Source organism: Jaculus jaculus, chromosome 12 (genome assembly GCF_020740685.1).
Source record: "Jaculus jaculus isolate mJacJac1 chromosome 12, mJacJac1.mat.Y.cur, whole genome shotgun sequence".
NCBI lineage: Eukaryota > Metazoa > Chordata > Mammalia > Rodentia > Dipodidae > Jaculus > Jaculus jaculus.
This window is the reverse complement of record NC_059113.1, coordinates 91,521,921-91,723,975: the sequence shown is the minus strand read 5'-3', so window position 1 is coordinate 91,723,975 and position 202,055 is coordinate 91,521,921. Positions and strand designations below refer to the sequence as shown.

Here is a 202,055-nt window from a genome sequence, read left to right as displayed (position 1 = left end):
ATGCCAGCAAGCACCTTAACCACTAAACCATCTCTCCAGTCCCAGCAACATGTTTTTCCCCACTCTCTTACGTATCTCTAGAATGGTCTTCCCAGCAGGTGGTGGTGGTTGTTCCCAAGTGTATCAGTTCCTTTCTCATGGCTGGTACAAAATACCTAATCAGATGTGACTTAAGGTTTTATTTCCAGCTTGCGGTTTCAAGGGCGAGTCCATCACAGCAGAAGCTGCAGTAACATAATCATATCCACAGGGAGGAAGTAGAGAGACAAAGAACTCAAGCAGAGCTGGATTGCAAACCCTCGAGCCTCCTAAACGCCCTACACACGCTTTTCCCAGAAGGTTCCACTTCCTAAATGTGCCACAACCTTCCCAAACAGTGCCACCAGCTGCTGGCAAGCAAATATCAAACACATGAGCCCATGGGATCATTTTTCATTCAGTCTATCCCACCAAATAAATGCACAAGGTTTAGTTCGTGTAATTGGCTCCAGTTGGCCAGGAATTATCCTACATTGTGGATGGACATCAGTGATTCAGTTCCCATGTCGAAGGGTGGGAGACAAATGAGTTGGGTTTAGAGCTTGTGGCTGTCCCAGATTCATGAGGCATCAGTAGAAACTGGGCCTCTGTGTACAACACACAGCTCTGGAAATCCTCCTCTTGATTAGGAGTTGGAAACAAGGCGCGTTTCTCTTAGAAAGAACAGTTGGGGATGTGCAGCATTGACTTAACATCTTTGGCATATCTTTATAGTCTATTTTTGTCACAGAAAGTAATTTATCTTCTTTTAGAAAAGCCATTGATGTTGCCATTCAAGCACTGTGACACTTTTAGTTTTCATTCACGTTTCAACTTTCATCAAAGGTGCCTGCTCTAAGCGCAATTACCTATGGGGTTTAGTTAATCAACTAAATTATCTTTGAAGTGTGCTTTGTGACACCTGGAATTTAATTTCAGTCATTTGAAAATTTGGATCTTTCATGTACATAGTTATCATTCTATAACAATTCATCATGTAAAGTGAGATGAATTCATACCTGATGAATTATTGAACAATCTTTTCCTGTTTCTGGTTTATTTCAGAGTAGATGTTCTTCACAAGTGTTGAGCTTAATCTTCTGTGTATGGAAAATGCTCCAGAGGACAGATTAGAAGGAGAAGTCCCTGTGACTGTTACCTGTCAGGAGACCCACCGAGTTTTGCTCTTGAGTTTTGCTCCAGTACAACTTCCTGTTCTGCCACAGGAAGTGAAGCTAATATAGGCTCTAGCCAGTGGAAAGAAGTAGTGATTGTAAGTCTCACATTTGGACATTAAAGAGAACAAAATAATAAAAATGATGGTTGTCGTCCATTTTGTGTTGCTATAACAAGATACCTGTGACGGGGTAATTTGTAAAGAAAATAGGTTTAATTCACTGAGACTGTAATATTGATGGCTGGAATTTGAAGATACAACACGGCAGGTGTTATCACATGGAAAGAGTGTATGCCAACACCTGTATTCAGTGCCACATAATGATAGAAAAAGCAGGAGAAGGGCAAGGTGCCAGGCTTACTCTTCTATAAATACTTGCTCTTGGGCTGCAGAGATGGCTTAGCGGTTAAGGCCTTTGTCTGCAAAGCCAAAGGACCCAGGACCCATGTAAGCCAGATGTACAAGGGGGCACGTGTGTCTGGAGTTCATTTGCAGTGGCTGGAGGCCCTGATGTGCCCATTCTCTATCTGCCTCTTTCTCTCTCTCTCTCTCTCTCTCTCTCTCAAATAAATAAATGAAAAAATAAAAAAATAAAATTAAAGACTTGGGCTGGAGAGATGGCGTAGCGGTTAAGCGCTTGCCTGTGAAGCCTAAGGACCCCGGTTCGAGGCTCGGTTCCCCAGGTCCCACGTTAGCCAGATGCACAAGGGGGCGCACGCGTCTGGAGTTCGTTTGCAGAGGCTGGAAGCCCTGGCGCGCCCATTCTCTCTCTCTCCCTCTACCTGTCTTTCTCTCTGTGTCTGTCGCTCTCAAATAAATAAATAAAAAATTTAAAAAAAAAGAAATAAAACTTATTTATAAAAAAAAAAAATCAAAGACTTGTGTGACTCATCCACACCTGTGAGACCCAACCCACTCCACAAGACCATCTGGGCAGTTGTGACCCAAGTCCCCTTCTCTTAAAGGTACCATCACCTCATCAGGAACCAGACTTCTGACACATGAACTTGTGTGTGTGTTGGGGGGACAGACTACATCCAAACTGAAGCAGTTGTTTTCATGTACTATTTGATAAGAGAGCCAGAAATTGCGAACAGAGATCTAGATAATTAGCACTTTGTCAGGCCTGTTAGTACAAGTTTGTTCTTACTGATGACTTTTATTAATTCCTGTTCAGTAGTTCCTACTTACATTTCTTGGTCATCCAGTCTTCTTTCTTTACAGTACTTTCAGTAAGAACTGACTGCTGCTCCCACAGTGTATAACCCACAACCTAGGGGAATATCAGCAATCCCACTGAGGAGGGCGCCCTGCAGAATGGGGCAGGGAGGAGGGAAAAGATGGTACCAACAACACATGATGTATCCATGCAAAATATGTTCTTAACAAAAAGAATGATGAACCATGATATTTGGAAATAGACTGAGTTTTTAAATGTTTTTATTTATTTATTTATTTCAGAGAGGGGAGAGAGAAAATGAACACGGGTATGCCAGGACTTCTTTTCATTGCAAATGAACTCCAGATGCATGCACACTTTGTGCATCTAGCTTTACTTAGGTACCAGGAAATCAAACCTGGGCCAGCAAGCTTTACAAGCAAGTGTCTTTAACCATTGAGCCATCTCCCCAGCCTTACATTGGTCTATTTACTTATTTTTTGAGGTAGGGTTTTGCTCTAGCCCAGGCTGACCTGGAATTCATCTCAGGCAGGCCTAGAACTCACAGTGATCCTTCTACCTGAACCTCCCAAGTTTTAGGATTGAGGCATGTACCACCATGCCTGGCAGTTTAGACTGGGCTTTAATTCTGGCTTTATAAATTCAAGATGATGTGCTTGTTTATGCTATAATTAATTGCCTTTATAAAATCAGTCTTTTTTTTTTTTTTGAGGTAGGGTCTCGTTCTAGCCCAGGCTGACCTGGAATTCACTCTGTAGTCCCAGGCTGGCCTTGAGTTTACAGCACTCCTCCTATCTCTGCCTCCTGAGTGCTGGGATTAAAGGCGTGCGCCAACTTGCCTGGCTAAAATTAGTCTGTTTTAAAAGCTGGGCATGGTGGCCCACGCCTTTAATCCCAGCACTTGAGAGGCAGAGGTAGGAGGATCCCTGTGAGTTCAAGGCCAGCCTGAGAGACTACATAGAAAATTCCAGGGCTAGAATGAGACCCTACCTTGAAAACCGAAAACAAACAAACAAATAACAACAACAACAAAAAAAAAAAACATTAGTCTGTCTTAAGCACTTTGGTTTCCAAACCTTTACATGAGAATTGCAATGGTACATTAGGCCTACCTATGTTTTGTTTACATATTGAGTTTATGTCATTATAGATGCAGGCACTGAAGTAGGGTCAGGCATGTGAGAGATACATGTTAAGGATGAAAAGAAGACATAGGAGTAGGTAGTGAAAGGAAGGAACAGGAATAGAGAGTGAATGCTCTCAGAAAGAAGCAGGCCTGATATGTGTAAAGAAGGGGAAGATTCAGGACTAGCAATGAAGGTGGTCAGCTTGGAAGGTTATGACCAGGTTGATGGCGCATCTTCAAGCCAATGCCTCCTACTAGATGAGTCCCACGTCTCACAAGCATGTTCCTGCCCTTTACCACTGCCTGCTGGGAGCAGCCCAGAATATAGATAGCCTAAGCATTAGTACGGGGAGAGTTGGGCAGGATAAGAGGAGACGGAGGTGTGTGGCTGAATCTGGATGGGTGGCAGCTAAGGCTGCGCATTCGTTCTGAGGATTTCATTATCAGGACTCAATACATTTGTCTCGTCATTTTTTTCTTCTTTTTTGAGGCAGAGTCTCAATCTCTAATCCTGGCTGTCCAGGAACATACTAGATAGATCAGCCTGACCTTGAGCTTTCCTCACTCCCTCGTCTCTTTCCCCCAGTACTTTGATTTTTTTTTTTTTTGAGGTAGAGTCTCGCTGTAGCCCAGGCTGACCTGGAATTCACTATGTAATCTCAGAGTGGCCTCGAACTCAGGGCAATCCTCCTACCTCTGCCTCCTGAGGGCTGGGATTAAAGGTGTGCACCACCACGCCCAGCTTACTTTGCAATTGTGCTTAACAAAACCTTAATTAATTTTACACATACACACATTACATATAATCTATATAGTAGAACAACAAAGCTTATAAATAAACAAACTTATCATTGTACCTGGATTTGTGAAATCAGAGACATTGGGATCCAAAGTGAAATCTTGATGAAAGGAGACCTGAACTCTGACAGTGATGATGATAATTGCTGTTTGTGAGTTGCATAGATTGTCTCAGATACTGCTCTAGGTGTTTTCATGTGTTTTTAAATGTGACCTCACATTAGCTTGTCTAGTGGGATGATTTCTGTCCCTATTTTGCAGAAACAGAGGAAAAAATAGGGTGGTTTGCATGTATTGCACAGCAGAGACAATGCATGGCATGGAAGATGAATGAGATCAAAGACAGAAGGAGGCGAAGCAACTTTGATCACAACACGTTTCGTACGTACATAAAAATTGTTGGGCGGGAAAGATGAGGTGGCTTAGCGGTTTAGGCACTGGCCTGCAAAGTCTAAGGATCCAGCTACAATTCCTCGGTACCCACAGAGAGCCCGATGCACTAAGTGGTGCATAAGTCTGGAGTTCATTTACAGTAGCTGGAGGCCCTGGCACATCCACTCTCTTTATATATACCCCTGTCTCATAAATAAATAAATATAAATAAATACTTTAAAAGCAAAGACAAAAAAAATTGTCAATAAAAAAATAGAAGAGGAAATGCTGAGCGTGGTGGCGCATGCCTTTAATCCCAGCACTCAGGAGGCAGAGGTAGGAGGATCGCCATGAGTTCGAGACCACCCTGAGACTACAGAGTGAATTCCAGGTCAGCCTGGGCTACAGTGAGACCCTACCTCGAAAAACAGACAAACAAAAAAGAAAATAAAGAGAGATGTCTCAGCAGTTAAGGCACTCACTTACAAAGCCTAAGGACCTGGGTTTCATGCCCCAGGACCCATGTAAAGCCAGATACACAAAGTGATGCATGTGTCTGGAGTTCATATACAGTGGCTGGAGGCCCTGGTACACCATTCTTTCTGTCTGTCTCTCCACTTGCAAATAAATAAAATACATTTAAAAAATAGAACAGGAGCCAGGCTTTGGTGGCTCACATCTTTAATCTCAGCACTTGGGAGGCAGAGGTAAGAGGGTCGCCATGAGTTCAAGGCTACCCTAAGACTACAATAGTGAGTTCCAGGTCAGCCTGGGCTAGAGTGAAACCCTACTTCAGAAAAAAAATAGAAAAGGGGTCTGGAGAGATGGCTTGGTGTTAAGGAGGATTGCTGTGAGTTTCAGGCCACCCTGAGACTACATAGTGAGTTCCAGGTCAGCCTGGGCTAGAATGAAACCCTACCTCAAAAAACCAAGGGGCGGGGGTGGGGGAAAGTTACAGAAGATTAAAAGAAGGAAACGATAGCCAAGGACCGGTAGATTATTAATGGTGGAAATAAAGGAATAAATGAAAGCCACCCACATGACATGAACAGAGGTTGTTTATTCAGAGCTTACTATACCAATGGGATAAGCTGCATGGCTGGCCCTTGGCGGAGTGAGAGAGTAGCAGAAAGAAGACTTGAAAGCTTTGCATAGAGCTTGTGGGATGGAGGAACTGGAGGTCAGTGTGAGGCAACGTGGCCCCTTGGAGGACAGGTTAGAGGCCCATATGTAGATTTATCTGATTGGTCCTAAATTGGAAGTAGAAAAATAAAATAGGGAAGAGGGCAGTCTTGACCACTCTAGGCCATTATGGTTTAGCTTCTGCTGTGGTCTGAAAGTTTGTGTCTCCCCATTTCCAATTCACATAATGAAATTCTATTTAATATTTTATTTATTTATTTATCTGAGAGAGAGAGAGAGAGAGAGAGAGAAGCAGATAGGGCCAGGTGTGGTGGTGCACACCTTTAATCCCAGCAATTGGGAGGCAGAGATAGGAGGATCGTCATGAGTTTGGGGCCACCCTGAGACTACATAGTGAGTTCCAGGTCAGCCTGGACTAGAAGGAAACCTTACCTCAAAAAACCAAAGGGGTATAAAAAAGGAAGCAGATAGAGAAAGGGAGAGGAGAGGAGAGGAAAGGAGAGAGGGAGAGACAGAGAGAATGGGCACACTAGGGGTTCTAACCACTGCAAAGGTACTCCAGATACATGTGCCACTTTGTGCATCTGGCTTATGTGGGTACTGGGGAATCAAACCTGGGTCATTATTCTTGGCAGGAAAGTTCTTTAACCTCTAAGCCATTTCTCCAGCCCCTCATAATGAAATTCTAATCTGTAAGATAATGGATTTCAGAAGGGGACTTTGGGGGAAGAAATTGGGCCATAAAGGCTCTGTAGACTAACCTTAAGGTTCTTTATAAAACAGGCTCAGGGGAGCTCAGCTGTCTCTCCCCCCAGGTGAAGAAGGCTTCATTTGTGGACAAGGAAGTAGATTCTCACCAATCACCAAGTTTGCTATCAACTTGGCATTAGACTTCCTAACCCTTAAAGCTGAACAATCAATCTGCTGTTTGTAAACAATCCAGTTTACAGTGTTTTGTACGGTAGCTCAAATGGCCTAAGCTCCTCAGCCTGGTTGCTAAGGTAATTGCAGGGTTTATGGTTAGGTATGGTTGTTTTGTATGTTAGTCTCCCAAAATGAAAAAGAAATTGCCCAGTTTATCTTAATAACTCCATAATAGCATTTTGTTTCTATTTAATGATACTGTCCATTTAATGTCAAACTATATGTAAATGCCTTGAGGGTCACTGTAGTGAAACTAAATAATGCAATATGTCCATGCATATATAATCATATATAACCAAAGCGAATTGATTCTAGGACCAATTTTAGTAGGCTTTCAAGAGTTTTGGTTTGGACAAAGACACTGTTTCCTAAACAGCATGACAGAATGTGTTATAGAAGTTTATGTTATAATTCAAGCCTCTATGCATTTTGTTTTTCAATTGTTTACACTGTAAAAGGAATAATAGGAAAGACGAGGAATATTCTGATTGCTTTTGAGCCAGATGCCACAATGTTAGGATGCTTCACCTGACCTCAAGAGGGGCCTAGTGAGTAAGACCTCACCCCAGCATGACTTGCCTCACACACCTGCTGGCTAAGCCTCACCCTAACATTGTAGGAGTGATTTCCAAGATGCATACACGTATCACCATTCACTGCTTATACAGGTTTTTTTAATATAATGAAAAAAATATTTTCGGGCTGGAGAGATGGCTTAGTGGTTAAACGCTTGCCTGGGAAGCCTAAGGACCCCGGATCGAGGCTCGATTCCCCAGGACTCACATAAGCCAGATGCACAAAAGGGTGCACGCTTCTGGAGTTCATTTGCAGTGGCTGGAGGCCCTGACACCCCATTCTCTCTCTCTCTCTCTCTCTCTCTCCCTGTCTGTCGCTGTCAAATAAATAAATAATTAAAATATATTTTATTTATGGGCTGGAGAAATAGTTTAGTGGTTTACGGTGCTTGACTATGAAGTCTAAGGACCCAGGTTCAATTCCTCAGGACCTGTGTTAGCCAGATGCTCAAGGGAGCGCATGCTTCTAGAGTTCATTTACAGTGACTGAAGACACTGGTGCACCCATTTTCTTTCTCTCTCTCTCTCTCTCTCTGCCTCTCTCTCTCCCAAATGAATAACAAAATGAATAAATATTTTATTTATGGAGAGAGAGAGTGGGAGAGAGGGAAAACACTAGGGGCCTCAAGTCACTGCAAAGAACTCCAGAAGCATGCACCACCTCGTGCATCTGGCTTAAGTGAGTACCGGGGAATCAAATCTGCGTCCTTAGGCTTGGCAGGCAAGCGCCTTTACCGCTAAGCCGTTTCTTAAACCCTGTTTTTATTATTGATTTGTAAGAAGAGAAAGAGAAATACAGAGAGAAAGTGGGCATACCAGGGCCTCTTGCCACTGCAAACAAACTCAAGATGCATGTGCCATTTTAGACTTGGCAGGCAAGTGCCTTAACCGCTAAGCCATCTCTCCAGCTATCCCCCAACTTTTAAAAATAGTTCTTATATGATGGAGAATGGAATTTCAAAGGGGAAAGTGTGGGGGACGGAGGGAGGGAATTACCATGGGATTTTTTTTGTTTTATATTTATTTATTTATTTGAAAGAGATAGACAGAGAAAGAGGCAGAGGGAGAGAGAGAGAATGGGCGCGCCAGGGCCTCCAGCCACTGTAAACGAACTCCAGACGCGTGCGCCCCCTTGTGCATCTGGCTAACGTGGGTCCTGGGGAAACGAGCCTCCAACCAGGGTCCTTAGGCTTCACAGGCAAGCGCTTAACCGCTAAGCCATCTTCCCAGCCCGGGATTTTTTTTTATAACCATGGAAAATGCTAATAAAAATTTAAAAAAATAGTTCTTGACATATATAATATACTCAAAAGATCCCTTTTTTTTCAAGGTAAGGTCTTGCTCTAGCTCAGGCTGACCTGGAATTCAATCTGTGGTCTAAGGGTGGCCTTTAACGCACAGTGATCCTCTTACTTCTGTCTCCTGAGTGCTGGGATTAAAGGCGTGTGCCACCACGCCCATCTCAAATTATTTTATATTGACAATTTTGGTAGTTTTATTCTTCTTTTTTATTTTTTGTTTATTTTTATTTATTTATTTATTTGAGAGTGACAGAGAGAGAAAAAGGCAGAGAGAGAGAGAGAGAGGAAGAGAATGGGCACACCAGGGTCTTTAGCCACCACAAACGAACTCTAAACGTGTGCACCTCCTTGTGCATCTGTATTACATGGGTCCTGGGGAATCGAACCGTGATCCTGTGGCTTTGCAGGCAAACGCCTTAGCCTCTAAGCCATCCCTCCAGCATGGTTGTTTTATTACTGAGAAGTCAAATAGCAACTAAAATTTGTTATTGCCCATGGATGCCAGTGGGTGAGAGCTGTTCTTAGTGTCAGGTGTGAGGAACGTGTGACACGTACATTGTATTTTATTTTGTGGTTTTGGGGACCCTCTCCCCCACTTGCAGAATATTAAGCAGTGAGTTGTGTGACTAGATTTGTGGTGCAAGGACAATTCATTTGGTAGCACTGAGAGTGAAGAGAGGCAGAGGGCACAAAAGGTACGCGAGCTGGGGCGGGATTCGAGGCAGGGGTGGTTAACAGCAGCGGTCCAGGTGGGAAAAGTAAAAGCAAACAAAGATGGCGACAGAGAAAGAGAGAATGCATTTCAGCAATGGAGGCACACCTATTTCCTGAGAAAGAAGACGGAGGCCATAGAGAGCTGTTGCTAAGGATTAATAAGGATTCCTCACAAGCAACATATATTGATATCATTTTTATCAGTCTTTAGTAAGAATGGGCCATCAATATATAGATGGTCTCCACCTTAGGGTCGTTTGAATTGCAAATATTTATGCAATGAAATGATGGACATTAAGGAAAAATCATTATTTTTTTTAAATTTTTTATTTATTTATTTGAGAGCGACAGACACAGAGAGAAAGACAGGTAGAGGGAGAGAGAGAGAATGGGCGCGCCAGGGCTTCCAGCCTCTGCAAACGAACTCCAGACGCGTGCGCCCCCTTGTGCATCTGGCTAACGTGGGACCTGGGGAACCGAGCCTCGAACCGGGGTCCTTAGGCTTCACAGGCAAGCGCTTAACTGCTAAGCCATCTCTCCAGCCCGGAAAAATCGTTATTTAAAATTATTTTTTTGTTCCTTTTGTCGAGGTAGAGTTTCGCTATAGCTCAGGCCGAGATGAAATTTACTATGTCGTCTCAGGGTGGCCTTGAACTCACAGCAATCCTCCTGACCCTGCCTCCTGAGTGCTGGGATTAAAGGCGTGCACCACCACAGCCGGCTAAAATATTATTTATTTATTTATTTACTTACTTATTTATTTATGAGCCAGGCACAGAGAGACAGCGAAGAGAGAGAGAGAGAGGGAGAGAGAGAATGGGTGCACCTGGGCCTCTAGTCATGGCAAAAATAAAAAGCCCTCCAGATGCATACACCACCATGTGCAGCTGGCTTACGTGGGTTCTGGGGCATTGAACCTGGGTCTTTAGGCTTTGCAGGCAGGCGGCTTAACCTCTAAGCCATCTCTCCAGTTCCCCAAAGCCATAACTAATCTAACAAAGTACTATGGATGAGTATACTTTGGAGGTCAAATATGCATGTGAGTTCTAAGGCAAGTGTGTAGACAACTTCTGTGAAGGTGTAAAGAAAAGGACTAGTATTTTGAGCTAGGAGCACTAGGTTTTATGACATTTTAGTCATAATTCCATGCAAGTAAATTCATAAATATGTTCCACTTGTCAGACATGTCCTGGAGATCCAGTTTTCTGCACAAGAGGGCGCTGTCTACCAAATAACAACTTGTTTATGGCAACCAGAACACATGGTGCAAATGTATTAACCTGTGGTGGGTGGCGGCCAAGTCGTTGCCAAATCTTAAGTCTCATTTATACATCAATTTGCTTATGAATGCACAGAATATCTTTGGAAGTATACACACATGGACATGGAGAAGACAGTGTGTTTTGAACATGTGATAGTATCGTTCAAAACATTATAGAAAGCCAGGCGTGGTGGTGCACGCCTTTAATCCCAGTACTCAGGAGGTAGAGGTAGGAGGATCGCCAGTTCAAGGCCACCTGAGACTACATAGTGAGTTCCAGGTCAGGTATTGATGTGGGGGCGCCCTATTCCCAAGGCAGGAACTCTTCGTATTTCCTTCTTTTTCCTTCTCTTAATCTAATAAAGTCTCTCTAAACCTTACAAAAAAAGTATAGAGTGACTTCTAGCGAAAATTATTTTATTAACTTATTTAGACTCATATGAAACTGAGAAATGGATGTGGAGATCACAGAGTTTAAAGACGATATTAAAATCCATTCTTTTTTTTTTTTAATTTATTTGAGAGCAACAGACACAGAGAGAAAGACAGATAGAGGGAGAGAGAGAGAATGGGCGCGCCAGGGCTTCCAGCCTCTGCAAACGAACTCCAGACGCGTGCGCCCCCTTGTGCATCTGGCTAACGTGGGACCTGGGGAACGGAGCCTCGAACCGGGGTCCATAGGCTTCACAGTCAAGCGCTTAACTGCTAAGCCATCTCTCCAGCCCTAAAATCCATTCTTTTTAGTTAGTTAGTTTGTTTTTCAAGGTAGTTTCTCACTCTCGCCCAGGAAGACCTGGAATTCACTTTATAGTCTCAGGCTGGCCTTGAACTTACAACGATAATCCTTCTACTTCTACCTCCTAAGTGCTGAGAATAAAGATGTGTGCCGCCTAGCTAAAATCTGCTCTTAATAATTATTGCCAACTCAGCAGCTTAGTTTGTTTGTTTTGTATTTCATGGTGTTGCATGTATTGGAGTGTCAGTTTTTAAAACTTTCATTGTTTTGGGGTGATCAGTTGTGTATCACTATGGTTTTAATTTGCTTTTTTCTACTCAGAAGGGGGAAATCATATGTTTGAGTCTCTTTATGTCTTTGTGAAAAAAAAATCTTTTTCATGCTTCACCCCCTTTGAATTACTGTCCTTTTCTTACTGAGCTGTAGGGGTTTTTAATATATTCAGGCAGCTACTACTTTGTAACTTTGGAATTTCACAGTAGCTGAGATTAAAGACACGTACATCACACCCAAACTGCCTATGTTTTATTTATTTTATTTTATTGTTTGTTGTTTTAAAAAATATTTCATTTTTTTAAAAGGTTTTATTTATTTGAGAGTGACAGAGAGAGAGAGAAAGAGGCAGATAGAGAGAGACAGAGAATGGGCGCGCCAGGGCCTCCAGCCACTGCAAACGAATTCCAACGCGTGTGTCTTGTGCATCTGGCTAACGTGGGACCTGGGGAACCGAGCCTCGAACCGGGGTCCTTAGGCTTCACAGGCAAGCGCTTAACCGCTAAGCCATCTCTCCAGCCCTCATTTTTATTTATTTATTTGAGAAAGAAATAGGCAGAGAGAGAGTGAGAGAGAGAGAATGGGCGTGCCAGGGCCTTCAGCAGCTGTAAATGAACTCCAGATGCATGCACCCCCTGTGCATCTGGCTTACACGGGTCCTAGGGAATTGAACCTGGATCCTTTGGCTTTGCAAGCAAACACCTTAACCACTAAGCCATTTCTCCAGCCCCTATTGTTTGTTTGTTTGTTTTTAATATTTTGACGTAGGGTCTTTCTCTAGCTCAGGCTGACCTGGAATTCACTATGTTGTCTCAGGGTGGCCTCGACCTCACAGCAATCCTCCTACCTCCTGAGTGCTAGGATTAAAGGGGTGCGGCCCCATGCCCGGCCATTATTTATTTATTTATTTATTTGAGAGAGAGCAAGAGAAAGAGGCAGATAGAGAAAGAACAGGCATGCCAGGGCCTCTAACTACTGTGAACAAACTCCAGGCTCATGCACCACCTATGGCTTTACACGGGGCACTAGGGAATCAAACCTATGTCCTTTGACTTTGCAGGCAAGTGCCTTAACCAATAAGCCATCTCTCTATCCATATGCTTTGTTTTGGTTTGAACCACTGAATTAAATTAGGGTCGCTTGCTTGCATGACCATGGGTGGGAGGTTTCTTAGAGAATGAGCAGCCCACCCATGACTACACCACTAAAGGACACGGCACTGCCTCTCCCAGCCATTATGCATTGCTACTATTTACCCTGGGAGGTGTGGGCTCTCTTGGACCCATTCCTCACCTCTGATGAAACACTGACGAGCCCAAACTTGTCCTGAAAGCACATGTGCTGGGAGTTCATGAGTGTAGCAGACTTCTGCTATCCAGAAGACAACATTCTGCAGCCCCATCTCCCATCCTCCTGCCCTTACATTCCTCCTGTCCTCTCTTCTGTGACGCTCCCCGAGAACTGGAGGCTATGGTTTAGGTGTCAGGTTCAGGGCTAAGCACACGCTAGTCACTCAGTCTTCATAACTTTGCCAGCTATGCTACTTTGTGTAGACTTCTGCTCTTTGCATAACTAAAATTCTATGTTCAAGAGTTACCAACCTATGGCGAGGAACACAGATGTTCAGGAAGCAGTTTTGACTTGCTGTCCAAATACCTAACCACAGTATTGGGTTTCCCAGCTATGGCTCAAGCCCATAAACACAGACTTTTAAAATATTTTTTATTTTTAATTATTTATTTGAGAGAGAGAGATAGAGATACAGAAATAGGCAGGGAGAGAGAGAGAGAGAATGGGCACTCTGGGGCCTCCAGCCACTGCAAACAATATCCAGATGCGTGCACTGCCTTGTGCATCTGGCTTACACGGGTCCTGGAGAATCAAACCTGGGTCCTTTGGCTTTGCAGGCAAGTGTCTTAACCACTAAGCCATCTCTCCAGCCTCATAAACATAGACTTCTGGCCAGATTGACAGTACCAGACATGACTGCCTTCCTGTGGAGTGGAACTCAAATCCAGCTGGAGAGCAGCAGTTGGTTGCTCCTGTACCTTCATGCCACTGTTGCTTCTGTAGGCACATCTTGCCTTATATGTTGGTTGTGGGACACAGGGTCCACAGCTGGGTCAGACTGTCAATGACTTCTTTCCCCAGCTTGCGTAGCACCTTCTGGCACAAAAAAAGCTAGCTGGCAGGGAGGAAGCTTTCCACCCAGTTCCAATTTGGTTTTTTTATGTCCTGAACTCAAAGCACAGGGTGTCTTCAGCAATAAGGGCTTACCACCAAGTTTTGGTAAGTGTCCAAGGACAACAGAGATAGCCAATATCGTGCTGGAGAGATTGCTTAGTTATTAGGGCATTTGCCTGCAAAGCCTAAGGACCCATGTTCAACTCCCCAGATCCCGTGTAAGCCAGACACACAAGGCGACACATGCACAAGGTCACACATGTGCACAGGGGGGTGCATGTGCCTGGAGTTTGATTGCAGAGGCTAGAGGCCCTAGGGCACCAATTCCTTTTCTCTGTCTTTCATAAAAAAAATTAAAATAAAGCAAATAAGGGCTGGAGAGATGGCTTAGTGGTTAAGCGCTTGCCTGTGAAGCCTAAGGACCCTGGTTCGAGGCTCGGTTCCCCAGGTCCCACGTTAGCCAGATGCACAAGGGGGCACACACGTCTGGAGTTCGTTTGCAGAGGCTGGAAGCCCTGGCGTGCCCATTCTCTCTCTCTCCCTCTATCTGTCTTTCTCTCTGTGTCTGTCGCTCTCAAATAAATAAATAATTTTAAAAAAAATAAAGCAAATAAAAAAAAGAAATAGCCAAAATCATTTTAGGGACCTCCAATACAAGTTGATTCTTCTAACCTCAGTCTCCCGAGTGCTGGGATTTAAGACATACTCCACCAAACCTGGCTTTATTTTTAGCATTTGAAAAAAATCCACAGGTTTTCGTAATGGCTGCACTAGCTTGCATTGCCAACAGTGAATAAGGGCCCTTCTTTCCCTACATTTATTATCTTTTTTTTTTTTTTTTTAAATTATGGTAACCCATTCTGACTGGAATGAGATGGAATCTCAGGTAGTTTTAATTTGCATTTCCCTGATAGTTTTTGACTGGGTTGTTCATTTTCTTGGTGTTTAGACTTCAGGGTTCTTTTTTTTTTTTGTATAATATTGATATTAATTCTCTGCCTGAATAGCATAATCACAGTATTGGGTTCTCCAGCTATTATCCAAGTCCCTAAGCACAGACTTTTGGCCAGATTTACATTCTGTAGCCTACCTCTTCAATCAGTTGATTTATTTATTTATTTGTTTTGTTCTTTTGAGGTTGGATCTTGCTCTAGCTTAGGCTGACCTAGATTTCACTCTCAGGGTGGCCTTGAAATCACAGTAATCCTCCTACCTCTACTTTCTGAGTGCTGGGTTTAAAGGTGTGTGCCACCTCACCCGGCTAATCTTTTTTTTTTTTTTTTGTAATCTACTCAATCTTAATTTCATGAGGTCCCTTTTGCCCATTGCTGTCCTTATTTCCAGAGAGACTGAGTCCTATTTGGAAAATCCTTACCCGTGGCTGTATCTTGTAGTGTGTTCCCTACTTTTGCCTGTAGCAGTTCCATAGTTTTGGGTCTTACATTGAGATCTTTGCTCCATTTGGAGTTGGGTTTCCTGCAGGGTGAGAGGTAAGGGTATAGTTTCATCTACATGTGGATATATTTTCCCATCACCTTTTGCTGAAGATGCTGTCTGTGTATTTTTTTTTAACATTTTTAAAAAAATTTTTATTTATTTATTTATTTGAGAGCGACAGACACAGAGAGAAAGACAGATGGAGAGAGAGAGAATGGGTGCGCCAGGGCTTCCAGCCTCTGCAAACAAACTCCAGACGCGTGCACCCCCTTGTGCATCTGGCTAACATGGGACCTGGGGAACCGAGCCTCAAACCGGGGTCCTTAGGCTTCACAGGCAAGCGCCCAACCGCTAAGCCATCTCTCCAGCCCTGTCTGTGTATATTTTGACATCTTTCTCAAAACTTTGATGGCTGGGGCTGGAGAGATGACTCAGCGATTAAGGCAGTTGTCTGCAAAGCCTAAAGACCTGGGTTTGATTTACAGTACCCATGTAAAGCTAGATGGACAAAGTGGCTCTTGCATCCGGAGTTCATTTGCAGTGGCTAGAAGCCCTGCTGTACCCATTTTTTCTCTTTCTTTTTTTCTCTTTCCTTGGAAATAAATAATTTTTTTAAGTGGTGAAAAAAATTAGTGGCTATAGTTTCATAGCCTGGTTTGTGGATTCTTTATTTCATTCCATTCCATGGATCTATGTATCTGTTTTGTGACAATACCATACTGTTTTTATTCCTATGGCTCTGTAATATAACTTGATACCAGGTATGATGACACCTTCAAAAGTGTTCTTATTGCTCAAGATTTGTTTGGCTATCTGGGGTATTTTGTGTCTCCATACGAATTTTAGCATTGTTTTTGTTTCTATATATCTGTGAACCATGGTGCTAGAATTTTCATTGGAATTGCACTGAATTTGTAGACTGGTTTTGGTAAGATGGCCATTTTTATAATATTAATTCTTCTGACCCATGAGCATGGGACATCTTTTCATCCTCTAGGGTTTTCTTCAATTTCATTTATTACTACTTTAAAGTTTTCATTGTAGAGATAGATCTTTTGCTTCCTTGGCTAGGTTTAGTCTAAGTTTTTTTTTGTTGTTGTTGTTTTTTCCAATGTCATGTTTCCCTCTAGACCAGGCTAACCTGGAATTCACTATGTAGTCTCAGGATGGCCTCGAACTCATGGCCATCCTCCTACCTCTGCATCCTGAATACTGAAATTAAAGGCTTGTGCCACCACACCTGGCAGTTTTTTTTTTTTAAAGGCTATTGTGAATGGGATTATTTCCTTGATTTATTTCTCTATGTTCGTCATTGGTATATAAAAAAAAGCTACTGATTTGCGTGTGTTTATTTTGTACCCTACCACTTTGCTAAATGTGGTGATCAGCTCTAGCTTTCTGGTAGAGTCTTGAGGCTCCCTTATATATAGAATCATGTCATCTGCAAATAAGACAACTTGGATTGCATCCTTTCTTATGTACATGCATTGTTTTCTTTCTCTTGTCTTTTTTTTTTTTTTTTTTTTTCTGAATGAAGGTCTCACTTATAGCTCAGGCTGACCTGAAATTCACTATGAAGTCTCAGGGTGGCCTTGAATTCACAGCTATCCTCCTACCTCTGTCTCCCCAGTGCTGGGATTAAAGGCGTGCACCACCATATGTGGCTTCTTTCTCTTGTCTTACCTATTGCGCCAGCTAAGACTTCAAGTGCTATGTAGAATAGGAATGGAGCGAGTGACACCATTGTCTTGTTCTTGTCTTAGGAATGCTTCAAGTTTTTCTCCATCTAGCCTGATGGTGGCTACATGTTCGCCAAATATAGCTTTTATTAAGCTGAGCTATGTTCATTTAATCCCTAACTTCTCCAGGACGTTTATCACAACAGGATGCTGGATTTTGTCAAAGGCCTTTTCTGCATCATGATTTCTGTCCTTCAGTCTGTTTATGGGATGCATTTTATTTATTTATTTATGAGAGAAAGAGAGAGAGAGAGGAGAAAATGTGCATGCCAGGGCCTCTAGCCTATACAAGCAAACTCTAGACACATGTGCCACCTTGTGTATCTGGCTTATGTGAGTCCTGAGGAACCGAACCTAGGTCCTTAGGCTTCTCATGCAAGTGCCTTCACCACTAAGCCATGTCTCCAGCACATTACACTTACTGATTTATGTACTGAGCCATTGTGTCTTTGGATTGAAACTCACTTGATTGTGGTGTATGATCTTCTTTATCTTTTATTTTATTTAAGATGGGGTCTCACTCTAGCCCAGGATGACCTGGAATTTGCCCTATAGTTCCAGGCTGGCCTCAAATTCATAGCAATATTCCTACCTCTGCCTTCTGAGTGCTGGGACTAAAGGAGTGTGTCATCACATCTGGCTTTTTGTGTTCTTGAATTACGGTGTATGGTCTTCTTTATGAGTTCTTCAATTCAGTTGCAAGCATTTTATTGACAATTTTTGACTCTGTGTTCATCAGGAAGTTTGGTCTGTAATTTTCTTTTGCAATTGTGTCTTTATCTGGTTTTCGTATCAATAATATTAGCTTCATAGAAAGAGTTTGGAAGTATCCCTTCTCTTTCTATTTTATGAGACAGTAGGAGTATTGATTTTACTTCTTTCAAAGTCTGGTACATTCTGCTTGAATCTGGCTGAACCTGAGATGTTTTTCTTTTTTAAGAGAGTTTTTCCTTTTTTTAATAATTAATTTATTTTTTATTAACAACTTCCATAATTGTAAGCAATATCCCATGGTAATGCCCTCCTTCTCCCACTTTCCCCTTTGAAACTCCACTCTCCATCATATCCCCTTGCCCTCTCAATCAGTCTCTCTTTTATTTTGATGTTATGATCTTTTACCTCCTATTATGACGGTCTTGTGTAGGTCATGTCAGGCACTGTGAGGTCATGGGCATTCAGGCCATTTTGTGTCTGGAGGAGCACGTTGTAAGGAGCCCTACCCTTCTTTTGGCTCTTACATTCTTTCTGCCACCTCTTCCGCAATGGACCCTGAGCCTTGAAAGGTGTGATAGAGATATTGCAGTTCTGAGCACTCCTCTGTCACTTCTTCCCAGCACCATGATGCCTTCTGAGTCATCCCAAGGTCACTGCCATCTGAAAAGAAAAGGTTCTCTACCAAAAGTGAGAATAGCATTAATATATGGGTATGTGGTGGTTTGATTCAAGTGTCCCCCATGGACTTAGGTGTTCAGAATGTTAGATTCCCAGCTGATGGAAATTTGAGAAATAACACCTTCTGGAGGCAGTGTATTGTTGGGGGCAGGCTTATGGGTTTTATAGCCAGTTTCCCCTTGCCAGTTTTGGCACACTCTCCTGTTCCTGTTGTCTGCCTTATGTGGGCCAGGGGGTGATGTCTACCCTCTGCTCATGCCATCGTTTTCCCCCTGCCATCGTGGAGCTTCCCCTCAAGCCTATAAGCCAAAATAAACCTCTTTTTCCCACAAACTGCTCTTAGTTGGGTGATTCCTACTAGCAATGAGAACTGGACTGCAACAGGGTATGAACATTAAGAGAAGTGCTTACTGGATAGTTTGATGAGCATAGTATATACGTTTAGCCAGACAGCAGCAGACACGTAACACCCTAGGGCTCATGGCTACCCCTGTTGTAGGTTTTCAGTATCAGGGATATATTCCCTCCCATGGAGCAGGCCTCCAGTCCAATTAGAGAACAGTTGGTCTCCACCATGACAGATGTGCCGTTATTGTACCCTTTGGCTCATTTGGCCTGGCTGGCCAAATATAAGGCTTGCAGTGTCCACTGTTGAGTATCTTCACTGGTGATTTCTCTCTCTCCCATTGAATTACATGCAGAATGGCTTCTTCTAGCTTTCTGTCAGCTGGTCTACATGGAGGAGGTTATCAGGTCAGTTCCAGCAAGATTTCTCAGTGGCCTTGTAGCCCAAGTATGTGGAGTCTTCAGCAATAGGGTCTTTCCATCTATTCCTGGTGGGAAACCAAGGGCCTCGGCAATGACCTGTAATATCTTGGGGACATCAGGGACCTCCATGGCCAACAACTCTCTTGACGGTATCCCATCCCTGGCACTGAAAATAGAGAGGAGACAGATAGAGAGGATAGGCACTCCAGAGCCTCTAGCTATTGCAAACGAACTCCAGATGCATGTACCACTCTGTGCATCTGGCTTTACATGGGAACTGAGGAATTGAACTCAGGTCATTGGGCTAGTGCCTTAACTGCTAAGCTATCTCTCCAGGTCCCATTTTTTTCTTTGAGGTAGGGTCTCGCCGCAGCCCAGGTTGAGCTGGAATTCACTGTGTAGTCTTAGGGTGGCCTCAAACTCATGATGATCCTCCTACTTCTGCCTTCCAAGTTCTGGGATGAAAGGCCTTATTTTTTTTTTATTATTAATTTACTTTTTTATTGACAACTTCCATAATTGTAGACTATGACCCACAGTAATTACCTCTCTCCCCTACCTTTCCCCTTTGAAACTCCACTCTCCATCATATCCCCTTGCCCTCTCAATCAGTCTCTTTTTTATTTTAGTGTCATGATCTTTTCCTCCTATTATGATGGTCTTAATGTAGGTGGTGTCAGGCACTGAGGTCATGGATATCCAGGCCATTTTGTGTCTAGAGAAGCACGTTGTAAGGAGTCCTACCCTTCCTTTGGCTCTTACTTTCTTTCTGCCACCTCTTCCGCAATGGACCCTGAGCCTTGGAAGGTGTGATAGAGATATTACAGTGCTGAGCACTCCTCTGTCACTTCTTCTCAGCACCATGATGCCTTCTGAGTCCCAAGGTCACTGCCATCTGACAAGAGAAGCTTTTCTAACCAAAACTTAGAGTATCCCAGCACTCGGGAGGCAGAGGTAGGAGGATCACTGTGAGTTCGAGGCCACCCTGAGACTCCATAGGGAATTCCAGGTCAGCCTGGGCTAGAGTGAGACCTTACCTCGAAAACCAAAAAAAAAAAAAAAAAAAAAAGGAAAAAACAAAACTTAGAGTAACATTAATATATGGGTATGAACATTAAAAGAAGTGCTTACTGGGCAGTTTGTTGAGCATAATATATACATTTAGGCCAGACAGCAGCAGACATTAGGGCTCATGACTATCCCTGTTACAGGTTTTCAGTATCAGGGATTTATTCCATCCCATGGAGTGGGCCTACAGTTCCATTAGAGAGTGGTTGGTAAAGGCCTTATTTTTTTAATTTTTTTTGTTTACTTTTATTCATTTATTTGAAAGTGATGGGCAGAGAGAGAAAGAAGCAGATATATATAGAGAGAATAGGTGCGCCAGGACCTCTGGCCACTGCAAACGAACTCCAGACGCATGCGCCCCCTTGTGCATCTGGCTAACGTGGGTCCTGGGGAATTGAGCCTTGAACTGGGGTCCTTAGGATTCACAGGCAAGTGCTTAACCACTCAGCCATCTCTCCAGTAAAGGCCTTATTTTTAATATAAGCACTTAGAGATATAAACCTCCTTATGAGGTCCTCTTCATTGTACCCCACAGGTTTTGTATGTTGCATTTTCATTTTCATTCAATTCTAGGAAATTTTCAATTTGCTTTTTGATTTCTCCTGTGACCTACTCAGTATTAAATAGTGTTGTTGTTTCATTAATAATGCATTGTGTATTTCCTATAGTCTTTCTTCTTGTTAACTTCTTGCTTTATTGCATTGTGACTGGTTAAAATAAAAAAACATTATTTTAGTTTTCCTGAATTTGTTGAGACTTGCTTACTGTCTTAATGTGATTTTACTTTAGAGTATGGTACATTTAGTTCCAATGTTTTTCTGCTTCGCTTTGCCTAGTTGACCTGTCTATTGGTAGATGTGTGTTTGTGTGTTGAAGTCTCTTACTGCTGGGTTGAGATTAATCTCTGACTTCATGTCCAGTTCCTTCATAGAGTTGGTTTCTCCTGTGCTCAGTGCATATACATTTAGGGTTGTAATGTCCTTTAGGTAGATTGTCCCCTTGATCAGTATGAAATGTTTATCTTTACGGACAAGCTTTGGTTTGAAGTCTGTTTTGTCAGAAATTAGGATAGCAATAGCTGTTTTATTTGTTGCTGTGTATTTAAAGTTTTGACTACATAATATGGGGAGTTTTGTTTCTTGTTTTTTTTTTGTTGTTAGTTTTTTTTGTTTTTCAAAGGTAGGTTTTGCTCTAGCTCAGACTGACTTGGAATTCACTGTTTAGTCTCAGGGTGGACTTGAACTTATAATGATCCCTCTAACTCTGCCTTCTCCTAAGTGCTAGGATTGAAGGTGTGCATCACCACACCCAGCTCTGGTCCTTTGTGGGGTTTAAAATATATATTTATTTACTTACAAACAGATAGAGAAGAGGGCCAGGGCCACTAGCTGTTGCAAATAAACCACAGATACATGTACCACTGTGCATCTGGCTTATGTGGATACTGGGGAATCGAACCTGGATTGTTAGCCTTCGTACACAGTGCTTTAATTGCTGAGCCATCTCTCCAGCCCCTTGTTGGGGCTTTGTAGGCCTTTTGTATCTGGATGGGCATCTCTTTTCCTAGGGATGGGGAATTTTCCTCTATAGTTTTATTGAAAATATTTCCTGTTCCTTTGGTATGAAACTCTTCTTTTGTCCAATATTCCTAGAGTTGGTCTTTTCATGGTGTCCCAAATGTCTCTCATGTTCTCCTTATACATTTTTTATGAACTTGTCATTGACTTTGGCTGATCTATTTGTCTACCTTATACTTGAGCCCTGATACTTTGTCTCTCACATGGTAAAATCTACTGGTGAGGCTTTCTAGGTAACTTATTTGATTAACTGTATTTTCTCATTTCAGTTGGTTTTCTTTAGCATTTCTTGTCTCTTTATTGAATCTCATTTTCATATCCTGGTTTGCCTTCCTCATTTCATTTAGTTGTTGGTGTTCTATTTGAATTATTCTGTTTTTTTTTTTTTTTTTTTTTTTTAGGCAGGGTCTCACTGTAGCCCAGGCTGATCTGGAATTTACTATATAGTCTCATGACTTCAAACTCATGGTGATGCTCCTACCTCTACCTTCTGGGTGCTGGGATTAAAGGCGTGGGCCACCATGCCCAGCTTTCTTTTTTCTGATGGGTCAGTTAGTAGAAATTTTTTGAAAATATCGTTTATTTATTTTTTTTTTTTTGATATTTTTTTTTTGTTCATTTTTTATTTATTTATTTGAGAGCGACAGACACAGAGAGAAAGACAGATAGAGGGAGAGGGAGAGAATGGGCACGCCAGGGCTTCCAGCCACTGCAAACGAATTCCAGATGCGTGCGCCCCCTTGTGCATCTGGCTAACGTGGGACCTGGGGAACCGAGCCTCGAACCGGGGTCCATAGGCTTCATAGGCGAGCGCTTAACCGCTAAGCCATCTCTCCAGTCCCCGAAAATATCGTTTATTTATTGAGAGATAGACAGGTAGAGAAAGACAGAAAGTATGGGGTGTCAGGGCTCCATGCCATTGCCAACAAAGTGCAGATGCATGAACCATTTTGTGCACCTAATTTTAGATGGGTACTGGGGAACCAAACCCTGGGCTCTCTCTTTGCAAGCCAAGACCTTTAACCACTAAGCCATCTCTCTAGCCCCCTTGATGGATAAGCTATAAAGAAAAATGTTCACTTTGGCTCATGCTTCTGCCCAAAGGTCTTGAAGTCATGTCTGCTGTCAGCTGTCTTTCTGGCACAGGCTATCAAATAGCAAGAAGCAAGGGCTGTATATGTGTGTGTCTTCTCAGAATTTTCTTTTTCTTTTCGAGGTGGGGGTCCTGCAGTAGCCCAGAGGAACTTCTTTTTATTTTTCAGTTTTTGTTTTTCAAGGTAGAGCCTTACTCTAGCCCAGGCTGGCCTTGAACTCACAACAATCCTTCTACCTCTACCTCCCAAATGCTGGGATTAAGGGCATGTGCTCTTACTCCTGGCTCTCCTTTTTTTTGGTAGAGTCTCACTCTAACCGAGGCTGACCTGGAATTCACTATGCAGTCTCAGGTTGGCCTTGAACTCACAGCAATCCTTCTTCCTTGAATGCTGGGATTAAAGGTATGTACCACTACACCTGGCCTCTATTTGAGTTGGTTTAGGTGTCTACTTATGTCTTCTTTGGATTCACCCAGATGTCTATTGAGTTTTCTGGCTGCTTGTGCTCTCTTGGGTTTGATTCAGGTGTTTATTTATTCATGCCTTCCTTAAGCTCATTGTGTGGATTTACATAATCATATTTTGGAATTTTTTGGGATTTCCTCTGAGGAGCTCTTATGACAAAGGTAAGAGTCTGGGCATTCTTGATGGGGATCTATTGCTTGTGTGTTTTTGTGTGTATTCGATTTGTACTGGAATTTGCCCATCTGGAGATACTGTATTAGTCAAGAATGCCAGGACTCTCAAAAGGTAGTGGCAAGGCTGGGGAGGGTTTGTACAGTGATGGACAGAGGGAGCGGGCTCTCAGGACGTGGGCACTTAGTCAGTCGGGGAAGGAAGTGCATGGGTGGAGAGTCACACCAGGTGTCGCAGCATGGGACTGTGGGACGGGGTATAGAATGGGATGATGTGGGTTTCATCATAGAAAGCAGGGGAGGGTCACACCAAGAGAGAGTGCCCACGCTTTTCAGGCATAGTGGAGGAAGGTGCTGGCACACCCGCACAGTGCCCTGACTGGTCTTGTGGGAAGACTTGCAGGAGCTGTGGGAGGGGTGGATTCATGTGCAGAAACGTGGTGTGCCTGGGCCAGCAGGAGAGACTCACGGGAGCAGGTGCTGGCAGGATACCAGGGAGAGAATTCAAGTTCCGTGGCTGAGGCCTGGGTATGCCAATTATCTCTCTCTAAAATAAAAAATTGTTAAAAAACATTTTTATAGCTTATTGACTGAAACCTTATGGGGGTTAAATAGTTTAAATTCGTTAAATTTTAATTTCAGGGTTTTTAAAAAAATTTTTATTATTCATTTATTTGAGAGAGAGAAAGAATGGGCATGCTAGAGCCTTCAGCTGCTGTAAAGGAGCTCCAGATGCATGTGCCACCTTGTGCACAGGTGGGTTTAATTTCAGTTTTTGAGAGCAGAGCTGTGCTTTGGCAATTAAAATCTTCTTAAGGTCTTGCAGTCTATAAAATAAGGTAGAGAACATTAAATATGGTAGAAAAAGATCTGCGATCTGTAATATTGTTGCAGATGGAATAGTCACATGGTTAACCAGTAGCTTTCATCCCATGCCGGGACAAAAATCTACCTCCTCGGAGTTAAGGGTTAGAAGGAGCTAAAAGGATTTAATTTAAATTGAATTTGTGTATTTTTCAAAACTCAATAAAAATGCACATTCCATGGGCTGGAGAGATGGCTTAGCGGTTAAGCGCTTGCCTGTGAAGCCTAAGGACCCCGGTTCGAGGCTCGGTTCCCCCGGTCCCACGTTAGCCAGATGCACAAGGGGGTGCACGCGTCTGGAGTTCGTTTGCAGAGGCTGGAAGCCCTGGCGCGCCCATTCCCTCTCTCTGCCTCTATCTGTCTTTCTCTCTGTGTCTGTCGCTCTCAAATAAAATAAAATAAAATAAAATAAAATAAAATAAAATACACATTCCAATGTGTTTCACATTTTATTTTTCCGTACCAGACTGTTTATTAATTTCTATTACCAAGATAACTTATCTTTATGGATACCTTAGAACATAATTTCTGCTACCTCTAATTAAAGATTCTTCAGAAGTTTGTGGGGGTTTTTGATTGATTGGTTTTGGTTTGTTTCGCAGGGTCTCATATAGCTCAGGCTAGCCTTAAACTTGCTATGTAGCTGAGGACTGCCTTGGACCTTCTGCTTCTACCTCTCAGGTGCTGGGGTTATAGGCATGTGCCACCACAACCAGCTCAAGAAATTGTGTGTTTGTGTGTATACTATTTTTTGTTTTGTTTTGTTTTATTTCGAGGTAGTGTCTCACTCTAGCACAGGCTGCCCTGGCATACTCTGTAGTCTCAGGGCGGCCTCGAACTCATGGCGATCCTCCTACCTCTGCCTCCTGAGTGCTGGGATTAAAGACGTGTGCCACCACGCCCAGCAAGAAAATTGTATTTTTAAGATTTATGAATTGTATCTGTATTTGTACAAATGAAAATTTTCTTGATAGCACAAATAAAAAGCATTGAAATGAACCAGCTATTGAGGTTTTTTTTTTTTTTATCAATTATAAGACATCTGTGTTCTTCATAAATAACTTAGGAACAAACATATATGGGGACTTAAATACATTTACAGTGATAACATGGATCTTTTAGGCTGTATTTGAGCAACATGTAAAAATTTTTATAGAAGCCAGGAGTGGTAGTGCACACACCTTTAATCCCAGAACTTGTGAGGCAGAGGTGGGCACACGTATGTGCAACTGTGGCACCTGTCAGCTCAGTTGAGGTGGCTGGAGGAAGACGTCTGTTCCCCACCGTAACGCACTCATGAGAGCTTCCTTTGTGACAGCCTCTTACTGACGTGGAGCTTGTCACTTTAAGCCCCAGTGATTCTCACTCCCCTCAGGACTAGCATTGCAGATGTGTATAGCTGCACCCAGCACTTTCCATGGATTCTGAAGATTCAAACTCAGGCACTCAGGTCCCTAAAGGCCTCCATGCTTGCACACTTAAATTCTGATCCATCTCTCTGGCCCCAAGTTCATATCGTTATACACCTATGTTGTGTGTTTTGATGGTTTAGGGACATTCCAGTGATTTTGGACTTTATTTTGTAGTTTTATTTATAAAGCAGCTTACACACCAACTCATTCTTTTTTTTATTTAAAAATCCACCTCAAAATTCAGTTTTGGATTTTAGTTTTTGTTTAAAAAGAAGCAAACATTTAAAAGTATCAAATGTTACTAGTCTACGATTCATCTTGTTATGAACACTTAGCTTGGGAACTGGGGAAACAAACCTAGGACATTGATTAGGCACAGTACTATGGCCAACAGGCCAGAAATCTGGGCACATCATGAACTGAGGCAACAGTTAGGAGGTCTGAATGGAGCGGGTGGAGGGGAGAAGCTTCAGCTGTAGGCATAAAGATCTTTATGTCCCCTCCCAAATCTGTTAGTAAGTCTCAAGTCAATGCATAGAAGTTATAAGTGATTTAGGTGAGAAATGAACAGTATTCCTGTTCTTTAAATTATGTGGTAAGGCCATAGCACATGAATGTAACTGCAGCCTCACTGTAGTTGGTGGTCTTGAAATCCAGATCACAAAAGGCCATGTTATAGGTGAGACAGAATTATACCCGTCCTCCAGCGGTTTCAGCAATCTGCCTGGCTGGAGTTCATGATGAGATTTCCCACTATAGCAAGGTTACAATAGTTTTTGAGTTGGGGCAGTGAGTATCAATCACAGTACAGAAATCTTAATTATTTTTTTACTCAAAAAGCAATAGGTGCTACATCTGAGAATCACTTAAATGACATCTATTTTTTTATGCAGATATAAAACATTAATTGCATAGGGACTTAAATATAAGGCCAAGAAAAATATTAAGTAACAAAAAAATCATAGAAAGGGCACTATGGTGTCAAAAAAGAGTATTTCATTCTTAAAAGAGTAATCGGAATTACTGTCTAATTAAAAAAAAATCACAGTATGTTGCTGTAACTAACAGTGGATGTTAACTGTTTTGTTAATTCCAAACTGGAAACCAATATTAGGACTAACAAAAACCTAGCTAAAGCTCATTTTCTAAACCTGATCAGTGTATTAGCACGTCAGTGCCTGGTACGTACCTGATTAGTCATATAATCTAACTTTTGCAAAGAACACTGAATACGTGTTAACAAGTGGAAGAGCGAGACCGTCACTGCATGCTGTCCATGAATGGCAGGCACATTTGATAGTGTAATGATAGTCAGTCTTTCAAAGGTGCAAGATCCCACCCAGCAGAATCTCCACTCAATGAACCAAAAACACTGAAATTAACAAAATATAACAAAGTCCTACCACTAGAAGGTAAATGCACATGAATCAGACAACTAAGGCTTGACACCAGTATGCACATGATCCTCAACGTGGTGGAAGGCAGTGAAGGAGTCCAGCTATACTGTGTGTTTAAGCGAATGTTACCACCCAAAGCCTGAGGTGAGCCTCATTTTAATGTTGTTAGCTTGGAGCTTCAACAGTGACTTCCAGAGCTAAAGGTAGCTTAGTTAATTTAGTATTGTTATATAGAGTAGTGTGAGATTAAAAAAAAAAAAAAAGAACTCACAGAGGAATTCTGTTAAAATACATGGGGAATACCCAAACCAATGTTTAAATGAAAAAGTGCATAAATACAGTAATACAAGAGTGTGTTAACTACGGGACAGATGTTTCTCTTGGGAACTAAGACAACACTATTTCCCCACGTTATTTACATGTTACGACTTGTTCAGATACCACAAAGCACCATTTGTAGCCTAATTTGCTTGAATGTGCCTGGAAAGGTCCTTGGACTTGAACTGTTCATGGGAGGATTCATGTGGATGGAAGCCTCGAATCGTCATCTTCAAACAGGATTGATCTTGATGACACGGTTCGGGTTTTTCTGGGCACTCCCAGATGTTGGATCTTCATTTCACACTCTTGGTTGGTGTTTCGGTCTCCGTGGACTGCCTCCCATCTGTCCAGGCCTCCCGGGTGCTCTTCAGAGCCAAAGTCTTCTGCTGGTCTACCACGACGTAGTCCACCCTCTCATCAGCCACGCTGTTTCCTGGCCCAATGCTTTTGTGCTAAAATACAAAGAAAAACCCCAAAAGTGATACATGGGGGAGTGTTTCTGTGTAAAACTCAAGTCTTATATATATTTCTGAAATTCTACTGGGTCATAAAAGACATGACTCCAATTTTTAACTGTGTTACCTCTCAAACCAGACACTGCTTTTCCTAATTTTAAAATTATTACATAGAGTCATTCAAATGAATGCTCTCATCACAGATGAAATTCAGAGGAAACAGAGACAGCCAATACCTGGCTTATCTTCATATATACACAGCTTAAGTCATTAGCTTAAGCCTGACTTTTTTTCAGGCCCAAAGAAACATCAGTCACTTGTTCTTATAGCTAAGATTTTTTCTCCTCTCCCTCCTTTCTTTCATTCATTCTTGCAAAGTACTACTTCAAAGAACAATATATACTAAGGCTGGTGGGCATGGTAGCGCATGCCTTTAATCCCAGCACTGAGGAGGCAGAGGTAGGAGGATCGTGCTGTGAGTTCGAGGCCATCCTGAGACTACATAGTGAATTCCAGATCAGCCTGAGCTATATTGAGACCCTACCTCAAATATATATAGGACAATGGAGAGGTGAGCCCCTACATGGTAAAGGCAGTGAGCTCTTTAGAAAGAATATGGGCTCAAACATACAACTAGGAGGGCTGGAGGGATGGCTTAGTGGTTAAGGCATTTGCCTGCAAAGCCAAAGGACCCAGGTTCTATTCCCCAGGACCACATTAGCCAGATGCACAAGGGGGTGCACACATCTTTAGTCCGTTTGCAGTGGCTGGAGACCCTGGCGTGCCCATTCTTTCTCTCTCTCACCAAATAAATAAAAATAAAATAAAAATAAAAAATATTAAAAAAAATACAACTAGCAGGTAGAGAAGAGGTGTGGCTGAACCTGAGGCTACGCTGTCAGGGGCTACATGGCTCTTTGAAGGGAAATGAAGTGGTCCTAGGGTGGCAGTTTCCTTTGGAAAATATAAATCCTTTCTGGAGGAAATTTAGATCCTTGGGATTCATCCAGGAATTTCAAAAAAAAGAAAAAAAAGAGTATGAGCAGACAAGGAAGTAAGCCATAGAGAGTGTGAGTTAACAGAAACAACAAACCCCAATCTAGCCCTCACCCCCAGGCATTCAGGTATTGAAATTACTGAATCACATGCATGGAGTGTTTAAAGGGGCCACAGGATAAAATCTAAAGGAATAAACCAAGTAAGGAGCTATTAAAGTCATTGAGGTGCATTTTAAAGAGTCAAACAATTTCATTTTAGAAGTGAAAGATGCCAAAAAAAGGAAATGAGAATTAATGAACTTGGTGACAGATGTAAAAATTATCCAGTTCACCAGATGATAAGGCAGAAAATATGAGTGGTTAAGAGAGATAAGGAAAATAAACTGGGCGTGGTGGCGCACACCTTTAATCCCAGCACTCAGGCGGTAGAGGTAGGAGGATCACCATGAGTTTGAGGCCACCCTGAGACTACATAGTGAACTCTAGGTCAGCCTGGGCTACAGTGAGACCCTACCTCAAAAAACCAAAATAAAAAAAAAACTCTAAGGAGGTAATAAAAATTAGTCAAGAAGCAGTATTTCATGAGATATTGACAAACTCTTCCAGAACTGGTAAGACGGTAGCATGATGTCTACCAAGCAGAATAAAAGAAATCTAAGTCTAGCACACTTGTGAAACTGCAAAATACCAAAGGCACAGCAAAGCGCTAGAGTCAGCCAGACAGAATAGACAGGTGACCTAGAAGGACATCTTTAACAACAGAAAATGTTGAGTTGACAGATTGACTTCATGAAGTTCAGGGTCAGTCAAGAACTAGGAACAAAACTTGTTTATCACAAATGAATGTAAGATAAATATTTTTAGTTATTTTATAAATTTGTTACAGACAGAGAGAGGGAGAAAGAGTAAGAATGGGCGCACCAGGGCCTCAAGCCACTGCAAACACACTCCAGACGCATGCGCCACCATGTGCTTCTGGCTTACGTGGGACCTACAGAATCAAACCAGGGTCCTTAGACTTCATAAGCAAGTGCCTTAACCACTAAGGCATTTCTCTAGCCCAAATATAAGGTAAGTATTTTAAACAAAAACAAAGAATTTACCACCAATAAATCACTACCAAATGAACTTCTGGGGGATATATTCCAGGAGGGAGGAAAATTATGAGTGAAAGAATGATGAAGCAGTCATAGGTAAACAAGTAGGAAAATGTAAGGAAATATTTTTATACAATGTGATAAGAATGCTATCTAACTGATGCATTTAAGAAAAAGACAAAATGAGAGCCGGGCGTGGTGGTGCATGCCTTTAATCCATGAGTTCAAGGCCACCCTGAGACTACGTAGTTAATTCCAGGTCAGCCTGAGCTAGAGTGAGATCCTACCTCAAACGAACAAACTAACTAACAACAACAACAAAGACAAAATCAAAATTTTGGACAAGAATAGCACATAACTTGAGTCACATTTTCTTCATTCTACAGAGGGTGAAGGCATTGATAAACTAGACTTTGTTCAGCCATCATTTCAATGACAGCCCCTACAAGTAGGCATTGTAAAGCTTTTCTATTTTCTTTTCTTCTTCTTCTTCTTTTTTTTTTTTTTTGGTTTTATCGAGGTAGGGTCTCACTCCAGCTCAGGCTGACCTGGCATTCACTATGGAGTCTCAGGGTGGCCTCGAACTCACTGCAATCCTCCTACCTCTGCCTCCTGAGTGCTGGGATTAAAGGCGTGCGCCACCACGCCCGGTTTCCTTCCTACTTTCCTTCACAAAAGAAACAGTGAATTTATCAGTGTCCATAATTTTGTTGCTTGCGATTTCAGTAACACTATCAAAGATGAACTTCCTAGCATTTCCCCCAGGAGAGGGCTCCGCGCCGAGGAGGCAGCTTCGCTTACCTTGCGTGGCGGGGTGGACTTCCCGGAATCCAAGTCAAGGTCCAGGTACTCCACCTGCTTCTCCCCTTTGGGCTTGATCATAGGGCTGTTTCCTCCATCGAGGCTGCTAGTGCCGAAGAGATTCTGAAAGCACAGCACAACAGAACCAGCGATCAGACACGCATGAGATGTGGGTCTCACTGTCTTGCCCAGGCTGGCTTTGAACTCCTGTGCTCAAACGTTACATCTGGTTAAGCTGAAGATGAGAACGTCCAGCCAGAGCTGGTTACAAAAGCCCAATGTGAACGATCTTAAAATCATGTGTGGTCAGATGTAGAGGCACATGCTTATCATCCCAGTACCTGTGAAGCTGATACCAAAGAAATACGAGTTTGAGGCCAACCTGAGCTACCTAGAATACCATATCCCAAAAAAAAAAAAAAAAAAATTAAAATTAAGAGCCAGAGAAGAGATGGCCTTGCGGACACTTGCCTATGAAGCCTAACGACCCAGGTTGCACTCCCCAGTGCCCATGTAAGCCAGATGTACTAGGTGGTGCAGGCATCTGGAGTTCATTTGCAATGCCCAGAGCCCCTGGTGTACCCGTTTTCTCTTTACGTACCTCCTTCTCTCTCTCTTAAAATAAATAAACTGTTAAAAAAATAAAAATTATATAAGTGCTTAATTGCATTCTTTTTTTTTTGAGGCAAGCTCAACAGACTGGTCTTTTTTTTTTTTTTTCCTTCAATGAGAGAGAGAATTGGCGTTCCAGAGCCTCCTCTACTGTACGACTGTGACCGAACTCCAGACGTGCGGGCCACCATGTGCGCACGAGCGTCCTTCTGCATGTGTCACCTTATGCATTTGACTTATATGGGATCTGGGGAGTCAGACATGGGTCCTTAGGCTTTGCAGACAAGCACCTTAGCCACTAAGCACCTCACCAGCCCTCAATTACATTTTTAAAAAATATTTTATTTTATTTATTTATTTGAGAGTGACAGAGAGAGAAAGAGGGAGAGAATGGGCACGCCAGGGCCTCCAGCCACTGCAAACAAACTCCAGACGCGTGCGCCCCCTTGTGCATCTGGCTAACATGGGACCTGGAGAATCGAGCCTCAAACTGGGGTCCTTCGGCTTCACAGGCAAGCGCTTAACCGCTAAGCCATCTCTCCAGCCCATCAATTACATTTTTATAGTAAGGGATCTATATACTTGATTTCAAATTGAACTAAAAACTTTCTACATTTAATATTTTGTTTTTTTGTGTGTATTTTCTTTTTTTAAGACATTTTTATTTATTTATTTGAGAGACAGAGAGGTAAAGAGGCAGACAGAGAGAAAGAGAATGGGTGTGCCAGGACCTCCAGCTGCTGCCAACGAATTCCAGATGTATGCGCCACCTTCTATGGGTATTGGGCATTCAAACCCGGGTCCCTTGGCTTTTCAGGCAAGTGCCTTAACCACTAAGCCATCTCTTCAGTCCTCTATATTTAATTTTAAAGCTTTTACACAAATTTAGTTTGATGTAAGTATATTACCTAAAGGCTATAGATAAGGACTCCTCAGGCAAATTCATCGGAAACTTTTTCCAGTTCATTTCCTCTGCCTTTTCTTCGCTGGATCCCCTCCTTCAGAGAACTGGAGAGTACAACTATTCTATAACTTCTGATAAACTAGGAACACAGAAGAGAGCAGGAAGAGCAGGGACAGAAAAATAAGACTAAGAACAAACAAGCTTAAGGCAGAAAAAATGACAAAGTAGGTTAGAAATTAAGAGAAATGCTAAAAATGGGATTGGCTGGAGAGATGGCTTAGTAGCTAAGGTACTTGCCTACAAAGCCAAAGACCCAGGTTCATTTCCTCAGTACCCATATATAGCCAGATGCACAAGGTGGTGCATACATCTGGAGTTTGTTTGCCATGGCTAGAGGTCTTGGCATGCCTATTCTCACTCCGCTTGCTTGCTTGCTTGCTTGCTTGCTTCCTTCCTTCCTTCCTTCCTTCCTTCCTTCCTTCCTTCCTTCCTTCCTTCCTCCCTCCCTCCCTCCCTCCCTCTCTCTCTCCCTCCCTCTCTCTCTCTCTCAAGTAAATAAATAAAAATATATAAAAAGATTCAATCCCAGCACTTGGGAGGCAAAAATAGGTCCAGCCTGTGACTACAGAGTGATTTCCAGAGTGAAAACCTACCTAGGTTAAAAGAGAGAGAGAGAGAGAGAGAGAGAGAGAGACAGGGAGGGAGGGAGAGAGGTTGGAGAGATGGCTTAGCGGTTAAGGCATTTGCCTCAAAGCCAAAGAACCCCAGTTCGATTCCCCAGGATCCATGTAAGCCAAATGCACAAGGGGGTGCATGTGTCAGGAGTTCATTTGCAGTGGCTGGAGGCCCTGGCACAACCTCAATCTTTCTCTCTCAAATAAATAAATAAATAAATAAAAAAAGAAAGAAAGAAAGAGAGAAAGAAAGAGAGAAAGAAAGAAAGAAAGAAAGAAAGAAAGAAAGAAAGAAAAGAGGTCAGCCTGCACTAGAGTGTGACTCTACCTCAAAAATCTAAACCAAAACAAAACAAAACAAAAAAATGATGGCACAGGACATACAAATTTCAAACTTCTTGTGGTCCATGAATACATACTCCCCCATTTTCTTAATTCATGAAAAAACTGCAATCAACAAAACTTCTTTTCTTTCAAGGACCCCATATTTCATTATATTAAAAAAAATTGAGCTGGGCGTGGTGGCGCACGCCTTTAATCCCAGCACTCAGGAGGCAGAGGTAGGAGGATCGCCGTTAGTTCGAGGCCACCCTGAGAATACATATTTAATTCCAGGTCATCCTGGACCAGAGAAAGACCCTACCTCGAAAAACAAAAACAAACAAACAAACAAAACAGCCAGGCACGGTGGGACACACCGTTAATCCAGTGTTTGGCAGCAGAGGCAAGAGTATCACTGTTAGTTCAAGGCCACTCTGAGATTACATAGTGAGTTCCAGGTCATTGTGGGCTAGAGAGAGAGCCTACCTCAAAAAAACAAACAAAATCGGCTGCAAGCGTGGCTGTTACCCTATGTTCATCAATGCTCAATGTGACAGTTCATGCCGCAGCCCCTGACTGGACATGCTCAGAAGTCTCCACTGTTAGAAAGCTATGCAGGAATACATATGTCATATGACCTGCAGGGAATCCCGACGGTGTTCCCAAAAAGAATGACTCAGAACTGCTAGTTGAATTTATGTCTAATTACTACCAGAAGAAGACGTTTTCCGTCCTTAAGAAGGGTTAAGATGTGTTGAACAGGGCTGGAGAGATGGCGTAGCAGTTAAGCGCTTGCCTGTGAAGCCTAAGGACCCCGGTTCGAGGCTCGGTTCCCCAGGTCCCACGTTAGCCAGATGCACAAGGGGGCGCACGCGTCTGGAGTTCGTTTGCAGAGGCTGGAAGCCCTGGCGCGCCCATTCTCTCTCTCTCCCTCTATCTGTCTTTCTCTCTGTGTCTGTCGCTCTCAAATGAATAAATAAATAAATAAATAATTATTTAAAAAAAAAAAGATGTGTTGAACAAGCAAGCCTATTTGTTCTGAAGTAATCTCAACTGAGAACAGCCTGTGTCCATGTCCTAGCCTGCCCTTCACCCAGCATTTGCCCCAAACAGTTTTTAGAGAAACTACGATTCTACAACTTATTTTAAGTATCCAATGAATTTAAAAAAAATCAAACACCAAGGCTCTCTCTCTCTCTCTCTTTTTTTTTTTTTTTCGAGGTAAGGTCTCACTGTAGCTCAGGCTGACCTGGAATTCACTATGTACTCTCAGGGGGCCTTGAACTCACGGTGATCCTCCTACCTCTGCCTCCCGAGTGCTGGACTAAAGGTGTGCACCACCACGCCTGACGAGGCTCTTTTTCTAAAATTCATTTGATGGGCTGGAAAGATGGTTTAAAGGTTAAGGCACTTGCCTGCAAAGCCAAAGGACCCAGGTTCTATTCCTCAGGACCCATGTAAGCAAAAGGTGGCACATCCTTCTAGCATTTGCTTGCAGTAGTTTGAGGCTGTAGTCTGCCTATTCTATTTGCCTCTTTTTTTCCCCCCCAAAGATTTATTTATGTATTAGAGACAGAGAGAGAGAGAGGGAGGGAGGGAGAATGGGCATGCCAGGGTCTCTAGCCACTGCAAATGAACTCCAGATGCATGTGTCACCATGTGCATCTGGCTAACGTGGGACCTGCAGAATTGAACCTGGGTCCTTAGGCTTCGCAGGCATGCACCTTAACTGCTAAGCCATCTCTTCAGCCCTCTATTTGCCTCTCTCTCTCTCTCTCTCTCTCTTTCAAACAGAATATTTTTAAAAGATTCTTTTGAAATATGTAAAACCAATAGACATTTTATTTGTTATTTACATATTTATAGCAGTAGTATGGTACCAGTACTATATTTTACATGCCATGTTAGGTTCACTTGATGAATGTGTAATGTCTGATGTTAATATACACAAAAGTACATCATCACCACCTCACTGTTTTGGGAAACACTGCCTACTTCAAGACTGAAGAAATGTGTTGTGCTTCAAACCTTTAACTTATGGCATTTAATCTCTCTCTCTCTCTACACACACACACACATCAGATTTGTATGATCTTGTTAACTTTCTTAGGACTATTTATTTAAAAATACATTTGGATTTCATTGATCCAAACATCTATTAGATACTGTGAACTTCCATTGAATTCCACCAACCCTTTAAGCTCCAAGATGACCACAGCTGTAATCACCGCATTCTTCTCTAAGGAAGAGCTGTGGGGGCCATGGCAAGCTCTTGCGGTTGGCACCAGGGGAGCTGGGCAGAGCACAGCTGACTTCACTGTGCTAACACTGTCCCCACCTGAGCTGTTTCTGTTCACTTCTAACAAACAGGACCTACCTAAGAGTATCTCAGAAATTTACCAGGTAGTGTTTACTAACTTCTGGCAAATAAAATACCTGTCTGGCTTCATGTGACAGGGCACAAAATACATGGACTTGAAAACGAAAAATAAATAAAATAAAATACAATTCAAGGGCTGGCTTAGCAGTTAAGGCATTTGCCTGCAAAGCCAAAGGACCCAGGTTCAATTCCCCAGGACCCACGTTAGCCAGATGCACAAGGGGGCGCAAGCGTCTGGAGTTCGTTTGCAGTGGCTGGAGGCCCTGGCGCGCCCATTCTCTCTCTCTTTCTCTGTGCCTCTTCACCTCTCTCAAATAAATAAAAATTTTAAAAAATAATAAAAAAGCAAAGAATAATGTGCAGCATGTTGTGTGCAGACCAGTGCTTGCCCTCTCTCACACGAGTAGGCTTTCAGCTGAGCCACAGTCCCTCTGAGCACAGGCCGTGTTCCCAGCCCGCGTCTGAGCCACCGCACCACCTGAGGTCTGGACCTGGTATGCAGACAGCTGTTTCTGGAAACCTCCACAAGGCAGCTCGTGGCACCTTCTGCTTCTGTTTCCATTGCTCCACCTTGAAGCCGGGCATGAGATGTGACGCTGCAGCACCCCCTTGTCCCACGAGCCTGTGAGCACGTGCAGAGCTACGGGTCTGAGCCCGGGAAGACTCGAGAATGGAGTGGCCATGACAGGCCTGGCTTGGTTCTCTCTGGGCTTTTTTTTTTTTTTTTTTTAATCTCTTCAATGACTAAGGATGGAGAATATTTTATTTTTTTTTAAATTTAATTTTTATTAACATTTTCCATGGTTATAAAAAAATATCCCATGGTAATACCCTCCCTCTCCCCCCCCCACACTTTCCCCTTTGAAATTCCATTCTCCATCATATTACCTCCCCATCTCAATCATCTGGGCTGTTTTTGTTTGTTGGGTTTTTTTTTTTTTTTATTTGAGGTAGGGTCTCACTCTAGCTCAGGCTGACCTGGAATTCACTATGTAGTCTCAGGGTGGCCTAGAACTCACAGTGATCCTCCTACCTCTGCCTCCCAAGTGCTGGGATTAAAGGCATGTGCCGCCACACCTGGCTTCTCTCTGGGCTTTTGCTCCAAGAAATTAAAAACAAAAACAAATAAACAAAAAACAAAATTTCTTTAAGTTACTGCTATCCATGTTCAAAATATTTTTTTGTTTATTTTTATTTATTTATTTATTTGAAAGTGGCAGACAGAGAAAGAGGGAGATAGAGATTGAGAATGGGCGCGCCAGGGCCTCCAGCCCCTGCAAACGAACTCCAGACACGTGCGCCTCCTTGTGATTCTGGCTAACGTGGGTCCTGGGAAATTGAGCCTTGAACCTGGGTCCTTCGACCTCACAGGCAAGCGCTTAACCACTAAACCATCTCTCCAGCTCCAAAATAATTTTAACATTGATGTCCAGGAAACAAAATGTTTGCTGCTATTAGAAAGTTCTTGTGACTGAGGTAATATGGCCAACTCAAAACAAATTATGTTTATAATAATAATGCCCATTCTTTCTCTCTCTCTCTCTGCCTGTTTCTCTGTCAAATAAAAAAAAAATAAAATAAAAAATAAAAAAAGAAATGTCCTGCAAGGGCTAATGTATTGAATGCTTGCTTGGTTCTTGGAGTGGCCTACTCAAATCTTTTAGAAAAAAGAATTATTGTTTATTTGTAAGCAAAGAGAGGAGGGGAGAGAGTAAATATGAATAAGGGCCCCTTGCCGTTGCAAGTGGACTCAAGATGTATGCACTACTTGGTGCAACTGGTTTTACACGGATGCTGGAAAACTGAAGCTAGGTTGGCAGGCTTTGCAAGCAAGCGCCGTTAATCACGAAACCATTGCCCCAGCCCCAAAGTGATTAGTGATTCGGGTTTTTTGTTTTGTTTTGAAATGCCTTTTTAATTTCATTATTTATTTGAGGGGAGGGAGGGAAGTGGGGGTACACCAGGGCTATAAACCAACTCTAGATACATGCACTACTTTGTGCATCTGGCTTCATGTGGGTACTGGGGAACTGAACCATGGCTCAGGAGGTTTTGCAAGCCGAGTGCCTTAATTGCTGAGCCATCTCCCCAGCCCGAATCCTTTCCGAGGGGGACTTTTAGGTCATGCAGGGTATGTCCTGGAAGGACTGTAAGGTCTCGATCATTCCCCCCTTGCTAGCCGTTATGCGAGGGGCTGTGATGCACTGCTGCAGACCTAAAGTGACAGAGCTCATTCTCCGTGGCCTGGAAGCCCCTGCAGTGTAAGCCAGGACAAACCTTTCTCTTTATAGGTCACTTACCTTCAGCTGTCTACAGAGTGAAAAGCTAACACAAAAAACAGGTTCACACCTGTAATCCTATAAACTCAGGAGACCGAGGTAGGATTGCTCAATGTGCACAGCCAGCCTGAGCTACAGAGTGAGTTCCAGGTCAGCCTGGGTGAGAGTGAGACCCTGCCTCAAAAAAAAAGGGCTGGAGAGATGGCTTCGCGGTTAAGCGCTTGCCTGTGAAGCCTAAGAACCCCAATTCGAGGCTCGGTTCCCCAGGTCCCACGTTAGCCAGATGCACAAGGGGGCGCACGCGTCTGGAGTTCGTTTGCAGAGGCTGGAAGCCCTGGCGCGCCCATTCTCTCTCTCTCCCTCTGTCTGTCTTTCTCTCTGTGTCTGTCGCTCTCAAATAAATAAATAAATAATAATTAAAAAAAAATAAAAAAAAATCCCCATGGTTTGCAACTAATTTACAATAATGACAGTACTACTATTATTATTATTATTATTATTTTGGTTTTTTGAGGTAGGGTCTCACTCTAGCCCAGGCTGATCTAGAATTCACTATGTAGTCTCAGGGTGAGCTCACAGCGATCCTTCTACCTCTGCCTCCTGAGTGCTGGGATTAAAGGCGTGCACCACAACACCGGGTTACGACAGTACAATTTTTTAAAAAACATTTTTTAAATTTTACTTATTTATTAGAGAGAGAGAGAGAGAGAGAGAGAGAGAGGCAGATAGAGAGAGAATGGGCATATCAGGGTCCCCAGCCACTGCAATCAAATTCCATATGCATGTGTCATCTTGTGCATCTGGTTTACGCAGGTCCTAGGGAGTTGAACCTGGGTCCTTTGGCTTTGTAGGCAAGCGCCTTAATTGCTAAGCCATGTCTCCAGCCCTGCCAGTACAATTTGATCCTTGGCTGGTTTCAGACTTTATGATAGTACTTAAAAAAACATTGTATTTATTTGAGAGAGAATGAGAAAGAAGGAGGGAGGGAGGGAGGGAGGGAGGGAGGGAGGGAGAGAGAAAGAGAGGGAGGAAGAAGAGGAGAATGGAAATGCCAGGGCTGCCAACTCCTGCACATGAACTGCTGATGTATGTACCACCCACGACATCTGGCTTTTATGTGGGTACTGGGAAACTGAACCTGGGTCTTCTGCCTTTGCAGGCAAGTGCCTTAAGCACTAAGCAATCTCTCCAGTCCTATGATACTAGTTTTAAAAAGGCATTTTAATTTTTTAATTTTTTTAAATTTTTTATTTATTTATTTGAGAGCGACAGACACAGAGAGAAGGACAGATAGAGGGAGAGAGAATGGGTGTGCCAGGGCTTCCAGCCTCTGCAAACAAACTCCAGACGCGTGCGCCCCCTTGTGCATCTGGCTAACGTGGGACCTGGGGAACCGAGCCTCGAACCGGGGTCCTTAGGCTTCACAGGCAATCGCTTAACCACTAAGCCATCTCTCCAGCCCTAAAAAGGCATTTTAAAAGGTTGTCTTTTCTTTGGGCTTGAGAGATGGCTCTTCAGGAGAGAGCACTGGCTATTCTAGCTCAAAGACCCAAGGTTGATTCCCAGCACCCACACAGAAAGCCAGGCACAGGCAATCATGCCTGTAACCTCAGTACTAAGGGAGCCCACTGGGGCTCCCTGCTCATTCAGCCTTAATGAAAAAATGGGAGCCGGGCGTAGTGGCGCACGCCTTTAATCCCAGCACTTGGAAGGCAGAGGTAGGAGGATGGCCATGAGTTCAAGTCCACCCTGAGACTACATAGTGAATTCCTGGTCAGTCTGGGCTAGAGTGAGACTCTCCCTCAAAAAATTGGAGGGAAGGGCTGGAGAGATGGCTTAGTGGTTAAGTGCCTGCCTGTGAAGCCTAAGGACCCCGGTTCGAGGCTCGGTTCCCCAGGACCCACGTTAGCCAGATGCACAAGGGGGTGCATGCATCTGGAGTTCGTTTGCAGTGGCTGGAAGCCCTGGCGCGCCCATTCTCTGCCTCTCTGTCTGTCGCTCTCAAATAAATAAATGCAAAAATAAACAAAAAAAATTAAAGGGGGGGGAGGGGGGGTGGGGCTCCAGGTTCAGTGACTGTTTCTGGGCGATATGGCAGGAAAGTGCTAGAGAAGGACACGTAATTATCTTCCTATGGCTTCCACACGTGTGAGCACAGACACACACATCTACACACATCCATGCTTGCACCACCCTCCCTATATGTATATCCACACACAAACACATCCAAAACAAAAAGTTATCTTTGATTGTTTTTCTTTAAGTATAGGAGTAAAGGTGTAACAACAGTAAGGTTTATATAGACTAGAAGGTAAGATGTAGCTGGAATGATGTTCGAAGGTGACCAGGAAGGGAGAAGTTCAGATGAAGACTACATACCTGATCCTCACTGGACAGGTTTGGGTTCATGGGGACGTAATTCTCTTCGCTGTCATGTGAGTCACTGCTTGACGTTGTGCTGTGCACCGAATCCGGCCGAGGAGACATGGGAAACCTAGAGGAACTAATGACAGAAATTATCATCATAAACATAAAACTCGACGAAACTAATTCCCCCAAATAAAAATAAAAACTGTGCATCCTTTCTGAACTATCCATTTTGCTTATAGTTACTTATTATACATGTTTAATTATAACCAAGTTTACTGTACACAATCAAAAGTGCAATTCATATTTATAGCCATATTATCAATACATTTTGGACATCAGATTATCTTGTGTAATACAGGCAAAAAAATACTACCAGTTAACCTGTGGTTAAGTAGATAGTCATAGATTTAAAATCGAACAAGATTTAAGAATTTACAAAAGGAGCTAGGCATGATGGCTCGTTCTTACAGTCCCAGCACTTGAGAGGCTAATGCTGGAGGCTTGCCACAAGTTTGGGACCAGCTGGGGCTACAGAGTGAGACCTATCTCACAAGAACAAATACATTTTAAACTAAAAATTAACATCTCTGGATGAGGCAACATCAGTAGTTTGAGGCCAGCCTGCCCCCAGGCAATGACAACAAAAGCTCTCTTAATCCTTGAGGCCACTAAATTAACTCTGGGACGCTTCTCAAAATGCCTTGAAACAGACATCAAGACTTTGTTCTACCTTAGTTTCTTTATATATACATATATATATGTATTTTAATTTTATAGTTTTTTTTGAGGTAGGGTCTCACTCTAACCCAGGCTGACCTGGAATTCACTATGTAGTCTCAGGGTGGCCTTAAACTCACAGTGATCCTCCTACCTCTGCCTCCCGAGTGCTGGGATTAAAGGCATGCGCCACCACACCTGGCTTTTAGTTGCTTTTTAATGAAATCATTTCCAAGTGCATTAAATTCATTATCTCCAGGGCTGTTAATATGTTTTGCCTGTACTTACAAATCCATGCTTTTGTTCAAGACTGGTGTAACTGTCCTTCTGAGTGCTTGATAACCATATGTAGCAGCCAGAGCCAATTGGCGACGTGAGCTAAAAGGACAACCAATATTTTGGTTTCTGTACCCAGGTCAAAAGAGGCCACAGGAGATGATGTCCTATAACTCTAGTGAGTCACCTATTTTCCTGATCAGAGAGATTATGGAGGCCCAGAGGGTAGACTCCAGACAGTATTCAGTCTGTAGAGAAGAATAAGAACAAAGGGGAAGATCCTGAATACTTCTCAGGGAAGCCACACAGTCAGCATGGCTCTGACCCATTCCAGAAGAAAGCACAACTGCTGGGCCACGACACTCCTTCCAGGCCCCAAAAAGTCTCTTCTGAAGAGCCACAGTGACCTTCAAAAGTGCTTACTTAATTAAAGTTTGGCTACCTGCTTGGTCTTAAGTCCCCACAAAGGAAAGTATAGCCAGAAAGTAAAGTACGCCTTAAATGTTAACAGGCAACCATTTCTTATTTTTATTTATTTATTTATTTGAGAAAGGGAAAGAGGCAGAGAGGGACAGAAAGAGAATGGGCACGCCAGGGCTTCCAGCCACTGCAAACAAACCCCAGACACATGCGTCCCCTTGTGCATCTGGCTTATGTGGGTCCCAGGGAATAGAACCTAGGTCCTTTGGCTTTGTAGGCAAGTGTTTAACCACCAAGCCATCTTTCCAGCCCCAGGCAACCACTTCTCACTAATGATTTTCTTCTTCATAAAGAACCTGCTGCTCCGATAGAGTTAGCAGGGTGGTGGCTCTCTCCTTCTGAGCAACTATTACCAAAGTCACTTCAATGGAAAGATTTAGTTTCTTCATCAGCTATGCCATTTGGGTCAAGAAAACACTCTTTATTTTAGCCAGAAGAATGTTAAGTCAAAGCTGCAAAGATGTGGTTCACCAGACAGTAAAGGATGTGAGTGTAAGTGGCAGGATTGGATTCATGAATATATCACACGTGCCTCAAGCTGTGGACTGTTCCAGAAACTCCTGGAATCACTAATGGCCCCTGAACCAGGGAGCCGAAAGCTCTGCCTACACCTGTGAACCTTTAGAGGCCCTCAAGCTGCTCTTTAGAAGCCAACCAGATCAAACCAAGATAAGTTTCTAACTCCAGTATTCAAGGTGCTTGAAAATAGCAATTGTACAAAATTGTATAGCTTCGAACATTCTCACAGCAGCTGAGGGTGCCACATGAGCAATTATCAAAGTTAAATGTTGTGTGAAACTCTTCCTTGCCTTTAAAAATATATTTTATTTATTTATTTGAGAGAGAGAGAGGGAGAGAGAGAGAGAGAGAGAGAGAGAGAGAGAGAGAGAGAATGGGCATGCCAGGGCTTCCAGCCACTGCAAATGAACTCCAGGCACATGTGCCTCCCTTGTGTATCTGGCTTACGTGGGTCCTGGAGAATTGAACCAGAATCCATTGGCTTTGCAGACAAACACCTTAACTGCTAAGCCATCTCTCCAGCCCTTCCTTGCCTTTTATTTCTTTACGCAGCAAAGAAAACCCACAAGTGTAGATGGTATCCTATTTGGGTCAGAGTGACGTGTGGCCCATTATCAAGGTTATGTATTACTGACAATTCTGAACATGTCTCATCTGCTTCCCAAGAGCTACAAGAACAGGTACAGACCATGCCCTTTGGTGAACAGCTTTAGGAATGGATTGAAAGAGAATTATATCTATCATTTCTGGTAATAGTGATTCTGTTAGTTTTCACATCCTGTGTATTGTTAATTTAGGATTTTGTATCCAGCTGCTGTTTTTACTCCATTCAAAACCTATGAAAGTTTCTCTAAACTTAAAAAAACACCCACCTTTCTCTATATGTATATAATACAAACACAATTACATTCAACACAAGTTTGTAACTTTGTAAGTTATTCTTACTTCTCTCTATACATAAATAAATATCAATTAAATAAGCCCACAGAAAGTACTAGATTTCAGATATATAGTTCTCAGAAATGTCTGGTTTTATTAACCCCTTCCACGATGAATAATTACTGAGAACCCCAAAGTACTTTTAGTTGTCATCTTAGAAATAAAAATAAGACTTAAGAATACAAAATACACGTTAGCTATCGCATGTCATGAAAACTCACAGGATCTGGGAAACTCAACTGTTCAGAGAGGGCAATGGAAAAGCAGAGATTGTAGTGTCTTAATGAAAGTGGGTTTGACACTATGGAGCTTCAGAAGCTTGGTGTGTGTCGGGGGGGGGGGGGGACTTCTCTAGCCTATCCAGTGAAAACCATGTTCTAGGTATTTCCCTTGGTAATGAATGACTCTGAAACCACTTACTCTCGAGCAAAACTCCTAGTGATTGGCGATCTGACTGGAGCTTGTAACTCTTCCCACTCAGGCAAAGGTTTTATTTCTAAAGGTGCTGGCTTGGCTGAAAAAAAAAAAAGAGAGAAAAGGAGATTTTAGTGCACAGAACTTTGCAAAATAAGTAAGATCCTCTCTCTATTCCTCAATTTATATTACATTATACTTTAGCTATTACCAAAGTAACTAAGAATGGCTGGTTTTGCACATGAAACAGGGCTCGTGGAGGTGATATGATATGCCCAAGGTCAGAGAACTTAATGCTCAGTGGTAAAAGCTAAAGTAGATGACGTTTCATGATTATCATCTAACTCAAAGTCTGAAGGTCTACTACGACAATGCCACTCCTTAATGGCGGGACATTTTATGGTATTAACTAAATGGGAACAAGAAAAGTTAGCATGAATTCCTTTAGAGTTACTTGACAGAGTTGTCATTGTTTTAGTAACTCATGATTTGACTAACTTCATCTTCCATATAGAAATGTAACCGCCTGTGTAAAAGCTGTTCTCATTCCCCAGTACTGAAGCACCAGCTACAGAGCCACATGAAAAATGATGTAGGGAAAGGACTGGAAACAAACTTGGCTAAACCCCAAGCCAAAAGGATAATCTTCTGAAATAACTGATACCCAGTCAGGAGGCAAATGAAACAGAAGAATGATCTTATCTTTAGGCTCAAACTCTGCTCCAAGAAAAGGGCCTAAGTATATTAAACAATCACATTGAAATTTCAGCTTAATTTAACCAGTGAAACTTTACCAATTATAAACAAAATAAGTAATGCTAATCTTGTTATGAGCTTTATTTATAAAGGGATCTTATTCATCTCATTACAACAGTAGACAATTATTACTTGAATATATGCTACAAAGAGTTCGTGGCCTTTTAAAATTTTTATTTTTTAGCACTGAGGATTTGACCTTTTTCTTAAAATCAGAACTGAGATATTTTTCAGAGATGTATGGTGTAAATAAACAAAAAAAACCCAAGCAAACCTAAAACAGTAACTTTAAAAATATTAATTTTACTTATTTTAGAAGACTGCTTAAACATGTTGGGTCAATATTATAGCTATGTTTCATCTTGCCATTCCAAAGAGAAACTTTCAGTTTCCTTGGGGTTTTATTTATTTATTGTTTTTTCTTTTGTTTTTTGAGGTAAGGTCTTGCTCTAGCCCAGGTTGAACTGGAATTCATTAAGTAGTCTCAGGCTGGCTTCGAATTCAGTGGTCCTCCTACCTCTGCCTCCTGAGTGCTGGGATTAAAGGCGTGCAGTACCACACCCGGCCCCTGATTTTGTTTTTGTTTGTCAACAAGTAATTTTAATCAACTGTTATAAAAAACGTTATAAAACAGGTAGTCATTTTAAAAGTCTGTGTAGACTCACAAAGGTTCACAACTAAATAGTGTTGTGAACCCAAATATAATGAAGTCTTCATGACTTATTAAATTTGAGTTCTAACAATTTTCCTTGTTTGTATCCTTAAAATAGACAGGTACAAGATATTGTGCCGATTGAAGGTAATTTTTTACTTATTTATTTATTTTGTTTTTCAAGGTAGGGTCTCATTCAAGCTCAGGCTGACATGGAATTTACTATGTAGTCTCAGGGTGACCTCGAACTTAGAGCAATCCTCTCACTTCTGCCTCCCGAGTGCTGGGATATGCCACCATGCCCAGCTAAGTGAAGGTAATTTCTTAATATTTCACTTTTTTTTTTTGGTTTTTTGAGGTAGGGTCTCACTCTGGTCCAGGCTGACCTGGAATTAACTCCGTCATCTCAGGGTGGCCTTGAACTCATGGCAATCCTCCTACCTCTGCCTCCCGAGTGCTGGGATTAAAGGCGTGCGCCACCACACCCGGCAATATTTCACTTTTTTGACACTAAAAGGCTAACAAGAGTTGAGCTGCCAACTTCTTTCCTTCCTTCCTTCCTTCCTTCCTTCCTTCCTTCCTTCCTTCCTTCCTTCCTTTCTCCCTCTCTCTCTCTCTCTCTCTCTCTTTCTTTCTTTTTTAAGGTAGGGTCTCACTTTAGCCCAAGCCGACCTCAGGGTAGCCTTGAACTCACGACGCTCCTCCTACCTCTACCTCCTGAGAGCTGGGATTAAAGGCGTGCGCCACCACGCCTGGCTCTGTGCTGCCAATTTCTAGGCACTGTCACAATTAATACATCGCAATTATTTTTGATTCTGCTTCAGGCAGGACAGGATATATACATATAAAATGACAGGAGACAAATGAGACCAACAAGCACAAGAAGACAATTACTGCTGTCTAAAAAGTTAAGGGAATCATGCAAAAAGAATGACTGTCACACACTTGCTGCCGTTAATGTCACAATGACCAGACTGCTAGTGTGTTACAAAAAGCACCCACTTCAGACATGCTAGGAGCTTTCTTAACGACAGCAGCAGTACTCAAGGCTCTTTAACAACAACAAAACCCATTATAAGATAAAAATAATTCCCAACACCCCTCATGGCATGCGGTGCTGAAGTACGTACCCTTTCTTCTTGTAGCAAAGTCACCTATGGTTTGTGAATCAGTTCGCTCTAAACCATGGGGTTTGGGTCTTAAAATTTTAGGGCTCTGACCTAATTGGTAAAAAGAAGACTCTCTTAATAAAATGTTAATTTTAAACTGGAAAATGGATTCTGTTAAAAAAAAAAAAAAAGGTGGTGGTGGAGTGGGGTGGAGCAGAGCCATGTGCAGAACATGTTACACTTCAAGAGCATAAAGGAAAACATTGTTAGTGGAGCACATTCCAGGCTAGCTAGACTCCACTCACGCTCAGCACATTGCGGGGGGCGGGGGGGGGGGCAGCATGCGGCAGTGGGGCAAGCACAGGGTGGCAAGAGATGGCAGGAGTATGTCAATCAGATGGTTAATCATCTTTACTTGCAGGAAGGGGGGACAACATGTGCCATGGTAGTTTTTCTTTAACATGTCTCGGAAAGCTACATCAAGTAAAAATGACAATGTCCTTCAGTCAGGCTTCCAGAGTATGTGCTCTTAGAAGGCCCGTGTCTCATGGGACAGCGTGAAGGCCTGCTTCCCTATGGCACTATTTGTCTAATTTGGTACCATATATATATATATATATATATATATATATATATATATATATATGAACATTTATTTCATTTATTTGCAAGAGAGAGAAAAAGGCAAATATATATATAAAGAGAATGGGTACACTAGGTCCTCTAGCCACTGCAGATGATCTCCAGATGCATGTGTCACTGTGTGCATCTGGTTTACATGGGTCCTGGGTCCTTAGGCTTCACAGGCACGCACCGTTAACAGTGGAGCCATCTCTCTAGCCTCAGTAAGGGTGTTTTTAAAACTAAACTCTGATCAATGTCCTTGAAGAGAAGCAAGTGATCACAACTGTGTCTGCTTATCTAAGACTGTAGCCAGGACCAACCTTGATCTGTTTCCTGTGGATATTCAGTATCCACCCCGTGACTTAACAGAGCAAGAATTCGGTATCTAAATCCTGGTTCTGCTGGTTATCCAACTTTTAAGAATGTGACATCACAAATTCAGCTGCCATCATTTCATCCCCACTGCCAACAAGCACTCCTGAAAGCCCCGTGAAAACTGCCAGGCTAACCACCACCTGCTCATTTCATGCCTTTCCCCCACAGGAGCCTGAATGTCAGAATGGCATTGTCCTGTCCATCAGTGATTGAAGTCACCTTGTTCTCAGGGTCATCAATGTCATTTTTTCCTTGGGATTTACAAAGCCAATAGACATCTATTAGATGGGGAAACTTGTATTTGTTGGTTCAAAGTTGATCTAGCACCTTAGTTACTAAAAAAAGAGCAATTCTATTTCCTTCCTTCCTTCCTTCCTTCCTTCCTTCCTTCCTTCCTTCCTTCCTTCCTTCCTTCCTTCCTTCCTTCCTTCCTTCCTTCCTTCCTTCCTTCCTTCCTTTCTTTCTTTCTAGCCCAGGCTGACAGAATGGCCTTGAACTCACAACAATCCTCCTACTTCTGCTGGGATTAAAGGTATGCACCACCATGCCCAGCAGGGAGAGAGAGAATGGGTGCACCAGGGCCTCAGCCAGTGCAAATGAACTCTAGATGCATCTGGCTTCATGTGGGTACTGGGAAATTGAACTTAGGTTGTTAGGCTTTGCAGGCAAGTGCCTTAACTGCTGAACCTTCTTCTTGCAAGCCCCAGAGCCAGTCTTAAAATAGGATTTCCCCCAATGCTCTCCAGGCCAAGACAGAACACTTTCAAGACAGGGAAAACTGGGCTTTCTAAGTTCCCTGAAATCATCCCCCTTAAAAACAGAAAGAGCAAGAGGCAGAGAGGGTAAGTTTTACAATTAGAAACATATCCAGGGCTGGAGAGATGGCTTAGCAATTAGGAGGGCGTTTGCCTGCAAAGCCAAAGGATCCCAGGTTGACTCTCCAGGACCCATGTAAGATAGATGCACAAGGGAGTGCATGCATCTGGAGTTCATTTGCAGTGGCTGGTGGCCCTGGCATGCCCATTCTCTCTCTTATTGCCTCTTTCTCTCTCTCAAATTTATAAATAATCAACATATTAAAAAAAAAAAAAGAAACATATATCTGTTTACAGCCAAAGGCCATGTGATCAAAATTCAGCTTCATCACCTCATGGGTGATATCTGCTCTCAGAGAAATACAAAGGCTGAAAGACTTGCTGGGGTCACTACACCCATTGCAGACAGAATCCACACCCGCACCACAGACAACATGGCTGTACGTCTATTTCTTTTGGGATGTAGAGAACATTGGGTAGCCTACTGCTTGGAGTTCAGTTTTGAGCTCTTCAGTTCAACCTGAGATCCTGCAGCGAGCGCTCTGTATCAGAGTCACAAGCTAAGCCGGCTTACTTAAGAGACCAGGGGCCAGCTACTTACTACTCCGTTTACGTGCACAGCCTGTAGCAATTACCTTGAATATGTGGGTGTGGCTTAGGTGCTGTTTCTACTTGAATATCATTGATGGCTAGCGCATGCAGGATGTGGTGTTTAATAATTACAAAATGCTCTTGGTTTGTTTCTTACCTGGTGACTATCTTCCACCCTCCTTTTCTGAGAGACTCGTTTTCATTTCCTTGTTACTTTTTCCCTCTGTGTTTATCTCCCAATGGGCACTGTGCATTTCTCAACTTTGCACCCTCTGTATCTTATCTGTATTTGTGGTTAAATAATCAAGGCAGAATGGCTAAAAATATATATGCCTGCGGTGGTTTCTCATACTTTCTTTAGTTGCACCCTTGACTGTCTGCAATTGCCCTTTTAGCACTTAACTCCACCGATCATTCTTCCTCCAATCCAACCTGGGGGCATTTCCCACCTCCACCAGCACAAGCAGCTCCTGGGTCCTTGGGTGCAAAACCTCAGAGCCATATGTGGAGTCCATATGTATGCCATCATAAAAGCTACTGATCTGCCAACATGGCAACTTAAAGAGCTTTATTTTGTTGTTGTTGTTTTGTTTTTCAAGGTAGGGTCTCACTCTAGCCCATGTTGATCTGGAATTCACTATGCAGTCTCAGGGTGGCCTCGAACTCACAGAGATCCTCCTACCTCTACCTCTCAAGGGCTGGGATTAAACGTGTGTGCCACCACGCCCGGCTTAAAAGGGCTTTTATTTTATTTTATTTTTATTTTTTTGGTTTTTCGAGGTAGGGCCTCACTCTGGCTCAGGCTAACTTGGAATTCACTATGGAGTCTCAGGGTGGCCTCGAACTCTCGGCGATCCTCCTACCTCTGCCTCCAGAGTGCTGGGATTAAAGGCGTGCGCCACCACGCCCGGCTTCATTATTTATTTATTTATTTGAGAGCGACAGACACAGAGAGAAAGACAGATAGAGGGAGAGAGAGAGAATGGGCGCGCCAGGGCTTCCAGCCTCTGCAAACGAACTCCAGACACGTGCGCCCCCTTGTGCATCTGGCTAACGTGGGACCTGGAGAACCGAGCCTTGAACCGGGGTCCTTAGGCTTCACAGGCAAGCGCTTAACTGCTAGGCCATCTCTCCAGCCCTTAAAAGGGCTTTTATAATGAGCAGCACTGCAATGGAACGGGTAGCCAGCTGAATGGAAAAGTTACCCATGCCTGGACCAAAGCTGGCCTGTCCACAAATGACTACAGGCTCATGAAAAATAATGAGGCTCTTTTAAACCCTATGCTTTTAAAGGAAGAGAAACAAGGCAACAACAATACTCTCTGCAAGGGGAGAGAGAGAGAGAGAGATACTCAATCCCTATCTTCCTTCAGTCTCCTCCCACTGAAGAAAGATCTTCAAATTGCAAAGGACAGACAGAAGAAACATTACGAGCGCGCACGGCCCTGCCGTGTGAGAAGAGTCTGACATGGCATCTAGTTACTTTCACGGAAATACGCCCTACCTGCCATGATGCACAGAGAACACGAGGTTACATCGGTAATGGGGGGATCCTAGAGAAAGGGGGAGGCGCCACGTGAGCACTGCACATCTGCTCCACGTCTTCTGCTGAACTTGCTCTGCCCCCTACCACACTTTCTTTCCTGCTCAATCTCTCATCCTCAACTTGAAAGTTGCAGTCCTTTCCTCTGCTGTCACTACCCACCATTATCCACCATCGCTTTATTTATTTTTTAAAGATTTTTATTTTATTATATTTATTTGTATTTATTATTATTATTATTAGTATTATTTTGGTTCTTTTGAGGTAGAGTCTTGCTCTAGCCCAGACTGACCTGGAATTCACTCTGTAGTCTGAGGGCGGCCCCGAACTCATGGTGATCCTCCTACCTCTGCCTCCCAAGTGCTGAGATTAAAGGCGTGCGCCACCATACCTGGCTATTTATTTATTTACTAGAGATAGAGAGAAGGGTGAGGGTGAGAGAAGAGAGTGAGAATGGGTGCGCTAGGGCCTCTAGCCTGTGCCACCACGTGCATCTGGCTTACGTGGGACCTGGAGAACCAAACCCGGGTCCTTAGGCTTCGCAGGCATGTGCCTTAACCACTAAGCCATCTCTCCAGCCTCACCATTGCTTTATCAATCCGTGTTGTCCCCCAGTACACAAAACTCATTAAGTCCGTGTAAGACTTCCTTCACAAATACTACTGTCTTCAATCATCAATAATCACATGTACTGATGCTCAACGTGATGGGCCAGGAACTGCGTGGGCTCGCGTCACCCGCCCCAAGCCTCCCCCAGGAGGTAGGATCAGAACACATTTCCGCGTTGCCACTAAGGAGCTGGGGGCTGCGCGGAGTCCTAGAGGTGGTGACTGGCAGTGACGGAATTGGGGTGCTCTGACTGCACACAGCACTGCTGCTCTGTGTGTGTCCTCGCTCCTGCCTGGCGCCCTCACGATGGTCATGCTGGCTACTGGTGTGCTCTCCTGTGTATAAATATTCTCAACCGCGTGTAAAGAACGTTATAAGCTGTGGAAGTGTCACCCTGCTCTGAAGGCTGCTTACCTTCGTATTATTACACTGCTCAACAAGAACGTACAATCAGTATGGTTTTGGCTACCATGCAAATCAAATGTAAAATGTAACTGCAAGGGTGCAGGCGATACAGAGCAAGTAATTCTCAAAGGAGCCAAGGAAGCTAAAAGCAGATGCACAAAGCCAGTGGGCCTTTCACTCAGTCTCTTCCCGGCCTTCCTACTTTCTCCAGAGTATGAAAAGCTACTCTTTGCCCAGGGTATTTCTTGGTTTTATTTACAGGAAACTATGATGCATTGAAAGTTTTATACTTTATTTATTTGAGAGAGAGAGTGCGGCGCACCAGGGCCTCCAGCCACTGCAAATGAACTCCAGTTGCATGTGCCACCTTGTGCATCTGGCTTACGTGCGTCCTGGAGAATCAAACTGGGATCGTTTGGCTTTGCAGGCAAACGCCTTAAGCACTGAGCCATGTCTCCAGCCCCGTACATTGAGATTTTTAAAGCACATTTATAAAACATGTATTTTCTTTTTTCAAAAATTTACTTATTTGCAAGGAGGGGACATAGAGAAGGGGTACTCCAGGGTCTAATCCACTGTAAATGAACCCGAGAGACATGCACTGCTTTGCGCATCTGGCTTTATATGTGCCCGGGGGAATCAAATCAGGCCGTCAGGCTTTACAAGTAAATGCCTTTAACTGCTGAGCCATCTTCCAGCCCTCAACATGTGTTTTCTTCTTTCATGAAAATCCTGAGGTTGATTTTAGGGCAAGAGTCATTTTATAGGAATATTAACCTGAATTGCATTGTCATTTAAGCATTTTGTTATTTTCTTCCTCCCCCTTCTGAGTTTTTGTGAAACAAAGGCTCACCCTGTAGCCCATGCTAGCTATGAACCGAAGCCTGGATCTGAATTCACAATCCTCCTGCCTCATTCTCTCACGAGGCAGCATGATTGGATTATAGCATGTTGTCACGGCACCTGGGTCAGCCTCATTTCTGTATGCCCTTCCTAACTTAATTTGGCATTTCTGTTCCAGACAAAATGAAAGTCACAGCCAGATAGCAGCCCAAGGCTTTTGTTTTCTTTTTCCCCTAGCCTTACTTTCTCTTCTATTGCCTATGTGCAAATAAGTAGAATATTTTTATGAACATTTAGTGTAAAAATAGAAAATGATAACAATAGGCTAGAGAAATGGCTTAGCGTTTGCCTGTGATGCCTAAGGACCCAGGTTCTATTCCCCAGTACCCATGTAAGCTAGATGCACAAGGTGGCACATGTGTCTGGAGTTCATTTGCAGGGGTTGGAGTCCCTGGTGTGCCCATCTCCCCTCTCTCAAATAAACTAATAAATAAATAAATAAAATTATAACATTAAAACAAAGGCAAAATAAAACCAACTCTAGTCATATATCATACATGCATTTTCTTCTTTTTTTCCAGAGGGAATGAGAGGATTGTTAAGAATTGAACTTTGGGTGTATATACTATGGTTATCAAACTGCCCAGTAAGCACTTCTCTTAATATTCATACCCTTCTATTAATGCTACTCTCACTTTGGATAGAGAATCTTCTCTTTTCAGATGGCAGTGACCTTGGGACAACTCAGAAGGTATCATGGTGCTGGAAAGAAGTGACTAGAGTACCGAGTAACATCTCAATCACACCTTCCAAGGCTCAGGGTCTAATGCGGAAGAGGTGGCGGAAGGAATGTAAGAGCCAAAGGAAGGGTAGGACTCCTTACAACATGCTCCCTCCAGACATAAAATGGCCTGGATATCCATGACCTCACAGTGCCTGACACTACCTACACAAGACCATCATAAGAGGAGGAAAAGATCAAGACATCAAACTTCCCCAGGACCCACATAAACCAGATGCACAAGGTGGTACATGTGTCTGGAGTTCATTTGCAGGGGCTGCAGGCCCTGGCATGCCCATCCTCTCTCTCTCTCTCTCAAATAAATAAATAAAAATTTACAAAAAGATGAAACATGATGTGGCAAGCGGCACAAAAATGCCACCCCATTCATTAAACCTGAGGGGAATGGTGTCTGTTAGTCTGCGGATCAGATGACCCGATCCTGAAGTTAGTGCACAAGCTGACAGATCGCCACCTCCAGCCGGGCTCTTTCCCCAGACTCCTCCTCTAGACCGCTAACCATCTATGAAGCACCCATGAGGCTGCTCCTTGGGCATCTAGATTACATGTTCAACATGGAATCCATCCTCTTTGATCCACCACACACTTGGTCCCCCCTCCCTCTCTTTTTTGCATTACCAGTTGCCTTGAAATCCTTTGGAGGTGAGCTCAGACTCTGTTTTCTCTCTTATCTCCTTACATCGGTTTACTTTGTAAGAAAATATAACAGTCTGTGTTTATTACCCAGGAATCTCCCCCAGGCAAGCCCATGTTCCTTTCATCTTAGAACTCTCATTGCCTGACAGTGTGGCTCAAACACAGGATGCATTCACATAGCTGGTCCTCAACAAATGTCTCCAAGTCTCTCAAGAGCAGCTTGGAGCAAGTCAACCTACATTTTAATACTTGAGCTAGTAAATAAAATTTTCAGTGGGGGGGGAACCTTTCCCAATCTTTAAATTATAGAGAGTATTCTTAACAAATTAACATTAAAAAGACAAAAAAGATTGCATTTTGTTTAAAACAACCCGGAAGAAAATGTCAGATAAATGATGTTGTACAAGGCAAAGCTAGGTTTGGTTTTATATGTCTGTACACTGGAAATTAAAAATACTTCAGGGCTGGAGAGATGGCGTAGCGGTTAAGCGCTTGCCTGTGATGTCTAAGGACCCCGGTTCGAGGCTCGGTTCCCCAGGTCCCACGTTAGCCAGATGCACAGGGGGGCGCACGCGTCTGGAGTTCGTTTGCAGAGGCTGGAAGCCCTGGCACGCCCATTCTCTCTCTCTCCCTCTATCTGTGTTTCTCTCTGTGTCTGTCGCTCTCAAATAAATAAATAAATAATTTAAAAAAAATGTTTTTAAAAATACTTCAGTTGTTTAGGTTTTTCTTCTATTAGGTTTTGCTATCTGAAGGGATGGGGAATAAAGAACCATTTCATTCATTTGACTTTTCTTTCTCAAGGTAGGGTCTTGCTTTAGCTCAGACTGATATGAACTGAACAAGGCAGTCACAGCGTGGTCTCGAACTAACGGCGATCCTCCTACCTCTGCCTCCCAAGTGCTGGGTCTAAAGGCGTGCACCACCACGCCCAGCTACACTTTTTTTTTTTTTTTTTGAGGTAGGGTCTCCTTCTAGCACAGGCTGACCTGGCAATCACTATGTAGTCTCAGGCTGCTCTCGAACTCACAATGATCTTCCCACCACTGCCTCTTGAGTGCTGGGATGAAAGGTGTGTGCCACCATGCCAGGCTATTTGACAAATTTTTATCAGATACATCAGAAAGTCCAGGGTCAGGAAGCATAGAGGTGAGGTGGCATGAATTAATATGTGCCCTGATGGTGTAGCCATCTTTACATGACAACACAGATGTGTCTCTGGCAATACGTTGATCTTCACAAACTTGCATTCTTTCTACATGTCACAGAACTGCAGGATCTAAAAACTATAGATGATTCTGGTTTAGAGATGACCTAATTTTATACTTCTAAATAAGAGAATTAGTGCAGAGAAAATTAACTGACCCACACATTGTCATTTAATGGGAGTATGATCACTAAGGAAAATAAATTCTAGCCCTTTGAGTTACTAATTTTATTTTTCTCTACACTGCTCTGCAGCCTCGTTATTATGAGCTATTTTTAACTTCTCTTAAAATTAGGTAAAATAAATTCTTGCCATTTGAGTTACTAATTTTATTTTTCTCCACAATGTTCTGCAGCCCTGTTACTATAAACTATTTTAAATTTCTCTTAAAATTATTTTTATTGGGCTGGAGAGATGGCTTAGCGGTTAAGCACTTGCCTGTGAAGCCTAAGGACCCCGGTTCGAGGCTCAATTCCCCAGAACCCATGTTAGCCATATGCACAAGGTGGCACACGTGTCTGGAGTTTGTTTGCAGTGGCTGGAGGCCCTGCGTGCCCATTCTCTCTCTCTCTCTCTCTCTCTCTCTCTCTTTCGCCTGTCACTCCCAAATAAATAAAGAAAAAAATTATTTTTATTTATTTGTGTGTGTATGGGCACCAGGGTCTCTTGTCACTACTAACGAATGGTACGCCTGGGGAATTGAACACAGGCTGGGAGGCTTTGCATGCAAGCAGCTTTAACTGCTGAGACATCTCCCCAACTGTAACCTTTTTTAGTTGCTCATTAATAGATGATATGAGGGAAAGAAAGAAGCAAAGAAAAAAGAGAAAGAGGGAGGGAGGGAGAGAGAGAGAGACTGCTATCTGTAAGGTTCAGGAGTGACCAAGACCATGAAGACCATTCTCTCTCTCATTTATTGAAGCTTACAGATCCAGGGGAAGTTTCATAATGGCAGAAAAGCTGGTTTGCCTTCACAGGCCCAAACAGAGAGAGAGAGAAGTACAAGCCAAAAAGCCAAAAGCCAAAAACTAAAAAGCCACAGCACACTTCAGGAACTCCAGCTAGGCACACTCTGCATATCTTTAGATTGAATTCTGAAACCCACCACCACAACTTAAGATCCACCCAGTGACACTGCCTCCAGCCAGGTAACCAGCAGATGCAAACTACATAACTGAATATACTGGGGGCCATCTGTTCTATTAAACCACCACATGAACCAATTACTGCCCATACCTGTTCACACTGCAATACATGACATCAGCAATAGCTAGAGATAAAGACAAGCATGGAAATGTGGAACAAAAAAACCTGAGGTCCCCACACCCTTTCCAAGATAACGGCCAGACTGTGTTTGGGCAATGTGGGTGGCCAGGAGGCCATGGGTGCCACATACGACCATCTTCGTGGCTGAGGGACCAGTGATGGACATCTGTCCCAACAGCAGCCAGCCTGTGGACTGGCCTGCAATCTAGGAAGTGGTCCTATGTGCAAAGACTGATTGGGCCAACCAAGTGACTTCTGAGCAACTGAAGTGATCCAGGACACTTACGACAGGAACCGGGAGGGCAGAATGGAGACCAGAGGGAGCTGCAGGCCAAAGCTCCCAGGAAGCAGAGACCATTTAAGTAGAGAAAACAGAAAAGAAGAGCGGGAAGGGGAAAGCAGATGCAGACACTTCCCAGCAGACAGAAGAGCACACAGGAGGACATGGTGACCACAGTGACCACCCCACAGAACTGCCCCGGTTCCCATGACGGTCTTGACTTTCTGCATAAAAACCAATCAAACTCCTTTGCTGAAAGGAGTCTGATGCTCTGTTTCCCACAGCTAGAACTTAAGTTGTGTCAATGGGCTAAGCCCAAGTTAGTAAGAAATTTACATAAACATTACATTAGGGCTGGAGAGATGGCATAGTGGTTAAGCGCTTGCCTGCAATGCCTAAGGACCCTGGTTCGAGGCTTGATTCTCCAGGACCCACATTAGCCAGATGCACAAGGGGGCGCACGCGTCTGGAGTTCGTTTGCAGTGGCTGGAAGCCCTGGTGCACCCATTATCTCTTTTTCTCTCTGCCTCTTTCTCTCTCTGTCACTCTCAAATAAATAAATAAAATTTTTTTAAAAAATTTAAAAAAAAATTACATTACATATAGCACATGACTTCAAATGTGCTGAAACCTCCTGCAATAAACCAGAAACTATCATTTAACTTCAGATGTGCTGACATATTCACCTATCAAAGATTAAGTCAGCCAGCAGCATGCTGGTCTAGCAGGTTGTCTGTGCTTAAACAACTTAAATCCAAATGTTTAACACTCAAGAAGACATAAGTCAGAATAGTTGAAAACTTTCCCTTTACAGAGAGTTGTGAACATGCCTTGATAATTAGCATTAATATTATTTACTTATAAAATAAAGTCCAGTATAACGACTAGAGGCATTTATTTATCCTCTAGCCAAGGCAGAATAACTGTGTTAAAAGGTTGTTATATGAGTAAAGAGGATTATCCAGGCAGCACTTTATTCTTAAATAATATGGAGTTACATAAATGATCTAAATCTGACTGGGTATTATTACTGTGACGGTGACTTCTTATTCTTTTCTATTTTTTAAACATTTATTTATTTATTTGAGAGAGACAGCGGCAGATAGGGAGAGAGAGCCACTGCAAATGAACTCCAGACGCATGCGCCACTTTGAGCATCTGGCTTACATGGGTCTTGGGGAATCGATCCTGGGTCCTTAGGCTTCGCAGGCAAGGGCCTTAACCATTGAGCCATTTCTCCAGCCCAGAGACTCCTTATTCTTAAATAACTGCAAGAAGTACACCAGTAATCTAAGTCTGATTGGGTAGTACATACTGTGGGGGCGGGGGGAGTTTACAAACTGAAGGCTGCATCTGGTTGGCAGAAGTGCTGGGCGTGCATTGCAAATCTTCAAAAGAAATAACCTAGCTGGGCAGAACTTTAAAAATCAAAAGAAGATACATATAAGCTCCTAGGTTTCTGGCTTAGAAGATTTGCCTGAAAGGGTCTCACAAGTTCCAAGGGTGACAGCCAGGCAGGAGATGGGCACTGCACTTAGATGGGGACAACAGTCCAGTTTCTCCTGGTGCTGCCCAGCTGCTGCCAATCACGCTGGGCGTTTAGTGTGTAACTCTGTTGAAGAGATTTGGAAAACCTCATCCAGATATCAGCCTTCGTCTATGAATAGTAGCATCTTTGTATGTTAAGTTGGTGACCCCAGGGAATAGGAAACGTCTCCGAATTTCTAGTTCCGCGTCAGCTCTGTGTTTCCCCCAGTCGGCTGCTTGCCGCAGACCCCTTACCTTTCCTGTCCGGCTTGAGGTTCCTATCCACCGGGGGCGGCTCACAGTCAGCCACAGGGACTGGCCTCCGGGGAGGGGTCTTTGGGCTTGACCTGAAGCCCATGTGAGCAGGAGGAGGAACTTGCATGCCAAATGAAGAGAAGTCAAATGTCCCCGGCGTCATTGGCACGTAATTTGCTTCCTGGATTGGTTCCGTGAAACTGCTGGAATGCTGCCGCGGAGGCGAGTTGGGATTCATGGGGACGTAGTTTTCATCCGGTTCCTCCCCCGATATACTTCCCACTGTCAACACAGTTTTGATTTTCTAAAACACACACATATTTCTTTTAAGAAACAAAGCTACCATCAAACAGGAAGACACAACTGTCACATTTGTTCATATGACTCTGAGGTGAGGTTCACTTTTCACAATCTCATTTAGTCTCGGGGATACCAAGTGCCCTGTACTAAGCAAGGCTGCTTGGAGAAGGTCAGTTATACTTACAAAGTGGTTGTGGAAGCCTTCAAGGGAGCTTGATCTGTCACTTGGAAACGTTCGCGGAACGTCATAGCAGTCTTGAGAACTCACATCTAGAAGGAAGGACAAACCATCAGCCTGGGCTCCCACCTTCCCAGCTCTTGGGGGTAACCAAGAGCGTTCTTTTCTTTTCTCTGCTTTCTCCCTTCACACCCACACATGCACTACAAATGCATCCATTTGAAAAAGATGATCTCAGGACAGGACAGGACAGAAGCCTGAATTTGTGCTTTAAAAACCACCAGAAAATGCAGACACAAGCTTGTATGTTTACTGATACGAGCAGGGTATCTATAGGAGCAAGGAAAGATCTACATCTGACATGAGATGGGCTGTCTAAAGATGGAGAAGCAGCACCCATATTTTTGCATCTTTTCTGTCACCTTGGCCTATTACACTTCACTAATGTAAACTATGTTACATAGTCACTTTATCTTATTTTTATTATTATTATTATTTTCATTTTTCGAGGTAGGGTCTCACTCTGGCCCAGGCTGACCTGGAATTAATTAACTCTGTAGTCTCAGGGTGGCCTTGAACTCCTGGTGATCCACCTATCTCTGCCTCCCGAGTGCTGGGATTAAAGGCGTGCGCCACCACGCCCACTATATAGTCACTTTAAAAAGGGAGTTACAAGGCCAGACATGTTGGCACACACTTGTAACTCCAGTACTTGGGAAATAGAGGCAGCAGGAATGTTTCCAGGTCATTCTTGGATACACAGTGAGTCTGAGGCCATCTGGGCTATAAAAGACTACTTCAAAAGAAGAAAAGAAAAGGAAGGGAGGGAGGGAGGGAGGAACTTACACATTAGTATCGAATGACTGAATACATTTTTTGTTCATTTTTTATTTATTTATTTGAGAGCGACAGACACAGAGAGAAAGATAGATAGAGGGAGAGAGAATGGGCACGCCAGGGCTTCCAGCCTCTGCAAACGAACTCCAGACGCGTGCGCCCCCTTGTGCATCTGGCTAACGTGGGACCTGGGGAACCGAGCCTCGAACCGGGGTCCTTAGGCTTCACAGGCAAGCGCTTAACCGCTAAGCCATCTCTCCAGCCCCTGAATACATTTTTTACTGTACACGTGCTCATGCATGTTCGGCAGTGCATGCACCTGAGTGTGGAAGCTAGAGGACATGAGTGCTCTTCCTCGGGAGTGCTGTCCGCCTTTTTGCTTTGGAGACAAGTTCTCTCACTGGTCTAGATCTCGCCAACGAGGCTAGACTGGCTAATGGCGAGCCCCGGGGATCCTCTTGTCCCTGTCTTCCCAGCTCTGGGGTTACGGGGGTGCACTACAATGCACAGCAATTTCACATGTGTCCTGGAAACTGAACTCAAGTCATCATGTTTATGAGGCAAGCTCTTTAGTGAATGAGCTATTAGTTCAGCCCTAGTACATTTTAAAAATATTTTATGTATTTTTTGAGAGGCGGGCGGAAGAGGGGGGCGGGAGGGAATGTGCACACCAGGGCCTCTAGCCACTGCAAATAAACACTTGCCCCACCTTGTGCATCCGACTTTACGTAGGCACTGGGAATTAAACTTGGGTTTTTTGGCTTTGCAGACAACTGCCTTAAACACTAAACCATTTCTCCTGCCCCTAGTACATTTTTTAATGATAACTTTTTTTTTTTGGTTTTTCTTTAAAATTGTATTATTTATTTATTTATTTGACAGAGAAAGAGGGAGAAGGAGAGAGAGAATGGGCATGCCAGTGCCTCCAGCAACTGCAAATGAACTCCAGACACTGCCACCTTGTGCATCTGGCTAATGTGGCTCCTGGGGAATTGAACCTGGGTCCTTTGGCTTTGCTAAGCCATCCCTCTGGCCCGATACCTTTCTTAAGGTAGCCGGAAAACTCTACCACAACATACAGAAATTTTAGGACATACTTTAACTGTAGGTGCATTAAAAACATGGACCTTGTATTTGTAGGACTGTACGAATCTTGGAGAATAATCTAGATTTGCTGCTTCCCTTTGCAGTGTCTTTGGCTTTTGATTACAGGTACTAAGTATATAAATCAAGCGTGTACATTTTCTTTCTTTCTTTGTTACTTTCTTTCTCCTTTAAGTTTTCCAGATAGGGTCTCCCTCTAGCCCAGGCTGACCTGGAATTCACTATGCAGTCTCAAGGTGGCCTCTAACTCACAGCGATCCTCCTACCTCTGCCTCTCGAGTGCTGGGATTAAAGGCGTGCGCCACCACACCTGGCCAAGTATATGCATTTTCAATAACCAAAATAAGAGTAATACAGAGACCTGGTACTTAAAAAAAAAATAAGATCTGAATGATCACATTTTAAACAAGTGGAAACACTGCTTACATAGGAAGAAAGGAAAGAGAGTCCAAAAGATGTGACACAAAAGTGGTCAAAATGACACACAGACGTGGGCAGAGGGCTGACTAGGGGAGATCTTCCTATTCTTCTATCTCACAGGGAGTCTACCCACCTCCTCCCCGCAAGGAATCCTAGCAAGTGGGAAGGAGAGGTAGAGGTACACACTTCCTGAGGCACAAAGGCACAAGGCCACACTTTCAGGACAAGAAACTCCCACTCCTTTTCCCGCCCAGCAGAGAAGGCACACACATACACATACACACAAACACCCAGGCATGCACATATGTCTTTCAGGGATATGACGACTCTGGTGTCATGGCCATGCCAGTGGGAGCTGCAGAGCAGAAGGAAAGGGAGGGACGTTCTTCAACACCAACTGTACAAAATGGACAATTCCTCAGAAAAACGCAGTTGTTGTCATGAACCTCTCACAGAGTAGAAGCTGAGTGAAGCTGACCTTTTCGTAGTTTGTTCAAATCCACCGTGGAAATGGTGTTACTGCGTGACGGTGGCATGCCTGCTGTGGGGATGCAGTAACTGCTATCGGTGTCTGAGGTCGCGCGTGGGATGCCACATGTTTCCACAGGAGATCGGTCATGAGTCAGATGTGGCTTTGGTGGCCGAGGTGGAGGCACATCTGGAATGGTATCCAGCTTTGATGTCTGTCCCAAGGTGCCTTCTGGAAATGTCCGCGGAATTTGGTAAGTGTTACCGGGTGCCAGTGGAATGTCGTAACTAACAGATGCATGCCTCATTTGAGTCTCTAAAGTCGATGCCCCCGACGGCGTATTAAAAACGTAGAGTTCTCCATCCACTTCGGTGCTTGATGGAGACTCCTTTGGTAAAACGTCATGGGAGTAACTCCTGGGGAGGTTATAGAGGCTGGAGTCCACAGAGACAGACGCGGCACGTGGCGGTGGGGAGTCATACATCATGTGTTGCTGAAAAAAGCCGTTCACTCCATGTTTGCTCTGGGAGGGATTTTTATGAGAAGGGACGTTATCATTGCAGTCTGTTTCAGAAGAGGTGGATTTTGCAAAATCAGCATGGGTTCTAAATAAAAATGGTTAACGACAAAACATGGTCAAGACACAGGAATATAGCTTTGACAGACATTTGTAGCTTAGCAATCAAAATGTGTTTTTCTCCCAATAGATTTTTTTTCCTTGTGAGCCATAAGATTTAAAGCACAAATGTTCTTTAGTTTTTATGATTATATGTCAAAACCACCACCCCAAAACTGCCAGAAGCCTTCTCCATCTCTCTGCCTCACCTCCAGTCTACCCATGAAGCCCACATGTGAAGCCACAACCTTTGAGGCACAGTATTAGACATTACAGAACTCTGGGAAGAAAAATCATAGCATAGGCACAAGAAAAAGTGTCTGCTATGAAAAGCATGCACCAGCCTGGCGCTGGTCCAGTTTATAAGATTAGCTCACTGCTCTTTAACCTGCCTGTGACAAAGTCGTTCTGCCCAAATGATGGCTACTGAGTAAATGCAATGTAACTTACAAGGAGGCCACAACCTCACGGGTCGCCCGTGTTTTCCCTTCAACTCTCTCTAACATTCAGCCATACTATGGCGAGAGGCAAAATACTTGACCCGGGAGGTTATTAACTCTACACAATTCACCTTAAGAAATCTCATTTGAGCGGGCGTGGTGGCGCCTGCCTTTCATCCAAGCCCTCAGGAGGTCTCTATGAGTTCAAGGCCACCCTGAGACTACATAGTGAATTCCAGGTCAGCCTGAGCTAGAGTGAGACCCTACCTCTGAACATGCACATATACACACACCTGATTTGAAAGTATTTTTGCTTTTAATTCAGTCTCTGGTTCAGGCTCTGCATCTTCAAGTCTCAAAAATTTGAGTACAAGGCAAGATGAGGCTAACAGTACAAGCGAACTCTCACTTCCTTAAGGATAGATAAGGTCTCTGAACTACTTATAAATGTTGTCCTAAATCCTGCAGAAACTTAAATAATATGCCTTTAAATAATTTAGGACAATTTTTGTTTAGTTTTTGAGGTAAGGTCTCACTGTAGCCCAGGCTGACCTGGAACTTACTACGTTGACTCAGGCTAGCCTCAAATTCATGGTGATCCTCCTACCTCTGCCTCCTGAGTGCTGAGATTAAAGGTGTGTGTCACCACGCCTGGCTACGACAATTTTTTAAAATTTAATTTGTTTATTTATTTTTACTTATTTATTTGAGTGTGACAGGCAGACACAGAGAGAAAGAGGCAGAGAGAATGAGAGAGAGAGAGAGAGAGAGAATGGTGCATCAGGGCTTCCAGCCACTGCAAACAAACTCCAGATGCATGCGCCCCCTTGTGCATCTGGCTTATGTGGGTCCTGGGGAATCGAGCCTCTAACCTGGGTCCTTAGGCTTCATAGGCAAGCGCTTAACCACTAAGCCATCTCTCCAGCCCACAATTTTTCTTTTTTTTGAGGTAGGGTCTCACTCTAGCCCAGGCTGACCTGGAATTCACTATGGAGTCTCAGGGTGGCCTTGAACTCACAGCGATCCTCCTACCCCTGCCTCCCGAGTGCTGGGATTAAAGGCGTGCGCCACCACGCCCGGCTCTCAGCCCACAATTTTTTAAAGTATCTTTCCTCTCTGACTTTCGACTGACATCTGGCTCTGCATATTGCATTTTCTCCAGGACATCTCCCACTTTGGGGTCCAAAGGGCCCACAGTGCACGACCCTAACTTTCCTCCTTCTTCTGCTCAGTACCTGGCATGTTTCCCTTGTCTGTCTACTTAGGAATGGACACCAACGTTTCCGTCTTTTAGTGCTTTACTACCCACACCCTAGAGAATTCTTCTTTGTACCTTCTCGAATGCTCAGTACTCCCAGCTTCTCACCAAAGCCATTCTCATATTCTCAACATGTTTACTTCTGCTTGGCTTTCTCTATATGAATGACCTCCCTCATGTACCATAAACCAAATTCTGATTTAGTTCGAGAACTAGCTGTCCTTCAGACTTGCACTGAAAGAAGTGACTTTATCTACATTTTCTTGGTTTAAGATCTAAGACGCCTGGGGCCCTCTCTAGGCAGCGACTCCTTCCTTCCCACCTGTTTATTCCCACTGCCACCAACCCAAGTTCAGGTGGGCTCAAGTCTCTAGTGACATGCAAAGTAATGAGATCGCCTAAGCGGACTTTTCTCCAGTGTCTCCCTCCCCTAGTCTACCCAGTGGCTGCACTGCTGTAAGATCAATATTTTCCAAACAGTTTTTATGGGACTTACTTCATCAGCAGACAACCTAGCGGTCCTCACAAGGCTGTGAAAACTGTAAGGCTTCAAACAAAGCCCTGTGGTATCATGGTTCCTAGCAACCTGGCTCCACCTCTCATGTCCTGTCTCTTCACACGTGACATCCTTTCTCAGGCAGACTCTCCTTCACCATGCTCATGTTCACCACTGTTTTCCCTTCCGAAACTAAAGACATTCTCTGATTATCTCACCAAATAGGCATAGTTCAACTATGTAACTTCTCACTGGTTTTTCCATCTTAAAAACACTCACGAGCCGGGCGTGGTGGCGCACGCCTTTAATGCTAGCACTTGGGAGGCAGAGATAGGAGGATCGTCGTGAGTTCGAGGCCACCCTGAGACTCCACAGTGAATTCCAGGTCAGCCTGAGCCAGAGTGAGACCCTACTTCAGGGAAAAAAAAAAAAAAAAAAACCCCCAAAAAAAACCAAAAAAAACCTTGTCCCTTGTTGGAGAGAGAATGGGCATGCTAGGGCTTCTAGCCACCACAAATGGGCTCCAGATGCATGTGCCACCTTATGCATCTAACTTTCATGGGTCCTACAAAAATCAAACCTAGGTTCTTTGGCTTTGCAAGCAAATACCTTAACCACTAAGTCATCTCTCCAGCCTCTTTGGTGGAATGTCTTTCCTTCCTTCTTGCCTGCTTGCTTGCTTGCTTTTCTTTCTTTCTTCTTTTTCCTCTTTCTTTTCTTTTATCTTTTTTTTTATGTAGTCTCAGGGTGGCCTTGAACTCACAGTGATCCTCCTAAGTGCTGGCATTAAAGGTGTGTACCACCACACCCAGCTTGCTTGGTGGAATTTCTTAATGCACCTACACATGCTCTAAAACATGCACTTTGTTTAATGCAAATGCAGGAGCTCAAAGCAGCCAGAGGTGTGACTAATAAGTAAGGCCTTTCGTGCCCACTATTTTATAGCTTGGTTGCAAATAAGGAAAACTACCAAGTTATGGTCTCATGCCTATTGGGGGAGCAGCACATCGTTTGAGCTAATGGTTAAAAGTTTGTGAGGCAACTTACATCTATTCTCTTTATCTATAAATAATTCATGCCTGTATTTTTGACGTTTTTTAAAAAACTTTTATTTATTTATTTGAAAGTGACAGAGAGAGAAAGAGGCAGATAGAGACAGAAGAGAGAGAATGGGTGCGCCAGGGCCTCCAGCCACTGCAAACGAACTCCAGATGCATGGGCCCCTTGTGCATCTGGCTAACACGGGTCCTGGGAAATCAAACCTCGAACTGGTGTCCTTAGGCTTCACAGGCAAGCACTTAACTGCTAAGCCATCTCTCCAGCCCATATATTTTTGACTTTTTAATGAAGCTTATTTGCAAACTCCAAAGGGGACTATATTCTAAGGGAATTGTGTCTTATACAGTCTATTAGTCTGTATGTTCCTGGTCCCTAGCATAACAGTAAGCACTTACTGGGTACTTCGTAAATATTTGTTATTTAACTATTACTTTGGCAAATTATATCTAGGCAGTGATTTGAACAATATCTATGGGAGCATGAAGGATGTACCAGTGAAATTAATGAAAAACTTATATAAAAGGAAACATAAAAACTGTTCTGTTACTTAGCTGTTGGCTTAAAAAAATGATACTAGAAAATAACAGCGAATCTCAGTATAATAAACACAGTTAGTTGCATGGGTAAAACATTCACAAATATGTATTTTTAAATATTCACAGCAAACAGCACAATCAAGTTAGAATTTAATTATTAACTAGTGTTGATTTATAAAATTTCCTTACTCTTACAGGTAAAATCCCATTATAACAAATATATAGAAAACCATCTTTGGAATGTTTGTGAGTTCTTCTTAGCATCTTAGGGAATGCTTTCCCAGAAACTTAAAAATACTTTTTTTTTAAAAAAATTTCATACTTGTATATATTTTGACTTTATGTAGATTACTAATAAGTTCTATATAAATTTTAACAAGTACTCTGAGTCTATTAAAATCACTTTTTACATTAAAAAGGAACTTTTGTCATAAGTTATAAAGCTTAGTTCTTTTTAAAAACTTATTTTTATTTTTTTATTTGAGAGAGATAGAAGGATGGAGGGGGAGAGAGAAACAGAGAGAGGAGAGAGATAGAGAAAGAAATAAAGAAAGAAAAAAAGAAAGAAGCGGCATGCCAGGGCTTTCAGTCACTGTAAATGAACTCCAGATGCATGTGCCACCTTGTGTATCTGGTTTAAGTGGGCTCTGGGGAATTGAATCTGGGTCCTTTGGCTTTGTAGGCAAGTGCCTTAAACCACTAAGCCATCTCTCCAGCCCTTAATTCTTTATCACTGTTTAAGAAACAGCTTTCATGTCTAATGTGCAATCCACCCTCATTTTTGTATTGTAAATATACCCTATCACCAATGGTCACATAGCCATTAATGACACTTTCCTGCTTCTTCCTTAAATAGTTGTCCTCCAACTTTCTCTGTCCTTTCAAACCTTCCAGTTATTTATTTATTTTATTTATTTGACATCAAATGTCAAAAATTGTCAAATTAAAATGTCTTAGGGGGATAGAGAGATGGCTCAGCAGTTTAGGCACTTGCCTGCAAAGCCTAGTAACTTTGGTTCGATTCCCCAGTACCCATGTAAAAAGCAAGATGCACAAAGTGGCACATGTGTCTGGAGCTCGTTTGCAGTTGTAGGAGTCCCTGATATGCCCATTCCACCCCCCATATCCTCTCTCTCTCTCTCTCTCTCTCTCAAATAAAAAAAAAGTTTTGAAAAAATTAAAATGTTTTAGGGGCTGGAGGGATGGCTTAGTGGTCAAGGCATTTGCCTGCAAAGCCAAAGGACCCAGCTTCAATTCCCCAGAGCCCACGTTAGCCAGATGCACAAGGGGGTACATACGTCTGGAGTTCATCTGCAATGGCTAGAGGCCCTGGTGAGCCCATTCTCTCTCTCCCTCTTTCTCTGTCAAATAAATAAAAAAAGTGCTTTAGAATACAGCAGAGGACTGAGGGGTGTGGAAGTAGCAGAGATGGCAGGGGACCAAAGGCTTTGCCAAGGCTTTCTCCCCCTGTGGTGAAGTGCTCACTCACTCCAGATCTTTCTTTCTACTAAAAGGTTTGTAAAGTGAAGGCTGGAGGTGAGTCTCATTGTTAGAGATGAAGAGTTGAATGTTTGCAGCTTCTAGCAGTCTATGTGATGTCATCAAATGTCACTAAACCTAGCTTGTACATTCTATAGGATTTGCCATATCGGGATTTGACCTGGATGATTAGTTTCTCACACGGATCCAAAACTCCAACACACTCACTGCAATGGAATCGTTTTGCTTTCAAAATCTTCTAGTAGCAGGTATTCCTCTCCTTCTTCAGAAACAAAAGATGACCCTTGGCTGGTTTACAATCACATAAGAAATGGAGCAAGATCACCATTTATAAATCAGTGAAATCTGTTAAGCAAGCAATACTGTGAGTCTGTAACAACGACTATGAAACAGTAGCCAGAGTTCTCGAGTTTTGTAGGTACAACTGTCCTGTGCCATGGCAGCAGAGGTCATGTTTCTGCAACAAGATCTCCCAGATAGCAGACATCATTAACGGAGGATTATAAACCTGCAATACAAGCCTGCCACATAAGCCTATAGAGGTGGGTCCTTTGGAGCTTCAAGCCAGGGTTTCAAAACCTTAAAATGCAATGTACACATACACACACTCACGCTCACACACACACACGGGGAGGCATATACCACGTACCTAGTGGGCTCGGGCTTCTTGCTTTGACAGTTGATCAGCAAGAGGTAGTCCTGTGGATCCTCCTGGAGGCCAAGAGTTTCCGGGTGTGGCGGGAGGCTAATGAGCTGGTACGAAGGAGGCAGAGCCGCAGAAGACGCATCGGCCTGCGCCGAGGCTGGTGCTGTGTGTACAGCAAACGGCGAGTCAGTGGCGGCTTGTGAGGAGCTGCCAAGCGGCTTCACAGGATCTGCAAAACCGAAGGCTCACTATTAGTCTATCACAGGGGCTCCGCAGGAGCTGCAACACTGAGGGCTGACTATTAGCCTACCCCATTCATTTCACAGGATCCGCAATACCAAAGGTGAGCTATTCTACACACTGGCGTGACAGGGTCTGCAACACCAAAGGTTAACTATGAGTATGTCCCAGTTTTGTAATTTATTTATTTATTTAGAGAGAGAGAGAGAGGGAGAGAGAGAACGGTCTCACCAGGGTCTCTAGGCACTGCAAACAAACTCCAGATGCACGCAGCCCTTGTGCATTTGGCTTACACACCACTACGCCATCTTTCCAGGCCAAGTGTATCCCCATGTTAAGATTTTGTTGCTTTGGTTAAATTAAGCTTTGTTAAAGTTTGAAGATAAATCACTTCCATACACAATAACTGAATAAATGATGACAGTGCCAGTAAAAAACAACAACAAAAAAACCTACCTGAAGCCAGGTGTAATGGTCTACATCTGTAGTCCTAGCTCTTTGGAAGGCTAAGGTGGAGAACTATTTGTTTGCATTCGGGAGGCCCTCCTGAGCAATACAGTAAGAAACCACCACAAAATAAAACAAAACTACAAAACAAGCAGGACCTAAATGGCCATATTTATATAGTAACTAATTCTTGTCAAAGCGATAAAGAGTAAGAATTTTCTTCTAGTCCATGGACAGTGAGGAAGCCACAGTTAGATTGTTGTGAGATGACTTGGAAGATGAAGGTACTGGGGCTGGAGAGATGGCTTAGCGGTTAAGTGCTTGCCTGTGAAGCCTAAGGACCCTGGTTCAAGGCTCAATTCCCCAGGACCCACGTTAGCCAGATGCACAGGGAGGCGCATGCATCTGAAATTTGTTTGCAGTGGCTGGAGGCCCTGAGGCACCCATTCTTTCTCTCTCTTGCTATCAAATGAATAAATTTTAAAAAGAGGGCTGGAGAGATGGCTTAGTGGTTAAGTGCTTGCCTGTAAAGCCTAAGGACTCCAGTTAGAGACTAGATTCCCCAGGAACCACGTTAGCCAGATGCATAAGGGGTGTACGTGTCTGGAATTCATTTGCAGTGGCTGGTCTATTCTCTCTTTCTCTCTCTCTCTCTGCCTCTTTCCCTCTCTGTCTGTCATTTTCAAATAAAGAAAGAATTAATAAACACAAAAAATTTAAAAAACATTAAAAAAAGAATGAAGGTACTCTCTAAATCTTAGAGGAGTTTTCCCCATAATGCACACAGCCCTGTTGGGAGCTCCAGTGTTTGGCTCATTCATTTCTTTCTACCTCTTACTAGACTAGGAGAAATATTTCTAATTCCGGGACTAGAGATGATGAACTCTATTTATACTCAGAAATGGGACCTCTCTAGGCCCTTGCCTTTTTGCTTAGCTCATAACTTCACTGCCAGCTCATGGACTTTTGCAGTATTTTCCTGAGAAGATGGTGTTAGCAAGAAAGGAAGTAATTTACTAATGTTCTAACGTGTGTTCTGAGAAAAGCATATGAAGTCGTACAAAAAGGAATAAGGTGAAAATAAGCTGAAAATAAAAACTTTCTTAATTACTGACATGACCAAAAGAACTATGTTCTGCTATTCTCAGTAGGAACACAGGGTTGTAAGTAACCCAGAAAAAGGAAGGCAAATGCTCATTTATGAATAAATAAACTAGTACATGTTTCTGGTTTATAACAGAACAGAAAGGGCTGGGTTGAAACTGAGATTTTTTTTTCCCAATCCCAAAATATTATCCTAAAGATGCTAAAAATGGCAGGGGTAAGAATGTTCTATCAAACAGAATCAAATGCAAGTCATTTGGCCTTCTAATTTACCAGAGAGAGGCTAATATCATATATGTATTCTCTAAATATAGTAAATCCATATGCTTTTGACAATGTTTTCATGTATTCAGTTACCATAATTATATGCAACAGAGTAAAGGTTATTTAGCTCACGCTAGAGCTCTTCTGAGACACTGAAAGTCACATCCTAATTGTAACACCTGAGTATAATGCTAATCATTGGGTCCAACAGCAAACCAGAAAGAATTACTACTATGTTTTCAGAGCCTGCATGTTATCATGCTGGAAAAAAAAAATGTATCAGGGCTGGAGAAGTGGCTTGATGGTTAAAGACTTGCCTGCAAAACCTAAGGACCCAGGTTCAATTCCCCAGTACCCACATAAAGCACAAGGTGGCCCATGCGTCTGTAGTTTTTTTTTTCTTTGCAGTGGCTAGAGGCCCTGGTGTGCTTATTCTCTCAAACACTCTCTCAAATTAATAAATAAAATATTTTTAAAAAAGAATGTTTCTACCCTGAGACTACACAGTGAATTCCAAGTCAGCCTGAGCTAGAGTGAAACACTACCTTGAAAAATAAAACAAAAAAGAATGTTTCAATCACAGGGCAGACACTTTGGGAGCACTTTCTCTCCATAAGATTGGAAGAGATTAAAAAGCACTGTGTGTGTGGGCTAGAGAGATGGCTTAGCGGTTAAGCGCTTGCCTGTGGAGCCTAAGGACCTTGGTTCGAGGCTCGATTCCCCAGGACCCATGTTAGCCAGATGCACAAGGGGGCACACGCGTCTGGAGTTCGTATGCACTGGCTGGAGACCTTGGCGCGCCCATTCTCTCTGTCACTCTCAAATAAAGAAATAAAAAATGAACAAAAAAATATTTTTTAAAAAAAGCACTGTGTGAGACCCATTCACCTGCCTGCGTGATCTGGAGTTTGCTTCCTAAGAACTCTCTGAGTCTTGACAGATATTTTTTCAGTTACAGATTCTGGCCTGGTTAAACAGAAGTTGAACTAATTTCTAGTATTTAGTCTTGTGGTGTTCAGTGAAGCTTAGCTAATAAATCTAGCATCTTATGGCAGGAGTTAATCCCTTCTTATTTATGATAGATGAAAACAGAAAGTGGGAAGAGCATAAAAATTAGTTTGGGGACATTTACAACACATCATGTCTTAATTTCAGCGGTTACTGGTACATATTTGTTATCATGTCTAACAGATGTTGGTCACGGGAGGTATGTAACATGCCCTGTGGAGCATCCAGCAAATACAGAGATTTAGTTGAAGGGGATTTAAAACGCCACAGATTAAATAATGACTCAGAGCTGGGTGTGATAGCACATGTCTTTAATCTCAGCATTCAGGAGGATTGCTATGAGTGGAGACCACCCTGAGACTACCTAGTGAATTCCAGGTCAGCCTGGGCTAGAGCAAGATCCTAGCTTAGAAAAGCAGTAAGTAGTTCATGTGTCCTACAGGATACCCTCACCCTAATAGCATGCTCACTCTCTCTTTTTTGTTTTTTTGAGGTAGGATTTTACTCTAGTTCAGGCTGACCTGGAATTCCCTATGTAGTCTCTGCCTTGGCCTCCCGAATGCTGGGATTAAAGGCATGAGCCACCACACCCAGTTTACAGTCTAGTTCCTAAGTACTTCGCCATATGAAATTATATGAAGTCTAGCCTCCTCTGTAACACCTATTTAATAACTCTGTCACGTGATTTGTTGTCATAGGCACACTTCCTTTAGCATACTTTCTAACTTTAATAGCTTGAATGGAGAGACACCTCCTAAGTGGGAAAAGAAAAACAGCCAGCCAAGGGACACAATCATCTTTTTAAAAAATTTTTAATAAATGCAATTCTTTCTTTTTAAAAAATATTTTATTTATTTATTTGAGAGAAAGGGGGGAGGGAGGGAGAATGGGCATACCAAGGCCTCAAGCCACTGCAAATGAACCTCAGATGCGTGTGCCTCCTTCAGCATCTGGCCTACATGGGACCTGGGGAATTGAACCTGGGTCCTTTGGCTTTGCAGGCAAATGCCTTAACTGCTAAGCCATCTCTCCAGCCCACGACCATCTTTATTAACCTTTTGTTTGCCCCATCCATGAATGATGAAAGCATTTAAACCTCTTTAAAATCTTTAAATTTTCAGAATAGAGGCCTGGATTTCAAAGGCTTCTGTTTCAAAAAGACCTTGCTCAGCAATATGTCAAGGCTTCCATGTGCTTTCAAGAGGCAAGTGAACCAGAGGAAACTTCCATCCTGTCCCCAGACGAGCTCCTGGAGGAAAAGACCTTGGAACAACACGGAGAGCTACCCCAACCATTCCAGGCAACACTGGCCCATACCAGGGCAGAGCAGACCACGCTACTACTGGAGCCCAAACAATCTATCCTCAACCTCCTGTCTTGAGGATTGTTTTCCTCATGGTAATTTGTCCACCCAGCTTTACAAATTTGAATACAAGCAGTGTAATGTGCCTAAGCAGTCTTTCACTTAAGATTTCTACTACTGAACAACTGGTCTCCCCAAACAGGAAATGTTCAGGAGCTGGAGAGATGGCTTAGCAGTTAAGGTGTTTGGCTATGAAATCTAAGAAGCCAGGTTGGATACCCCAGTACCCATGAGGTGGCACATGTGTGTGGAGCTCATTTGCGGGGGCCAGAGGCTCTGGTGTGCCCATCTTGCTCTCTCTTTCAAATAAATAACTAAAAAAATTTTTTTAAAAAGGAAATGTCTATTCTGCCTTACAGACACGTGACTTATATACCCATTCTAGGCTACAGATAGAATAGCCAGCCCATCCTGCTTTCTGCCTTGCTTGATTTCTGACTTTCTGTTCTAAGCAATCTTCTAAGAAACAAACATCGGCTCAGGGTTTGCTTGCACATGTAAAATCATTTCCCATTTCTTAATTCAGAAGGCATGAAGAGTATAATTAACATCCATTAAAGACCTAATAAGCCACAGGAGCAAACTCCTAATTGAACTTAGAAAGCTAATAAGTACTGCTAAGGAAGGCCATTCAGTGAGCAAGCTTCCAGGGCACAGAGCTGGATTATGATTTGACCCAATCCACAAATAATAAACTGGATCACTTGACCCCTTTACCCTGCAGACAGTTTTATCCCATTTGGAACTACAATGCCTATTAAAAGGTAAGCCTGGGGCTAGAGAGATGGCTTAGCATTTAAGGCATTTGCTGCAAAGCCAAAGGACCCAGGTTTGACTCCGCAGGGACCCATGTAAGCCAGATGCACAAGGAGGCACATGTGTCTGGAGTTTATTTGCAGTGGCTGGAGGCTCTGGTGTGCCCATTCTCTCCCTTGCCTCTCTCTCTTTTAAATAAATAAACAAATAAAAATAAAGTTTATATATATATATATATATATATATAACATATATAAATATATATATATATATATGGATGGCTATGAGTTCGAGGCCAGCTTGAGACTACATAATGAATTCTATGTCAGCCTGGGCTAGAGTGAGACCCTACCTCAGAAAAACAAATAAATGAATAATAAAAACTAAAAAATAAAAAAGGGTAAATCTTGGGCTGGAGAGATATCTCAGTGGAGAAGGCACTTGCTGTGTAAGCATAAGGACAAGAGTTCAGGACCCCCAGCACCCAAATAAATGCCTGTTGGGCATGGCAGCCTGCCTTGGGAAGTGGAGACAGGAGGCCCCTGGGGTAAGATGGCTACATTGAATAACTGATGTGGTGACCCTGCCTCTGTCAATGGAGGGTGATCTAGGAAGATCCCCAATGCCAACCTCCAGCCTCCACACGCACCTGCTCACACGTCTGCCCCTGATACATACATTACACACAACTTTTCTTTTTACATTTTAAAGGTAAATCTAACAAATGGATCAGCAAGAAGTGGCAGCAGTGGCCACTGTCAGGGAAGCCAGCCAGCTTCTCCTGCTTAGTCACTGCCCTTCATGTTTCGAGTACAACACGAGCCTGACCAGTCGCCTCCTCATCCTTCCCCGACGATAAAGGCAGAGAGTCTGCGCCGAAAGCATAACTCTTCTCCAGGGGTCGGGTGGCATCAGAATCACTTCTGGGGCAATTGTGAAACCTTGGGAGGAAGGTTCAACCTCAGGACACGCAAAGAATCAAGACTGAAAATGTGTAGTAAACACATCAGAGGACAGCTGCTGGCTGTGTGCCGCGGGAATAACTGTAATGTGAAGAGACCACTCCCCAGGGTGAACCTTGTGTTGTATACGAGGATGGAGGGGAAGACAGACATTTTGTGTATACAAACATCTGGGTTTTCAGAGCTAGCTTTATATATATATATATACAATAAATAATTTATATATTATATAAATATGATTATATATAATATATCATATATATATAAATTACGCAGCAACTACAGATTTAATATTTTCTTTAAAAAAAAACCAGGAACAAATTCACTCTCTGGTTGAATTGGTCCTTGGGGATGCAAATTAAAGTCACCAGAAGCCATCACACAGCCATGAGGATGGCTGAGACAAGTCACGCAACGCTGTGGAAATGTGGGGAGCTGGATTTCTCTTGCACTGCTGCTAGGCAAGCATAGAGACAATGACTTGATAGTCGAAGCTAACTAACCCTATGCATGCTAAATGACATCTATCGTAAGATGTGGCAGTCTTACTAATGGGTATGCATCCCAAGGAACTAAGTGTTGATGTCCACAAGGCCTCATTCTCTAGGACCCACGCTAGCCAGATGCACAAAGGGACGCATGCGTCTGGAATTCTTTCCGCAGTGGCTGGAGGCCCTGGCGTGCCCATTCTCTTCCTTTATCTGCCTCTTTCTCTCTCTGTCTGTTGCTCTCAAATAAATAAATAAAAATAAACAAAATTAGGGAAAAAAGATACACGCAAGGGCTGGAGAGATGGCTTAGCAGTTAAGGTGCTTGCCTGCAAAGCCTAAGGATCCAGGCTTGATTCCCCAGTACCCACAAAAGCCAGATACACAAGGTTGAACATGTGTCTGGAATTCATTTGCAGTGGTTAGAGGCCTGGGTTCACTCATTGTCATTCAAAGAAATAAATAAGATACTTAGTCAGGTATGGTGGTACAAGCCTTTAAGCACTCGGGAGGCAGAGGTAGGAGGATTAATCTCTGTGAGTTTGAGGCCAGCCTGAGGATAAATAGTGAATTACAGGTCAGCCTGGGCTAGAGAAAGACCCTACCTTGGGGCAGGGGAGACACACATAGGGCTGGAGAGATGAGGTCAGTGGTTAAGGTATTTGCCTGCAAAGCCCAAGGACCCAGGTTCGATTCTCTAGTACCCACATAAAGCCAGATGCACAAGGTGGTGCATGTGTCTGGGGTGTCTGTATGAAGTTGTTAGAGGCCCTGGAGGGTGTCTCTCTGCCCCACTGTCTCTTAAATAAACAACATTAGAGCTGGAGAGATGGCTTAGCGGTTAAGCACTTGCCTGTGAAGCCCAAGGACCCCGGTTCGAGGCTCGATTCCCCAGGACCCACGTTAGCCAGATGCACAAGGGGGCGCACACGTCTGGAGTTTGTTTGCAGTGGCTGGAGGCCCTGGAGCACCCATTCTCTCTCTATCTGCCTCTTTCTCTGTCTGTTGCTCTCAAATAAATAAATAAAAATTAAAGAAGAAAAAATTTTAAAGATAAGTAACATTAAAAAAAGATATACACAAGAATGTTCACTGCACTTTTCTTATATTAACTAAAACCTAGAAGCAAGTCAGATGTCCATCAACATGGGAACAGACGCATAATGTGTGCCACGTTCATGCACTGGAATACTGCATGGGACACAGAGCTTCCTGTGACAATGTTAGTGAGTTATGGATTTGCTACAGGGAAAAGGAAGTCAGGATTGATTAAAAAATATTTTATTTTTTTTAATTTATTTATTTGGTGGGGGGGCAAAGAGGGACAATGGGTATGTCAGGACCTCCAGCCAACTGCAAACGAACTCCAGACGCATGAGCCACCTTGTGCATTTGGCTTATGTGGGTCCTGAAGAGTCAAACCTGGGTCCTTTGGCTTTGCAGGCAAGTGCCTTAACTGCTGAGCCATCTCTCCAGCCCTCCATTGTTGTTATTATTTTTTTAATTCATGCCACTAGGGCACTGGGAGGAAGTACCTCTTGGTCTTATAGTAACAAGACAATTGGTAAATTTGCTTCTCTATCAGAGTCAGACAGTACCTAGTATCCTTATCCTTTCTGTTCCTCTCAAGATGCTTGCAGACAGCAATTGCTTTCTTTTTAAGATATATTTTATTTATTTGAAAGAGAAAGAGGGAGGAGCGAGAGAGAGAATGGGTGTGCCAGGGCCTCTAGCCACTGCAAACAAACTCCAGATGCTTGCGCCCCCTTGTGCATCTAGCTTATGTGGGTCCTGGGGAATCGAACCAGGGTCCTTTGGCTTTGCAGGCAAATGCCTTAACCACTAAGCCATCTTCTCTAGCCCGATGGCTCCACTTATGTGAAGTTCAAAATAGGCAAAATGAATCTATGGACATGGGTTTTATTGGGAAGAGGTATGAGAAGACTTTCTGGAAGATTATAAATGTTCTATTTCTTAATCGGAGCTAAAATCTATATGTATATCTGTACATAGATATAGATGGATATATAAAACTATACTCAACAGTACATTTCAGATTGTGGCCTTCACACTAGTGATAATAAATAATGCCTTGGGCTGGAGAGATGGCTCAGTGGTTAAGGCGCTTGTCTCCAATGCCTAACAACCCAGGTTTGATTCCCCAGTACCCACATAAAGCCAAATGCACAAAGCAGGGCAGGCATCTGAAGTTCGTCTGCAGCTGCTGGATGCCCTGGCATGCCCATTCTCTCTCTCTCTCCCTGCAAATAAATAAATAAATAAAGATATTTAAAAAAATAATAACCTAATAAAAAGAAATTTAAAAACCCCTGAGAAAGACTACTTAACAGGAAAGGAACATGTACACACATGAACATGCACACACATATAGATACATACACACATACATATGTACACACATACACTCTTAAATGTCAGTCTACTTTCCTACAGGGAAGACTACCAAACAGAACGGCACTTATTTGTAATTAAGGACAGTATAATTTGGGCACTTTAAGAAAAGCAACTCGGGCAGCTTTCTAATCTTGAACCCTAAAATTAGCCCAGGGGCCTCTCTGGAGTTGAGCGCGTCTCCTACGGCCTCCCAGCCACTTGTTTAGCAAACTTAACGGCTTCCACCTTGGTGTGCAGAAACAAAAATAAGTCTGCACATTTCCAAGAAAAACAAAAGAAATTAGTTTATGCCCTCAAATCTACTAAGAAAAGCATTCGTAGGAACCACACACACAGTTCAAGAGCTAGAATTTGAAAACACACGGTCTGCCAGCATTCTGAGGGTTCAATAATAGCAGTGGTCACCTGGGGCAGCGGAAATAACACGGTGATGATATTTTGAGAGGTTCCTGGAATCAAAACACAGGTCAGATTTTTCCCCTTTCCTTTTGTTTTCAGGGGGAAGCTAGCTATTCTCACGGGGCTTGGGGAGTTATTTTCTCAGACCCATGTCCATGCATAGTCTATTTCTCCCATATCAGGCTTGGAACTAGCATGGAGAAAACATCTCAAATTAGCCAACTTTCAAGACAAGAGTGGGGCATCAATGGGAAGAGTCAGGGCTTGGGGGAAGACTGAGGTAAGGGCGAAGTACCCACTACTGTTTAGGACCGTAGTGAGGTGTGTTTGGAAACCAGAGACTATACAATCAGGGGTAGGGTTAGTGGAAGCACAAAGACAAGGATTCTTTCTCTGCTACATGAAGCTGTTTGAGCTTGGTTACAAAGGGTGATGGACATCTCTGCTATGCAGAACTTGATACACCACTGTAGGCATCAAGTCAGCTATAACCAAGGTATCAGGAAGGCAAGATTTTGAAGCCCTTTGGCAGTTTTGCTACTGTGTACTCAAACCAAAATGACAGAATTAAAAAAAAAAAACAAAAAAAAAAAACACTTTTGGCTCCCTAATACTTCATAATGAGAAATTAATTCACCTTCTAGAGAAATATTCTACAAAAATCAACATCTACTTCAATATAGTCTATTAAGACATTTCTAACTGTAGTTACCTGGGTGACATGGTCAGGAAGAGTTTATGAAAAATTAAAATAACAGTATCTAAAATATGGCTCCAGGGCTGGAGGGATGGCTTAGCAGTTAAAGCATTGGCCTGCAAGGCCAAAGGACCCAGGCTCGATTCCCCAGAACTCATGTTAGCCGGATGCACAAGGGGGCGCACGTGTCTGGAGATTGTTTGCAGTGGCTGGAGGCCCTGGTGCGCCCATTCTCTCTCTCTCTTTCTCTCTCCCTCTTTCTCTGTCAAATACAATAAAACAAAATAAAATACTTTAAAAATATCTTATAAAATATAGCTCCAAGGATAAGTGTTGGCTATGCAAGCATGAGAACCCAAGTTCAGTCCCCCAGTGCCCATGTGAAGGCAGATGGATCCAAGCATGGATATCTGTAAACCCAGCATGACTCCAGAAGAAGGGAGGAGACAGGAGAATCTGCTGGAAGCTTGTGGGCTAGCTAGCCTGGTGAATGGAATGGTGCACATGAACCCTGCCTCAAACATGGTGGACTTGACCCCTGAAAGTTGTCCTCTGTCCACACACATGCACAGGAACCCATCCACATCACACACGTGCCCCCCCACATCCACATCACACACATGCCCCCCCACATCCACATCACACATGTGCCCCCCATCCATATCACACATACCCCCACATCCACATCTCACACACACACACACACACACACACACACACACACACATACACAAAGAAATAAAGAAAGAAAGAAAGAAAAGGAAAGAAAAACTATCTACAGTAAAAGTGCAGCTGCATTTAGATACAACTTATGAACTAACAAGGCCTATTCTAATGACCCGCTTAAGAGTGGCTCACGGCTACCCTGAGACTACAGAGTGAATTCCAGGTCAGCATGGGCTAGAGCGAGGCCCCACCTTGAAAAACCAAAATAAATAAATAAGCAAACAAATACTATTCTGGCTAAGAACCTCAAAGCCCACACGAGTCAAATTTGATTAAACACCCTACAAACTGTCATACAGTCTTCTACTGCTAGTGAATACTGGGAAGATAAAAACAAACGTGTTTCACTCACCCAGAATATATTCCTAGTCTTCTTTCTAAGGGCTTTTGGAGTCTTAATCCTGAAAACCATCAAAATCCCTTTATTATGCTGGTGACAGACTGGTTCTGACTTCTCAAAATCAATGAAATTGTCCATACCTTTATCAGCGCCAGTCACATTGCCATTTAAAACTACCCAGACTTGGGCTGGATTGGCTCAGTGGTTAAGGAGCTTGCCCACAAAGCCTAATGACCTGGGTTTGATTCCACAGGACCCACGTAAAGCCAGATGCACAGACTGGTGCATATATCTGGAGTTCATTTGCAGTGGCTAGAGGCCCTTGAGTGCCCATTCTCATTCTCTCTCTCTCTCTCTCTCTTTCTGTTGTCCCAGGCTGGCCTCAAACTCATAGTAATCCTCCAACCTCTGTCTACTTCCTGAGTGCTAGGATGCAAGGCATATGCTGCCATGCCCAGCTATGTGGAGTATTTCTTTTCTTTTCTTTTTTTCAAAGTAGGGTTACACTCTAGCGTTGACCTGGAATTCACTATGTAGTCTCAGGGTGGCCTCGAACTCAGACCCTCCTACCTCTGCTTCCCCAGTGCTGAGATGACAGGCGCGCGCCACCATGCCCAGAGGCGTGGGGTATTTCTTAATAAATCCTTTCCCACTCCGTGCTCAGTCCACGTCTGTGAGGTTCGCCGTTTCTCTCCAGAACGAGTCGCCTCATCTGTAAGTGCTCAAGGAATGGCCATGACCTACACGGGTGCTGGTGCACTCCAACCGTTCGATGGGCAGATGTGTGTCCATTTTCTAGAACAGATCATGCTCTCTTTCCAGAGCCAGCTGGCCTTTCATTCACCTCCCTGACAGTAAAGTCACCTATGATGGCTGAACACACCAGACTCCATACCTGAAAACCGGCAACTTTCATTATGGATCCAAGTATTAGAAAAATCTTATCCTTTGGGGGAGGGGTCTTCAATTGTACCCATTCCTGAATGGGCTTCCAATAATTAGGCACTCACATTCCTTGACAGAATACTGCACACTCTCTAGAGAGCATCTCATCTCTTTGCTAAACACACACACACACACACACACACACACACACACACACACACACCCCAGGAGGACTATGGAAAGGACAGAGATCTGGAGGATACCTTCAGTCTACACAGGGAACCCAGGGTGATAATTTCGAAATTAAAGACAGCAGGCAAAGGAACACCAGCAATAACAAATTTGTTATATCTAACCTAATGATCATCATTACTTACTAGGTGTTAAATGGCCATTAAAAAGGAAGCTATCAGGGCTGGAGAGATGGCTTAGCGGTTAAGCGCTTGCCTGTGATGCCTAAGGACCCCAGTTCGAGGCTCGATTCCCCAGGACCCAAGTTAGCCAGATGCACAAGGGGGCGCATGCATCTGGAGTTCGTTTGCAGTGGCTGGAGACCATTCTCTCTCTCATTCTATCTGCCTCTCTCTCTCTTTCTCTCTCTCACTCTCAAATAAATAAATAAAAATGAACAAGAAATTAAAAAAAAAAAAGGGAAGCTATCAGCCAGGCTGTGGTGGCACATGCCTTTAATCTCAGCACTCGGGAGGCAGAGGTTGGGGGATCACTGTGAGTTCAAGGCCACCCTGAGACTACAGCCTGGGCTAAGTGAGGGGGGAAGGGAGAGGGAGAGGGAGAGAGAGGAAGAGGAGGGGGAGGAGTGGGGGGAAGAGGAGGAGAAGAAGAGGAAAAACTATGTTGAGCTGGGGAGATGGCTCAGTGGATAAAATGCTTGTTGTAAAATCATTAAATACTGATGTGGTATTGGGCTGGAGAGATGGCTTAGCATTTAAGCACTTGCCTGTGAAGCCTAAGAACCCCGGTTCGAGGCTCGATTCCCCAGGACCCACGTTAGCCAGATGCACAAGGGGGCGCACATGTCTGGAGTTCATTTGCAGAGGCTGGAGGCCCTGGTGCGCCCACTCTCTCTCTCTCTCTCTCTCTCTCAAATAAATAAATAAAAATAAACAAAAAAAATATTGATGTGGTGTCATTAGCCTGTAGCCACAGAGCTGGAGAGGCAGAGACAGAATCCCTGAGTCCAATGGCTAGCTAGTTTATTTGAATCGGTAAGGACTGGGTTTCATAAGAAACCATGTTTCAAAAAATAATGTGGAGCTGGAGAGATGGCTTAGCAGTTAAGGTGCTTCCCTGCAAAGCCAAAGGACCCAGGTTCAATTCCCTAGGACCCACGTAAGCCAGATGCACAAGGTGGCACATGCATCTGGAGTCCATTTGCAGAGGCTAGAGGCCCTCACACACCAATTCTCTTTCTCTCTCTCACTTTTAAAAATATGGGCTGGAGAGATGGCTTAGCAGTTAAGACTCTTGCCCGCAAAGCAAAAGGACCCAGGTTCGATTCTCCAGGTCCCACTTAAGCGAGATGCACGTGTCTGCGGAGTTCGTTTGCAGTAGGCAGAGGCCCTGGCGTGCCCATTCCCATTCTCTCTCTCTCTCTCTCCGTCTCTCTGTCTCTAATAAATAAATAAATCTCAAAAAAATAAAGTGAGTCAGGCGTGGTGGTGCACGCCTTTAATCCCAGCACTCGGGAGATAGAGGTAGGAAGATGGCTGTGAGTTCGAGGCCACCCTTAGACTTTGTAGTGAGTTCCAGGCCAGCCGGGGCTAGAGTGAAACCCTACCTTGAAAAACCAAATAATAATAATAATAATGAAGTGGAGAGCATTTAATAAGACACCCAGTGTTAATGTCTGGCCTCCTCATGCACACACGTGATCCCACATACATACAAGCACAGATACTCACATGCACTCACACAAGAGAGCTCTCATTTGTGACATGAACTCAGACATCCTCTCCCGCCAAGCATAGACTGCAGACACAGGGAAGGAAAGGAGTCTAACTGAAGTTAGAAGTAAGACCCTCAGGGCCTACTTACTCTATGGACATATTCAGTCAGTTCAAGAACCTGAGCTGGGCGTGGTGGCGCACGCCTTTAATCCCAACACTCGGGAGGGATCGCCGTAAGTTCGAGGCCACCCTGAGACTACATACTGAATTCCAGGTCAGCCTGTGCCAGAGTGACACCCTACCTCGAAAAACAAACAACAACAACAACAAAAAAAACTGAAGGGCTGGAGAAATAGCTCAGTGGTTAAGGCGCTTGCCTGCAAAGTTGAAGGACCCAAGTTTAATTCCCCAGTACCCACGTAAAGCCAGATGCACAAGACAGCCTATGTGTCAGGAGTTTGTTTGCAGTGGCTAGAGGCCCTGGTGCACATTGTCTCTTCTTATCTGCCTCTATCTCACTCAAACAAATAAAATACATATTAAAAAAAAAAAAAAGAACATAACTGAAAGCTTAATTCCCCTTGTAAAACAAGTTCTTTCTTTCTTCTTTTTTTTTTTTTTAATTTATTTGTTTGAGAGCGACAGACACAGAGAGAAAGACAGATAGAGGGAGAGAGAGAGAATGGGCACGCCAGGGCCTCCAGCCTCTGCAAACGAACTCCAGACGCGTGCGCCCCCTTGTGCATCTGGCTAACGTGGGACCTGGGGAACCGAGCCTCGAACCGGGGTCCTTAGGCTTCATAGGCAAGCACTTAACCGCTAAGCCATCTCTCCAGCCCAGTTCTTTCTTTCTTTTTGTTTATAGACAGGGTCTCACTACAAACCCCTGAAGTCCCATTCATCCTATCTCTGCCCCTAGCATACTGGGCCTGTGACACCACGGTTTGAGGCTTGTCACCGCAAGATCTCTCAGTCACAAGCTCCTCCACCAGCCTCAGCCGGGCTGGACCACGCTGTCGTCTTCCACTGCTGTGCCCCACGCGCCCCAGGCCCCATTCCAGATCCTCTCACCAAGAAGCGTCTTCACCCTGCTGCACCAAAACTTCCCTGTGCTTTGTAGAGATGACTGCTGTCTTCAGTCCAGAATTTTGGTGTTGATTATTAATGGACCATTTTTCTGCCCCTCCAGCATTCTTAAATGTGGAGGTGGGGGGAGGTGCCAAATAAAGATGAAGTCTAGTGCCAGGCATGGTGGCACATGCCTATAATCCCAGCACTTGGGAGGCAGAGGTAGGAAGACTGCTGTGTTTGAGGCCACTCTGAGACTACACAGCGAATTCCAGTCAGCCTGGGCTACAGCGAGACCCTACCTTGAAAACCCCCCCCCCAAAAAAAAAAAAAAAGATGAAGTATAAAGATGATATATGTGGGCTGGAGAGATGGCTTAGCGGTTAAGCGCTTGCCTGTGAAGCCTAAGGACCCTGGTTCGAGGCTCGGTTCCCCAGGACCCACGTTAGCCAGATGCACAAGGGGGCGCACGCGTCTGGAGTTCGTTTGCAGAGGCTGGAAGCCCTGGCATGCCCATTCTCTCTCTTTCCCTCTATCTGTCTTTCTCTCTGTATCTGTCACTTTCAAATAAATAAATTAAAAAAAAGATATGATATATGTATGTATATATATATATATATATATAAACTATGTCACAATGAAACCCACTTCTTTGTATGCTAATTAAAAATTAAATCTTATAATTGTGTTCTCTTATCACATTCTTCCTCAGAATAATCATTTTAGACACTGCCCCTATGTTAAGTCTGCATATAAAACCTGTGGGAGGGCTGGAGAGATGGCTTAGCGGTTAAGCACTTGCCTGTGAAGCCTAAGGACCCCGGTTCGAGGCTCGGTTCCCCCAGGTCCCACGTTAGCCAGATGCACAAGGGGGCGCACGCGTCTGGAGTTCGTTTGCAGTGGCTGGAAGCCCTGGCGCGCCCATTCTCTCTCTCTCCCTCTATCTGTCTTTCTCTCTGTGTCTGTCACTCTCAAATAAAAAAAATAAAAAAAAAAACACCTGTGGGAGGGCTGGTGAGATGGCTTAGCAGTTAAGGCGTTTGCCTGTGAAGTCTAAGGACCCAGGTTCAATTCCCCAGTGCCCATGTAAGCCAGATGCAGAAGGGGAAGCATGCATCTGGACTTTGTTTGCAGTGGCTAAAGGCCCTGGCAGCCCACTCTCTCTGTCTCTCAAATAAATAAATAACTAAAATATATTTAAAAAGAAAAAAAATACAAAACTGTGGGAACTGCTATCTCCAAGTGTCAAGATCCTGTGACAAAGCAAAACACTGGGCGTGTCAGTGAAACCACAAATTCCGAGACATTTCTGCAAACGCGTGGACAATAATAACAATGGACCAACACGCAAGCTGGATGAGGACATGGGGAGCTCACCTTCTTCTGTGGGGTTAAACCCACAGATGTCACAGATACAACGGACCCACTTATTCATCTCTTCTTCACTGTCTGCCACCAAGTAGAAGATCCGGTCAATAGTGTTGATATCGAAGATGTAGCTGTTTTCAAACTCTTTCTTGTTAAACGTCAAGCCAGCATCGACTTGCTGACACAAGTTTAAGTCGATAATCCGGATGGGCTTCTTGGCGTGATCATTTTTGTAGTACTCCAAGACATCTGGATCTCCTGTCAATCGGCCACTGCGCAGCACAAACCATCTTCTTTTCCACGCCTAAGAACAAGAGAGAACTTTAGGAAGGTGCACACTCACGAAGCCTACTTGTTTGGGGGATGGTGGGGGCGGGGGTTTTGAGGCAGGGTCTCACTCTAGCTCAGGCTGACTTGGAATGTACTCTGTAGTCTCAGGGTGGCCTTGAACTCACGGTGATCCTCCTACTGCTGCCTCCCAAGTGCTAGGATTAAAGGTGTGTGCTACCATGCCCGGTATGAAGCCTATTTATAATTTTTTTTAATTTTTACTTATTTATTTGAGAGCAGTAGAGAGAGAAAGAGGCAGAGAGAGAGACAGAGAGAGAATGGGCACACCAGGGCTTCCAGCCACTGCAGACAAACTCCAGACGCGTGCGCCCCCTTGTGCATCTGGCTAACGTGGGTTCTGGGGAATCGAGCCTCGAACCGGGGTCCCTAGGCTTCACAGGCAAGCGCTTAACTGCTAAGCCATCTCTCCAGTCCCCTATTTATAAATTTTTAACAGCAAAGGTTACTGATGCTGTATATTAACTTAGTGATTTTTTTTTAGTATTCTCTATCAATTCTCCTATGACACAATATCAAATCAATAAAACAATGGCTAATTATTAAAAAAAAAAAGTAATGGTGCCAAATGGACGGTGCTGGGAAAGATAAGTATGTGCACTTAAAGAAGGCTGGACGTTATGCTACGTGAAACATGCCAGTCACAAGACAATGTGAGATACCCTTATCTGAGGGACCGGAAGTAATGAGAGCCACAGAGACAGAGGAGAGTGGATGCAGGAGGTGAGAAGGAGAAGGGGAGTCACTGTTTCACAGGTAGTGTGTCCTTGGGAAAGAGGAGAAAGTTCTAGAGGTAGATGGTGGTTATGGTGTATAACAACACTAAATTGGGTTAAAATTAGTTAACATGGCAAATTGCATGCTATTTTACTGGCATTAAAAAAAAAAAAGCATTGGTTTTTGGGCTGGAGAGATGGCTTAGCGTTAAGGTGCTTGCTTACAAAGCCTAAGGAACCAGGTTCGATTCGCCAGGTCCCATGTAAGCCAGATCCACATGGTGGTGCATGCGTCTGGAGTTCATCTGCAGTGGCTAGAGGCCCTGGTACATCCATTCTCACTTTCCCTCCCACTCTTTGCCTCTGTCTCTAATCATATATATATATATATATATATATATACATACATACATACATACATACACACACATACATACATACACACACACATATACATATATATATATATACATATATATACATATATAGATATAGATACATATAAAAGCATTGGTTTTTATGACTTAAGACCATGCCATAAAGAATACATATACAGACACTTCTTCATAAGACTCCTATATAATTTCCTTTTTCCTTAGATGTAAGACAAGGACTGGGAAAGGGAAAGCAGACTTAGATGTTTTTCTGGCTTCTTGCCTGTGAAGCTAGCAATGGTCTGTCTTTCTTAGGACTGGTCTGTCACTCAAAACTAGAGATCTATATTCTTGAAGAGTCTTTTTTCTCTTCCTAGAAACTGTATCTGTACTGTACTTACTCCCTCCCTCCACAAGTTCAATGCCACGTGTACGGAAGGCTGCCATCCTTTCACCATCACCTCTAAGGTCTAGAACCAAATCACTTAAGTGTCTTCATCATGCTATGATCCCAACATGTGTCTACAATCCAAACCAAGCTCTGAGGTTTATCCTCGAGAGCAGCCAGATTTTAAGAAAGGCCTCTTGTAGGAAGTCTTAGCCTTCTTCAAAGAAACAATCTATACTCCAGACTGGACATCGGAGGCAAGGTCACCCAAAGAGGACACTTCCGGACCTGGAAGCTCCACTGTTCAGTTCACCTGGAGATCATGACCAAGCTCCAGTAATAACGTCTCAATCCCTTAGTTTTAGAATATTATAAGCGGAAATAATGTACTTCCTTTCCAGTATTAAGAGGGGCTAATAAAATTTTTTTTTAAAACATGAAAATACCTTAGAATATGTAGCAATGCTGAAGGCACCTGCAGAAATAGTGCTAACTGGGCAAGTATTCCTTTACTAAAACCTGAGGGCAATCCTTTAATAACACACTTACTAGAAAAATCACAAAAACCTAAAACTATTGCATAGCTCTTTAATATCAGTATTATACATTAACTTCTCTGTGTGACCTCAGCTCAAAGGAAAGAGTAAAGAATTGAAGTTCTGCAGACAGTTCTCCAAAGCAGCAAGAGAAATAACCAACAAATGTTTTTTAAAATGGTTAACATCCTTAGCCATCAGGAAAATGCAAATTAAAAGAACTTTGAGATTCCATGTCACTCAGACAGAAAGGCTGCCATGAGAAAACAGAAGACAGCGAATGTTGGTGAGGTTGTGGAGAAAGACACGTTCCTATTCTCTGTTGGTGGGAATATAAATTGGTACAGCCGCTATGGAAATCAGTGTGGAGGTTTCTCAAAGGCTAAAACTTGCAAGGAAAAAAAACAGCTAAAAACTGAGTTGAAAACTGGCTCAGCAGTGGTTAAAGGCACTTGCTTTTAAAAAAATTTTTTTTTTGTTCATTTTTATTTATTGAGAGTGACAGAGAGAGAGAGAGGGAGAGAGAGGGAAAGAGGTAGATAGGTAGAGAGAGAGAATGGGCACGCCAGGGCTTCTAGCCACTGCAGACGTACTCCAGACGCATGCGCTCCCTTGTGCATCTGGTTAACGTGGGTCCTGGGGAATCGAGCCTCGAACTGGGGTCCTTAGGCTTCACAGGCAAGCGCTTAACCACTAAGCCATCTCTCCAGCCCCCCAAAATTGTTTTATTTATTTGCAAGCAAATAGAAACAGAAGAGATAAAGAGAGAGAACATGCACAGACGAATTTCAGATGCATGTAGACTATGTGCATCTGGTTTTATGTGGGTACTGGGGAACAGAACCTGGGTCATTAGGCCAGGCAAACGCCTTAACCACTGAGCCATCTCTCCAGCTCCCCCCAATCCATTCCTTTAATAGATATTTAACACAAAGTAAACAAGAATCATCTCTTAGTAAAATGGGACCCTTTCTGGGTGTGGTGTCACACAACTCAACAGGATGAGAGGAGGGCACTGAGTGTGAGGCCACAGAGGCCACACGGCAAGAGCCACTCCCGCTCCACGCACCAAACAAACACGAGGCCTGTGCAGACACTAAGCTGGACCCAGCCACGGAGAAGAAAACACAATACGATGTTACTCATCCAAGGCCATCCAGGGATCCTCTTTGCTTAGGATTCCTCTAGATAGAGATTTAAATACTGAACTGACTTTTTAAAATTTTAATGTCTTGCAAGAAAATCTTTCTAAAATGCATAATTCATAATACATAATTCATCGAACGTAATTCATCCACTCCCCGGTGGGTTGAGCTGAGCAGCGTGGGCATCGGCTTCTAGACGACATGCCAGGGAGGCTCTCAGAGGCCGCAGGGCTGTGAGGCCACCTGCGCCACACTAAACACACCCACTGCTGGGTTTGCAGTCTGCCTACAACCTTCCCGTGTGGTTTTCTGTCCCTTCTCCCTTACATCTTATCACACTGTCCCTTAAGGACCTTGCCCATGCTCTTTTCTTCTTCTTCTTTATTTATTTATTAGAGAGAGAGAGAGAATGGGTGCACCAGGGCCTCCAGACACTGCAAACGAACTCCAGACGCATGCACCACCTAGCTTACGTGGGACCTGGAGAATCGAACCTGGGTCCTTAGGCTTCGCAGACAAGCACCTTAACCGCTAAGCCATCTCTCCAGCCCTCCAAACATTTTAATTATCTATTTGAGACACAGAGAGGGAGAGAGAGAGAATGAGTGTACCAGGGCCTCCAGCCACTGCTAACGAACTCCAGATGCATGCACTACCTGGCTTACGTGGGACCTGGAGAATTGAACCTGGGTCCTTAGGCCTTGCAGGCATACACCTTAACCACAAAGCCATCTCTCCAGCTCTGCCCATGCTCTTTTCAAAGTCTATTATGCTCTTTCTCCTCAGTTTTTGCCAACCTTCAGACCAGCCTTCCTTTCCCTGGCCACCCTCAACCCAATGGCTTCTAATCTAAAATGTGGTATAATCTTATAGAGAGCCTATTACCAGACTATGTTGTGACTTGTATACAATATAATTAAAATTCTTCAATGGGAAGACTTACTGCATCTATTATTTAGTTATTTGCACATGTGTGTATGTGTGTATGTGGGGGGCACACCAGGGCTTCTTGCTGCTGTTAAATGAACACCAGACGCATGTGACACTTTTTGCATCTGGCTTTATGGGGCTATTAAGGAACTGAACCCAGATCATCAGGCTTTGCAAGCAAATGCCTTAATTGCTGAGCCACATTCCCAACCCTGAATTTTAATTGATATGTATTTGTTGAGCACCACCTTACTCAGACTGAAAAGCCCAAAAAGACGGTGACCATGTGCATGCAATTTGCCACGGCATGCCCAGGGCACAGCACAGTGCCAAGTCCGTAGAAACATCTGTACACTAAGTGAACAATTTCTCTAAGAGAATAAAGTTATTTGTGAGAACTTCCACTTCTTTCTATGGGGCACAGTAACTGAAAGCAGTGTTTCTGAAACCACTTCCACTTGAGAAAATGAGCTTTAAAACTAGATATCTGGGCCAGAGAGATGGCTTAGCAGTAAAGGTGTTTGCCTATGAAATCTAAGGACCCAGGTTTGATTCCCCAGTACCCATGTAAGCCTGATGCACAAGGTGGTGCATGCATTTGGAGTTCATCTGCAATTGCTAGATGTCCTGGTCTGCCATTCTCTCTCTGTCTCAAATAAATAAAAAAAATATTAAAAATAAAAATATAAAACAAAAAACTAGACATCCACATAAAAAACAAACCTAAGACAACTGTTCCAACCACATGCATGAACACCTTGGGAAAGGCACAAAGCCAGGAAGAAATGGAATGAACGTTTGTTTTTGTTGTTGTTTTTATAATATTTTATTTTAAGCTGAGAGAGAGGCAGGCTCTGGGCACAGCAGAGCCTCTAGCCTCTGCAAACAACTTCCATCTAGATAAATCTGGCTTTATGTGGATACTGGGGAATTGAACCCAGGTTGTTAGGCTTTGCAGGCAAGTGCCTTAATGGCTGAGCCATCTCTCTAGCCCTTTAAGAGTCATTTAGTGTGGTTGGTTCATTCATTCCTTTGATTACTGCTTGACATCATATTTCTAAAATCCAGAAACATCCTTAGAAACTAAGATAGCCAAAGAAATGTGTGGCAATGAATTCAGGTGCCCTCAGTAGATTGGCTACAAATGACGGAGGGTAAGCAGACAACATACAAGACGTGAACTCTTATCTTGGGCAGGAAATGACAGCATTAAAACACAGAATTGAGCCAAGCAGCACCTGCCACTTATTTATTTATTTTTAACATGGTCCAAATGTGAATGTTTGTCTCAGTCACAAAATGAGTCACTCTCACTGAATCTGGCACCAATGAAACTGGAAAACAAAGGCAATTACATAAACTCACACTTTAATACGGCAGATACAAAGGTTCTCTGGATTATGGTACAAAGCACAATTTAGCCACAGAATAAAGCTCGATGCTTGACAAGAGATCTGACATCAGCACCCTTGGCAATCGCAGCACAAAAGCTTCTCTGTGTTTTGTCAGAGGACAAAACGGGTCTGCATAAATCAGTCTTTGTTATCTGAAAATATCTGGGATTCTTAAAGTTTGTCCTATTTTTATCCCTGCTGCCTTGGTAGCCCAGAGAAAACTGTACACTGCCCCAGCCAGGCCTGCTGAGCAGTAACGGATAAAAGGGGCAAGTTTTCTAGAAACCTTCAAAACCAAATACTCAGAGAGCAATCTGAAAGAAATCACATTTTAACTATTGGACTTCCCCAACGAGCGGGTAATGGAAATGGAATCCACAAGAAGTGCGCATTGCTGACAGCCTGCAGCTCACGCTACTGTCATTTACCGCATGCAACAGTCACTCGGGTTTCAAGCTGAGTAAATGAGGTAATGAGTTCCTCCTCAGAAAGTCCGCGTTGTTTTTGTGTATGTGTGTGTTGTCTATGCACGCATGCGTGTCCGTGTGTGTAGCAAGCACCCGCATGTGCATGCATGTGGAGAGAGGCCACAGGTCGATGCTGAATGTCTTCCTCAATGGCTCTCCCCTTTATTTACTGAGCCAGGATCCCTCGCTCGAACCCAGAGCTCACCCGTTCAGCGTGCATACGATTGCTGGGGATCCGATCCCAGGTCCTCTCACTCGCACCAGCAAGCACGTTACTCACTGGGTCATTTCCCCAGCTCTGGAAGTCTGCATTTTAAGGAAACTGAAAAGTAATATGGGGCTGGGGAGATACTCTGTGGGTAGAGGGCTTGACCCCTAGAACCACATACACTGGGTGTGGTGTCGACACACCTGTAACCCTAGCACTCTCGAGGTGGAGGCAGAAGGACTGGAAGTTCAGGGTCATCTTCAGCTACACAGTGAGATCAAGGCCAGCCTGAGCTACCGGAGAACGTATCTCAAAGCAGACAAAGAAACCAACCTAACAAACAAACTGAAAGCACCACATTCTAATATCAATTCCCTTGACTCACTGGCTGTCTGCTTCCTGTAGGACAAAGCCCAAACTCTCTGGCTAAGCAGTCCCTCACCTGTCCAGCCTCCAACCCTGCCTCAAAGGCTTGCAGTCTCCCCACGCCTCAAAGTAAGTCCTGCAGCACCCCTGTACCCTGCAGGGTCTTCCCTCTGACCCTGTATTCCGTCCCTGGGCTGGCTCAGAGCCTCCGTTCCCACCTCCTTCCAAGTCATGTGTCTGGTACCCCTATATCTAGAGGATTTAAAGGCTGGAGTAATGTCTTTTTACTTTTCATCGACTGGGCGCAAGGGGTGTTCCGTGACACCTTCGGAAAATGAACAAAAAAAAAAAGACATGGACTTTCTCATGCTACCTATGCATTATGGGGAGAATCACAAGACTGTCATGTGTCTGACCCTTTCAAGAACTGTAGGCAAGTACAGAAGTGTATAAACACTAACCTATTTTTCAAGCTCTGTGCACAGGAACAGTATTTCTGAACTTTGAAAGAACCATTCTTCTTTTTGTTTTTTTTCAAGGTAGGGTCTCACTCTGGTCCAGGCTGACCTGGAATTAACTATGGAGTCTCAGGGTGGCCTCGAACTCACTGTGATCCTCCTACCTCTGCCTCCCGAGTGCTGGGATTAAAGGCATAAATGGTAAAAACCATTCTTAAGCCTTCTACATGGAGGTAAACTGGATATGCTAAACTGAAAAGGGCTGTCACACTGTAGTTCAGACTTAAACTAGACTTCTCTCACACCAGGTAAGAGCACAGGCACATTGCAAGTAAGTGCAGACGGGGACCTGTCGTTTAGTGGGAAGGAAAAGATTCCCATCTGGATTAGCCCCACACCATCCCTTGCTATGAGGAATATACCTAATTAGCATACATGGTGAACAGGTTCAGTCTTGGAGAGATGGCTTAGTGATTAAGGCCCTTGCCTGAGAAGACTAAGGACCCAAGTTCAATTGCCCAGTGCCCACAGAAACCAGGTGTACCAGGTGATGCATGTGTCTGGAGCTTGCTGCAGGAGACCCTGGTGCACCCATTCTGTCTACATCTCTTTCAAAGATGGAGGGGGTAGGAGGGAGGGAAGGAGGAAGGATTAAAACAATGTCAGCACCACACACCTGTTTGCTGAGTTCTCTGTGGTACAGGTGACGGGGGGCGGGGGGGGCAGCTCCGCTGGCATGCTTGCTACACGCCCCATCCCCTTCCCTGTATCTTTCCCGAAGGAGCTAACTACTGAGCATACAGCAAATACAACATGGCCAGGCAGAAGAGCAGGCCAGGACTACTGACCACATGCTAGAAATAGCCAAAGAACTTCATTCAAAAAAGAACAACAAGGTGACTTAGCGGTTAAGGTGCTTGCTTGAGAAATCTAAGGATCCAGGTTCGATTCTCCAGGTCCCACAATGTGGCACATGCATCTAGAGTACGTTTGCAGTGGCTAGAGGCCCTGGTGCACCCATTCTCACTGTCTGCCTCAAATAAATAAATAAATAAATAAATAAATAAATACATAAATAAATAAATTAATTAATTAATTAATAATAAATCTGGGGAAAAAAAAAGAGGGGCTGAAGAGATGGCTCGGTGCTTGCCTGTAAGCATGAAGACCAGAGTTTGGATTTCCAGCACCCACGTAAGTCATGGTGGGCGGGGTGAACTGGGTACCCACATGAGTTGATTCGTTCAACCAAGACCCTGCCTCAGCACATAAAGTGATTGAGGAAGACACTCCATATCAACCTCTGGCCTCCATATGCACACACGTCCATACATGCAGACATACATACAGACACACACACACACACACGCATGCATGTGCCATGTAGACACACATATCACAAATAAGCACATGTGCAAAAAATTTTAGAAAGTAAAAACAAGAAATAAAAGCGATGACTCCCCTCTGACCAGCTATGTGATATTGGGGCCCAAGCATCTGTATGTGTGTGCATGCACATGTGTGTACGGTTGTCATTCTTTAAATGTTCAGCAGTTGATTTCAATGTGCCACCAAGATTGCTAGCCACAGGTCCAATCAATAGAACGTTGCTTCTCTTTAAAACAGAATTGAGATCTGGATGGCTCAGTGGCTAAAGGCTTCAAATAAACTAAAAATAGGGCTGGAGAGATGGCTTAGCGGTCAAGCGCTTGCCTGTGAAGCCTAAGGACCCCGGTTCGAGGCTCAATTCCCCAGGACCCACTTTAGCCAGATGCACAAGGGGGCCCTGGTGTGCCCATTCTCCCTCTCTCTCTCTCTCTCTCTCTCTCTCTCTCTCTCTCTCTCTCTCTGCCTCTTTCTCTCTCTGTCACTCTCAAATAAATAAATAAAACAAAAAAATTAAAAAAAAACTAAAAATAAAAAAGAGGGCTGGAGAGATTGCTCAGTGGTTAGAGGTGCTTGTTTGCAAACCCTGATAGCCTCCGTTCAATATCCCCAGTACCCAAGCAAAGCCAGGTGCACAAAGTGGCACATGCATCTGGAGTTGGTTTGCAGTGGCAGGAAGCCCTGGTGTACCCATACTCATTCTCTGTCTATCTCCCCTCTCTCTGTATTAAATAAATAAATGAATAAATAATTTTTTTTGTCTTTTTGGTTTTTCGAGGTACGGTCTCACTCTAGCCCAGGCTGACCTGAAGTTCACTATGGAGTCTCAGGGTGATCTCGAACTCTTGGCAATCCTCCCTACCTCTGCCTCCCGAGTGCTGGGATTAATGGCATATGCCACCACACCTGGCTTGAATAAATTTTTACAAGATAGGTTTTAGTCTAAATTTCACTGTCTGGGTAGTGGATAAAATAAGGGACACCTGTAAAATTAATCTCTGTAAGACACTTAAAATGAAATTATCAGGCTGGAGAGATGGTTTAGCGGTTAAGCGCTTGTCTGTGAAGCCTAAGGACCCCGGTTCGAGGCTCGATTCCCCAGGACCCACATTAGCCAGATGCACAAGGGGGCACACTCATTTGGAGTTCATTTGCAGTGGCTGGAGGCCCTGATGCACCCATTCTCTCTCTCTCTCTCTCTCTGCCTCTTTCTCTCTCTGTCACTCTCAAATAAATAAATAAGAATGAACAAAAAAATTTAAAAAAATCATCTGTCTGCCTATCTGTCTGAAAATGCTCACAAGATAAGTGTTAAATGAAAGAAAAACCAACCAAACAAACAACAGCAACAAAAAAAGTTGCATGACTCACGCTTGTAAACCCAGGACTACAGAATTGAGAAGGCTAAGGTAGGATTGCAAATCTGGACTACTTGGTGAATTCAAGGTCAGCCTGGTATACAAGTAAAAACCTTCCTTAAAACAAGTAATAAGGGCCGGGCGTGGTGGCGCACGCCTTTAATCCCAGCACTCGGAAGGCAGAAGTAGGAGGATTGCTGTGAGTTTGAGGCCAGGTCAGGCTGATCTGGAGCAAGGAAAACAAAAAACAAACAACAAAAAAAAAAGTAATGACAAACAATAAAAGCAAAGGCTGGGGAGATGGCTCCTCTATGGGTCAAGTGCTTAGCATGTGAGTTAAGATCCCAAGAATCCATGTAAATGCTGGGTGAGGTGAGTTCTACCCATCACCCCAGCCCTGGGGCTTGCTGGTCAGCTACCCTAGCTGAATCAGGAAGTCCTGGGTTCAGCAGGAAACCCCATCTCCCACAAATAAGACAGAGGGCAACCGAGGAAGACATCTAATGTCAGCTTCTGGCCTCTACATGTGTATTTGCATACACACATACGCATTCCACACATGCACATGAGCATGCGTGTGCAAGTGCAAACACACACACATACCCCACCAGAAAAACAAATTGTGGCAAATAAGGTATAGCTTGATTTGTCTGAAATAATTGTCTGTCTGAACACATGTGACAATGTTTAGAGACCAGATCTCAAAAGATGCACACTGAATTGCCTGCTGTGATAATTCTAGGTCTTTAACAAGGACAGCTGGGTCTAAGTGGCATGTTTTCATTTCATAGACTTATTTTTGTTTTATATACTTCAGTATAACCTTATTTAAGCAGCTTCCACTTACTGCTTTTACATTCAAAAGATCTGTTCTAAAAGTTTAGGTCTAAAAATGTTCCCAAAAGGAAAAAACTCAAATAATTTTTTAAATCAAAGAATGATGTGTATTAAAAAAAAAAACCCAGAAATGTTTATTCATGTATGGAAATATGTGCTTAGTACTCTGCAATTAGTAAATGCATTTAACCTTTCTTTAAATATAGAATTCCAGGATACACCTGGAAGGAATGCTAGCCAGGAAATAGCTCAGACAAATAATATAGCTAACTTGGATTTAAAGACTGGAATCTAGAGGGTTAAAAACCAAACAGAAAAGGTAAGAATACTTGAAACAGAGAACCACAAGTCTTCCCTTTTCTTAAAGTTCAGTGGTTCTAATATTCAGTGTTTTCATTTGCTATAAAACCAAGTCAATGATGGTTAAACATTCAGATATGTAAATAACAAACATGAGCACTTACAGACTTGCTCTCTCTCTCTCTCTCTCTCTCTCTCTCTCTCTCTCTCTCAGACTACTAAACTTACATAACGATGCTAAAGGAAAACAAACTGCCCATGAAGTAGGGACCCATGAAAAGCATGTGCTCTAAAATACTCTACTTGTTTTCCAGGAAGCACTATCTTTTCTCCTGGAGCAAAATAAGGAAAAAACAGGCCCCGTGGAAGTTTCCACTTCACTGGCTCTATCACTGTGATCATCTGTTCCAAACACACACAAGCCTAAAATTTCCTGTTTTCAAACTATTGTCACCATTTTCTAGCCTTGTGCTATCAGGGCTAACTTTAGCTTCGTAATATAAACAAAGGAGCACACTGGAAAAGACGCAGACCAAGCCCTGCCTCAACCCAGGATCCCCACTGCTCCGTGAACTTTTTAAATAACTGAGTTCACCTCCATGGGCGGGATGAAACAAAATTAGCTGGAAATGAAACAATTTCAAAACAAGAGTGTCTTCACTTTTTTCCTCTAACAGAAAACTAAACCAAACCAAATCTAACTCAAACAGTAGCTGAGGGAAACTAAGGGGAGTTGTGTATATGCTAATGACCCCTCCCTGAAAGCCTGAGTCTAAGTTCTACTAAACAGACCAGAGAAAGCAAAACTCCTTAGTATTTACTATACACAAAGCAGTTCTTTTTTTAAAAAAAAAAATTATTTATTTATTTGAGACAGAGGAAGATAGAGAGAAAATGGGGGCACCAGGGCCTCAAGCCACTGCAAAAGACCTCTAGAAGCATGTGCCACCTTGCGCATGTGGCTCATGTGGGCACTGGGTCCTTCATTAGGCACTGCAGGCAAATGCCTTAACCGCTCAACCATCTCTCCAGCCTACAAAGTAGTTCTGAAAACTTTCCCAGGGCAGCGGCTGCTTTGGGACACTCATGATTGCCATGGGAAGTTTTTCCTAGAAAAGTTATGCCTCAGTTTCAGGGGTTCCCAGCCCCTGGGGCACATACAGGACTCACTGTAGACTGCAGAGAACAGTTTGGGAAGAGGCTGGTCTGCCTGGGACCCCAACCAGGGAAGTTGGGTTACCAGCCCTCCATAGGAAAGCAGGTCACCCCGTGAGTTGGCACTCAATGCAGCGCTGTCGGGCAGGTTGAGGGTATTGTTACTGATCTCTAGGCACAGACCCAGCTGTCTGGCTGCGCCCACCTTCCGGTTTTGAGACTTCCCTATGTATCCTGACCAGGAAGAAGCTGAAGAGACACAGGCGCCTGGTATGGCATTGCTCCAAGGTGAGCGTGCCACCATCACGGTAAGTTGGACGAGGCCTAGGTGTCACTCAGAATGTTCTAGAAGAGTCAGCCTGCCTTGGGCTCTGCAGCTCTCCTTTTTTGCCACTCACACAGTGAGCTCGGATGAAGTGGGGGACAGGAAAGTGAGACTTGAGCACCCCATCTCTCTCTCTGCAGATCAGCCGTGGCTTGGCTCCAGAGAGAGCTGGAATGGGCAAAGGCGCAGGTGGTGCAGATGTCCATGGAGAGTCCTGTGTGCGGTGCTCAACGCAGCCAAAGGGCAGTAAAGGGCCCCGAGCACTACCCATGAGCTCCGGGTTCAGCCACAGTCATTGCACCGGGAGCGACGTTTCTAGGAACCTCACTATGGAGACAACACAAGATCCGAAGAAATCCTGGGCACCAAACTACACAGCACAGCACAGCTTCTGTCTAACTACGTTCTCGGTCAGTCTAAATAGGCAACAGAAGACAGGGCAACCAGATATCCCCATCTTCCCAGGGCTAACCAGGACCCTCGTCCTGGTTACAAAGGAGGTGAAGTCAATAAATTACAATGCATTTTAATAAAAGTCATTAAAACGATACTCAGGGGCTGGGCGTGGGTGTATGCCTTTAGTCCCAGCACTTGGGAGGTAGAGGTAGGAGGATTGCCGTGAGTTCGAGGCCACCCTGAGACTACCTAGTGAATTCCAGGTCAGCCTGGGCTAGAAGGAGACCCTACCTCAAAGAAGCAAAAAACAAAACAAAACAAAACAAAAAAGCTCAGGCTTAGCATTTTAAAGGTTTTTTTTTTTTTTTTCTCTCCTGGTTTATAAAAATGTCTAAATTCTGAGAAATCATGACGAGGGACTAGTTTCTCCAGTTGCAGGAAGTTGAATCTGTCGGAAGGAGCACTGGCAACACCTTCCTTTGGTCACAGTCTAGTTTCCTGTCACCTGCGTCCAGACATGTGGACTATTCAAGGTCGTCCCCAGGACCCTGGGCATCACAGTAGCCATCACAGTGCTTTCCTCCTATGCTTCAATCAGGCCTTTGTACAGCCACTTCCTCCCCACCAAGACCCTATCTTATTCCTGATAAAGGGCTTAGCGTGGTGCCCAGCAAGCCAGAACTGGACGGCCAAGGCCCACGAGTGAATGAATGAATGAATGAATGGGTATCAAATGTATGAATGTCGCTGGACCCCTTGATGACACTATCTCTGCTCTGTTCTTCATTTATTTGGTCTTCACATATGACGGATGAGACAGGGACACAACCCTGGGCCACACGCTTCAGTTACAAGACGTTATATACATTAGTACTTTAGGGATATATGCAGTTGCATGGTCCCTCTCCTTCTGTTTCTTTTTATTAAATTTTATTTATTTGCAAGCAGAGATAGAGAGAAGAGAGACAGAGAGAGAATGGGCACAACTGGGCTTGTAGCCACTGCAAACAAACTCCAGATGCAAGTGGCCCCTTGTGCATCTGGCTCACATGGGTCCTGGGGAATCAAACATGAGTCCTTAGGCTTCGCAGGCCAATACTTTAGCCACTAAGCCATCCCTCTGGCCCTCCTTCGATGTTGTATTGCTTGTTTATATAGCATTGTTCTGTGTGTGTGCTGACTTTTCAGTCTGTCAGAGGGCAGAACGCCTAGTCTCATCACAGAAAATGAAAATGCTGCACGCTGTGACGTGAAAATGTCAGTGTCTATGCCTGAATGAAAAACAAGGCCTCCAGACTACCTAAAACTCATGGCATTGTGGGGTAGGAACTATAATGAACTCCAATTAATACCTCTAGACGACTATAGAATTTGAGTGCTAACTGCAGGCTCGGAGCACTCCTATGCGGCGACAGAACAGGAGCACAAGTGGCCAGTGCAACCCGGGAGGTGATTTTCTGATTCTCTGAAGTTCAGCCCCACGTGGCAGACACACAGCTGTCATGTGCACAGGGCAGCGCTGTGGTTTCTGTCACAGGCAGCATCGCTCACTGAAGGGTACCTGAGACCGTAACAGAGACACACCTATTACCTTCTTCTACAAACTGACTCTACCTGATGAGCACATGCCACCTACGTCAGTGTGATTTGAAAAACAGCATCCTTGGGCTGGAGAGATGGCTTAGCGGCGAAGGCGCTTGCCTGAAAAGCCAAAGGACCCAGGTTTGATTCCCCAGGACCCACGTAAGCCAGAGGCACAAGGGGGCGCAGGCATCTGGAGTTTGTTTGCAGTGGCTGGAAGTCCTAACACGCCCATTCTCTCTCTCTCTCTCTCTCTCTCCCTCTCCCTGCCTATTTCTATCTCTCTCAAATAAATAAAATATTTAAAAACAAACAAATAAACAAAAACCTAGCATCCTTACTATAGCTTGGTATTTACAAAAACCACAATAATGAGGGACTGGAGAGATGGCTCAGTGGTTAAAGGCACTTGCTTGCAAAGCCTGACAGTCTGGGTTCGATCTCCCAGAACCCATGTGAATCAATTGCACAAAGGGTCATAAATATGGAATTTATTCACAGCGGCAGGAGGCCCTGATATGTCCATTTTTTCTCTCTCTCTAGCTTTCGAACAGATAAATAAAAAAATATATTTTTAAATTCCTGATCTTAAAAAAAGAACACATTGGGATTGGGGTGATGGCTCAATGTGAGAGTGTTTGCTCTGCAAGTACGAGGATCTGATTTGATTCCCAGCACCCACGTAAAGCATGCCTGTAACCCAGCACTGAGCAGGGTGGAGATACGAAGAACGCCACGGTTCCCAGGCGAGCCAGTCAAGCCAAAAAGCAAAGAGACACTGTCGCAGGGAATAGGAGAGAATGACAGAGGGGACACTTGGTGTTCTCCTCTGGCCTTCGCACGGACACACAGGGCAGTCATCGTGTGCACACGCGCACACACACTCCAAAGAAATGCATGTAAAAAAAAATACTGGGCTGGAGAGATGGCTCAGCGGTTAAGGCCCTTGCCTGTGAAGCCTAAGAATGCATGTTTCAAATCCCCAGGTCCCATGTAGCCAGCTGCAATGACGTAAGAATGCCATGTCACACATGCACACAAGGGGCACGCGTGTCTGCAGTACATTCACAATGGCCAAAAGGCCCTGGTGTGCCCACTCTCTCTACCTCTTTGTCTCTCTCTCTCTCTCAAAACTAGAATAATAATAGTAAAAAAAAAAAAAAAAAAAAGCTGGAGAGATGGTTTGGTGATTAAAGAACTTGCCTGCAAAGCCAAAGGACCATGTTTGATTCTTCAGAACCCACGTTAGCCAGATGCTCAAGGTGGTGCACGCGTCTGGAGTTTGTTTGCAATGGCTGGAGGCCTTGGCGCACCCATTCTCTCCCTCTCTCTCTCTCTTGTAAATAAATAAATAAAATAAAAACCACCACTAATAACACTTCATATCTTTAAAATAAAAATTTATCTTCCACAAACCACCAGATTTCTCAATTCTATTTTTTATTTACCTAGTTCATCCAAAATAATAATTCCCGGGATAGAACTAGTGTTTTGGGTTTCAAACAACCAATGAGCACATTCCTGTTTTCTCTTCTGTTACTCAACTTCTACAGTTCACAATAAAGTGGAACACCAGTGCATTAGGGTTCACATCACAGTCCAAAATCAGCACGTTCACATTAAAAACCAGGGAACAGCACTGAAGTGGATCAAAACACATTTCACACTGCGGTAATTACATTTATATGCAAGAAGCTAGGATAATGTTGATATCATCACTTTCTTCTGAACATAAAACTCAGAGTAAGGTTTCCAGAACAGATATATGGCCATGAAGAACGTCCTTGGGAAGACATCCTTCCAAAGATGTACACATTCTGAAGATCATGGCTAAAACAGTCAGCTCTACATGCAAGACCAATAACCTCATCCACAGTTGGGTGCAAGGGCTGGAGAAATAGCTTAGTGGTTAAGGTGCTTGCCTACAAAGCCAAAGGACCCAGGATCGATTCTCCAGGACCCACGTAAAGCCAGATGCCGAGGGGGAGCACACATCTGGAGTTTGTTTGCAGCAGGCAGAGGCACTGGTGGGCCTATCCTCTCTCTCTCAAATAAGTAAAGAAAAATTAAAGCAATAAAAAATAAAAACAAAGTGTGTGTGTGTGTGCGCGCGCACACACACACACACACACACACACGTATACACGCAAACAGTTCTTCAGGAAGAATGATTTCCATTCATATACTACATAACGATCTTATTTGCTTCTGTTTTTTTGGTTTTTTTTTTGTTTTTTTTTTTTTGGGTGTTTTCATGTAGGGTGTCTCTCTAGCCCAGGCTAACCTGGAATTCCCTGGAATTCACTCTATATTCTTAGGGTGGCCTCGAACTCATGGCGATCCTCCTACCTCTGCTTCCCGGGTGCTGGGATTAAAGCTGTGTGCCACCACACCCAGCTGTTTTTTTTTTTTTTTTTAAATGCAGTGAGCTACTTTGCCTGGGTTTTGGTTTGGATTCTAAACTGAGCCCAGTCTTCCCATTTCCTGTCAACTTCTGATCTCCCCCTCTACCACCAGAGCCTCATAACCTTTGGCCAGCAGGAAGGAAGTACACTGGACTGAAAATAACAGAGACGGCGAGGGTTTGTGCACAGAGATTTAACGTGGAGGATCGGGAGGAGGACGGAGGAACGAGCAAAGGGTGACTGCCGTTGGCAGAGCCCAAACGCGCTTTCAACCCCTAGCAAACCTGTCACCAAAGTTATACAGCTCAGAACAAACAAAAAACAAAAGCCACACACAGTAATATAGTCCGTGATCTCTGGCCACGCCATGTGCAGCTAGCTCCAGACCACCTACACGAGCATGCTTCACGTGGGTTCGCAGTCCTGACAATCAGAGGCATTCACAGAGCAGCACAGACGGCCACATCTGACCGTCTCACTGGCCATCGTGAACTTCACTCCAGTCTGTAAAGCTAAAAATAACCACGCAAACATGTTTACAGCATTTTTAAAAATACAGAATCCACACTGTCATCTAAATATAGACCTCAAGTTCAGACTGCAGGGACTGGCCCTGGGTGTTGGGAGAGGGATGTCACTGGGCCATCCCACAAGGCACCACAGAAGTTTACATGTCAATGTTTTCCTTTAAATATGCAACTGCTACTGTTTAACTAGAATGAAGGAGGGTTGGTTTGGGATGGGGAAGGCTAGCAGGAAAGGAAGGGGTAGCCATCTTGCCCACATTTAATTAGAAGGCTCAGAACACCACAGACCCCGTAACTCTCTGTGGTGGGGCCTGACTTCATGAGATCCTTGGAGAGGTGCCGTGCCTGTATTTTTCCACACAGCGTACGTACTCTCAAGCCCAGGGCTCCCGTCCCCTTCCTCATTCCTCACACTGTAAAGACCACGGAGAAAGATCAACACAGATAAGTGGAAAGTAGACATTTGGGAAAAGTCCCCTATTCCAACTGGTACTGGAGCTTAGGAATGTCAAAGATGGCAATTCCAATTCCAGTCCTGTTCTTGACAAGCAAGATGCTCTAAGTCAAGGGGAAGATAGTCCCCAAAATATCATCACACTTGGGGCTGGAGAGATGGCTTACCAGTTAAGGCGCTTGCCTGCAAAGCCTAACAACCCAGGTTTGAATCCCCAGAAGTCATGTAAGCCAGATGCACATGGTGGCACATATGTCTGGAGTTAAGTTTATAGTGCCTAGAGCCCTGGTGCACTCATTCTCATTCTCTCTCTCTAACAAATTATTTAAAAAAAATTATTATACTTTTTTTTTAAAGGTAGGGTCTTGCTCTAGCCCAAGCTACCTGGAATTTACCCTGTAGTCTTAGGGTGGCCTCGAACTCACAGTGATCCTCCTACCTCGGCCTCTCGAGTGCTGAGATTAAAGGAGCGTGCCACCATGCCCAGCCATACTTGCTTTTCTTAAAAAAAAATATTTATTTATTTATTTGAGAGAAAGGGAGAGAGAATATGGGGGTGCCGGGGCCTTTAGTTACTGCAAATGAACTTCAGACACATTTGCCACCTTGTGCATCTGGCTTGCGTGCGTCCTGGGGAATCAAATCTGGGTCCTTTGGCGTTGCAGGCAAATGCCTTAACTGCTAAGCCATCCCTCCAGCACCATGCTTACTTTTTATAGCAGTCTTGACAGCATCTAGACTCAAGGTCTCATGAACTAGTGTAGGAGAAAAGTCTATTTGATCTCTAAAAATTGTACTTTAATATTAACTTTTAGATAGGGTTGGTTATTATTTTATCCTGTCTTTAAGAAATCTTTAAAAAGTTACCAGCTGATTAACACAACAATAGCAGGGGATGGAGAGATGGCTTAGCGGTTAAGGTGCTTGCCTACAAACCCAAAGGACCCCCGTTCGACTCTGCAGGACCCAAATAAACCAGATGGATAATGGGTCGCACGCGTCTGGAGTTCATATGCAGTGGCTGGAGGTCCCGGCACACCCATTCTCTCTCTCTCTCTTTCTCTTTCTCAAACAAATAAATAAAATAAAATACATTTAAAAAAATAACAGCAAAACAAAGTCTACTGAACAGCTAGGAGGAAACTATGTATAATCTCAGAATCATCAATAGGCATATTTTTCCACATTCTCATCTAGTTTGTATTCATATTCATACACACTTTGAAGTAGGTAACTGCTGGAGGAGCTGCACATGCTGGGTGTGGTGATCAATACTGATCACCAACTTGGCAGAACCTAGGGAACACATCTCTGGATCTGTCTGTGAGGAAGTCTCTAGACGAGGCAGCACCATTCCATGGGCTGCAGTCCTGGGCTATCCGGAAAGGGCTGAGTAAGCAGAGAAGCTTGCTCTCTGCTCTCGACTGTGGGTGCAGTACTGCCACTGCCTCTCACTCCGGTCTCCGTGCTTCCCCACCAGAGCAGCCTATATCCCCTCAAAGCGTATGCCAAAATCAACGCTTCTTCCCTTACCTTGTTTTTTTTTTTTTTTTTAACTTATTTATTTATTTGAGAGCGACAGACACAGAGAAAGACAGATAGAGGGAGAGAGAGAGAATGGGCGCGCCAGGGCTTCCAGCCTCTGCAAACGAACTCCAGACGCGTGCGCCCCCTTGTGCATCTGGCTATCGTGGGTCCTGGGGAACCGAGCCTCGAACCGGGGTCCTTAGGCTTCACAGGCAAGCGCTTAACCGCTAAGCCATCTCTCCAGCCCCCCTTACCTTGTTTTTGTCAGAACACGGGGAGAAGCAACTAATGTATTAGGCAAGGACTTTACCACTGAGCTACATCTTTTAAAAACTCACTTTCAGGCTGGAGAGATCGCTTAGTGGTTAAGCACTTGCCTGTGAAGCCTAAGGACCCCGGTTCGAGGCTCGATTCCCCAAGACCCACGTTAGCCAGATGCACAAGGGGGTGAAGCCCTGGCATGCTCATTTTCTCTCTCTCTCTCTCTCTCTCTCTCTCTGACTCTTTCTCTCTCTGCCTGTATCTCTCAAATAAATAAATAAAATAAACAAAAAATTTCTTTTAAAACTAACTTTCTTTTATTTATTAAATTTTTTGTTTATTCTTATTTGTTTGAAAGCGACGGGGGAGGGGGAAATAGGCACGCCAGGGCCTTCCAGCCACTGCAGACAGACTCCAGATGCATGCGCCCCCTTGTGCATCTGGCTAATGTGGGTCCTGGGGAATAGAGTCTCAAACAGGGGTCCTTAAGCTTCACAGGCAAGCGCTTAACTGCTCAGCCATTTCTCCAGCCCTCTTTCATTTATTTATGTGCAGGCATGAATAGGCAAGCCAGGGCCTCTTGACACCAGAAGCTTGTGCCACTTTTTGTGTCCAGCTTATGTGGGTGGCTTGGGAATTGAACCAAGGCCATCAGGCTTTCAAGCAAGTGCCTTTAACAGGTGAGCCACCTCCCCCACCCCCAGGGTCTTAACTGTGTAGGACAAGCTGGTTTGGAACCTATTATCTTCCTGCCTCAGCTTCCAGAGTGCTGGGATTACAGGAATATACAAGGCCTGGCTCTTGCACGCAGTGTGAAAAACACAATCATAAATAAAAACCCCGGAGCACTGTAGCTGTCAAGATCTTCTTATCTCCTCACAGCTTCACAGTCCTCTGGGCGAACGGCCCAGGCAGACACCACAGCTAGCCACCTGCATCCACCTCCTTCCTAGGCTCGTTCTCACCACCACTCGATTCTCAAACCCAGGCACGCACAGTACCTGACCAAACAGACTGGTGGGAATGAGTGAATGTCTGCATGCAGACCAACCTCACTGGCATCATCAAGAGAGTCATCGACAAGCAATCGTTACACGTTCATGAAGTGGTTTGATGACGGGCATACCAGAAAAGCTAAAAGAGACACCACGACAATGCCGGGAAGAATCCCGAAGCTTGTACAGACACGTGTCCATTGTAGATGTGGGGAAAACCAACTAAAAGCCACAATATGAAACCCAGCTCGGTGGAAGAAATGTTCCCTGGAGGTACAGCCAGGGGGGTGCCCGCCTCTTTCCTCTTCATTCTTTGGTCTGCCCCCTAGTGGAGTACTTGTGAGCAGAGAAAACTAAAAGGAGGCAGGCATTTAAAAAAAAAAAAAAAACCTGGAAAAATAAAAAGCACAAAATAAAGTGAAACCCAAAGCCAGAGCCAGAGGTTACTTTCAACTTCTCCTGATCAGTCAACTGGGGAAGTGAAGGGGAATAGGATTCCCTTTAAGGACCTTTGATCTAAAGACAAAACTTCTGTATCAACCTCACTGGCGTAACTATTTCCTTGTGTACCTATGGACTTTTGATCATTGCCTTTTAAGCCACGGCCCACATCTCCAGATTGTGTCTAGTAACCACAGGGCTTTCTCCACAGATTGAAAAGACAAGTCAGGCACCAGCTGCTGGGCTCTGGCCTGACACGGGCTGTCCCCTTTAAAACGTCTGGTTTTGGCGGGCTCTAGCAATCTCGGGATTTGTTCCCACGGGGCTTTAGGGTGCAGGTAAAGTGAGCCAAGCTGAGGATGACAGGCGAGGCAGGCAGCCCGACTCCTCCCAAAAAAGCTTGCTAATCTCCCTGGAGATCTTTCTGTCTAGAAAGGGGTGTGGAGCTTGTCTGTGACCTCATCCCCAGCACTCGGCTCCTCGAAACCAGCAGCTCGTTTCATACTCAGTTTTCCCACTAACACAGTTCCTGACACGCGGAGATGAGAGCATGGACTACCGACGGGCCACCGACTCCTCCCCTTGTGACTAGTGACAGACATTTATTTCCAAGGCAGGCAGCCACAGCTACACAAAGGGTGTGCACTGAAGAAAACCACTGCAGAGTGATCCCTACAAGGAAGACTCAAGTACTGGCCACGCTGTCTGGCCTTAAGTGACCGGGTGGTTCAGTTTTTAAACAATCAGAATTGTTTGTGGATCCACAATTACTAAGACAAAATGGTCTGATTCGGGAGTAAAGATGAAAAAAACAAAACAAAACAAAACACCTCCTTTTGCACCAGTAAGAATTCAAGAATTCTACTCCTTGGAATTTAGGAAGAATGGAGAGAGAAAATACATACAAGCATTATGGTATGAATCAAGGCCTTCATATAAACAGCACTAGCTTAGTCCCCACACCTCTGAAGGAGTGCAGTCACAGGCACACTTAGACAGAAAGCCTCCAGTGATCTTAGACCACATCTTGTATCAATGCAATGTTCTCTCAAGCAGTCTTAGCGGGTTTTTGACAGAGGAAGTGGAATGGTAGCTGAAATCAGGGTAGACAGATGTATTCAAAGATTTATTTAATTAATTCATTTACTTATTTATTTTGGATTTTTAAGGTTGGGTCTCACTATCTGAAGGTTTATTTTAGCGAGCAAGTGTCCAGGAAGATAAAGTTTGAACTGCTGTTCCTCCAACTGTTCCGGATGCTGTAAAATGCTCTAAAAGGTGGGTGGGGGAGGAGCGAGCTGAAATCCATCTTGTCTTCACTTACCTTTTCTCTTTCAGCCCAAACCCTTCCACTCAGCAATAGGAAGACAGAAGGGAGCTAACTATGCTTGGAACGCTTTTCCCAACGGCACTGTCGTTGCTCAGACCCCTACCAGAAAAGCAAATCTCTACCAAGTCCGCGATCTACTCCAGTGAAAAGTTTCGCGTGTCACAGGGAAGGAGGTGAGGGGATTTCCCCAGCTCTATACTTGGATGTGCATCCGTGGGCTAATTTTTATCCCTTGTCTGTCTTGCTGTCAAATTATTTACAGAGGGTAAAACAGATCAAATAATTCACTTTCTTAAAAATTTACTATATTAAGGAGAATGATATCACCACTCAGTTTTAAATACACTACCATTATGATATAATTCCTCAAGCATGCTTATCTAACTCATTTCATGTTTTGGAGTCAGTTCAAATTATTCATTAAAATGAGTAACAAAGAACCAAACAATGGAGCAGCAGCTGTCTCCTCTGTACATCTGTACTTGACAGAAATAGTATATTTATCGTTAGATAGCACACTGGGCTACTCAGGAAAGAACTGTTCCTACTCCCAAATCATGGTATTGCAAAACTGTGCAATGTCGTTTAAGAATTAAAGTTTTGTTGTTGTTGCTGTCATTGCGCTCTCTCTGTGTGTGTGTGTGTGTGTGTGTGCACGCGCGTGTGTGTGTGTTTGTGGGTGCACACGTGCCATAGCATGTGTGGAGGTCAGCGGACAACTTGAGGTTGTCAAGTCTCTGCCTTCCGCCTCTTTTGAGGCAGCGTCTCTTGTCGCTGCCGCTGCCAACGGTAACCTCGCTGGCCCGTGAGCTTCGGGATTCTCCCGACTCTGCTGCTGCTGCTGTGATGCGGGATTACAGATGGGTGTGGTTTCTCGCATCCAGCTACACGAGGGTTCTGAGGGTCAGAACTCTGATCATCAGGCTTACGCGGTACATTCTCTTAACCACTGGACTCTCTCCCTCCAGGCCCAGGAATTAACTTTTCACATGCAACATGAACATTTCTGTACGCTCTGAAATTAAATTGATGTAATTGGTCATAATTTGCACCCCTATGTATTATTTGCTTATTGAATGAACATCTTGCCACTCCAACCAGGCCGTAAGCAAACTGAAGGCTGGCATTGAAGCTGCTCAGTTCCTTAGATACTCAGTAAATGTGCATTCACCTTCAATTTTTCTCTCGAATATGTATCTGCAGGAGGTCAACACATCAATCAACGTGTACAGAAGAGACTACCAGGCAACAAACACAATAATCACCTGCCCAGGCATCTTGGACCACAAGGTAAGGTGCCCTGGCTTCGGTTTCTCTTGGTGACTACCCACTTCCCCTGCTGGCTTTACCCCTCTCCTCTTCATCTCTGTCTGCCCATCTCTGTGACAGGGGAGGAATGGACAGACTTATTTCCTTCCTTCCAACAGTGACTGCCTCTACCTGTGACCATAAGGACCCTGGTGTCTGCTCTTCCACTGATCTGGTGCTCACTGGGTCAGTTTTTAGAACTGGCCTTTTATTACTCCAGTGTCCTTCACACTCCAGGGGTGTAAGCATTCTCACCTAGATGTACTCAGGGGGGCTGAAGGGCTAGCTTAGCAGTTAAGGCATTTGCCTGCAAAGCCAAAGGATCCAGGTTCTATTCCCCAGGACCCATGTTAGCCAGATGCACAAGGGGGCGCTGTCATCTGGAGTTCATTTGCAGTGGCTGGAGACCCTGGCGTGCCCATTCTCTCTCTCTCCCCTTCTTTCTCTGTTAAATAAATAAATAAATAAAATATTTTTTAAAAAAAGATGTACTCAAGATGGGGCATGGCAGCATATGCCTTTAATGTCAGCATGGGGGAGGCAGAGAGAGGAGGATCGCCGTGTGTTCAACTGAGGCCACCCTGAGACTACATAGTGAATTTCAGGGCAGCCTAGACTAGATCACAACCCTACCTTGAAAAAACAAACAAACAAACAAACAACAAAAAAAAAGATGTACACCTGACAAATCTGGGCTGACTTCAGTTTACTATAAGTATAGTAAGGAAAAGCAAACATATTGATGTTTCTTTTGAGGGGGATATGTGCATGTGTGTGGGAGGGGATATGCAGTGTGAGGTGTGTGTGTGTGTGTGTGTAATATGTGCAGATGTGTACGCCTTTTTTTTTTTTTTCCTGAGGTAGGGTCTCACTCTAGCACAAGCCATTCTGGAATTCACTATGTAGTCTCAGGGTGGCCTCGAACTCATGGCGATCCTCCTACCCCTGCCTCCTGAGTGCTGGGAATTAAAGGCGTGCGCCACCACGCCCAGCTCACTTATGACTTTTTTCAGTCAGACCAATTTGTGAGCCCCAGTGATTCTCCTGGCCCACCCCACCCCCAACAAGACTAGGGTTATAGGCGTGTGTGGCCGCACCCAGCTTTTTACACGGGTGCTACTGATCAAACCCAGGACCTCTCGGGTCCTCGGGCTTGCGTGGTAAGCACTCTTACCCACGGAACCAGCTCTCCAGCCCACCATATTGGCATTTCTAAATATGCTTCTTGGAGACCTATCACTTTTAACATCTTTTAAAATTTTATCTATTTATTTGAAAGAGAGAAAGAGGGAGAGAGGCAGATAGAGAAAGAACGGGGTCTCCAGAGCCTCTAGTCACTACAGATGAACTCCAAATGCATGCGCCACTTTGTGCATCTGGTTTATAAGGGTCCTGGGGAATCAAACTTTGGTCCTTAGGCTTTGCAGGGAAGCACCTTAACCGCTAAGCCATCTCTGCAACCCAAGACCTATCACTTTTAGATAGTGTCTGCTACAGCACTGCCTTTACGACTTACTTGCTCCTTGCTCCCAGCGTAGTGGCTGTTCCCCTGCTGGACACGCTGTTAAAGCCACACACTTGTCACTCTGGTTTCCTGTGTCAGAATGCCTTCTGTAACTGTCTGGCAACAATAATTATTTCTTCCTCTTCCTCCTCTGTCCTTCATGCCCCCACATTGCCTAAATTCCATCTGCTGGAAGTACAGTTATAAACTATCCAAGCTGGTTAACATTTACATGGAACACTACAGTGAGCTCAACGTTCTTTTTCAATCCTGAGTCCGTTTAACACCCACAGACAGCATTCACACTACCATGCCCATGGAAGTGTTTTTCCCTACAGGATCAACTAGGACCACGATTACAATCACTTCTCCACTCGTCTAGTGTCTTGTCAGGACAAGAAGCATTTCTGAAGAATGAGACCTTGGGTTAAGAGTTATGACTGAGGGGGCTGGAGAGATGGCTCAGCAGTTACAGCACTTGCCTGCAAAGCCTAAGGACCTGGGTTCAATTTCCCAGGATCCACATAAAGTCAGATGCCCAAAGTGTCACATGCATCTGGAGTTTGTTTGCAGTGCCTAGAGGTTCTGGCATGCCTATCCCCCCTCTTTCCTTAGTTTCTCTCTCTCTGCATGCAAATAAATAAATTATTTTTTTTAAAGTTATGACTGAGGGCTGGGGAGATGGCTCAGTAGTTAAAGATGTTTGCTTGCGAAGTCTACTAGACAAGATTCAATTTCCCAGTGCTCACATAAAGCCACATGCAGAGAGTGGTGCACAGGTCGGGAGTTCCTTTGCAATGGCAAGAGGGCCTGGCATGGCCCTATACTCACTCACTCTCCCCCCACAAATCAATAAATAAAAATATTTACAGAGTTATGACTGAAGCCTTAGCTGCCTAGCAGAGTTGCTGGCACCTAACATAAATCCAGGACAGCATTAGTTTCTTGCTCAGTTTCCTTTTTTTTTTTTTTTTTTTTGGTTTTACAAGGTAGGGTCTCACTCTGGCCCAGGCTGACCTGGAATTAACTAATGTAGTCTCAGGGTAGTCTTGAACTCAAGGCAATCCTCCTACCTCTGCCGCCAAGTCCTGGGATTAAAGATGGGCGCCACCACGCCCGGCTTCAGTTTCCTTTTTACATGCTCAACTACGCCTGTGTTAAATCAATCAATCATTCAAAACTTAAAGCATCCAAAGTGCTAAGAAAAGACAGTGTTCAACACTAAGTGAGACATCTCCATCCCATCCTCGGGGGCCACTGCAGAAGAGGTGGCGGAGAGAATATAAGAGTCAAAGGAAGGACTGCTTTACAACACTCTTGTCCAGGCAGAGTGACTGTGGTATTAATTAATGACCTCACAGTGGCTAATACCCTACACAAGCCTGCAGAATAGGAGGGGAAATGATGACATCAAAACAGAACAGGAACTGGTTGAAAAGAAGACATTCAGTGCGAGGGAGACAGGGAAGGAGAAAAGGGGATACCGTGGTAGGAGATTACAGTCATTGTATATAGTGTATAGGAAGGGCGGTTGTCAATAAGAAGGTTTTAAAAATTCAAACACTCTTCTTAGCACAGAAGTATCCAAGATAACAGGAAAGATATTTTATTGAAAATAATGATTATATCCCTTTACCCAAAAATATTGAGCACCAACATGTCTACTGTTATAATTCATAAAGGAGAATGTTCTGGGCTGGAGAGATGGCTCAGTGGTTAAACGCTTGCCTATGAAGCTTGACCCTGGTTCGAGGCTCCATTCCCCAGGACCCACATAAGTCAAATGCACAAGGGGGTACATGTGTCTGGAGTTTGTTTGCAGTGGCTGGAGGCTCTGGTGTGGCCATTCTCTCCCTCTCTCTCTCTCTCTCTGCCTCCTTCTCTCTCTGCCTGTCTCTCTCAAATAAATAAATAAAAATAAATAAATAAAGAGGAATCTGCTTATCTCAGCAAACTCATTCTTGTGGATAAAGATAAAAACTAACACATCATACTTTCAAATTCTATAGCCATCATGAAGAAAATTCATGCTATCTAAACAAGGGTGTAAGGTAAGGAATCAAACAAGCCAATCAAAAAATGGGCTATGGAGCTAAATAGAGCATTCTCAAAGGAAGAAATACGAATGGCATATAAGCATCTAAAAAAATGTTCTACGTCACTAGTCATCAGGGAAATGCAGATTAAAACTACATTGAGATTCCATCTCACTCCTGTCAGATTGGCAACCATCATGAAAACAAATGATCATAAACAAGGGTGTGAGGAAATGCCCTAGCAAGATCACACAATGTATTCCAGTAGCCTGGACCCTCACTACGCTAACGCAGTCCCTCTGGACGACGACAATTAGCAAGCCCTTAGGATCAGATCGTCAGAGCTGCACAGGCTTAAAAGCTCTGCAATCTTGTCCTGTCAAATACCTCCATCAGCTAATACGATGAGGTAATCCACATGCAGCTGCACCGTGCAATCTCCATACAAGGCCATTACTTTAAGTCCCCTGACATCATCAAGTACCCATCACTGGCCTCTCATCGCTCTAGTCCAATATCCATCAACAGAAACACACAGCCAGAGTCAACAAGAAGGAAAAAGAGAATGTTGCCAGGCATGGTGGCACACGCCTTTTAATTCTAGCACTTGGAAGGCAGAGGTAGGAGGATCGCTGTGAGTTTGAGGCCACCCTGAGACTACATAGTGAATTCCAAGTCAGCCTTGGCTAGAGTGAGACTCTACCTCAAAAAACAAAAAACAAACAACAAAATATTGCAGTCAGCGTCATATTGCTGGCAGAAAACACTGGACCAAGAGTACCTTCTGGGAGGAAAAGGGTCTATTTTGGCTTACAGACTCAAGGGGAACCTCCATGGTGACAGGGAAAGCAATGGCATGAGCAGAGGTGGACATCACCCCCTGGCCAACATCAGGTGGACAATAGCAACAGGAGAGTGTGCCAAACCCTGCAAGGAGAGGTTGGCTATAACATCCATAATCCTGCCCCCAGCAATACACTGCCTCCAGGAGGGTCCAATTCCCAAATTGCCACCAGCTGGGGACCCAGCATTCAGAACACATGTTTATAGGGGACACCTGAATCAAACTACCACATTCTGCCTTGATACCCACAAACTGATAAGTATAAATGATATAAAATGCAATTAATTCATCCAACTTTAAAAGACCCCATAGTTTTTACCCAACGATGTTCAAAGATCCCCAGAGTCCAATGTCTTTTAACTGAGCCAAAGAATCAAAAAAAAAAAACCCCAAAAAACCAACAACAAAACAAAACAAAAAAACATAATGGCACAGAATAAACATTCACACTACAAAATATGGCACTGGCCATAGAAAAGAAATAGTCAACCAATACAAGATTTAAAACAAACCAGGCAAACATCAATCTCTATAGCTCCAAGTCTGACAACTCTAGCCAGTGGCAAGTCTCCAAATCCTATCTAACTAGCGACAAGTCTTTGGAGTTCCGATTCCGCCCCTCTAGCTAGGCTATTCACAATCTGGCAAACTTCATACAGTGCCAGCAGTTCTCCTTGGCAGCCACAGTCTGGCATTTCCACTGGGTCTCCACTGTAACCCACGGTTCATCCCCACGGCTCCATCAGGTTTCCATGCAGGTAATTCAGCAAGCCTGCTTCACACTGCCCATGGCCATTTCCAAAAAACAAGACCATGTTGCAAGTTCAATGACCCTCTATTTCCTGTATTTATTATACTCCATATTACCAGGTGGGCTACTAACTTGTTAATCCAGTGGGACTAAAGAAGACTTTTTTTTTTATTATTATTTGAGAGCAACAGACAGAGAAAGAGGCAGAGAGAGAGAGAGAGAGATAGAATGGGTGCGCCAGGGCCTCCAGCCACTGCAAACGAACTTCAAATGCGTGTGCCCCCTTGGGCATCTGGCTAACGTGGGTCCTGGGGAATTGAGCCTCGAACCAGGGTCCTTAGGCTTCACAGGCAAGAGCTTAACCGCTAAACCATTTCTCTAGCCCTAAAGTGAAGTTTGAAGAACAAGACACTTTTTGTATTCAGTCCCCTTCAGAAGAGTCTGCATTCTTCCTGTTGTCCCAATGCAGATCAGCTGGCCAAATCTCAATGTTGTAATCTCTCAAACAGTTGCAGCTGAATGGGCAGCAGTTTCAGTCCAAAGATTTCATTTCCTTCTGTGCTACATCCATATGCTCATACCACTCCATTTCTATGCAAAGCAACCCGGCACAAGTTCTAAGGACACAAGCAGGCAGAACACAGCAAGCCTCTCACACAAACTGCCACTAGCCCAGTCCTGACAAAGCTCTTTCTCACCCTCATATGGTAAACCTCACAGTGCATAGTTCTTACTGCATTCAGGTCTTTCAACGCTGACCAGAATAGTCCATCAAGCTGTCCTTACAACACTCCAAGGAGTCTCTTAGGCTAAGGTTTCAAATCCTTTCAAAGTCCTCCCTCAAATCAGTCCCAAAAGGCTAAAAGCCACAGTAAGGCTTCTAGCAGTAATAATCCCACTTCTGGTACCAATTTACTGTTGCAGTCAGCTTTGCATTGCTGGCAAGAGAAGCTCGTGGAAGGAAAGAGTTTATTTTGGCATACAGACTCTGGGAGACGCTCCATGGTGGCATGAAGACAGAGTGGACATCACCTCCTGGCCAACATCAGATGGACAAGAGAGCAGGAGAAGACTGTGCCAAACACTGGCAAGGGGAAGCTGGCTATAACACCCATAAGCCCGCCTCCAACAATACACTGCCTCCAAGAGGCTTCAATTCCCAAATTGCTACCAGCTGGGGACCTAGTATTCAGAACACATAAGTTTAATTAAACCACCACAGAGTGAACCGGACTTCATAACATTTACAAAAATATTCTCTACATTTTGCAAATGTTTTGTCCTTGTCCTTCCTGAAATCCCATAGGAGCAAACTGAAGGATTCCAGAAAATAAAATCGTTTAGAACCTTATCAAATGTTTGATGATAACACTGATGATGATTGAGGCAGGTGGCTAAAGGGAACAGAATTGGATGTCTTGAAAACAAAATATAAAAATACAATGGCTCGGTCGGGTATGGTGGCACACTCCTTTAATCCCAGCACTCAGGAGGCAGAGGTAGGAGAATCACTGTAAGTTCGAGGCCCAGGGTGCCCTGGGACTACATAATTAATTCTAGGATAGCCTGAGCTAGAGTGAAACTCTACCTTGAAAAACAAAACAAACAAACAAAAATGTCTTTATACATGTAATAAGTTTTCTGAGGTAATATATAAATGAATATTCAGTAAATGTTATTTGACTTGATGTTCAAAATTTACTTCCGCAATGGAGAATGTTTTTTATTATTAACAATAAAATTGTTATTATTATTTTAAAAATGTCGCACTTTGCCAGGCGTGGTGGCACATGCCATGAATCCCAGAACTCAGGAGGCAGAGGTAGGAGGATTGCCATGAGTCTGAGGCCACCTTGAGACTACATAGTGAATTCCAGGTCACCCTGGGCTAGAAAAACCAAAAGTCACATTTCTTCTGACAGAAGCATTCCCAAGAAAAAAGGTATCAGCTGGTCTCCCTTTTTGTTTGAATCTTTCTCCTCTTCCTTCTTCCCCCTTCCTTCACTCCCTAACATTGTATTCCCTCCTCCCTCTCTCTAACATTATATTTTCTTTTCCCCCTCTCTCTAACACTATACCCCTTTCCTTCCCTCTATAGCATTACATTTTCTTCTATCTTCTATTCTCTTATTTCTATTTTGTTTCTTCTTTTTTTTATGTTTTATAATTAACAACTTCCATGATTGCAAATGACATCCCATGGTAATGCCTTCCCTCCATTTTCCATCATATCTCCCCCTCCTCTCAATCAGTCTTTTATTTTGATGTCATGATCTTTTCCTCCTATTATGAGGGTCTTGTGTAGGCAGTGTCAGGCACAGTGAGGTCATGGGCATCCAGGCCATTTTGTGTCTGGAGGAGCACATTATAAGGAGTCCTACCCTCCCTTTGGCTCTTACGTTCTTTCTGCCACCTCTTCTGCTATAAACCCTTAGCATTGGGATCTCCTTGTTTCTTCTTATGCTTCACGGTAAATACATCAAAACTATAGCCCAGGCTTGCCTAGAACTTGTGAACCTTCTGCCTCAGCCTCTGCCTCAGGACTGTTGGGATTTTATAGGCATGGGCTACCACGGCAGGTACAGATGAACTTTTACCTGCTTTTTAAGCTAAGCAAAACACACAATCGTATTTCTTTTTATGTCTTCAAGCAATTTTTACATCTGAGTGCAGCTCCATCTTGGCATTTCTCAGTAAATCAGGCACCATTAAAAATAAAACAGTCCATCCTTGTTGCAGAAACTGGAAAATGGTGTCACATAATCTGAAAGTCATCAGTTGAAAGCTAGGATGAAATCAGATGCTCTTTTGAGAATTTTTCCACCACAGTAACAACTGTGATTACCACTTACAGAGTACTCATTAATACCAGACATTGTCCTAAGCACTTTATTCATTAAGGTAATCTTGCCCCAACGCTACAAGGTAGGCTGTAATTATTCCCATTTATTGATGAGAAAACGAGTCATAAAGAGATTCAGTAATTTGCCCATGTTGTGCTGGAAATGGTAAAACCAAGATCTGAGCCAGTGTATTCTGGCCCAGGAACCTGAGCCTAGAGTTACTTCCACAGCTTTTCACTGTTTTGTCCATGATAGGAGCAGCTAGCTTTATCATCCACTCCATATGTTGGGCTCTGTGAGCTACAACTGCTCTGTCAGTCTTCTTCACAAAATGTGAAGAACCTGGAGTTCATTTGTAGTGGCTGGAGGCCCTGGCACACCTATTCTCCCTGTCTCTCAAAACAACAAAAAAAAATTTTTTTTGAGGTAGGGTCTCACTCTGGCCCAGGCTGACCTGGAATTCACTATGCAGTCTCAGGCTGGCCTTGAACTCATGGCGATCCTCCTACCTCTGCCTCCCGAGTGCTGGGATTAAAGGCGTGTTCCACCACACCTGGCTCTCTCGAATATTTTTAAAAACTCAGACTAGTCAACACCTGTGTTTATTAGACTGAACTGCTACTATTGGGCTGTGCTCACTGATATGTAATAGCTTCTGCAAACTTGAAGAAATACCCTTTTATTCATAGTCCCTCATAAATGCTAACTCCTTGCTGTATTATCAAAACACTTATCTTCAGTGTCATAAATGAAGGTACTGAATTACCTATTAGCTCAAGCCCCTTCATATGAATGTATTCAGACTGTATTCTTCCTGGTCAGCTGGGAAAGACCTTCTTACACAAAATAGTAGCCTTGTCAGGGCCAATCACCCTCATAGTATATCAAAACTTGGTTTTTTTTTTAAAAAATATATTCATTTATTTGTAAGCAGATAGAGTGAGAGAGAATGGGTGCACAAGGGCCTCTAGCCACTGCAGACTAATTCCAGATGCACCACCTTGTGCATACGGCTCTATGTGGGGACTGAGGAACTGAACCTAGGTCATTAGGCTTTGCAGGCAAGTGCTTTAACTACTGAACCATCTCTTTAGCCTCAGATTAAGATTTTTTGTATGCCACATATTTTACCATTTAAAGGTTTGTTTAAAAAAATAAAATAAAAAGCTCTTTGGGCTGGGGAAATGGCTTAGTGGTTAAGGTGTTTGCTTGCGAAGCCTAAGGAACCCGGTTCAATTCCCCAGGACCCACTTAAGCCAGATGCACAGGGGGCCCATGCATCTGGAGTTCATTTGCAATGGCTGGAGGCCCTGGTGTGCCCATTCTGTCTGCCTCTTCCTCTCTCTCTCAAATAAATAAAGAAATAAAATAAATAAGTAAATTTTAAAAATGCTCTCTGGGTGTGGTGGTGCATGCCTTTAATCCCAGCACTCGGGAGGCAGAGGTAGGAGGATCACTGTGAGTTCGAGGGCACCCTAAGACTACATAGTAAATTCCAGGTCAGCCTGGACTAGAGTGAAAACCTTCCTCAAAAGACCAAAATAAATAAATAAAATTTAAAAATATATATGTATATAGCTCTACTTTGAATTTAAGCAGTGTATATTAACTTTCAATCTACCAAGATAAATAGCTCAACCTAAGAAAAACCTCTCTGATGTGACTCCTCACAAGTAAGCATCTAGATAAATTTGGCTCAGGTATATAAACTGTTAATTATTTGTGCCATTTAGTGGCAGAAGAAATGAAACCAACTCATTTCTACTTTCCTCCCTACGAAGCTGGGGCCATCTGTTTAAAGGAACAGCAGCTATTTTCAGCAGGAAGGCAAGGGGTTACTCATAAAAACAGAAACGGATGCTTCTTCTCAAAGCTCTTCTCCTTATCACACACGGGACGCACAAAGCGCCCAGTGTATGCTATGCAACAAGCGTAAAATTGCAAAGGTCTTAGACGACCCATGCAGTTCCAGCCCTCACTGCTCTCACTGTTTTCAGCAGTTGCTAAGTGCACAGAAGAGCTGTGGACATGGTTTTTACAGGCATCTAACAGTACCAGCCATCACACTAGGTCTCCATGGACAAGCTGGCCCAGTGAGAATATATGCATGCTGTCGGGTATGGTGGCACATGCCTTTAATCCCAGCACTCGGGAGGCAGAGGTAGGAGGATGGTCATGAGTTTGAGGCCACCCTGAGACTCCATAGTGAATCCCAGGTCAGCCTGAGCTAGAGACCCTGCCTTGAAAAATTAAAATTAAAAAAAGGAATATATGCATGTCTTCTGCTGAGAAAGGCTGCTTGCTTGCTAGTAATTTTTTTATCCAAACTGTTTCCTTCTACATGCAGAGATGTGTGAATTCCATTTATGTGTTCATTGGATGGCAGAAACAATCAAAAGTTCATCACAGTAAATACGTATGTGATTCTTTTCAAAAAACAAAGCTGATCTTTGAATGAGAAAATCAAGACTCATGTCTCCCCATGCGCTTCTCCTCCGCCTTTCTCATCTGGGCTTCTAAATATCTGTGCTGCTTTCAGGAAAGGTTTCTTCTAGAAGCCAGTGTACTTTGCCCTTGCCAGGTCAGATAAGGGGTTACACAGCAGGCCTTTCTGTTCTAAGTGTTTGATTTCTTTTCGTTATTACTTTAATTGCACATACAGGCTACAATTAGATATTAATTTGGTATGTGTAAGCAGTATGTAATGATCAAATAGGAGAGTAGTAAATTTTTGTATCTCCTTAAGCATTTAAAAATTTTTTCAGCCGGGCGAGGTGGTGCACGCCTTTAATCCCAGCACTCGGGAGGCAGAGGTAGGAGGATCGCTGTGAGTTCAAGGCCACCCTGAGACTACCGAGTTAATTCCAGGTCAGCCAGGACCAGAGTGAGACCCTACCTCGAAAAACCAAAAAAATTTTTTTTTTCAATTAACACGTAACAACTATACCTATCTATAGGGTAAACTGTGCTATTTCAATAAGGCATACAATGTGCACTGAAGAAATCAGGTCATTAACATTCCCATTCTCATCATCATTTTGTGTTTGTTGTGGTACTGTGCATACGTCCAGCCACATGTGAACAGATAAAGAAAATGTGCAATATCAACTCCACTGATGTGCACAGCAAAACATGTTATTGTCATTAAAAAAGAATGCAGGTAGGCTGGAGAGATGGCTTAGCGGTTAAGGCGCTTGCCTATGAAGCCAAAGGACCCACGTTTGATTTCCCAGGACCCTCGTAAGCCAGATGCACAAGGTAGTGTCTGCGTCTGGAGTTCGTATGCAACAGCTAGGGGCCATGAGGTGCCCATTCTCTCTCTCGTGCTCACTCTCTCCATTAAATAAAGTATTAAAAAAGAATCCATTCTACCATGTGCAGCAAAATTGATGGAACTGGAAGACATATATGTTCAGTACAATAAAGGACAAGTATCACATGACTTACAATGTGTATGTTAAAGCTGAGGGGTGGTGAAATATGGTAGGATGGTCAGCTGCATGTCTTTGTGGTACCAAAGTTTACTGGCAGACAGATGAGCTTCCCTAAGGGAAAATCACTTGGCTGACAAATGGTCTCATTCAGAATGACACTTTTCTTTTTTAAATATTTTATTTATTTATTTATTTGACAGAGAAAGAGGAAGAGAGAGAGAGAATGGGCACCTCAGGGCCTCTAGCCACTGCAAATGAATTCCAGAATTCCTAGTGCATCGGGCTAACGTGGGCCCTTGGGGAATCAAACCTGGGTCCTTTGGCTTTGCAGGCAAATGCCTTAACCGCTAAGCCATCCCGCTAGCCCCAGAATGACACTTTTCTCCTTTGGTATCTCTCCTATGCTCTGCATGGGGACATTTGCTCCAACTAAGGGATATGGTTCTATTTGATTTGTGTGCAAATACCCACACTCTACTGTTAACTGAAGACCCAAGTTTGTGTAAAACTCCAACCTCTGAAGGATGCAGACAGCAGGTTAAGCAGAAGCTGCTTCCTGGATGAAACATTTTACTGTCTCTAAAACACTTACGGTATCACACACAAGACCAATCTCTCTGTGTTCAATGCTATAAAACACGAGGTTACTAATTCAAGATGAACTCACTCTGGTTGCTGAATATTGTGTTTATTGTGAAAGGAACGTGAAGCACTCTTACGCAGCAGTGGGGTTTTCCTTTCAGTAATACAAGGCCACACACCTTTCTTCCTCCAGAGCTTCTGAAAGCTGGCGAGATGCCAGAGAGGCATGAACAGGGGGTTGGCACGGCAAAGGAAGGGCTCCAGGAAGATAAGTACCTTTTGTTTTCACATCTTAAAAACAAAAAAATCATTCAGCTTGGGAGTCCTTTCATCTTGCCAGTCTACCTGTTTGTTCATTCACCAAGTGTGTGCTGAGCACTTGCTGTGCTGAGAGTCTGCCATGAGGTGTACGGATGGGAAACAAAAAGACCTTGCAGAAACTTCCATACATCCACCAGTAGTGGTTTTCTTCTTAATTCCAGCTTGAGAAAAGTTTCAGACTACCCTGCCTTATTCTTTTTTTGTTTGTTTTCAAATATTTTCTTTTTCTTTCTTTATTAGAGAGAGAGGGAGAGAGAGAGAGAAAAAAAAAAAGGTAGGTAGAGAGAGAGAGAGAGAAAGAAAGAATGGGCACACCAGGGCCTCCAGCCACCTCAAACAAACTCCAGACACATGCGCCACCTTATGTATCTGGCTCACATGGGTCCTGGGGAATCGAATCTGGGTCCTTTGGGTTTGCAGGCAAGCGTCTTAACTGCTAAGCCATCTCTCCAGCCCTGCCTTATTCTTTTTAATTTTTATTTATTTATTTGAGAGCGACAGACACAGAGAGAGACAGATAGAGGGAGAGAGAGAATGGGTACGCCAGGGCTTCCAGCCTCTGCAAACGAACTCCAGACGCGTGCGCCCCCTTGTGCATCTGGCTAACGTGGGACCTGGGGAACTGAGCCTCGAACCGGGGTCCTTAGGCTTCACAGGCAAGCGCTTAACCGCTAAGCCATCTCTCCAGCCCCCTGCCTTATTCTTAAGTAACCTTAGAACTTACAAAACCTGGACTGGAGAGAAGGCTTAGCAGTTAAGGCGCTTGCCTGTGAAGCCTAAGGACTCAGGTTTGGTTCCCCAGGACCCACATAAGCCAGATGCACAAGGTAGCACGCACATGCGTCTGGAGTTCATTTGCAGTGGACTCTAGAGGCCCTGGTGCACCCATTCTCTCTCTCTCTCAAATAAATTAATTAATTATTTAAAAAAAAACAAAAAAACTACAGAACCTAAGCAAAGAGACCTCTCCTTAACTGACAGGTAGCCCTCTGTCAGAAGGGCCTGAAAGCCCTGCAGTATTTATGCTCCCAGCACGGCTACTGGGCTCAACAGGGAAGCCCATCCCACCCCCCAACACCCCCTGGGTACTCCCCTACTGATCCTCAGTATGTATTTGAAATTCATGTTTATCCATCTGCCTTCGAGCGCTGTCGCCAAGCGCACTAGGTTTTAATTAATAGGAGATGAGTGAACGATGCGTGTTCTTTGCCAACAAGAGCGAGTGCTTCATTTTTTTATGCTGGTCTCTTCACCCTGTGCTTGGTTACAAAGACAGAGGGGAAGGAAAATAAAAAGGTGGGCAGGATAACTCATTTCTACAAAAGTAAAAGCTCCTCCTACCCTCGACTGTTGGCTGTGCACGGAAGGGGAAGGTGCGCTCACAGTACCTGCTGCGGGTTTATCGCTTTCGAAGGACCTCTGCGGACCAGGTAGGTACATTCCTGGCAGCCAGGGGGGCCTTTGTGCGGGTGGCTCAGCTCCGGAGCTCACAGGGAGCCCCAACCTCCTGCTCCTCCTTAAGCTCAGTGTCCTTCCCGGCCCACCCTGAGGTTGGGGAGAGGGGCTCATAAGAAGAGCGGTAACCCTTCCTACATCCTCTGTACCCACACAACACATCAGCTGTCATCTTCTGCCGCAGCCATGAGTGTGCCTACCACGTGCCAGCTGTGGTCCCAGGTCCTCAAGGCCCCTGGACAGAGTGACCAAGGAGACAAGACCACGTACACGGAGACGGGAATGTGCAGAGCGGACACGAGGCACTTCTGTTGGGCTGGAGTCCAGGGTGAGTGTAGGGAAAGTGTGAAGGAAAACAGGGTGGGAAATCAGGAGTATGGCCCGGAGTGGGAGGCCCGTTAAGTGGCAAGTCAAAGAAGCCCACACAAGCCGGGCGTGGTGGCGCACGCCTTTACTCCCAGCACTCGGGAGGCAGAGGTAGGAGGATCTCCGTGAGTTCGAAGCCACCCTGAGACTCCATAGTGAATTCTAGATCAGCCTGAACTAAACTCTACCTTAATAAAAGAGGGGTGGAGCCAGGCGTGGTGGTGCATGCCTTTAATCCCAGCACTCGGGAGGCAGAGGTAGGAGGATCTCCGTGAGTTCGAAGCCACCCTGAGACTACATAGTGAATTCCAGGTCAGCCTGGGCTAGAGTGAGACCCTACATTGAACCCCCCCAAAAAAAGAGGGGTTGGGGTGCTGGAGAGTTGGCTTAGCCGTTAAAGTGTTTGCCTGCAAAGCCAAAGGATACCGGATCGACTCTCCGACGTAAGCCAGATGCATAAGGGGGCGCATGCATCTGGAATTCATTTGCAATGGCTGGGGCTTTGGCGAGCCCATTCTCTCTCTCAAATAAATAAAACATATTTAAAAAAAGAGAAAAAAGAAGCAGCAGCAGCCAACACCTTGATTAAGCAGGTAACAGAGACTCAGTGAAATTCTGCACAGGGGTCCAACCTAAGAGTCAAACTTAGAGGAACAGCACTGGAACATCGCATAAGGAGACCAGGGAGAAGCAACAGTGTCAGCGGTCAGATCCACAGTGGTGACGCTTCTGACAGCAAGAGCCAAGCGCGTGACCGAGCTGTGGGCTGTGGAGAAGGAGAGCGTCTGCAAAGTGTGATGCGCTCACACGAGAAGCCATCTTTTGCACTTTCTTCCTTCACCCCACCAGGTTAACTTCTTGCCTAGATTCAGAATCTGGCCCTAAACACTTTTGTTCTTTTAGAATATTCTATTTTTATCTAGTTGTTTGACAGACAAAGACAGACAAAGGCAGAAAGAGAGAGAGAGAGAGATTGTGTGTGTTAGGACCTCCAGCCAATGCAAACAAACTCCAGATACCTGCACTCCCTTATGCTTCTGGCTTACTTGGGAACTGGGGAATTGAACTTGGGTTCCTTGGCTTTGCAGGCAAGTACTTTAGCTGCTGAGCATTCCTCCAGACCCAGTTTTTTTGTTTGTTTGTTTGTTTTTAAGAGGTAGGGTCTCACTCTAGCCCAGGCTGACCTGGAATTCACTATGTAGCCTCGGGGTAGCCTTGAACTCACAGTGATCCCCTTACCTCTGCCTCCCGAGCGCTGGGATTAAAGGCATGCGCCATCACACCTGAATCCTAAACAAATTTCTCCAGCACCACTCTCAAATCAACTCACCTTCCATGGGCCAGTCTTCCCAAGTGCAAAGTTCCAGCTCAGCATTTCCAAGGCAGGGACTCACTGCCTACCACGCTCCAAACAGAGGCACATGCTATGGGTTACGCCCCTAACAGCCATGTCTCCACACTCTACAGTCGAGACCAGCCAGCTTCTGTGAAGGGCCAGATAGGAACGCTCTCTAGCAACTCAACTGTTCTACTTAACACACACAATGCATAAGCCAAGGGGCATGGCTGTGCCTCACTGTGATGCCGCTTACGAGCACAGGTGACAGGCTGCTCTGGCATAGTGGGCATGACTGTTTCCTCATCCCTGCTCCCTGCTAATTGAAACTGTGGCAGAATATCTGGCTTGCTACAGTGCAGACTTCTGGGCCTCCCTTATAGTTGTGTGACTGAAAATTCCATGATTCTAGTTCATTCCCTTTCTTCAGGCTAAAATGATATTAGAGTGAGCTGATGCCTGGCTGTCATAAGACAGCTCTCAGAATGACAGAGGAACGAGTTGGAAGGAGTCTTTTGGGCACCTTATAATGAAGATTTTTTAAAAATTTATTTTCAAGTTTAGTGCGGGGCACGCAAGGTTAGACTTAATTCAGGCAGAAAGCAACTCTGTTCTAAGATTACAGAAACCTAGCCATCAATCATAAGCCTACACAGTGCGGTCAGATGACTGGACACTGATCTGTCCTTATCATAGTAACTAATACATAGTAAAGGCTAGCTCTGTGCCGTGCTCTTCTAAAATACAAGCTCCCACTTGCCTTGAAAGAAACTTCTGCTGTGCTCACTTTCACAGAGGACGTTGAGAGAGGTTAGGAAGGCGGCCCATAGCGGCTCTGCTCCCGCGTAGCTGCGAGATGTACCGACGCAGACACACACACACTTGCCCAAATCAGCTCCGCTGGGCCAAGGACTGACCACAGTAATATTTCTAGTTGATGCAAGGGGAAGGCTCAAGGATGGCTTTATGACTCTGGGTTTCAATTTTCAAACTGAAAACCACCACTCAGATCCACTGACAAATGGCTGTGGTTTAATTATGACTCCTCCTTTAGAGCCAAGTAAACCAATGACACAAGGTTAAGTGACTTACCCAGATCCCTCTGAAAGACTTGGAGAATGCCAAAGAGCGGATTTCATCAGAGAGCCCCAGTGGCTGCTAACCAGCCCAGGCCAGGGCCACTACCTCCTCTTTGTCTACCCGGGAGTTAACTGTCTGGACCTTGGCTGCACGGAGCTGAGCAGAACAGTAGCAGAAACAGAGGTGCTCGTCTCTCCAGGAAGGAGGGGTGCTCACTGACATTCACTGCCCCTCGTCTGTCTGGTGCAGCAAACTCATCACTGCTGGAAGTTTGGCACCATTCATGGGGACCATCTGGCTCCACATCCCTGACTGCCATGGCTTTTTAAATGCCCAGTCTGGCCTGGAGGCTCAAAGAAAGTCAAGTTCACCCTAAAAATTACAACACAGGTAGATGAACCTAAACTTCAATGGTAAAAACACTTAGCCTTACTTCAAATTCAAAAGGCAGGACTCTTTCAATGTTAATTTGAATTTTTAAATGAGGATAATAGTTGACTTCAGTGACTTAACTTGAATTAATAGCCAGTTATTATAATTAAATTGTTGCTATGCAAAGGATTACTAAATAATTTGTTCACTTTATTATAGAAATGTAACAAAGACCATCTGTGTGTGGGAGAGCAAGATAGAGAGAGAGAGCATGGGCACACCAGGGCCCTCCTGCCTCTGCAAATGAACTCTAGACACATGCGCCACTTTGTACATCTGGCTTTATGTGGATACTGAGGAATCTAACCTAGGTCGGCAGGCTTTGCAAGCAAGTGCCATCTTCACAGCCCGAAGAATTAATTTTTAAAGAACTAGGTACAAGCTGGGCATAGTGGCGCACACCTTTAATCCCAGCACTTGGGAGACAGAGGTAGGAGGACTGCCATGAGTTCAAGGCCATCCTGAGACTTCAGAGTGAATTCCAGGTCAGCATGGGCTAGAGTGAAACCCTACTTAGAAAAAAAAAGAAAGAAAAAAGAACTAGGTACAAAGAAGATCAGGGCACTAAATGGAAAGATGGAACAGCCATCACCTTTCATGTTAAGAGGACAAAAAAAAGGAGGGCTGGAGAGATGTCTTAGTGGTTAAGGCACTTGCCTACCAAGCCAAAGGAGCCAGGTTCAATTCCCCAGCACCCACATAAGCCAGATGCACAAGGTGGAACATGCATCTGGAATTTGTTTGCAGTGGCTAGAGGCCCTGGCATGCCCATTCTCTCTTCTCTTTCTCTCTCTGCCTCTTTCCCTTTCTAGCAAATAAGTTAATTAATTAATTTTTTAAAAAAAATTAAAAAGAGGATGCAAAAAGTAGTTATTGGAAATAGCAGAAGCTATTGCATACAAAAACCATATGCAGAAATCTTAAAAAAAAATAACAAAAAAACCTCACACGTTAACAAATGTTTCAGGATGATCAGTAGGTACCATAACTGTCAAAGCACATGGAATCTGGGGATAGGGTCCAGATGAAGCCAGCACACCATTATCATCCATATTTTATCTCCATTAAATTGTCATTAAAAATGGAGAGGGGAGTGTGTGGAGCACTCAAACATCTGTTAGCATTACGGAAGAATCATTTTCTAGGCACTGTGATTGATAATTACCACTTTCAAATCAAGAAAATAACAGAAAGGTGGCAAAAGGGAAGGACCCGAGTGTCACAATTCAGCAGCAGCTAATGCCAACTAGAAATCAACTAGTTCTTATTTCACAGCAAAGTTACATTCAGAAACCTCATGAGAGGAAACTGAAGGTCAGAATAGTGCTTAAATCTGGGTAATGTTATCTTTCTAGTCTCACTAAGGCAAAACAGAGCCTGACACCACAGCATCCTTTTTTCCCTCAGATTTTTCATATATTGAAGGGGGGGGGGGAGAAAAAACCACGTAACTGATCAAGTTGACACCCCTGCCCTAAGTCTCACGCTGACGGTCATATGACCCTCAACTGCCACTTCTCAGATGGCATCTTCCCTGGCAAACAATGTCCTCTTTCACGAAGCCAACCGATCGTGGAAACAGCCTCCGCTCACCACTCTCCTGCGCTTCCAAACGACGGAACCTCTGCACAGAGCCAAACAGGACTTTGAACGAAATACTCCAGGGAAAAAGCCTGATAAAATTCCACTCATTTTTTTTTTTTTTCTAAAATAGTTTGCCAACCTCCAGATACAATAGCAGAGCAGAAAAATAAAAGTGTGTTTGTTCTTTAATCACACTATTCCGCAGGGAAGGAGACTTTCACTTGCTGTTTCAGTCAGAACTTTCTCTACAGTGTTATTTCATTGACAAAGGAAAAACAAAACAAAACAAAATAGCCCACAACAAACACGAAATGATCCCTCCCTGGCCTTTTATAGAATACAGTGCCCACAGAAGTAGCTGGTTCCATTGAGAAATTCGACGTGCCTGAAGCAGACATTTAGTTAAGCAAACACAGGATTTTCAACAATGAAGCAATAGTGGAGGAAGATACATGACAAAAACAGCTTGTCTGCCTAACCAAAGAAAAAGCTGGGACAGTCCAGCCGGATCCAGGTTGTAGAGAAGAGGAAAAAAGTATCTAAGACCCAGAACCCGATTCAGATCTACTCACTTAAGTATGATGAAGAAAACACCTTTCACGTGGGCTGCCTAGAGAGGCAGCTTTCCCGTCCCTCTGGCTTCCACCATCCAGCTCATGACCGGTCTAGGAAAGCAATATATGACCTCAGTAATGCTGCCTGGCTGGCACCCAAGTCAGTGACTTCAAGTGCTCCACATTAATAACAAAAGCCAGCCGGAGTGGACACGCAGGGAGCAGGAGCGAGAGGAAAGACAGGATGGAGCTAGGAGCCCAGTTACCTCTCGGTCAAGGTGCGGCCAAGGACTGATCCGAAGCAAGCCCTGCCTCCACCACGATACCGGGGCCCTTAGCAAGCCTCTGGTCATCTCATGCAATTTTAAAGCCTAATCTGCACGGAGCTGCGATACATGGTGGGTGCGCTACATGCACTGTGCACAATGTATGCCGACAACCCCAACTCAGGTAGGTGCTATATTAGCCTTAAGTTTACAAACCAAGAAACTGAGGCACTCACACAGAAAGACACGCTTCATGATCACAGAGTTGGCTGAATTCAATGCAGACTGTCTGGCTTTAAGCCTACGGGAAGAACCACCACAGCCCACACTAAACACGCCCAGGGCCTGCAGCCCTCAAGGGACCACAGACATCACGACTCCCAAGGCTTTGGCGCTGGCTGCTCCCTGCATTTAAAAAGGCAGGTCAGGAGGCTGACTTTCACAGAATATCTACTTTGTGTCAGAAATGCTCTTGTTTAATCACATGAAACCAGAATTATGATGTTTATTTCCATGTGACAGGTGAAAAGGTGGAGGTGGGGTTAGACAGATGGCTTAACAATTAAGGCACTTGCCTGCAGAGCCTAAGGACCCAGGTTCGATTCCACAGGATCCACATAAGCAAAATGCACAAGGGGGTGCCCTCCATCTATAGTTCATTTGCAGTGGCCAGATGCCCTGGTGTGCCCATTCTCTCTCTTTATCTCCAATAAATAAATAATAATAAAAAGATGGTGAAGGGGTTAAATAACTTGCTTAATACAAGTGAAAAGTAGAGCTGGCATCTGAACCCACAGGGCCTACGTTCCTGTCACCATAGAAAGTGCCCTGCCTCCTAGGTCAGAGGTTCATCCTCTAAATGAGACTCACCCAACAACCACAGACAATCTCCCATAGTTTAGCTGACTCTTTCTTTCTATTAAGATTTTATTTATCTATAACAGACACAGAGAGAAAAAGAATGGGCACACCAGGGCCTCTAGCCACTGCAAACAAACTCTAGACGCAAGCACTACTACCATGTGCATCTTGGCTTACTTGGGACCTGGAGAATCGAATTTGGGTCCTTAGGCTTCACAGGCAAGTGCCTTAACTGCTAAGCCAGCTCTTCAGCCCTTAGCTGACTCTTAAAAATGAATGCTATTGGGAGGAATACAGGAATGAAGGAAAGGTGAGCCAGTAAAATTCCATCATAGCATCCAAAAAATTCTCTAACCACAGAAACTTCCTCAAGTTCATTAAGAAGAATACTGCTTCAGACAACTGGCAGCTGTCAATACACAGAACTGTGTATTTCTGGTACACGTGAACCAAATGCCTGCAGTCATATTACATTTTAAAGTTGACCTAAGCCAAAGGCTAAGATGCGATTCACACTACTTTCTAAATGCACAAGAGAAGCTCACTACTATAAAGAATTCTGAGGTTAAATTCCTTTGTAAAGCCAAGTCTTTCATAGTGTTCACCTAACTTTTTACCCTTTGAAAATTTAAGAAGCAGTTGTATTCAATTTTAGACAGACTGCAGGATGTAACCATCCATACTATTTACGTAGGTTTTAATGTGTAGTTTCACCTTAAACTGGAAGAAATGGACCACTAGATGACCTAGCCTCTCTCTAGTTTCTGTGTCTAGGACCTGTTAAGTTGCCTGTCACAACAGCGTATAAGCTGATTTGTATTTACTGCTTGGCCAAAGGTATTGTGGCAGAAAGGGAGCAGCAGCCATCAAACGTCTAGCTAAAATTTCAAAAGTGGGGCTGCAGAGATGGGTTAGCAGTTAAGGTGTTTGCCTGCAAAGCCAAAGGACCCAGGTTTGATTCCCCAGGACCCACGTTAGTTGGTTGCACAAGGGGGCGCACATGTCTGGAGTTCATTTGCAGTGGCTGGAGGCCCTGGCGTGCTCATTCTCTCTCTCTCCCTCTTTCTCTGTTAAATAAATAAAATATTTTTTAAAAAATTCAAAAGAGGGCTGGAGAGATGGCTTAGCAGCTAAGGCACTTGCCTATGAAGCCTAAAGACCCAGGTTCTATCCCCCAGTACCCATGTAAAGCCAAATGCACAAGGTGATGCTTGTATCTGGAGTTCATTGGCAGTGACTAGAGACCCTGGTGCACCCATTCATTTATTCTCTCTCTCTCTCTCTAAATATATATATGTTAAAATCACCAAAGAATGAGACTGTGACTCACAGACCTGAAAGGTAAGAGGGTTTCAAGAGAACTCCATGATGGTTTAGGGGGTAAGTGATCTTGTCAAATAAGCCTTAAGTACTTAGTGGAAGAAATGTCAGAACCCACTATGCCACTTAGTACCCACTTGAGTGGAGGGTCCGGAACATATTCTACTGTGAACATGATGCTCCACGGTTGTAAGCTCCAGGAGAATAGGAACTGCATCCTGTTTCTTCTTGACCTCTTAGCTCCTACTAATTGCCCAGTTTAATAACTAGCTTGCTAATTGTCACTGAGGTCAGAGGAGAGAATTGGAGGTAGCAGAGTAGATTACCTCTGGTTGCACTTCTAGTCTAGGATCTCAGCACACAGTTGTACAAAGTAAGTGCCAAACTCACAAGAAACAGAAGAGCGGACAAGACCCTCCTGTCCTGTGAACGACTTCCCGAGGCCGGGGAGATGGCTCAGCGAATGAAAATGCTTGCCTGCAAAGCCTACCGGCCAGGGTTCAATTCCTAAGCCACCTACAGAAGCTGAATGCAAAAAGTGGCACAAATATCTGGTGTTTGCTGTGGCAAGAGGCCCTGGCACGCCCCCCGCCAATCTCTCTGCATGCAAATAAATAAATAAATAAGAATTCAGGATTGGCCGGCAGGGACACAAACTAGTTAATGTATTCAGCCTAAGATTCCTCCACTCCAAAATGAACACAGATTTGTCCTTTCTGATCTCTAAGTCCTCCTTCAACATGAAAAATTAAATGTATCTGTTCAGGCTGGAGGAATGGCTTAATGGTTAAGGTGTTTGCCTGCAAAGCCAAAAGGACCCAGGTTCGATTCCGCAGGACCCACGTTAGCCAGATACACAAGGGGGTGCACGTGTCTGGAGTTCGTTTGCAGTGGCTGGAGGCCCTGGCGTGCCCATTCATTCTCTCTCTCTCTTTCTCTCCTCCCCCCCCCCGTTAAATAAATAAGTATAAAATATCTTTTTTAAAATGTATCTGTGCCTAGAATTACGTGACTTTGTTTTGTGGTACTGGGGACTGAACCCAGGGCCTTGAGGGCATGGTGGAAAGGTGTTCTATTACTGACTTGTCTGCAACCTGAAATTTATAACTGTGACACAGAAATTAATACTTTAATAAAATCTCTGAATGCAAAGATTTGCCTCTTTGGTTGGCTGGCCTGTAGACACGCAATCCCCTTCCACCCATCTCGCCTTCGTCCCAGAGCACGCAGCGGGAAAGGAGCAGCTCTGTTCTGCGATGGCCGGTGAGGCCGCCTTTCTTCCAAACACTAGGGGTGTCCACAAAATTCCTGAGGTTCGATGCATGGGGCCCTGAAGCACTTCTACTTGTACTCCATCATTAGGGTTTAGGCCAGTCAGTCACAAATAACACTGTCTGGAGACCATGCTTCCCCCACACCCCCAGACAGGTCTCTGGAGACCCTAGCACAAGAGCTGGTCAACCACAAGGTCTGGCAGTGCAGAGCGATCTGAGGCCAGAGGCACAAGGTCACAGAGAGGCCAGGGTGTGTAACCTGAAACTCGAAGGTGATTAGCAAAGACATGCTCAGAACAGGAGAGATTCAGAAATGAGAGAAATAGGAAAGAGACAAAGAAGAGAAAGGGGGAAGAGGGGAGGAAAGAGAAAGCAATGGGGGTGGAAGAATGAGGTTACTCTAAACTCCAACCTACTGTGCCTAAAACCACATTATCATTTATGAGTCAAAACAATATTCATTATATTCTATTTGTGAGCTACTAATAGTTAAGCATAAGGAGTTTTGTTACTAAGGCACCAGTGTCCAAGAAAAAGAAAGGCCAGGGTGTAGGCAAACTGCTAAACAGGACTTGAGCAGGCTCACCTGGAAGGCTATTCCACCATGCCACCATGTCTCGTTAAAGCTATTTCCTTTACTGGAGAGACGGCTCAGTGATTAAGGTGCTTGCCTGCAAAGCCTAACAACGTGGGTTTGATTCCCCAGGACCTACATAAAGCCAGATGCACAAAGTGGCATATGTGTCTGGAATTTGTTTGCAGTGTCTGGAGGCCCCGGCACACCCGTTTTCTCTCATTCTTTTTCTCTTTGCAAATAAATAAGTTATTTCCCCTCAAAACCCATCTTTTTTTTTCTTTTTTTAAGGCAGGGACTCACTCTAACCCAAGCTGACCTGGAACTCACTCTGCAGTCTTAGGCTGGTCTCGAACTCACAGTGTGATCCTCCTGGTCAGGAGAGGCGTGAGTCACCGTGCCTAGACTCTCTTAAGAGAAGCAAACTTTATTCTTTACTCAAACTCTGCATGATTTTAGTTTGAACTTCCAGAATGGAACTAGCTTGGTTATCACTGAATGGTGATTTGCTGTGTGGTGCGCATCGTTGGCCTACGCTGTCAAGTGGGCTGGGATGTGCTGGGTTAGATAACCTTGGGGAGGTGACGCTTTGACACCACATCCACTGTCCTACTGCTTCCAAGGAGAGCTCTGTCCCAAGTTCCAATGATCTGACGTTTGAAAGTTAAGGACCACTTAAACACATGAACACGACTAAGAACCACCACCACAGAACGCTGACGACACTTCTCAGACACGACTTGCCTTCTTCGTTTCACTCAAACACACACAGCGCGGGTGCCCCCGAAAGTGGGCACGGCACAAAGAGCTAAGTGCTTCACTGTAACAGAGGAAAACTCTTCAACTCCCACATCTCCACCATGTAGATTACAAAGAGAAATGGGAAAGTCCCCTGGGCCCAAGCCTGTGAGCCAAGACATCTGACAGGCTCCTGTCTGCCAGCACTATGCAAGTTATTCCACTGACAATCCGTTTTTCTTTAAAGATAAATCAGCATAAATATTGCAGTGTTCCAAAAAGTACAAAAAGGCATTTCTTGCCAGAATAATTAACTTCTTGAGACTCGCCAAAAGATTTGTTCTATGAACAACGTCTTCCTGCTAAGGGATTTCAAATACTAAAAGCAGAGAGAGAGGTTTTCAGTTACTAGTGTTGAACAAATCACCAACCTACACAGACAGAAGCCTTTTCAATGAGAAGATTGTATCAAGATGAAATCACAAGAGAACTTACAAAGAGACATGAATCAAAGAATGATTGTGACCAATCCACTATGTGACCAGAATGTCATTAGGATACATCTAAGTAATAAATTTTCTTGATGCTTATAGGTTTCTTACTTTAAAATGGGCCTGCCCACAACTTTTCAGAAACATCTTTGTCACAGAAGTTCAGATGTGACAGCTTAAATACAACGAAGCAGCCAAACAGCACTATCCACAAAAAGCCATGAAAAAAAACTCTACCAGTTAAGATTTTATACTACCTTAAATACAGGTATCACATGCACTCCGTAGCTGCGTGTCCTGCCATTTTCTCTTGTGGCCTTATTGTGGACAGTCCTTCCAGCAACTCTTTGGAAGGACAGACTGAGAATGAGAGGGATCAGAACAGAAAGACCTGACATGCATGAGAGACTCTGAATCACTTCATGTCGGTCCAGAGTGTCCCAGTCCGCCAATCCTTTATAATTTCTCATGAAGTACAACGTAAACCTGTTTAAAGCTTTTTGTAATCAAAAGGTACAAAGTGTGAGAACCAAGTTCTCTTAATTATTGAGATTAGTCTTAAAATAACCATAAGCAGCTAATATTTAATTTGGTGTTCTTAGCTTTATGTGAGAAATCTTAGTGACAGGCAAGACGCCCTTATAAAAACAGAACCGCTGATGGCAGCGATCTCCTCAATGGCTCTCGGCTAGCACCAGAGACAAGCTGCTTTTCGGAAACGACAAATAACTGTCTCTTGACGTGTATATAGCAATCAGCTGGTATGAAACTATCGAGCTCCACAGGCCTGTGCTGGGAGTTGAATCACTGATGACTTTATTGCATTTTCTTTCTTATTTTTTATAAATAGAAATGTAATCTATTTTTAAATTATTTTTATTTTTATTGGAGGGGCAGACAGGGAGAAATAAAGAGAGGGAGAAAACGGGCCCGCTAGGGCCTCCAGCCATTGCGAACGAACTCCAGATGTATACGCCACCTTGTGCATCTGGCTTAGGTGGGTCCTGGAGAATCAAACCTGGATCCTTTGGCTTTGCAGCTAAGTGTTTTAACCACTGAGCCATTTCTCCAGCCCTATTCCATTGTCTTCAGTGTGAGAAATATGTACTGTTGATCTTGCATCTTTTTCAACAGGGCATTAGTTTTTCTGGGATATTGACCATTACCCACTTATCTAAGTCTATGAGCTTAGGTTTTCTTGGAGCTATTGGAGAGTAGACACCCGTGTGTCCTCTGTGAACAAACTTGAAACGAGTAACCACATAACCCCAACACAGTAGTAATTCATAGGCTCCACATTTTTTCAATAAATATTCACTCATTTGCCCGGGTCAGTTTTTTTTTGTTGGAATGGGGAAGGTGGGGTGCCCTAGAAGACACCATGATGGATGATTCTAGTCTTTTCCAATGTCAAGCATCTATCATTTGCTGGTTTCTCAGGTCTGAACTTTAGCCAGCCTAGTCATGAGCACCTACACAGCTCTGTGATTTTACCTCTAGAGAACATGTGGAAGTTTTTGGTTGTCACAGCTTGGAAGGAAGGATGCTATTGCTGTCTAGTAGGTAGACCTCAAAGATGCTGTTAGCATCCTACAGTGCACATGGATCCTACCCCCACAACAGCCATCACATCAGCAGAGCTGAGGTTCCGTCCCACTGTACAGTAAAAAGCTTGGGAGACTAAACGGTTTACCATATTCAGAAAACTGGGGAAGCTACTGCCTCTGCTTCGTTTTCTTATGTAGGCAACCTGAGGCTTTTCAAGGGTCACAAGGGAAGTAGAAAGCAAGACGCTGTCATCTCGGATCTTTTTCTTCAGGCCTCCTGAATGACCAATGTTGGGATGCAAAAAAAAAAGGACCTAGCTACAGATGACTGGGCTTCTGCGTGAGAAGGAAAATACTTAGTAGCAGAGGCCAGTAAGTTAAAAAGGAGATATAAAGGGAAGAGAAAGGAAGGGAGGAGGGTACTTAATAGGTTGGTATTGTAGATATGTAAATACAATGATTGAGATGGGGAGGTAATATTATGGAGAATGGAATTTCAAAGGGGAAAGTGTGTGGGGGGAGGGAGGGTATTACCATGAGATACTTTTTTATAATCATGGAAAATGTTAATAACAATTAAATTTAAAAAAAAAGGAGCAATGACTCCTAAAACAAGACAAAACCGGCTCTACCACCAGAGCATGAACTCTCAGTAAGAGTAGGAAGGGGCAGGGAAACCTACAGAAATTCACAGATTCTTTAAAAGGAATCAAAAGAGAATTTAAGGCTGGAGAGGTGGCTTAGTGTCTAAGGCATTTGACTGTGAAGCCAAAGGACCCAGATGCTGTTCCTCAGGACCCACATAAACCTGATGCACAAAGGGCACAATCATCTGGAGTTCGTTTACAGTGGCTAGAGGCCCTGGCGTGCCCATTCTCTCTCTGTCTTTCTCTCTCTCTCTCTCTCTCTGCTTGCAAAATAAATAAAATTAAAAAATAAAAGAATTTAACCTGCAAATATTAATAAGGAACCTTCATTGATGACTTTTAAAATGGATCCATTCAGCAGAAAGGTTTGGTCCCATTAAAACGTTATCTAACAAAATGATGCCAGTTGTCCTCAGCCACAAATACCACTTCCATCTTCTAGGACAGGCTATCATCGAGCAGCCATCAAGAGCAACAGCAGCACACGGACCCCTGGGTCCACTGGTTAGAGGAGTCATTCTGTGTCCCTTCTGCAGGGAATTGGAGCATGCCTGCTTCCTACGATACTCTGGGACCTGTGTGAGTGGCGCATCAATTGCTTCTCCAGGCCAAGACATATATATTTTATGGGTATGGTTCATATATGTAGTATGTGTGGTGTGGTACTTGTGTGCCTCTGGAGCATGCTGGGGATCAAACTGAGGGACAATGAGGCCTTCTTGGGCCCTTGTGTTTACACAGAAAAGCACTCATACAACTGAGCCATTTCGTCAGGCCCCCAAACCGAGACATCTTTACAAGTGAGTTCCTCTATGAGGACAGCATAAACCAAGACCCAAATTTATCAGAACCGTGACTGCAATGACGGGACACAAGAAACAGCCTCAGCTGGACGACGGTGCACAGACTCTGTGTGGACACAGCCCGAGACAATACAGTAGAACACAACTTCGCTTTTCCAGAGGGTGACACCAGGTGTGAAGCCCACACAGAACGCACTCAAGCCAATGCCAAGTCTACCAACCTTGAACATTCTGTTGATGAATCTCATCTAAGATTCCAATGACAGTGCACACCAGATGAGAGTTCATTTTTTTCTCCACAGTTCACAAAAGCCAAAAGAGATTGCTGAACAGGGTTGGAGTGTTGGCTCAATGGTTAAGGCGCGTGTCTGTGAAGCCAAAGGACCCAGGTTCGATTCCCTAGGACCCACCTAAGCCAGACGCACAAGCTGGTGCATGCATCAGAAATTTGTTTGCAGCAGCTGGAGGCCCTGGTGTATCTATTCACTCTGACTCTCTCAAATAAATAAATAAAAACTTTTTAAAAAAATTATATAAAAATAGCCGGGCATGGTGGTGTGCATCTTTAATCCCAGCACTCGGGAGGCAGAGGTAGGAGGATCACTGTGAGTTCAAGGCCACCCTCAGACTACATAGTGAATTCCAGGTCAGCCTGAGCTAGAGTGAAACCCTACCTCAAAACAATTACATAAAAATAAACTGTTAAACAGCTTCATTTTATTTATACACAGCTAATAAAGGGATTCTTAGTCAGCATAAGCACAGGCAGCTACTCGCACCAACACAAACCCGCATGGGTGGATGTGTCTGCTCTAGACAAGACAGAGTGTCACTAACTCCACCCTTGAAAGTCACCCTGCTAGCCAAGCACGGTGGCACACCACTATAATCTCAACATTTGGAGGTCAGATACAGGAGAAGCAGGAGTTCAAGGTCAGCCTGAGCTACAAGAAACCCTGCCTCTAAAAAAAGGACACATACACATGTGTAACAAAATGCTAAGGAAAACCACACTCTTACTAGAGTAAGGGTTCTTCAGGATTTCAGCAGAGTTAAGTGTTTAATACATAACTTAGAAGAATGTGTAGAATAGGAAAGAGAACCAAAATCCTTCTGGGCATTCAGTGTTCTGTCAGTCCTGATTCTAGCCAGTAAGCAGGAGGTGTCTAAATGAAAACACTGTAATCGTACTTGGAACTCACAAATTAAAACCCAAACCCAAAACATATCCTAGCGCTTCGGGCACATAACACTGGACTGAAAGCCAAAGAGAACTGGCCCCTGCGGGCGGGCCAGAAAAGTTGGAGAGCCCAGCATCAGAAACCGCAGAGCACCTGGTCTCCTTCTTCCACTTTCTTTTCAGCTCTCTCAGAAAGAAGCAAAGATGGAAGAAGGCAGAACTATTCGGCTTCTAGTTTATCTCAGTATGCTAGATTTCTATCAAGAAAGAGACTGAGAATTGAAATGTGATCTAGACTAAAAAGAGGGGGCAGAGGCCACTCTAAATGGTAACCTGGCTTATCTAAAGGGACCAAGGAGCTATCATCAGCAAATTCTCTGCTCATGAAACAGGGGTTCCAGAAGAGATGAAAAGGATAAATACAGAAAGGGTAACCCCGCATACAGGTCAGCTTGGTGTCAAGCGCAATAAAATTCTACCTTAGGTTTTTACGTAGAGGGATTAGAAAGATGGGGTGGGGAGGAATGAGAATGGCAATTGCCTATTGAGTTTCAAACATCATACTAGGGCTGAAGAGATGGCGTAGCGGTTAAGGCGCACACCGGCGAAGCCGAAGGACCCCGGTTCGATTCTCCAGGTCCCACGTAAGCCAGATGCGCATGGTGGCGCATGCATGTGGAGTTTGTTTGCAGTGGCTAGAGGCCCTGGTGTGCCCATTCTCACTATCTTTCTATCTCTCTCTCTCTCGCCCCCTCTATCTGTAATAAATAAAAATAAATAAAATTTTTTAAAAAATCATCCTAAAGTATCCACGTGTGTGTGTGTGTGTGTGTGTGTGTGCCTGTAGAGTATATGTACATGTGTGCAACTGTGCACACGCTGTGCTCAGGCATGTGGAGGCTGGAGTAGAACAAGTACAATCCTCTAGCCCCTGCTCTTCTGCGCTGTTTCTTTGAGACAGTCTCTCACTGAACTTACAGCTGCCATTTCCCTGGCAAGCCCCAGCGATCTTCCTGCCTCCGACCCCTTAAGGACTGGGGTTACAAGCATGCATGGCCATGCCCAGCTTTTCACATAGATTCTGGCGCTCAAACTCGGGTCCTCATGCTTGTGTGGCAAGCTCTCTCATATGCTGAGACTTCTCCTCAGACCCATCCGTGTGTGTGTGTGTGTGTGTGTGTGAGATTTTTATTTATTAGAGAGAGAGAGAGAAAGGACACGCCAGGGCCTCTAGCCACTGCAAACGAATTCCTGACACATACGCTACCTTGTGCATCTGGCTTTACGTGGGTCCTGGGGAATTGACCTGGGTCCTTTAGCTTTGCAGGCAAGCGCCTTAACTGCTAAGCCAACTCTCCAGCCTTCTAGTCCATATTTTTTGATAAGCCTAATATAACACAGAAATGTCACAAACAGAATGTATCTCCATTTCTTGATATTTTGGAGAAAATGAAGAAATGTGAAGTAAATGACAGCTAAGAACATTCAGGGCTATTGCAATGCTATTTTAAAAGAGAACAAATCACTAAGATGCTGCCATTGAATCACTAAAGGATTAACCTAGTGTCATTTTACTTTTTTATTTTTTTCTTTTCTTTTCTTTCCATTTTTCGAGATAGGGTCTCACTCTAGCTCAGGCTGACCTGGAATTCACTATGTAGTCTCAGGCTGGCCTTGAACTCACAGTGATCCTCCTGCCTCTGCCTCCTGAGTGCTGGGATTAAAGGCATGCACCACCATGCCTGGTGCACTCATTTTACTTTTTTTTTTAAAAATTTTGTTCATTTTTATTTGTTTATTTGAGAGTAACACACAGAGAGAAAGAGTAATAGAGAGAGAGAGAGAGAGAGAGAGAGAATGGGCATGCCAGGGCTCTAGCCACTGCAAACGAACTCCAGACACGTACGCCCCCTTGTGCATCTGGCTAATGTGGGTCCTGGGGAATCGAGCCTTGAACCAGGGTCTTTAGGCTTCACAGGCAAGTGCTTAACCACTAAGACATCTCTCCACCTATTGAACAATTATATCAATCACATAGATGAAGTTTGAATGTGATAATCTTTCAGATGATGCAAAGGGAAATGACAGACCACATTGAGAAGGATCTCTCTAGAGAATACTGCATGGATAGAAGTGAGTTGAATTTTTTAAATATATTTTTATTTATTTGTTTGAGAGAGAGAAAGAAGAGAAAGAGAATGAGCATGCCAGGGCCTCTAGCCACTGCAAAGGAACTCCAGACGCATTCACCCCCTTGTGCATCTGGGTTACATGGGTCCTGAAGAATTGAACTGGGATCCTCTGGCTTTGCAGGCAAAGGCCTTAACCACTAAGCTGTCTGTCCAGCCCCCAGCTGAGTTTTTTTTAAAAAAAAAAAACACATTTTTATTCATTTATTTTTATTTATTTGCAAGGAGAGAGAGAGAGAGAGAGAGAGAGAGAGAGAGAGAGAGAGAGAGAGAGAGAGAGATGAATGAATATGGGAGTGCCAGGACATCTAGTTGCCGCAAATAAACTTCAGATGCTTGTGTCACTTTGTGCATCTGGCTTTACATGGGTACTAGGGAATCGAACCCGAGTCACTGAGGCTATAAGGCTTTGCAGGCAAGCACCTTCACTGCTAAGGCACTTCTCCAGCCCAAGATGACTTTTTTTTTGGGGGGGGGGTTTGGTTCTTTGAGGTAGGATCTCACTCTAGCTCAGGCTGACCTGGAATTCACTATGGAGTCTCAGGGTGGCCTTGAACTCATGGTGATCCTCCTACCTCTGCCTCCCAAGTGCTGGGATTAAAGGTGTGCGCCACCATGCCGGGCCTCCAAGCTGATGTTTTGAAGAGAGATACTGACTATACTGAGGCACGTGCATAAATTTCACAACAGAGATGCTTAACAGTGCCTTAATATGAAGGAACACAGCTTTTTTAAAAGGAAACTCAATCCTCAAATGGATTATTAAAAAAAAAAAAAAACAGTTCAAGGGAAGAAAGAGTCAAACAGACATTGCTCAAGAGGAAACCACATCTGGAGAAACAAGTTAGAATCTGGGAGCAGCATTTTAAGAGGAAATTAATGATCTGCAGAAAGGGTAGGATGGTTAAGAAAACAGAAATCACACTACATGTGAAACCGTTGACAAAACTGGGAAGATTTAGCCTAGAGAAAATTCTGTGGAAAGATGATGGTTTTCTCCAACTGCTTAAAAGGTTATACATAATGGGGACACCTCTGGGACAAATTCCAGTTTGCTGCACTCTCTCCACAATGTAAGCTACAGTACTCCAATTCTGGCTTGATAGTTAAAAAAAAAAAAAAAAAAAAAGGCTGCAGTGGCACACACCTTTAATTCCAACACTGGGGAGGCAGAGGTAGGAGGATCGCTGTGAGTTTGAGGCCAGCCTGAGACTACATGGTGAATTCCAAGTCAGCCTGGGCTACAGCGAGACCTTACCTCAAAAATAAATAAAGAAAGCAAATAAAAATTAGCTGGTCCTTGCCAGGCATGGCGGCACAAGCCTTTAATCCCAGCACTTGGTAGGCAGAGGTAGGAGGATCACCGTGAGTTTGAGGTCAGCCTGAGACTACGTAGTGATTTCCTGGCCAGCCTGGGCTAGAGTGAGATCCTACCCTGAAAAACCAAAACACAAAATAAATAAACAAAAATAAAATTACAATAAGTGGCTCCTCCCATCATTCACTGGGCATGCTATTAGCTCAGCTGAGCTAGAATTGGGCTTTTTGGCAACAGTACCTCCTGACTGACTCGTAATGAACCGAAACACAACCTAAGCCACAGTTTTTCTCTTGTGACCACGGCCAGCTTCTCTCAATCTCTGCACTTATCACCCACAGACATCGCGCTTCATGAGTGTCAGCTCAACGACCGCCGTGATCCTCTAAGATGTCTCTGTCTTGTTCACAGATCAATCGTGGGCAGGCACCAAGAACGAGCTACAGCCCATATCAGACATTCAAAAGCTCCAGGCTCACTCAATGAGTAACTGTTAAACAACAAACAGCTACAAGGAGACAAAAACACAGAGGGCAAGGGAACAGCCTTGATCCACGCCAAAGACATCCAAAAGACAGGGCGCCGAGCGGCTGCAGGAAAGCAGATGCCGACGCGACAAGCCTTCCTAAGATTAGAGTTGTGCCGCAGCAGACGAGAAGGATCCTCGGAGTAAGACTGCGTCCTATGTCACTGAGTGTATGAAGATGGTGAATGAATCTGAAGTCTATGTTTTTAGGATGCCTGAACTAGGTACTTTCAGGCATTTCTGAGTCCATGATTCTCCACAGAAATGAACTCCGTAATGCTAGTGGCAATGCCGGCTCGGTAAGACGTCTTCACTGGACGTTTCCACCTTCCTCTCCAGCCCAGGGTGCCTGGAGTTCTTCCCTGCTCTGAGCCTGGACAGGCTGACATGGTAAGGCCTGCACTGCCTCTTGGTTTCTGCCTGAGGTGGGCCTGGCCACAGGGAACAGTGGCAGGAGATCAGGCAAGGAGCGAGACGGCTTGCCTGCAAAGCCTAAGGATCCAGGTTCGATGCCCACGTAAGCCAAGGTTGCACGTGTGCCTGGAGTTCATTTGCAGTGACTAGAGGTCTTGGTATTGCTCATCATCTCTCTCTCTCTCTCTCTCTTAAACAAATATTAAAAGAAAGAAAGAAACAAGGAAAAGAAAGGAGTCTGAGGTGAGGGGCCTGGTTCCCTAGCTGGATTCCCGTACAGCCTTAATGACACTTTTGCTCTTTAACAGAGATTCCTGCACGGCCCCCTCTTCTCTCTTGGGCCCGGAAGCAGTCCTGTTTTGCTCTTCAGGAATAGGTAACTGCCCTTGCCCAACCAACTCCTGTATTCTCACTATAACCCCTACTGTTTTTTTTTCTTTTTTTGGTTTTTCGAGGTAGGGTCTCTAGCCCAGGCTGACCTGGAATTCACTATGGAGTCTCAGGATGGCCTTGAACTCACGAAGACCCTCCTACCTCTGTCTCCCGAATGCTGGGATTAAAGGCATGTGCCGCCACGCCCAGCGACCCCCACTTTTAAAATGTTCCCACCAGGTTGTTAATCAATGTCCCTCATCAATACCCTAGCTGGTACTCATCCAGTTAAGTTTTTTTTTAAATTTTTTGAAATATTTTAAAATTATTTTTATTTATTTATTTGCAAAGAGAGACAGACAGAGAGAGAATGGGCACACCAGGGCCTCCAGCCACTGCAAACGAACTCCAGATGCATGTGCCCCTTGTGCATCTGGCTTACGTGGGTCCTGGGGAATCGAACCTAGGTCCTTTGGCTTCGCAGGCAAATGCCTTAACCGCTAAGCCATCTCTCCAGCCCCCAGTGAAGTTTCTGTGAGAATGTCACTGAGCAAGAGGGGGCAACTGAGTTCTGGAGAGCTCCTCTGTGCAGTGTCCTTTCACAGCTCTCAGGGATGAGGTGCAGGGCTACTACGGTGCCTCTAGGCCTTTTATGCATTGCAAGCGTCTTCAGAGCCTTCGCGGCAGTGAAAGAACGTGCAGTATTCGCAGTACCCAGCACGTCAGCCTTGGATCACACACGCAGCCTGCTGTCCTGGGGACATGTCCAGTCACTGCTTCCAAGGCAGGAAGCAGTGTTAGGTCCTCAGGTGACAACACCAGATTCTGGACACAGAAAACCATATGTCCGTGATGTTACTTTTATCAGAAATGAGTCCGTGAGAAAGCCAACACCACCAAGCTTTGCTTTGCCATCGTTTATTATTGAGGCTGACCCTCCTGTGGGAATTGCTAGAGCAAGAAGATATTTTCACTCTGAACTGATTTTTATCTTAAAGGAATAGACTGAGTGGAGAAACAGTCTTTAATTCATTACAGACAGAGGAGCATAAAATGAACGTGATATTTCCTAAGAGCTGGCATTTCATTCTATGACCTGGTGTCATAATATTAATCAAAGGATCAGGTGAAAAATATACAATAGCCGGGCGTGGTGGCACACGCCTTTAATCCCAGCACTTGGGAGGCAGAGGCAGGAGGATCGCCGTGAGTTCGAGGCCACCCTGAGACTCCATAGTGAATTCCAGGTCAGCCTGGGCTAGAGTGAGACCCTACCTCGAAAAACTGAAAAACCAAAAAAATATATATATATATACAATAAAGTGGGGTGAAATTTAGACCATTATAAATTATAAACAAAGAAGAGAACAACCAGAAGTACACAAGCTATGAAGAAAAATCCCCACAGCTATCTCCTGCCAGTAACAGCTTAATGTTGCCATAACTAAAATACTTAGATTGCATATATTTAGAGGAATTAAGCATATCTGTAGTGACTTAGAATAGCAGTGATGAGGAAGCTAAAACTGAAAGCTACGAGACTTATGTCATTCCTGTTGAACCTTGTTTTCCAACTGTTCACATATGTGGTTTTAAACAGTCAACCAACATCATCTACTCCAAAAGCGACACAGTTCAAGAAAACTGACATCTGTTGTGAAGAAAACAAAAACTAAGAACCCCAAGAGCCTGTTTCCCCCTCTTCCAACACTGGGCTACTGTCCTAACCAATGCTCTCTTTCGGTGATATTTAGCCAGAGAAAGTAATTAGCACTGAAATGTAACCAAAAACAATTTTTGTGTGTGAGACTGACAGGAACCTATTTCCTCTTTTTGTTTCTTTCAAAAACAAGGGTCCATCTAGATCTCTATTTCCTTTTTAAAAAAAAAAACACCTGTGGACATGGTTAAACAAACCCTTGCGTCCGGCCAGGGGAGACCAGTATGGACTGACCCACGTCTGGAACCTGACACCCCTCACTCAAAAATGGCTTCCAAACAGAGGAGGGCCTGGTGTTACAAGCCCAGCACAAGCTGGAAGCAAAGGCCAAGGGAAAAAAAGAAAGAAACAAAAAGGAAAAGAAAAGGAGGGGAGAGGGGAGGGGAGAGAGGAGAGGAGAGCAGAGCAGGAGAAAGAAAGTGAAGGTATTCCCTCAGCCCTGGCACTTAGTGGAGAACTTAAACCATGGTCTGTTTTACTAAGCTTTAGTAGAACACAGATTTACTCCTCTAGGACAGAAAAGGGGAAAAGCAAACATTTGTCCACCATATCCCAATGGCCCTATCTACACTATAAAAGTGAAGTGACTCTTCTGGGGCTCATACATTTTCTTCCTCATTTGGCCAACAAGTGCTTTCCCTTCCTCCCTCCCTCCTGTTAAATTTGAGACTCTGGGCTGCAGAGATGGCCCGATTCGACTCCTCAGAACGCAAGTAAAGCCAGATGCACAAAGTGGTGCATGCATCCATTCACACTCTCTCTCTTTCCCTCTGCTTACAAATAAATAAATAATATTTAAAACATAAACTTGGAATTCTAAGTATATTTATAAAACAACACAGAGTTTCCTTTTTAGAGACACTGAAAAGTGCCCCAGTATTGCTACGAAAATACTGGGTACAGGGCTGGAGAGATGGCTCAGTGGTTAAGCGCTTGCCTGTGAAGCCTAAGGACCCCGGTTCGAGGCTCGGTTCCCCAGGTCCCACGTTAGCCAGATGCACAAGGGAGCGCACGCGTCTGGAGTTCGTTTGCAGTGACCGGAGGCCCTAGCACGCCCATTCTCTCTCTATCTCCCTCTTTCTCTCTCTCTGTCGCTTTCAAATAAATAAAAATAAACAAAAATATTAAAAAAGAAAATACTGGGTACAGTTCAATGACATAAGCTGGATTAACAATGAAAAGGCTAGTCCCTTCCCTAGACACACTGAAGGCATCCCAACTAGAAATAATGACTATAAATATCTCTGTACCTTTGTCTTGTCACACTCTGGTGATCTCTGATAATCTCACTCATTAACTTAAAACTTTTGTGCCACCACTGGTTATTTGTAAGCTACTTGTTTTTTTGTTTGTTTTTGTTGTTTTTTTGAGGTAGGGTCTCACACTCTAGCCCAGGCTGCCCTGGAATTCACTATGTAGTCTCAGGGTGACCTCGAACTCAGCAATCCTGCCTCCTGAGTGCTGGGATTAAAGGCATGCACCACCACGCCCAGCTTATAAAGCTACTTTTGACAGCAACAGAAATTCCCCTGTCTTATGAAAGGACTCAAGAAAAAGCCCTATGTGAAACTGAAGCATGGACAAAGTATAATAAGAAATTGAAAGAGAGAAGATTATTTATTACCAATGGATCAAGGGGAAATTTTTCAGGAAAAAAAAAAAGCATTTGAAACAGTTTTTGAAGGAGGAAATACTGCAGTGAAGACCTTGCTGAGATATGTGGGATGTGGACAGAGACACAGACAGAGATGAGCCTCAGACAGGACAGACACACAGAAGGACTGTCAAATTTTCAAGTCAGAAGAAGTGTAGGGCTGGAGAGATGGCTTAGTGGTTAAGGCATTTGCCTACAAAGCCAAAGGACCCAGGTTCGAATCCCTAGGACCCACATTAGTCAGATGCACAAGGAGGTACACCCGTCTGGAGTTCATTAGCAGTGTCTGGAGGCCCTGGTGTGCCCGTTCTCTCTTTCTTTCTCTGTCAAATAAATATAAAATATTTTTTTAAAAAGTAAGTTTAATTCATTTGGGACAAATTGTTACTATAGACGTACAACAAGATATTACTCAGCAATAGTTTTTTGTTGCTGCTGTTGTTGCAACAGGGTCTCACTATGTAGCCCAGGCCAGCCTAGAATTTCCTACCTCAGACTCCTGAGTGCTGAGATTACAAGGAATGAAGCGCATCTACATACCACAACACTGATGAAGCTTAAAAGTATGTTAAACCAAGGCTGGACAGATGGCTTAGCGGCTAAAGTGCTTGCCTGCAAAGCCTAAGGACCCAGGTTTGATTCCCCAGAACCCATGTAAGCCAGATGCACAAGGTCATACATACATCTGGAGTTCGTTTGCAGTGGCTGGAGACCCTGGCGTGCCCATTCTCTCTCTCTCTCTCTCTCTCTTCTTTCCCTCTTTCAATAAATAAATAAACGAATGAATAACTAAATTTAAAAGTATGTTAAACTAAAGAAGCCAGACACAAAAAGCCATGTACTGCATAATTCTACTATATGAAATATCCAAAATAGGAAATCCATAGGAACAGAAATAGATTAATACTTGTCTGAGGCTAGTAAAGGCCAGCATGGGGAGATAAGGATAGTGACTTCTAACGGTTATGGAGTTTCTTTCAGAAGGTGATGAAAGCATTCTGGGATTGGGATTAGAGAATGGCAACAATTGTAATTCTTTTATATATATATATATATATATATATATATATATATATATATATATATATTTTTTTTTTTTTGGTTTTTCAAGGTAGGGTCTCACTGTAGCCCAGGCTGACCTGGAATTCACTATAGAGTCTCAGAATGGCCTCAAACTCATGGCGATCCGCCTACCTCTGCCTCCCGAGTGCTGGGATTAAAGGCGTGTGCCACCACGCCCGGTTCAACAGTTGTAATTCTTTAAATATACTAAAAACCCACTGAATTGTGAATTATAAAAAAATGGACTTTGGGTTTTACTCCCCAGTACCCACGTAAAGCCAGATGTACAAGTTGGCACATGTGCCTAGAGCTCATCTGCAGTGGCTAGAGGCCCTGGGGAACCCTCTCTTTTTCTCTGCCTCTTTCTTAAATAAATAAATAAAATATTAAAAAAGAACAGACTCTATAGTATGTAATTTGTATCTCACTAAAGCTATTAAAATAAAACTAGTCCATTATAAAAATTACGTTTATATGCAGGCTGTGAATACCTAGGCTAGCATCCTATACATTATCACTACAAATAATTTAGCCACTATATATAGAGAACACATGTGTTGCCATAGAACTTAACTGCAATATGAAATGTGAGTTTAAGTGTGATTGTCTTGCTGGGTGTGGTGGTGCACATTTTTAAATCCCAGCACTCAGGAAGCAGAGGTAAGAGGATCACCATGAGTTCGAGGCCACCCTGAGACTACACAGTAAATTCCAGGTCAGCCTGGGCTAGAATGAAACCCTACCTCAAAAATAAAGAAGAAAGAAAGAAAGAAAGAAAGAAAGAAAGAAAGAAAGAAAGAAAGAAAGAAAGAAAGAAGGAAGAAAGGAAAAGAATGAGAAATTGACAAAGTTATAGGAAGGGGAATATATGAACACCAAGTACAGTATATGGGAGGATCATCGTTTTTTGTTGTTTGTTTATTTAATTTTTTTTGTTTTTATTTTTATTTTTGTTTTTGTTTTTTGAGGTATTTATATGAGAGCGACAAAGAGAGAAAGAGGCAGATCGATAGAGAGACAGAGAGCGAATGGGCTCACCAGGGCTTCCAGCCTCTGCAAACGAACTCCAGACCTGTGCGACCCCTGTGCATCTGGCTAACGTGGGTCCTGGGGAACCGAGCCTCGAACCGGGGTCCTTAGGCTTCACAGGCAAGCGCTTAACCGCTAAGCCATCTCTCCAGCTCCAGGAGCACCTTTTACATGGCATCAGACTGGTCATGCACACAGACCTGCATTCCATGTCTACTGCATACAAAAAAAGACCAGAAACTTTCAGGTGCCAACTTTTGTTTGGTTTTCTGTTTCATCTTGTTCTTAATTTTATGAGGTGGGTCTGATAAACCCTGTGTTGCTGGGTGTGGTGGAGCACAACTTTACTCCCAGCACTCGGGAGGCAGAGATAGGAGGTTTGCTGTGAGTTCAAGGACAGCCTGAAACTACATAGTGAATTCCAGGTCAGCCTGGCTAAAGCGAGACCCTACCTCAAAAAAAAAATCTTATGTTTCTTTTTTTTTCCTTTTTTGGTTTTTCAAGGTAGGGTCTCACACTAGCTCAGGCGGACCTGGAATTCACTATGGAGTCTCAGGGTGGCCCTGAACTCACGGGCAATTCTCCTACCTCTGCCTCTCAAGTGCTGAGATTAAAGGTGTGCACCACTACAACGGGCAAAACCTTGTGTTTCTGAGAGTAAAGGTGAATAAAACTGGAAAAAATCATACATAACTATAAAAAAGAAAAGGGAAAACCTTGCCAATCATTCACCGTCCACACATACACGAGGGCCCTGTAGCTTGTTGGGCAGGCTGAGGTTTCCAAATCTGGTTGTTCAACTTCTGTGCCATCAAAGAAACTAGCATTTACTGCATCACTACTATGTGGAGTTATAAAGAAAATAAAAAGCATTTCCCTCATTTTAAAGCTTAATGTGTTATTTTGCAACAATGGAATTTTTCCTCCCTACAACAGAAACCTTACTTGGAAACATTCAAGTGCACTTTAAGAAAGTGCCTCTAGTTGTGATTTCTGTCATGGTAAAATAATAAGTACCAATTAAGTCAAGTTAATATGCACCTAGTTTGTTCTAATAACTTAAGGATCCTGCCAGCGCAGCGTCACGTATGCATACCTAAGTTATCATTCTGCACTGAGCAGAACAGCCCTGCGTACTCACGGGCCCACAGAGGCAAGTTACTGAATAATTGATGAGGTGTCCTTTCAGGAAAACAGAGCTACTCCTCATGTGTAGGGTTTTAATTTCTCGTAATTATAGGGACCCGGTTCCAGCTAAAGATTGAGTTTCATATTAAAAGAAACTGTCTGGGGCTGCAGAGATGGCTTAGCAGTTAAGGCGCTTGCCTGCAAAATCAAAGGACCTCGGTTCCATTCCCTAGGACCCACATAAACCAGATGTACACAAGATGGCACCTGCATCTGGAGTTCGTTTGCAGTGGCTAGAAGCCCTGGCATGCCCATTCTCTCTCTTTCTGTTTCTCTCTCTGCTTCTTTCCCTCTCTCAAATAAATAAAAATACATTTTAAAGCCAGGCGTGGTGGCGCATGCCTTTAATCTCAGCACTCGGGAGGCAGAGGTAGGAGGGTTACCGTGAGTTTAAGGCCTCCCTGAGACTACACAGTGAATTCCAGGTCAGCCTGGGCTAGATTGAAACCCTACCTCAGATAACAAAAAAAATTAACTAATTAATTTAAAAAAGAAAGAAAGGGGCTGGAGAGATGGCTTAGCGGTTAAACGCTTGCCTATGAAGCCTAAGGACCCCGGTTCGAGGCTTGGTTCCCCAGGACCCACATTAGCAAGATGCACAAGGGGGCGCATGCGTCTGGAGTTCGTTTGCAGTGGCTGGAAGCCCTGGCGCGCCCATTCTCTCTCTCTCTCTCTCTCTCTATCTGCCTGCCTCCCTCCCTCTCTCTCTCTCTCTCTGTCACTCTTAAATAAATAAAAATGAACAAAAAAATTATTTAAAAAAAAAGAAAGAAAGAAAGAAACTGCTTGGCTGGGCATGGTGGCACATGCCTTTAATCCGATTCAGCACTTGGGAGGCAGAGGTAGGAGGATCACCCAGAGTTCAAGGCCACCCTGAGTCTACCGCTGACATGAGACCCTACCTCAGAAAACTAAAAAAATAAAATAAACTGCTAAAATATTGAACAAGGCAATACAATATGTAGTTTACATGATCAGAAAAAAAGAAAATACTCTAAAATGCATGTGCAAACTCAAGTGTTAGTACAAATTCATGGATTAACATGTGTAGATGCTGGTCCCTAAGTGGAATTCTCTATGCTAGAAATAGAACTTTTCAAGTATACTAAGACTTAATATCTCTATAGTTCTTTTTAAAAAAAAAATATTTATTTATTTATTTGAGAGCGACAGAGAGAGAGAGAAGGAGGCAGACAGAAAGAGAGAGAAAAAAAAGAGAGAGAGAGAATGGGTGCGCCAGGGCCTCCAGCCACTGCAAACGAACTCCAGACGCATGCGCCCCCTTGTGCATCTGGCTAACTTGGGTCCTGGGAAATTGAGCCTCGAACCGGGATCCTTAGGCTTCACAGGCAAGGCTGAGCCATCTCTCCAGCCCCTCTATAGTTCTTTTGTCCCAGTCTTGTTTGTTTACATGTGTCTGTGTGCACATGTGTAGAGATCAGAGGATAACTTTGGGGTCCATCCTTGCCTTCTCTCACAAGTTTCTGGAAAATTCTCCTGTCTTCACCTCCCTTCTCCTCATAGAAGCACTGGGATCACAGTGCAACAGTGTCTACCTTTAAGGCAAGTTCTGGGAACCCAAGGTCCAGTACTCATTTCCCCAGCCACAATGGCAATTTTTAAAAAAAATTTATTTATTTGAGAGAGAAAGAGACAGAGAGAGGAAGACAGCGAGAATGGGCACACCAGGGTATCCAGCCACTGCAAATGCATGTGCCATCTTGTGCATCTGGATAATTTCAATCCTGGGGAATTGAACCTGGGCCCTTTGGCAAGCACCTTAACTGCTAAGCCATCTCTCCAGCCCCAGTGCCAATTTTTGTTTTGTTTTGTTTTTCAAAGTAGGGTCTGGGTCTAACCTAGGCTGACCTGGAATTCACTATGTAATCTCAGGATGGCCCGAACCCACGGCGATCCTCCTACCTCTCTGCCTCCCGGGTGCTGGGATAAAGGCGTGTCCCACCACACCCAGACCCAGTGCCAATATTTTGATGTATTAATTTTAAGATAAAAGCTAGAGTTAAAATAAACTGTTTTAGGTTTTCCATTTTTTTAATATTTTTTAAAATTTAATTAATTTATTTATTTGAGAGCGACAGACACAGAGAGAAAGACAGGTAGAGGGAGAGAGAGAGAATGGGCGCGCCAGGGCTTCCAGCCTCTGCAAACGAACTCTAGACACGTGCGCCCCCTTGTGCATCTGGCTAACGTGGGACCTGGGGAACCGAGCCTCGAACCGAGGTCCTTAGGCTTCACAGGCAAGCGCTTAACCGCTAAGCCATCTCTCCAGCTCAGGTTTTCCATTTTTAATAGTAAGGACAAATTTGAACGACTCAAAAGTTATAAAGGTGGGGCTGGAGAGATGGCTTAGCAGTTAAAGCACTTGCTTGCAAGCTTAATGGATCAGGTTCAAATCCCCAGCTCCCATGTAAAGCCAGATGCACAAAGTGGTGCACATATCTGGAGCTCATCTGCAGTATCTGAAGGCCCTGGAACACTCATCTATACTCTTTCTTATACACACACACACACACACACACACACACACATGTGTGTGTGTGTATATATATATATTTAAAAATTTTGTTAACAGAATTATTTACATTAAGGAAAGGAGGAAATGAATACAGCAATTCAAAAATCACAAATTTAGTGTATTTCAGAACTGGAAATAACCTTGTAGACTACATGAGTTCCATTCTCTTTTAAAACAAAACCTGAGCCGGACGTGGTGGCGCACACCTTTAATCCCAGCACTCGGGAGGCAGAGGTGGGAGGATCACCATGAGTTCAAGGCCACCCTGAGACAACAGAGTGAATTCCAGGTCAGCCTGGACCACAGTGAGACACTACCTTGAAAAAACAAAAAAAAAAATAAATAAATAAAATAAAACAAAACCTGGGCTGGAGAGATGGCTTGGAGGTTAAGGCGTCTGCCAGCAAAGCCAAAGGATCCTGGTTCAATTCTCCAGTACCCACATAAGCCAGATGCACAAGGGGGCGCATGCATCTGGAGTTCGTTTGCAGTGGCTGGATGCTCTGGAGCACTCAGTTTCTCTCTCTCTCTCAAATAAATAAATAAAATATATATATGTTTTTTAAAAACCTGCTGGGTGTGGTAGCACATGCCTTTAATCCCAGTACTCTGGAGGCAGAGGCAGGAGGAATTCAAGGCCAACCTGAGACTACTTAATGAATTCCAGGGAAGTCTGGGCTAGAGTTCTAGGTCAGTCTGGGCTAAAGGGAAAATCTACCTCGAAAAAACCAAAACAAACAAACAAAACCTGTGCCTTCTCCAGGACAGACTTCCTATTTTATTCATATGAATCCATACTACACCACACGGGCATGTATCAGGGCTCTATTGATGCATATGAAAATTGTATTTTTATTTATTGCTTATTGGATGAATTAAATTCACTTACTGTAATAATTTATAATCTCAGAAGAAAAGATTTCTGGCTGTAGTCCTTCAGCAAAGAAATGGCTCATTGTTCATTTATGTATGAGAGGTGACTAAAAGTCTCAACAAAAAAACATAGGTTAGCTGGGGGATTTCAATTACTGGGAAGGATGTCATCTCTATCCATAAAAGCAATATCACTGAGCACGGTTCTTTTCTTCCTTCCTTTTTTTTTTTTTTTTTGTTTGTTTGTTTACTTTTGTTTATTTATTTGAGAGCGATCCAGAAAGAGGCAGGGCTTCCAGCCTCTGCAAACGAACTCCAGACGCGTGCGCCCCCTTGTGCATCTGGCTAACGTGGGACCTGGGAAACCGAGCCTCGAACCGGGGTCCTTAGGCTTCACAGGCAAGCGCTTAACCGCTAAACCATCTCTCCAGCCCTGTTTTAGTTTTTCTGGCTCAGACCAACCTGGAATTCACTATGTAGTCTCAGGGTGGCCACGAACTCACATGGATCTTATGTCTGCCTCCAAAGCACTGGGATTTCAGGCAGGCGGATGCGGCCACACCCAGGAGGGGGGGTTGGGAGGAGAACGAACAGAGTTGATTTGCTGGGGCAAGTGGCCCTGGCGCTGCCATGCTCACCTCCTCCTGTCTAAATACACACACAAGCAAGCGCATCCTTCACCTGGGGGTTCGTCGTCAGTACCCCCGTGCAGGAGAGCGCGAGGATTCCCGGGCAGTCCCAGGAGCTGGTGCCACGAAGGCACACCGGCGTGCGTCCCAACCTGTTGCCGCCATGGCCCAGTGATCTGGAGAAGGGACGCCGTCTCTTTTTAAACAAACTACTCTTATTTGTGTATTTGCAAGCAGGAGAAGGAGAGAAGCCAGAAAGACAAGAGAGAATATATGAGCTGCAGACGAACTCCAGACACAAGCGCCACCCTGTGCATCTGGCTTTACGCGGGTCCTGGGGAATCGAACCTGCGTCCTTGGGCTTTGCGGGCAAGCCACCTCCAGCCCGGGACGTCGTTTCTAGACCTGCAAAGATCGGAGGCCACCGTGTTTGCATGCCTTTCATGGTGGTTGCGCGGAAGAGAGAAAAATTAAAACCCTGGTCTCGCGCGCGGCCGAGGCTAGGTCTCAGTGAATAGGAAAAAAAAAAAAACAAAACAAAACAAAAAAAGTACTTGCCAGATTGCTCAGTGATTTAAGGCGCTTGCCCGCGAAGCCAAAGGACGCAGGTTCGATTCCCCGGGACCCACATAAGCCAGATGCACAAGGTGGCGCATGCATCTTGGAGTTCCTTTGCTCATCCTCTCTCATCTCTCTGGTCTCTTCGATCGTGAATTCCAGGCCAGCCTGGGCTAGAGTGAGACCCTCCCTGGGGGAGAGGGTGGGGAGAGGGGAGAAGAAGGAATAAATAAAGTATTCGTAGAAGCAGTACTTGCCGCACAGCTCCGAGGCCGCAGTGGAGGGGAAGAGGCGGAGGGCGAGGCCCGGCTCGGATGGAGGTGGCTGGCCGGGAGTCGGTGTGATGCGGACCCTCTCCTCTCTCTGTCTGTCTGTCTGTCTGTCTGTCTCGCACACGAAATGAAGGGGAAACCCTCAGCCTTCGCTAGTCTCTGCGCGAGCGGGTCCCAGAGTTCCGAGCGGCAGCCCGCCCACCGCCCGCCCGCGGCCACGGCGCCACGTCGGCGCCGGCCCCCCGGCCAGGCCCCGGGCCTCGGGACACGGGTCACCGGTCACAAGGAGGCGAACCGGCCCCAGCCGGCCCAGGGTGGCGCCGGGCAAAGTCTCCACCGACGAACAGGGCTGGTGGAGGGTGGGGACCCTGCGCGGGTACTTTGATGCCAGCACTCGGGTGGCCGAGGTCGCAGGATCGCCGTGAGTTCGAGACTACCCCCGACACCGACGACTCGGTGCATTCCAGCTCAGCCTGGGCCAGGGCGAGACCCTACCTTGAAAACACCAAAGCAATGAAATAAAAGTGAATAAAACATAGCCGGGCACGGTGGCGTACACCTTTAATCCCAGAGCTCAGGAGGCCGAGGTAGCAGGATCGCAGTGAGTTCGAGACCACCCTGAGACTACAGACTGCGTTCCAGGTCAGCCAGGGTTACAGTAAGACCCTACCACGGAAAAACAACAACAAGAAGAATCTTTGGTGTAAATCGTGCCCCACCCAACGCAACTACCCAAGGCATACCTGTGGCCATTACTGTTAGAATAATCCCAGCACTGAGGGAGAAAAGGGGGAATGAAGTAGGAGGATCATCATGAGCTCAAGGCCAGCCTGGACGTTCAAGAGTGTGTTACAGGTCAGCCTTAGCTACAGTGAGACCCTTCCTCAAAAACAAACAAATGACATGTTTCTCATTATTAATGATCATTTTATCTTTTAAAGTATAGCAAGAAGGTAGCTGGCCTTTATTTTTTCTTTATACCTCTTCCAACAAGCCTCATGTTAACAGACATTTATGTTGTCCGATATCTGAACTCAGATTCCTCTAGAAAATCATCCTAAATCCCACAAAAGCTGGAAACTCCAGATAATCATTTTCTCAGCCAGTCTTGCAACCAGAGTATATAGACATATGATCACATGCCAATCTGGCACTACTAAGCCCATCCCAGATTTTAGATCTCAAAGAATTATAGGAATTGGGGAGACAGCTCAGGTCTTACAGGCGCTTGCTGGCAAAAAGCCTGCCTGGGTCTGATTCCTCAGACCATGTAAAGCCACATGCACCAAATAGCACAAGTATCTGGAATTCATTTGCAGCAGCAAGAGGCGCTAGCACACCCATACTAAATATTTTTCTAATTAGTTTACTTATTGATGAGAGAGAGTGAGTGAGGATGAGCACACCAGGGTTTCCTGCCACTGCAAGGAACTTCCAGACACATGTGCCATTTTGTGTGTCTGGCTTTACTTGGGTACTGGGGAATCAAACCCAGTTCTTCAGGCTTTACAAGCAAGCGCCTTTAGTAACTAAGCCGCCTCTCCAACCTTGTATTTTCTTTTATTTTAAAGAAAAAGGCATTTTAAGAAGGATAAACTGTATATACCTATGTCAGAGGTGGAGGCAGTGATCAGAGCAGCAGTCTCATGTCACTGCTATTGGTAATGGGGACATGGGCCCACTGTCACAGCCCACGAGAGGGTTGAGACCTATTACCTGAGTAGTTTCCTAGCAAGCTTCCAAGGCAGGTCTGACTTAAATTTAACCAGAGATTTCTGTTGCTTGCAACTGAGAATCCTCACTGATCCACCAAGTCAGATAACATTTTACTGCTCTTGGTCAAAGGCCACTCACCGTAAGATTAACAGAACAAACAAGCTGCTGAGAAAGACGTCACTGGCATTTCTGAATCATTTCTTTTAAAGAATGGCAGGATGGTGTCCTAATGATAACAAGCTAAAATATGACTTGGGTCAGACACAGTGGCCCAGGCCTATAAACCTAATGGGCTGGAAGATTGAGAGTTAGAGGCCACACTGGGCCACCTAGCATGTTCAAAGCAAGACTCTTTCAACCAAAAAAAAAAAAAAAAAAAAAAAATGTGTTTTCACCTGAGCTAGAGCGAGACCCTACCTCAATAAACCAAATAATAATAATAATTAAATAATTTGTTTCCATCAGTCCAATGGGCAGATACAAAACAGCTCTTCCCTAAAAAAAAAAAAAAAAGAAAAAGAAAAAAATCCACAATTACTTGATGATATCTTATATTATCAAAAGCCCCTCTAAAAAGCTTACTTTAAAAAAATTTTTTTTGGTTATGCTTTGGATCAGACCCAAGCCCTTACACATGCTAGGCAACAGTCTACCATTGACCTTCATGCCAAATGCCCAAACGTAGTTTTTTTCCCTAATCCCCCTGTATATTCCAAAAGAAATGGTAATACAACTCCATTAAACTGGGTCAGTGAGGAACATCAGCTTGTGCTCACCTGATGGAAAAGTGTTAAAAGTAACCAGCGTGGATTGAAACTGGATATAAGAACTCTTTTCTTTTCTTTTCTATTTTTTTTTTTTTTTTTCCGAGATAGGGTCTCACTCTAGGCCAGGCTGACCTGGAATTCACTGTATTCTCACGGTGGTCTCGAACACATGGCAATCCTCTTGCCTCTGCCTCCCAAGTGCTGGGATTAAAGGTGTGCATCACCATGCCGAGCTTTCATATGTACATGTTATTTCAGAGAGAAAGTGGGAGAGAGGGAGAGTATGGGCAAACCGGGCCACTTCAAACAAACACCAGATGTCTGTGCCACCTTGTGCATCTGGCTTACGTGGATACTGGGGAATCAAACTCAGGTCCTTAGGCTTCACAGGCAAGTGCCTCAACCATTAAGCCATCTTTCCAGTCCCCTTATACTTTATCTTTAATTAGAATTGATATTTCTCCTGCAGTAATTTCATTTTATTCACTGTAGATAAGGCGTTTGATTTCTTCTAGTCACTATCACTAAATTATATGAAGGTCCATATTAAATTTTCCTTTTAGTTTATTAGCAACATTTATCAGTGTACTTTTTTTTAAGTAAAATCCAAATTGCTATAAGAATTCACATGAAAAATAAAAATTTGGCACATGAAAAAAAAAATTCTTAGGAACAGCAAAAAGCTGGATTCTGAGGAAAAAAAAAAAAAGCAATTTGCAAGAAAACATTTTTAGCATGCCTCTGGGAGGGCAGGGGCTTGCAGAAGAGAAACTTACAGGAAGAAGGAGTTTCTGCTGCCAGTTACTTCTTCGCTTTCTTCTTGTTGTTGCCATTTCTAAAAATGTCCAAGTGGAATTCCTCATCCTAGCCCTAACTTTATTTTCCATTTTGTCCTCTCGTGTTAGCCAATGGCAGCCGCAGGAGTGGAAGCGCTTCAGCCTTAGTTCAAGAGTGAAGTTACAGTAGGAAAAAGTAGTTTTGATCTCAAATGATAAAAGCAAAAATTTAAAAGAGGAGAAGTGTCTTTGAAAAAAAAAATGTCCCAATTATGAACAGATTTTTGTTTTGTTTTGTTTTGTTTTGTTTCCAAGGCAGGGTCTCACTCTACCCCAGGCTGACCTGGACTCACTCTGTAGCCCCAGGCTAGACTTGAACTCATGGAGATTTTCCTACCTCAGTATCAGTGCTGATATTCAAACATGGGCTAGCACACCTGGCTGAATTGTTTGTTTTGTTTTGGCTTGGTTTTTCAAGGTAGGGTCTCACTCTAGCCCAGGCTGACCTGGAATTCACCATGGAGTCTCAGGGTGGCCTCGAACTCACAATGATCCTCCCGAGTGCTGGGATTAAAAGCGTGCGCCACCACACTTGGCTCTGAGCTGATTTTTTTTCAGCTAGTGGCATCTATGCGAGCTTTATTCTCTCCCTCATTATTTAAGACAAGGACAGAGGTGATAGGCAGTCATACCAAGGAATCCTCCATCTGTAAACCGGGATTTACACATTAGGTCATCTGTCCAAGGCAGTATCATTTTAGCCATTTCTTCTTCTCTCTATATAATCATTAAAAAGCAAAGATGCTAAGCAATCCAACAGGCTGCAACCTGTCTGACCTACACAGATGAGAGGCTCTTTTAGGCTATTTCAAACTAAGGGTGACTCGAACCCCTTCCCCGCAAAAAAAAAAAAAAAAAAAAAATAGGTTGCTGCTAAATTCAGATCTTCTAAGTTAGGATTCCCTGATCTCAACCCAGTAGCTGGGATGGAAGGAGATGGAGAGAAATCTTGCAGAGCTAAGGGCAGGGAGAGGTTGTCATCAGGGCCTGGAATGGCTCAGGCTCAGCAGGCAGATACTTATCCAGCACTGACCAGAGCACATGACCCTGCACAGGGTTTAGAACATTCACAAGACAGGACTTCATGACGACACACAGGACAACAGATGCTCTGGGAAAGGAACCCTACCACTGGAGGAGCATGCTGTCACCGAGCCATTGGAAATAGCCATGTTGGGCTGGACAGATGGTTTGGCGGTTAAGGCGCTTGCCTGCGAAGCCAAAGGACCCAGGTTTGATTTCCCACGACCCACGTAAGCCAGATGCACATGGTGGTACATGCGTCTGGAGTTTGTTTGCAATGGCTGGAGGCCCTGGGGCACCCATTCTCTCCCTCCCTTTCCCTCTAATAAATAAACTATTAAAACGAAAAGAAATAGCCAGGTCAAAAAGGGAAATAGGGCTGGAGAGATGGCTTAGTGGTTAAGGTGTTTGCCTGCAAAGCCAAAGGATCCCGGTTCAATTCTCCAGGACCCATGTAAGCCAGATGCACAAGGGGCACATGCGTCTGGAGTTCATGTGGCTGGAGGCCCTGGCGTGCCCATTCTCTCCTTCTCTCTCCCTCTCTTTCTTTCTCTCAAAGAAATAAATAAATAAAATATAGTCTTAAATAAAAGGGAAAGAATCACCTACACAGAGATGAGGCCTGTCTAGCCTTCCGTGCCTTCACAGTGGGTGCAGGCGGATAAGCACGGTTCCCCTGGTTCTGCCTGGGTACAAAACTCCCAGACATACATACATACGCACACAGCATCTACCTCTTAATCTCAGACTTGCAGCTATCAGATAAGACATGCCAGTAAGTCACGTGGAAGGAGCGGTCATCTGACGGGCCTTCCTCTAGTCCCCCCCTTACTTCCTGTTACTTAGAGAAAAATGGAAACCAGACTTGAAGATGGCAGTCCCTGGGCCCCTGACAAGCGGGGCCCCTTGGTACGTCACTCCTCCAGGACTGTTTAACTTCGAATACCATTTGAAATTTATCACGTATTTACTTAGCTTTGCAGTTTATAACAAACCTACCAAACGGGACAAGCCAGTTTGAATTATACAATATGCCAGGGAGCCAACTGCATGGGACGCAGAGCAGGATCAAGGGCTAAAAGACTTAAAACCTCACCTCTCCTGAAGGCAGATTCTCTGTGCACTTTTCCCCCACAGTGCTTTTACAATTAAGACATGGGAAGCACCAAAAAATAATAATAATAATAAAACCATTTAGAGATTGTTATGTGTCTCCACAAACACCAACCAGTGAGTCACAAAGCTTTTATTTAAAAAGACACCCGAGCATTTAGGTTTCATTTTCTTAAAATCTGGTATCTAATAACTCCTATTTGGGCCTGATAAGACTAATGCATTCTGAAGAGATTATCACTAATTAGTATCTTCTTCCCCTACACACATGCTATCAGCTTACATGTGGGCCCAGAGCCAGAGCTCAAGTTTCACCAGTGCTGTTTTATGACCTGAATAAACTGTTTTCGTTTCATGCATGTACTTGTCTTGAAAAATAGATTTTTCTCTGTACCACTTTCCTGAATGCTGAGGACTCGGGAAGTAGTGAAACTGGTTAAGACTTCATAAATATTCCTGAACCGCAACAAGCTGGCATGGAGGCTCCCTGTGTAAAATACTGAGTGAGCACTTTATAGTAGAAAAGGAAAATGATCTCCCAAGGGACTCACTCACGTACACCACCACATGAACATCACAATGGCCACTAAGTTTTCCTTTCTTTTTTTTTTTTTTAATATTTTCCTTTTTTTTATTTTTTGATTTTTCAAGTTAGGGTCTCCCTGTAGCTCAAGCTGACCTGGAATTCATTACGTAGTCTCAGGCTGGCCTCGAACATGGTGATCCTCCTACCTCTGCCTCTCAAGTGCTGGGATTAAAGATGTGAGCCACCACGCCTGGCTATGTTTTCCTTTTTTTTTTTTTTTAAATTTTTATTTATTTATTTAAGAGCGACAGACACAGAGAGAAAGACAGATAGAGGAAGAGAGAGAGAATGGGCGCGCCAGGGCTTCCAGCCTCTGCAAACGAACTCCAGACGCGTGCGCCCCCTTGTGCATCTGGCTAACGTGGGACCTGGGGAACCGAGCCTCGAACCGGGGTCCTTAGGCTTCACAGGCAAGCGCTTAACCGCTAAGCCATCTCTCCAGCCCTATGTTTTCCTTTTATGTGTCTGCTGTAAATCAACTAAAATCGTGAAAAACCAAATGGTGCTTGCACTATTAGGGGTAAGCAGTGGTCATATAAATACACAAATCACACACAACAGTGACACAATTACAAGTAAATCACTGAGCTTCAACAAGAGAACTGACATAACTTCAACCTAGAAATTTTAAAGCTTATTATATACACACAATCGACATATAAATACATATGGCTTATTAAGATATCTATTAAGATATTGTGCTACTGGGTGTGGCAGCTCATGCCTAAATCCCTGCACTTGGGTAGGAGGGTGAAGCCAGAGGATTGCCCTAACTTCAGGATCAACATCAGTTAACTAGTGAGTTCTAGGCCAACCTGAGCTACAGAATACGACCCTGTCAAAAAAGCAAAAAAAAAAGCAGGGCGTGGTGGTGCATGCTTTTAAACCCAGCACTGGGGAGGCTGAGGTAGGAGGACTGCTATGAGTTTAAAGTCAGCCTGGGTCTACAGAGTGAGTTCCAGGTCAGCCTTCAGTCTTGGCTAGATTTTGAGTCCCGCCTAGAAACCACCACCAAAGAGGGGGCGGGGGGAGCAGGGAATGAAAGGTTGATCTTGATTTATTGTATCACAATTATTTCCTCTATAACCTATTTTTATAAAATATTCTTGTTTGTTGTTGTTTTGAGGTAGGGTCTCACTCTAGCCCAGGCTGACCTGGAATTCACTATGTAGTCTCAGGGTGGCCTCCAACTCATAGCCATTCTCCTACCTCGACCTCCTAGTTGCTGAGAATAAAGGCATGCACAACCATGTCCAGCTAAGACTCTTCGTTTTTCTTAAAATACTTTATTTGGGGCTGGAGAGATAGCTTAGCGGTTAAGGCATTTGCCTGCAAAGCCCAAGGACCTTTATCCAATTCCTCAGGACCCACGTTAGCCAGATGTACAAGGGGGCGCATGCGTCTGGAGTTCATTTGCAGTGGCTGCAGCCTTGGTGCACCCATTCTCTCTCTCCCTCTCAAATAAATAAATAAAATAAAGTTTTAAAAATTTTGTATTTATTTATTTCTGAAAGTGGGGGGACAGACAGAACGGGAGTGTCAGGGCCTCCAACCACTACAAATAAACTCCAGACACATGTGCCACCTTGGGCATCTGGCTTACGTGGGTCCTAGGGAATCAAACCAGGGTCCTTAGGCTTCGTAGGCAAGTGCCTTAAATGCTAAGACATCTCTCCAGCCCTAAGATCCTTTCTTTGTAAATGTTTTGTTTTTATTTATTTATTTGACAGAGAAAGATGGAGGAGGGAGGGAGGGAAGGAAAAAAGAGAGAATGGGCATGCCAGGGCCTCCAGCTACTGCAAACGAACTCCAGATGCGTGCACCCTCTTGTTCATCTGGCTAACATGGGTCCTGGGGAACCAAGCCTGGTTCCTTTGATTTTGCAGGCAAAAGCCTTAACCGCTAAGCCGTCCCTCCAGTCCCCCCTTTTTAAAAATATTTTTATTTATTTATTTGACAGAGAAAGATGGAGGAAGAAGGGGAAGAGAGAGAAGAGAATGCTAAGGTCCTGTTTTGGGGACAGGGTGTCACGTAGTCCAGACTGGTCTTTTTTATTTTATTTACCTATTTATTTTGGTGCTGGGGATTGAACCCAGGGCCTCATGCATGTCAGGCAAGCACTATCAACAGCGCTACATCCCCAGATCCCTTCAAAAGATTTCAAAACAAAGCAATAATCAATTTCATGCTTTTTTGTTTCAGACATTCCACATTATGTGATTTAAAAATAATTAGTTTTGGATGCCGGGCATGGTGGCACATGCCTTTAATCTCAGCACTTGGGAGGCAGAGGTAGGAGGAACACTGTGAGTTCAAGGCCACCCTGAGACTACACAGTGAATTCCAGAATTCCAGGTCAGCCTGAGCTTGAGTAAAACCCTACCTCGAAAAAAAAAAAAAAAAAAAAATTAACTTTGGGGTGGCTCACACCTATATTCCCAGCACTCAGGAGGCTGAGGCAGGAGAATACAGTTGAAGGCTGGTCTCAGCTATACAGAGAGTTCAAGGCTAGCCTGGGCTACATGACATCCTGTCTCAAAAAAACGACGACAAAGCTGGGTGTGGTGTGCACACCTTTAATCTGCTTGGGAAGCAGAGGTAGGAGAATCAATGTGAGTTCGAGGCCACGCTAAGACGACATAATGAATTCCAGGTCAGTCTGGACCAGAGTGAGACTCTACCTTGAAAAACAAAACAAAACAAAGTCCTAAAATCTCATTTTGTAGAAGACAGACTTATTGGAAAGAAGAGAAAGGGTTCAATGGCAGGGGTCTCAAAAGAAAGTAATAGGGGCTGGAGAGATGGTTTAATGGTTAAGGCATTTGCCTGCAAAGCCTCAGGACCCAGGTTCAAGTCCCCAGAACCCATGTAAGGCAGGCACACAGGGTGGTGCACACACATGAAGTTTGATTGCAGTGGCTAGCGGCCCTGCCATTTCTCTCCCTCTCTCTCTCATAAAATAATTAAAAAAAAGGTAATGGGATAGGCTTATGATCAAAATACAATATGTACATGTATAAAAATTGTCAATTAAGTTTTATTATTATTGTTGTTATTAACAACATATTTCAAAGAAAAGTTTTTAAAAAGTAATTTTGAAGAGGAAAAAATAAGAATGGAAAACCCCAAGGGACAAAGGATGTCACTTCTGGAAATTCTATTAAATGACATTTATTTATTTCAAAATCTTGTTTTTCTTTTTGAGACAGAATCTTGCTGCACAGACCCAAACAGTCCTTGAACTCCAGATCCTCCTGGGATGACAGACTGGACCACCTGACCCAGCTTCGCCTCTCAACCTGTATCACTGTACTCCAGACAGGAGGCATGAGAGCCAGGGCGCAGCTCAGAGGACACTTGTTCAAGCCCCTGGGTTTGCTCCTTCGCACTAGAATAAGGAGAATAAGCAGGGTGACACACTGATGCTTAGCTATGCAGCGCTGGGGTGGGCTTCAAAGCTGCCTCATTAAGTTGTCATCTCTACAAACCTTCATTGCCCTTAAACAGAGAAAAACTGGTGTTCCTTGACACGCCTCTCAAAATGAGTGCCTCATCTTTTCATGGAAGAAGAAAAGGAGGGAGGGAGGGAGAATAGTAGGGGCTGGGACGATGCGGCTAGCTCAACAAGTCTGCTGACCTGAGTTCGATTCCACAGCACTCAAAGAACGCTGGACCAAAGAGGCACACGTCTATAACTCCAGTGCGCCCATGGCAGGGCCATGAGAATCCAGCAGCTTTCAGGCCAGCTTGGCTGGCCTGCCCAGTAGTGAAACAAAAGACCCCGTCTTAAAAAAGAAGGTGGAGGGCTTAGCCAGTAAGGCGTTCGCCTGCAAAGCCAAAGGACCCAGGTTCAATTCCCCAGGACCCACGTCAGCACAAGGGGACGCACGCACCTGGAGTTCGTTTGCAGAGGCTGGAGGCCCTGACATGCCCATTCTCTGTGTGTGTGTCAAATAAATAAATAAAAATAAAATATTAAACAAAGAAGGGGGGGAGGGGAAGACTGACACACTACGGTTGTCACGGCATATACACACATAAGTAAAATGAAGAAGGAAGGAAAGGAGGGAAGGAGGAAGGAAAGAAAGAAGGAAGGTTGGCTGTATATGGAAATATCTGGAAGCATTCCTTTCAGTTATCTATTATTAGAACCCAAAGCTGTGGTCTTGGCCAGCCATATGTTAATGACAAGTCAAATGACAGACACAGATCCCAGGCCTCAAAACTGGCATCTTGATGAACCGGTCATCCACTAGGAAAGTGTCAACTTCTCAGAGATATCTTGGATTCTGATGTGACCATTTGAGGTCCCACCAACAGCAAGCAGAAGAGGTGGTCTGGTTAGGCTCCAAAGAGCCTTGGGACTATCTGCAGAAACTAAAATCCCACTGAATAGGAACTCAAAATCATCCAGGACAGATTACCAGACATAGCCTATTTTTAAAAACATATAGGAAAATGGTTCAGAGAGAAGATCTGAATTTTATGTGGAATTTAAAAAAAGAGGTTGTTTTGTTAAGAGAGTAAGGGAACTATCCTAATCAGCATCTTCTAAAATCTTTCTCCTCCAAGAAGTTAAACAAAGTTATAGGGCTGGAGAGATGGCTTAGCAGTTAAGGTACTTGCCTACAAAGCCAAAGGACCCAGGTACAATTCCCCAGGACCTACATAAGCCAGAAGCATAAGGGGGCATATGTACTTGGAGTTCATTTGCAATGGCTAGAGGCCCTGGCACACCCGTTCTCTCTCTCTCCCTCCCTCTCTCTTTTTCTCTCCCTCCTCCATTCCCTCCCTCTCTCTCAAATTAATAAAACTTTCAAAAAATTATAAGCTCAAATGGCTACATTCTGCTCAGAAATTCCCACTGCTGTTTGGTGAGCCTCCAGATGTCTAGCTAAGACTGGCAAACATTCAAATACAGTTATTCAAAATATGTTAATGAGACTAGTGTGGTACCTGCATCACATAATCCTGCCTTCCCTTTCTTTGTGTAAACCAAACCTGTGCAGGTTAAAACAGGCGTGCCAAACACTTGCTAAGTGAGATTACTGACTGCTGGCGAACGACCGCCAATTTAAAATAAGCATTCAGGGAGAATGGCTTTGCTCACATGCACGCTGCATTTAAAACTGGATATGGATTTTCATTTTGATGTTTAAATTACTGACACTCACACTTTCTCCTACTGGTGTTAAAAAGAATCATTAATGATTTAACATTCTTTGAAACTGCCCTAAAGATTCCAAGGCACTTTTATAAGGACCATATGCTTTGTGTAAGTTGGTTGTGTGTGTGTGTGTGTGTGTGTGTGTGTGTGTGTGTGTGTGTGATGCCACAGTGCACTCTGGAGGTCAGAGGACAACCTTGGATGTCGGTCCTTGCTTGAGTCAGGGTCCCATAGCCAGCTAGCTGCCCCACAGGCTTCTAGAAGATTCTCCTGTCTCAGCCTCCCATCTCACTATAGGAGCCCTGAAATTACATGTACCCAGCACAGCAGCTGGCTTTACAAGGCTCTAGGTATGGGGAAGCAGGCACTCAGACTTGCATGGCAAGCATTTTATCCACTGAGGCAATCCCCCAGCCTCATTTTTACAAAATTATTTGTAAAATAATTTCCCAGAGAAATGCTTTTCATTCTACAAAGGAAGAAATGGAAGTAGTAGTTACAACAGATAAGGTACTTTATCAGGCAAAACACATATATTGAGTGATATCTCTTTGTCCTGGTAAGTATGCCTTTTGGATACACAGTGAAAGCACAGAGTTAACTAGTTGCCCAGCTTTGTTCTGTGCATGTTATAAAACTCAGACTATGGTGGCACACGCCTTAAATTCCAGCACTTGGGAGGTAGAGGTAGGAGGGTTACTGTGAGTTCGAGGCCACCCTGAGACTACACAGTGAGTTCCAGGTCAACGTGCGCTGGAGTAAGACCCTATCTGAAAAAGCAAAAATAGAAAGCTCAGACTATCTTAAAATTTCCACCTCTTTCTCCCCCTGCCTCCCCAGAAAAGCATTTGCCTATTTCTTGTCCTCACAGACATTCCAGTCATAGCCTGAATGTCACAACTCAAACCACGCAGCTTCAGCACAAGTGCAAAGCAAAGCAGTGGTTGTAAAAAAAGAAGTCAGCACTTCCCAGTCCTTAAACTAGCTGTCCGTCACTAAACCCTCATGCAGGAAGTCAAGATCCAATAGCTTAAGTTTAAAAAAATTCAAGGGAAGTTGGAAGGAAGGTATAAACGGGATGACACACTTATCCAAGGTGACTCATTCTCATATGCTCAAGATTAAACAGACTTGTGAATCAAGGATCAGAAAGAATTTTTCCTCGGGGGCAGAAAGGGGTGTGGATTTCCAAATGTACACCTCAGTAAGATCACCTGTGTGGCTCAAGTGAGCAAATCCCACATAATGAACTTCCTAGTACTGTGAGGGCGCAAACTCCGGTGAGGTGCATGCCTTCCTGAAAGGTGTTGGTACAAAGGCCCTTCGGATGTCCACCCAACAGAGACCAGCTGGAAGGAGAAGCCGTGGAGATGAGCTATACAGCTCAACCACATACTTCAAAATGCTAAAATGGGGCTGGAGAGATAGCTTGCTGGTAAAAGCGCTTGCCTGTGAAACCTATGGACCCCAGTTTGATTCCCCAATACCCACATAAGCCAGATGCACAAGGGGCAGCATGCATCTGGAGTTCATTTTCAATGGCTAGAGGCCCTGGCACATCTATTCTCTCTATATATATCTGTCTTTTTCTTTCTCAAATAAATAAAACTTTTTAAAAATGCTGAAATGCTCCATTTTACACTGTGTAGTGCCTGGTTGTTTTTTAAAGAATTTTTTTTTCATTTTTTAATTATTTACAAGTAAAGAGAAACAGAAACAGAGACAGAGACACACACACACACAGAGAGAGAGAGAGAGAGAGAGACAGAGAGAGAGAGAGAATGGGTATGCTAGGGCCTCTAGCTACTTTGTGCATCTTGCTTTATGTGGGTAGTGGGGAATCTAACCTAGGTCATTATCCATCTCTCCAGCCTCCCTTGTCCCCCTTTTAAAAAATATTTTGTGGTTGGGTGTTTTTAATATTTTATTTTTATTTATTTATTTATTTATTTGACAGAGAAAGAGGGAGAGAGAAAGAGAGATGGCTGGCTGCTTTTAAGCACTTCTGACAACATAAAAGAATAAGCCCGGTTGGGAGGCATGCACAATGAGGCTGTGGCACCAGATCCAGGCCATGGGGAGAGAGGCACCACGATGAACGTAAAAAAGCCAGATGTGCTGGATGTGGTGGCATACGTCTTTAATCCCAGAACTTGGGAGACAGAGGCAGGGGAGCAGTCTATGAGTTCGAGGCCACCCTGAGACTACATAGTGAATGCCAGGTCAGCCTGGGCTACAGTGAGGCCTTGAAAAAAACAAAACAAGGACTGGAGAGATGGCTTAGAAGTTAAGCGCTTGCCTGTGAAACCTAAGGACCCCGGTTCGAGGCTCAACTCCCCAGGACCCATGTTAGCCAAATGCATAAGGGGCGCATGCATCTGGAGTTTGTCTGCAGTGGCTGGAGGCCCTGGCGCACCCATTCTCTCCCTCTCCCTCCCCCCGCCCCTCTGCCTCTTCTTTTGTCTGTCTGAAGCTCTCAAATAAATAAAATTAAACAAAAAATTTGTTAAAAAATAAAAGAAAAAACAAAACAAAACACAAAGCTAGCAAGCCAGCCAGCCAGTGGGCAGAGGACTGGGTGGAAACCCTTCCTTACCAAGACTACTTGTAACAGTAGAACACAGCAATCCAACAGGGACACGTGTATGTAAATGATCTACAAAGGGTCAGGAGACCCCTGCCCAGTCTTTGAGTACATGCCTTTTTTTTTTTTAAAGTAGGGTCTCACTGTAGCTCAGGCTGACCTGGAATTCACTATGTAGTCTCAGGGTGGCCTCGAACTCACAGCAATCCTACGTCTGCCTCCCAAGTGCTGGGATTAGAGGCGTGCGCCCCACCGTGCCCGGCTCATGTCTATTATTGTATCATGTATCTCTGATGCAAATCTTTGTCTGGGACCAAAGAGCCTGGAAATCTCAGCCAGCGCCCCTCTGTACACACACCAAGAGACCTGCTCAAGTGACAGTGAAACAGCAGTTGCTGAGGAGATAGGCAGCTCGGGGACAGTCCTGGGCTGAGCATCTGGTAGCGGTGCCTAGTCCTTCTTTCTGACTGCTGGAGGCAGCTAGTAGATTCAGAGTATTTCTTCAACCTAAGCTCCGCCCCCTCCCTCCAGGCCTCACCTTTCTCATGAAAAATAGGAAAAAGAGGTGTAGCACAGGGCTCAAGGTGCAATCCACTGTATGGAAGGAAACATTAAGAGAAAGTCAGACATGGTAGACCACACGTGCAATGCCAGCAGAGGTTGAGGCAGAGGATGGCAACTACAAAGTGAGGCTCTGGCGAAACCTTTAATCCCAGCAGTGACGGGAGGCAGAGGTAGGAGGATCGCTGTGAGTTCAAGGCCACCCTAAGACTACATAGAGAATCTCAGGTCAGCCTGGGCTAGAGTGAGACCCTACCTTAAAAAAAAAAAGGCATGTACTCAAAGACAGGCAGGAGTCTCCTGACCCTTTGTAGATCATTTACATACACGTGTCCCTGTTGGATTGCTGTGTTCTACTGTTACAAGTAGTCTTGGTAAGGAAGGGTTTCCACCCAGTCCTCTGCCCACTGGCTGGCTTGCTTGCTTTGTGTCTTTTTCTTTGTTTGTTTGTTTTCTTTTCTTTTTAAACAATTTTTGTTTATTTTTATTTATTTTATTTATTTACTTGAGTGAGACCCTACCTCGAATAACCAAAAAACAAAATGAGGTTCTGTCTCAAAAAGAAATAATAGGCCAGGCCGGACGTGGTGGCGCACGCCTTTAATCCCAGCACTAGGGAGGCCAAGGTAGGAGGATCGCTGTGAGTTTGAGGCCACCCTGAGACTACATAGTAAATTCCAGGTCAGCCTGGGCTAGAGCAAAACCCTACCTTGAAAAACCAAAATAAATAAATAAGGAAGGAAGGGAAGAATAAAGCTGCCAAGCATGGTGGCACATGACGCTCCTCAATAATAGCAGCACTCCAGAGGCAGAGAAAGGAGGATATTACAAATTTGAGGCCAACGTGCAAATGCCAGGCCAGACAGGGGTATCTAATAAGTCCTGTCTGAAACCACACACAGAATAGGAAAAGCAATAGGTTTTTTTTTTTTTCTCTCCTTTGCTTATTGTAAGAAAAATTGGCCTTTCTCTTTCTTGAATCATTATCTTTTGCTTTACGTGAATCAATAACTATCTCATAGTTAGAAAATGTATGGCATAAAAACATAAAGATTCTATGTGAAAACAGATTGGAATGTTTCCAAAACTGGAGCTGATTTGAAAGATGTAAAGTGTTTATATATCTATGCTCCAATTTCCTTTAGTAAGAACATGGGTTTCTCAACAATTTTTTTCACGTTTGCTTTAGAAAAAGCATATCCATGTTTTAGTTGCTTAAGAACCACTGGAGAGCCAGGCGTGGTGGTACACATCCTTCATCGCAGCACTTGGGAGGCAGAATAGGCAGATCGCTGTGAGTTCGAGGCCAGCCTGAAAAGACATAATGAATTCCAGGTCAGCCTAGGCTTGAGCAAGAACCTACCTTGAAAAACAAAACAAAAAAAAATTAATATTGAAATAAATAAATAAGATTTAAATATATTGGAATTATTAAAAATGATGACCTGAGCTGGGCACTCGGGAGGCAGAGGTAGGAGGATCTCCGAGAGTTTGAGGCCACCCTGAGACTATATAGTGAATTCCAGGTCAGCCTGAGCCAGAGTGAGACCCTACCTCAAAAAACCAAAAAAAAAAAAAAAAAAAAAAAAAATTATGACCTGAAATAATCAAGTACCAACATTGCCTCTAGCCAGGTAGCCAGCAGATGCAAACTACAAACAATAAAGAACTGAATATATTGGGGGCCATCTATTCAAACCACCACATATTATATGCAATCTATGTACTTTTGAGGGGGAGGTGAGGTAGGGTCTCATCTGCTGATCTGGAATTCACTATGTAGTCTCAAGGTAGCCTCAAACTCACGGCAATTTTCCTACTTCTGCCTCCAGAGTGCTGGGATTAAAGGCGTGCACCACCACACCCAGCCCCTATTATACATTTTCTATTGAATACAAGTAAATATAAAAATATTATAAGACTAAGTATGTATTATGGTTCAATGATAAATCCACACTCACTCATTAAAGAAGCATTTCTTATACCAAATGCAATAAATCTGCTTATCTAATCTTTTTTTTTAAATTTTATTTATTTATTTATTTGAGAGCGACAGACACAGAGAGAAAGACAGATAGAGGAAGAGAGAGAGAATGGGCGCGTCAGGGCTTCCAGCCTCTGCAAATGAACTCCAGACGCGTGCGCCCCCTTGTGCATCTGGCTAACGTGGGACCTGGGGAACCAAGCCTCGAACTGGGGTCCTTAGGCTTCACAGGCAAGCGCTTAACCGCTAAGCCATCTCTCCAGCCCTTATCTAATCTTTTATAACTTTTGTTTCCTACATGCTGAAGCCCAATCAGAAAACCATGAGTTCAAGTCCCTTCACTGACAATTTATAAGCAGCAATTTTAAGCTGTACTGGGATGACTATTTAAATGTTATGCTTCTCTTTATAAGCCACTTCACTGCACTGGAAACATTTACCTCTCGATTAAATATATATGGGTTAGATCAGACTCTAGGAAAAAAATTAGTAATATTAAGAGACTAATAACAGAGTTGTAACAAGTGCATGTATTTAAAAAACGTCACATGAGGGCTGGAGAGAGATGGCTTAGCGCGGTTAAGCGCTTGCCTGTGAAGCCTAAAGACCCCGGTTCAAGGCTCAATTCCCCAGGACCCACATTAGCCAGATGCACAAGGGGGCGCACGCGTCTGGAGTTCATTTGCAGTGGCTGGAGGCCCTGGCGCGCCCATTCTCTCTGTCTCTCTGTCTATCAGCCTCATTCTCTCTCCGTCTGTCCCTCTCAAATAAATAAATAAATAACAGAAAAAAATTTTAAAAAAAAGTCACACGAAAACAAGGGGAATAAGATTACCTGAGAGAGGAGAAGAAAGCAAGTCGTGTGCCTGGTCTTTGATGCCTGGAGCAGGATGGGAGTCACTGTGCCTTCCTCGGTCGTCTGCCAGGGACAGTGGCAGAAGCTGGCTCTGGAAGGGCACAGCAACCAGCAACAATGCCTCCGTTGCCTACGGGAGCACAGTGCTCTATCTTCTAAACCAAACTTCCGTGGCCAACCAGTGCACTAAGTGGGTGTGGCAGACATTTCATGTAATGACAGTAATGACCTTCAGCACTTACAAAGCAGATATGAAGAAGATTCTGGAAGATCTGGTGGGCAGATGGGCAGGATATTTAAAGGACTTAAAAGTGGAGAAAATAAACGAAGAAGGAAGGGAAGATGAGCAAGGTAGGGGTAAAATTCTCTGAAGTGAAATCTTGGTGTCCGAGCCATGCTTGTAGAAAAGGAAAGACTGATGTACAGACAATTAGTGTTAAGTAAAGACGGACAGTTTAACTGAATCTGGTGACACCATCATTTTATACATAGTTCCCAAATCATTATGTTTGATCAACATCTCTCTGCAAAGCAGTTGAATAGAATGATTTTTAAAAAAAAAATTCTCCAAAGAGGCTGGAGAGACAGCTTAGCAGTTAAGGCCCTTGCCTATAAAACCTAAGGACCCAGGTTTGATTCCCCATAGCCACATAAGACAGACAGATGGACAGTGTGACACATGCATCTGGAGTTCATTTGCAATGGCTAGAGGCCCTGGCGCACCCATTCTTTCTCTCTCTCTCTCTTCTCTCTCATAAATAAGTAAATACAAAATATTAAAAAACTAATGAAAAATACATAAAATTCTCCAAAAGAAAAAATAGTGTGTGAGTGTGTAGCGTGTATATGTGTGTGAGAGAGTACATTTTCTAGAAGCAGACGGACTTCATTAGGTAGCTAGTTGGAAATAAATTATTTTATTCCTCTGCTGGGTTAAGTAACCATTATGACATTCAAATCAGGGTCCATCCATCTCTCTTGTTCTCACTCTGCTACAAGCCTTTGACTACATACATACACACAAAAGGAAAGACTAAAAACCGAAGAACTCACTTCTTTACTTAAACAGAACTTGTTTGGCACTCTTTTACAAATTAACCACATCTCAAAATTAATAAAAAAAAAAAAATCAGAGCAAGCCAGACATGTGTTCAGAAGGCAATGGGAAAAGGTTTTGAATTTTCAGTGGTTCCAGGAGATCTGGGCCATGATAATACACTCTCAGATCCTACAGCCAGAATAACCAGAAATTCTGGGGACGAACTAATCCTCCTTCATCTTGCCTTTTCATCTTTAAGCCACACGAAAACTCTGGATTGGAGAATATACATTCTTTTTTGAATGGATGCACATTCTTTTGCAGAGGACGCCTACTTAATACCTTCTTTGACTCAATGTCTTCTGAGGTCTTAGGGATGCTAGGCACTTTCTTACAAGCTAGCCTTTCTGAAAATTCTTTTACTTTAGTTATTCTCCATATGTCCTTTGGGAAGGGGACAGCTTGATGGCAATCACAGCTAGAAAATAACCTAAATGCCTGTCTTTTCAGGCATCCCAGTGGATGCCACTCATCTGAAGAGAAGTGAAGTAAGGAAAAGAGAATTCTGAGTTTCTCATTCCAATTTTTATAGAGATTTGCTTGTATTGGATTTCCTTCTTTTTTCCTCTATGTGCAACTCAGGGTTTTATAAGTATAAACTGACAACTACCTACACCAAAATCAGCGGAGATTCAAGTTTCTGGACCACCCCCCCCCCAAACAATACTTACTTAAATCACTGGAAGGGGTTGAAAATGAGAATGAACAGCCTTCATTTCAGAAGTGACCCAGGTGATGTCATGAACACTCAAGTTTGATCCTCTACTTTTCCCTAACGAATTTTACCCACCAGACATGGTGGTGCAAACCTTTAATCCCAGACACCGGAGGCAGAGGTAGGAGAAGTGATGTGAGTTCAAGATCACCCTGTGCTACAGTGAGAACCTGTTTCAAAAAAGACCAAATGGGGCTGGAGGGATGGCTTAGCAGTTATGGCGTTTGCCTGCAAAGCCAAAAGACCGAGGTTCGATTCCACACGACCCACGTTAGCCAGATGCACAAGGGGGCGCAGGCGTCTGGAGTTCGTTTGCTGTGGCTGGAGGCCCTGGAAAGCCCATTATCTCTCTCTCTCTTTCTCTGTCAAATCAATTAATTAATTTTTTTTTTTAAAGACCAGAAAGAAAAGAACTCTAGCAAGATATAAATTCATTTTTCACATCATCCAAGATCAGCGAGTGCAGTAAGAGGCCTGTCTTCCCCTTGCCTTTTCAAATCCAGGGGGACAAGGCAAGAAAGAAGGAGGCTTGGCAAGTGGAACACGAACCCAATGTGAGACATCAGCATAAATCCAGACCCGTCCGCCCGGCTCTGTGGCGACTGCCAATTACAGTAGCCAGACCTGCAAGAGGACCTGATTACATGTAATTTATAAAAAGTAAACAAGCTGGGCAGCTTATGAACAATGAATGGTGATATTCCAGCCAAGAGGTAATAAAAAACATGAATAAATGACTCAGCGTTCCCCCCCACGCCACCCCCAGACAACAATAGGTTGGGTTTTAGCGAACGAGCAGGGGCAAAGTGAGTATCTGGCTAATGATTCAAAGGACAGCAGAACTTGGGAGGGAGATTCTGCCTGTCACGTACGCCTTTCATCACCTCTCTGGTATTCAAAATCTCAGCCGCTGATAGCACTGGCTGGTGTAAACACTTGACTGCAGTGCTATAAAACACGGGCCTGTATCTCAATGTCAGGCTCTTAAGGAGAAACCCGGGGAAATACAAAGACAGCAGAGGCATAAGAACACGGCAGCTCCATGCAGGGCTTTCTCAACGGTGCCACACTGTAGTTGGAAATGGATGGTTCTTTGATGTGGGGCTGTCCCATGGGATACGGGGTGGTTAATGCCAACTCTGACTCGATCTCCCCTACAACTGTGGCAACCAAAAATGTCCCCAAACATGGCCAAATGTCCCCTAGAAGGGGCAAAAAAAAAAAAAAAAAAAAATCCTCCCAACCCCACTGCTCTACACAGGAACATCATGAAGAAAGGTGCTTACTAGTTAAGTAGCTCGTGGTTGGAGCTGTAGCTCAGATGGAAGAGAGCTTGCCTGACACACATAAAGCCCTGGGTTCCACCCCAGCACCTAAGAAACTGAGTACAGTGGTGTACAACACTCCAGGGGATGGAGAAAGAAAGATCAGAAGTTCAAGACCAGCCTAGGATACATGAGATCCAATCTCTAAGAAGTCTTGTGAGGCCTGGAGAGATGCCCCAGCAGTTAAGGCACCTGCCTGGGAAACTGAAGGACACAGGTTCCCCAGTTCCCTACGTAAGCCAGACACACAAGGTGGCACATGCATCTGGAGTATGTTTGTAGTTGCTAGAGGTCCTGGCATGCCCATTCTCTATATGCCCTGCCCTCTTCTCTCAAATAACTAAAACATTTTTAAAAAAAAAAATCCTATGAATTTAAAAGCCCAGGTCTTTTATCAAATTTCCCAAGGAGTTCACAACCTCTCAATGCATGAAGAGCCACTGGCAGAGGAGGGAGAACACAGGCCAACCAATGTCAGCATTGTAGCCTTACAGCCCTATACAGACCACAGCCTACGTCAGCAAGATACACGGGGCGGGGGGGGGGGGGGGGGGGGGGGAGGGCATGACTGAGAAGAGGCTTGGCCATCTCCCACAATGTATTCAAGAATTTCATAACAAAGCAGAAAAAAGAACTCCAGTGTGCCCTTAGATTTGGCAATGAGGGGATCACTGGGGGAAGTTGGTGGGAACAGCTTGCATAAGAGTGATGGGAAAAGGACCCCATCAAAAGGAGGGGGAGAGCAAGGAAGTGGACAGCCACATCTACACTCTCAACTCAATATTGGCTGGGAAAGGGAGAAATGCAAACTGAGTCTCCAGTTCACCACTGAAAATGGGTCCTTTAAGATCTGAAGAAATGGTTCTTGCCACCTTTGTGAAGCCTTCTTAGAATTCCTGAATTAATCTCTGTGTGCTGAATTCTACCTAAGCCCCACTTCACATATCCGTGACTCATCATGCAATCTGCAGTACCAGCACATCCCATGTCCCCTGCTAGCATATAAGCCCTTAGGCGTGAACGCAGGGGCTTGAGAGATGGCTCAGCAGGTAAGGCACTTGCCTGCCATCCCTAACGACCCGGGTTTGAGTCTCCAGTAAAGCCAGATGCACAAAGTGGTGCATATATCTGAGTGTGCAGTGGCTGGAGGCGCTGGTGCACCCATTCTCTCTCTCTCTCTCTGTCTCTGTCTCTCACTGACTCCCTCTCTCCCTCCTTGCAAATAATAAAACAAAAAGTGAAGGCAGTGTCCCCCTGGCCGCTTCGTTTGAATTTTCCACAGTGCCTGCCTCACAGCCGGTGCTCACCGGGTGACCAGAGGAACTGCCCCTGAGAGGTGACACATCTGACCCCCAAGGAGCAGCTGGTTAAGTTGTACGACCTCGGACAAATCGATTCGTCTCCCTGAAGCTAATTTTCAATTCCCTGTAAAATAAGGAGGCTGGACTCCTCTGTACTGGTGGGGAAAGAGACACAGATAATTGGTAAAGAGATATTCAATATAGCTATGGTTTTTGTAATGCAAATTGTACAAAATAAGATGGGCTGAAAAACCAAAGAACACTCATCATGGAGAGGAAGGGGTTAGGAAAGGCCTAGGAGCCTGGACAAGGTGGTTTGTGATTTTAGGAACCACAGTCACACTGTTCAAAAGTATATGCAGGGCATCTCACGGTATACTTTTTTTTTTTCTTCATGGTATACTTTAGACAAAGCGCAAATGCCCTCTGTTCTCTGGAAAAGAATATCCTGTTACAAACACCAAAGAACAGTATATAAAGCCGTAGTTATTTTGTATAAGCACCTTCATACCTTTCACTCTGTGTATATTGTGTAAATGGATCATATGTATACACACATGCATCTGTACCTACATACTTCTCACTGTGTCTATGTTGCGAATCCTTATGAAAATCATCTAGAAAAATATACTAGGTTTGCTTTTCCTGTTTGGAGCACTGCACATTGACAAATTTGGTCTGTGACTATTTGCTTAAAGAAAAAAGGAAAAAAAAAAAAAACCAACAGGAAAAACAGAAAAGAATGCTGCCCCTTTCCTTGGAGACAAATGACCTATACACCCAGTGGAGATGACTCAGACTTTTGTGTAACACCATCACTAAAAAACAAGTTACCTTCCTTAATATTTTTCATTCCTGGGAATTTCTCAACACTTCAAACATTTAAACCTGAAATTACAAAACATTCCTATATAACATGAAGGTTACTGATAACTTTGCAGGAGGGGAGGGGGTTCAAATAACATCCCCCTAACTAAATGAGGTCATCATTCTTACCCCAGCCCTACAAACCACCACTGGAATTCAAAATATGGAGGGTGGCATTTTACCAAGTAGTCCTTGTTCAAAGCTGAGAAATTACAGTACTTCTCAACCAAAATCCAAGGGGTCATCCTTCAACCAGCAGCACTTAAATCTTGGCTCCTAGACTCTGGCCGGAGCCTTTTACGGGACGGTGCTACAGAAAGGAGCTGAGAAAACAGAGCAGGCATTTCAGTCTCCTTCAGGTAGTCGCGTCAGGGAGGCGTTCTGCTGGTCAGAAAGTGGCCGAACCACATTTCCCGATACAGTAGTAACTAAAAACTGTACATCAGGAGGGAAAAAACAATCTACCTGCTGACTGGGACACTCACATCCAGTTTTTTTGGTTTATTTTTATTTATTTGATAGTGACAGAGAGAGAAAGAGGCAGATAGGGAGAGAAGAGAGAGAATGGGCGCGCCAGGGCTTCCAGCCTCTGCAAACGAACTCCAGACGCGTGCGCCCCCTTGTGCATCTGGCTAACGTGGGACCTGGGGAACCGAGCCTCGAACCGGGGTCCTTAGGCTTCACAGGCAAGCGCTTAACCGCTAAGCCATCTCTCCAGCCCTCGCATCCAGTTTTGATTACCTTCCAGCAGTGACACAACTCAACACTAGAAGGGAGTAAACAAAACAGGGGTGCAGAGAAGAAAGTAAAGAGCTTTGCTTTTTTCTGATGACAGGCAAACCACTACATTACGTTCAACGAAGAAAAAAAACAAAACAAAACAAGAAGCTGACTAAAACTATACTCACTTGCTTATTTCATGTAGATTAGCTAAAATATGTCTTAATAATAATAGCAAATATAGGGGCTGGAGAGATGGCTCAGTAGCTAAAAGGGTTTGCTTGCAAAGCCTGCCTCCTGGATTTAATTTCCCAGCCACCCACATAAAGCTGGATGGGCATTAATTTGCAGCAGCAACAGGCCCTGGTACATACACATGCGTGCGCGTGCCAGTAAAAATAATAATAATAATAATAATAATAATAATAATAATAAATTGGGATGGAGAAAGCCAGGCGTGGTAGCGCATGCCTTTAATCCCAGCACTCGGGAGGCAGAGGTAGGAGAATTGCCATGAGTTCGAGGCCACCCTGAGACTCCATAGTGAATTCCAGGTCAGTCTGGGCTAGAGTGAGACCCTACCTCAAAAAAAATAAATAAGGGCTGGAGAGATGGCTTAGCGGTTAAGCGCTTGCCTGTGAAGCCTAAGGACCCCGGTTCGAGACTCGGTTCCCCAGGTCCCACGTTAGCCAGATGCACAAGGGGGCGCACGCGTCTGGAGTTCGTTTGCAGAGGCTGGAAGCCCTGGCGCGCCCATTCTCTCTCTCTCCCTCTATTTGTCTCTCTCTCTGTGTCTGTCACTCTCAAATAAGTAAATAAAAAAAAAATTTAAAAATAAATAAATAAAAAGGCCAAGATAGCTTAGCGGTTAAGGTGCTTGCCTGCAAAGCCAAAGGACCTAGGTTTGACTCCCCAGGACCCACGTAAGCCAGATGTACAAGGGGGCGCACATATCTGGAATTCGTTTGCAGTGGCTGGAGCCGTGGTGCACCCATTCTCTCTCCCTCTCTCCCTGGCTATTTCTGTATCTCTCTCTTTCTCTAAAATAAGTAAATAAAAATAAAATATTTAGCCCATTCTTCTTTTAAAATACCATACATGGTAGCCAGGCGTGGTGGCGCATGCCTTTAATCCCAGCACTCGGGAGGCAGAGGTAGGAGGATTGCCGTGAGTTCGAGGCCACCCTGAGACTCCATAGTGAATTCCAGGTCAGCCTGGGCTAGAGTGAGACCCTTCCTCGAAAAACCGAAAAAAAAAAATAATAATAATAATGGCATATTGAATTGAATCTGGCATCGGCAAAATTGTGAAGCCTTAGGATTGACATCTTGCCCTTTCTTCAGATCAGAGGAAAGGCCTCCTCTCTTGTAACTACTGTAAAATGGGATTTTTATGGGTTATTTCCATTGTGTATTTTTTTTTTAATTGGTTTTCCAAGTTAAGGTCTCACTTTAGCCCGGCTGACCTAGAATTCACTATGGAGTCTCAGGGTGGCCTCGAACTCACGGCAATCCTCCTACCTCTGCCTCCCGAGTGCTGGGATTAAAGGCATGCGCCACCACGCCTGGCTACCATGTATGGTATTTTAAAAGAAGAATGGGTAAAGCTGTTTTCAAAAAAAAAAAAAGATTCAAAACATATCATGTTAAAGCAAAAAAAAAAAACAAAAAACAGAAAAGAGGAAAGGAAACACAATGAGCAGTATAGTAAAAACAAAGTTTAGTATTTTTCTTCCTTACAAATTAAAAAAAGATACCAAGATTTTTTTACATTGAAAAGAAATGTTTGGACTCTCAGTATGTTGTTTTTAATTCATAAAACAATGTAGACATTCTTTCCTCCCCTCCTTTAGGACATTGTTTTCTAGAATGTATAGCTTAGAAAATTACCTAGATCATGTAAGCATTCAAAGCAAAAAGCTGAGAAAACACACACACACCACCACCACCAGCAGCAGAAGATTAAAAGGAAAGAAAAAAAAAAACAACCTTTGTATATTTGACATTCTTTCTGAAGGAAAACATAGTTTAGGAATATGACAAACATTTCCGAAATGCATGGAGGTAAGGAATGAACAATTAAACGCTAGAACACAAAATAAGGGTAACTCACATTTCTCCTCCTAGGTGCGCTCTCCTTTATAATTTATACCTTCATGGTACAGCGTGCCTATAGCAGAGTGCTAAAGTAACCACATGGAAAATTTTTTGTTCCAGATAATACTGCAGGACAGGGCTTGGCAGCGACAAGTTGTAATCAGCAAGCTTCAAGAGCTAGAGTAACAAGAGATAACCACCAAATATGCATTACAATGCACAAACCTCACTCGGGTGTTGTTATGTCTGTTTTTTGTTTTTGCTTTTTTTTTTTTTTTTTTTACAAAGTAGGCAATAAGAGGGTTAAAAGCCTGTTAGGTTAGACTTTATGCATTTGGAAATTAGAACTTTTCAACTAGTGAGATTTTTTTTCTTCTTCTTCCCTAGATGAAGAGAATTGCTTAAAATAGAAAAGCCTCTTTCTTCCACTTAAGGCATTCCTGGATTATTTAAGGTGCTCACACATACAGGCTTGGCATGGGTCAGAAACTTCCAGCTCCTAAAATGACTTGCCCCAGAATAGAACACAGGCCTTTAAGTTGCCACCTACAATTTCATGGGGCTCCTCTGTCGTGCTAGCAATGGAGCAGGCTGCTTAGTTAAGAGATGTGGAAATCCAGCGTACAATAGGCCACTTCTTCCTCAGTAATGTAAAGAATACTAATTTCACTTGGGTCCAAGAAGCCAGAATAAAGGGAGCTGTGACTCTAAGTTTTCTATACTTAGCTGACACACAGACTGTGAGGCTGGAGTCTCAGAAATGCGACTCCAGCAGTCCAAGTTCAAATGGCAAATACAGCTGGGGCTCTAACTCAGTGGAAATCAGCCACCACGTTAATGTGAGGAATGCGAGCTGGAAGCCCCCCCCCCCCCATCAACAGGCAGAAGGGGTTCAGGGAACCCAATGGCGGTATTCTCTTCCCTCCAGCACTGGCTGGCACTCTCACAGCTGGGCTAAGATGGCCTCCAAAGTCCAAATTCAGAAGCTAGCCCAGGGCAGCACTGGCCCTCCTGCTGAAACTCAGAAGCAAACGAATCAAAGGCCCTTTGATTCCTCCACCCACCAGAACACTCTCCCTCTCCTGTTGTAAACTAAATGCTTGCCAGAATGAATTATTTAGCCGAAAACAGACATAAAGAAATCTTAAATAACACATGTCCCTTGGAATTTTAATCAGCTCAGGTGACCAAACAGGTTGCTTGTGGTTTAGGGAACCATCGAAGAGTATTCGTGGTAGAAGCAAAAAGTGCTCGGCCATACAAGCTCCAGGCATGAAAGTGAAGTGTCCCAAAGAGCTTCTTGTCGCTAGGATGTCTTCTCCCCCCCACCTTTCCCCCCTTGCACGTGTATACACGCATGTTCACATGTGTGGACACACAAGCAATGTGGGTGTGAGGAGCGTATGCATGTGGAGGCCAGAGGTTGGCATTGGGTATCTTCCCACATCTCTCTCCACTTCACTGAGGCAGGGACAAATAAGGCTAGAAGAGCTACTAACGAGCTTGGTCCTATCCCTGGTCAGCTCCTCCCCAGGGCTGAGATTACAGGCCACGCCCACCTAGCATTTATGTGTTCCAGCCCCTTTCTCTCTGTAAAACATTAGAATTTGGGGGTTGAAGAGATGGCTCAGAGAGTGGTTAAGGCACTTGCCAGCAAAGCCTAAGCACCGGGCTTCGATTCCCCAGGACCCATGCAAAGCCAGATGTACAAAGTGGCGCCCACTCCTGGAGGTTGCCTGCAAGGGCGTGAAGCCCTGGTGTGCCCATTCCCTCTTCTCTCTCTCTCTCTCTCTCTCTCCTTGCAAATAAGTAAAAAAAAAAAAAAAATTCTTTAAAAATTAGAATTTTGCTACCAACCTCAGCTCTTCTAGGACCAGAGCTTGGGACTCACCTGTGATTTTCTCCCTGGCAGCCCTTAGACTCCCTCTACTCTGAACTCTTGGGCAATTACAAAACCCCACAGCCCACATCTGCCAATTAATCACAGATGGCCCCATAACTAATCTCTTGACACCTTCTGACGGCACGACAAAGTTACTCAAATGTTCACGTGTCTACAAACTGTCTTCACGAACAGATTAGAAACTAAAGGGCAGGGAGCGGGCCTGGGCCTCCACTGCATTCCACACACGGCATGTTACAAAAGTTCCTGAAATACCTGTTTCTTATTCAATCAACAGACACTGGCAGAACCTTCTACTATGAACCAAGCAGTGCTGTGGGTGCTGGAGCGGGGCACCCAGTGTCCACAGCTCAGCAGCCAAGTGTCCTGGGTTCTGTATACCTAAAAAGACGAAGGGGGCTGGAGAGACGGCTTAGCGGTTAAGCCTCGCCTGTGAAGCCTAAGGACCCCGGTTCGAGGCTCGGTTCCCCAGGTCCCACGTTAGCCAGATGCACAAGGGGGCGCACGCGTCTGGAGTTCGTTTGCAGTGGCTGGAGGCCCTGGCGTGCCCGTTCTCTCTCTCTCTCTCTCTCTCTCAGTCTCTCTCTCCTCCTCCTCTCTGTCGCTCTCAAATAAATAAATAAATAAACAAAAAAATTTAAAAAAGATGAAGGGCTGGAGACGGAGCCACAGGTGAGATCCCAGCACTGACTGCATCGACCAGGTTCATTGGCACACATGCAATTCCAGCACTTGGGAGGCAGAGGCATGTGGATCACGGCTTGCTCAAGGTCATCCTCAACTACACAGACTACATGACACCTTGCTTCAAAATTACTAACAGTAAAACCGGGTGCGGTGGTGCACTCCTTTAATCCCACCAATTGGGAGGCAGAGGTAGGAGGATTGCTGTGAGTTCTAGGCCACCCTGAGACTACACAGTAAATTCCTGGTCAGCCTGGGCTACAGTGAGACCTTACCTCAAAAATAATAATAACAGTGGGCAAGAGAGATGGCTTACAGGTTAAGGTGTTTGCCTGCAGAGCCTAAGGACCCAGGTTTGATTCCCCAGTACACATCTAAGTTGGATGCACATGGTGGCACATGCATCTGGAGTTCATTTGCAATGGCCCTGGCACATCCATTCTCTCTCTGTAGTAAAACAAAACAAAACAAAACAAAACAAAATAAAATAAAATAAAATAAAAATAGTAACAGCAATAATGTATTCAATGAAACCATCTGTGCTTGGATCAAATTATTATTATTCTAAGACAGGGTCTTGTTATGGAGCCCAAATTGTCCTCAACTTTTAAAAAAATATTTTATTTATTTTTGGAAGCAGAGAGAAGTGTGGAGAGAGAGAATAAGAACAAGAGAGAGAGGGAATAGGCACGCCAGGGCCTCCAACCACTGCAAACAAACCCGAGATGCATGTGCCATTTTGTGGCCGATGTGGGTCCTGGGGAATCAACCCTAGGCTATCGGGATTTGTAACAGTTGAGCCATCTCTCCAGCCCCACCCTCAAAGCTTTTTTTTTTTTTTTTTTTTGAGAGGGTTGAGGTAGGGTCTCACTCTAGCCCAGGCTGACCTGGAATTCACTATGGAGTCTCAGGTTGCCTCAAACTCACAGCAATCCTCCTACCTCTGCCTCCCAAGTGCTGGGATTAAAAGTATGCACCACCACACCGGCTCCACCCTCAAACTCTTAATCCTCCTGCCTCTGTCTCCCAGGCATGCATCACTATGCCAGAGTAAGACCCTACCTCAAAAACAAAACAACAAAAATTGGAGGCTGGAGAGATGGTTTAGCAGTTAAGCACTTGCCTGTGAAGCCTAAGGACTCCGGTTCAAGGCTCAACTCCCCAGGACCCACATTAGCCAGATGCACAAGGGGGCGCACGCGTCTCAAGTTTGTTTGCAGTGGCTGTAGGCCCTGGCACGCCTATTCTCTCTCTCTCTCTCTGCCTCTTTCTTTGTCTGTCACTCTCAAAATAAATAAATAAATAAATTTAAATTTTAAAAAATTTAATTTTTTTATGTGTTTTTTCAATGTAGGGTCTCACTCTAGCCCAGGCTGACTTGGAATTCACTATGTAGTCTCAGGGTGGCCTCAAACTCATGGCAATCCTCCTACCTCTGCCTCCTGAGTGCTGGGACTAAAGGCATGCGCCACCGCGCCCATCTAAATTTTCTTTTTAAGCAGCAGAATTCTAAAACTGTCACTGGACGTTCTGCATAGGTGACCTAGCCGATTGTGTACCCTGTCCTTATCTTGTTTACCTGCCAGAACAAGTGGCCTGAACCCTAGCAGTTCCTCCTCAGGTGGGCACCGTGAAGACCCAAGCTGGCTGAGAGCTAACTACCAGCAGTGGACCTCTAGCTTTATGACAATCCCAGCTGCATGCTAAGTGACAAACCTGATGTTAGGACAGTTTGTAACTGCCAGGTTGACAACTGGAAAGAACCAGAAACGTTGGGGGGTGGGGGGAGGCTCACGCCCATTTCCAGGAGAAATAAGAACATTCCCTTGCTTCGTTAACCTGTCTCTCCCTTCATTTCTCTTACCCTATGTAGTAACTTCCTCAATCCCAAGAGTTGAAAAGTTAATTCTGGAAGTGTGTCTCCCACTTCTGCTCTTAGCGAAGAATGAGCCTCCTCTGATGCGGCTGGAATAGACGGCCCTCAGTCTATTCAGTGTTTTATCAGTCTGTGGTTTGCATCTGCAGCCACCAGGCTGGAGGAGGTGTCACTGGGCGGATCTCAAGGTGTGGTGGTGGGTTTGAAATTCCAATCTAAAGATATACGAAGTGTTTAGTTCCACCTGGAGTTCCTTAAGCCTGCTGTGGGGCTTTTGACTTCCTTGTGGCTTCTCACTCTCTTCTTGGACCTGTGAGAGCAGGTCAGCTTCTTCTGCCATCATGGAACTTCCTGGTCAGGAAGTTCATCTCAGTGAGCCCGAAGCTGTCTGCTGCAACTGACCACTGGGCACTCAGCTACTGTTTGCAGAAGAAAAAGGGACTCCTTCTGAGGGTAAAAACTGATAGGCAGCAGATTGTATTGGCACGTGGCTTTAATCTCAGCACTTGGAAAGCAGAGGTAGGAGGATCGCTGCGAATTCCAGGCTAGCCTGGGACTATATAGAGTGAGTGCCAGCTCAGCCTGGGCTAGAGTGAGACCCTACATCAGGGGGAGAAAAAAAAAGGTAGCCAAATAGCCATATTTTCCAAATAGTAATTTTGAATCCTCAAAAGACAGCAATTATAGTGAAAGACTCAGCAAGAGTTTTGTACTATTTATCATTACGCCCAGGCACAACAAAAGAATTAACTATCATTATACTTGGTATAAAAGCTTAATGTAATTACTAGTTACAGATCTGTGTTCATAGAAACAATGGCCTGTCACAGTTGAAAAGGTGAACAGAAAACATGGGAAATTTGAAAGGATTGTTTACTGACATGAGATAACAGGGAACGTTTTCCTTCGACAGAGTAATTCTGCTCCTTCAGTCTCTCCATAAACACAAGCTCGCAATTTGTCAATGGCTCCTGGGGATCCCAGGAACGGCAGGAAGGGCTTGGGCAGAGCTTCACGTTGAGCACACATGTCCAGGCTGTCCTTCACCCAAGGAGATGGCTGCCCAGGCTTTTCTCCTCCACATCAGATGTCAGGTGCCCACCCAGTGAGAAAGGTTATTTCTGGGTCCAGGCCCATTTCCAGAACCAGGGGTATGCTCTCAAAAGTCCAGACAAGAGCCATCCTATGAATTGACGGCTGCAGAACAGACACTTCAAGCTGGGTGACAAATTATCCACCTAAGAACCGGCTGAGGACCTGCTTTCCGGCTGGCTCCCTGATGACAGGCCACCTTGCCCCAGCCTCACTGGCAGGTTCTCCTGCCGAGAGGGCACACCTGCCCAAGGCTGGAAGTCCAGAAGGCGGCGCAGGAGGCCCCACTGGGTGCCCAGGCTGGAGAGGCTGGCCACGGGGCAGCGCCCCTGCGAGCCAGGGTGGCAGCCAGCTGGCTGGAAGCAAGCCTTTGTTTCCACACTTACATTCATCTCAGTGAAAATCCCGAGTCCTGACGGAAATTCCACCATTACTGCTTTAAAGAACTCATCGTCAATCTGACATCCAGCCAAATGTGTTATTAAGCAGTGTACCAAGAACTAGAAGAGAGAAGTTCAAAAGTTGTTAACACAAAGAAACAAGGGATGTTCAAGGAGATGAAGATGCTAATGACTCTGAGCTGCTCATCACATTTGATACATGGATTGAATTAACCACAATGATCCCATGACTAGTTCGAAAGATTTAAGCTTAAATTTAAAAACTAAAAAAGAATCTAGGGGCTGGGGAGATGGCTCAATAGTTAATGGTACCGGAAAGCCTACCAGCCAGGGTTCAGCTCCCAAGCCACCTAGATTAAGATGGATAAGCCTTTGTTTGCAGCAGCACGAGGCAGTAGTGCATGTATGCGTGTGAGCATACACACACATACGTGCAAACAAATAAGTAAATTTAAAAATTAAAAAGAAAAGAGCTGAGCGTGGTGATGATCGCCTTTAATCCCAGCACTCAGGAGGCAGAAGTAGGAGGATTGCCATGAGTTCAATGTCACCCTGAGACTATTCCAGGTCAGCCTGAGCTAGAGTGAGACCTCACCTCGAAAAGACAAAAATAAAATAAAATAAAATTTTAATTTTTAAAAAAGGAATCTGGGCTGGAGTGATGGCTGAATGGTTAAAGTGCTTGCCTGCAAAGCCAAAGGACCCAAGTTTGATTCCCCCGGGCCCATGTTAGCCAGATGCACAAAGTGGCACATGCATCTGGAATTCATTTGCAACAGCTGAGGGCCCTGGCGTGCCCACTGTGTTTCCTTCGTCTTCTCTCTCAAATAAATAAATAAAAAGGGCTGGAGAGATGGCTTAGCGGTTAAGCGCTCACCTGTGAAGCCTAAGGACCCCGGTTCGAGGCTCGGTTCCCCAGGTCCCACGTTAGCCAGATGCACAAGGGGGCGCACGCGTCTGGAGTTCGTTTGCAGAGGCTGGAAGCCCTGGCGCGTCCATTCTCTCTCTCTCCCTCTCTCTGTCTTTCTCTCTGTGTCTGTTGCTCTCAAATAAATAAATAAATAAATAAATAAAAATCCAAGCATCACTGTTGAGAACATATTACTAGGAATTTACTTATGTCTGTAACCCTGGTAACAATGCTTTACAATTCCTTAACAAAGTTAAAAAAAAATAAAAAGTAGTAGTAAAACTGTAAAAAGGGCTGGAAAGACGGCTTACTGGTTATGGTATTTGCCTGGAAAGCCAAAGGGTCCCAGTTGGATTCTCCAGGACTCATGTAAGCCAGATGTACAAGGGAGCACATGCATCTGGAGTTCGTTTGCAGTGGCTGGAGGCCCTGGTGTGCACGTGCGCGCGTGCTCTCGCTCTCTCTCTCTCTCTCTCGCTCTCTCTGCCTCTTTTTCTCTCAAATAAATAAAAAAAATATATTCAAAAAAACTGTAAAAAATTCCTGGAATTTATCACCAGCGAAGATACTCCACAGTGGACACTGCAAGCCTTATATTTTGCCAAACAGGCCAAATTAGCCAATGGGTGCAATAGTGGCACATCTGTTATGGGGGAAATCGACCGCCCTCTAATTGGACTGGAAGCCCATTCCATGGGAGGGAGTATACCCTTGATACTGAAAATCTACAAAAGGGGTAGTCATGAGCCCTAGGGGTGTAACATCTGCTGCTATCTGGCTAAATGTATATATGTTCATCAAACTGTCCAGTAAGCACTTCTCTTAATGCTCATACTTATATATTAACGCTACTCTCACTTTTTCATTAGAGAACGTTTTCTTTTCAGATGGCAGTGACCTTGGGATGACTCAGAAGGCATCACAGTGCTGAGAAGAATTGAAAGAGGAGTGCTCAGCACTGCAATATCTCTATCACACCTTCCAAGGCTCAGGGTCTATAGCGGAAGAGGTGACAGAAAGGATGTAAGAGCCAAAGAAAGGGTAGGACTCCTTACAATGTGCTCCTCCAGACACAAAATGACCTGGATATCCATGACCTCACAGTGCCTGACACTACCTACACAAGACTGTCATAATAAGAAGAAAAGATCATGACATCAAAATAAAAGAGAGACTGATCGAGATGGGGAGGGATATGATGGAGAGTGGAGTTTCAAAGGGGAAGTGGGAGAAGGGAGGAAATTACCATGGAATATTGTTCACAATCATGGAAGTTGTTAATTTTAAAATAAAAATTAAATCGTAGGATTTCTCACTTTCCATCTAGGTAGATTTTAAACAACCTCACAGAGAATGAAACACACTTACATAGAAAAGATTAAAAAGAAATGACTGCAGAATTTATTCTGGAGGCTCACTTGAACTATTCAATTTCCCTCTCTGGGACTTACCAAGAAAAGTTTCCCCATCAGATGAACACACTGGCAAATGAAGGAAACAATGTAAGAACCAACTGGGAGCTGGAAATGGAATTCATCTGGGACCATAATTCAAGAGGGCACTAAGAGATAAAACTAAGACAATTTTTTTTTTGTCACTTGCAAGCCCTTAACAATCATGTTAATCAGTGTTTGCACTGATTATAAATACTGTAAGCAATGAGACAACTGTCAAAATTCCCAGAATGACACTTCTTTCCCAGCAGAATCAGAATCATGATGCTGAAACTCCCTGAAGGCTCATTTAATAACTGCGGTATCAAGCATCCAAGATATCTTTTCACATTGACTCTGCTCATTTATACACACACACACACACACACACACACACATATTTAAACTAAATATATACATATATGAGACTGAAGAGAGAGCTTAGTGGCAAAAGGCGCTGGCTTACAAAGCCTGACAGCCTGGGGTTCAATTCCCCCAGTACCCTCTTAAACCAAGCGCAAAGTTCCACATGCATCTGGCCAGAATGCATTTGCAGTGTCAAGAGGCCCTGGAACACCCAAGCCTATTCTCTGGCCCCTCACTCCTGCATCGTTTGCAAATAAATAATATTGCAAAAAATAAAGAAAATAAATAAATAAATAAAGAGATGGCACAGTGGTTAAGGTACTTGTCTGCAAAGCCTGACAACCCAGATCTGATTCCCCAGTACCCACATGAAGCCAAATGCACAGTGGTACACGCATTTGGAGTTTGCGGCAGCTGGAGCCCTGCTCCCTCGTCCCCGCTTGCAAATAAATTAATAAAAAAGAAAAGAAAAGAAACACAATTATTAGGGCTGGAGAGATGGCTTAGCAGTTAAGGCACTTGTCTATGAAGCCTGAGGGCCCAGGTTCAACCCCCCAGGACCCACTTAAACTAGATGCACATAGTCGGGCATGCATCTGGAGTTCTTTAGCAGTGGCTAGAGGCCCTGGTGCACCCATTCTCTCTGCCTTTTGCTCTCTCTGAAAGAGAAGAAAGGAAGAAGGAGGGAGGGAGGGAGGCTAAAAGGAAGGGAGGGAGGAAGAAAATATTAAAACAATTTATCTAGGAGTTAGGGGACAGCTCAGAAGCCTACTATGATGTGTGAAGTCCCCAGCAACACAAAATATTTAAAATATAAAAACCAGGGGCTGGAGAGATGCCTTAGCGGTTAAGCGCTTGCCTGTGAAGCCTAAGGACCCCGGTTCGAGGCTCGGTTCCCCAGGTCCCACGTTAGCCAGATGCACAAGGGGGCGCACGCGTCTGGAGTTCGTTTGCAGTGGCTGGAAGCCCTGGCGCGCCCATTCTCTCTCTCCCTCTATCTGTCTTTCTCTCTGTGTCTGTCGCTCTCAAATAAATAAATTTATAAAAAAAAAAAAAAAAAAAAAACCAGGGCTCGGCCAGGCGTGGTGGCGCATGCCTTTAATCCTAATACAAGGGAGGCAGAGGTAGGAAGATCACAGAGAGTTCGAGGCCACCCTGAGACTATATAGCAAATAGTGAATTCCATGTCAGCGTGAGCTAGTGTGAGATCCTACCTCAGAAAACAAAACAAAACAACAACAACAAAAAAAACAGGGCTGACTCGAGGACTCAGTTGGTAAAGTGCTTGCCATGCAAGCATGAGGGCCTGAGTTCAAATCCCCAGCACCCACTTAAACGTTGGTTATCGCAGCATACCTATAACCCCAGCAGAAGGCAGAAACAGGCCGATCCCCAGAGCAAAGTGGTTTGCTGGACTAGACTAGCAGAATCAGGGAGTTCTGCCCTTAGTAAGAGACTGCGTCTCAGTAAGAAAGGTGAAGAGAGGGCTGGAGATACGGAGCCGCAGTTGAGGCACTTGTCTGCAAAGCCTAAGGACCCAGGCTTGACGGCCCAGTACCCACATAAAGCCAGACGTGCAAGGTGGCACATGCACCCATCTGGAGTTCGTGTGCAGAGTCTGAGGGCCCTGGCGTGCCCATTCTCTCTCTCTCTCTATCTGCCTCTCTCTTTCAAATAAATGAATTAAATTTTAAAAGTTAAGAGGAAGGAGAGACTGAGGCGGCCACTAGACATCCAAAAGCACACACACATACTCATGTGCATTCACACACGTGTGCGTGTACACTCACCCACACATGCACACATGCGTGCACACACCACACACACATTCCGGAAATAAACAAAAACCGTTACCAAGCAGCATTTTGCCTTCTCTATGAAGCAAGCACAGAAAATAGGTGAGCGCACACGCCTCCATCGTCGGTAGTGGTAAAAGTTCCTTTCACAAAAAAACCAAGCTGGATATCAATAATCAGAGAAAGTCAAAATCTTCTGGGCAATCAACCAAACAAATAAGATAATATAACCACCATCCATGTCATCATCTAACCCCTCAATCCTGGGTCACGAACCAGTCCACTGTCTTCCTGGACCAGCCTCAACCCTTCAGTACCGTGTCAAGTAAACACTTCTGGTTCCGCCCAGCAAGAAACCCCTAAGACCCGCTGGCTTCCCCCATATCCTGCCTTGTGCTAAAAGCACAATTTAGGGATTGACCTGATTTCTCAAAGCACCTATAAAATATAAAATATCCACACCACTCAACTTGGGACACACAGATTAAAAAAAAACAAAACAAAAAATAAAAACACACACCGACACCATACTTGTCTCGCTGTCCCCAAACTTCAAAAGCTACTTGAGTCAAACAAAGGGCCTTATGTACTTCGCAGTACCTCTGATCCACACCTCTTTCTTGCTTCTCAACCAATATTCTGATATTAGCATCCAAAAGGACTTCCAGAGATGACTTAACCTGAGCTGTGTTATTTATTTGAGAGAGAAAGAAGCAGACAGAGAGAGAGAAAAAAAAAAAATGGGAAAGTCAGGACCTCTAGCCACTTTAAGGAATGAACTCCTAGATGCATGCATCACCTTGTGCATCTGGCTTTACATGGATACTGGGGAATCGAACCAGGGTCCTTAGGCTTTGCAGGCAAGTGCCTTAACCACTGAGCCATCTCTCTGGCTTTGAGCTGTATATCTGAAGAATACTGAAAGAGAGACTCACTAACCTTTTATAACCAAGACCTGGTTCAAATGCCACTGCTGGCATGTTTGTGTTATTTAGCTTGTTCGCTCTGTTGGTAAACACACAATCCATACCTTAGAAAAACCTCTGGGGTCATCAAATGTCATACATACACATGCAAACATCTATCTACACACATATTTGCTAAAAAAAAAAATTGTAAATGGAATATATAATCCCCCACATACACATTTATCTTATTTGGTTTTAAGATGATCTTTTGGTCGGTTTTCTTCCTGACTGATAACTGCATTAAATTGCAAGCCCAGGAAGCAAGCATTATCCTACAATATTCTAATCTTAAGGCTGGTAGTCCTAATACGGTGCTCAGCATCTTTTGTGAGCGCTGAACTATGTGAAAGAGCATATTAGGTGTCTATTATCATTAGCAGGAAATATCCTTGTTTCCCCAAGAACCCTAAAAGTGTTTTCCTAAACGATGCCTTCTGAAAACAAATGTATCTATCTACCTGCCCCCTCCTGCTTCTGTCTCTGTCTCTGTCTCTCTCTCTCTCTCTCTGTCACACACACACACACACACACACACACACTTCCCTTTAGAATTAAGAGCTGAAGAAGCCACTGTCACTATCCTATTTTTGGAATAAAGTTAGCATCTTTACCAGGATATCCATGACAGATGGAGAGGACTGCACAGTTTTGGAGAGCTTTCTTATGATCTGTGGCAGCAAGTCCTTCAGTGAAATTACTTGACTGTAATAAATTCTGGCAGAAGGTAAACCAGAAACTCACTGGTAAGCTGTCAGCGAAGTTCACTATTGCACCTCTGTTTTATGCAAGCAAACAGTGACTAATGGGATTAACTTGAGTTCTCAGTACTGGGTGTAGATATCCCTCAAGAAACAGGTTCCATCAGTAGGATAAGGAGTACAGGGTTTGGTGTGGGTTTGGGAACCAAATTTTACCGGGGGGGGGGGGGGGGGCGTAGGGGGGGGGGAAGCACTGCTTCAGATGGCCAGGCCAAAGTGTCATTTCTTTGGGAACAGCGGAAAAATTAACCATGGGTTGTGGGAATAAGATTCCAGACTCCTGGAGAGATCACAGATTTCCACTCCAGTAAGGTTGGCTGCTCCAAGGAATAGTTTTCCTAACAGCTAAAACAGTTTAACACAATCAACATCTTGAATCAATTACCCAAATACCATTTAAGCCGCTCTGGTGCCCTGGGAAAGATTCACAGCACCCAGAAATCCCTGCTGGCTTCAGCTGTCCCTTCCTGCGAGGGCTGGACAGAGCGAGCGAGCGAGCGTCCAAGGCGCCCAAACACCAGCCACTAGGCTCCCCCCAGCGCCCTCCGGTCGCATCCGACGGACTCGAGCTCCCTCCCGGGCCAAACTCCAATGTCCCTCGATTCAAAACCGCGAAAATGCGAACCCTGCTAAGCAGACGGTAGGGCGCGTAACAACTTCTCTTTCTTTTTTTCCTTTTTTTTTTTTTTTTCCTTTTTGCGCGTGCACTTGAGAGGTGTTCCCTCTGCCCTATTCCTCAGATTTCCATCTCTCTTCCCTCGACCACCTCCTCCGAGGGGCATGAAAGAGAGAGCGCGGACCCAAGGGAGGACTGGCAGAGTGCAAATACCTCGATGGTTTTTCCAATGCAGGGAAGTGAGCAGTGCCATTGTAATCAGAGGTAGGTAGGATATAGATAGATAGATTATATACATATATACATATATATACATATATATATATATAGAGAGAGAGAGAGAGAGAGAGACTCCCCTCCCCATCGCACCCCACTCTTACTAAATGGAATTAACAAGAAACATGCAACAGGCACTAAGTTGGAAATCCGGGCCCTCCCAAGGGGTGACGACGAGGCCCGGGAAAGCCGGCTGTCTGCAATCCAGTCCGGAGGAAGAAAGTTGCCGGGCCAAGTGGACTCCGGCGACGGGAGTGAGCAGCAAGCACCGGGGAGAAAAGGGACCGAAGGAAAAAACGAGCAGGGTTCGTGGAAGACCCGCTGCAGCCAGGGAGGGGAGTGGGTACCGAGGCCCGCAAAGCAGCGGCCAGGAGGACCTCTCTTCACTTACATAACGCTTCAACTTTTTCTCCGGGGGGGACTTGCGGAGCCATCCGGAGCAGACCACTTCGCCGCCGCTCATGGTGCACGCCGGGCGGGTTGCGGAGCGCAGGAGGGGGCGGAAAGAGTCCGGGCAGCCCCGAGGGTCAACGGGGAGGTAGACGCTCCGGACACCGGAGCAGCGCAGCCCGGACGAGCTGGCCGGCTCCCCGACGGGGCGGTCGGAGTCCTCGGCGTGCCGCCTGCGCGCGATCGAGCCTCGCCTGCGCCGCTGGGCCGGGGAAGGACTTCACCCACCGGCCTCCGCTCGGTGGCGCCCCGCCTCGCCTCGGCTCGCCGCCTGGCGCGTCGTCCCTCCGGCCACCTCGGGCGGCAAGCGATCGGGCTCCGGTTGAGAGTGCGGTGTCCGGGGACGCGGGGCTGGGTCCTAGGCGCTCCGCCCCTCGTGGGGGAGGCGGCGGGGGTACGGGACCTCCCCGCGAGCGCAGGCTCTCCGGAGTGGGCTCGGCGCGCGCGCGCGCACAATGCCCGCTCGGGTGGCCGTGCGCCCTGGGCGCGACCCTCTCCTCCTTCCGTCCGCTCCTCCCGCGAGCGCTCCCGGGGAGGAGAACCGAGCGGGGCGCAGCGCAGGGCAAGGACGCACGGGCAAGATCCCGGACGACCGAGGGGAGGGGAGGCGAGGCGAGGCACGGGGCGTCGCCGGGGAGGTCGCAGGTCCGCGGCCGGGAGGGGTGGGTCCCGGGTTCGCGGCCAACCCGCCGACGAGGGCGGGGAGGGGTGGGGAGGACGCGGCGCTGGGCGGCTCTGGCTCCCGGGGAGGGATCCCACGGTCCCGTTCCCGGCGCTCCTCCCCCAGCCCGGGGCGCCAGGCGGCTTCTCCACCACCCCCTCCTCCTCGGCCTGCGGACCCCACCCCCCAACCCCCAACTTCTTCCTCCCTTCCCACGTTCGGCCGCCCCTGGCTCCTGCCCAGACTTTCTCTGAAACTCCGCCGGAGCGCTTCCAGCCAAAACAACAAGGGCCGGGGAGGCGGGGCCGGGGGGAGGGCGCGAGCGCGTTCCCAGAGGCACCCTGGGAGCTGTAGTCCGCAGGCGTCCCCGGGGTCCTCGCTGACCCCCGCCCCGCCACCCAACCCCCCGGTCCAGGGAACCCCGCCCAAGCCTCCGGGATCGATCGGGATCGCGCCGTCGCCTGGGTTGAGGAGTGGGCTGGGGTGGGCTGGGGTGGGGGGCAGCCCGCACGTGCCTCCCGCTTGGTCGGGGGGGTGTTTGCCATCTTCATTCTTGTCCGGGTGTCACTGCGGAGTTTGTCCCCCAAGATCGGGACTTTTCCTCCACTTGATAGCCTGGAAGTAAAACCCCACCTGGGAAGGAGAAACCGCGCCCGGGGTGTGAGTGGCGGGGAGACAATGAAAGGTTGCGTGATCCCCACCTTCCCCCCAGGACAAGGACACGCGCCGTGGCCACCATCTGCACGCGAGGACCCAGGGGGACCGAAGGCCTGACCACCCCCCCTCCCAGCAGCCCTGCGGTGCGGTGGGAGCGCTTGGCACTGTAGAGTTGGGTATGACTTTGTGGCACGTTCGGGTCCCACGTTCCCTCCTTGGGTCAGCTGTTTCCTGCATTTGACTTTTGTATACACGCTTAAAAATCTGCTGGGGTGGGGCAGGGGCTGAAACGGATGGCTCAGCGTTGCTTGCAAAGCCTGGCACGTGCGTCTGGAGTTCGTTTGCAGTGACAGGAGGCCCTGGCAGGCCCCTACTCTTGTCTCTTGTTTCTCCTTCTCTCTCCTCCACTTATTTAAATAAATAAATAAAATATTTTTAAAACTCTGCTCAGGGGTGTTTGGCAAGAAAACAGACCCTGATTCTGTGTGTCTACGCATGCATGCTTTACTATTATTACACCTGGTCCTGAGTTTGCTCTGGTCGTGTAATAGAACTCTCAATTTCTTGTGGATTTGCGACAAAGCCTCAGAATTTTAGAAGAAAATATAATTCCATAAACGTGCTGAAGATATGAAGGGATAAATGAGCATTTCTGAAAACCATAACCTCAGGCATGTTCTTAACAAGCAGCACTCATACTCAGAAGTTCTTATGAACATGGTATATAGTTTAAAGAACCACTGTCTGGGCTGGAGAGATGGCTTAGCGGTTAAGCACTTGCCTGTGAAGCCTAAGGACCCCGGTTCGAGGCTCGATTCCCCAGGATCCACGTTAGTCACATGCACAAGGGGGCGCACTGGTCAGGAGTTCGTTTTGCAGTGGCTGGAGGCGCTGGCACGCCCATTCCCTCTCTCTCTATCTGCCTCTTTCTGTGTCGCTCTCAAATAAATAAATAAAAATCAACAAAAAAATTAGAAAAGAAACAAGTGCTGGGTTAAGCAACAGAACAAAAGTTCCTGCATGTTAGACGTGACCACATCCCACCCACTTCCTCCATTCTTGTCATAAAGTCTATTTAAAATGGAAAATTGTAGTGTAGCTTGCGGATTCTTTTAGCTTTTAAAATTTCAAATATCTTTTTCTTTATTTTAAATAGAACAATTAATCGATATTTTCTTTCCCTTTTTCTTTCTTTCTTTTTTTTTTTTTTCTTTCAGTTTTTTGAGGTAGGGTCTCTAGCTCAGGCTGACCAGGAATTCACTATGTAGTCTCAGGGTGGCCTCAAACTCACCGCGATCGATCCTCCTACCTCTGCCTCCTGAGGGCTGGGATTAAGGGAGTGCACCACCATGCCCGGCTTTCAGTCTCATTTCTTAGTGGGCTGATAACTCTTGTCTGTAATGCTAGCACTCAGGAGTCTGAAGCAGGAAAATTGCCAAGTGTTTGAGGCTAGCCTCTGCTACTCTGCCTCAAAAAAAAAAAAAAAAAAACCCTTTAGGGAGCTGGAGAGATGGCTTAGCAGTTAAAGTGCTTGCCTGCAAAGCCTAATGACCCAGTTTGATTCCCCAGTATCCACCTAAAGCCAGAAGCACAAAGTGGCAGTTGTGACTGAAGTTCATTTGTGGTGTCTAGAGGCCCTGGAGCACGGACTCTCTGTCTCTCTTCTCTTCTCTCTCTCTCTCTACTTGATAATAAATAAATAAAACTTTTATAAGTAAGTAGTAATTCCTTCCCTGTCTTCTACTGTGTTGTTTTAAAATCATATTTGGAGAGGTCATGGCAGGGTTAACATGAGGCTGAAGACAAACACACTTCTATGTATTATAGAAGGGAAATTTGGATTTTAATGTATCATTTATTAAATCATGCTTTATATCTTTGTGCATGTAAAGATTTGCTAGTGTAGTGGTTCATACGTGCAATTCCAGCACTAGAAAGTTGGGGGTAAGCTGGGGGGCAGAGTATAAGACCTTGTCCCTAAAAATAAATAGATAAATAAGTAAGTTACATGCCAGGAAAAGCTATAACAATATAAATAACTTAGATTTTGTTCACAAAACCAAGTATGTATGGAATGTCTAGTATTTGCAAGTGGTTCCCAGAGGATCTGGGATACAACAGAGGAAAGCCCGGATTGTTCCTGCCATAGTTGATCCAGATAATTAACCCCACAATGTCTATAATTTAGCTGATAAATGCTGTGGAAGAAAATGCATAGAGCATTATTTGGACATTCAATATAGGATCTGCCCCCAGCGAGAGAGAAGACATGTAGGTTGGGGAAAGTCTAATTTTTTAAAAAATATTTTATTTATTTACTTGAGATAGAAAGAGACAGACAGAGAGAATCAGTGCCCCAGGGCCTCTAGCCACTACAAACAAACTCCAGAGGCAAGCACCACCTTGTACATCCACCTTTACTTGGTATCGGGGTTTCATTTTATTTGGGTGTTGGGGAATCAAACCTGCGTCCTTTGGCACCTTAACTACTAAGGCATCTCTCCAGCCTAGGAAAAGTCTTTAAACTGAAAAGGATAAGCAGAAATTGGTGTGGTCTGGGATTAACCCACCACCATACCAGGCTGGTTTTAGTTTCTTTTGGAGTTAGGGTCTCACTTTAGCTAAGGCTGACCTTGAGCTCACTCTGTAGCCCCAGGCTGGACTCGAACTCATAGTGATCTTCTCACCTCAGCCTCCCAGTATCGGGAATATCAGCGTGCGCCACAACGCCTGGCTCCAACTTGATACTTTCACCTTCAGTCTTTGCAGTCGTTCTTTCTTCTCAATGCCTTTGCTAACCCATGGACACCTCTGCTTTTTCATGATCTGTCAGATCTACCCTTCCTTCGTGGCCCTCTCCCACCTCACAAAACCCGGTCTTCGATAACCTCAGCTCTGCTGTCTTCTATACCCAAGCAACAAAGTGCTGTTGGAGCAATCCATGCTCAGCACTGAGGTCTTGCTTTGCTGAGATCTAAAGTTTAAGCAGTTTAAACTGAAAAGGATAAGCAGAAATTGGCGTGGTCTGGGATTAACCCACCACCATACCAGGCTGGTATGGGGCTGGAGAGATGGCTCAGCTGCCTGCAAAGCCTAACGACTGGGTTCAGTTCCTTAGTACCCACATAAAGCGAGATGCACAAAGAGGTGCATGTGTCTGGAGTTTGTTTACAGAGGCTAGAAACCCTGGTGTGCCCATTCTCTGTCTGTCTCTCTTCTATCTCTCTCTTCTTACAAATAAATAAAATATTTCAGGGCGGGAGAAATGGCTTAGCAGTTAAGGTGCTTGATATTCCCCAGAACCCACATAAGTCAGATGCACAAGGGGCTCATGCATTTGGAATAGATGCCCTGGTACACTCATTATCTCTCCCCCCCCCACCCCTCTCTCAAATAAAGGAAGAAAAAAAATTAAAAATATTTGAAAGTTTATGCAATTTGAGAAGTCCTTTTTTTCTTCTTTTTTTTTTTCCCGAGGTAGGGTCTCACTCTAGCTCAGGCTGACCTGGAATTCACTCTGTGGTCTCAGGTTGGCCTCAGACTCATTGCAATCCTCCTACCTCTGCCTCCCAAGTGCTGGGATTAAAGGTGTGCGCCACCACACCTGGCTTGAGAAGTCCTTTTAAAGGAAAAGGACAGGAAGCTGCATATACAAAGTTAGAAGGAGTATTTAGAATAAGGAAATAAGTCACCAAGAAATGATTGAAGCCCTTCTTCGAAGACCTGGAGGTGATTCTCAGAATTCACATCTACATTTTCTTCCTGCGTACAACTTGGTTCCCCTCCCAGCTGGAGCATGCCCCCTCTCACTCCAGGTCCATGTCTGTGCAGAGAGAGGCCCTGAGCCACACTGAGGTCTCCTGGGGATCTCAGTCCACTCAGGCTGCTATAACAAAACAGACTGGGTATGTGCCACCACACCCTGCCTTTTCTTTTCTTTTTTTTTTTTTCTCGTTTCTTTTTTCTTTTGAGGTAGGGTCTCACTCTAGCCCAGGTTGACCCGACCTGGAACTCACTATATCATCTCAGGGTGGCTTTGAATGCATGGCCATCCTCCTACCTCTGCCTCCCCAGTGCTGGGATTACAGGTGTGTGTCACCATGCCCGGCAATTTTATTTTTATTTTAGACAGAGAGGGAGAGAGAAAGAGAGACACAGAGAGAGAATGGGAGTGCCAGGGTCTCTAGCCACTGGAGACGAACTCCAGATACTTGTGCCATCTCGTGCATCTGGCTTACATGGAACCTAGAGAATCAAATCTGGGTCCTCAGGCTTCACAGGCAAGCGCCTTAACCTTTATGCCATCTCTCCAACCCTTTTTCTTTTCTTTTCTTTTTTTAAATACTTATTTATTTATTTGACAGAGAGAGAGAGAATTGGCATGCCAGAGCCTCCAGCCACTGCAAATGAACTCCAGACGCATGCCCCACCCCCACATCTAGCTAACGGAGGTCCTGGGGAATGGAGCCAGGGTCCTTTATCTTTGCAGGAAATGCCTTAATTGCTAAGCCATCCCTCCAGCCCCCTTCTGCTTTTCTTGTTAACCTTAGCTTTATTAAGCTGTAATTGATTGATAGGCCACAATATTCACCTTTGTAAAGTGTATAATTCAGTGAATTATGATATTCACTAATTTGTTGAACTCTCAACTCATCTTAACACTCACAAAGGAAACCCGGTTGTGTTTCTGTTTGTTTGTTTGTTTGTTTGCTTTGATTTGTTTGTTTTTGAGGTAGGGTCTCACTCTAGCCCAGGCTGACCTGGAATTTACTATGGAGTCTCAGGGTGGCCTTGAACTCACAGCGACCCTCCTACCTTCATCTCCTAGATGCTGGGATTAAAGGTGTGCGTCACCACGCCCGGCTGAAGCCCATTCCCCATTTCCTGTGCCCCTTTGACTCTGACAACCTCTAATAGTTCCGTGTGCTTATCTCCCTTGGACGTGCCATATACATACATTCCTACGATTTGTGACTTTTTCCTCTTGGCATGGATTTAAAAAAATTTTTTTTTGTTTATTTATTTTTATCTATTTGAGAGCGACAGACAGAGAGAAAGAAAGAGGCGGGGGGAGAAAGAGAGAGAGAGAGTGGGTAAGCCAGGGCCTCCAGCCACTGCAAACAAATTCCAGACGCGTGCGCCCCCTTGTGCATGTGGCTATTGTGGGTCCTGGGGAATCGAGCCTTGAACCGGGATCCTCAGGCTTCACAGGCAAGCGCTTAACTGCTAAGCCATCTCTCCAGCCCTTGGCATGTTTTTTAACATGCATCTATGTTATATCCTTTTTTTATATTTTATTTATTTGAGAGACAGAGAGAGAGAGAGAGAATGGGTGTGCAAACGAACTCCAGATGCATGTGCTACCTTGTGTGTCTGGCTTTACGTGGGTGTTCGGGAATCGAACCCAGGTCCTCAGGCTTTGCAGGCAACTGCCTAAGCCATCTGTTGCAGTCTGGTTCGCCTTGCTGGTAGAAATCACCCAACCAAGAGCAGCTTCTGGGAAAAAGATTTATTTTGGCTTACAGGCTCGAGGGGAAGCTCCACGATGGCAGGGGAAAACGATGGCATGAGCAGAGGGTGGACATCACCCCTGGCCAACATAAAGTGGACAATAGCAACAGGAGAGTGTGCCAAACACTGGCATGGGGAAACTGGCTATAATACCCATAAGCCCTCCCCCAACAATACACTCCCTCCAGGAGGCATTAATTCCCAAATATCCATTAGCTGGGAACCTAGCATTCAGAACACCTAAGTTTATGGGGGATACCTGAATCAAACCACCACACCATCTCTCCAGCCCAGTTTTTTGTTATTGTTGTTGCTATTTTAAGACAGAGTCTCATGTGTTCCTGGCTGATCTCAAACTCACTATATAGCATGTTGAATCCCTAATCCTCCTGCCTCTACCTCCCAAGTGCTGAGGTCGCAGGGGTGCACTACACCTGGTTCATGTGGTCTGTGGACCGAGCTCATGGTCTCATGCGTGCCAGGAAAGCGCTCTACCAACTCAGCTACAGCCCAGCCCCGTGTCAGCACTTTATTTCTTTTCATTGTGAAACAACATTCCATTGCAGCATATATGCACTTCATGTTTATCTAGTTGATGAAAATTCAGATTAATTTCATTTTCTTTGTTTTTGCTATCATGAATAATACAATGCTCCTTCCTTCCCTTATTCCTTCTTTTTTTTTTTTTTTTTTTTTCCTGAGGTAGGGTCTCACTCTAGCCCAGGCTGACCTGGAATTCACTATGTAGTTTCAGGGTGGCCTCAAACTCACGGCGATCCTCCTACCTCTGCCTACTGAGTGCTGGGATTAAAGGCATGCGCCACCACACCTGGCTTCTTCTTTCCTTCTTTTATCAGGGTCTTGCTATATAGCCCAATCTGTCCTTGAACTCTCAATCTTCCTGCTTCAGCCTCCCAAGTACTGATATTACAGGTGGACACCACCACATTCAATCTTGCAATGACTCTTAAACCTTGTTCTAAATTACCAAATTTCCAAGCCCTCCTTTTTATTTTATTTTTTTGTGAAAGTGTGACAGACAGAGGGAGAGAGAGAGAGAAGAGAGACAGATCACAGGCATGCCAGGGCCTCTTGACACTACAAACAAAGACAAGATCAAGATGCATGTACCACTTGGAACACCTGGCTTTAAGTGGGTACTGGGGAATCAAACCTGGGCTGTAGGGCTTTGCCATCTCCCCAGCTTCAAACCCTTCTTTCCCCTCCCCAACATCTAGTTATCTTTTTTGTTTTGATTTGATTTGGTTTTGGCTTTTCGAGGTCCAGTCTCACTCTAGGCCAGACTGACCTGGAATTCACTATGTAGTCTCAGGGTGGCCTCAAACTCACTGGGATCCTCCTATCTTTGCCTTCCAAGTGCTGGGATTGAAGGCGTGCGCCACCATGACCCGCACAGAGAGAGAGAGAATGGGTGCACTGGGACCTCTAGTGGCTGCAAACAATATCCAGACACATGTGCCACTTTATGCATCTGGCGTTACATGAGTACTGGGGAATTGAACCCAGGTCCTTAGGCTTTACAGGCAAGTGCCTTAACCTCTGTACCAGCTTTGCAGCCCCCAATTTTAATTTTCTGCCTCCTTGATCCTCCTGGGTTCACATTCACACACGGCAGATACTTTTTTTTTTTTTTTTTCACTGCACTGCACTCTAGTTCAGGCTGACCTGGAACTCACTGTGTAGTTTCAGGGTAGCCTCAAACTCATGGCGATCTTCCTACCTCTGCCTCCCAAGGGCTGGGATTAAAGGCGTGCAACCACCACGCCTGGCACTTTTTTATTTTTTTTGGTGGAAATGAGTCATTACTCTCATGCCCACTTATTGAGATTTCTGTCTAATCTTTCCTACTTGTTACTCTTAAAATTTCTTGGGGCTGGAGAGATTGCTCAGTGGTTAAAGGTGCTTGCTTGTGAAGCCTCATGGCCCAGGTTCAATTCTCCAGTAGCCACATAAAGCCTGATGTATGAAGTGGCACATGCATCTGGAGTTTGCAGAGGCAGAAGGCACTAATGTGGCCATTACCTCTTTCTCATCCCTCCATTCTCTCTCTTTCTCTCTCTCGTTCTCTATCCTTGCAAATAAATAAATAAACAAACATTTTTTTTTAATAGGATCCACATATGAGAGAGAACATGCGACATTTGGCAACCTACAGAATGGGAGAAAATCTTTGCCAGCTATACATCTGACAGAGGATTAATATCAAGAACACACAATGAACTCAAAAAACAAACCAATAAGAAATCAAACCACCCAATTAAAAAATGGTCTATGGAGCCAGACGTGGTAGCACATGCATTTAATCCCAGCACTCGGGAGGCAGAGGTAGGAGGATCACCACGAGTTCGAGGCCACCCTAAGACTACATAGTGAATTCCAGATCAGCCTGAGCTAGAGTGAATCCCTACTTCAAAAAAAAAAAAAAAAAAAAGGGGGGGGGGGCTGCTGAGGAACTAAATAGAGAATTTTCATTGGAAGAAATATAGATGGCATATAAACAGCTGAAAAAGTGTTATACATCCTTAGCCATCAGGGACATGATAAATAAAACTACTTTGAGAGTCCATCTCTCTCCTCTCAGAATCGCTATCATCAAGAAAACATATGACAAGCCGGGCCTGGTGGCGCACGCCTTTAATCCCAGCACTCAGGAGGCAGAGGTAGGAGGATTGCCATAAGTTTGAGGCCACCCTGAGACTCCATAGTGAATTCCAGGTCAGCCTGGGCCAGAATGAGACCCTACCTCATGGGCAGCAAGATCACTGAAAAATCAAGCTGGTGCTGAGCAGAAAACCTTCTCCCTGTAGACCAGCTGACTGAAAGCTGGAAAAAGCTGCACTGCTTGCAGCCCTATGGTAGACAGAAGTCATCAGCGGTGAAAACAGTGGACACTGGAAGCCTGAAGTTTGGCCAGACAGGCCAAATGACCAAATGGGTGCAACAGTGGCATGTCTGCTCTGGGGGAAAC

At 44.4% G+C, this 202,055-nt stretch overlaps 1 protein-coding gene across 5 annotated transcripts; it reads right to left on the bottom strand.

Moving 5' to 3' along the window:
* Positions 1–25,971: 25,971 nt before the first annotated feature.
* Positions 25,972–192,399, bottom strand: Gab1 (GRB2 associated binding protein 1). Of its 5 annotated transcripts, none has more exons than XM_045131151.1 (12): positions 192,179–192,399; positions 84,323–84,617; positions 67,880–68,039; positions 61,335–61,930; positions 58,502–58,587; positions 58,018–58,321; positions 46,261–46,350; positions 43,729–43,822; positions 41,383–41,472; positions 40,387–40,510; positions 30,838–30,960; positions 25,972–27,938 (listed from the first exon to the last, which is right to left on the bottom strand). In XM_045131151.1, the coding sequence occupies exons 1-12, from the start codon at positions 192,248–192,250 to the stop codon at positions 27,780–27,782; spliced, it is 2,193 nt and encodes a 730-aa protein (XP_044987086.1). In that variant the 5' UTR covers positions 192,251–192,399; the 3' UTR covers positions 25,972–27,779. The 5 variants fall into 5 exon arrangements, with proteins under 5 accessions (XP_044987086.1, XP_044987085.1, XP_044987087.1 ...); XM_045131150.1 differs by having other exon boundaries at positions 67,880–68,105; positions 192,179–192,397; XM_045131152.1 differs by lacking the exon at positions 41,383–41,472 and having other exon boundaries at positions 67,880–68,105; positions 192,179–192,394.
* Between the last annotated feature and the right edge of the window lie 9,656 nt (positions 192,400–202,055).

What these genes read in the sequence shown, in the direction of transcription:
- Gab1 (XM_045131150.1), bottom strand. Translation starts at nt 192,250, where the DNA reads ATGAGCGGCGGCGAAGTGGTCTGCTCCGGATGGCTCCGCAAGTCCCCC. An exon ending in AAGAAGCCCGAGCCCACTAG is followed by an intron (nt 61,931 to 67,879) that starts GTACGTGGTATA and finishes ATTTTTATTTAG; the next exon opens with AACCCATGCTGATTTTGCAA. An exon ending in ACCTGTCCAGTGAGGATCAG is followed by an intron (nt 30,961 to 40,386) that starts GTATGTAGTCTT and finishes CTGTGCTTTCAG; the next exon opens with AATCTCTTCGGCACTAGCAG.